The 281,154-nt window shown below is 37.1% G+C and overlaps 2 protein-coding genes across 2 annotated transcripts in view; one reads left to right on the top strand and one right to left on the bottom strand.

Annotated features, from left to right (window-relative positions):
• ASZ1 (ankyrin repeat, SAM and basic leucine zipper domain containing 1) overlaps positions 1 to 11,000 on the bottom strand; it is a 56,815-nt gene extending 45,815 nt beyond the window's left edge. Inside the window, exons 1-4 of the mRNA XM_059395644.1 lie at positions 10,896 to 11,000; positions 10,382 to 10,481; positions 8,095 to 8,217; positions 5,260 to 5,371 (exon numbers count right to left, since the gene is read on the bottom strand). Coding sequence (XP_059251627.1) covers positions 5,260 to 5,371; positions 8,095 to 8,217; positions 10,382 to 10,481; positions 10,896 to 11,000 — 440 coding nt within the window. The remainder of the gene's footprint in view (positions 1 to 5,259; positions 5,372 to 8,094; positions 8,218 to 10,381; positions 10,482 to 10,895) is intronic.
• A 40,604-nt stretch (positions 11,001 to 51,604) lies between these two features.
• Positions 51,605 to 219,977, top strand: CFTR (CF transmembrane conductance regulator). The gene is made up of 27 exons (XM_059396522.1): positions 51,605 to 51,774; positions 80,795 to 80,905; positions 84,980 to 85,088; positions 96,851 to 97,066; positions 99,756 to 99,845; positions 100,704 to 100,867; positions 101,645 to 101,770; positions 105,784 to 106,030; positions 107,907 to 107,999; positions 114,846 to 115,028; positions 122,386 to 122,577; positions 144,017 to 144,111; positions 146,468 to 146,554; positions 148,480 to 149,209; positions 151,158 to 151,286; positions 158,932 to 158,969; positions 159,435 to 159,685; positions 161,158 to 161,237; positions 166,004 to 166,154; positions 167,049 to 167,276; positions 170,449 to 170,549; positions 183,519 to 183,773; positions 198,667 to 198,822; positions 207,614 to 207,703; positions 215,945 to 216,117; positions 216,948 to 217,053; positions 218,265 to 219,977. The coding sequence occupies exons 1-27, from the start codon at positions 51,722 to 51,724 to the stop codon at positions 218,463 to 218,465; spliced, it is 4,455 nt and encodes a 1,484-aa protein (XP_059252505.1). The 5' UTR covers positions 51,605 to 51,721; the 3' UTR covers positions 218,466 to 219,977.
• Positions 219,978 to 281,154: the final 61,177 nt, after the last annotated feature.

Genomic DNA, 281,154 nt, shown 5'->3' with positions numbered 1-281,154 from the left:
AAGTGGGTTAAGCCGCTGCCTTCGGCTCAGGTCATGATCTCAGGGTCCTGGGATCGAGTCCCGCATCGGGCTCTCTGCTCGGCAGGGAGCCTGCTTCCTCCTCTCTCTGCCTGCCTCTCTGCCTACTTGTGATCTCTCTCTGTCAAATAAATAAATAAAATCTTTAAAAAAACAAGGTATGTCTATAGGTGGTAATACAGAAAGTTCATCATTGAATATTAAATTAGTGTTATTTTCAACAAGATAAAAGTCTGCATGGAATGCAAGGAATTAAAGAGCTAACAAAAGATCTATAAGTAAAAAAACTTCTAAATGTTTTCATTTAGAAGATGCAGTTTCTACTTCTATTAATGGCAGGCTAATTTGTATCAAAATTGTGAAGGCATCTAAAATAGCTAAGTGAAATTTTATTTTTATTTCTTAAAAACTGAAGGACTAATAAAATATTGAAGAACCACTAAACCAAAATCTAGATGGCAAAACTCCAAAGAGGTAAATAAACATAGCATTTGTGCTTGCTTTTGCCTTTAGGGCATTGTCCAGTCCAGAAGAACTCAATGGAAAAAGGAGCTGTGGCTTTGGAGGCAGTGAACACAAAGAGGAACAAAATTCAAAGTTCTGGGCCTATACAAAGTAGAAAGTTTACTAAACCATACTCAATATACATTAAGCTGGAACTCTAAGGGTTACACCTTCAGGGTAAGACTACACCAGAAATAGGGGCGCCTGGGTGGCTCAGTGGGTTAAAGCCTCTGCCTCTGGCTCAGGTCATGATCTTAGGGTCCTGGGATCAAGTCCCACATCGGGCTCTCTACTCGGCAGGGAGCCTGCTTCCCCCTCTCTCTCTGCCTGCCTCTCTGCCCACTTGTGATCTCTGACTGTCAAATAAATAAATAAAATCTTTAAAAAAAAAAAACAAAAAAAAGCTACACCAGACAGAAACTAGCTTTCTTAGTATATATCACCAAATAATCCAGGGAACTTCAACCTCTGAACTTAGGTTACATGATTGCTGGACTGATGGTGCTCAAGGTACCTTTTAGAAACGTATAAATTCCTACCTGATGGCATCATGTTATTCTGACAAGTTTTAAACTCTAATGATTAGCACCTAGTCATGAGTCAGAAGCATGAGAAGCTACTGCTAATAGAAACAAACCCACCGAGATTTCAGATATTATTACTGTTATTTCTAGACTACAGTTGACCCTTGAACAACATGGGTTTGAACTGCATAGGTCCATTTATACACAGATTTTTTTCAATAAATACAGTATAGTACAGGGGCACCTGGGTGGCTCAGTCTGTTAAGCGTCCAACTCGTGATTTCAGCTTAGATCATGATCTCAGGATTGTGGGACCCAGCTTCATACTGGGTTCCATGCTCAGCACCGTGTCTGCTGGAGAGTCTTTCCCTCCCTCTCTCTGTATCCCTCCCCCATACATATTCTCTTTCTCTCTCTCTCAATAAATAAATAAAATCTTAAAAAAAATAGTCTAGTACTATAGTTTTTCTTTCTCCTGACTTTCTTAATATTTTCTTTTTTCTAGCTTACTTCACTGTAAGAATACAGTATATAATACACATAACATACAAAATATATATTAATTGGCTATTTATGCTATTGGTAAGGTTTCTGCTCAATAGAAGTCATTACGTTTTAGGGGAATCAAAAGTTATATGCAGATTTTTACCTTACAGGGGGTTGGTGCTCCTAACCTCTGCATTGTTCAAGGGTCAACTGCATGTTTGCCATATAAGAAGTTCTAATTTAGAGCTTGAAAATGTCTTCAGGGAACAAAGAGCTATAAAAAGTGACAGTGCTGGTAGACCCAGGTGGCACAGTCAGCTGAGTGTCCTACTCTTAGTTTCAGCTCAGGTTGAGATCTCAGAGTCCTGGGATCAAGACCTGTGACCAGCGCCACACCCAGCTTGGAGTCCACTTAGGATTCTCCCTCCTCTCTCCCTCTGTGCACTCACGCATGCACACACATGCTTGCTTTCTCAAATAAGCCTTTAAAAATGTGACACTGCTGGTTTTAAAAAGAATCAAACTGACATTATGAACTCAACTGATGAGTTTAACAATAAATTAAAAGCAATAAATTAAAAGTGAGATTCAGTGACTGAGATGGCCGACTGAAAACTATTATCCAGAATGTGACACAGTAAAACAAAGAGATGGGGGAAAAAAAGAGAGAGATGAGGTCTAACAGATACAATCAGAGACTCAGAAAGAGGAAAGAACACAGGAGAGGTAATATTTGAAGAGATAATGAATGAGGTATTTTTAGAACTGAGGCATTAATCCAAAATTTAGAAAATGTTTGTCATTATGATGCTTGATGTAGGTGATAAAGACACCTTAATGATACCACCTTAAAGAGATGGATTTTTTTTCCACTGGCCATTTTCAAGATGAAACAGAAGAAATGTCAGAGATGCTGGAAGAAACTAAGAAAATTTGTCGAAAAACATTGACACCTAGAAATCAAATGGTAGATTTTATTTTTTAAAATATTTTATTTATTTATTTGAGAGAGAGAGACACACACACAGCAAGAGAGCACAAGCAGAAGGAGCAGCAGAGGAAGAGAGAGAAGCAGGCTCCCTGCTGAGCAAGGAGCCCAACTTGGGGCTTGATCCCAGGACACCAGAATCATAACCTGAGTTGAAGGCAGATGCTTTGCCAACTGAACCATCCAGGTACCCCCGTATTAGTAGATTCTAAAGTCTACTTACATAAAATATTAGAAAGCAACATAAAATTTTAAAGCATCTGAGAGTTGCTTTTTCAAATAATCTTTAAAACATTTGAATATTATTATATGTTCACCATAATAATGAACCAGAATGGCTAGAGTGGTAGAAGAAAAGTGGAATAAAAGCATTTAGTGATAGCAACCTTCAGGACACTTATGTAAACATGTCTGCTGCTTTAGCAAAACAAACAGCAACAAATGTCAAACATGATTTCCCAAAAAAACAACTCAGTAGGTAAAACAAAGAAGCAGACAGTCACAGGTGTCTGAAGAACAGATATAAGCTGCTGGTCGCTATTTAGCTTAACTCAGATCTCAGGCCAGAAAAGTGAGCAATGCTCAAAAAGACTGCAAACTTCAGGTGCCTGGCACAAGTTTATGGTAGAAAAATACACTAAATTATACACTGAAAATGGTTAAAATGTCAAGTTTTATGTTACATATACTTTAATACCATAAATTTTTTTAAAAAAGAAAAGAGGGGAGAGAAAAAGGATTCAAACTAAAATTCCCAGTCTTCTAACAGGTTTTGATTTTTGTTGTTGCTAATGAATTATCTATGAATTCCCACCAAGTCTTACTGCACACTCCCTAGGTCCTGAAATTTTTTTCCTTTTTACATTGACACCAGGCTATCCCCATCTATCCAGTAATGCTATCCTTCTTATAAAATTTGCAGCCTAAAAGAACTATTTCCCATGAGTTACTCTTTTCAGCTCTATCAAGATGTTCATTTTCTATAAGAAAACACAGTTCAATTATTATACTACTTTATGCTTTGAGCTTAAAAAGAGCTGAATAGTTTTTCAGATATTTCTCACATTTGTTATTTAGGTAGAGATTGCTGTAAAATTCTCTTTATTTTAGTTGAGCACATATCTTTTCAAATTTTATATTCTTTCAGATTCATCAGCTTTTCTAGAGTTTTCAGTTTTGAAATTATGTGGCTGCCTTATAGCTTTAGCTTGAGATGCTAACCTTATATTATTTTAATTCAAATGAATTAAGTTTATTTTTCCCCTAAGTATACGCTGTATATTTAGAAGATATCTTCTAGTTCTTATGGAAGCAGAATAGTCTAGAACCTATGACAATGGCTTGCTTGACTTTTTTTCAGTGTGCTTACAACACAAGTAATTGGAAAGGTAAAGATTTTGCTTTCTGTAATACAGTACAGAAGCAATTAAAGAAAAAAAAAAAAAAAGAGCACCCGCAAAAAGCAATTTTCCATTGAACCCAGAATGGCAAATCTTATCATAAGCCACTTCTGAAGGTAAACATCAAAATTATAGTACCCATTGAGGCTTAATTCAGCTAGATGTCTTGGAGTTCCCAATTCCAAGTACAGCCAAATCCAAAAGTTAGATACCTAACTATGGATTATACCATATGTGATAGAATAAAAGTTCCTGTGAATTGATTTGCTAAAAATTTGCAGGTAGTCTTTCCAGATCTTTAAAAAAATCTATTTGTTAAATACTGATTATCCACTCTGTAAGTCTTTACTTTTCTCACACTAGTTTCTCAACCCGGGCACTATGATATTTGGGATGGGTACTTCTTTGTTTTGCGAGGCTGTCCTATGGACTGTGGATGTTTAGCAACATCCCTGGCCTCCACCCATTAAGCCAGTAGTGTACTCTAAACCAGCAGAATCTCCCAGGTGTGACAATCAAAAATGTTTCCAGATGTTACTTGGAATTTGGGAGACAAAACAGACACCTGCTGTCTAGCTAGCTGTCATAGAAATTAAACTAAAATTACGAGGAAAAAACCTTCTAAAATATAGTTATTTCTATATATCAGGCATTAGAGCATTATTATTTTAATGAATTATGAATAATAACTCTATTCATACTAGACATATTTCAGTTGGATAGCCTATTTCCTACTCTATTAGTTTTGAAGGTTAAATAAAATAGAAAAAGATTAAATAAAACAGAAGACAGAGCCAGATTAAGAAGTCAGTAACAGAAATTTTAAGCTGATTCATTTTTTAAATTACTGACATTTCAACAGACCCAACATTTTCTATGCATCTAGACACTATTATCTATATGATATAACATAATTGTAAAAGTCTTAGGAAAATGAAAACCTTTCAATGTATTATTTTGGAATTCTTCGTATTTGTGTAGATTGTTTAGCAGGTAAGTATTATACAAAGAGAACACTAAGAGGTTTTACTATTATATCTTAATCATTCTTTTGAGTGTATGATTCTTAAGAAATGATAGTTTGTCTTCCTTTCCCTCTCATTTCAAATTAGAACATTCCTCTAAAAATTAAAAGCTGAGAGACTACTTTTGTGATATGCCCTTCCTTTGATACTCTTATAAAGTTCGAACCATAACCTTATGACCTATTTTCATTCTTCAACTATATAGCCAAGTAAACACATTGTTTATGATTTTTAAAAAAATCATGTTATCAAATGTTTAATGGGTTGATAATAAAAAAAAATCCATCGTTTTTCATAGATAATAAGGTTCTTACCTACAAGCAACATTTGGATCAGCATTTCTTGAAAGCAGTAGTTCTACACACTTTAAGATCTGTTCCTCTGAGCCACGTGCAGAACATGCAGTTATCAAAATAGTCTGCTTATCTGTAGTGAAAAGTGAGGAAACCACCCACACACATTAAGAAGTGAAGCTGACTTCTTTTTTCATTCAAAAGATTCTAAATATTTACTGTACTCTCAAAATTTTATATCCTATTCCTAAATCTTTTACTCTTGGTAGATACATTTGTCTTCCTTCACCAAAAAATGAGATTAGGGATGAACTGCCTGAATCTCCAAAATGTATCTATATATTCAAAATATGTTTATATATCTATAATTCATTTCTTAATTTTCCTTCTTTGTTCCCCTTCCTTATTTTTTTTAAGATTTTATTTATTTATTTGACACAGAGAGAGACAGCGAGAGCAGGAACACAAGCAGGGTGAGTGGGAGAGGGAGAAGCAGTCTTCCCTCTGAGCAGGGAGCCTGATGTGGGGCTTGATCCCAGGACCCTGGGATCATGACCTGAGACCAACACAGACGCTTAGTGACTGAGCCACTCAGGCAACCCTCCCTCTCCTTTAAGAAAATAGGAAAGTGGTAAGAACATGAATGCTGTGTAGAGATACTGCCTGGAGTTAAATAGCCTTTGGTTGATTAAAATTTGCTTTGATGAACTTGTGGTTGAAAAATAACTGATGAATGTCTGGGTGGCTCAGTCAGTTAAGCATCTGCCTTAGGCTCAGGTCATGATCCCAGGGCCCTGGGACAGAGCCCCGCATTGGACTCCCTGCTCAGTGGGGAGCTTGCTTCTCCCTCTCCTGCACCCCTGCTTGTGCTCTCTCTCTAAGATACATAAAACTTAAAAAAAAAAAAAAGGAAATTAAAAAACAGAAAAACAATAATTGATATTCTCTGATTTCACTTCTTTATTTCTCATTCATTTTACATCTCAGTGAAATTTTGGTTTTTATCCAAACCATCCTACTGAAAATGACCTAACTGCCACATCTACTGGTTTCTTTTTGGTCCTTTTCTACTGGGTCTCTCTGAGCTCACCCTGTTTCCTAAAAACTTCTCCCCGTGGTCCCTATGGCACCAGAAGAAATCACAGATTAAAAAAAATAAAAACGCTTTTCAGATAATAATTGGGAAATTCAAAGTAGGTCATGGCAGCTATGGTTTACACCAGTGATTTAATAATAATCAAGTATAAAGATTCTAATCCCAGTTCTGCTACTGATAAACTGACTCCAGTGATACCTTAATATCTCAGTAGATCTAGTTTATAGATAGGAAGATGCCCTCTTTACCTAATGAGGCTAATGTTGAATACGTAAAAGAATTTATGTCAACATGCTGAGAACAATATAAACTGTTTTATAATTGTAAGTATTCCTCTGATTACAAAAATCAGAGAAAGAAAACTTCATTTTTAAAAAGTTTTTACTTCAATTCCAGCTAGTTAACATACAGTGCTATATTAGTTTCAGTTGTACAATATAGTGATTTAATACTTCCATACAATACTCGGTGCTCATCACAAGTGCACTCCTTAATCCCCTTCCCCTATTTCACCCATCCCCATATCCATCTCTCCTCTGGTAACCATCAATTTGTTCTCTATAGTTAAGCAAACTATTAATTTTTTTGAGAATATTATATACTTTCAGAAATCTCATTCCTAAGTCCAGTTTTCATTGGGTAATATTTTAAAATGACATAATAATAAGAAAAACCTATCACAGAAGCAGATTAAACATAAAACTATTGGTAAGATGGGAAGTTATACAATATACATAGATGAAAAAACAGACTAGAAATATTTTTACAAACATCTAATGTAGGTATAAAGTAAATGTAAAAATTAATTCCAAAGTGAAATCAATATATGAATTATCAAATGAATTTAACTGCCTATTGGAAACACATTAAAAATAAGTAAGCAATAATTCAATATAATAATTAAGTGGGATTTGCACATATACTCTTGTTTTTTTGAAAGCATCCAAAACAATATGGAGTAGAAATTATCTAATAACAAAGAAACAAATGGATTTAATAAGCTATCTTTGAAACAACCTTAAGTGATATAATTCAGAGTTGAGTTTTAAATTCTAAAGACTGATTTTCAAGTAATTTTTGACAAAATTATTAGCTTTTTGTTTTCTCTCAATGCATTTTTTTCCTTTAAAAAATAACCAAACCCTCTAGCATAGAAATTAAAGGTATATAAAAACATAAGCAGTTATTAAGATAATATAAATGGAATCTACCTTCTTGGAAAGAGAATTTTTCCAAAAGAGAGACTATGGTTTTTAATTTGATTTTGTATCTTAATTACATAATATAACTAATAGGAAGATTTGGTTTTTAAACGGCTTTAGTTTTTTTCATTTTGCACAATAGCTGCTTGGGAATCAAGGAAATCACAGTACACATAATCAGCTGGGCTAACTCAACATCTTACTTTTTTTTTTTTTTTTTAAGGACAAAGATTTATTTTATTTTATTTTTTTTTTTAAAGATTTTATTTATTTATTTGACAGAGAGAGATCACAGTAGACAGAGAGGCAGGCAGAGAGAGAGAGAGGGAAGCAGGCTCCCTGCTTAGCAGAGAGCCCAATGCGGGACTCGATCCCAGGACCGAGATCATGACCTGAGCGGAAGGCAGCGGCTTAACCCACTGAGCCACCCAGGCACCCAGGACAAAGATTTATTTTAAAGGGAACATATAAACCCCCAAACAGATTATAATTAGGCTTCTAAACAGAGATACCTACAAAGTAAATACTCACATATTTTAAATGTTTAAAACACCTTACCTTTATCAAAACTTGCATTAGCACCTCTGTCCAAAAGGACCCGAACCAGATCTACATTGGAAACACTAGCAGCATACATAAGAGGAGTCCATCCATACCGAAAGCTGGACTCTACACTAATTCCTGTAAAGCAAAATTCAAGTTTTTAACAGCCTCTCCCACCAAAACAAAAATTACTGTCAATTTCATATGCTTAAAATACCGTGGATAGTAACATATACCACGTCATTTATAACAAAAAGGAATTTCTTGGTAATAATGACCTAGGTTTAAAAGGGTCCACACAGTAAATGACTGTAGCTCAAAAACATTCAAAGTACACTATATGGTTTGGGGGTACATATATACATACCTAATAAAAATAGAAGGACATGCATAGGAATGATAAATACCAAGTACAGCACAGTGGTATCTCCAGGGGTAAGGAGAGAAGCTGCTCTACCTTCTAGAATATCTGAAATATTTAGTAATTTAAAGAAAACTGAACATATTAACAGAAAGACTGGAGACATCCTTGAACTGTTAGAAGTGACCGACTCAAAGGGAACTTTCTTTTTTTATCAAACTTCTCAACTGGTGCAGAAATATGTATCAAAACCAAGAATAACTTTGGAAGGCAAAAATAAGATATTTTTTTAAAATGTGAAATAATGACATCTGGAAGTAACCTAGGAAACGCTAAATTAAGTTACCTGTTGAAGTAAGACTTCAGGGATACTGAGGGAGAAAGTGGGAACAAAGGTATCTTTCTACTTCAGCTATATATTTATTATTGGCCTTTGAAAATGAATTTTTAAAATGTTTGTAATTAAAACATTTTTAAAGGCCTGACTAAATATCTTCTTTACCAGTAGGTCTTTTCAAGTCCTAATCTGTCAGGAAATTCATCATTTCACTGCACTTAGTCCTACTACAAACTCATGCCCCATGGTAAATTCTCTTTTCTAAAACAAATTTCTAACTATTCTATCCCATCCAGCACTATGCACACTCCTGCATGTGTTCATATTAGGTATTAAGCCTGTTTCAATTACTCAAATTTCATTTCATTTCATTCTTCAATTAAACTCAAGTTCCATTGTCCACAAAGTCACACAGAACCTTCTTTTTTGTTACAACAGCTAGTATTTACATAATGTCTGTATGTTTTAGATCTTTACGTATTCTTTCATTTTAATACACCCCCCAAACCTTTTGATATTATGCATCCCTATTTTAAAAAGGAGGAAATTAAAGTGTAGGAAGGTTTGTTAACTTGGGTCAAGATTACAGAGCCATCAGATGGCAGGGTTAGTAATCAAACCCAGAACTGTACTGTCTCCAAAATGATTCCTTTTTGCACCAAACCATGCAATGTCTCTAGCATAAAAGAAAAACATTTTGCTATATACAATTTCATTTAACTATTCTGTGTGAATGTTTTTGATTTACACATAGATAGTAAATGCCTGTTACGCCTTTGGATAATTTCAATCATTATTATCAACAACACACACTCCTACATCACATAATTCAAAAAAATTAATATTTAATTTGATCACAGAAAAATGTTACAGGACCCTGGAAAGAATTATGACATTTTACAAAAAGAAAATGATGCTCTGGAAGTTTAATGGCTTTCCCAAGAAACTACAATGAATAGGCAATAAAGCTGGAACAGATATCCACATATTGTGATTCCTACCTCAGGCCCCATTGCACAGACACCTAGTACAAGGAAAAAACATAGCCAAAATATACATAACTAGAAACAATTCTGGAGAAATGTAATAATATTATAGACAGCAAATGCTGAGAAAAACGTGTAAGAATTACTGGAGTGGGGTAGGATTCATCAGAACAGGCTTCTTCTTTTTTTTTTTTTTAAAGATTTTATTTATTTATTTGACAGATAGAGATCACAAGTAGGCAGAGAGAGAGGCAGAGAGAGAGGAGGAAGCAGGCTCCCCGCTGAGCAGAGAGCCCGATGTGGGGCCCGATCCCAGGACCCTGGAATCCTGAGGTGAGCCAAAGGCAGAGGCTTTAACCCACTAAGCCACCCAGGCACCCGGAATAGGGCTTCTTGAAGGAGGTAGAACTGATGGAAGCAATAGGGTGGCATTCCAAATTTGAGAGTAGAAGAACAAAGTAAGGCAAAGAGAACTCAGAAGAAAGTAAGGTATATAGAATACTTGCTACATGAACATCCATTGTGCTTTCACTAGAAAAGCAACCCAAACCCTTTAAAATAAGGGACCCTCAGAAATGTAGACAACTGTGTTAGGTTGAAACTATTTTTATCTCTCACCAGAATCTAGAAGCTCCTGGACCAATGAAATATCTCCTGTGGTCAATGCTTTTTTAAATGTTTCATTCTTTTCTTCAGGGAGTAATGGCCCTTTTAATTTCTAAAAAAGAAGAAAGTTAAAAAAAAAACAAAAACCTGTTATACATATTTTCATTTCCATTCCATCAGAAAACAATGATTGATTTCAGGTCCATCATCTCTTTGGGGGGGATGTGGGGGGAGTGCAACATACAAATCTCATAAGGAATTCATGTCTAAAATTATCTTCAAAGGGAATGGACAATGCTATGGGTCCAAACCCAAGTGAAGCGCTACATCCACGACCTAAAGAAGCACATTTGGTGGGGAAAGCACAGTAGGAAACAGAAAAACGCAGGGTTTGTTGGGAGTCTAGAAGCCTGTATTTCCACTAGGGAAACACTGGAAAGCAAGAAGTCTCACGAGGTCAGGCCAGGGGGTTGCTGATGCAGGTGCGGTCAAAAAACAAAACAAAACAAAAGGCCTCCTGGGCTACCTGAACCGCCCGGTCGAGATAACCAATCTCCCAGCCGTCATCCTCGCTCTCGCTACTCTCGCCTCCACCGGCCACTGCCAGCCCGCGTAGCGTACACGTCGCCATGCCCGCCAACCTCTCTCTAATAAAACAGCACCGCCCACCACTCCCCTGGCGCCTGCGCACTGGAGGAGCACGCACGGTTGCGCGGGAAGGAACGTGTGCGACGGCCGAGGCCTTGGGACCTGAGGCGCAGGCGCGTGGGCATGCGTAATAGACCTCACCTACCCTCCCTGTGGTATAGGGCAGTGCAACCCTGAGTAACATGGTAGGGTTCTTAGAACTGAAGCCGCTGGAAGGCTTTGGGCGCCATGCTTCTGGTGAGTGCTTCCGGTTCTTTTCAGGGACTTACTCATTCTTTTTAGTTTTTTTTGTTGAAGTTTTTGCTCTTCAAGGAATGCCGCACTTTCTTGGAGCATAATGGGTATTAAAATGCCAAGTAAGACTAGGCTTTCTCCTCAACTCCTTCATCTGCTCCCTCGGAAAGCCTGTCAAACATGCGACCCCTGGGTAAGGGGCAACTCACAGATAGGAGCGCTATCCTTTCATTCAAAAAGCGGTCGAATGGGAGCTGACAAAGGAGCCAGCAGAAAATACCATCCCAAAGGAAGAATTCTTCCTTTAATTTTCATGTGACCTCACATCTCAGCATAGATCTGGAAACTTAAAATCATCAAAACACTTTCCCAGCTAGACACTATGGATGCCCTAAAGGAAAAAGTCAGTCAGCAAAGGGGGAGTTGGGGAGAGAGTGGATCAAAGTGCTAGGAAGAAGACATCATTTAAACATTCAGAGAGCAAGTAAATAATACAAGCAACTCCAGGTGAAAGCCTCCCGACCTCAAACTGGCTTTTCTGCATCTAGCTTCTGGATGAAACGGTAACACATTAATTATCTTTGCCACAGAAAAGTAGATCCATCAAGGAATAATGCACATTCGTGTCCCTCGAGATCATTGTTTTAAAAAATTTTATTTGACAGAGAGAGAAAGAGAAAAAGAGGGAGCACAAGCAGAGGGAGCAGTAGGCAGAGGGAGAAGCGGGTCCGGGTGGATCAGGGAATCCCATGCGGGCTCCATCCCAGGACCCCGGGATCATGATCTGAGCCACCCAGCGTCAAACCGCCCCCCCATCCCGCGCCCAAGATGATTTAGAAGGAAAAGAGACGTACACCATTCTTTGAAAGTTTTGTAGTACTTTTTTCTATTTTTTCCTTAGAGAACCTCCCGTGTAAGATTTTGAAATTATTTCCTTCAGATAATTTCACAAGTAAGTATTTTAAATAGCTTGGTTATTTTCAGCCCCACCTTGTGTTTTCTAAGTGCATTCCTTTAATAAACGTTATGAATCGTTGTGTACAACCAGGCACAATTAGGTTTGGGGAGGCAACATCAAAGATAAAACAAGCTGCCTCAAGGAGCTCACATTTTAACCAGGAAAGACAATAAGCAAGTAAATTAATAAATAAGGTTATTGCAAATTAGAGTTGCCACAAAGGAGATAAATGTGCTGGGTTTCTGGAATCACACCACTTAAGTTTTCCATCCAAACCAATTACTGCCATCAGCTGTGTGCCCTCTAGCAATTTAGCCTCTTCTGTTTCACTTTTCTAATCTGTAAAATGTACCTGCCATATAGCATTGTTTGAATAAAATAAAGTAATGGGCTTGGCATAAGGTTAGTCTCAATGTAAGACGTAAATAAATTTTAGCTACTACTATTATTGTTACTATTTTAGATGAAGTAGTTAGATCTGAGTAGAATTCTGAATGACAAGGAGCCAGCCATAAAAAGTGAGAAAGCAGAGCTTTCCTGGCAGAGGAAATGGCTAGTACCAAGGCTTGAAGGCAGGAAAAAGTTTGCACCCAGGCCTGAGACTAAGGTGGACAGGTCAGACTTCTTTAAGCTGGTGGCGTCAAAAGCAACCATACTGTTTTGCATCATAAGCAAAATTTAAGGAAGCACTTCCTTCAGGAAGGACCTTCCAATTCTTTATTTTGTATCGAGGCACCTTTCTTACTTCATCTTCATCGTTGCGCTCGCCCCTTAGACCAGAAAGGAGGCGTGAGGTTGGACCATCATGAAGGAAGGGGTGTGTATCGAGAGGACCTTATGAAATTTAAGTAATTAGTTTGGATTTTACTTTTTAAGAACAGTATAACATTAAATATTTTTCAGCTAGCGGCACCTGGGTTGCTCAGTGGGTTAAGCCTCTGCCTTCGGCTCAGGTCATGATCTCAGGGTCCTGGGACTGAGCCCCACATCAGGTTTTCTGCTCAGCAGAGAGCCTGCTTTCCCCTTTTTCTCTGCCTACTTCTCTCTCTCTCTGTCAAATAAATAAATAAAATCTTAAAAAAAATATTCTTCAACTAATGAAAGACATTTTGGGGTGTGTGTGTGTGTGTGTGTGTATTTGAAGACACACTATTTGAAGACACACTCTTTGGTAAAGAAGGTTTTTAGTCTGAGCATTTGACTAATTAGTGGTACCATTTACTAAGATAGAGGAAGACCAGAGGATAAACTTGAAGATGAAATGAGCATCTCAAAATTAACATATTCAAAATGAAATACTGAAGTGTAGCTGTCACGTCGGTAGTTAGATGTTCAAGTATGGAGCTCAGGAGAAAGACTGGTCTTAGAGATAAATTTGGGAATTATACCCATATTGTTACTGTGTATACATATTGATTACAAATAATAATCAATATACATGTTGTTTATTAAAAGCAATATTTTTGGGGGCGCCTGGGTGGCTCAGTGGATTAAGCCGCTGCCTTCGGCTCAGGTCATGATCTCAGGGTCCTGGGATCGAGTCCCGCATCGGGCTCTCTGCTCAGCGGGGAGCTTGCTTCCCTCTCTCTCTCTCTCTGGCTGCCTCTCTGTCTACTTGTGATTTCTCTCTGTCAAATAAATAAATCTTTAAAAAAAAAAAAAGCAATATTTTTTTGTAAACATACATTCTTTAGATAGAGTGTGTTTCCTTTCCCCTAAAATTCATATATTGAAACCTAAGCCCCAAAATGATGGTATTTGAAGGTGGGGACTTTTGGAGATAATTGGGTCATGAGGGAAGAATTTCATTAATGGGATTAGTGCCTTTATAAAATTATGAGACCCCAAGAGTTCTCTTGCCCTTCCCACTATGTGAAGACACAACCAGATACTCTATGAACCTGGAAGTGAGCTCTCACCAGATGTTGAATCTGTCATCACCTTAATTTTGGACTTCCCAGCCTCCAGAATGTGAGAAGTAAATTTCTCTTATTTATAAGTCATCCAGTCTGTGGTATTCTGTTACAACAGCCCAAATAGACCATGACAATAGATAAGATAATTCCAGAATTTATGTGAAAGGCAAAGGAACTAGATAGCTAAAACAATTCTGAGGAAGAGGAATAAATTAGGGGAAATTTCTCAACTTGATTTTAAGTCTTACTGTGTAGTTACAGTAATCAGGACTGTGTGGTATTGAAGAAGGTATAGACACATAGATCGATGGAACAGAACAGAGAAGCTGGAAATAGACCCACACAAGTAAGACCAAGTGACTTTTTTTTTTTTTTTAGACCAAGTGATTTTTTTTTACCAAGGTGCAAGAACAATCCAGTTAAGGCTCTTTTTTAACATCTTCAACAGATGATGCTGGATCAACTGAATATCCATAAGTTAAAAAAAAAATATGAACCTATCTAACCTTTTATGTCTTCTATTAAAATTAACTCAAAGTGGATTGTGAACACAAATGTTCATAGTACATTATTCCTGTTGGCCAAAAAGTGGAAACAAGTCAAATGTCCATCAACTGATGAGTGGATAAACAAAATGTGATATCCATACCATATATATTAGTTTCCTAGAACTACATTCACAAATTACCATAAACTAGGTGGATTATAACAACAGAAATTTTATTTTCTCACCATTCTAGAGGCTAAAAGTCTGAAATCAAGGTGTCACCATTACCATGCTTTCTGTGATGATTCTAGAAGATGATCCTGTAATTGTGAACTGGAGAAAGATAGGAAAAGTGGAGAGGAGAGGATGTATTCAAAATTTTTCATGAATTGGAATCAATAGCATTCAGGGACTGTGTATGAAAGATGAGGGGGAGAGAGAAGTCAAAGCTGATGTGGTAAGAAATCAGGAAGAAGAAAATGTATTGCGGAAACAGATAAGTTTTGTTCTGCACAGAGAAAGTCTGAAATGCCTGAGGAATATCCATGTCCAGATAAGGTCAGGAGCTTCCTAGAGAGGCCTACACTATCAATTCAGCCTTAGAAATCATTTTCCTAAGAGGTGATAATGGACATATTAGAGTGATGGTATTGCTACAGAAGGGATAGGATGAGATGATCAGAGGACCAGGAATATATTCTTAGAGAATGACTGTTCTTTTGGGAAGTCACCAAAGAAAAGGAAGTAACAAAGGAGACTGAGAAGTAATAATTTTAGAAGCAGAAGACTAGGAAGAAATCAATGTCTCAAAAATCTTGCACTGAGTTGTAGCCTAAAGATACAGCAATAATGATAATAAATTCATTTTATTGTACTTCCTTTATGCCAGTCACTGTTCTAAGGGCTTTACTTATACAAAGTCACAGCCCTATTGGGGTACATACTATCTCAGTTTTACAGAAGGGGAAATGGAGGCACAGCGAGGCAAAGTCATCTTCTCAAGGTCATCTACCTGGCAGGACTGGGATTCTAACTCAGGAAACAGCTCTGCAGTGCATGCTTTTAGTTATTAATTACTATCTAATACTGATGTAGCACTTCCCTGTGCCCTGATACTCATCTAAACATTTTATAGCCCTTAATTTGCGTAATCCTCATTGTAACTTTTTGAGGTATGTGTTACTTTAACCCACTAAGCTACCCAGGTGCCCCAGGTATGTGTTATTTTATGTGCTATTTTAAAGACACGTTATACACCATGTCTGTTTTATAGTTGAGGAAACTGAAGTGCAGAAAGTTTATATAAGCCACCCAAGATCATGCAGCTGCTTAGTGGGATGATCAGAATTCACACTAGGCTCTCTGGCTTCAGAGTGGCAAAGTGATGTCCATAGCAGCACTCTCGCCTTGAGGGGTTACACGTTTTGGCCATGGGTTTTCACTTTCACACTGTAGGGCTCCTTTCCCAAGCTGATTTCATCTGACTAATAAATCAGACTCAGAATAAATGTTGACTCATTTACAGGTTAATCACAGGCTTCATTCCTGGACAGATAAGAAATCAGTGATTTAGTTTTGTCTGAAGTGATTTGGGAATTCCCCCAGGGTGACTTCCTGGAGTGGGTCAGAAAGCCACCTACTCACATTGTTAATGACTGCAGTGTTCTGCTTGGTTCAGTGATGACAGGAGACTGGTAAAACAAAGAGGGCAAGAAACCAGCTGGATCCGAGAAATAAGTTACTCAAATTTAGGTTCTCCTTAGTTCCTGGGCATTTTTAGTTTGTTTGTTGTTTAACTTTTAAGCTTTGATTCAGACATGAATGATGATTAGGTAATACAATTCTATATACCATTACACATGATGATGCTGTATTTTGTGAGGAACTTGTTTTAAATTTAATGTCACCACGTTTTAAAAATAATTCTTGCTTATTTTCTATGGTGAGATGTGTGGTATCCCTAATTCTTAATCCTGTGATATGGTGATATGTGTTGGGATCCCTAATTCTTAATTCTGTCTGTGATCCAGTTGGGTTAACTGTCTCTTTTAAGGGTAATTTTGGAAGCATAAAAATGGTAAATACATTTTTTATTATTAAAATTCATGTTTCATTATTAAAATTCACAAGGCACTCAAGGGGAGAGATAGGCAGTATTTAAAAATTATTATATGGTATTAAGTGATTCGATAAATACTATATTTTCTAGGCATAGAGGATGAAATTGCAAGGAAGACAGGCTAAATCCTTAATTTCCAAATGTTTAGAGTTTAGTAAGAAAAACAAACAAATATATAAATAAATATTAAGAAATTATTAGTACTATGAAGAAAAATTAACCAGGTGAAGGAGATGGAGAGTAACGGAAGCAGCTGGAAGTTTAAAAATGAGATTTCAGGGAAGACCTCTATGAACTGTTCTTCTTAGTGTGATAGGAAGTTACAAAGATTTGATTTTCATTTTTTTAAAGATTTATTTATTTGACAGAGAGAGAGCACAAGTAAACAGAGAGGCAGGGAGAGGGAGAAGCAGGCTCTCTGCTGAGCAGGGAGCCTGATGCTGGGCTTGATCCTAGGACTCTGCAATCATCACCTGAGCCAAAGGCAGCTGCTTAACTAACTGAACCACCCAGGCACCCCTGATTCTTCATTTTTTAAAAAGATTTATTTATTTATTTACTTAAAGAGAGAGAGCAAGCCGAGGGAGGGACAGAGGGAAAGAGAGAATCTTTTCAAGCAGACCCTTCACTGAGCTCAGAGCCTGATGTGGGGCTCAATCTTCCATGACCCTTGAGATCATGACCTGAGCCAAAACCAAGAGTCAGAAGCTTAACTGACTGAGCCACCCAGCTGCCCTTTGATTTTCCATTTTAAAATGTTATTCTGGCTGCAAGGAGAAAAGTAAGGAGGAGGACAAGAATTGAATCAGGAATTCTAGTTACGAGTTTGTTACAACATTTTAAGGCCTTAACCCTACCTGTATATTAGAATCCCCTGGAGGTGATTCTGGCCAGACCCGATCTAAACCAATTATATAAGAATCTCTGGGAATAGGGTCCAGGAGTTGGTATTTCTTAAGGCTCTTCTGGTGATTTTAATATGTATCCAGGGAGGGAAAATGTTGTGGAAAAAAGATGTCAGGGGCTGGATCCAGAGCAGCTATCTATATCTAGTAGGAAGATACAAAAGAACCAGAATGCTTAAGTTAAGCTATTAAAACAGAAATGGATGTTCACCTGAATCTATTTTCTTCCTTAAGGAATATGGTTAGATCTAAGAACAAAACACATCCTTAAAGAAGAAAATAATCCTCAGGAAAGGATAAAAAAAGCATTAACCAATATAACACAAAGAAGTAATGGTTAATGAAAATGTTTGTTTGTGTCATGTTTGTTTCTTCAAATATTCTGATATGTAGCCCAGGTTTGAAAGTGATTGTAGAAGGATATGGGAGGCTGGATCTAGAACAGTTATCTTTTTAGGTGGCCTGATGTTAGATACAGGGTTTTGTGGATGCAGCAGGGAGATGGAAAGTGAGCTGAAAAAGAAAGATGAGGTCAGGATTGGTCTCCAAAGTTAGTCCTGAAAAATTGAGTGATGATTGAATGGAGAAATGGGAAAAATGAGAGTAATGACAGAAAATGGGTGGAAAAGCAGGGATATATGTGTCTCTGTGTGTGTGTGTGTAGGTGTAGGTGTGGGTGTCTATTGACATCAAGAGTATCACTTTGTACTTCATAATATAGAGTGCTAATCAACTCTAAAATGGGGTGTTAAGTAGAGAGTTACATAGAGGTTCACGACTGAATGATCAGTAGCCTGAAATAATTGTTTTCAATTTTGTTTCTATTTCTTATTTATATTAACTAGGAAATTTACTCCAGTATTCACTTGTAAAGACAGCCTTTGCACATTTAAAAAAATTTTTACTTGTAATTTTGTTTTTTCTTCTAAGATTTTTAATGTATACTTATAAAACTTCTTTATTGCAGATAGGCATTGTGTAAGAGAGTGTCTTATGAGTACTGTAACCCTTACTTCAAACAAAACATTATGGATGTAGACTTCTGGGAAATAGTAGAAGGTCATAAATGCCTGAATATTTTTGCGTCAAAAACCTGCAAAGAATTACTAGTTTTTTAAAAAGGAATTGAAAGTTAGCTAGCTAATAATGAAATTCTAGCGCAACTTTTCCAAAATTTAAGAGCATCTTTAAATTTATAACATATTGATGAATAGTAAGAAGAGCTCAACAAATGTAATGGGCTCCTAAATTAAAACAGATAGCAGAAAGTGTGCATTTAGATTAATTGTTATAAGAAAAAAACAGATTTTTCATGTATTTAAAAGTGCAATGAATTCTTTATTTTTATTTTTATTTATTTATTTATTTATTTGACAGACAGAGATCACAAGTAGGCAGAGAAGCAGGCAGAGAGAGAGGAGGAAGCAGGCCCCCTGCTGAGCAGAGAGCCAGATGCAGGGCTCTATCCCACAAAGCTGGGATCATGACCTGAGCTGAAGGCAGAGGCTTTAACTCACTGAGCCCTCCAGGCGCCCCTGCAATGAATTTTAAATAATATCACAGCTCTATATTGAAACTGTAAGACAAGACCCACGAAGCAAATACATATCACAAGGAATGAATATTAAGTGGACAATTTACAGCATGTTATTAACTGCAAAATAAAACTTCTAAAATATTGAATATTTACCATGGCTAAGAATATGCCAAGCATTTTACATGTGTTAATTCTTTATCAGTTAGGAATACTTTTTTGTTCCAGTTGGGAATACTTTTAGCTACAAGTGACGATATTCAATATCAGTAGTTTAAAAAACACATGGTTCATTTTTCTCATGTTAAAAAGAATCTGGCAACTGGGATTGATTTGGTGGCTGTGGTTTCTGGCAGCATTTATTCCATTCTTTTGGCCTTGTCCTCATAGTTGTAAGATATCTCTCTCAGCTCCAAGTAGTGTGTTTGTGTTGAAAGCCAAAGAATGGAAGGAAAAGATGGTCCCAGTCACATCCGTCCCATTTTATCGGAAGACAAAGCCTTCCAAAATCTCCAACAGATTTCTGCTTTTGTTTCCTCTGCTGTCAGTCACCTACCATCCCAGATTGCAAGGGAGATTGAGAAATCAACTATTACACTTTTTCAGGCTTTGTAGTAGAGCAGGAGGAGGGAAAAGAACATTGAGAAAGCGTGTTGGGTTAAGCAGCCAATAGTGACTGTCACAAACCCACGTCATCCTTATAAAAACCTTACCAAATGGGTATTATTATGTATTGCCATTTTACAAATGGGGAACTAAGATGTAGAGAGGTTATGAAACTTGACCAAGGTCCAAAAATTAAGAAATGATAGAACAAGGAATCAACTCAGGTGGTCTACCTCCAGAGTCCACTCTTCTCAACCACCTCTCTGCATTATGGAAATAAAGCCTTACATGATACTACGTTGTGCCTTCTCATGTGAATGCTCTCTCATATAACATCCTAACATGCTTATGAATGTCATGTTGTTTTTAATAATAGGTAAAATATTATCTAAAAATCAAATAAATGTTTACTATTGGAGTTATATTTTCTTACTTGACCAATAATAATAAACACCATAATTAACTTTATTTGCAAAGACCCTTTCAAAGAATTCTACACATTTTCATACGAATTTTTATACCTGTGATTTCTTCATAAATCCTGCAAGAAAAAAACAGAGGTAGGTATCACCATTTGCATTTGATAATTGGGACTACTAGATCAAAATTGTGTCAAAGAGACCAGAGACTTAATCTCAGATCTATGTAGAGCCAGGGTATTTTTCATTAGACACCTGCAAGTATAGGTGTTTTTACTTTAAGACAAATTTTAAATAAAATTTACAGAAGAATCAAACTAGTGTTACATTAAAAATTTTCCTGCCTAAGCAAAGGCTTAAAACTTCAAAATTGAGCATTTAAGTGGTGCCTGTTTTCTCAGTTGGTTAAGAACCTACCTTTGGCTAAGCTCATGATCTCAGGGTGCTGGGATAGAGCAAGATATCGCATCAGACCTCCCTGCATAACGAGGAGTCTGCTTTTCCCTCTGCTGCTCAAGCTCACCCCTCCCCCCACTTATGTTTTTCTCTCTGTCAAAAATAAATAAAAGCAAAAACCCAAAATTGAGCATTTAAATATATCTTCATTTCCTTTCTTAACAATGGTCTCTGAGGTACCATATTTTATAAAAGCTAGTTCCATTGGTTGCTTGAAATTTAGCATATTTTTATGGCTCTATTTATATAAACTATTACCCTAAGTAATTGTAAATTCTCTGCAGGAAATGAATTGTACACTTTGTTGCTATTGCTTGAAAGAAATTTAAAAACTCACTAATATCAATTATGTCAAGTAGTTTTTTGGTTGAAGTTAATCTTTTATCTTGTTTCTTGTAATCAAATTAATTTTCTTCCTAAGTTTTTCCTATTCTAATAGGCAACATTGATTTTTAAAATTTCTACAAAGTTTTGTAAACAAACAAAATAGATCATTGTATCCCTTTAGTAGATTTCTTGTTAGCATACCACCGTGTCAAATAGCTTTCCTCTTTCAATGTTGTGAGTTTATGGAAGATGTCAATTTAACTCTGGAAAATGGATTTATGCAGTCATTGCTGCCATAGAATGCACGTAAAACAGTTGCTGTGAACTTGCAAAAAAAGACCTCTGGAACATATCACTTTTATTTTTTTTTTAATTTGTATTTATTTATATGTATACAGTAATTAAAGCTAACTATAACTTTCATGTCTTCAACTTAAAGCTATGTTTGGAATTATTACATTAACGTAGACCAGTAATGCAGATGGAATTTTTCTGGCCTCCGAGAAAAATTTCAGAAATGTACCTCTTGCAGTTTGTTATTTGGAGAACAAACAGATCTCCAAATGGGGGCCATTTGAATGGTATTTATTATATTTTGGGAGAAAGAATAAAGCTGTCTCCTTGCTCTCACCTGGCTTTATGGTCATTGTTTTTCTTATCTTCGTAAACATATCCAGATTGTATAGTATCCAGATTGGCCGGCCTATATGAGTTATTAATATGTAATGAGCTAAAGAATAGATCTTCTAAAGCTCCACAGATTTATGCTGAGTGTTATCAGCAAGATAAATGGAAAGCAATAACACAAAGAAGAAAAGGCGTATTTAAGGTGAAATTGGAGTTACTATTGAGCACCTACAATGTGTGGGGCCTTTAAATTTTATTTAATGCTCTTTTATTTAAGTCAGGAAATCACCCTGAGAATTATGTGTAGCCCCATTTTGCTTGAGAAAACTAAAGATGAGAAAGTTTAAATACCTTGATTAAAATCACTAAGCCTGGGTGCCTGGGTGGCTCAGTGGGTTAAGCGGCTGCCTTCTGCTCAGGTCATGATCCCCGGGTCCTGGGATTGAGTCCCAAATCGGGGTCTCTGCGCAGCAGGGAGCCTGCTTCCTCCTCTCTCTCTCTCTGCCTGCCTCTCTGCCTACTTGTGATCTCTCTCTGTCAAATAAATAAATAAATAAATCTTTAAAAAAATAATAAAAATTAAATAAATTAAAAAATTAAAAAATCACTAAGCCTGAGATGTGGATTTGAGTCTAGTCTCTTTTGCTCCGCAGTTGTTCAAATATTGCCTGACACCAAGATAGGCTTTGAGAGGGGCATATGACTGGCTCAGTGGATAGAACATGTGGCCCTGGATCTTGGAGTCATCAATTCAAGCCCATTTTGGGCATAGAGCTTTAAAAAATATGCTTTGAGAAACACAAGGAAGGAGAATTTCATTACTGTAATGTATTTCCTATGAAATATCATTTGCCAGGTAGAGTCATTTTATCAAATTCTCCATTTTTAGGAAGCTGAGGTGGACTATTATTTGCTGGGCAAAGGTATACAGAAAGACCCTGTTTAATGCATTTAAGTTTTGATGGGAGTTGCCTACAAAGTCAGACTGCAGCACCCACCCCTTAGCATGGTAAAGAATACAGTAGTGGAACACACTTGGAGCCCAGGAGCACGGAGGTGGAAAGGCTAAGGAGAAAAATAGGCTAGTTGCAGGAGAATCCCAAGAATATCACAAACTTGAGCAGGACTTAGCACCAGGGAGTAAAAGTGTAGTGCATTTAATCCCGTAGGCAAAACGCAACCAAAGGCAAGTGCAGGCGAAAGATGACCCTCAACAGTGGAACAGCACAGCTGTGGCTTCTAAGCTGTGGCTTCTAATCTAATAGGGAGCAGGAGCCAGGCCAGGAAAGAGAGAGGATGAGTAACAACCCCGCAGGGTCCTTCCACTTTTAATCCCCTGCTGCACACGTCACTGCTGCTGTTTGTCACTCATGACCTCATTTACCCCTCTTCCCCTTGCATTCCTCTCCTTGCTTTCCCTTGAACACACCAGATTCTCTGCTGACTTTTCTTTGCTGTAGCTGTTCCTTCTATCTTAAATGCTCCCCCAAGACATCCATTAAACAACTAAACTAAGCCTATCATCTCCTTTATGTCTTTGCTCAAATCTTACCCTCTTCTGAAGGCCAATCATCACCAGCCTGTATGTATGTATGTACATATATATAAATATATACATGTATATATATACATGATGGGGAGAAGTGACATTAACATTGTATTTATTCATTTTAGGTAATGATTTGACATATGTATATATTAAGAAATGATGACCACAGTAAGTTTGGTTAACATGCATCATAACACATAGTTATAAAATTTTCCTATGATGAGAACTTTGATGATCTACTCTTTTAGCAACTTTCAATTACATAATATAGGATTTTGAATGATAATCACTATGCTGTACATTACCTGACCACTGTAATACTTCAACTCCTTCATGTCTTATTTTACTCTATTTTTAATTCCATAGTATTTACCACCTTCTAACATACTGCAGGATATTTGTTTGTTTGTTTATTATATTTATCCCCTGCTAGGTTATATATTATAGCAGGCATCTGTGTTTTATTTCTGATGTATCTTTCTACCCTAGAATAGTGCTTCAGGTGAGCCAACTGAACTTGATGTCAATCACAAATGTCACCTGTCAGCCTGTATCTATAAGTAAGGCAAACATCCCCAACATTAATAAAAATGACTGTTCTAGTCCCTAGGGATCCATTACTGTTCTTCTTTATCTGACTCCATCACCATCCCCTTGCTGGTGTACGACCTGAGTCTTGTGTTGGGTGCAAACTCCTCCCCCAACAGTTGTGTCATATGTTTTAACAAATAGTTTGGTCAGCTATGACGTGGGTTCAAACATTTTCTCTTTTCTTCCTGTACTAGTTCCCTTTTGCTGGGTGTTATGACTTCTGCTGGTTATTCCATATCTTCTGGGCAAGGCTGTTGCTCTCATGTAAATCATAGCACTTCCCCCGCCGTCCTGGCTCCATTGAGTGTTACCACTGGATTGCTGGGGACTTAGTAATTATGCAGATGTCTGTGAAAACAGGCAAGATATCTTTATTGTGTAATGCTTTGCAGGAGGGCAACCCCAAAATATTTCCTTACTTGTAGAACTGAGCTAAGCAGCATGTCCTATTGAGAGAAATCATACTATTCTTTCAATCACTTCTGCTTTCTAACTCCTTAACATTTTTAAAGTATCTGATTACCACTAGCCCAAATGCTAGGATTGCATTTTTTTTTTTAAATTCTCAAAACAATCTTGAGAGACAAATGTTATTTTCCAGTTTTATAGATAAAGAAGCCAAGGTCAGAGAATGATTGTTGAATGGCTAGCAGCTATGTGGTGGGATTCAAAGCCATATTAGTTGGATCCTGCAGTAGATGCTGATCCTGCAACCTGATCCACTTTACTCTGCTGACCCTCCCATCCTCTAGTAGATATGACTCAGTGGATTGCTCTCTCCCAGGAGGCTATGATTCCTCCTGCTCCTACCAGTAGATGTTGACCAATGGCTGAATTACAAAGAGGGTTACAAAGGGCTAAACACTTGATCAGGTGAGCCGAATCCTGTGGTTTAATTTATGGTCCAGAGCTTCCTGTGGGATCAAACTGAAATTAGTCTCTATCTCAGACACATTCTTGCTTCCTCAACCTATTCTGTTTCTTTCACTTTTGAGAGGACACCCAGTGAAATCCATCTTAGGGTCTTCTAAGGAATCTAACCTAGGACAGACTCATAATCCATTTTCTTTCTTTCTCTTTTAAAAGATTTAATATTTGAGAGAGAAAGAAAGAAAAGAGCGAGTGGGAGATGGGGGCACGGGAAAAGTAGAGGGACAAGCAGAAAAAAGAGCCTTACACAGGGCTTGATCTCAGGACCCTGAGAGCAGGACCCTCAGATCAGGACCTAAGCAGAAACCAAGAGCCAGATGCTTAACTGACTATACCTACACCATCCAGGCACCCCTCTTAATCCCATTTTCTAACCACCATAATACACTACCTTTTTTCCCCCCCTGTTGGACCAAGAGAGTTTTACTCATTTCTCTCTTTCCTTAGGATAAATTCTCTCTCAGAAGTTTCCTAGAGTGCTTATGTAAATGGATAAGGCAATAGAGTGATTGCTTGTGGTGAATACATCATGTTCAAGCTCAGTTGCTCTTATATTCTGTCCTTTATACTGAGGGTAGTTTAGAGCCACACATAGATTCATTTCTGTAATCAGGAGTGTGAGCTGCTGGCCCAAGGATATCCAGTGGAAATTTCAGAATATATTCCTCTGAGTAGAATTAGGTTTAATATTTTGCATTTTTTTCGGTTAATGAAAATTATATCTGTTAAAAAAATTGGAATACTTTCTGATAACAGAAAACTAGGTTCTGTGGAAGAGAATGTATTTTCTCTATTCAGAGCATTGTGGGGTGTTTGCCTATAGATTTTCAGGTACCTATTAAGTATTGGATGGAATATATAGTTTTGAGAAACAAGTAGGATTTTACAATGTATATGTAATAATAAGTATATATTAAAACATGTCAGATTAGGAATTGGAAATACTAAAGATTAAGAAAAAAATAATTTGGCCAGGTGGTGTTCATGAAGGACTTTGTATTTTCAAGCACACATTAATGTAACTACCATTGGTGACTAAAATGTGTGTCTTATCATTACAAATAAATTCTGTGTAATCGATCCACGCAAAGCATTCCTTTGAAGGCCCTTTTTGATTACAGATGGCTTGCTTTTACTTCAAGGTCAGGGAAGCTGGTAGAATTTGTAATGAATGGTATAATTGTTGAACATTTAAGCAAACACAATCTATTGGGGGATGAACACAATGATTTACGTAAGGGAAAATCATGCCACCCAATCAGGGTGAGTTCAGTGAAGTGATAAATAGCTATCTGAAAAAAGAGGAACAAGTAGATGTAACTTATTAACATTAGAAAAAAATGCCTTTGACGAAGTCTTCCTTTTCCCTGCTGTGTCCCACTGATTCCTCACACACATCCCAAAACACATACACACATACCCATCCACACCAGAACCTATTAATATAGACTGTGGGGTTGGAGGAAAAATTTTGTTTAATTAGGAAATGACTTAGAAACCAGTACAAGGGACGCCTGGGTGGCTCAGTTGGTTAAGCAGCTGCCTTCGGCTCAGGTCATGATCCCAGCGTCCTGGGATCGAGTCCCACATCGGGCTCCTTGCTCAGCAGGGAGCCTGCTTCTCCCTCTGCCTCTGCCTGCCATTCTGTCTGCCTGTGCTCGCTCTCCCCCCTCTATCTCTCTGATAAATAAATAAAAATCTTAAAAAAAAATAAAAAAAGAAACCAGTACAAGAGTTGGTACAGTAACTTATTTAAAAAGAAAATTTGGGAGCACCTGGCTGGCCCAGTTGGTGGAGCACGTGACTCTTGATCTCGGGGTTATGAGTTTGAGCCCACATTGGGCATAGAGATTACTTAAATAAAAAAGAAAAATTTGGTAGCTGGCTTTCTTATAAGAAGTGCCGATGTTAGTGTTAAAAATTTATAAATCAGGTAGTTACATTAAATCACCAAATTCATAATCACATAACAAATGCTTTATATGGAAGTGATAAAAATGAACAAAGTGGTTTTTAAAATCTGAAATGGTAGAAGACAGAAAAAAGATAGTTAGACTTTTGTATGGCTAAGTATAAGATAATACGTATGTCTAAGAAATAACTCGAATTATCATTGGGGGGACATGATCTTATGAAAGTCAGTGTAGACCTTTCCTAGAGATTTTGGGAAGGTAATAATGTTAGTTTAAACATTTAAAAAATTTAAACATTTAAAAAATTTTGTTTATTTAGTAATTTTATTGTGGTAAAATATATATAACATAATGTTTACCATTTTAACCATTTTAATGGTGTAATTAAGTAACATTAAGTACTTCACCATGTTGTGCAACAATCACATAATTTTTTCTGTATCCCTAATTTTATCATTCCAAATAGGAACTCTGTATCTATTAAATAATAATTCCCTATTTCCCTTTACCCTTGGCCCCTGGTAACTTCTATTCTACTTCCTGTGTCTATGAATTTGCCTATTTTAGATAACTACCTGTAAGTGGAATCATACAATAGTTGTCCTTTTGTGACTGGCTTCTTTCACTTAGCATGTTTTCAAAGTTCACCCATGATACAGCATGTATCAGAATTTCATTCTTTTCAATGGCTGGGTAATATTCCATTGTATATACTTTTTTTTAAAGAAAGTATGTGCTATCAGCTATGTACTATGTTAAATATTTTATGTACAATATCTTATTTAATCCCCACAACCAAAACAAAAGGACAGCTAGTACTATTATCTCCAGTTATAGATGAGAACACTAGGGGCTACTAAGTTTAAATGACATGTTCTAGTTGGTGGTAGAGATGGAATTTGAACTAGATCTGTCTTTAGGGTCCAATCAATTAAGCAGTACAATATACTACTATTTTACTATTATGTTCTCTCTTGAAATATTCATATAGTTTTGACCAGTGAATTTCAGGAAATACATAGAGCTTTAGGAAAATGTATAGGAAATGACATTTTAGAATAAAGAATTGGAGGATATTTGCTCTCCCCCATTCCAAACAATTAACAAATAGAAGACTTTTCTTCTGAGTAGATGAAGGTAGAAAGGGAAAGGACTGGAGTTAAAATCTGAAGGCTCTCCTTAGGACAAATAGAATCTTATTTGACAGATTCTGGAATATTAGAAATAGAGATTTTCCCTTAAAAATTTTCAAAGTGAGGGCGCCTGGGTGGCTCAGTGGGTTAAGCCGCTGCCTTCGGCTCAGGTCATGATCTCAGGGTCCTGGGATCGAGGCCCGCATCGGGCTCTCTGCTCAGCAGGGAGCCTGCTTCCCTCTCTCTCTCTCTGCCTGCCTCTCTGTCTACTTGTGATCTCTCTCTGTCAAATAAATAAATAAAATCTTTAAAAAAAAAAATTTTCAAAGTGAAAAGTTAAGATGAAGAGAATTACCATACTATTTTAAAAAGTGGAGGTCACAGAGACTGTATGTATAAATAGTTGCAAATACAAATTTACATAGGTTTATGTATTCTATTAAGAGAAAAATAAAGATGTTATGGGAGTTCTACCCTAACTTCCTTAAAGTGGTGGCACAGAGGGCATCATGTGCTGTAGCCACTCTTAAAGCCAGGTATATTGGCTTAAGGGTTATGTGTTACAACATCCACTCTCAGCAAACCATTCCTCAGTCTGTAGTTTAAGTAACGAGAATGTACAATCTCATTTCATTACTAGGCCAGTCAGACATAAAATTTGTATAAATGTAGCTTTCCCTTCTTTGGCCTTCCAGCCTGGGGTCTTATTTATTTATTTATTTTTCAAGTGTTTTCAGCCCTGTGATAGCCTTTCCACTATTTGAAGACAACAGCAGGTCTCTTTCTAGCCCTGTCTTCCCCAGCTCAAATGATGGATTAGCAGCCAGGACTTGAGAAGCCAAGATGGCAAAGAAATAAGCCTGGATTTTTGCTGTGAAGATCCTTGTACATATCTAACAGGTTACAAAAGCCTTTAACTATTAAATAAAAGATTAAGAAATTGCACTTCATCAAAATTAAGTACTTCTTTCACAAAATGATACCAGTAAGAGAGTGAAAAGTCAGCCCACTCAGGGGAAGAGAATAATTGTGATATATTATATCTGCTGAAGGACTTCTACCAGAATAAATGGAGAATTCCTAAAAATCAGTGAGAGATAGGAAACACACAATCTACTGGGAATATGATCAGGTAAGCTGAAAAAGTATTTCATGAATGGACACATTGAATTGTCTTAAAAATGTGCTCAAAATCATCAATTATCAGAAAATGAAACTTAAAACCAAAGTTAAATACTACTGCTTACTCACCAAAATGACTCAAGTTTAAAAAGAGGAAAAAACCAAACCCTGGTAATGCTCAGTATTGTGTTGGATGTGGAGCGACAAGTGCTGCCACATGCTGTAAATTAGGAATGGGGACTAATGGGACGCCTGGGTGGCTCAGTTGGTTAAGGAGCTGCCTTCGGCTCAGGTCATGATCCCAGCATCCTGGGATCGAGTCCCAAATTGGGCTCCTTGCTCGGCAGGGAGCCTGCTTCTCCCTCTGCCTCTGCCTGCCATTCTGTCTACTTGTGCTTACTCTCTCTCTCCCTCTCTCTCTCTCTGACAAATAAATAAAATCTTAAAAAAAAAAAAAAAAAAAAGAATGGGGACTAACACTTCAGAAAATGATTCCAGTTTTTCCTAAAACTAAGCATAGGCAAAACCTATGAACCTGATTTTCTACTCCTCCTAGATATTTCAAAAAGAAATGCAAAAACTGCAAACAATCCAAATGTTCATTAGGAATAGAATGGATATATTTGTTAATATATATATACAACGGGACACTATGTAGCAATGAAAATGGACAGACTACTTTCACATACAATGGTATGGATGAATCCCACAAACATAATTTGCATGAAGGGAGGCTTTTGTTTCTGGGCCACTCTATTTCTTGATCTGGTGTTCGTTACTTGTATTTACTTTGTAAAAAGTCACTAAGTTGTCATATATGGATTGAGTGCTTTTCTATGTGTATATTAAATTAAAAAAAAAAAGAAATGGGTCTAAAAATGTCAGTTCCCTAAAATGCAGGGCTAACTGTGTGATTAAAGAGTCCATATTTTCATAGTAAGACAACAGAAAAGATATTGAAACTTAAGCTGCACCCAAAAAATTAAAGTTTGTATCTAACTGAGAGATCATTTTTTAATCCTCCTTCCCCAGGAGTTTTATAGTTCATCCCTTTTAGAGAATGAGAGCTGGGCAATAAATGAGCCAATCACAAATGCAAATTTGCATTATTCTGAGGTTTTCTAATATATGTGAAGTGTTCAGTGTAGATCTAGCCCACACAAAGTGTTCAGTGAAGGCACTTATTGTTAACTTTGTTTGGCACTGCTTCACACTGTAAACTTATCTTGAGTTTCCTAATCACAGAAACGTCAAAGTCTCCACAAGTGGAAGTACTAGGAACAGGAAGCTCATGCAAAATTTCAGATTATCCATAGGAGTTCCTGTTTTATTTTGTCCTGGCAGAATTTTCAATGTCCAGACTATTGAGATCTTTATGGTTTGGAACTCACTGAGCTTCATTCTCAGCATTGGTCCTCAGGAAGAACTAAAGATAAAGCCCTGCAGACCATCCTTATCAACCATCATTGTGGCCCATAGTGACCAGCGATCAGACTGTTTTGGATATGGTCATTCAGTCCTTTACAAACACCACTGGTGGGACTCTCAGTCAGTCCATGTTAACTTGGTCAGCAAGGAATGTGAAGATAAACATGACACAAGTACTCTCCCATTCTGACATTTTCAGATGATTGTATTCTTACTATAACACAGTTGTTTATCTGAGCTATGTTAAATAGTGAAAATATGTCCAAGTTACAAACATTATTTTTTAATAGTTCAATCTTAACTCACATGTGGGTGGTGAGATATTATGATGACAAATTAATCTGGCGTTATGAAAAATATTAGAACACTATTCATTTCTTGTTATAAAATGTGCTTTTTCACTTGGATGAAGCTTCCTTACTTTTCACTTTTCTCTCTTTTGCCAGAAGAGGGCGGGTGAGGAAGAGAGAAGAAAATAAAAGCATCTTTATCTGGATTCCAGCTAAACAGGCCTCTGAAATATTTACAAAGCGGGTTATTTTGTTCTCTCTTTAATTATTCTATTTTGAAACAATTTAAGTAGAAATTATAGTTTTTAACAGATAACTTCTGGCCTAGTGAATTTCAGATGAAATTAGTTCTTTGAATTTTTAGTTGTTTATGAATCAGTGATTATATTGAAAGTATGAATATTCTTCATATTTTTAGGTCATAGGTCCAAAGGGTCGTCTCTTAGTTTGGGTGATGCTGATTAACTAGACTCCTTTTGCATTGGTTTTCTAATTCAGTTATGAATATGTTTGTGTGCTTATTTTGCTATGTAACTTAATACAGCCATTTGGTCATTACTTCAGTATGCAGAGTTGTTAAGGATTTTTACAGTTTTATTGTTTATAGTTTAAAGTTTACAGTTTACAGTTTTATTGATCAAATAATGAGTCTATATAATTGAAGGAGACCCAAGTGCAGTACTGTACCCCACAGGAAAGTTTAAATATAGTTTTATTAGGTATATTAAGATGTTTTCTCTTGCAACTTTAAATTTGTTTAATCAATAATAAAACATGCTTTTCAAAACACTAGGTGGTATGATAAACTATGTAATTCAGCAGCTGAAGACAACTTGCATGTAACCTTTGTTGAATTAGAAGTCAAGCATTGGCTTGGATTTTTGACTTCTCCACTTGCTTGAATAATTCCTTTGTTCTTATTGTATAGGAGCAGAGAGAAACTCAATAGTTTCTCTCATGGGGAGGATACGTCTTCATACTGTTTATTCCATGTACAGGAATTCCTTCTTACCTCTCCTTATTATGAACCTCATCTGTAAGTATCTTTTTTTGACCTGTCAAAATTATATGCAGTGCTCAGAACACTGCTGGTACACAGTGAGTGCTTTATAAGCATTAGCTATTATTACACAGGCACCTACTTATCTTAACTTTAATCTAGTTATTGAATTAGCCTGTGGGATCATGTGAAAAATTGAAAAAAGTTGTAAAAAATGGATCCTTCTGTAAAGGGAAAAACCTGAAAAATAATCTCATTCTCAGAAGTCCTAATTCTATTCTTCATTTATTCAGTGGGGGAAAAACCTTGACTTGAGTGACTCTGAACACCTAACTCTATTGAGCAAGTGGAAGCAATAATGTTTGTCATTTAGTTATCTTAGCCTGACTGCTTCCTGGTATTGTGAATTGGTTTTGAATTTCCTGACTATGTGTGATGAATATGTTATGGGATAAGATCTGGTTGTTCTAAAAGAACTAAGCTGGATGAGGAAGAAAAGCTACACTTTTGAGGAGGAGTCCCCCCCCTGGTCTTAATACGGAGTATTTCAAAACAATGAATTAAAAAGGGTTGCTTTTGGTTATCCCTCCAAGGTAAGCTTAAAGCTTGGGAAGCAGGTGGCAGGAGAATACAAGGCAGGAGGCTTCAGGACTGAGGAAAAAGGAGTCTTCCAGTTGGCAGAGTGAAGAGCCCTTAAGCTTAGGGCTGCTATGGCCTCCTTCTCACTGGTTCCCCTGTCATCTCTTCCTGCTCGATCAGGCCACTGTGTATATGTATTCCTGTTTAATCTTCCTGAAGTACAGTGCATTGACTGATGTTACTTCCTTGCTCACAACCCATACTGCCGCCTTTTTGCCAATGATAATAGGAGGGGGACCTTGTCATTTGTGATTCTGAACTGCCTGGTTCCAATCTGATTTCTTGTGTTCATGTTCTTCTCTACTTTTCATACATCAACCCAACAGTGTTGTTCTAAATATGTCTCTCTACTGGTGTCTTTCTCACCCATTTCTTGCTGTCAGTGGCTCCTTATCTTTCAGGATCCATCTTCAATGACATGTCCTCTTGAAGACACTCTAATTCTTACTTGGGAATGACCTTTGGTGCCTTTGAGTCTATTTACATTTGTAGAATGACTCTTATCTTATCCTATCATCTATATGAGGTATTTTCATTTTTATTTCTTTTTTTTTCTGCTGACAATAAGCTCTTTGAAAGCAGAGGCTGTGTTTTGTCCCCACAGTTCGCACAATTTCCTGCAGAGCCAGTCAGATACTCAGAAAAGTCAGGGGCATTTGTGGAGGCTTTTTTTTTTGAGGTCCTCAATATATTAAAAACTGAAGGGTGACAAAAAACTGGCAGGGTGACAAAATTGTGGTCTATTTTAAATGTTGTATTAGACAAGTGGATGCAATTAAAACACATTCAAACAACAATCCCTAAAGGAATTGTGGTATTAGTAAGATTTCTAAAAAACTGAACTCATGGTATACTTAAGTTGATGTCGTCTGGTAACAGGACACAAGTTCAACATTGACTGGTGACTGTCTTCTTTCTGTCTTGTCAGCATATGTGTGGAACTGTGTATCACTTGAGGCTTGGGCCTAAGGATCCTCTTTCTGTGTGAGAGGCCCTTACACATGGTGGACACCTGATATATATTTACTGAAGTGAGTTAAACCTAATTATATGACCAAAAGGTGCTCTATATAAATATAATGCATTAATTCCTATTTTTTAATTTGGTCAGAATATTATTCAAAAATAAGATTGAAAGTTAATATTAACTGCTAATTTAATGTCTATAATTTAACTTCTACTTGTTTTACACTTGTCAGATCAAAGCACTAGACACCAGGGAGGAGAAAATGTACTCATTCTTACTGACTGACTGACTGCGTGTTTCCCTGTACTATGAGACACATAATGAGAATTGTGTTCTCTGTGACTCTTCTGACTGACTAACGAGGACTTGATGAGAATCAGCATAATTTGTTTCTGGAAACTAGGCTAGGGATGAAAAATAATGAAATTCCAAAAATACTTGGAATTCATTGCCGCAGGGATCAAAGTTGATATCAATACTAAATAATTCTCTGCTATTAGTAGAGCTTAAATTTGCCTGGTTTAGAGGTATTCCCACTGAGGTACATAAATATATGAATTGGTATCTCTGTGATCCTCCTCTTAATATAATGCATAGAAATTAGGCATTCCTAAAAGCATGGACTCAGTATTACCGTTGTTTACTTTTTGAAATGTATCTACTTACTTGGGTATTCATTTCTGATCTCATTTTCTTAGACTGGTTAGTAGAATGATGTGTTTTAGGCCCTTCTTTGCTATATTAATATAAACCCAATCTTTTCTATAAAATTATTTTATAATAAAAAGGAGAAGAAGAACTAAAGAAGACCCAGTTGCTTGTGATAATTCAACAGTAAGAAAGAAAATTTGGTTATTTAAACATCAGGTATCAACCTTTTCTCCTATACCCATACACCTGAGGGATTTGACATATTCCTATATTATTATTGGTTCAAGGAACAGGGTAGAGATGGATCAGGAACCAAGGAGTAGTGAAGTCAGAATTAATTAATTTATACAATATAAGTGATTCTGAAGTGTCCTCCATAAGAATTATTCCTAAGTGATAATAAAATGCATGAAAACTTGGAAGATAAGATAATTTGTGAAGTTTACTCATTATCTGAAATACATTAATTTGTTGACTCATTTAAATTTTATTATACATTACAAACATTTAAGAAATCTGTAATATCACTAAAGGTTTTTCAGTGACTAGAAGGAAAATGCTATGTGAATAACACATACCCTTATGTCTTTCATATTCTCATTTTTTTTAACCTATAAATTTTTAAATTTATCAAGAGTCAAATACATTTTGTTAAGGGTGCTTGGGTGGCTCAGTTCACTAAGTAGCTGTGTTTGGCTCAGGTCATGATTCCAGGGTTCTGGGATCATATCCTGCATTGGGCTCCCTGCTCAGTGGGGAGGCTGTTTCTCCCTCTTCCTGCCACTTCCTTGCTTGTTTGCTCTCTCTCTCTCTCCCGTCTATCAAAGAAATAAAATCTTTTTTTTTAAAGGCATTTTGTTAACCTACAACTTGTTTTTAAGTGTAGCACATGAAAATGTTTAAAATAAAATGCAGTTTAACGTAAGAAAACTATTAATATGCAAATGTTATCAATGTAGAATTTTACAGAAAAAAATGAAGATAGTTTTATAAAACCTGAGGACAAACAACAGTTTGCATATGCAGAAATATGCCTGAGTGGTTCTTATAATGACTTAATGACACTTTCTAGTTAAGTAGACAGTACATATATATGCTAATTAGTATTTGAAATTATGTATCTGTATGTGTGCAAAACTCTTAATTATATAGCTGTGAAATATGCAAGGCAATCTCAACCATTCCAAAGATTATGAAAAGAATTTTAAATTTCTTATTTTAAAAAACTGTAAACTTAAATATTTCTGTGCAGTGTTACAAAACAAAACCCTGTCCATGTCCTTATATACAGATAACATGGAATTCCATGCTAAAGTGCAAAAAACTGCCATTATTCTCCATACATATAATTCAGGCTTTACCCTTTCTGTCATTCACGTATCCTACAATACTGGTTTGAGCTCTGGCCCAAATTTCTGTATAGGAGATGTCCCATCAACCAGGAAGTGTAAGAAGAGGGTATTTTCCTTAATTCTCTTTACTTCCCCTTTGTTCTGTAGCATGGACTTCTTGGGACTTCAGGAAATAACCACACAGAATTGTTTTTTGCTAAATGCCAAAAATCTGTGTGATGTTGGGCCAGTTGAATTTTCTAGTTTAAATTATTTCACTGGTATTACACAGTAAAAACTTAAAGAATTCTTTTCTCAGTTAAGATCTCTTGTTAAAAATATAATGGAAATTAATACAACTTCCTATTCTCTCAATGATTTTGCTTCACTGAATGACATTTAAAAAAAATATATATTTTATTTATTTATTTGACAGACAGAGATCCCAAGGAGGCAGAGAGGCAGGCAGAGAGAGGAGGAAGCAGGCTTCCCGCTGAGCAGAGAGCCGGATGTGGGGCTCGATCCCAGGACCCTGGGACCATGACCTGAGCCGAAGGCAGAGGCTTTAACCCACTGAGCCCCCCATGCGCCCCGCTGAATGACATTTTTAACCCCACAACAATGTAGTGAAGGAGAATGGTCTTGGGATTGGCTAGATCTAAGCTAGGACAACCTGTACTCGATGATAAGTATGTTAAAGATTCTTTTGAAACTTCCTTTCTTCAAGAGTAAAATGGTATAATAATAATTATCTTATAATAATATCAGTATTATTATACTGAGTTAAATGAGAAAAACACATAAAAGGTATAGCACTTTAAAGACTCCATACTAATTAATTTCTTGCATTTAGTTAATCCTGGGTATACAAGTGGGTTTGATTCAGATTGGAAAACAAGCCAGGTACAGTCAAGGGAGGAGCAAAGATGCTCGTGCCTCAATGTTTTCTAATAGTGGTTCCACTTAGTGGTTCCACAAAAAAAATAAAACTGTGTTTTTAAAACAGGTGTTAGTTACTACACATTTTTCAAAGGAGATGTCAAACCTATGGCAGAACAACTATTTCCAGAATACTTTTTTTGAGGTAAATGTGACAGCTTTTTGTCAATTCATGTAATCGTTTAAAGATGAAAATCAGGGACACCTGGATGGCTCAGTTAGTTAAGCATCTGCATTCGGCTCAGGTCATGACCTTAGGGTTCTAGGAGTGAGTCCCACATCAGGCTCCTTACTCAGCAGGAAGCCTGCTTCCCCCTCTGACTCTGCTCTCCCTGCTTGTGCTTTCTCTCTCTGACAAATAAATAAGTAAACTCTTAAAAAAAAAATAAAAATAAAGCTAAAAATCAGTAACTGTAACTGTAGTATAGGAATGAGAGAACAGAGTGAGTGGAAAGGTGGAAAGGGAATTACACAGATTGAATCAATTATTTAAGTAAAATAGTCAAAAGATATTTGGAGAAATTAAAGACTAGACCCTTGAAGGTACATGTTTTAATTCTTTTTTTTTTTTTTAAAGAATCCAAATTTTTTTTATGCAATACCTCAGAGTAAAAAGGTATTATCACCCTGTGGCCAAATTCACTTTTAAGTCATACACTTTTATAGTGAGTAATATATTATATTACTTAATATATATATATATTATATATATAATACATATATTACATAATATAGTGACTAATATTACCTTGAAACTTTGGCATGTTTGATGAATTCCATCTTCTTAATAGTAGCTATAGATTGTTGAATAATTGCAAACTAGTTTGATGGTCCCAAGTTGACAAGGGAACATGAGGATTTTATTTTTCTTGTATTTTATTTTTCTTTTATTTTTCATGATCTTGTGGGATCATGAAATTTAATAGGGTTTTGTTTAGTTTTGATATATTTTAAAGAAGTGTTCATTGATTCTTGTTTTTTACATGAATTGTTTCCCACTGGGGATGGGAAATTTTTTTAGGGTCAAAGAGGAACTAAATTTGAAGCCAGTTTTCCAGACCTATGAGGTTTTATGTTCTAAGACCCAGATCCTATTGTCACCCCTTCAAAAGAAATAATTAATTGAGAATTATAAATGTGAAGAGTATTAATTTTGAAAATGCTAAATATGAGATAAGAGGATCTGACTGGGCTTGAGATATTATTATGAAATTTTATTTTCTTAAAGATTCATTTATTTATTTTAGAGAGAGAAAGAGCAAGTGAGTGCAAGTGCAGGGAGGGGCAGAGGGAGAGAACCTTCAAGCAGACTCTCCATTGAGCACGAAGCCTGAAGTGGGGCTCAATCTCAGGACCTGTGAGATTATGATTGAGCCAAAACCAAAACTTGGGCACTTAACTGATTGAGCCACCCAGGCGTCCCTATTAAATATTACTAATGTTCAAATTGTTAATAATTTGTTGTTACATGGAAAATGTGCCACATAAAAAACATTTTCCTTAGCTTTTTAATATAAATTTTAATTTTTATATCAAAACAGTTTTAGGGGCGCCTGGGTGGCTCAGTCATTAAGCGGCTGCCTTTGGCTCAGATCATGATCCCAGGGTCCTGGGATTGAACCCCACATCGGGCTCCCTGCTCAGTGGGAAGCCTGCTTTTCCCTCTCCCACTCTCCCTGCTTGTATTCACTCTTTCTCTGTCAAATAAATAAATAAACTCTTTAAAAAAAAACAGTTTTAGATTTATGGAAAAATTATGAGGGTACTACAGAGAAGTCCTGTATACCCCATACTCAGCTTTTAATATTATTAACATCCCATGTAAGTATGGTACATTTGTCAAAATTAATGAACAAATATAGATATTATTATTATTAACTGAAGTCCATACTTTATTCAGATTTTCCCAGTTTTTACCTAATGATCTTTTTCTGCTCTGAGTTCCCATCCAGGATGACACACTAGATTTACTTCTGTTGTCTCTTTAGGCTCCTCTTGGCTGTTACAGCTTCTTAGATTTTTCTTATTTTTGATAACTTTCAGAGTTTGGGATTTGTTTTGTTTTGTTTTGTTTTGTTTCCTATGATTAAACCAGGGTTATGGATTTTTTGGGAGGAGGACCACAAAGGTAAAGTACCATTTTCATTCCAAAATATCAAGGGTATGTACTATCAACATGACCTATCACTGTTGATGTTGATCTTGATCATCTGAGATAGTGTTTGTCAGTTTCCTTCCTAGTAAAGTTACTCTCTCTCCCCTCAAATACTTCTTTGGAAAGAATTCATCATGTACCGTCCACACTTAAAAGGAGTAAAGAGTTGAGCTCCACTTCCTTGTGAGTATTGTATCTTCATAAATTATCTGGAATTCTTCTGTATAGGAAATTTGTCCATTCTCCCCTGTTAATTTATCCAATTATTTATTTATGTCAGCATGGACTTGTGGACATTTATTTTATCCTTGGGTTATAATCCAATTGGTTTATGATTATTTCATTGGCAGATTGTTCTAGCTTTTACCATTGGCGGGGGAGGGGGGGGCTTTTACACCTGACTCTTGTGTCCCTTTAAAATACACATCATTGTGATTTTTGTTGTTACTGTTTGTTTGCTGGTTTTATTAAAGCACTTCCTAGCACTACAGGTTGTTCCACACTCATCTTGTGCATTTCTTGCCTTGGTCCTAAAAGGAATTCTGGTTTCTCTTATTAAGGAATAGTATTACAAATCAAGATCTGGGTGTTAGGGTGTGTTGGTTGCTACTGAGCTGACAGAGCATGTATACTCACTTTGTGCATACACACATCTATAAATATTTCTGTATGTAAACATCTGTATCTTTATTAAGCTAAATGGGAGTTTGTACTGCTGTCTCTAATTCTAATTCATTACCACACAGATCATTCTAACCCTGCTTATCTGTAACTTCCCACTCAAACAGTGGGAAACCTGAATTTCATCATCCACTATCTGTTTAATTTTTCATTTCCATTATACGTGCATGTTGTTTTCAGAATTGTTCATTGGTATCCCGTGGGATACAATTTCATCAGCCAGAGGTGTGCTTCATGTTGGCCCTTCTACTGTTAGCATTTTCAAAGTTACTTAGTACTTAGCCTTTTCCTCCCACTCCTTCCAGTGACATTGTTTCATATATTCATAATACATTTAGATTTCTCTTGTCACATTCTGCATTCCATCCTGGAATTCCTCCCTCCCCCCATCTCCTAAATGATTTTTTAAAAATTCATATACTGAATAGTTTCACTGTCCTAAAAATATTCCTTGTGCTTTACCTATTGTTAACCTTAAAAAATCAACCGTCAGTTATTTTACCAGTAAAAAGGGTTCATCCAGGAATAATAGGGAATTGCAACTCTGGACATGTAGGCTATGGAAAAACAATAAGCAAGTCTGGAACCCTCTTTTACAGAGGAAAGGTTGGGGGTTGGGGAGGTACAGGGGTTGGTTGGGAGGGGCTATTGTAAACAAAAAGCCCATTGGAGTAAACTGGGAGTTCTAAGTTAAGTGGCTTTTCATTGGCTGTGTTTTGATAGTTTCTCATTGGCTGGTCTGTTGCTGGACAAGGAGAAAATATTTCTTCTTCCTGATGGGGTATAGACTTCTTTCTGTGAGGAATGCAGGTTAGGTGTCTTCCTGTTTATATCTGCAGTTAAGGAGGAGTATTAGGGCACGAGAGTTCCCCTGATCACCAGTTCCATTTTAAGTGAAGTTTCATTTTATTAATTTTCACACTATTTAACCCTTCCCTTCCTCATCCCAAAACTCCTGGCAACCATTGATTTGTTACCATCTCTATATAGCTGTGCTTTTTCCAAGATAGGTGTAATTGAAATCATACAGTATGTAGGCTTTTCATTAGCAATATGCATTTATGTTCATTCATGTCTTTTCATAGCTTAATAATTCATTCCTTTTTGGAGTGCCTGGGTGACTCAGTCTGTTGAGCATCAGACTCTTAATTCTGGCTCAGGTCATGAACTCACTGAGATTGGACATTGTGCGGCTTTGTACTCAACGGGGAGTCTGCTGGAGACTCTCTCTATCTCCTTCCCTCTGCTCCTCTCCCTGCTTCTGCGTGCTCTCTCTCTCTCTAAAATAAATAAATAAGTCTTTTTAAAAAAAATTTGTTTGTTCCTTTTCATCACTGAGTAGTATTCCATTTTGTAGATGTACCACAGTTTATCTATTCACTGATAGAAGTATACCTTGTTTACTTACAGGTTTTGGCAATTGAGTATATAACTATAAACATTTGCATGGAGATTTTTGTGTAGACTGAAGTTCTCTAATCAGTTGAGTAAATATCTCAAAGTGTGATTACTAGATTATATAGTAAGACTATATTTAACTTCGTAAGACACTGCCAAACTGCATTCCAAAGTAGCTATACCATTTTGCATTCCCACCAGCAATCCTCCCCAGTGACTGGAATTGTCAGTTTTTTGGATTTTAGCCATTCGAAAGGGTGAGCAGTGGTGTCTTATGGTTGTTTTCATTTACAATTCCCTGATGACAAATGAAGATGAGCATCTTCTCATAGGCTTATTGGCTATCTGTATATCTTCTTTGGTGTAATATCTGTTCAGATGTTTGGCTTATTTTTTGAATTGGGTTATTTCCTTATTGTTGAGTTTTATTTTCCCTTTTTTTTTTAACAACTAAATAAACAAAAACTAAAACTGGTTGAGGAGATGTGCATTTAAAAAGTCATAAAGAATTATCCCATACATGTTTCCTTCTTTCTTGTAATACAAAATCATGGAAGGACAAGTTTAGCTTTCAGTAAATCACTAATGTGAGGGTGTGATGTTTGAAACACACACACACAGACACACAGACACACACAGTATTATTGAGCATTTATTCTGTGTCAGGCAATGCATTAAATTTTTTTCCTTTAATTCTCATAACATTCTCATTTAATTCTCATAACAACCCTATGTAATGGAAACTCTTGTTTCCCCCATATTACAAACGAAGAAATCTCAGCTTCCAGTGGAAGAGCTCTGATTCCCTGTGCCATGCTATCTGATAGAAAATAAATTTTTTTTAAAGATTTTATTTATTTATTTGACAGACAGAGATCATAAGTAGGCAGAGGCAGGCAGAGAGAGAGGAGGAAGCAGGCTCCCTGCTGAGCAGAGAGCCCAATGCGGGACTCGATCCCAGGACCCTGAGATCACGACCTGAGCCGAAAGCAGTGGCTTAACCCACTGAGCCACCCAGGTGCCCCTGATAGAAAATAATTTTTTTTTTTAAAGACTTCATTTATTTATTTGACAGACAGAGATCACAAGTAGGCAGAGAGGCAGGCAGAGAGAGAGAAGGGGGAAGCAGGCTCCCTGCTGAGCAGAGAGCCTGATGCGGGACTCGATCCCAGGACCCTGAGATCACGACCCTAGCCGAAGGCAGAGGCTTTAACCCACTGAGCCACCCAGGCGCCCCGAAAATAAATTTTAAAATGAGATAATCACACAGTCAAATGAAAGTATATTTTAAAATTAAGTCTGAGTGAACATAGAAACAGATTCCAGAAAATAGTCCATTTTTCCTGAATTACTCAGATTATTACAAGCCTCAGATTGGTTCAGGTTTGTGTGAGCATCCATCCACTCAGGAGATTGAATAGAGGTCTACATTTTCTCTCAGATCTTTAAATCTAATTTACTTTGCAATTTTTTTTTAATCCTCACTTTATTGAAAGCAAACAAGATATAACGTTAATTATCAAATAGGCTGGTCTTCCCTACCTGATCATTTCCAAGACTCATTTGCTTTATTATTTAATAGGTATTAACAAAAAGAATTCCTAAAGACAAGTAGAATCATAACCAAAGTGGGTCTTCAAAGCGACAACAGCACATTTGCAGCTGGGGGCTGGCTTGGAGCCTGGCAAGAAGCCTGCAGCGTGGGACTGTGTGTTCCACCCAGCCTGGCTGTCCTCCAGGGAGCTGTCAGTTGCCGGGTTCCCACAGTGCCAAGCACTGGCAGGTGCAGAAACGTTCAAGGTTTCCGTTCCCTAGTAGTGTTGAAGGCATGCAGGTTGTCTGACAGTTAACAAGACAAGTACCCTGTGGGCCCTGAGGGGCATGAGGAATGGAGTTCCTGCTTTACTTTGGGGGATTGATGTTGGCATTCCCAGGTGTGTGATAACCCACTACTGCTCCTCACAGGCTTCTGAGAGGAGTGAGGAGTTTGCACAGTCTTCTGGAGAAACAGAGGACTGGGACATTCCCATTTTGGAGGTTTGGAGGTTTTTTTTTTTTTTTTTTTTTTTTTTTTTTTAAGATTTTATTTATTTATTTGACAGAAAGAGATCACGAGTAGGCAGAGGCAGGCAGAGAGAGAGGGGGAAGCAGGCTCCCCGCTGAGCAGAGAGCCTGATGTGGGGCTTGATCCTAGGACCCTGAGATCATGACCTGAGCGGAAGGCAGGGGCTTAACCACTGAGCCACCCAGGCACCTCCCATTTTGGAAGTTTTTAGTGTTTGCTTGTTTTAAGGAAGAAATTGCCAAGATAGAATTTTAAAAATTGTGTTTTATTTTATATGTTTGTGTTTTAAAAATTAATGATCCTAACATGCAAAAAATAAAATGTGGTATACTGTGCTCTTACACAGATATGTAAAGAGATACATAAAACTCCTAGGATTTATCAGAATATTATCTTCTAGTGAACTACCGGTGGTGGAAGCAGATTATGGGTCAAATGTTTAAAGTTACTTGAAGCAAGGATTTTTCTTCTACTCCTCACAGGGTATCTTTGTGACTAGATGTAATGATCTCTGAGATGATTTTGTTTTCAGTCCCCAAACCAGGAATGGGAAAAGAATGCAGGCCTGCCGTTGGGGGTAAAAGAAAGGGAGGTGAAAGAGATTTAGGGAGTTACTGTAGATTTTGCAGGGCCAACAAGAATCCAGAGTAAATGAAAGAAACACTGATGCTGGTCATTTCCTCTGGGCTCAGGCAACTAATGCTTTGCTTTGTCAGTTTGAGTAGCAATTTAAGATCCAAGAAGCCCTTTGAAAGTTGTAATAGAATTCTGTCTTGTTCATTTTCCCCCTTTCCTGGCCAAAAGCTGGCACACTATAGGCTTTCCAAAAACATTTGTGGAATGGAGTCAGAAAGCCACTTTATTTCTCAGGATGCATTCCTTTCGCTTGTTCTGCAGAAATACTTGAAATGTTTAGAAATTTATGGAATGAAATTATTATTACATCTGTCCCTCCAAGCTTTTATTCAATGCTCATGCCAACATATATATGCAACTTGTATGTCTCTTTTCACCTACTTTTTGGGATACAAGTAAGGTCACATGGCTTTTTAACTTTTAAATGTTGAAGTTAGCAAGAAGCCTGGAAACTTTTTCATAAGTTGGACTTCCGAAGTTTCTTCAGTAGTTTTGAAAGCCTACCCAGCATCCCATGCTGGGTACGTAAAGGCAAACTTCCAGTTTCCTCTGCTAAGTGGCCCATCTCCCACCAAGCAGTAGGCATTGGTATTAAACTTCTCTCATGGTGTATCATGTCTTCTTTGGGCACCCTTGGCATGCATATTTGAACAATTCAGTCAGGATCATCTCCACTCATGAAATAATTCCTAACTATGTTGAATCTGAAAAGAAAAGAAAAGTTTTTCTTCAGTCCTTACCACCCTGTGGATCCCTACCTACTTTACATTCCTATAACGAACAGTTGTCTTAGTGGATTCCGAAGAAAAGAAGAAAAAAAGGAAAAAACGAAACAGAAACTCCTTTGTGATAAATACCTGTTTTCAGCTAAACAGAGAAGCAAATGGGCAAACTGTAAAAGGCAGCTCCTCTTAAAACAATCCTATATGGTCCAGTTATACACCCAGCGTGGTGATTAAGTGCCCAGCTTTACAGCTTCATTCAGATTCTGGCTCTATTTCTTGAACTGATGCTTGGCATTTAAGCTTCTATATCTCAGTTTCTTCTTCTGTGAAAGGGAATGAGAGTGATAATTAAATTTGCCAACTTTTTCTGAGGTATGCAATACAATTTACGCAACAAACTGGTATATAAAACCTGTATTGTTTTCTAGCAAAAACAAGATCATGCTAAGCTTAAATTGCTATCATAAAAAATTACCATTTTAATTTTTTTGTAAAACCTTGTGACAGTCATATTTGTTTAGAGGAAAGCTATGACACGTATTCATCAATTTGATTTTCTTTAGTTAGCATGATATGCTTTGATCCAAAAATTATTTAGATAGTTTTCATACCTATCTTTACATATAATTTTTTGCACATGTAAATAAGAGTTCCAGAGTCTTTTGCCATAGTTCCATCAGTGCTGCCTCTTAACAGCCTTTGAAATGAAGACATTCCAGTCACTTTGGGAGACGTGGACATGTGGGCAGTAGGGGCTAATGAGCTGTAGTCAGAGAACCAGGAATTGGTTGTCCTTCTGATCATACGGATTCATCACCATAGTTTCACCCATTGTATTGAACTTGAAGATCAATAAATGACCAGCATAGTGTCCTAAAACAATAAGATCTCACAGACTCTGTCAATGTAGGGTAAGTTAAAGCAAAGCAGAACCTAGGGGTTTTCAAGTTATCGTTTCCCAGCTGAACAAGAACTCCCTTGAATAATTGACTTCCTGTTGTATCCTTGATGTTCATCGGTATAAGAAGTGATCATGAAACAAATGATTCTTAAAAAAAATTATAGCTAAAAATGCCATCTGTGATATCAGTCAGTGACAATTCTACAAGCTTTCAGGGGCAACTCTTTCAAACTGGGTGGAAGGGAGGATGGCTTTTATTTCCAGGTGAACTTGAGCAATAACTTCTACCAAATATTAGACAACAAGAATAATACAACATGTTGGGGTTTGAGGGTCAAGACATTCATAATTACTTTTAGTTCCTAGGTGCATTAACAGTCTCCCACTGAGTTTCTCTTATTCTTTATTTCACATATTTCTTTATTTACATGTTGTTATTATAAATTATCTACTTGGGGGAAAATAGTTATAACTAACTACCTGCTGTACTCCAATGCCTTTCCAAATGTGACTCTTTTATGTAGCATATAAGTTATTATAGAATTCACCTGAAGGAATAAACTATCACTTTTCTTCCTAGAGTCTATATATATAAGACCACAGTTTCAATGCTGTAGATTGCACCTGGCTTTCAGCCTGATACCACTAGTGAAAATTTAATCTGGTGTTATAAATTCTCTTGTTTCTAAAAAAACTTCAGCAGGAAAGTGAAAAGAAAACCAGCATAAATATGAAACATTTCATCAACAGCAGTTTTAGAAAACCCCAGAATTATTAGCTTTTAGACTCATGACAAAGCTGTATCACTGAAAATATTGTTCATAATTATTCCAGTTTATTAATAGCACTAATAAGTTCTCATTTTGTACAGATTGGGTCTCTTTAAGATTTCCTTTATGAGGAAGTGCCTTAAATTTACAGAAGACCCATCAGGGTGCCAAATTCTATCTGGATACAGTAGTTAACAATATAAGACTGGTGATGAGCTGAAAATTTAAGGAACTGAAAAACAAAGGTTTCAAATGTCATTTCAATGCAAAGGAGTGAGGACTTGCACCATACAAAAATCTAGTTCTGCCTCTAAATGTAAATTACCATATAGTTGGGAAAGTACCTAAATTTCCCCCTTTTCATCTTTCCTAAATACAAGCAAATAACTTCAGAGGGAATGAGAGAATTCAATGTTCCTGAGAATTCTGATAGCCTTAGGGAGTTCAGTTTTCTGTAGCATTTTCTTTTGCAATGCTATACTGATTTCTGATTTATCACCAGTGATATATAACAACAATTTCTAAAATTCATTGAGTGCTTATTCAGTTTGAAACACTTTATGTCTGTTACATGCATCATATTTAAGTAATTTCATCCAGTGATTCTCAACCAAGAGAATTTTGCCCTTGCCACCTTCCAGGGGATTTGGCAATCTCTGGAGACAGTTTTGGTTTTTACAACTTGGGTGGTGGTGGGAGGCTAGTTTCACTGGCATTCAGTGGGTAGAAGTTAGAGCTGCTGCTAAACATTCTATACTGCACAGGACAGTCCACCACATCAGTGAATTACCTAGCCCCAAATGTCAATAGTGCCAAGGTAGAAAGAACCTGACTTAATCCATTCAACAACTTGGTGAGGTGGGTATTTTTATTATTTTAATTATAATATTATAATTTAATTTAATTATAATATTAATATATTTGACATGTAACATTGTGTAAATGTAAGGGGTACGAAATATTAATGACACACTCATATTGTAAGATGAGTGCCTCTGTCGTGATAATTAGCGCCTCTGTCACCTTACCTAATTATTCTTTCTAGTAGTTGGAATAGTTACATTCTAGTCTCTTAGCGAGGTTGATGGTTATAGCACAATATTGTTGTCTGGATTCACTGTGCTGTGCATGAGGTAGGTATGATTAACCTCGTTTTCAGGGAAGAGAACTGACACGGGAAATGTGACCATACAGCCAAGTAAGTAGTGGTGCCAGGATTGAAAATTTAGCTATTTTCTCAAAGCCCAAGCTCTTTCAATTATGCTGTGCTACCATCTTCAGAGAATTTTGATGATCCCTGGTAGAGTCTGGGCTTTGAAGAGTAGAGATTCTGCCATATTCTGTGTACATGCCTTAGCAGTGCTTAGTGCTAAGGCAAGCTCTTGCCTGCCAGAAGATTGATGGTAATCATCCATCTCTTGAGCATCTTCAGGTTTCCCCTTGAGGATAATATTTCAACTCTTAGGTCAGTAAGTCCAAGAGAAAATTGTTATTTGATTGCATAGACTGTATTACTAAACAAAAGATGAGTAAAAGGAAAACAGAAGACACACTTCCTGTCTCCAAGGAGGTTGTGGGACAAAAAGGGTAAGTGTGTATATATAAATAAAAGTATGTGTTATGTGTATCTATAAACATATCGAATTGTCAGATCAAACTTGGTGAAAGCAGTAAAAGTAAATGATCATCTGGCCTCCTCATGTGCCAGGAACCTCTATCTGGGTCTGAAATGTCTTTGTAGGTCTATATAATGTGTCTTTACATAATGCTTGGTCATCGCTGCAGCACACTGAGGAGCCTTGGCTGCCCTTGTCCTTTCCTCTTAGATGAGTTTATAAGCAGAACCAGCCTATATGAACGTGAATTTAACAAGGCCTTGCCATTCTCCTTTTTTATGAGCTTCCTGATGGGGGCGACTTTTCCCTTCCTCGTTTTACTTGGCCTGTTTTCAGTGCACTCATGGCCACTACTTACTTATCACAATTAAAGCCCATTCTCAGGAAAGAATCTGAGGAACACTCTCAAATGAAATGGAACCTAATGGGTAAGTAAAGTATAGTGAAGTTTTGCTCTGGTGATATCTAATGATGGGACTTGAGGCATCATCTGGCAGAGTAACTTCTGACAGGATGGTTATCTCATAAGCTTTCATATATCCAGATCATTTGTAGGATACATATGACACATTGCTGAACACATAGTAGGTACTAAATAAATGTTGGCTTCCTTTTTTTCATTTTTAATTAATTAATTTACAAATATTTATTTATTAGAGAGGGAGAGAGCACAAGTGGGGGTGGAAGTGGGGGTGGCGCTGGGGGAGAGAGAGGGGCAGAAGGAGAGGGAAAAGCAGATTCCTGGCTGAGTCAGGAGTACAACAAGAGCGCTTGATCACTAGTTCCAGGGATCATAACCTGAGTCTGAGCAGAAGACAGATGCTTAACCAACTGAGCCACCTAGGCATCCCTTATTAACTCATTTTTTAAAAGTAATTTCCATACCCAGCCTGAGGCTCAAACTCACAACCCTGAGATTAAGAGTGACATGCTCCTTCTTCTGAGCCAGCCAGGTACCCTTCTTCTTGTTTCCTTTTAACATACTTTTAAAATGATGCCACATAATTTATATACCACAGTTCATAGCAGTGTTAGTCAGGAGAGCTAAAACCCAAGTGTCCACCAGTGGATGAATTGATAAACAAAATGTGATATATACATACAATGGAATATTGTTTAGCCTGAACAAGGAAAGAAATTCCACAATATGCTATAACATGAATAAATCTTGAGGATATTATGCTAAGTGAAATAAGCCAGTCACAGAAAGACAAATACTATCTGATTCTACTTCTATGAGGGTACTTAGAGAAGGCAAAATAATAAAGATAAGAAAGTATAATGTAGTTGCCAGGGGTTAGGGGGAGGGGAGAATGGTGAGTTACTGTGTAATGGGTATAGTGTTTCAGTTTTTCAAGATAAAAAGGGTTGTAGGGATGGATGGTAGTGATGGTTGCACAAAAATGTGAGGGTATTACCACTGAACTGTACATTTAAAAAATGGTTTTAGATGGTAAATTGATGTTATGTATATGCATTTTACCACAATTATTTAAGGCCCATACTGGGTACAGAGATTACTTAAAAAATGTTAAAAAGATTAGGTGGCCATTTGTATATTATTGTATATTTGTATATTGATGTTATGTATATGCATTGTGGTAAAATGCATATACATAACATCAATATACAAATATACAATAATATACAAATGGCCACCTAATCTTTTTAATATTTTTTAAGTAATCTCTGTACCCAGTATGGGCCTTGAACTTAGAACCCCGAAGATCAAGAGTTGCATGCCACCATGTAACCAACTGGCCAACCAGGCAGATAATCTTCTAAATTGAATATCAGTTCTGCTTACAACAGTAGGAAATTCTGTCAGGGAAGTATGTATAGTGGGTAAAAGCTTGACTCTGGCAACAGAATGTTTAGGTTCAAGTCTGTTTTTTCTGTTATTTACTGTGGAACTTGCTTGGGGAAATTGCTAGCCTTTTTTGTACCTTAGATTTATTCACCTTTAATGTGGGATAATGAAGAAGATACCTATCCCATGGGAGTGTTATAAAGATTTAAAAAGGCAAAGCATGTCATGTATTTGACACAGCAGTTGGCATATAAACAGTAAGGGCTCAACAAATACGAGCTATTATAATAAAATTTTACGAGTTGATAATTAGGCAGCTTGGAGGGAAGAGCATCATGGTTTCTTACTACCTCTTTCCATTCTCATCCTGGCCATTGATTTCTTTCCTATCCCTGACATCTCAAAGCCACATTTAGGATTTTAGTTATGACCTTCATCCATGTTTGAGCACTTTCCTGGAGCATAAGTCTGCATTCCCTCAGTAGGTATGTACCTAGATGCAAATTTAGAGTATCATGTATCAGTTCATTTGTTCATATCTGCTAACAGTGTTAATGTTTGAATAATAGTGATATCCTACTTATGCCCAGAACAAATTTGGGGTGTAATCTTTTACGATAAAAATCTGGGGTCTTCCTGTATGCATGCATGTACATGCTTAAAATAGAATATCATAATTAAATGTCTTTTATTAAAAATATAAAGCTTCAATAGCTACTTGGTTTGTAGACTTTTGCTTTCTTATCTCAGTCCTGAATAGGTCTAGCAGTTATGATTTCATGAAACCAATATGAGGAGAAAAACTGGGTTCATTTCTAAGTTATAGAATATTATCAATATAGGAGGGATGATTTGATTAGAACCAATGTTATACACTGATAGGAGTCCTGGTTTGGAATTAGACCAAGTTTGAATCTACCATTACAGACATTTACCTAAGTGCTCTTGTCTGTTTCCTTAACCAAAAATTGGGGAAAATAACACCTGTTTACATGGTGGTTAAAAGGTTTACAGGGGATGATGCCTGGCAAATAGTAAGAACTCAAGAAGTAGTCACTATTTTATTTATTCTTTCCAGAGGAAGGTGATGGATCAACATACTTGGGGTCTTTTCAAACCATACCACTTGGTCAGCTTCTGTGTTCTTTGGATATAATTGTTAATCCCTTTATTATCACTTGCTCTTTGGTAACAAAGAGGAACTGATTACTAATTCATTTCAAAATGTGTGTACTATATTTGATGGGTCACACTAGCAGTTATAAAGCAAACAATAGAGTGGAGGTGGGGAAGTGGATGGAGTGAGTTCAATCACATACCTGGGAAAAGTCAATAATAAAGACTGAGTGAAAGAACCTTGATTTGTATGTGAGACTGGAGAGAGGAAAACATGGGTATAGGATTTGAAGCAAGGATCATGAATTAGAAATGCTGAAGTTCCTTCTTGGTATCTCACTCCATGCATTTTGGTTTATATCTTTGCTCTATTTTCTCTACTGTTAAAGTTTAGCGTAATGGAATTTAAATGTTTATACAACCTAGATTAAGATGGAAAAAAGATATCGTTGAAATTGAAAGTGAAGCTATAAAAACTTGCTGAATATGTTTATTAATTTAAATGTGTATTCTTGTTACTGTGAAATGCACGTTTTATTTGTACTGTACTTGGGTTACCACAATCAACAATATGGTAATTTACAAATAAACACCCTTTCCTTACTTGTAGTTTCCTTAGTTGTAGGCAGTTATCAGACTAAATTTGTTACTTTCATTTGAATTTTTCAATTTAAATTCAATGTACCTTTGTCTTTACACAACAGGATTCAGGGTCGGGGTTAACACACTACCTTCCCTTCAAAGACTGGATTCCTTCCGGTGTATTAGTCAAGGTGTTTTGCTGACCGAGACTAGGAAATCTATAGGAGGGCGGGTTAGTTTACACACTGTCGATTTGTCATCTTAGTCTTTAACACACACAAAAACCTTCCTTCAGAACTAAAGCCGGGCTGAAAATTTAAGACAATGAACAAATCCTGAGAGCGTACAGGACAAAGCGATTACCATCTTATAGGATTTCCCCCCATGAGTGCGTCTCCCAAGGGTTTGAGCAGCACTCAGCTCACCTAAGCCTGAAACTAACAAGGCTTGGTTCTTCCCTCGGACTCTCAAAGGAAGCGCTAAGGTGAACACAGCATTCGTTGCCTCCGAACTTTTCTGGTCTCTGAGGCTGCATTTTGTTACAGCAGAGACATATTTTCGTTCTCCCTGCAGAATGGACCTTGCAAAAACGGAACGCGAGCCTGGCTAGGTTCTCGGAAGAAGTGAGAGGAAAAAGGCTCAGAAGTTGGCTGCCGTGTGCCCCGCGTTCTCCCGAACCTGGCGCGGAGGAGGGTCCAGGAGACTGCCGCTGAGCTGGTTTTGCTCCCGCTGAGCGTCCGAGACAGGACTCAGAGAGCGGCAGCGACTGTCCCCCACCTGCAGGCTGGGTGGGGGCTTGACGGTAGGGACTCGGGCTTGGAAGGAACGCGAGTGAGGGAGGAAGGCTGGGAGTCAGAATGGGAAAAGGGAAACGCGGAGCAGCCAGGAGCGAAGGAGAGAAGGAGCGGTCAGGGTGCGCAGAGGGTGGAGAAAGCCGCTAGGGCAAATTGGGGGCTGGACCAGGCAGCGCCCAGCTTTTAACCTGGGCAGTGGGGGCGGGGGAAGGAGCTAAAGGGAAGGGGAGGTGTGTGAAGTGGGGTGGGGGTGTTGGAAGCAAATGACATCACAGCAGGTCAGAGAAAAAGGGGCGAGCAGCCTGTGCCAGAGGAGTAAGGCGTTTGGCATTAGGAGCTCGAGTCCAGCCTGCCCGGGCAGGGACCCTGACGCCCGCAGAGACCATGCAGAGGTCGCCTCTGGAGAAGGCCAGCGTCCTCTCCAAACTTTTTTTCAGGTGAGGGGGTGTCCTGCCGAGTTTTGGAAGGACACGTGCCCACGAAAGAAGAGGGCGTGTGTGTATGGGCTGGGTTTTGGGGAAAGAGGAATAGCTTTTTTGTTTGTTATAAAGATGCGCTATCATTCATTGTTATGGGAGAGAATGTGGGTTTTGTGAACAAAATAGGAAACGTGAAAGAAAGAATAAAGGGAAGCCAATTGTTTGAATAGATAACTTTAGCTTAACTTTGAAGTCTGAACTACTTGGAACTGAAAGTTGCGCTTTGGAGACCCAAATGTGCTACTGTGCAAGGGTTTTCTTTAACTTTTCTAATTAGTGAATGAGAACCTTGTTGATAACAAGTACTTCAATTTGGTCTCTTACTGTCGCCACTCAGTGCCTTGGAAACTTAGATGTCTTTGGCATCCTATTCCAAGTGCCAATGTTTGCATATAGTAGGTGCTCAGAAAACACTTTTTTGGAGGGAGATGTGTGAAGTGGGTAAGAGGACCTTAAAGTTCTTATTGTTATGATACTGAGTAAATCTAAGAAGTATTTGCCACCATTCCATTTTTTTTTTTTTTTTAGGGATGAAAGCAAATCCTTTGAAATATCTTTTTAAAGAAAAACAAATTCTGCAAGTTAAACCTTTTTTTTTTTTTTTTTTTTTTTTTTTTTTTTTTTTTTTTTAAGAGAGGGGAAGGAGCAGAGAGAAAGAGAAAATCCCAAGCAGGGCAACACTGGGCTCCATCCCAGACCCTGAGATCATGACCTGAGCTGGAATCAAGAGTCCAGTGCTCAACCAAATGAGCCACCCAGACACCCCTGCAAGTTACACATTTAAGCGTGGGGTGCAGGGGAGGGGAGTGGGTGGGAGTTCAGAATGATCATGGAAATGTGAAGATATAGGACAGGATACTGAAGTTATGCAGAATTGACATGTAATAAATTTTACTCTTATCCTCCTTTGCATGTGATGAGTCATAAAAGCTTGGAACTTTATCTAATGATGTTTTTAAAAATGCAGTCTAAATTCAGAGTCTTAGGCAAAGTGTAATTAGATGTAGCATTTTAAATTTGAGGTGTTCTTTGAATACTGTATCTACTTTGTTCCTGTTACATTATGTGAATGAATGAATAGGTATAGATCTGTCATGGAATATTACTTGATTCATGATTAACCAGTGAATCAGCATACTTTGTATCAGAAAAGCCAAATATGGGACGCCTGGGTGGCTCAGTTGGTTGGACGACTGCCTTCGGCTCAGGTCATGATCCCGGAGTCCCGGGATCAAGTCCCGCATCGGGCTCCCACCTCCATGGGGAGTCTGCTTCTTCCTCTGACCTTCTCCTCGCTCATGCTCTCTCTCTCACTGTCTCTCTCTCAAATGAATAAATAAAATCTTTAAAAAAAAAAAAGCCAAATATAAATATGCCCATATGTGTGTGGGGGGAAGAGACTCTCTTATCTATGTTTTATTCTCTGCATGTGCAGTAAGTGTGGAACTCAGGTGTGAAGGAATGACTCCTGACCATTGATCATCCCTGTGGATAAGAGAGTAGGACTTTACTCTTTAGAATTACCTTTAGTATTTATGTTTTCAGCACCTTTTGTTACCCCATCTATAAAAATTGGATTATCTGTCCATTTATTTTCCTACTATTTACAAAATCAGAATGCTGATTGTCATAAATTGTAGACTTTTAGCAGAGCACTTTGAGGAACATAAATGCCAATCAGTCTAAAATGCAGCTTTCAGAAAAATGAATATCCTAGACCTACTTCTAAGTGTTGAGGAACTTTTAATTAATACATTGTTGATTTAAATTAGATCACTGTTAATCTATCAAAATATTTTTTAGCAGATCACCTCATATATTTTAGGATAATTTTTAAAAATGCCTTGAGGTTGACTTATTAAAAAATGTATTATAATCACCACTGAATTTGTTAAGAGCATACTCATTCTTGTTCTCCAAACTATTTCATAATAAATTGGTCTAAGAAGAGGTGTATTTTGGGGTACCTGGGTGGCTCAGTGGGTTAAAGCCTCTGCCTTCAGCTCAGGTCATGATCCCAGGATTCTGGGATCGAGCCCCGCATTGGGCTCTCTGCTCAGCAGGGAGCCTGCTTCCTCCTCTCTCTCTCTCTGCCTGCCTCTCTGCCTACTTGTGATCTCTGCCTGTCAAATGAATAAATAAAATCTTTAAAAAATAAAAAAATTTAAAAAAAGAGGTGTATTTTTTAAAAGTTAAGTTTCTACTATTTATGGGGACTGACAATCACCTAAAATAGCAGTGATTATAAATTTTCTTCTTGGTTTTAATTCTAAAAGGGTAAAAAATTTATTTTCTGCATAGGGTCAGAAATTTACCTTCTGCATTGACCACTATTGCTTTGGGGTCAGGAATTTTGCCTTTGCATTCAGACTGTTTTGATTCTGGTTGTTTAGATTGAGCTGTGTGACCTGAGGCAAGTCCCTTAACATCTCTGTATTTGTGTTACTTGATCTTTAAAACTTGAGACTAATAGGACATAAGGCCTAGGGGTTTATCTGTTGAGAAAAATGCATGTAAAGTGGTTAGCCCAGTAAATGTTAGCTAGTTTTATTATCATATTTTTACATTCATTATAATACCAAGCACTTTGTTTATATCAGATCCTCAATTCATCTTTGTTGAATATAATTGTGACTATCAGTCTGTAAGAATGGGCCTGGATGAGAACTTAATTTAGGTAATATCTCAACTAGAATGGCACATTAACTACTTTAGAATTTAACTTTCTGAATATGATCCATTCAGTTTCAGAGTCATCAAAGGGTAAAGCTATTATGGTCTGGGTTATAGATTATATTAAATCCTTCATTGTTCAGGTTTTATTATTGGAAAAGCTAGTAAAGTTTGGGATAGTTTTAAGTAGTACTTTCTTAATTTTGCATCAAGTACAAAATTTGAAAGACATCTGAAGTCTTGAATACTTTGAATGTAGTCATGGCATCCATACCAGGAGTCTAGATCAATGCTTGAAGAATTGTCAGAGCCCCACAGAATCCAAGTGCCACAGAGTCTTGTAAAAATGGATGGGGTGGGCGCCTGGGTGGCTCAGTTGGTTAGGCGACTGCCTTCAGCTCAGGTCATGATCCCGGAGTCCTGGGATTGAGTCCTACATCGGGCTCCCTGCTTCACGGGGAGTCTGCTTCTCCCTCTGACCTTCTCTCTCATGCTTTCTCTCATTGTCTCTCTTTCAAATAAATAAATAAAATCTTTAAAAACAAAAACAAAAACTGGACGGGGTTCCTGATAAACTCCACAGAGAAATGTCAATAAGATCAAAGAGTAAATACAGTAATATTAGGATCTAAGGCCAAGAATTACATAAGTCTCAGTTTAATAATAGAATCATTTAAGATATTTTAATAAGTACCAAATAATTTAAGATACTTTTAAAAAAGTTTTTATTTATTTATTTGTCAGAGAGAGAGAGAGCGCACAAACAGGGGGAACTGGAAGGGCAGGTGGTGGGAGAAGCAGGCTCCCCACTGAGTAAGGAGCCCAACCCTGGACTTGATCCGAGGACTCTGGGATCATGACCTGAGCCGGAGGTAGCTGCTTAAATGACTGAGGCACCCAGATGTCCCTAAGATACTTTCATAACTACTAAATACAAAGTAATGAGAGGTTTTTAAACAAACTAGAATTTATGTATTAGAATGGGTATGGTGAATCAAAATAGCTATCAATGAAAACTAAACTCATTCTAAACATTCTGCTTTTGATCAAAGTAGTTCAGATTCTTTTTATGAAATTACCTTTAAAAATAGTATATAAGTTTCTTCTCATGGGTATATAATGGGCCCATTACTGTTTAGCATTATTTTTAGTTGTAGCTTGCGTTAGATTATTAATCCTATTACCCAGACTGGAACTTGCTCTTAAATGACTTATGGCTGTATCTTGAAATCAAATCTATGCTGATAGTATAAAGATTCTTCATCAGAATTTGCTTTGTTAAAGCCAAGTGCTACTTAAGTTTAGGAATTTTCATTGAAAAAAATGTATTGCAAACTTTATAGACATTTCCTAATGAAGAAAAACATAAGTGCTTTTTTTTTTTTTTTTTTAAATATAAGTGCTTTGAGCAACAGAAGCATACTTGCAATCAGTTTATAATGGAAGAACCATGAAGATCACAGTTCTGAAGGTGACCATACTTGTTTGATTATATAAATTATGGCATATTGTAAAAAATAAAGTGACTTTGTATTTACATTTCACTACTTGTTGGTAAGGCATGAGGAAATCTTAAAATTACGGCAGAATCAAAATAGAGTCATAAACACTTTTGCAGTTTGTTGGCAGGCATTTGTAGAACCACTGCAGAGAAAGATCAGTTGGCTATTCAAACAAGGGTCTAGTCTTATCCTGATCAATACACATGCATTATCTCAGGTTTGTCTCTCAGACAGAGTTGAGCCTCTGCAGATCAAAAGACATAGATGCATGAAACAAAAGGCCAACATGAGACACACAATTCATCTTGAGATGTTCAGCTGCCAAGGAGCCTGGATACCATGAGTCCATCTAGTCAGTCTGTGCACATATGTCTTCCAGTAAGGATGACCCAGGGTTTTCTTATGCTCTCTTGGCTTTGTCTTCCAGAGGAATTGAAAGAGACCACTTTTAGAACAGATACCTCTTTCTCTTGGACAGTGTTGTCTGAACACTGTCAAATGTTGACTCCCTACATCAGTCCTTGACTATCCCTTTTTATCCATCCACCTTTTGCCGATCATGTATAATACAATTCAGATTTTCCAACCTGGGATGTGTCAATCTTGATTGATTTAACTTTCTGAATTCTAAAATGATCTCTTTCGTGTAATATGACCGAAACTGAAGTTATATATATATATTAACATGTAAAATACATGTATATATAATTAAATTCCTTTTAGTTAATTTTGGTTGTTTAAAAAATTCCTCCCCCCCCCCTTTATTTTTTTTTAAAGATTTTCTTTATTTATTTGACAGAGATCATAAGTAGACAGGCAGAGAGAGGGGGAAGCAGGCTTCCTGCCGAGCAGAGAGCCCTATGGGGGACTCGATCCCAGGACTTGGAGATTATGACCCCAGCAGAAAGCAGAGGCTCAACACACTGAGCCACCCAGGTGCCCCTCCTCTTTAATTTTTGAAGTGTATTTCAGTGGTTCAAATTATTACTTACTTGACAGTCCAGGAGTATTCTTATATACTTAAAAATGCATAGAAGGAGCACCTGGGTGGCTTAGTGGGTTAAGCCTCTACCTTCAGCTCAGGTCATGATCTCAGGGTCCTAAGATCCATCCCCACATCCAGCTCTCTGCTCAGTGGGGAGCCTGCTTACCCCTCTCTCTCTCTGCCTGCCTCTCTGTCTACTTGTGATCTCCCTCTCTGTCAAATAAACAAATAAAATCTTTAAAAAAACAAAACAACAACAGCAAGAAAATGCATAGCTGATGGTTTAGCTTTAATGTTCAATTCCTTCTTAAACAGAAGTGGAATCTATTTTTCTTAAACTCCTTCGTCAATATTTTATTTTACTTTATGTTTAAAGATTTTATTTATTTATTTGATAGAGATCACAAGTAGGCAGAGAGGAGGCAGAGAGAGGGGGAAGCAGGTTCCCTGTGGAGCAGAGAGTCCTATGCGGGGCTTGATTCCTGTACCCTGAGATCATGACCTGAGCCCAAGGCAGAGGCTTAACCCACTGAGCCACCCAGGCGCCCCATCAATATTTTATGTTTGATGTGACAAACAAAATATCCCTTGGAGCCAACTGATACACTAGGGAAATCACGGTTTTCCAATTTTCCGTTTGTGTTTTGTGGGAGGAAGTAGGACTTAGTATGATAATATTCAATACATAAATGTTCAAACTTGTTTAAAAGGCCCTTAAAGGAGCACCACTATAAGATGTATTATTATTGTTAGTGTTGTTTCACAGGAACCTGTTATTTCAGTGTGATACAGTTACAATGTAAGTATAGGATTGCGAAACCATCAGGAAAGGGTGTTAACCATTTAGCATGCAGCTATATGTTGTTTGTTAAATTTTTAAAAACAACTCTGACTCAGCAGCAATTTTGGCAATTTTGATTCCACGGATTCCTGACGCATCTGTGTAAAAGCACGTCCCTGGAACCAAATCCTGGAGCTGTAATGAGGTCAAGAGGGGAAAACAGATTACAACGGAGGTCTGGTTGTGGACCCTGCCAGAAGGTGTATTGTATCCAAAACGTTCAGTACTTTATCGCCAGAGCAAAACATTACCATTTCAGAGGCTTCTCACCAGGTCTGGAAGAATTTACCTGGTAGTTGTTTGAAAGAGAAATTAGCATTACAAAGTGGCTTAACTATTGAGTTTAGTGTCAGCCGGGAGTTTAGTCTTCTTTTATCAAGGAACCTGTAAAAATTCAATTAGATTGTTCTGTGTAGAGAATGAATATATTTCTTACAGAGCTCTGAAAGATCCTGGCTTTCGCAGCTGTTTCCAAGTGGCAAGGCTTGTCAAGGTTGCTATTCTCTTTGCAGCTCCGTTAGCTTATTACTGCCTTTTAGCATCAATGATGATTTTCTAACTATAAAGCCCTGGATGTCAGGACTTTCTATGACTCGTTTCATATAGTATTGAGACCACAGCATGTAATGGTTTAATAAATATTTCTTTGTGGTGATGGTGATTCCATGGTGATCAACCTGAGAGACTTATAGGTACTGTACACTCAACAGTTTTGTAATGCACCACTGTTCTGATAAAAAGGGGTCAGTGCAAGCAGGGCCATGGACAGATTTTTTATTGCCCAGAACAATTATTCTGTCAAATGTTTTTTGTGTCCCTTTATGGCCAGGTCTTAGCCTTTCTGGGGAAGACTGCTTGGTTGTTCCTTGCTTATGGGATAAGGAAATGATTTAAAGGTTTCTGCTAAGTCCTTATTGTTAGGATTCTCAGCCCTGAAACTGGGCTTTACTCTGGTATAATCAGAGAAATCTCCCAGAGGTTGCTACAAGGAGCTGAATCAGAGCAGTACTTCCTTTGTAGGTTCATTCATTCACCACCTTCTGTATGCTATGCAGGGCATTAATAGAGTTGAGATGGACAAGAAAGAAATTGGTGTTGCCTTAGTGGAATGAATTCTCTGCAACCCAGAGTCACAGAGGCTTGTAAAAACACTCTGGCTCATCCAATCCTGTCTAAGGCTGGTTAAGGAAGGCTTGCTGGAGAAGTGACTCCTGAGTTGACACCTAAAGGAGATTGTCCAGAGAGGGCGGGGATGCATTAGGAAAAATGTAACCATGGAAGCAGCAGACTTTGTATAGGACTGTCAGCAAGAGGGAGCATGACACCTTCAAAGAATTCAGAGACTTTCCCTGTGACTGGAACATAAGATATGTGACAGATTTGTGGGAGATGCATCTGAAATTCTAGTCAGGGCCTGATTAAAAGGGACTTGGTGAGCTTCGTTTGGGCTTTATCATATTAGAAATGAAAAGCCATGGATTTCAAGAAGAGTGACATGACCAGTTCAAAGCTGTTGCAGTTTTGCCAAGGAAATAGGGGGCTGTAGGGATAGAAAGATGAATTTGAAAGACATTGCGGGTGGGTGGGTGTGTGTGCACATGGCTGGCTCAGTTAATTAGAGCATGTGACTCTTGATTTTAGGGTCATGATTTCTAGCCCCATATTGGGTGTAGAGATTACTTAAAAGTAAAAAATCTTAGGAATAAAAAAGAGAAAAAGAAAGACATTTGGGAGCAGGAGTAGGCTTGGCAATAGATTAGAAGTGGAAGGTGAAGGATAGAGAAGCGTCAAGGATAATGTCTAGATGTTCTGTCTTGGGTAAAGGGGGGATGAAATGTGCTGGGTGAGGAGATTGGGAGAAGGCTTGGGGGTGGGGGATGGAGGTCTAGTGGACCCTCTGCTCCCTTTAAACTTAAAAAAGAAAATGATGTATATGGCTCCAGGCCTGGTAATAAAGCTATTTGAAAATAGTGATTTCCAGATTGAGGTAAGAGAAATTAAAAAGTCTGAAGTGACAGGGTTATAAATACTGTCCTCGTGCTGTTCAGTAAAATGTCCAGGACAGTGTCCAGGGAAGGATTTAGAGTGGCTCCTTGTTTGGCTTTATTGTGCTATGGAGTCACCTTGAGAGTGTCAGGAGTCAACAGCTGTGTTTTAGGGATGGCAGGAGGTAAGATTTACTTAGATATTCTACCTCCCCCCCTCCCAAACCCACTGACTCAGGTGGGGTCTGAAGTGCCTCCATCTCACTGAAAGTTCACTTCTTTCAGTGGTTTTTACACATTTGATTTCTAAGATCGTAGACATTCAGGGCGGTATGAAAATCGGCTGGGGCTGCAGGTCCTGTCTGTAGTGACTAAGTAAATAAAAGCACACCTACTAGCATGAAATATTTTGTGTTTGTGTTAACAAAAGATTCTCATTACTCTGGAAAAGATCAGGTGTCATTGTTTCGTGTTCAAACTTTGAGCCTGTTAAAATACACAGAACTTTCTTAACACTGCCTACTGAGCTTCTACCCAATGTCATCCCCTCTCTCCCCCCTCTCCCCCAAATGCCTAGTGATTTTCTCGAAGTTCTTAATTTGAAAGAGAGCCCCACAAATTTCATCTTGTACCAGTCAGGTCAGTATGTGAAAATGAAGCTGAAAAGGCAGAATCCCAGATGTCTGACAGCTGTGTTTAGAAGAAGTTCAAGGCCAGAGTTTGGAGGCCAGTGTTGGTTGTGAGAGCAACAAAAGAATAATCTCCTACTGGTGGGGTTTACCAGTCCTACTTCTAGAGGAAGCATCTTGGAGAAACTATATAGGAAGCTCTCTACACATCTTGTTTATTTTAAACATTCTTGTAAACTCTGGAAAATAAGAGCTAACAAAGCTTCATGTTCTTAATCCAGGTTCATTGCTATACTTTTTATTTATTTATTTATTTATTTATTTATTTACTTATTTATTTAAAGTAGGTTCTATGCCTAATGCGGAGACCAATGCAGGACCCAATGTGGGCCTTGAACTCACAACCCTGAGATGGAGACCCGGGCCAAAATCAAGAGTTAGATACTTAACCAACTAAGTCACCCAGGAGCCCCAAGTGCATTGCTATTCTTTAGATTAGAGTTTGGCAAACTTTTCCTGTAAAGGTCCAGATAGTAAATATTTTCAATGCTGTGGGCTATGTGACTTCTGCCATTGTGGAAAAGCAGCCAGAGACAATATGCAAAAGAGTGGGCATGGCTCTGTTCCAATAAAACTTCATTTATGGGCACTGAAATTTGAATTTCATATAGTTTTCTTCCTTCCTTTTTTTTTTTTTATTTTTTTAAAGATTTTATTTATTTATTTATTTATTTGTCAGAGAGAGTGTGTGGGCCTGCACAAGCAGGTAGAGTGGCAGGCAGAGGCGGAGTGAGACGCAGGCTCTTGTCAAGCAAGGAGCCCGATGCGGGACTCGATTCCAGGACCCTGGCATCATGACCTGAGCTGAAGGCAGCGATTTAACCAACTGAGCCACCTAGGTGTCCCTCATAGTTTTCACCTATAATTTTCAACAGTTAGACATTAGGTATTTACATAATCAGTCACAATATATTCTTTTTAAAAAAAGTCTATTGCAAGAAGCTTCAAAATGTACAGCTTTAAAATTACTTAAAGATCTAGAAAAAGTTTCTAAGGCTCATATGTAATTCATATTATTGTTATGCAGTAATTGAGTAATTTTAAAAAGGAAGTGAAACACACAACTTTAAAAGTGAAGCAAAATGGGCTTTCCCGAAGAGGAAAATAGTAGCTTAACAGCTGTTAATTTATCAGAATAGTTTTTTCTTTTGGGAACCTGTTGACTATTTCTTCTTGACTTCCTGTTTGCCTAAGCACCTTTTAATGGGTCCTTCAAGATAGAAGCACTTATCCATTTTTTTGGTACTAGGCATCTGTGTGACTCCTTGACCTAGTAGGCCCTTAAGATATGCTTGTTGAAGTGAATAAAACTTGACTAATTCAGTTTATGGATATACTTCTAAAATTTAATTTTTGATGGAAATGTAAAAATTTACTTGTACACATGGACATTAAACTTTGATATTCTGAAGATAAAATGTCTAATTTTGAATAAAAATATTCTTTGTTTTTACCAAATCCATGTGTTCTGAAGTATTACATGAAATAGGAAAATCAGTTTCCTTTATTTTCTTGTGTAATGTATGGCACTTTATAGGAAAATTCCAGCTTAGTAAACTGTCATTTTTCTTCAGGAGATCGATGAATATCCGCTTTGCTATAGATAGACTTTTTTCCTGAAGTATTTTATTCTTCAGATCTCATGTTAGTCTTCAGTGTGTCTGACAGTTTAGTTTTAAATCAGGTTATTAAAATGATTATTTCCAAAATGTCTTTCTAAATGTATGTACCACAATTTAGTCTTTTAAAAAGAGGACCTTTAATTCATTTTAGTCTTGGACCTCTGAATACATTTTTCAACAGAATAATAAACAGGCTAATGAATATTTGTTACCAAAAGCATTTCTTTCAACTCAAAGATAGGGTTGACTTCTAAAAACTCATATTAGCTTTTTTTCTACCTCTTTCATCTGATATTTAATAGCGTTACTCTATTTTATCCAGAAAAGTCAATGTATAGCTGGTATATATGCTCTGTGAATGAAAGTACACAACACAAATAAATCCCCCATGGGTTAATTTGATTCTGGAGTCAACTGGGACCAATGTCATTAAAACAATTAGACATTAGGTATTTACATAAATCAGTTAATTGAGAGCATAAAATATAAAAAGAGAGAGAGAGGCAAACCAAGAAACAGGCTCTTCACTATTGAAGATAAACTGATGGTTACCCAAGGAGAGGTGGGTGGAGGGATGGGTTAGAAAGGTGATGGAGATTGAGGAGGACACTTGTGATGAACACTGGATGTTGTATGTAAGTGAAGAATCTCTGTATTGTACATCTGAAATGAATATTTACACAGTATGTTAACCACCTGGACTTTAAATAAAAACTTTAAAAAGTATGTATGTGCCTATAATGAGATCCAAAATTGTATTCACATGTTGAAGAATTTATAAACTGATGAAATTAAAGCTCAGAAGTAGCTTTAATCAGAACTAAGTTTTATGTAGTGGAATTTTATTAGAAAGACAATCACCAGGCGCCTGGGTGGCTCAGTGGGTTAAAGTCTCTGCTTTCAGCTCAGGTCATGATCCCAGGGTCCTGGGATCGAGCCCTGTATCAGACTCTCTGCTCAGCGGGGAGCCTGCTTTCCTTCCTCTCTCTGCCTGCCTCTCTGCCTACTTGTGATCTCTGTCTGTCAAATAAATTAAAAATATATATATATTAAAAAAAGAAAGAAAGGCAATCACTATAAAATGAACTAATTAAGGTAAAAGTAATAACTTTGAAATGCCTATGTGAATGTCAAGTCATTCATCCTTGAACATATACATGCATTTATTTAACATAAATATTGAGTGTCTGGTATGTTCCAGGAATATAGTACTTTGAATTAGAACACATCAAAACTTATTATACATTCTAATTATTCTTCTTTTATGTATTTTTTATATAAAAATTCTATATATAAAATTCTATATATAAAACATGAGAAAGAATTTTTATGTTTATATTTTTATTTTTATTTTTTTAATTTTTTATTTTTTTAAAGATTTTATTTATTTACCTGAGAGACAGATCACACCCAGGCGCCCCTATGTTTATAATTTTAATGATGCAATTATTTTCCCTTTGGAGCACAGATGTCATCATCTATACATCTTTCCCTTGCCCCATTTAATGAAGGAAACTTAAATATTTTATTGATTTATAAAATCGACTGAATAAAGATCATCTCACATAATAAAATTAACTTGAAGTCAACAGTAGAATTCCTTGACAACAAAAATTGATGCATTTTTTAAAATTAAAAAAAATTTTCCTATGAAATAGAAACTTAAGGTGATTACCTTTAGAAATGTATATTGGAATTTTTTTTTTAAGATTTTATTTGATAGAGTGAGAGAGCACAAGCAAGGGGAACAGCAGAGGGAGAGAGAGAAGCTGGTGCTTGATGCGGGACTCAGGGCTCACGGCTTGCAGGACCCTGGGATCAGGACCTGAGCCAAAGGTAGATGCTTAACTGACTGAACCACCCCAGGTGCCCCTGTATGTCAGATTTAATCCTTGAACAGAGTGTTTGGATCCCTTGAGGTATTAACTTGGTAATTTGGCAGCCTTTTTGAACTCATGTAAACTTTTGCTGATTCAGTTGTTTTGTTTTTTAAAGATTTCATTTATTTATTAGAGGGAGAAAGAGAGAGAATGTGTGCGTGCACAGATGGGCACATGCATGCAGGTTTGGGGGTGGGAGTGGGGGGTGGGGTGTAGCAGAGGGGAAGAGAGAGGGAAAAGGAGAGAATACCAAGCAGACTCTGCACTGAGCACATAACCCAATGTGGGGCTCAGTTTCAGAACGCTGAGATCACAGAGCAAAACTAAGAGTCAGAGGATGCTTAACTGACTGAGCCATCCAAGTGCCCCTGATTCAATTGTTTTTGATGCTGTTAAGGGTAGCAACACAACTCCTGGCTTTCTCAAGTCACACTCTGTCACAATTACTGCAGGGCAGAGTCAAATTCTGGGATTAGGAGATATATATAAGTTATTATGAAAAAAAAAAACAATGAACATCAAATCTGCTGCTTCCGGAAATTTGATCGAAGTTTAGTTATTCTGTTGAAAGGGAAATCTAACTAGAAATGAGATAAAGAAATTCTTAAGCTGAATACATGTGCTCTGAAAATTAGGAGCCTCTTCATAATTAACAGTATTTGTATAGCTTTAGGGAAGTGCTTATCAGACTGCCCTGCCAAATACCTGCTTTAAAAAATATTGACATATTATTAAATGGATTATTAATTAAATTAATTATCAATTAAGTAAACTTAAATTAAGATAGAAATACCATATCAAATATGCAGATTCCTAGATCTCACTCTGTCCTTACTAAGTCACAATCTCTGGAAAAGGGCAATCACATTTTTCTCAACATCCTAGGTGATTCTTCTTGTCTACTAAAATCTGGAACCCTTAGGTCAGTCTTAAGAAACTGTTTAAATGGCCTCACTACTGCTTCTCAATCTTAGTAAAAGATTGGAAAACTATAGATTTGAGGATAACGGGATTCTACCACATAATCATAAAAAATGAGGGATATGGAGGTGATTCTATCTTCTCCCAGCTCCAAGAAACTTCTCTCTCCCAACATTCCTCTTTTCCAACCTTAGCGTCCAAGGGAAGAGGATTTTTGAATTTATTGAAATTTTTTCAGCAAATTAACAACAGAAACATAGATACAGTTTAATGTGCCACAGAATTCAAAATTTCCTCTCGCATAGTTATTGCAAGATCTGTTCTCTGGTCTCCCACTACCTCCTAACATATTTCTAAGCACTTTCAATGTACCAGGGATTGTCTCTATTACCTTGGGGAATTCTTCAATTCCAAAGAGATTCTACATCTAAGAAATATGTGGTTTAGAAAGATTATGAAGAGTTTATACAAGGTCACCCAGCTCATTACTGTGAAATCAAGATGTGTATTTATATTGGTCTAAATCCAGAGCTCTGGATTTACTGCTCTTAACTAGTACAACACACTATCCAAAAGCCTAGAATGGAGTTGGTGAATTTAATAATTTCACTTCATTCTTATATAGATTTTCTTAATTTTCTTGCCTCTGAAATTTATTATTTTTGATATAAGCTTTATAAATAATGTCATTTAAATAAGGCATTTGACTCTATTCTTCTTGGAAGTTCCAGAAACTAGGTCCATGTGACAAGCTGCTTGGAGTTTGGGGCTTGGGGGATGAAGATGAGAGGATGGGGAGGAGTGAAAGGGCATTGTCTTATCTTGGGTTAATGGTGTCTTCAAAATTCTAAAGGTCCAATTGGAGAATGAAAGATGTGATCAGCCAAAAAGCATGCCGCTAGCCAACCATTATCACATGGGAACACATCAGTTCAACAAAACCAGACCGCACTTCTTATGCTGGTTTGTTCCATCCAGGGACTAGCCATCACCCTTCATTGTTTTTGTTTTCTAAATCCACCTGCCTGTCATTTTCCACTTCATCACACCTGCTACTCCAGGCTTCCTGGCGTGTTTTGCTTCCACTCTTCACATTACCAACTTCAGCCCTCACCTGCATCCCCAGTTCAGTCAGTTCAGTGTTCCCCTCCTTGTGGTCCAGCTGTGATCACCAAGTCCTAGATGTTCAGCATTTTTGTCTTCTGTTTCTCTCTGTGTACTCTTATTCTGTTTCTTTGGATTGAAGGAAGAGGCAGAGAGACCTGTCAGATGGTTCTTCAGTATGATGTTTGACACTTTGTTTTAAATAAATGTCAGATTTTCCTACTTGTGGTGGTTTTCACAATTAAAAAAAAAAAAAAACCAATAGGTTCATAAATGAATCCCAGCTTGCAAATGGAATCTCTCATGAAACTGCAATATATGCAAATAAAAGTGACAATGTAAGACAACAACTCTTCCATTAACACAAAGATACAGTTAATTTCTTGCTCCCAAATAAAGGTTGAAATGATTCTATAACATTTATGCATTATTTTCTTGGTCCCATATGTATGCCTTATGCACAATGTTTCTGAAATTGAGATGCCTCTTACAACTGATATCAAAGGAAACTTGTCAGCCATCAGGCCCAGGAAGGAATTATAATATGGAAACTTAGCAATATATTGAAGGTATATATTCCAGTGGCCTCAGTTGAAGTATTTGTACTGGTTGCACCTCACAAGGTTGACTTTTAACTTAAATTTAGTTTCTTGCTTGCAGTTTTCTTGAGAAAAATTACTCTGTGGTTTAGTTTTGAAAGGAACAGTTAATATTATTATGAAGTTTGTCAGCCCAGACTCTGTAATTAAAGTTGAAGTTCCCCAACCTCAGCACTTCACTGTGCCTCAAAATTATCTTGCCTGTCCTACAGGAGGCTCTGTTACAAATGCAGCTTGTCACAGTAACCCTCTTCATAGCTGTGAGTAGCCAAGAGTGAGTCAAAAGAATATTTTTGATCTGAATGTGAAGAAGCCTTAGAATAAAACTTAGATTATGATAATAAATAGGAAGGGATAGGTAATTGCCTGAGTAAGTGTATAATATTGAAAATTTCTTTAAAAAAGGATTCTTAATGTAGTAATTCTTTTTGGAAAGGCTAGTACTAAATTGATGGTGAGTTTTATAATCAGTTTCACTGTATTGTGGTATAAACATGATAAAGTATTGTAAAACCAGGATGATACCTGATGGGGCTTGTTAGTATTCCCTGGAGATTGCACAATTCTGTTAGTGCTTGTGTGAGCAGGAATGCAGAGATATGGTGGGCTTGGCCCACCTGAGCTTGGCCCACGTACATCCATAGTGACACGCTCACTTCTGAAGTGTGAAAATAACCAATGACAGATGATAATATTTAAAATATGTGCAAAAAGATGTCAGGGGAACCCTTCCTCCAGAGTGGACACTGAATGAGTTGGCCTGACTGTCCATGAACACATTTGGATGAATCCAGTAGGCTAAAATTTTCATATATGTTTTAGTGTGATGTTTTTAATTCCTATTTTTAAAATAGTTAAGCATGCTTAAAAACATTGACATCTCAAATCAACAGTACATGAGCTTCTTGAAGTATTTCTGGGGACTACCAGATGGTGGGGCCCACAGTTTGAAGATCACAGAGCTAGTGTTCCCTCCTGTGATTGTTGTTTTTGACCTTCTCTTGAGTTTCTTAGTTCACCCACTCCATACTTAGATAAAATAATCTCACATTCTACCTTGTGTCTAATCCTTATTGTCAACTCTTAGGTGGCAATATTTAGTGGAAGAAGATGTACTTTGGAGTCAGACAAACCTGGCTGGAATCCTTACTTTGTAACTTATTAACAGTGTGATCTTGGGCAATTTACTTATCTTCCGATGATGATATTATGCTCGCCAGTACAATCACTTGTCCTCATTTAACACAGCTCAGCATTCATATGATATCTAATATTCATTGAGTGTTTACTGTATGTATTAGTCAGGGTCAGAGATCTCAGAGAAACAGACCAATAGGATATACATACATATAGACATATGATTTATTCTAAGAATTGGCTTAGGTGATTATGAAGACTGGCTAGTGCAAAATCTGCAGGGTGGGCTGTTAAACTGGAGATAGGAGAGCTGATGTTCCCAGGTTATTCTGAAGTCAGAATAAGAAGGCAATTCTCTTTTGCTTTGGGTGGCCAGCCTTTTGTTCTGTTCAGGCCTTCAACTTACTATATGAGACCCAGCAACATTCTAGAGGGCAATCTGCTTTACCCAGAGTTCAGTTCACAATTTAAATATAAATCTTATTCAAAAACACCCTCTAAGTTAACACATGAAATTAAGTACTGTCCATATATTAAATGACAGCGAGTAATGCCAGACAGGGTGTGCATCTTTGATAAGTGGTAAAGACTGCCATCAGCATGATTATTATAATTAATCCTTATTCATCTTCACTGTCAGGCTTTAAGAAAATACCTTTCTTCTCTAAGTTTAACCCTTCTCTTTTGTGAATGAGGCCCAGTGAATTCTCTAAATTCTGGAGGTTGCATTCTCCCAAATGCTCCTGCCTGATTCCACATCTGCACCCTGTGCTTTGCCATTGGCTTTTATCTCCAACTTTCAACCTTATCTTAAAGCCTCAGAGTATCTATCCCCTTTGTTCATTTGTCCCTTTGCATGCAGTGTCCTAACATTGAGTTTTTCTGTTCCTGGGGGCCAGGGTATTAGTTTGTTAGAGCTGCTACAACAAGGCACCAAAAACTGGGTGGTTTAAACCACAGACATTTATTGTTTTACAATTCTAAATTTGAAAAGTCCAAGATCAAGTTGTCAGCAAGTTTGGTTTCTTCTGAGGCTCTGAAGGGGAATTTGTGCTGTGCTTCTCCCCAAGCTTCTGGTGATTGGCTGGCGCTCTTGGCATTCTCGAACTTGAAGAGGCCTCACTTTGACCTGTGCCCTCATCTTCATGTGGCATTCTATCAGTGTCTCTGTCTCTGTCTCTGTGTTCAAATCTCACTTTTTAAAATAAGGGCACCATTTGTATTGGGTCAGGGCCCACTCTGCATGAATTCATTTTAACATGATCACCTCTGTAAAGATCCTAGCACCAAATAAGGCCACATTTTGAGATATTGAGAGGTAGGATTCCAACATATCTTTTTTGGGGGAATATAATTCAATTCCCAATAGTAACAGTGGTCAGAACAGAATGAAATAGAGAAGCAATTTGAAACTGTAAAATATAATACACATAAGGAGTTACACTTGTTTATGAATCTTTTAAAAAGTTATATGTATTTCATCTTTCATGTACAGAAATGACATGGAGATAATGGAGAAAATGGAGAAGATGACATGATTATCAAGGAGGGTAGAATAAAAAGGACCATTTGCTCCTAGTAGAGTGAAGAATTACTTTCCATTTATGAAACTTTGGTACATCTCCATTAAGAATAAACAGAATGAGGGTCAGATATTTGGAGGAATGTTTGGTAATGAAAGGTGTTAGAGGAGAATTAAATAATTTGGGCTAGAATTTTTAAGATTATTGGCTTAGGTTATGACTCAGAAATCTTTTTCAAGAATGGTCACTAAGCCAGCCCTAACATTTGAGTGTATATCATATGAGGATATAGACCACTTGACATTTGCATTGCATTTACCATGTGTTGACCTTGTTTTTGGCTTGTAATTCATTTGTTGTTTATTTTAATTTGTTTGTTTCTTGTTTTGTTTGTTTGTTTTTGTTTTAAGATTTTATTTATTTATTTGACAAACAGATCATAAGTAGATAGGCAGAGAGTCAGGCAGAGAGAGATGGGGAAGCAGGCTCCCCACCGAATGGAAAGCCCGATGTGGGGCTTGATCCCAGGACTCTAAATCATGACCTAAGCCAAAGGCAGAGGCTTAAACCACTGAGCCACCCAGACACCCCCTTTTAATACATTTGAACAGATGTATTGGCTGAACAGCACTTATTTGCAGTCCTATCAGTGTCCTCAGATGGGCTATAAGCATCCCATCTTTGAGTAATTAGTTAATACATTAACTTATTCTATTTGTTGTTGTCCTAAATACTGAAGAGGAAAACGGAGATATAAAGATTTATGTGAGATTTACATTGTTCAAGAAGTCTGTCTTATAAGGAAAATAAACTAGCAAACACAGTATACTGTAACATTAACAATTTTGAAAATAATTACTGAAAGTTATGCACTGTATGATAGGTGGAGGGGATTCAGCAGAAAAAGAGAAAATCTATAAGGTCTTTGCCCTCATGGAGCTGACAGTGCAGTGTGTTTGGAGACTGGGGATTTTAGACAAGTAAACAGACAATTTGTGGTTACAGCTCAGGTGGAGGAAGTACAGGCAAGAATAGAGCATGCAGGAAGAAAAGTAAACCTGGATAGCAGAAAGGCTCATGCATACATAATATATGTGAAACAGTTTCAGTGCATTTGAATTTTCTTGGAAATAGAGGTCAGATTTTATTTCAAGGAATTTATTAATTTTTCTTCAGGGTAAGCTGGCACCTAGGTTGGTATTAGAATAAGACTAGAAAATGCCCTGTTAGGTGATGAGAGTAGGAGAATCCTTTAAAAAATTCAGAGCCCCCTTATTACCAATGGTTTCATCCATTGGGAACCCCTGCAGAGTTCAAAAGGAAGAGAATCTGGCTCGGTATTTCCTTGAAAGTTCATTTTCCTAAAGTGCATGTGGAAGCAAGAGATCATGACATTTTAAGATCACAGTAATTCCTAAATGCCTATAAAATGAGTTTCTCTAAACTATCATGATTTGTTTTATGATTTGTGTTTTCAGTGACCTGATTGGAAAGATGACCATTTTGTACTCTTAACTTGCTTATTAGGATTAGTTAATAATTCAGGCATCTATTATTGTGTGTTTTACTATTGGGGAGAGAAAAGCTACGTAGGGTGTCGACCTATATTTACCTGTATGTTTCTTATATGATAAAAGATGTAAATATTAAGTGAAGGGGATTTAAAGTAAGACTCTTACAGTAGAGTTTTATTCCTTGGTCATCCTTGATCCACTGGCTGTCTCCATGCCTTGCCTGTGTCAGGCTCCTTTATTTCTGGGATTCACAGTGAAGCAAGGGTGAGGTTATAGCCACCTCTCCTCCTCCCTGAACCTCTCAGGAGTTTGATTGTCAGTGTCTTCTGCCTGCCTCTCCACAGGAATATCAAGGCTCTAAGAAAATGAGAAATAGCATTAGCATTGCTCCACAACCTTAGGAACGGGATCTAAAATTTAACTGTTGAGTTATGCAATGTGTCACCAAAGGGAGAAGACATAGAGAGGATGCTAAATTGACTTGCAGTGCTATAATTTGCAATGATATTTGAAATAGCAATAGAAGCATAAAATGAGTTAAAATGTCACTGATAACCAAATTCCACATATAGTTTGAAGATGGGAAATCATCTGAAGCTGGGAAGTCTGAATCCATTGCCATGGTCCTCTTTGAATCATTCTGAGAAGCAGTCATGAGTAACAGAGAGCAGACAGCATAAATAAATTAAGGTGAAGAAAAGGTTAACATAAATGAGAAAAAAATCTAAAATGTGACTGACCATTTATCTGGCTAGATGATTTCAAGCAGAACCCTCAAAACCAACTTTATCATGACTGAATTTAAAAAATCATCAACTTTGTTTTCCTGACGCAGCATGTATCAGTGTTACCATGGGAGTATTATTTCCAAGGTGGCCTCTAACCTCCATTTTATCATTTCATCTTTCAGGCAAAATAAACAAATGAGTGAGCATCAGAATAAACAGTGTTGGGTTGGAATCACACTGTATTTTTATTTTATTTTATTTTTTATTTTTGGGAAAGGTTTTGTCAAGGCAATGAGTAGAAAGTCTATCTCAGAGAGGATTTAATAAGTAGTGATACTTGTTGTATAGAGAGGTATCATTAAATGATTTGGATGTTAAAGGTCATGAGAGTTAGCTTCTGCTTTGCCTGTGGTGGCTTATACCAAATACACCTCAGAGCTTCTCAGAGGATTACTGTCCCCAGGAGAGGCTTATCATCTCCACACTGTGAGAAACATTTTAACAGAGAAAAATTAAGTACCTTTGATTCCAGATGTTGAGTTAACTCTAGAATGAAAACCAGGCCTTAGAAAGGATGTGGATATTTTATTGCTGAAGAATGAATGCAGAAGTCCATCAGAGACTGTTTACTTTGGGTCATAGTCATGGGGTCCAACCAAACGAAGAGCTTCCATAAAGGATTCAGGGTTTTACAAAAAGGGAGGGAATACCAGGTAAATGGGATAGTTATAAAATAAATAACAGCAAAGTTAAATCAATATATCATGTGGTTGATATCCTTAATATATCATTCCTGTGAGGTAGGTTTTGTTCCTATCCCAGCGAGAAGAAGAGACAGGACTTGTTTTCCTTCTTTGTCTCTCAGCTCGCACTGGGCATGCTTGGAACCATTGCCCCACTCTGTTCTCCAGAATGCAGTTGTCTAAAATAACAATAAGAGTGGTGAGGTTCTGACAGTAACACAGGTTTCTCTCTGTAAGCTTTCACAAATGCCAGCCAGTAACCCAGTGGCATTTCTACCGTAAAATCTTAAGGCCAATCCATTTCCCCGCTTCCTTATTTTCTTGGTTTCAAATATATTTTTTATTGCCAATGGAAATAAAACCCAGAAATTAGAGAGCGATGGTGTTACTTGTCTGTCTTAGTTGGTAAAGAGCTCCTAAAAGTGAACTTATATAGGACATAGCAATTTTAGTGAGCAGTTCATCATCCTATCTTTCTGGCAGTTGTTCCAGCTATGAAAAATTGTGTGGCTTTTATTGGTGGCTTCCTGCCCAGATAGAATAAAAAGCAAACAAAAATCATGGAATACCACTTGGAGGCTGCTTTTCAAAAATACATGGGCATAGGCTATAAATCACAATGCTTTGTTTCTTCTCTGTTTTCTTTCAAGATGGATGGGAATTTTTGTACCATTGCTTATTGTCTCACTTGCTTGAGTTCCTGAAATCCAGTGAATGAGGTCGAGCTGGTACAAACAGTTTTTCGTCAATGGTACCTATTCCTCGGTTTCTTTACTCTATTATCACTATGGTCACTTTTTCTGTATTTATAGTAGTTTAAGCTATGAAGCACCTTGCTTCTGGGGGCGGGCAGGAAATAAGCTATTTGTACAACTTACAATGCATGTCACAATCCTTAGATCCGTTTACAGAAAGGGTGTTAATCAGTTGTAGTACCTGCCCACGCACTAACCTGTTTGAGTGGACTTAGAGTGTCAAAGTCACCATAATAAGAATTTGCCTTTTGCAAGTTCTAGGGATGAAAAATAAAATGTGGTAAAATTGACAGTCAATTTCTGTGTGCTATTTGTCTTAATACCAGCTTTATTGAGATATAATTCACATGCCAAACCATTTACCCATTTAAAATACTCAATTCCATGGTTTTGGCAGATAGTGAAACAATCTCTTATCAGTTTTAGAATGCTTTCGGGGCCTGGGTGGCTCAGTTGTTCAAGCATCTGCCTTCGGCTTGGGTCACAGTCTCAATCCTGGTATTGAGTTCCTCATCGGGCTCTCAGTTCAGTGGGGAGTCAGCTTCTTCCTCTCATCCTCTGTCCTTGCTCTCCCTCTTTCTTAAATAAGTAATAAAGTCTTAAAAAAATTTTTTTTTAGAATACTTTCATGACTCCATACCTGTAAGCAAGCATTCCCTATCCTCTACCCCATCCTAAACAGCTGCTGATTTGCTTTCTATCTCTATAGACTGATGATTCTGGGAATTTCATATGCATGGAATCATGCACTTTTTATGACTGACTTCTTTGACTTAGTGTGATGTTCTCAAGATTCGCCCATGCTGTACTATGTGTCAGTACATCATTCTTTTTTTTTTTAATCACTGAGTAATATTCTATTTGTAGGAATACCCATTTATCCATTCAACAGTTGATATCTGGATTATTTCTAATTTTTTGCTTATTACAAAAAATGCTGCTGTGAACATTCGTGTTCAAGTTTTGGCACAGACGTCTGTTTTCATCTCTCTTGGGCATGTACCAGCAACTAGAATTGCTGGATCATAGGGAAACTTTATGTTTCATATTTTGAGGACATGCCTCAAAGACCATTTTAAGGTTATTTTTGCAAAGTGCCTACATCATTTTACATTCCCACCACAGGAGATGAAGTTTCTAATTTTCCATGTCTTTTTGGACACTTATTATTACCTCTTTTTTATGATAACCATACTAGCAGGTATAAGGTGGTATCTCATTGTGGTTTTGATTTACATTTCCCCAGTGGCTAATGAGTTTGAATATCCTTTCATTTGATTTTTGGGAGAAATATCTGTTCAGATCCTTTGCCCCTGACTAAATTGAGTTGTCTTACTATTATGAGAGTCCCTAAATACTAGAGATAAAACTCTTTATCACATGTATGATATGCAAACATTTTCTCCCATTTTTTGGGTTATTTTTCCACTTTCTTGACAGTGTCCTTTAAAGCTTAAAAATCTTTAATTTTTATGATTTTGTTTAATTTTTTCTACTATTTCTTGTGCTTTTGGTGTTATATCTAAGTATATGCTTTTTTTTTTAAATTGGTCCTAATATGGCACATTTGATATAAGTATCACAGTCTTATTTTTTAATTCTAACTCTTCTGTGGACAAATTATTTAAGCTCCCTCAGACTCATTTATCTGAAAGAGGGAGATACTGCTAGGACTTATGAATTGTTGTGGAGGGTCAAATGAAATAATATATATGAAATCCCTAGCATTTTGCAGGGTTGTGGTAAAACTCTATTAATGTTAGCTGTTACTATTATACTCCCAGTAATAATAAACTCTAGTGCTCTGAGAATTAAATTGAAGCCAAGCATTTTCTTACATGAAGAAGTGCTTAAGAAGGTACATTTGTACTGCTTTATAGACAACATTGCATTTGGCCTCCATGAAAACCAGGTAAAGTAGTCATAGTAGTGGTTCTTTCCATCAGGAGCTGCAGCTGAGAGATCCAGAACATTTTCCAAGATCATGTGACTGAAAAATGCTAGAGACAGGGGGAGAACCTGGAGTGGTCTTTTTTCCTTAAAATCACAAATTCAGTTTCTTCAGTAAAAGATTTATGGTAGGAGTCAAGTGACTGGTTTTATGTAGTCTTCATGTTGAGGTAGTACCTCATACAATCATATCAGGGAAAAAAGTTATTTTGTGAGAAATTAGCACTGATAATAAACATTATGTAAGAATCATGGAGTTAGAACACATTTGACTAGAGGGGCGCCTGGGTGGCTCAGTCAGTTAAGAGTCGGCCTTTGGCTCAGGCTGTGATCCCGGGGTCCTGGGATTGAGCCCTGCTATCAGACTACCTGCTTCTCTCTCTGACTTCCCCTGCCTATGCTTGCTTTCTCTCTCTCTCTCAAATAAATAAAAATTAAAAGCAAACAAACACATTTGACTAGAAAGTTTATATTGGATAGCCATTACAAGTAATGGATTATAACTATATGTTTCTTCCTTAATTAAAAAGAACTTCCTTATTTCCAAAGTTACACATGCTCATAGTTAAACACTGGAGAATATAGATAACCAAAAAAGAAAAATATCCTTTCAGACATTTCCTATATGCATACATTCCTAATATACTTATATTTAGAAGCATCTTATAAAATGGGCAGATATATTTTTCTATTTAATGTTTAGATTCTTTAAGCATGAAGTTAAGTTAATTTATATTAGGATGCCTGTATGGCTATAAATTCTGGACTTCCAGAAGATTTTCAGATTTGGTTCATTGTCGTTTTTTTAAGCAGCAATTATCTTTTCAGGCTGCCTGAAATTCATTGACTACATTTACTGTACTTTTCACTCATCTGGAGAAAGAAAAAGAACTTAATACCGTTTTCCTGGTAAAATTAGATCCTTATAAGTAATTAACTCTCAAATGCAAAAATGGCCGATCTTTAGCAAAGCATGTTCTTCCTAAAGGTTTTTGAGCTGACTCAAGTTGCTGTTACTTATAAATTCACCATTTTATGGATAAGCAGCAAACACTGCTTAAACATGTCCTTAATCAGAAAATGACTCCCTGACCTGACCTGCACCCCAGAGCTATTACTTTGGGGTGCACCCTTGAAGCCTGTAAGATTTACACAGGACTTTTGAGAGCTAAATATCACTACTATCTCAAGTGTTATTTTCACTAAAATTCAATGAGAATAATACATCTGACTATGAGATAATGTTGAATCTAAGTTGATAAAACAACTATGACATTTGAAGTATTATTTCTTTCTTTCTCTCTTTTTTTTTTTAAAGATTTTACTTATTTATTTGACAGAGAGACCGCAAGAGAGGGAATACAAGCAGGGGCAGAAGGAGAGGGAGAAGCAGACTCCGGCTTAGCAGGTAGCCCAGCGTGGGGCTGATCCTAGGACCCCAGGACCACGACCTGAGCCAAAGGCAGACACTAACACCTGAGCCACTCAGGCACCTCTGAAGTATTATTTCTATGACTTTTTTTCTTTAAATCCTTATAAAGATGAGAATGACTTCTGGTCTCAAATCAATCCTTCCCATCATAGCCATTTATCAAAAACCAAAAACAAACAAACAAAAGAAGCAATTCTCCCTCCCCACCAAAAAACCAAAGCAAAATGATAGTGCTTTGCTGCAGAAATTTGAGATTTATTATCACAATGTGGTTTTTTAAAAATTTTTAATTTTTTATAAACATATAATATATTTTTATCCCCAGGGGTACAGGTCTGTGAATCACCAGGTTTACACACTTCACAGCACTCACCAAAGCACATATCCTCCCCAATGTCCATAACCCCACGCCCTTCTCCCAACCTCCTATTATCACAATGTGTTTAAGTGAATCCCCATCTTTCATCTGTATTGAGTTTAGCATTCCCTTCAATTAGAATTATTCAGATTATTTGGGCTAGTTCAAACTCATGGTAAGTAAATCGGATGATGAGAAAATCTCTGGTATATTTAAATTTGTCTACACAAAATAGAGTAATTTCTACTTAATTCCTCAAGCATTAATTTTATCATGCAAAAAGGAAAAGGCTATTAGTCTTTGAGTATATCAATTTGTCAGTATTTGCAAGAAGTGTCATGGAACCAGTGTTTGTTGGATTTGCTCTTTTATTTCATTTGGCCAGTTAAAATGTAAAGTGAAATACTGTGGAAACATGATGGTTTTATAGAGACAAAATCATTTTGAGCTGAAAAGTTTTAACACCTGACCTCAATCTTAAATTCTAGCACATGAAAATGTCAGATGTCTCTGTTGGATTAATAAAGCCAAATGTCAAGTGGAAAAATGATTATGAGCTCTAAATATGTGGTTTTAGGGAGATAGGTTTTGTGAAAATCAAGGCTTTAACAGTGGCTATGATTGAAAAATTATTTTCATTATAAGAAATTAAAAGTCACTCTAGGGGCACCTGGGTAGCTCAGTTTTAAGCATCTGCCTTGGCTCAGGTCACGATTCTGGGTCCTGGGATCGAGCCCCACATCCGGCTCCCCACCCAGTGGGAAGCCTGCCTCTCCTTCTCCCACTCCTCCTGCTTGTGTTCCCTCTTTCGCTGTCTCTCTCTGTCAAATAAATAAATACGATCACAAAGAAAAAAAAAAAGAAATTATAAGTCACTCTGCAAAAATTGGAAGTATGATCCTAAGAAATGAAATTTTAAAAATTCTTCTATGTGTGTGTTTTTTTAAAATGAAGTGATAATATCTTTCCTCAATAGAACCTGAAGCCTCATAGAGTTAAGTGAATAGAACAGCGTATCCTGGGTACTAGACCCCCCCCTTTTTTTTTCAAAATTACTTTAGCACTTTTAAGTTATAAAGAACTGTATACCTTAGGGATGTCTGTTACCCCATAGGTAAATATTAGCTAGTTTTGTTAGAAATAGCCAGAATTTTGGAAACTGACACAATTTCTTTCTTTCTTTTTTTTTTTTTTTTAATTTCTTTTCAGTGTAACAGTATTCATTGTTTTTGCATCACACCCAGTGCTCCATGCAATACGTGCCCTCCCTAATACCTACCACCTGGTTCCCCTGCTGACACAATTTCTAAGACCATTTTTTAAGCCCATTGTTGCTATATACTGATTGGTTATGAATGAAGAAGGATAAAATTAATTAGAGATGAGAGGAAAAGATGGTGGGAGCAGATTTGAAGAAGAGAAGGACAGGGTGTATTGCTTTTGATTATTCCAGGCGTATCTGCTTTGCTTCATGAACCACCTGACGTTCATTGATCCCCAAAGAAAGAAATAATGGAAGTAGCAATCCTGACCAGGCATTTCTATATTCTATCCAAGTATGTTTAATCTACTCGGGATTATTCAAAAGGAGTGGTGGCTAGAGTTTTACAGTGCCTAATGTTTCATAAAGTGTCTACAGGTGTAGATATCTGGGGAAGTTTTTGTTTTGTCTTTGTTTTTATATTTCTAAGATTGGCTTAAGGCAGGCATGGAGAACTCATTGGAGCAGAAATTTCATTCAGTGTTACCAGTTTAACCTAACAGGATACATTTTTGTTTTCTTTAGGGTAAGTCTGGTGATTGCTAGGCCGCCTCAAGTCAATTGATTTTAGTTCTCATAATTCACTTTAAGCCAAGTTTCTATTTCAGAATACAAATACAGGTTTACTGTGGTAAACCTATCAGGAAACACTAAATTTTATTAATAATTGTAAATGGCTAACTTGGGTTTTAATACTACTGGGTATGTTTGGTTTGATGATGCTGGGCTATGGAACTCTGATAATCAAACCTAGATATCAAGGTATAATATACATATTAAAATGGGCACAAATTACACAGGCAGAGGCAGCCAACAAAGTGTATTACTTTAAAATGAGCTTGAAACTCATTTATGGGAGTGATCATCACATCTTAGATATGGACCAAAAGATGTATGTTTATATATTTTCTAAAGAGATGAAAAGATTTATTTTTTAATTTCCTGCTAATGTCTTATGGTATTTGGAATTTATAGATAGTAAAATTCTGTTTACTTGTAAATTTGGTATATTTCAATAATCTCAAACATACTGAACATGCAATATTTGTTAATAGAGTATATTTTTCTTTTTACTAGATCTTCTATAGATCCCTTCCTTTCTGTCTTCAATGCCATTACCCTTGTCTCAAGTCTTTCAGCTATCTGGTAGTCATGATCTTCTGCCATTGGCCTTTTCTGGCTGAGCAGATTGTTAAATTTTTAGGAAGTCTGTGAGCTAAGTTGTTAAGTACAAGAAGTATTAAAAATTGGGTGATATAAACTTACACTTATATTAAAACAAATGTAATAAAAACTCAAAAATTGTTACTGCCTAATTTGATATTTTACTACTATCTGTGCCATTGAGGTTATTTACCTTCATTGTAGCTGAAAGGTGAACGTACTATATAATAATATGCAACTGTGTATCTCTTCCAAACTCTATGTTCAATGACTTCACATTTGGTAGTTTGAAACTGTTTAGAGTGAGAGTATTTACACCACAGAATTTGGCAAATGACTTAAGTTTCTTTTTTTTTCTCCTGGAGAAGGGCTGGTTGAAGATTTGCCTGAGTACCACCCCACTCCCTGCAGTCTGCCAGCTTTTAGTCTTCCTGTGTCTAGGCTCTTTATCTCTTTGGAGATTGTTTTGTCTTATCCATACTAGTTAGAAACAATATACTTAAAAATAATGGAAAGAAAAGAACCAGGGTATCCCGTCTCATTACTGACCATACTAGCTTCACTAGGTTCCATCATAAATTGTTCTTTATTAGAGGTATAGAGGGCAAGTGTGTTGTGACTGCTGTGGGATGAGGAGACAGAATGTAAAGTCATGATCCCCACCGTCAAGTAATGATTCAGGAGAGATAATTAGGTTAACAAACCAGTACAAACTATTCATTAATCCTTCAGCTATAGTCAGTTCATTTAATAAATAACTTGTTGCTGAGGACCATGTACTACAAGAACAACATTGTGTAGGGATATTGATTGAGAGTCCATTCTGTCATCATTCATAGATCATTTTATCCTTAAAATGATAGAGACTGGATTCAGCCCTTATAAACTCCTAGTATCTTGTTATTTGGGGCAACTTAAAAAAAAAAGATTATTTATTTGAGAAAGTGTTCAGTGGGGAGAGGTGCAGGGAGAGGAACAGAGAAACTTAAACAGATTCCATGCCGAGTGCAGCAACTGATTCGGGGCTTGATCTCAGGACCATGAGAAGAGACCTGAACCAAAACCAAGAGTCAGACACTTAGCCAACTGAGCCACCCAGGCAGTTTTTGTTTATTTGTTTGTTTGTTTGTTTGTAAGACTACTTTTTTTTTTTTAAAGATTTAATTCATTTATTTGACAGAGAGATCACAAGTAGGCAGAGAGGCAGGCAGAGAGAGAGAGAGGAGGAAGTGAGAGCCCGACACGGGACTCGATCCCAGGACCCTGAGATCATGACCTGAGCCGAAGGCAGCAGCTTAACCCACTGAGCCACCCAGGTGCCCCTGTAAGACTACTTTTAATATAGAATGTGTAGTGGCTTGTTTTTTTCCTCTGGAACGGAGTCTACTATCATTCCTGATACTTTCTCTCAGTCCCATTAGTTCAGAGGTTATTGGTGTTTTATACAGATGTGTTCTATAAGAGATGATACACTGGTGTTTTTATACCTTGGATTGTTTATGCATCCACCATTTCCCATCTGCCAAAAGATTTAAAACAGTGTCATATTCCAAATATATATTGGAGACCAAATCAAGTGAATATTTACATCTGTCCCATCTCTTTGTTTTAGCTGGACCAGACCAATTTTGACGAAAGGATATAGACAGCGCCTGGAATTATCAGACATATATCAAATCCCTTCTGCTGATTCTGCTGACAATCTCTCTGAAAAATTGGAAAGGTATGTTCATGCACAATGTTCATTAGTTGAAGGGAGGAATTAACACTGTTAATCATTTATATTATTAATACTCTATTTAGATGATGGAGAACCGACTTATTAGATGGCTTAAATCTCAAAATGGTGTCTTTAAAATAAGAGCATCTTAATTTCTTGCTGAAGTGTTGATCAATTAAAAATTAAACAATGAGGCGCGCCTGGGTGGCTCAGTGGGTTAAGCCGCTGCCTTCGGCTCGGGTCATGATCTCAGGATCCTGGGATCAAGTCCCGCATCAGGCTCTCTGCTTGGCAGGGGGCCTGCTTCCCTTCCCCTCTCTCTGCCTGCCTCTCTGCATACTGTGATCTCTCTCTGTCAAATAAATAAATAAGATCTTAAAAAAAAATTAAACAATGAAAGTTTGAAGGATTAACCATTTTCCTGGCAAATGACTTTTTTCTGAAATAATTCTGAAGTGTTACTTGTCTTTAAAGAACATGAAATGGATATTGTAAAGACTGAAGTAGCATCTTTATGAAGCAAATTGGTATGTTTGCCTTCAAAATCTTAATTTGTGAATACGAATACATATACTTGCAAATCCCAAGTTAATGGCTATTGGATATAAAAAAATGTAAATATTTCATATTTTTTAGTACATATTAAATGATAGGTATAGTATTTCCTCTCCGCTCTTGGAAGAAAGCATTGCTACCTCCATCTTGCAGAGAGCAAACTGAGACTCAGAGGTGATGGAATTTTCCATCTAACCCCTCACAGTCCCACGATTCTAACCCAGATCTACACTTACCGCCTCTTCGTGTTCAGTGCTTCCCATCGTAGGCAAGTTCTCAGAGTTCCCTTTTCTAGGTATTGGTTAGAACCCTTTTGATTGCCAGTGACAGAATCCAATAACTAGCTTAAGTAAATAGAAGGAATTTGTTGGCTCCTGTACCTACTTGTGTGAGGGGCGTAGGCAGAGAACTGGCCTTAGGGACTCAGTGGAACCAGAGAGTCTGATGCTACTTGGTAGCATTTGCTTGTGTGGTTTATTATTTCGGATTTCTCTGTGCAGCAGGTCCTTAGAACTCTGCTCATTTCTCTACAAACCACAGAGAAAAGAGACCTTTCTCCTTGGCCAAATGTGAAAAATCCCAGAGACTCTAGGGTCACACACTCATTCCTTAGACCAAAGGGGGGGAAAAAAAAGAAACAAAAAGAAAAAGCTACTTTAGGACCCAAAATTAAAAAAAAAAAAGTTGAGACTTGTAATTTGTTTACCTTTTTTACAATTAACTCATTTTCCTTAAAAAAATATTTTCAAGGCAAAGTAAGACCTTCAGTCTTATTTTTCTTAATTTTATTCAAAGAATTAGGCTAGTGGGAATAATAGATTCATATTTCCAAGATCAAGGCCCTATTTCTATTACTGAGGACTTAGTGTGTGGAAATGCCATGAAAGCAAGGATATTTTGGTTGGTTTGGTTTGGTTTAGAATAGGGTCTGGCATATAGTAGATGCTCAATAAATATTTGTTGAATGAATGATAATTGAATGTGAAATGACTAGCATTATGTGAAACCTGTAATATTGTTACAGAGATAAGATATATAAATATAATACATTGTAGGTATATCAGCAAGTTCACAATAAAACAGTAGATATTGAATACCTAAGTTCTGAATGGATGCTGAGGGAGAGATTAATCAGAGCAGGGGTAGGTTAATAAAAGACTGTGTACTCCAGATAAACTTTTACTTATGGCCAAATAGAGGATACCAGAATTTGTAGGATTATCTGGCCTAAGACTTTTTTCTCCTGTTTTTATTATATCTCCCATATCAATTCAATTAAAAGTATACCTATTTTTTTAATTCAACAACTCTGTGCCAGCATAAGTCCTTAAGTTCTTTCTTACTTTTGTCTTTATTTTGTATCTGTTTTAACCCTATGCACTTCTTTTCTTAAAAAAATTTTTTTATTATAATAAAAAATTTTAAAAGTAAAATTATTATTTAGAATTTATGGAAACATTTTGGAAGACTGACATACCATTTCTAGTACTTTGTGCCTCTGCATCCTTAGAAGTGACCTTGGCCTTCCATATCATAACTGCCTTGTGACAAAGGTCCTTGGTGGTCACCACTTTGTTGAGGCCCACTGGGCCACTGGGCTCTGTGGTATTGAACCCTTTACATCATCCCTTTGTGTAGCCTGCTCATTTGTTCCATGAAAAGCTACAAAACTGATAAGTATAGAGCTTCTTCCTTTGTAATTTAACTCTCAGTGTTTGGGATTCTTACTGTGTCTCTCATGGTGCTGAGGAAACCACATCAATTCCTCTTCCCTGCTCATTCCCTCTCTCAGGCTATCCATTGTTCAACTCCCTCCCATTAAAATAAATTCTCCCACCTGGCCTTTCCCCCAGGTTGCTGCCTCAATCTCCCCCCCCCCCTGTTTAATAGCTGTTATTTCTCTGCTCTCCTGATCTCTCCATTTCTTCACCTTACCTTTATACCTCAGTTCCTTGAAATATGGTTTCCATGTCTGCTGTGTTGCTAAAATGATATTGACCAGGGTCACCAGAAGTCCCTTAATGTCAAATAAAATGGACTCTTTCCTACGTGACTTCATGTTGGCTACTTCTTCCCCTTGAAACCATTTCTTTGGTGTATGTACCACCTCTCTTTACAGACTTTCTCATCTCACTCATTCTTCCTTAAGAGAGGTTGAATCTGCCTCCATACTTAGCTACTTACCCTATTGTGAGTCATTGAATGATATGGATGGGAACAAGTCCTGTGTATTAGTGAAAGAGTGAAGAGGTGGATAGATGGGAGAGGGTGATTAGGCATTGTAGACAGTAAGTTTCTTGGGGCAGCCAGAGTCTGTGCACAGAGACTGCCATGTTGCTGTCACATCCCACTTGTTCCCGTGTTCTTCCTTTGGTGTAACTTAAAACCACTTCTGATAATCATAGAGGAATAGTAATGGAAATAGCTCTTAGTGAAATGCAAAACCTTCACTTGTTATTGCCTGTGAAATTTTCATCTCTGTACACTTTAGTAATGAAGGCCAGGGTAACATTTAGAGATATATTTTAACCATTTGGGAAGAGAAAGAGCCTTCATTAACAGATAGAAGTGGCTATAATGTAAATATAATCCATTGATGAACTTTTGGTTTTTATTTATTTTATTTTATTATTTTTTTTAAGATTTTATTTATTTATTTGACAGATAGAGATCACAAGTAGGCAGAGAGGCAGGCAGAGAGATAGAGAGGGAAGCAGGCTCCCCAACGAGCGGAGAGTCCAACATGGGGCTCGATTCCAGGACCCTGGGATCATGACCTGAGCGGAAGGCAGAGGCTTTAACCCACTGAACCACCCAGGTGCCCCAAACTTTCAGTTTTTAAAAGAAAACGTATTTGATACTACAATTCTTTCAGAATATATGGTGTCTTTTCCTACTAGAAAATATAGAATGTGATTCTGTTCTAATTTTCTAGAGACTTTTTCTCTAATAAATGACTTTAATAGTTGAAAATGAAGTTTGACAGTATTTTTTTTATACCCTTACATTTAATAACAGCCATTTAGACAAGTTTTTCTAATGTTTAGTAACAGAAAAATCTACCTGGCTTTTTATGTTGAGGTTTTGGGTTTTTTTTTTTTTTTTTTTTACTTTTAAATTTTGTAAAATCTACTAAAGTTTTAAGTAAGTAAAGATCAAAAGGTGAAGGGGGAAAAAGTTAAATTTTTGTTTATTTTTCACTTTGTCCCAAAGACAGTAATGTATATTTTTAAGAGTTGTACTTTGTCCACCTATTGCAAGAATCTTTCTTTAATACATAAAATCTGACCTTGTCATGGAGTCAGCTCCCTGAAAATTGATATATGGAGAAGCATCAAATTCTGCAAGATACCTGACTGACTGTTGGTGTTGGAAGGTCTCCACAAGGTGTTTTTGTCTCTCCAGTCACTTGGGTTAATCTCCTTGGATGTCTTTCTGAGACTAAAACTATGTTAAGGGAAATAAAACAACTCAAATATTTGTACATGCAACTTATTGGTCCTGTTTTTCATTCTTTTGCAGAGAATGGGACAGAGAACTGGCATCAAAGAAAAACCCCAAACTCATTAATGCCCTTCGGCGATGCTTTTTCTGGAGATTTATGTTCTATGGAATCATATTATATTTAGGGGTAAAGATCTCATTTGTAAATTTATTATGGATAATAAGTGTATTCATTATTATGATTTTATTAATCTAATGGACTTACATTCATTTTTATGACAAGGGTAATTCGTGTTCAGCTAAAAGGACTAATTCAACTCCAAATACAAAGAAACTACTAAAACTCTAGTAGAGACAAATAAAAATGCCCTAAGGAGCCCTGGAATGCAGGCAATCAACTTTAAAGTGGGTAAATAAATAAATAAACAAATAATGGTTTCAGTAAAATAAATTTTTTTGAAGAGGTTTATTTTCTGTTATGATCCCAAATTACGTTATCTTACTAGAATATCAAATTGCTGGTGCTTTATTCTTCTGTATTTGACAGTAGAATTTCAGGATATAACATCAAGAGAAGAATGAAGTCAAGTTTAGTCAATTATCAATATGAATATCTGTAATATTTTGAAATCATATCTGCATACAGAGTTTCAAGGAAAAATAGCAAAAATTTAAAATTTGGCAGTGAGGTGTGGTTGCAGTATATTTTCTCAGTCTTCTATGTCTCCATCAGTGAGAAGAAAGTTCTGTGCCTGAAAGCCTGAGGCTTTATATGCAGTCTGAGATATTTCCTAGCTGCTGTTAAATTTGACTTGGATCTATTATTTTTTATATCACCAGAGCATCATTTCATATCCTTGGTTATAACCTATAAAAGGCAATGATGGGTTGAAATTTGTTTAGTCTTTAAGTAAAGGCTGTATATAATATTTGCTTTGGTAAAAGTACCATCTGGATCCACATATATTCATATTGGTCTTCATGCATTGGAGAATTAAAAGTGCCATCAAGTCTCCCAAAATGATGTCATTCAAGTTGTATGTTTTTAAGAATGTGTAGTCTTGTACATAACAAGAAAAAATGCATTTAAAAATTTATCTCAACAAAGATGATCACATTTAGATCCAGAATGTTCTGTAATGCTCCTGACAATCACCTGGAAACATTCTTCTGGCTTTTGAAATTATCTGTCATCCATCCATCCATCCACCCACCCACCCACCCACATCTATGTACCTACCTACCTACATACCTATCTGTCTATCTTTCTTCCACTCTATTCCTATAGAAACCTGCAACAGTTTGATGGTAAAAATATTTTTTTAATTTTTAATTTTTTAAATTAATTTTTAAATTTAATAATTTTTAAAATATGAGTAAGGTATCTCAAGAACTAATTACCTTTTAATATGTCTTTGAGGTGATTTTCTCTGTGAGAGCACTCAGAACTTTGGGAAATAGTTTTATCCATAGAATCTGGCTCTATTTGACTTAATTTAAAAAATCTTTTATTGTTTTAGTGATTATACTGTATACATTTGAGTCAGTGTATAGCAATACAATTCACTCTGGTCACACATAAGAATGTAACATTCAATAAGTCATTGTTGGATTGACGTGACTAACACTTCCAACAATTGTTATGTCTTGACTGAAACGGTGGTGAGACTGATAGTTCTCCTCAGTCATGGTCTCCATCACATAAGCACTACCAAGTAGAAGCAGGAAGAGAGGCCTCATGATCAAGCACCTTTTATGCCCTGTCTTCTGAAATAATTTATCCAGCAGCATCAAAGATTCATGCAAACAAAAACACTCACTAAATATGAAAGTTAAGATAATACAGGAGCATATTTATCAATTTTTTTGTCTTGTGTACAAAACCATGATGAATACAGTTTTTTATTGAGTTTAATGTTTATTTTACCTAATCTATTCCAAGTTCAGCATTAAGTCTTTTATGCAGATTGTTTTATTTAATTCTTCTAGTAACTCAATGGAACAGGTATTATTATCCCTAATATACAGAAAAGAAAATTGAAACTCAGAGAAATTATGAAACTTCCCAGAGTCACACATATGGTAAATTTGAGTGATAGGTCTCTTTAGCTCCAAAGTCTATGAACCTTCTGCAATAGCAGATTATAATTGTGATATCATTATATTTGCAATGATTATATTTAGTTAGTCAAGAAAATAGTGTTTCTGGTAACCAGTCTTTGGTCTGCTGAGTTTTTTTTTGCATCTTCTCAGGAGACCCAGGTTAACAAAAGCTGAAAGATTGAGGCTTCTTCCAGGGTCATCTCGGGGGCAAATCTGCAGAAAGTTCACAGTAGGAAGCAGGTTGGGAACTAAAGAGAATCTTCTCCCTTGCTTATGCTCCAGAAGGAACTGTGTGAAATCCACCCAAGGACCAGTAGTGCTAGGGTCAAACTTATAAACAAAATTAAGAGAGAATGGAGTGGGTATGGAGAAGGACTCATTCTTAAACTTCTCAAGTCTTCAACATGTCCCAGCAAAAGGAATCTGAAAGCTTTTCCCATGAGTGGTGTTGAGGGATGATGTACTCTCCAGCTACCCTGAACCCTGAGTTGTAGGTTCCAGACCTAGGTTCTGGAACCATCTGCATGTTTGAAAGGCCATAGATTACTTCCAGAAGAAAAGAAGGGGAGAAAATGTAACTGTTCTTATAAGACCTCTGTCTTTTTAAACAACTTACACCAATGCTTTAGTATTGATGGTATTCTCTTTGACCATTCCTTTTTTTTTCCTCTGTGTACATAAGCTTAGTAATTGTTTAAAGTCGATGAAATGACTGAAGATTCTTGAAATTGCTGTAATACCACTCTTGGTAAAAGGTGGACATGCTTTCAAAATGTCCTATACATCCTTAGTCCCTCTGAATAAGGGCAGTTGTGATATAAGGCGCATTTGGTTGGTTTCAGGACTGATAGAAAAAGTACTATGAAATCTGCTCTCGACTGTGAAAGGTTAAAAAACAAAAAGGAAATGCCATCATAAAGGAGCTTGTCTCTCTGTAAGAGTTGATATAATTTTAAATCATATTAGCTATGGCCTCTCTTCATTAGTTAGCTCTGTGCTTGTTTTTTTCCTCCATCTGACTCAGCAGCCAGATAAAACATTATCTTTCACATTTAAGACTCATAGCATAGAAGAGAAACTAGGAAACTGGCTGTTGAAAAGCTGAGCATGAGAGTCAATTAAGGATCTTGAGAGGCAAGCCAAGTGCAGAGAGTTCTGTAAGCAGATTACTAAGAGATGGTTATCCTTTCTCGGGACCTAGGCAGCTCTGGGCATATTTCCATTATCAAGGTGAGATGCGTGTCAGGGCAGCTTGGGTCAAACTCCTTTTACTCATTAAACCCCAAGAAGGTTAAGGATGTAAAGGAGAAGCCCTAGTACTAATGTGACTAGAGTTCTCAAGTCCCGCGGTCTGTATTGCAGAAGATCTTTGTCCATTATGGTTTGACAAAGACATTGAATGGGGATTTGAATACAAGCCTACTGATAAGGAAAGGAGAGTGTTTGGGGAATTCTGCACACAGACCCTGGTTTAGGCTTTGATTTATGTTATGTCCCTTTCACATGATTGTCTACCTAAGGACAGCTATCTAGCAAATCTCCTTCTTGCAGATGCCTACTAGGTAGGACCCCTTTCTCACCTTCCTTCCCATGCCTACCTCTCCCCATCTGTAGCTCCCTCTCTAATCCCAGCAGTGACTTGCCTGCTGTATTCCTTAAACTGGCCCTATATCCTATTTCTACTCACTACTAGAACCCCATCTCTAAAACACATTTCCTTGTGCTCTCTACCTGAATGAAGACAATCTATACCTTCCCTCAGTTCCTGTGATAAGAAGAGTTTGAAGTTCTTGGGGTTTGGATTTCTTTGAAATATAAGGAATTTTTATATCACTCTTTAAAGTATCCAGCAGTGCCACCCTAGATAATGTGATTTAGTTTGTTTGGGCCCCGGGATACTAGTATCCTTGTCAAGGTGATTCTGATTCAGGTAGACAAGCACCATTATCACTGAATGCATCTGACTTTTGCTAGAATCTAAGGGAGGCATTGGGTGGCTCACTTTGAGAGAACTTTTTAGGGTTAGTATGATTTTTTTTCTTAATGATAATATGGAAAAAATTAAAAACATATAAAAATGAATATGAACTCTTAATGACAAAAGAGCAATGCTTCTCAAACTTTAATATACATATTAAAGATTTATTTGTTTATTTGAGAGGGAGGGAGAGAGAGAGAACAGGAGTGAGGCCCGGAGGGAGAGGGAGAGAGAATCTCAGGCAGACTCAGTACTGAGCATGGAGCCTGACATGGGGCTCAATCTCATGACATTGAGATCAGAACCTGAGCTGAAACCAAGAGTCGGGGTCTTAACCAACTGTGGCACCACAGCACCCCACCTTGAAGGCTAAACTGGGAATCCAATACCATGTCCAGTAGAATACTGTATCTAAGACAAAGTGCATCTCCTGTTCACTCATGTAGAATTTTGGAACAAAATTGAATTATAAATTAGGAATTGTTTGTGATCATATTTTTTAAAACTTACACTGATTATGAGGGCATCTAGACCTCCCTTTCCTGGTGGGAGTATGCTGCATTTTTTTAGCTCTTATAGTTAACTACTATCTAATAGTGACTAATAAATAAGATATGTTGAGATAAAATAAAATATATGGGATGCACTCAAGTATGTATTTTTTTTTCAAAAGAGGGATTTTTTTCTTTTTCTTAACTCCTCTTGGGTGTGCTCGTGCCTTGTTGCCACAAGTTTGTTTTACAATCTTGGGACAAATCGAAGAACTTGCCTGGACCTCAGTTTCCTTGACTATATGGTGAAAAGGGCTGTAGTAAAGTGTATAACTTCAGTGATCTCTTCAACCTTTTAAATTATGTGTCCATGCTATGGGTTCTAGAGACGTAGCATTTTTCTTAAATCACAGTGATCTAAACTTATAAAATGATTTGCTGAGTGGATGTTGAACTAATCATAATCCTTGCACTAATGGTCAGTTGAGGGAGAAATAGTTCATGTTATAACTTTTCCATTTCAATTTATGGTTATGAATGAGAGGAAGGCTTTGGAGTCAAACGGTTGGTTTGAAGCCTGGCCTTACCACTTGGTAGCTGTGTGACACTGGGCGAGTTTTTCAAGCTTGAATAGATTGCGGTACATAGCAAGTGCTTTGTAAATGATAGCTATTACTATATCTTTAAGTAGAATATCTACCCACCTGCATGAATACTCATGTCATTTGCATTTCCCTCTAAATGCTGCAAGCAATCTTAAAGCACCCATGTGATTTTTATAGGGCACAGAAATATGTTTTGCTAATGTTTAAAAATGATAGCTATTTTCTAAGCTTTATTTCAGAAATTAAAATTAATATTTTAATGCATTTTCCATTATTACATTTTCTGGATTAAACCTATTATTCCTGCTATTCAACAAATCCAAAAACTTTTTCCTATAAAATATGAAGACTATAGCTTAGATTTCCAGGGAGGTTGTTGCTAAAAAGTTAACAAATCAATAAACCCTAAAAGGAAAATAGCAGAAACAAAACATTTTGTGTTAAGCATTGAATCTAAAAACACGATTCAGAGGTAGGCAGAATCTCAGTATTTTTTGAGATTGTAGTCTTGGTATGGTATACAAACAATTTTATAAAAACTACAAACAATTGAGGCAGGGAATAGGTGTTATTTTCTATGCCCATTATGGGCAAATTCTTCCTTTAGCGCTTAGTATAAAGCCAAAAATTACCATCAGACTCTAGTGTATCTTGAGATAAACAAAAATTTTTTTTTTTTTTTTTTTTTTATTTTTTTTTTTTAAAGATTTTATTTATTAATTTGACAGAGAGAAATCACAAGTAGACGGAGAGGCAGGCAGAGAGAGAGAGAGAGAGGGAAGCAGGCTCTCCGCTGAGCAGAGAGCCCGATGCGGGACTCGATCCCAGGACTCTGAGATCATGACCTGAGCCGAAGGCAGCGGCTTAACCCACTGAGCCACCCAGGCGCCCCTGAGATAAACAAAAATTTGACACTCTTGTTTATCATGTCAAAAGCAGAATTTGACGCCTTTGCTTTGGTATATAAGCCAGTACTCTTTGTATCTAATGAAAAGTTCTAGGCGTATACCTGATATGTGTTTACTTTCTTTTAGAAATGTTTTTGTGTGCATGTTTTCTTTTTACCATTTATTAATTATCATAAGTTATATGAAATTTTCTTTTCAAAATTTTATTATTCTTTTAAGTATTTTTATGATTATGAAAGCAATTAGCTAATTACTGATAGATTTATGTCTATCAGATTATGACAATATCAGATTATGTCTATTTCCCATGGGAATGTATACTTAATAAAGGGAGGGTGATCATTGCTTTATATAATATGTTATAAATCTGTTTCTCTTCTTAATGTGTTTCCTGTCATTAGCTGCTTTTCTACCTAGTCACCTTAATGTTTAATGACTCATGTGGCTGTGCCATAATTTATCAGTTGCCCATTGTTAAATATTTATATTGCCTCTAATTTTTCATAATTAAAAACAGTCCTTCAGATGCCACCTGGGTGGCTCAGTGGGTTAAGCCTCTGCCTTCAGCTCAGGTCATGATCTCATGGTCCTGGGATCAAGCCCCACATCAGGCTCTCTGCTCAGCAGGGAGCCTGCTTTCTCCTCTCTCTCTCTGCCTGCCTCTCTGCCTACTTGTGATCTCTCTCTCTGTCAAATAAATAAATAAATTAAAATCTTTAAAAAACAAAACAGTCCTTCTATGCACATCCTTTTAAAACCTAATTTTAGCAAATTTGCAGATTTTCAAATTGCAAATCCAAAGGTATACTTTCTTGTATTAAAGTAAAGGTATTACTTTCTTCTGTAAAGTTACTTTTTTCTGTAAAGTAAAGGTATTACTTTCTTGCTACTAAAGTGTGCAAATTCAGTCCTCATCAATAATAGGTATTATCATTTAAAAATATTTCTAAATTGCTCAGTGAGAAAGAGTATGTTATTATTTTTACTTGCATTTTTTAAAATTTATTTTTTATTTATTTTCGGCATAACAGTATTCATTATTTTTTCACCACACCCAGTGCTCCACGTAATCCATGCCCTCTATAATACCCACCACCTGGTACCCCAACCTCCCACCCCCCTGCCAATTCAAACCCCTCATTGTTTTTTAGAGTCCATAGTCTCTCATGGTTCACCTCCCCTTCCAATTTCCCCCAACTCCCTTCTCCTCTCTAACTCCCCATGTCCTCCATGCTATTTGTTATGCTCCACAAATAAGTGAAACCATATGTAATTGACTCTCTCTGCTTGCCTTATTTCACTCAGCATAATCTCTTCCAGTCCCATCCATGTTGCTACAAAAGCTGGGTATTCATCCTTTCTGATGGAGGCATAATACTCCATAGTGTATATGGACCACATCTTCCTTATCCATTCATCCGTTGAAGGGCATCTTGGTTCTTTCCATAGTTTGGCGACCGTGGCCATTGCTGCTATAAACATTGGGGTACAGATGGCCCTTCTTTTCACGACATCTGTATCTTTGGGGTAAATACCCAGGAGTGCAATTGTAGGATCATAGGGAAGTTCTATTTTTAATTTCTTGAGGAATCTCCACACTGTTCTCCAAAGAGGCTGCACCAACTTACATTCCCACCAACAGTGGAAGAGGGTTCCCCTTTCTCCATATCCCTTCCAACACATGTTGTTTCCTGTCTTATTAATTTTGGCCATTCTAACTGTTTTTATATTTTTGGTTTCCAGTGAGTTTAGACAGTTTTTATATATCAAGCATTTGTATTTCTTTTTGTACATGCAACTGACTTTTTGTGTTTTTTGTCTATTTTAGTACTTGTCTTTTTCTTTTTGACATATGAGAAAATAATTTTCCCAGCCTACCATTTGTTTCTAGTGAGTTTTTACCTTTTATCTTAACAATTAGAAGTTTTGATTTTTAAAAATTTGCTCCCAAATCTATAAACTTTTTCCTTTGTTCTCTGCTTTTGTCATCAGATGTTTTTAAAAGTCCTTCCTACCCAAATATTTATGTTTCTACATGTAAATATCTAATCCATTTGGGATTTATTTTGGTGTACGTTTGAGATAGAAATCTAATTTAAAAAATGAGTGTCCAGTTTCTTCATCATTTATTGCATAATCTATACCTTCTCCACTGAATTAAAATGCCATATCCTACGTAAAATTATTACATGTACTTGGACTTGTTCACAGATAAATCTATTTCTTTGTCATGCCACATATTATAACAGCTGTATAATATGACTTTATATGCAGTAGTGTAAACCCTCTCCCATTTTTCTTATTCGTCAAATGTTTTTGATTAGTTTCTCATTTTTTCAAATGGAATTTAGAATCCTTTTTCCATTGATTCAGCAAATACTCACTGAGTGGACATTTTGTTGTAGGTGTTGTGCATCATGTTGGGATTGTTGTAGAAACTAAAACAAACAGTCCCTGCTAGTTTGGTGCTGAAATTTCAGTTCCAAAGAATCTACTTGAAATTCTGGTGAAGATTGTGTTAGTCTTACAAAATAATTTGGATGAGAATGGAATTTTCATAGTGTTCAACTTTTCTTTATAGATAATTTTTAAGTCCTTTAGATTTTTATTTAAGACTTTATGTCTAAAAAAAAAGACTTTATGTCTTAGGAAAGTTTGGAAAATACATTTAAGATATATATATATATGCATATATATAAATTTGATATTTATAATGTCTCATATCAATTGTTATATTAATGAGATCCTTATTTAATATTATGCTTGGTATAAAGGAATTTATTTTCTTAGTATAATTATGTTTTTAAATTTCTACTCATTATACTCTTGATTCACATAAATTTGTTGTATGGATATTCGTATTCTATGCTGATAATAATAATTTTCACTTTTTTAAAAGATTTTATTTATTTGAGAGAGAGTGAGAGAGAGCATGAGAGGGGAGAAGGTCAGAGGGAGAACAGACTCCCCATGGAGCTGGGAGCCTGATGTGGGACTTGAACCTGGTTCTCAGGGATCATGACTTGAGCTGAAGGCAGTTGCTCAACCAACTGAGCCACCAAGGCACTCTAATTTTCACTTCTTTATGATAATCATACATCGATCATTTCTCTTGAGTTGTATCAGCTAAAAGTTCTGCAAAAATGTTAAATTGTTCTAATAACCAGTATTCCTATTTTTTGTGTTTGCCTGAACCTAAAGGTAATGCTTCTATAGTTTTATTACTTACTTTATTAGTATTAATTAATTAGGTGCTGATTGTTGTCTTGAGGGAGAATTTCTTTCTTATGTTAATGTAACACTTATATTCAAGAATATTTAGGATGTATCAATGCCAGTTTTGATTGAAGTTTTATCAGATTTCTTTACGGTTGTTTCTTGAGATAATCATAGATTCTTCTACAGTCTATTGGTACTCTATTAATTTCTCAATATTGAGAAATCTTTACTTCTTAATATTTCTCAAATAATGTCTAGTATTCCTGAGATAAAGACATAAAGTATATTTAAAACAAGTTGAGATGATGATTATGATGGTAATGATTTTGCTGACCACATACCATAGAAATTCAAGTAACTTTAGAAGTTCTTCAACTAATTGTGTACATTTATCAGAAGAAACAACGGTGCTTTGGACTTAGAAATGTAGTTTTTAAAGTAGTCTTGTAATTTCAAGCCTGAACAAAGTTTCTCTTTTCACCTGAATTTTCTTTCATGATCTGAATATCAGGCAGATTTTCCTTTTTCTAGAAGCATCTGGCCCTGTCCAAGGTATGCAGGTAGAACAGAAATGATGAAAGAATTTAGACTCCTCTACAGTGATTTGAGCTTTGGTATGGAGGATCCTTATGGAAGACCATATATGGCTCCCAGCAGGTCTTTTCAGTCTTCTTAAATTTTCCCTGGAAGGCTGATCTGAATTGAGACTCACGCTTATTCCCACCGGGAATGCAATCACTTGGGTATCTAACTTGACCCTCTCTACCTAAATAGTCTAAACTCACACTGTTCTGACCTGCATCCCCCTGAGCAGATGCTGCCTATGGCGGTGGCAGGATATGGACCAGGAAAATTGCTGAAGGAATCTCTAGCCTCTGCCAGGTGACTCCTCAGACTCAAATCATATAAACAGAGATGTTAGCACTGGAGGGGACCTTCAAGATTACCTTGCCCCCACTTGGTTTGTCAGTGGGGAAAATGTCCAGAGAAAGGAAGAGACTAAGGTGACACAGATAGTGTAGGTAATGTAGATAGGAACTTGGGTTTCATGACTCTGAATTTCATTGTTGTGCTAGCTTAAAAATAGATATTCAGGCTTCTGTTATCTAAGTGAAACATTAAGTGAATTGCATCTTGGTTTGTGTCATAAAATATGTAATAAACATGTAATAATAAAAACAATAAACATGTGATAAACAATATAATGAAACGTAATCAAATTTTCAAATAAATTTATGTTGGTCCTTATGACATTCGAAGCTCAGTTGGCTTCCACTATTCTTTTTGGTGGCAAATTGGGAAATTTCTTTAGTCCCAGAATAGTCCAAACCATGAAGTATACAAAGCTTTCACATATCAAGAATAGAGGACTTTGTTTTTCCTAGTCATTTATAGGGATGATTTTTTTTTAAGATTTATTTATTTGACAGAGAGAGATCACAAGTAGACAGAGGCAGGCAGAGAGAGAGAGAGAGAAGCAGGCTCCCTGATGAGCGGAGAGCCTGATGCAGGACTCGATCCCAGGACCCCAAGATCATGACCTGAGCCTAAGTCAGCGGCTTAACCAACTGAGCCACCCAGGTGCCCCAAGGGATGAGTTTTTTTTTTTAAAGGACTCTGTTTCAGAAACCAAGCTTGTTACTATCATTTTCCTTCTTTAAAAAAAAAAATCAGATGTTATCTGTAAGTAGTTCCATTGTAAATATTAGAGAACATGCTGCTTCAAACAGATTAGGGAAAATACTGTTGAGGGGAGGGTTGAAGTGCTGACTTTGTCCTTGAATGTTGACAGTTCTATGTTGTGGTGAGATTTATATTGGTTTGCTATTTGCAGATGATCCTATTGTATTGACATTTTTCTCTACCAAAAATTAACTACATTTTTTTTTCTATGAATATGAACCCTCCCAAAGTAGTACTACTGATGTCTTTGTGGAATAGCCATTACTATTCAAAGAGAGCATGTCATCTTTTGGTTCAAGCAAGATGAAACTAATTCAGGACTGATATATGTAAAATAGATGCCTGAATCAGATTAAGACACATTTTACTTATTTTGTTAAAAACTGCAGCTGAATAAACCACTCACCAAGTAGATCTGTTGTGAAAGAGATGGCAGCTTATGGGAAAAATACACTGGCTAGACAGTGGCAGGGATGTAGTTCAAATTACTCAAGAGGAAGAACACTTAGGTACAGCTGTACATTTCTAATTCCAAAAACTCTATGTATAGCTCAACTGCCAAAATATTTCATGTATGTCATGATAATCAACTGAAAATATTTCATAAACCCTGCTATGTAGCTATAGTAGTGCTATGTAGATTGTTATTATGTAGGTCATTAGTAATGAACACACCATTCCAGAAACCACAGCTTTGCTCTATGGTCACTATTCACCTTTCAGTCAAAATACCCTATACAAAAAACGCATCTCCAAATGACTTTTGCTAGAATCAAAAATCTAATCTTATTTCAAAGCTCTAAGATATTGAAACTAGTGTCAAGTGTTTTACATATGGTGTGGCCCTCTGTGTAGGCCTGTTTTAAATCCTCCTCTAAAAATGAGAATCCTTGTGTTGAAATTGTGGGGCCATTTGATGAAAGGGAAATGAAATCTAATTTCTTTGTTTTTCCTCTTTTCAGGAAGTCACCAAATCGGTCCAGCCTCTCTTACTGGGAAGAATCATAGCTTCCTATGATCCAGATAACAAGGAGGAACGCTCTATCGCAATTTACCTAGCCATAGGCTTATGCCTTCTCTTTATCATGAGGACGCTGCTCCTGCACCCGGCCATTTTTGGCCTTCATCGTATTGGAATGCAGATGAGGATAGCTATGTTTAGCTTGATTTATAAGAAGGTAATGCTTTCTTGCACAGTTTCCATGTTTTAAAATGTCTCAAACATCATGTTGATATACATGTGGGATAAACACAAGTCAATTTTGTATGCTTGTGAAGTAAATGGCAGCAATAATTAATGTTTCTACTTGGTAATTAATTCAGTTCATTTCAGCTAGTAATTATTGATCATCTTCTATAAACTGCCTATATTATAGATTTCATTTTTTAAAACTAGTCATGTCATCATTTTTTGGAATTTTTGGCTCCCCATTAAAATAATACTTACTGTCTGCATTAAAAAGTCATTGACAGGGGCGCCTGGGTGGCTCAGTGGGTTGAGCCTCTGCCTTCGGCTCAGGTCATGATCTCGGGGTCCTGGGATCGAGTCCCACATTGGGCTCTCTGCTCAGCAGGGAGCCTGCTTCCTCCTCTCTCTCTCTGCCTGCCTCTCTGCCTACTTGTGATCTCTCTCTGTCAAATAAATAAATAAAATCTTAAAAAAAAAAAGTCCTTGACAAAATATTATCTTGTGGTAAAATGCCATGTATCATTACGTTCAATAATGAGTGTAGTATGCAATTGTTAGTGATAATCCAAGCACTAACAGTATCTACCTTAATTAATTGTGATACTCATCCACTATTTTATTTTGAGTTAGATTTTTGTCATCCTATGAATCCTGCAAATTTAAAAAAGTTTTGCAACAACACATGCATGGCAACCCTAAGATCCTTTTCTGCTTTTCTGTATGCATTTTCCAGTCAGAAGGCCAAGTTGCTGAAGCTTGATTTAGGTGAATGCAGATTAGACCTACCCATCTTACAAAAACAATTTAAGGTCATTTCAGTGATGTGTTTTCTAGACTATGTGTGACTGCTTGGCTCTACCAAGTCATTATAGAAATCTCTTTTGGTTGAATCATTTGGATATTGCTTTACCCTTCTTTTCTTTTTCTTCCCCCCAATGTGAAAACTTTATATACTTGGCTTATAAGGGACATGAATCTGAAATTACCTGGCAAATAACCCAGAACACTTCCATAATATAAATGCAAGGTCAGGTGTACTGTAAAACCTTGATAGTCATACTTTATTGTTCAAAATAGCCTTTTATGGAGGCAGAAGAAAAAAATGGAGTCCACAGTTTAATCAGATCACCTCAGCTACAATCCCCTCAGTTCACAAGTACCAGGAAAACATATGTAAAAAATCAACAAAAATTTTATTTTGATCCAGAAATTTTAGGTAAGTGAATAAATTATTAGGTATTACTTGGGAGGTAGAATTGCACGCATGAATATTAAAAGAAGTTCAATTCAGTCTAAAAAATATTTTTAAAAACTGCTTTTTATCATCATAATAAGTGATAGCTAACGATGTACATGACAAGCTTCTAAGTGAACTAGGTTTATTATTTCATTTATCTCCTCCAAAACTCTCTATGGTAGGAACTATTATCCCTGTTTTATGCATAAAATATTTTAAGAAACTAAGACCTAAAAAGTGTAGAGAATTGTGCAAAAACTTGAAAATTTCTGAAATGGATAAACCATAGTCCTTGATGTGGAGGATTTTCCAAATATTAGAGTGGAAAAGCACTGAAATAATATAGCAAGGCAAATTGTGTTATATAGGAGGAGAGAGGTGTAAAGTACCCTCGGCTAAGGGGGAGGAGAGATCAGAGAAGGAGCAGGTTAGTTTGTAAATAAGTCCATATATAACACTGAGCACAAATATAGCAATATATGTGCTTTCAGATCCAGAACACATTCACGAAAGGTTTGAAGCTATTTTATCTGTCCTTCTTTCTTTGTTATTACCTGGTTTATTTACCCCTCTGGGCACAATTATTGGCCTGCCTTGGCATCATCACCAGAAAATGCAGTTGTATCTTCATGTGGCTGTGGTTGGGTCCCTAAAGTGAGCCTAAAGTTAACTGGTTCCATATCTGACCAGCTCCATCCATATGGCAGGCAGCTACTAGCTCTAACAGTATCCCAGATTTTGTCCCGCAATGCTATTTTGCTTTGTTCTAAAGTCTGCAGCTATGATACATTCAAATTATATTTTAAATAATGAACCTAAATATATTATATAAATGTCAAATCACTATGTTTTACACCTGAAACTAAGACCGGATTGTATGTTAACTGTACCTCAATTAAAAATTAAGAAATACAAGAAAATAATGAATCTAAATACAAACTAAATTATCTTTACATGTGAATTTACCTGTGACTAGAAGATAGAGATAATTAAATGAACAGATATTTACTGAGGTGCTTACTCTACACATAGCTCCCTGGTAAGCCCTCTGGAGAACTCAGAATCACCTGAGACAGACAGTCTGTTACTGAATCATGTGTATTACAGCTCTATAGAATTTTCCCTGTCATCTGTTCTAATAGTGTTTTGAAATTAACTGCTTTGATTCCTTCTTCATCTGTGCTTACCTAAATGCTAGTCATTATTCCACACCCATCTTAAATTCTACCTCCTCAATAAAATCCAGATTTTCATAACCAGGTATGTGGACCTTCTCTTAACCACCCTATTAATATATACTCATTTATAGAAGTTTATGTATATAAATATAAATTAACTCATTCAATGTATCATGTGTGTGTACTAGGTTACCTTGAGGCAACCTATTGATATCTTTGTCTTCTCTCTGTCATGATCACCTAACTTCCCATTTTCACTTTAGACTTTAAAGCTGTCAAGCCGTGTTCTGGATAAAATAAGTATTGGACAACTTGTTAGTCTCCTTTCCAACAACCTGAACAAATTTGATGAAGTACGTACCTACTGATTTAATCTTTTCTGCATTATAGTTATAACTCATACAAGCCCAAGGGTTTTCCTGGGTCAGTTAACGGTGATATGGGGTTAAGTTATATACATCCCTACCTTGCCCATTTCTGCCATTGATGGTTGTTAGCAGAGCACCATTCTAGGGTTTCATAGTACCACCCAATGCAAAGACATCTTAGCTCACTGTGTATTTAATAAAGTTTTTCAAAATTCAAGTTTTATCAGATCTTGTTTCCTTTTAATACTTTAAATCAGTTATTTACTTTGGCTGAATATGATACTCTGAACAAGAATTCTTGTTCAGTGCTCTCTTATTACACAAATAAATGCAAGGTCTTTGAGGGTAGACCGTGTAGTGTGTTTTATTTGTCTTAGCATTCTCAGTATTTACAGATTGTTAAACCCACAGCAGGTGCTAAATAAGTTACTATTAAATTAAGCATGCATTTATTCTTAATATTTTGTCAGGTGATAGAGTTGATATACTGAGAGCCTTTGGAAACCCTTTTGCTCTTGCGTGTTTACACCATGGCTCTTGCATTAGTCAAATAGAAGTAAGTTATGAAAAATAAATCCCTGACATGATACTTAAGATAGTTCATCTTAAGCCCATTGAATAAAAATACACTGAAAGATGCAATGACTCGAAATTTGTTCCTTGGGAAATCCTAGTCTATTTGTAGAATGTTTAAGCACGTTGCTCTGTGAATGAATGCCTTGATGTTAGCATTTTGGGAACCATGATGTGTTTGATTATCTAAGTTCTCTGTGCTCACTCTCTCTCTCATCTAGGCTTGTTTGTCTGTCCATCACTGGTTTTCACTGTGATTTTATTTTCCAGGGACTTGCACTGGCACATTTTGTGTGGATTGCTCCTTTACAAGTGACGCTCTTGATGGGCCTGCTCTGGGATTTGTTACAAGCCTCTGCCTTCTGTGGTCTTGCTTTCCTCATAGTCCTCGCCCTTTTTCAAGCCGGGTTGGGGAGAATGATGATGAAGTACAGGTAGTAGCATTCTAGTTACATAGCTCGGAACAGTTTTAAATTAGATTTTCACAAAGTCTACTGTAGTAAATCCAGGACCTCTCTATTTACTGAACCGGGATCTACTTACTGGGTGTCACTGAAAAGGAATTATTTTAATGGTGTAAATAATATTCCCTATATCAACAGGGCATTTTTTTTGGTTTATCAGCCTATAGAATTTCTTTTTGAATATGTGAAGATTCAGTTCATTTATATAGATCATAAGGTTTAGGTAGAAGGGATAATGTGTATATGGGTGGGAATGCATGTTTTTGGATTGAGTTTCATAAGTTTTTCCTACTCTGGTTCATGGATCATCACACCAGAACCTTAGTTACTTTTTATTACAGAATAAATCAGTGATACCAGTGCAGTGTATGATAGAGGACTTCTAGAGTTTATTAGCTAGAAGGTGATAGAATGTATACAAATTTTGGAGTCTGTTAGCTCTTGGCTTGAATTCCAAGTCACTCTGCCTCACTGAGTATCTGGTTTTTCATCTTTAAAATGGAGATAACCACTTTTCGTGGAGCACCATGAAGTGTCCTACACTGGGACAGTCTATGGAATGTGTCCAATAGTGTCTGGTACATAGAGGGCATTTACTAAAAGATAGCTATTATTTTTGTTATCCTCTATCAGATAGTAAAATAAATATCCACCTGTTTAATAAGAAGTATGGCCTTAAAAACAAAACTTTTGTAGTTCTTAGTGACAATTTGACTTGGTTTTACTAAGTATTTGATTGATTTACAGAGATCAGAGAGCTGGAAAGATCAACGAAAGACTCGTGATCACCTCAGAAATGATTGAAAATATCCAATCTGTTAAGGCATATTGCTGGGAGGAAGCAATGGAAAAAATGATTGAAAGCATAAGACAGTAAGTCCTTCTGATAATTTTAATATCATTAGCCAAAAATGTTTAATATTTTAAAAATGAGTATGTCACAGTGGACTTACTGACTTACTTCCAGTTTGTATTTGAAGTTTCTATCAATTGTTTTAAGCTATATCAATATTCATGCATCAATATTAAGTGGCATAAAGTCATTTTCATGGGCTGTACTTTTATGTAGTTGGTAAAGTGTGTTATTTTTCATTACAAGAATATTTATGCCTTATAGAAGAATTTCCTATATGTGTTTCTAGCTACTTATTATACTTGCTTGACTAAAATAATGATTACGATGCTGGAGGGTGATTGAAACCTTAAATGAAACTACCAGAGTCATAACTGTATAATTCTGAACCGAATAAGTGGTTTTCTGTTACTCCATTTCACTTAACTTCTGTTACGGCTCATGAAAAATGAAAGAAACCCTTCTCTTCGGTTAAAATATCATATCATTGTTCTTCCTTAACCTAAGAGTAATAATGCAGGTAATATCCATAAATTGTGTTTCTAAAAACCTCGTAATTGAGAGGTCAGCTGAAGCAACAAAGCCATCACCTGAGATAGAATCAGTACTTGGGGGTGCCTGGGTGGCTCAGAGGGTTAAAGCCTCTGCCTTTGGCTCAGGTCATGATCCCAGGGTCCTGGGATTGAGCCCCACATCGGGGTCTCTGCTCAGCAGGGAGCCTGCTTCCTCCTCTCTCTCTCTGCCTGCCTCTCTGCCTACTTGTGATCTCTGTCAAATAAAAAAAAAAAAAAAAAAAAAGAATCAGTACTTGGCACCTGTCTCTAGTCTTGTTTCACCTCAGATATCTTCTCTTTCACTGATCAGTAAAGATTATATCCAGCAAAAAAGTACAGCCCAGATTGAGATATGATTCCTGTGACAGTTTGGGGCACAATATAAATTAGGACATTTCTGCAGCCGTGAGACCATTTTTTTTTTTCAGTCAATGTCCATGTTCTACAAACTGCAGTCGAAAAGGATTCTAGGAGACTCAATGATAGACGTACTACTGTTGAAGACCAGATAATTTCAGGTCCTATAGCACAAGAGAGTTTCACAGAGAAAAAGTGTACAAGCAGAGTACCTTTTGGATGGTGTGAATATGGTTATGAGGAATTGGGGCTGCTGATACTGGTAGACAGTGCTAACTGAGCTGCAGGTGTGTGATTGGAACAACAAAAGAAATGCTGAAATATTAAGTCCTTTGCCATGTAAATAGAAAGAGTGAAAGAGTAAATATTTCCCAAACGTCATTGGTCACCTGTTTTTATTATGCCTTTCAAGACAAATCCAGGAAAGAAATTGTATTTTCTTTCCAGAAACATCCTTAAAGATCTTAGGGAGTTGTTTAGTCAGTTGAAGTTGTTTTTCTTATTAGCAGTTCTTCATCAGATTTATCCCCTTGGTCACTTCTGTGTCTGTAAGCACAGGCATACCAAGAAGGGGATGAGGAGTTGATCAGAAGATCCGGTTGCCTCAGACCTGAACTTAAACTCCTGGTCATTTTAGGTGTTGACTTTTCTTGACTTTGGTTTTTATTTTTCTTCCTCAAAAGATGAAATTCATCCTTTCTATTTCGTGTTTCTGTTTGACCAATTGTAATACCAAATGGTTGGTTGGAACGTGTATAATCTGGTTCTGTAATCTGGCATGAAATTGTTACCCAAAAAGGCTGGGAAGGGCTGACATAAATATGGGAAAACAAGAGTTGCTTGTACTCAAAAAAATAAAATGTGATATTCTGAAAGAAATTGCCAGGATATGTTCGAAGGGGTGATTACCTCAGCCTAGGCCCCTATTGAACTGGGCAGAGACTATGTAAAACTCCCTGGCAATCTGCTCCTTTACTGCTCTTCTGTAATAAAGCCACTTTCAAGTTCTTTTTTTTTTTTTTTTTTTAAATAAGAAACTGATAAAATATTTTTATGACTCATAAAGTACAAGGTATTTTATTGTGGAGAATACTGCTTTCTATAAGTGATCCCTATAAATGTTCTTGAGTCCATTATTCTTTTCTTATCATACCACTTCTTCCATTTTCCTCAATGGTTTCTAACACATTTCAACAACAATTCTCATAAATTTGTGAACATTTTGGTGAACAGGGTTTTCTAGCATTTTATTAACATCAGCCTAGCCAATATTATTCTTTTTTTTTTTCTGTTGAAGATTAAGGATCCTAGGCAGATTCTTAGTGCCAGGCCCTCTGCTGTGTTCTCATTTATCATGGCAACGTCTCTGCCTTGGAGATTGTGTGTTTCTCTTCTACACATGTGGATGTATGTAAGATGGCATAGCTATCACTGACAGAACCAGGAGTCAAACCCCAATGAGATTCCAAAATCCCAGTCTGCTTTCAGTGCCAAATGATTGAAATAAGAAGCCTTAGACCACATTAGAATGTGAATACTGTCTAGGTTGGGCACATGGAACTTAATTTCCTTTATCAGAGTGCTCAGGATTAGACTTTTTTTCAGACTAAAAAATATATATATATATATATATATATATATATATATATATTTTTTTTTTTTTTTCCCCTGAATTCTACCACTTGAGAATGAGAACTTCTCTGAATTTTACAAATGTGTGAAACTAGCCCCCAGATGCCAGGCACAGCTCTTGTGTTGCTCTTCGCCACAGAACCCTCTGTTCTCTGTTCCTGGCTGCCTTTTTCCCAGCAAGAGCCGAAGAGGAGGATCATAACTGACTTTAATTTTTCTGGTCCTGGCAGAGTGCGGTGGAGGTTGAAGACAGCTTTGTTCTCTTATTACCAGCATCGGCACTCCCTGTTTTCTGTCTGCTAGAGTACTGAATCCTCTTTGATATGTGTTAGAAAAAAAAAAAAAAGTTCACATTTGCAGTTCAGACTAGAAGATCAGAAGTAAAAAATGATTGTTGCAAGGGCACCTGCCTGGCTCAGTCGGTGGAGTGTGTAATTCTTGATGGTGGGGTTCTGGGTTTGAGCCCCAGGATGGGTGTAGAGATTACTTAGAAATCAAATCTTTAAAAAGATGATTTTTGCAAGTAATTATACTAAAGTGAGAGAGAGGATAGAGTAGCTATTCTTTTCTAACTTTTCAAAAGCTACCTACAACAGAATTGCTTGGGTTCTAGTTTAAAACATGGATTCTGGAAGCCTATTGAAGACTCAGTCAGTATCTCTCAGTGGTGGGCCTGAGGCTGTATTTTAACAAGTTTCTCAGGTGATTTTCACCCATGCTAAGGTTTGAGAAACCACACCTTTGTTGCTTAGATGTTGTTTTCAGTTGTTCCCCAAAGCCAAGCTAGAATTTCTAAAATGTTAAGAATCCATTAGGAAATCACAAAGGAAAAATCACATTTTCCTTTATAACTCTTACAATGTTGTCCTCATTTCCACACTTAACTGCTTGAAACACCAACCAACAAATAAAAAATTGGAATCAAAGTCTTACTAATCTTACAAACTAATAATGAAATGATTAAAGATATTAACATATTGTTATCCTAACAATAGAAATAGTAATTGAGATTATGAATTATAATATAAAAATAATGTTTACAGGGGCACCTGGGTGGCTCAGTGGTTTGGGCTGCTGCCTTCAGCTTGGGTCATGATCTCAGGGTCCTGGGATCGAGCCCCGCATCGGGCTCTCTGCTCCGCAGGAAGCCTGCTTCCCTCTCTCTCTCTCTCTCTCTGCCTGCCTCTCTGCCTACTTGTGATCTCTGTCTGTCAAATAAATAAATAAAATCTTTAAAAAAAAATAATGTTTACAGATATGATGTCCAAGACACTGGTGCATTCATTACCATCCCACTCTCAGAGAAGGTAACTGAGGCCCAGGGAGATTAAATAACTTGCCCAAAATCACACAGCTCATATAGGGTGGTGCTAGGAACAGAACACAGACAGAAAGCCTTGAGAGCATCTGGTCAGGTTTTTACATTCCAAGATGCCTGGTATTTGAAAAGTTAATAAGAATCCCAAATTTTATATATTTTTTTTTTATAGAACAGAACTGAAACTGACCCGGAAGGCAGCCTATGTGAGATACTTCAATAGCTCAGCCTTCTTCTTCTCAGGGTTCTTTGTGGTGTTTTTATCTGTGCTTCCCTATGCACTGATCAAAACAATCGTCCTCCGAAAAATATTCACAACCATCTCATTCTGCATCGTTTTGCGCATGGCAGTCACTCGGCAATTCCCCTGGGCTGTACAAACATGGTATGACTCTCTTGGAGCAATAAACAAAATACAGGTAATGTACTTAACATTGCATCGTATGCAATGATTTTAGAACAGTTTTGAACTTTTATAGCAAGCACACTCTCTGGAAATGAAGTCTTGGTCTTGGGCTGGTTCGATGCACAGGATTTCCTATCTTGATATCTATGTGTGGTCTAATGAGACCTTGTGATGAAGCCCAATGAAATAAATGAAGGCCTGTGAGATTCTCTTAAATCAAAGAAGTTGAAGAAAATACTATTTCTGTATTCTGGAGAATTTTTTTTTAAGTAATCAACCAATAGATCAGTTCTAATGAACTTGGCGAATGTGCAAAAAATTGACCAGGAAGTTATAAAATATTCTAGCTAAAACTAAGAGTATTCACCTTAAACTTTTGAAAAAATTTTCAAAATACTTTCCAGAATGTAAGATAGATGAGAATGGCATTTTATGTCACACGCTGGCAATGCTGATGTAGCTGGTAGCTTGGAAGAGAAGTTCTAAAGCCCTCAGGTGATTATACCCAGTATATGGAAAGCTAATTGAATCACTAGCATGAATTTCTGTGTGGTTATAATTTTTATAATTAATGTGCAGATCAAAAATGTATTATTATACTTTTTTGATATTCATTTAAATATTTAACCAGGAAAAAAATCACTGTGATAGAAGGAAAAATGAGGGTGCAGCATGAGCCACTTTTAGGTCATTCTGCCATTATGTAATCTTGGCCAGACTTTGCCAGTGGTTGCCCATGGACCTAATTTTGGGCTTGAAACTGTTTCTACTTGATCTTTAAATTAAAAACAAACAACCTATTTGCATTAGTTGCGAGCATTTAAAAGTTGGGGGATGTTACATATACAATAAATTTTATCTTCTTTTGAAGAATTGGAATATGTAGGAAGTGGGTCCTCTTTCCTTAAAAACTGTGGCAACTCCTCCCTCTCTAGTTCTACACAGTCTCTACTCAGGCACCCTCCTTAAGTTTATCTTCTTGAAAATATGTGAGTTTGAGATCTCCGAGTTAGACTAATTGGAGAATGTAGTTCAAAACCATAGCAGCCCTTGGACTAATCTTATTTCGTCTGTTAACCCTTCTCAAGTGAGAGAGAGAGAGAGAGAACATGAACATACATACAGACTCAAAGAGAGAACACGACAAAGACCGGGAGAGTCAGTGAACAGGAACACCGGCAGAGAAACAAAACAGAGAAGAAGAGAGAAACCAAAACAGAGATAGTGAGTGAGAGAAGACTAGAGGAGAAAAAGCAAAAGTGAGGCAAGGAGCAGGCTGTCCTCTATACCTGCTGCAGTGAGAACTTCAGGATATAGCCACTTAATTCTTCCTGACACTCCCACCTTTCCTCATAGAACCCTACCAATGTCTAATAAAGCCCTTCTTTTAGAGTCAAGGTTCTGATGCTTTCAAATCAGTTATATCAGATCTTCATACGTTTACGTAACCCAGAGAAGTGATGCTGTCGATGCTTCTAATAAGGAGGGTGTTGCAGATGTGAAGACGTTAGCTTTCTGTCTGTCCTAATGTTGAATTGAGGTACATTGGTGGGTAACTCAGGGAGGCCTTATAAATTTATCACTCAGGTTCATATGTAAGAATGGAAGGAAGAATCAGTTGTGTGTTACAATCTAATGTATAATACCAGTTTTATAAAATAGCACACGTTTTAAAAGTGCCTTTCAAATGTAATAAATCCAAGTGCTTGGCAAATTAACTTTAGAACATTGTGAACAATTATTTTATTAAGAAGTAATTTCTAATATATTCAGTAATCTTCATAAAATCCAAATACAGAATACAGAACCATCAGAGTGTAAAATAGGTGTAATAATGCAGTAATGCTATTCTAGTTCTACAATATGTTTTTGCCTTCTTTTGTAAACAGGATTTCTTACAAAAGCAGGAGTATAAGACGTTGGAATATAACTTAACAACTACAGAAGTAGTGATGGAGAATGTAACAGCCTTCTGGGAGGAGGTCAGAATTCTTTCTTTAATTGTTTGCTCTAAATACTTCAACATTTTCTCCTTTGTGAATCTGGTTTTCATCCTAATAGACAAGAAAGTTAGAATGATAATTGAACTTGTAGCTCTGGGAGGGAAGCTGCTACTTTTCCTCGATCAATTACGATTGGGAAGTGATGCCAGCCTCATAGGTTTGGGAGCTCAGCAAGAGCAGGGCGTGAATTCTAGCTCTGCCATTTCTTCTGTGTGTAATCAATATCAAATTACTTGTGGAGAACTTGGTTCTCCAGCCATAAAATGAAATATTAATATTTCCCTTGCAACCAGTGCCTGGTTTCTTGCAAGTTTGTTGTGAAGCATGAAGCGTGAAGTGCTCAGCAGAGTACCATGCACATAATAGTTCCTCAAGAAATGCTCCTTTCTGTTTTGTCATTTTCCTGTCCAGCGTGCTTGCAACATAGTGGTCTACATAAAGATGTTGGAAAGACACATGCCTGTGTTATTTTCTATTTTTACTTATTTCCATTCCCTCTTAAAAATTCTCTTATATATCTCCAAGTCAGAAAAATATTATCAAGGATATTCAGCCTCTCAAGAAGGAATATTTGATGATTGAGAACAACTCTTGAGTTCCTATTATCATTTATATCTGTTGAGTAAAGATAGGAGTTTATGAAACCACTATCCTATTTCTACATTTTCCAAAATATCTGAAACTGGTTTTATTTATATAAGCTGCTTGATAGCCAGGACTACACTTTACTTCATTTCTGAAGATACAGATTAGAGAATAATTCTTTATCTGCTTAGCAAAATTGTTTGTGGGAAAGTGTCATGTCAGAAAGGGATCAGATTGATTTTACTTCTTTGTTTTTAGGAGTTTCAAAGGCCATTCTAGGCATGACGGGAAAATAAGAAGTTTAACATTTCCCCCCACCCCCAATTTCAGACAAAATTGTTTCCCTGCTTGCTGTGAAAATCTTCCATTTCCCTCTTCTTCCATCTTATAAAATAGGTGGCATGTTCAGAACCTTACTCTGTGCCAAGACCTAGGATAAGTGCTTTAAACGTGTTGTTTCATTTAATTCACTTAACATTCCCGTGACCTAAGTAATTTACTGATAACAAAATGGAAGCTAAGAAAGGCTAAGTTCCTGCTTCAGCTCACACACCTGTCAGAAACTGAAGCCAGAATTTGGACCCAGAAGTCATAGTCTACAATCCATTCACCCGACTGTTGCTTCCCATCTGGCTATATCCTTGTCCTTCAGTCTTTATCACCTGCCAAACTCCGGATACTTTTTGATCATATTTGCTCAGGATAGTGGTGCTTGTTTGCAAATGTTACACTCTGAAATCTTGTTCCCAGCCCAGAATTTCCTAACCGTTCAGCTCTGTCTCTAAATCCTACCTGTACTGTAGTCTTTCAGGTTCAAGGTTTCTAGTTTCTTCAGTGCTCCCTTTGGACCCTGCCTGTTTGAACATCTGCTTATTCCAAGACCAGTCATTTCAGTTCTTCTACAGCTCTCTCAATTCCACTTTCCTTCCACTGAATCCTTTGCTGCAAAACATTACTTTATGGACCTTGGTGAAGTAGGTGTTGGGAAAAATAACACACCTCCATCATTTGTAAGCTTTACACTGCTCTTGTTTCAACCTCAGTGGGGCTTGTAAACCTTCTTGGGAAATCTTTTCATTTGTCTTTAGTTAATTTTCTTTACCATTTCCCCAGAAGCTATTCCAGATTTTTACCACTTTCCTGAATCCCTACTTCTCTCATTATCTGCATGGCCTTTCCTCCTACGAAACAGAAAGAAAGGAGAAGCCATTATCATGTATGAATGCTTCTAGCTTCCTGTTCACCTTCGGAATTATGTGTTCCTCTTTCCTTCATGTCTACGAGAAAGACAGATGTTTCCCCCCGCCCTTGACTGAACTATTACGACCTTGCTTCATCTTCTTAGAAGAGGAGGCCAGCAGTCCTCTCTCTAGAGGCTTCAATGACTTCTTTCAACTGACTCCTTTTCCCATTCAAATATTTTCCAGTTTTTTAGAAAAAAGTCTTCTCTTGTTTTTGCCCACCCAGCTTCATCCTCTAAACCTTATTCCTCTCTCTGTCCCTGTGTTGCCACAATTGTTGTCATTTCCTCATCTTTCATGGGTTTCTCCCTACTGCAGTCTGGATTCTGCACTTGCCAACCCAAGAAAACAGTTCCTCTCTTCTTGAACTGATGACTTAGCTTTAGTGTAACCACTCTCTCCATATTATTTTATCCTCAGATCACAACTTCTACCTCTTCCCTGCTGCTTCCATGGTGATGGGCACTGGGTCCCACTTAGGTTTTCTTTTAGCATTTCATGCTCTCTCTGGGTGACTTCAAGCTCAGGGCCAACTGACATCAATGTGCTGATGGTCTTAAAGGCAAATTTATGGCCCCAGCTTCTTTCATTACTTCTTACATATATTTTTTGAATTTCCTGCATGCTCCTCAAGCACTTAACATTCACCACTCACCAAATTTGACACACCTGCCTCTTCCAGTGTATTTGCTATTACCTTTGCTGGTGTCACCATTCACCCAGTTACCCAAGGGGCAAGTCCTTGGTGAATTAGATATGATTCCATACTCAGTCCAAACCTGGCAATGGGTAGAATTACTACTTACTTATTAGGAAGCTGAAACTTAGTTTAAACAACTGGAACAAAGATAACTAATTAGGGAAGAGCTAAAAGGTCAGCCTGTTTCTCTGACTCCAAAACCCTTTGCCACTCACCATACTGCTCCATATTTAAACAAAACAAAAAAGAATGACTGCTGCCTTACCATATATTGCTTTCACATGTATATGATCTCATTTGATACCCTCAACAACACCAGACACTGAAGTTCAGTATGTTACAATGACTTGTTAACTATTAGCCAGATACATGAAAATATGTCACAAGAATGGGGTAAAAACAAAGAATATCATAAGCATTTCATGTACAACTAAGGGGACATGTAAGCATGGAAACTCTTCAGTCTCATTAGGGAGAAAATGAATAAAAGTGAGATCAATAGTGAGATTCCATTTTCAACTATAAAACCACACAAAAAAAGTTAAAACAAGTCTAAAACCAAAAAATCAGTATTGTTAAGGGTTCTTGAAAATAAGCACCCCCATATAATTATTGATGAAAGAAAAATTTAGAACTACAATTGAAAAGACTTGGACTTTCACATACCTTTTGCTCTGAAAACTCCACTTGTGGGAATTTATACCAAAAAAAAATGTGCTCTCCAATTTATAGCAAAGCACATGCAAATAGTTTATTCATACTCTTGGATACTATCTTACCACTAAAAATTAAATTAAACATAATATTTAATGGTATATGAAAATATTGATGACTTATTATAAGTCAGAAAAAGGGGATCACCACCTTATTTTTTCTCAATTTTGTAGAAAAATTATATATATTTTATTGGAATATAGTTGACATATTAGTTTTAGGTGTACAACATAGTGATTCAACAATTATGTACATTACAAAATGCTCACCATGCTAAGTTTAATAACCATCTGTCACCATACAAAGTTACTACAATAATATTGACTGTATTTGCTTTCCTGTACCCTTCATCCCTGGTTATATGTATATATTTATATATAAAATCATATATATTTATATATATAGGTAAGAAAGTAGAGGGATTTTTTTCTTTTAATTTTTTTTTAAAGATTTTATTTATTTATTTGACAGACAGAGATCACAAGTAGGCAGAGAGGCAGGCAGAGAGAGAGGAAGGGAAGCAGGCCCCCTGGTGAGCAGAGAGCCTGATGCGGGACTCGATCCCAGGACCCTGAGATCATGACCTGAGCTGAAGGCAGCAGCTTAACCAACTGAGCCACCCAGGCACCCTCTTTTAATATTTTTTATTTATTCATTTGAGAGAGACAGAATTAGCAAGAACACAAGCAGGGGGAGGGGCAGAGGGAGAAGAAAAGCAAACTCCCTGCTGAGCAGGGAGGCTGATGCGGGGCTTGATCCCAAGACCCTGGGATTATGACTTGAGCTGAAGGCAGACACCTAACCAACTGAGACACCCAGGCGTCCTGAGAAAGGGGAGGAATTTCAGTTGAAAGGTTAAGTATTGTTTCTTCACAGTGGTAGTACTACAAGTGATTTCTATTTGTTCTGCTTTTTTGTATTTTCCAATTGTCTTGAAATAAGCATTTTACTTCTGTAAATAGAAGCAAAGATTATTAGCTACAGAAGCCTCCCGTTGGTCCAAGTGCTTATTGGTTAAAAGTCCCACTTTCAACAGACTGCATTGCCTTCAACAGACTGCATTATCCTTCTTACCAAGGACATCTTTTGTCATTTTGTCACAGAAATCTGACCTGGCCACTCACCATTTCCGAGACATATTCTGTTTCTTAAGCCTGAACCATTGTATATGCAGATTTGTCTTCCTGGAGCACCTATACCATTTATTTGTTGGTCTTGTGAGATCCCACTTCTATCCCTCCTCTCTCAGCCTGCATGTCATTTACTTGGTCGAGTTCCAGGCTGAGTTGCTTTCCCTCTGTAATGTACTCCTATAAAATTTGGTGTGATTTCCAGTTCTAGCACGAAGTGTGTTTCAGTATTAATATCTACTCATAGTTATTCTCCCATGTGGGATTTTTGAAGTGGTCTTTATTTTTTTTCTTAAGATTTTATTTATTTCAGGGGGCCTGGGTGGCTCAGTGGGTTAAGCCTCTGCCTTTGGCTCAGGGCCTCTGCCCCTCTCTCTGCCTGCCTCTCTGCCTACTGGTGATCTCTGTCAAATAAAAAAGAAAAGAAAAGAAAAGAAAAGAAAGAAGATTTTATTTATTTATCTGCCAGAGATCACCATAGGCAGAGAGACAGGCAGAAAGAGCAAGGGGGAAGCAGGCTCCCTGCTGAACAGAGAGCCCAATGTGGGTCTTGATCCCAGGACCCCAAGATCATGACCTAAGCCGAAGGCAGAGGTTTAACCCATTGAGCCACCCAGGCGCCCCTGAAGTGGTCTTTAAGACAGAGGTGATGGTCAATAAATATCTGTGAGGTAAATAAATAAATAATGGAGGGCTCCCTGGTTGGCTCCTTTGGTTGATCATCTGACTCTTGGTTTTGGCTCAGGTAATGATCACAGGGTCCTGAGATTGAGCCCCGGGTCAGGCTCTATGCTCAATGGGGAGTCTGCTTGAGATTCTCTCTCCTTCTCCCTCTGTCCCTTCCTCTGCTCACACTCTCTGTTTCTAAAATAAATAAATAAATATTAAAAAAATGAATAACAAAATAACAAATGCCTTTGTCCTATTTTAAAAAGACTTTTTATTGTCTTCTTCTTAAAAGCTTTGCTTTTAGTTTGATAACTAAGGGGGATGTTAGCTGTCCATATCATGAAAACTCAAAGCAGTGGTCTCCAAACTTCATGGCTTATATTTGACCTAAAGGAATTTTGGAATTCTATGACACATAATCTCTGACACATTGTGAAGTTGACATAAATTCTTATGTAGTTTTAAGTGGTGGCAAGACATGTAATTCCTGTTTATTACATATTGTCTAATCATGTTAAATGGATTTTTGTCAAAACTTTGGCATTATAGTTTGGGTGCATTTAGTTTATGGAAAATAAATCAATTTATGAAGTCAGTTCTCATTATCAAGACTTCAGCTTGCTTTATGTCAGAAAAATTATCACAACCTTACAATGCAAATAATTAATATGTACCAACTAAATTTATTAAATTATTAAAAATTAAGTTATCAAAGAATTAGTTAATTAAAATGCCTTATCCTGCCACTCATTTCTACTATCTTATTCTAATCTTCGTAAGACCCACAGGTTGCCTTCAGGTGAAATGAGATGTTTCCTCCTTCAGTATTCCTGGCTTTGTTTCTATGGGACCCTCTTTCATGAAAAAATTATTCTTCTGTGATCCCTTTCTGTGGTCCTAGAAGATTTTAGACTCCAGGAAGGACAGCACAATAAGACTTAGGACTGAGGACAAACTCCTCTTCTGTGTCAAGTGAGACAAGTATGATTGTGAGCCGGAAAGTGGAAAAGAAGAAATGATAAACAGCAAGCGGATCTCAGGCAGATTGATTTTAGGAAGGAGTATATTTGGAGCCTGAGGATGTGGAATCGATTTCCTTAAGACTGTGTGCATGAGGATCTTCCTGATCAGTCTTTGAGGCTGGTTACTCTGGACTGAAGACTGCTCCCCTAAAGCTCCCCATGGGGCAATAGAGAAGCAGGGCACTTTTAAAAGGGAATTCCTTCCTCCCACTATTCTCCTGTAAGGGAACTCATCTGAATTATCTGGCAATCTCATCACATTTATACTTAATTACTACTTAAATGCTTTATGCTTCTTAGAAGAAGGTGCCAGTGGCATGTTAGAATAGAGGTCAGATTGGGTTGTAAATCACTCTGGCCAATTTAGTCATTTCATCTCTGAGTCACAAGGTCTATCGCTTTGAAAGAGGTGAATTGGAAAATCTACCTCCGATATTATTATTGTGCTGAGGATTAGATAACATTTATTTGCTCAGCCTATAGGAGAAGGTACATGTTTTCTTCAATATTAAATAAAGTTTAATTTAGGGGTGAGTGACAATCTAGGATATTGAGGTTATGTTTCTATTAAATGCTTTATTAAAAATTTCAGTGTTTCCCATCATGTACTCTAGAACTCATGTATATAATTACATGCTATAAAGTGTGGATCAGATGCCATGTGCTTTATGTGCTAATACATGAACCAAATACCTATTGTTTCAAAAATACCTATTGATAATACCTGAAAAACTTACCTTTGTATTTTTCTATATTTTTTTCAGGGATTTGGGGAATTACTTGAGAAAGCAAAACAAAACAGTAACGACAGAAAAATTTCCAATGCTGATAACAGCCTTTTCTTCAGCAATTTCTCACTTCTTGGTGCTCCTGTCCTGAAAGATATCAGTTTCAAGATAGAAAGAGGACAGTTGTTGGCAGTTGCTGGATCTACTGGAGCAGGCAAGGTAATGTCTTCTATTTCTCATCATTGAGAACTTAATTTGGTATGCATTTCTTTCTTTTTCTAGTTTGTAGTGTAAGAGGATGTATTGGAGAAATTCTAACATTGGTAATAGGAGAATTCTTGGATAGAGTGTCCCTTATAATGTAAATTATTCCACTGATAATATTCTTTAGTCTTTTTTTTCCTTTGTCTTATTTCCAGTGACTTTTTCTTCTGCATCTTTATGTGATACATGGCACACAACACAGTGTTTTTTTTTTCCACATGTTGATCTTTATATTTATTAAAAATGTTTTTCTTTTTTAAATTGGAACACAGTTGACAACCAGTGTTACCTTAATTTCAGAGGTACAATATAACGATTGAACACCTCTGTACATTACACTGTGCTCACAAATGTAGCTACCGTCTGTCACCACACAAAGCTATGCTAATATCACTGGATCTATTCCCTATGCCGTATCACACATCCATGGGGCTTCTTCATCCCATAACTGGAAGCCTGTATCTCCCACTCCTCTTTACTCATTTTGCCCATCTTCCCATACCTCTTCCCTTGGCAAACATCAGTTTGTTTGTATTTATGGGCATTTAAAATTTTTGTTTGTTTATTCTTTCTTTTGTTTTTTTAGAGTTCACATATAAGTGAACACAGTGTCTTACACATGGTGGACATTCAGTAACTTTATTGAATAAATGAACTATTCATTTTTACCCATCTTTGGCATAGACATTTTTTCAGGGCTGGTCCAGGAAAATCATGGCATAGATTTTTACCTCGGAACCGCATAGGCAGAAGGTCCTTATTTGGTTGTTTTAGGATTTTAGGGAATGAACTCAGACTTGCTTAGGATTTATTATGAGGAAAAATTACTGACTAGGATAGCTTTTTGAAAGAAATACATAGGAATGTTGATTTATTCATTGCTGGTCAGCTTCCCAGTCCCTACCCCTATCCCAACTTAAATAAGTCAAGAATATTTAGAGATATGTCTGACAAAAATTAATAGGTTATAAAGCAAAAATAGCTGAAAGGTTAAACTCAGGGGTGAAAGGGAAAGGAAGGAAGGACCACTGAAGCTTTAAGATAAAAATGTATGTAAAAGTAGAAATTAAAAAACATTCTTGAAAGACATTCATTAATATCTAACATGGGAAGAATGATATATTTGGAGAATTTAATTTGAAACTTGGGAAACAAAATGCTGCAGAAAATAGTTGTTAAATTTGGTGTCCACAATGCTACTAATGCAATTTGGTTGTTTCTCTCTCCAGTTATGTTTTTTACATGTGAGACAGGTTTTTTATTTTATTTATTTACTTGTTTTTTTTTAGAAATAGGCCTTTTAAATATAGTAGCTATAGTTGTATATTTTCTTCTTAGGAGAACTTGTTCCTCCTTTTAAGTATTATTTTTCCTTCTACTTCTTATATAGAATTAGTAGTAATTTTCACTATTAAAATAAAAAGATAACCATAGGAGGAGCTGTTCATCAGCAAAGTATCGATCTAAACAAGAATGTTTGCTGCTGAGAGGTAATTGTATTTCATGTAATTTTTAAAATTCTGTTTATATGCTTAGAGTTACTTCTTTGAAAGGTATACAAAAATAGATTTGGACTCAGAAATTACAAGACTTACCAACAATTAAATTTCAGGCAATTCTATTAAAAACTGATGAGCAGATAATCGCTGGCTGGAGTTGTATTTGCATCTTCTGAGAAGTAGCTCTGAAGACCAAGTCCAAGGAAAGCAGTGGTTCCTTTGGGATAAGTTTGAGGGTTTGGCAGCTCAGGCAAGGAGGGAGGCTTTTCATAGTATTAGGAATGGAGTATTTTATAATCTACCAGACAGAAGATCTAGCTAACATATAAGATTGAATAATTGCAAATATTAGCATTTGAAGTCAAATCCCATCTCACCCAGTTTGATATATCAAAAGCTCTCAAGATAACTGAATAATTCTTCTACTTGTGTGACTTAACCTAGTGTGTTTGCTGAGATTTTATAGCACAAAGGTATTCATCACAACATTGTTTGAATTAAAAAAAAATCAGAGGGACCCCTAAATATCTGTTATTAAGGAATCGATTAGACAAATTTTAGTGTAGTGATAGAATGACATGTTATTCAGTCAGTAAAAAGGATGTTTAAAATGGTTGTGAAGGACACGTATTTATATATTGTTAAGAAAGAACAAGTTATAAAATATTACATACATAATTTGTGTTTTTATTTTTATTTTTTATTTTTTTATTTTTTTATTTATTTGACAGAGAGAAATTACAAGTACACTGAGAGGCAGGCAGAGAGAGAGAGAGAGAAGGAAGCAGGCTCCCTGCTGAGCAGAGAGCCCGATGCAGGACTCGATCCCAGGACCCTGAAATCATGACCTGAGCCGAAGGCAGTGGCTTAACCCACTGAGCCACCCAGGCGCCCCTAATTTGTGTTTTTAAAAGCATGTATATATATATATGTGTGTGTCTGGAAGGACATTTATGGATAAAGTGGCTATCTCTGAGATTTTGGGTATATTTTGATGAGATCGGGCGTGTTCAGGGTGGTATGGCTGTAGACAATTTGGGGTATGTTTTGTATCTCTAGATTTTCCAAAGTTATAATAATTTATATCTATATTAATAATCTATATTATTTTCTTTAAACACTAATGTCAGGTTTAATTTTATCCCTCTTTCCTCTTATAGTTATCTAGACTCTGATGTTATATGATGTAATGAATCATCAATTGATTGATTTTGGGGTTGTTTCCAGAGTTTTGCTAACCCAAAATGACACTGAATATCCTTGCACACATGTCTTCTTTACTCTGTATTCCAAGGAGTATCTTAGTGCTTGATACAAATTTATTTAATTGAACAATCTTTGGGAAAACAGATTTTTTGTTCTAATCCACATTAAGTGTCTTTCATCTATGAGACCTCTGTGAATTGTTGTAATTAAGCAAAATTGGTATAAGAGTCTGCAGTACTGGGTACCCTTGACTGAAGGCTTGGTAAATAATTTTTATATATTTCATATATAATATAGTTATTTTAGTATTTGTATTATATCAATAAATATTAACATTAATATATCATACAATATAAACATATAATGTAAATATTATATGCATTTAACATAGATAGTAAGATCTTTTCCATTGTTTAGATTTATAAAGCTCATCTATGTAAGATATTGTTTCTAAAAATATTTAAAAATAACTATTCTTTCTAGATTTAATTTTTATACAAAAGGATTTTACATAGAAATAAAGTATTTTAGATTTTTCTTCATATAATAAAAATTACAAAATATACTGAAATCTATAACATAAAGAGGTCTGTTACTTAATCCTGCCTTCTTCCTAATGTTTTTTAGGTGATATTATTATTTATTAAAACTTAATTGACAATTAAAAACTTTAGAAAATTAGGGGCACCTGGGTGGCTCAGTAGGTTTAAAGCCTCTGCCTCCGGCTTAGGTCGTGATCTCAGGGTCCTATGATCCAGCCCCACATGGGGCTATCTGCTCAGCAGGGAGCCTGCTTCCTCCTCTCTCTCTCTCTGCCTGCCTCTCTGCCTACTTGTGATCTCTGTCTGTCAAATAAATAAACAGAATCTTTAAGAAAAAAAAAAACTTTAGAAAATTAAAAGATATAAAAAGTTGAAAAATTTCCCTTTCAGTCTGTTTCTGCTCCGTTTTCCACTTTTCACCAATCTCTCCCCCAACCCACGTGGCCAGTTTTAATTTTTTGAATATATATATAAATAACTGCATAGTATTCTACTGTACAGGTGGATGTTATATGATGTAATGAATCATCAATTGATTGATTTTGGGGTTGCTTCCAGAGTTTTGCTAACCCAAAATGACACTGAATATCCTTGCATACATGTCATTTAGCACATCTGCAAGTGTATCAGTAGGGTAGCTTCCTTGAAATGGTAAAGCATTTGTGTATTCATTGAGCTTCTATCCCTGAAGATTGCACTAATCTATGTGTGTACCATATGATCTATATAAAAGTGTGGATTTCATCATAGCATCACCAGCAGATGATGTTATCTAATTTTTAATTCTTTTCCAGTCTTACTATAGGGACGAGTGGCATATCCATGTATTTTTAATTTGGGTTTCTCTCCCTTTTTTTTCAGATTTGGGTTTCTCTTATTATGAATAAAGTACAATATTTTTTCATACGTTCAAAGGTCTCCTCTATTTTCATTTTTGGTGAAATAACTAGTCACATACTTGGTACATTTTTTAATGGATTTGCTTTCTTTTTCCTTTTGATTTTAGAATCATTTCTTTAGAGAGAAATTATTCTTTTGTGTGTTCTAAGTTGTAAAGTTTTACTTCAATTTTACACTCTTTTCCTTTAGCTTTCCATGCATAAGTTTTTAAAAAGAGGTTTAATTTATCTTTTATTTCGTGACTTCCGGATTTTGAGTTATAGGAAGGCTTTCTTACTCCATAGTGGTTTTTCCCCCCCTTTAGGCATCCCCCAGTGTTTTCTTTAAGGACTTATTTTTGTACTTTTTCTTTGACCTATTTGGAATTCACCATGAATATAGTATGAGGTACAAACACAATTTTTTGGTTAGCCCTCTGGACACAGTCCAGTGTCCAACACCGTTTATTGAATAATCCATCTTTCCCCACTGATTTTAGATGCCACCTTTATTGAATACTAATTCTTTTGTGCATTTGGATCTGGTTTGTAGTTTTATTTCTGTTCCATTGGTTTGTTTCTTATATAATAGTAATTCATTTTTCAAGTTATTGAGCCCTTATAATTTAATATAATGTATCATATTCTTAACTTATATCATTTAACAAATTTACTGAGTCTCTACTTTGTGCCAAGTATTAATCGAGGCCCTTAAGATATAATAGTGAACAAAACCTACAACATATTCTCATCCCCATCTAAGGAACTCCCATTTTATGGGAGACAAACAAACAAAAAATGAGTATATGTAATAACACCTGATGGAAATTGCTATAAAGATAAAGCAGAGAAAAGAAGATTGGTGATGGGGTGCAATTTTAAATAGAGGAGATAGAGAAACCCTCACTGAAAGGTAACATTTGAGCAGAGACTTGAGGGAGGTGAGGGACAAGGTCATGTGGATTACCTGCAGAAGAGTCTTGCAGAGAGAGGGTGGAGAAAGCCTTGAAATAGAACTTAGCCTGTATGGTTCACAGAACAGCAAGGAGGTCAGTGGGGTTGGCACAGTCAGCCACAGAGGGTAGAGCCATCAGAGGAGTAAGGTGGGCTAGACCAGTACTTGGGCTTTTCTAAAAGAGCCTGAAAGGTCTTACAAAGGGGCTTGTAACGAGTAAGGCTTTTCTTTCTGAGGAAATGAGAGTCCATTGGAAGGTTTTAAGAGGAAAGTAATATGATTGGGCTTAGGTTTTGATGGGGGCGCTTTGAAAATATGTTTTAGAGAGACAAGGGCAGAAGCAAGGGGAGCTTTGAAGCAGTTGGGAGTTTTTGGGCTAATTGGGCAAGAGATGATATTGGCTTAATCCAGGTAGTGATGGAAGTAGTAATCAAATTCAGGACATCTTCCTTCCTTCCTTCCTTCCTTCCTTCCTTCCTTCCTTTTTAAGATTTTATTTATTTTTCTGACAGAGATCACAAGTAGGCAGAGAGGCAGGCAGAGAGAGAGGAGGAAGCAGGCTTCCCGCCCAGCAGAGAGCCTGATGTGGGTCTAGATCCCAGGACCCAGGGGTCGTGACCCGAGCCGAGCCACAGGCAGAGGCTTTAACCAACTGAGCCACCCAGGCACCACTCAGGACATGTTTCTAAGAAAGATACCACAGAATTAGATTGAAGGTGGCATATGAAAAAAACAGAGATCAAGGATGAGTCCAAGGGTAACTGGAAGCTTGAAGGTACAATTACCTGAGAAGATTATGGAAGAAACTTATGCATTTAGTTTATAATGCATATTCAACATCCAAGTTGAGATGTTAGTTGGATATACAGGTCTGGTTTCAAGGGAATGGGGTCTGTCAGTGTAACAACTTGAGGTCAAATGAGATTCCGAAGGACAGAGTATGGATAAAAAGGGAAAGGGGTCCACATGTGAGCCCAAGGACCTTCCAACTTTTAGAGGTGCAGGAGGTGTTTTGTCATAGAGATTATATTTATAATAACTTTATGTTAAATCTTCGGGATTTTCTTTCCTTGATTCCCTAATGTGAGCTCTCATAAAGTTAATGTTTTTTCTTTCTCTGCTGCCTCTTTTTCTTCTATACCATTTTAGTCAGTCATATTATCTTTCTTTCTTTCTTTTTTCTTTTTCTTTTTTTTTTTTTAAGATTTTATTTATTTATTTGACAGAGATCACAAGTAGGCAGAGAAGCAGGCAGAGGTGGAGGGAAGAGGCTCCCTCCTGAGCAGAGAGCCAGATCCCAGGACCCTGAGATCATGATCTGAGCAGAAGGCAGAGGCTTAACCCACTGAACCAAATCAGGCACCCTTGTGTTATCTTTCTTAATGCTTTATCTTTGTATTGTTAAATATGCTTATGCTTCTGTTACTGTGTTACGTTTACATGGTATCCTTTGACTTCCAGCTTTTCTTGATAAGGCAATCAGCAAATTTCCTTTATACTCTCTTTCCTTTGTTTTGTTTGTATTTTACTTAAAACTTTTCCTATTGTCAGGGCATATAACGTATTTAAATTATCTTCTTCAACTCTAATTCCCACATTAGTTTAAATTTTAGTTCACAGTCTTTTATATAAAGTCTTTGCTCACTGATAGTCCTTTTGGTGAGGCTTCTTCATTCATTTCTTGGATGATTTTATCCTTGTTTCTTCAGGAAGGGCTCGTGGAAACAATATTATCTTTTTTTTTTTTTTAACTCATCTCTTCTTTGTTAGATGAAGATCAAAATGAATCTACATTGTTGGTTTAAATAAATGGACAGAATTTATTTAAATTCTAATAGCTGTGATTAAATAAATGAATGCAGTTAAATCACAAAGAACAGCACCCAGCATAGGCCGAGTATCAACAAATATTAGCTGGTATTTATCTTTCCCTGATGTTCTCCAAACCCATCCCAACGATCTGAATCAGTGGCTCCATCCCTGTGAACCTCTACTACAACACTTAACCACACTCCACTGTAATTGTCTCTTTTATTCCTCTTTGTATCTTTTGTGCATAGCAGCATATCCCGAATAGGAAGTGCTTAGTAAGTTTTGAATCAAATGAATTAATCTGGAATCCTTCAAAATCAGAACAGATATATCTGCTTAGGATAATAGCCGGAGGCAGGTATATTCTGAGAATGATTTGATCAAGTGATTTAATTTAATAACCATGGTTTTTGTTTCTAGACTTCACTTCTGATGATGATTATGGGAGAGTTGGAGCCTTCAGAGGGCAAAATTAAGCACAGTGGAAGAATTTCATTCTGCTCTCAGTTTTCCTGGATCATGCCTGGCACCATCAAAGAAAACATCATCTTTGGTGTTTCTTATGATGAGTATAGATACAGGAGTGTCATCAAAGCATGCCAGCTAGAGGAGGTAAGTCACTATGTGACATAATTCTGACTATGCATATGAAATCTTTAAACTACTTAAGATATATAATTAGTCCCCTATTCAATAAGTCAGTCTACATATATTAACCAAGTTTCCAACATGGGCAAAGTACTCTAAGTAAATCCACTAATAAAATATATATGTCTAATAAATATATGACCACTAATAAAATATATGATCCCTGCTCTAGGAGACTTACAAAAACATAGAGAAGGTACAATTTATTTTTAAAATGATGGGCTGATTTGGTTACAATAAAACCTCTTTATGAAATGGAGAGAATTTTATTGACTCATTCGTGAGTCATGTGTCCTCAGTGGACACTTATATGCATGCATTTTTTAAAAAATACTTCAAAATTACTTGAGAGGATTTTAGTAATTTTAAATAACAACCATAGCCTACCATAATGAGCAATGATCTTCCAGTAGAGAATCAAAGATAAAATTGTGATTATATTTTATCCAAAACATATTGGGTGTTTTTAGAGAAAACAGATATTTGTCTAGGTGGGGACTGGGTTATAGGAGTGGTAGTGTCTTGCAAGATAAATCACAAGCTTTATTTGTTAGTTGAAAGGTATTGGAAGGTTTCTGGTGAGCTTTATTATTACTGTTATTATTTTTTGCTTTGAATATACCTTTCCTCAAGAAATAATTTTATAAATGGTGATTTGAATCCAACAATAAAAGTATATTTATTTAACCCAAATAGACCATAGCTGTATTACTAATAATAAATTCAGAGCTGTGGGTCCCTCATTTATGAAATGAGCATTTACTAACACTAACATGCTAAGTGTGGGAAAACCAAGCTGAAAAATACACAGTCCATTTTCTAAAGGTTCATGTTATAGTGATCTGTGTTTTAATGAACTATTGTATGGTATGTGAATTATATCATAATAAAGCTGTTAAAAATAACGAAAGTAAAGAGAATAAGAGGAAGAAGAGCATATTCTTTTCTCATTCTATGACCAACCTCAAAATTATTTTTAATGTGTATAAATTAGTTTTATTTCATATACTCATATTTATGGACTATTTCCATCCAAAGGAAAGGCCATCACATCTTTATTTCCTCTAAAAGTAGTTTCAGGGGTGCCTGGGTGGCTCAGTGGGTTAAAGCCTCTGCCTTCGGCTCGGGTCGTGATCTCGGGTCCTGGGATCGAGACCCACATCATGCTCTCTGCTCGGCAGGGAGCCTGCTTCCCCCTCTCTGTCTGCCTGCCTCTGCCTACTTGTGATCTCTCTATGTCAAATAAATAAATAAAATCTTTAAAAAAAATAAAATAAAAGTAGTTTCAGTAACAGTTTCCATTTCTTCTTACCTACCTTGCCCCCCAGCACACATACCTGGCTCTAAACAACCACTAATCTACCTTGTATCTCTAATTGTTGTGGACAATTAACACAAATGCAAACATTCAGTATATGGCCTTTTGTGTCCAAATAAACTTTTAAACTAGAAAAAGTTAAGAAGTCTTCATTTTGAAAACATTTGGCGCTTGCTGCATTTCGTAAAAATATAAATAGAATAAGATCCTTATACTTGAGAGGTTCATGGACTGGTAGGGGAAAGAAACATATTAATAAGGAATGTAGTTGGTGCTCTAATAGAAAATGAAAGAGTGATTTCTGTAGGAGTGAAAAGAGGGAGCGTAACAATAGATCTCCGTCTGCCTGATGTAAAGAATAATCTCCAAAGGTGGTACAAGGATAATTCCTCTAATAGAATGATTCACTGTGGAGTTCCAATGTAACAAGAGGGAAATTGATGGCTTTGGAGGAATTTTTTTGATTAAGAACATTAGAGCTGCCAATAAAGTAGAAGTTTAGGTTGGTCAGAAGAAGTGGGAGATTAATGAATAAATGGTAATTGGATTATTGAGAAAATTCAATGGGATGAATATAGGGTATATAACATAGTGTCTGGTGTAAATTATCTATTCTATAAATATTAGCTCCTTTCTACTTTCTTTTGAGGTGGTGAATACTGCTAGAGAACGTGATGTAAGATAAATGTGTTCTTAGAGTCAGTTCTTATTAGAGAGTGACTTCTATGGAAATAAGATGGAACTTGGTATAATTAAGATGGCTATAAAAAGTCATCAATGTGAACTTTAATGATGACAAAAGTGGTTCTAAGAAAAATGATAAATGTGGTTATCTGTAAATATGGTAGTTGTTCTTCCTGACCCAAACAGAAGTTGGAGTATCCTGTCAAAGAAACCAGATGGCATTGGACAGTTTAGAGTTCAGGCACATTGTTTCCATGCTCCAGAAATGGCAATGGGTTGGGCGGTGATTCTAGTTTCTATGTGCCTTTCACACTCCAAAGCACAACTCTGTACCAGACACTGTTCACTGTGGTGGGGTCAGGGCAGGTACAAAATGAAAACATTATTTTCCCTCCTCAAATAACTTATGGGCTGGTTGGGGGAAAACATAAAGGAAGAGATAGCAAGTATTGGAATAAAGGTATTCTTAGGGCACTGCGGAAGCCCAGTTTCGGTTTGCCTCAGCAGTTCAGGAAAGGCTTTCTCTAAAAGTGGACAACCTGAGGGATGAGTAAAAGTGGGAAGGGTATTCTGGACAAAAGGAACTGAGCAGAAACATAGGATGTGAAACCAGTTGGTTAGTGCAGGGAACCATGTCTTGATAGAACCAGAATATAACTTGGAGGCACTGAGTGTGGAAAGAGGAATGAACCCATTGGACCACGGCCTGGGGGCCTTGTACACCAATCTCAGGAATTTGGTCTTGGAGAGCTTTAATCAGGGGAAGAAGGATGCAGGCCGTTTTGTATTTTTGATATATCAATTGGCTGTAATATGAGAAACAGAATTAAGGTGGGTGCATTTTGAAACTGGGATGGCAGAAAGAATATATATTTTGAAATCTGACAGAGTTGGGTTACTAAAGAAAGTTACTTAATCCTGTTATACACTGAGTTTTGTCCTCTCAATATGGAGATTATATTATTTATTTTGATATTTTTCTGGCTCACCAAAACTACTTAATAAAATAGCCAGTAGTAGTAGTTGTTGTCGTCGTCATCATAGTAGTAGTATTTGCTGTTCTGACTAGAAGGGAGACTAACAGGAACTGTTTCAGTAATCCAGATAATGGTTTTAAGGGACAAGAAGAAACAGAAATTAAGCAGAGGCATTGTGCGGAGATCAAGAATGCCATATTTATATACTATTTCCATCCAAAGGAAAGGGTGTCAGGGAAAATGGGCCTTCAGGGAAGACTGAGAGTTTTTTTTCCTGAAGAAATTAGAAGAAGAGAGAAATTGGTTTAGGATTAAGGATTCCTTGCACGACAGGAGCTGAAAAGGGGGATAGGTAGGATTGCCATGGGTTTAGGACAGAAGCACGTGAAGGTGAATGACATACAACTGAGACATCTGATCAAGACAGAAAGATCATAAGTCTTACTAATAAGGTTTCCAGTGGAGGACACCACTAGGTAGACTTGAATAAATAACTTTATAATGATGATGACATACATTTTGCTTCTGTAATGTACACTTCACTCTTCTTCCCCTTTGCCTTAAGTTGTCAAAACACTGAGCTTTTCATTTCTAATGATCTGAGTCCCTGCTCTCTCCTGTCCCGCTGACTGTTGCAACGAGGCCTTTCTAGTCATCTTATAACAGGCAAAAATACACCCAGCACCCTAAATTCTCTGTACTTGATACTGGCAAATGTAGTGAGTACACTGAATATAGAGCGTGTCTGCTTCTTTTCTTGTTGCTGAATATTCCCTGTACATTGTTATTTATCCAACCACATGACAAATTGTTTGAGAGCTGTGACTCTTAAACATTTATTTTGGTATATGCTGCCTAGGACGTGGAGAAGCAGTTTTGTAAATTCTTTCAGGTGACTATTTCAGCAATATCTTGGAGTAGGCATGCCAGTTATGGGAATTGTGCTCAGCAGCTGTTCCCCTCTGAGTCTCACAGTCTCAGGGTTGGACGAGATGGTTCCATGGCAGGAGTATGTTACTGAGTAGGGAGTAAGGAAAGGAATTACAGGTGCTAGACTATCTTAGTCAAAACCAAAGGTATCCCTATTTTCAGTCCCTGAGAGTTTCTACTTTTGGTATTTTTCTTGTTGTCATGAAATAAATATTCCTCACCTTTCAAGAAGAGGCCTGTAGGGGCCTTCCCAAGGGAGGATTTTCTTTTTTAAATGTGGAGGAGTTTGGAGCTGAGGACCATGAAACACCCACAGTGTCCCCAAGGGGGAGCAGCTGGTGTCCGCCACAGTCACCCTGGCTGAGTCCCCCGCAGGGCCCCTGGTCACCAGTACGAAGAGTCGTGAGTCCATCTGTTTTCATTTTGACTGCCAGCGTTGATCTGTTTTTGAATGTGCTCCAGCCAGACTTGGAACTGGAGATGAGAACGGGATATTTTCTTCCTCATTTTTGTGTTTTTGTTCAGCTCTAATATCTACAGAGCACTTGCGTATGTAGTGATGCCTGCCGTCATAGGAGCAGGCTGGTAGGATAAGTTGGCGTGGATAGGAAACAGCATGCACAACATACTTCACATAGTTTTCTGATTTCAGTCTGCTGAAAACTCTTCCCTCAGAGGGGTAGCTTAAAGACTTTATCACGGGGAAGGGCCCGGAGACAGCTCTGTGCTATAGAATGACTTGTGGTGTGCAGACCCGAGGGAGCAAGTCAGGTGTGGATCCTTTGCCTTCGGCCCTTCTCCTTTACGAATGTCTCCATGTCTTGCTTTATGTTTCCTACTTTTGGATCTAGATGATGGTACTACAGATTTCTAGACAAATGTAGAGGTATTTGTTTTCTTAGGTGTTTTGTTTTTTTTTTTAAGATACCATTTTATATCCCAGTGCCAATCAGCTTATTCTCTTCTTTCCATGTAACCAGACTACCCCTGAGGGTTCTTCTCAATTTTGTACGCTTTTGTAACCAACCCTGGAGACTTTTGCTAGCTTAAAAAAGATGACTCTGTTGAACTGGGCCCTTGTTAACTTACTTATCTCTTAAGGAGATTATAACCCTGTTTAATTATTAAAAGAGGAACAGACTTCACTGTTCTCTCATCTTTCTTTATTTTCAGGTTATTGGTTTTTTTCACACTTCACCAATACCTTACCCTACCATAGAACCCACAGCTGACAGCAAGAGAATTCTAGGCAGACTGGTGTTTGGGTAATGGGTAGTTGGACTGACTATATTCAGTGACTCACTCTCTTGTAAAAGTACCTGGGTTTGGCTTTTATGATAGTGTGTGGTGGGGCGTGGGATATGAGAAGAAGCTAGGGACTTAGGATATATAATCGGTTTTCACAGAGATGTTGAGATCCTTTTGTAACCGCAAAATGGTCTTCATTATGTACTCTGTCTTGGCAACCATTACATATGCATTGTAATAAAAATATTTACTGTGTTTGTTGCAGAATTAAAATCTGTTTGTGTTTTCTTTACCACCACTGCTTGACAGTTTTCATCTTTAAGTCACTAGAAGAAAGCAAATTAGGAGGAAAATTGGCAAGGAGTTGCTAAAGGAAAAAAAAAACAACTTGGGAGGGAAATTGGCAAGAAATATGAAAAACTTGGGAGGGAAGTAAGCAAAGCAATGAGTTAATGACTGTTCTGGAAAATAAATTCCATCATGCAGATACCGCAAGTCTAATTAAATTTGAATTTGACTTTTGGATATCCAGATCTGGCCAAAACTAACCTGTGTGAACAGAGGCTTAACCTTTGGTTGGTCAGTCCACCACTACAGGAGAATTCAGGAACGTTCATTTGAGAGATCTGTAAATAAAAGGGGGCCATAGGAATTAACATCTGCAGTCAGTAACAGCCAAGACATAATGGAGACATAAAACAGATATTTGAAACACATTGAACTATGTCCCCTAAACCAGAATAAACCATACTTAATGACTGCACCTTGAACCACCTGTAATTTTCTCCTAATAGTTAATTAAGTTGGAAAGCACAGCCATTTATTTACTGTAATATGAAGCAAGTACATTTATTTTATAGAATCACTGAGCCAGAACCTAACAGAAATGCCATAGCACTTTCTGAATTGAACTGTTATTTCACTTCATTTGAGCCCTGAAACTTAAAAAAAAAAAAAAACTCTAGCTAACATCTATCAAGAGAGTACATGTTGGCATTGCTGTGCTAAGCACTCTGCACACATTGGTCCATTGAATTCTCACTTTCTTGTTATCTCGTGACAGCTTTGCTTAGAGTTTGCTGTCAGAGAGAAACTGTGCTGAATTCTTAAAGTGTGAACCTGATTTTAGGAATTGAAATTGCAAATTCTGGAATTAATTATTAGCTTAACAAATGAGAGCTTTACATCTCTAAAACCAAAATAGCCATAAGAGTGCTGGTCTGAGTAAGATTTGGACAAGTCAACAGAACAGTAATATAAAAATTTAATTATAATGGTCTGGGACCAGGCTATCTCAGGAATAAATAATGAAATGAAGATATTCAAGGTAAGGTTTTGTATTAAAAGACAAAAAAAAAATCATGACATTTTCCAAAGGTAAAAACCATGATGTATCATCATGTCTATGCTCAAGATTTCATCTCTCCCAAAGAACTGGTATTCTGAGCCATGCACTCTAAGAATTATCTTCTTTGTAGCAGTGGCTAACAAAACAAGATCAATATATATACTTATATTTCATACCTTAGAACTCAGTGATGTTCATAAAGGTCTTTGTAAGAAAGGAAACTTGTTTTTTCTAAAAATTCTGAGTATTAGTGTTCCCTTGAGAAAACTACCCTCGAAATGGCAATTGTATTACCATTAGTGTCTTTCAGAACAAAATCTGTAATACCTAATTTTTATTCAGAAGGTTTAGCTAAGCTTGATTCACATTTTCTAAATTAAAAAGTTGACTTCAGCAAATATTTGAGTTCCTCTCATGGACGTGTAACATTTTAGGCACTCTGGATGCTGCCTTCAATTATAACAAGGGTCCCTGTCTGCAATTAATTTTTTACTTATAGATATTTGGGGGGAAAGATTATATATATATATATATATATATATATATATATATATATATATTCATTTAGTAAATATTTGTAAGTGCAACTAAGGACTCTGCCAAACTCTGGAAATTATTAATGAACAAGACACAATCCCTGTCCTTAAGGGGGTTTTATTCTAGTGGAGATGACCAAGTAAAAACCAGAGCAGTTTGATAAATTCTATGATATTGATTAATAAGGGTCCTTTAATGAGTACAAGGAAGTAACATTTAATCTGATATTAGAAGTTCAGGCAAGGCTTCCCTGGAGGAAGTGACATCTCAGGTGAGAGATGATGGATGAGCAGGAGTCATTTGAGCGAAGAAGAACAATGAGAACATTCCAGAAAAAGAACAGAATGTACAAGGCCGAGAACCCAGAGGGGGCACTCTATATTTGAGGAGCTATAGTCAGTTCTGTGTGGCCAGAGTGTATAATGAAATGGGCCCAGAGCCAGGAGAGAGCATTGCACTTTTTCAGGAGCTCTAGGTAGGGCAGCAAGACTGGGATCTGGAAAGACAGGGGTATATCGCGATAGCTGAACTAGGAGAGGCCAATCAGATCATGGTTTCTATCCTTCCATTTGCCAGCAATTAAAAAAAAAAAAAAAAAGGAGGCAGAAAGACAAAGGTCACCCCTTTCACTTTGTGCTTCATATAAATTCAGTTGGTGAAATCCACTTCTCAAACAGCCTTCTAGCTGCAGAGGAGTGAGAGAAATGTGGTAATTGGTGGGAGCACAGGGAAGTACCCTGGGAGGAGAGCAAATGGGTCTCTAGCATCCTCCACCGTGGCGTTTCTTTATTGGAGGAAGTGCCATAATAAAAACAGTATCTTAGGAAGATTCATCTAATATAATAAGCAAATTGGAGGGGGATAATGGAAATGTGGTTAGAAGTTAATGAAATATTGGCATTCCAATTTTAAAGAAAAGAAGTAAAATTTTTGAGGGACTTGTTGAAGATCCATAATTGATGGGACCAGCAAGAGAATCCAAGTCTTCTGACTCATTTTTTTTTCTATACTCTATTAGTGTTATTTCTTATTAGAAAAGAAACTCTAGATTAGACTCTAGTGACATACCCATTCACTATTGCTGGCTTTAAGTTAGAACTTTAGGCTAGTTAATCGCACTGTGATGTTAACAGTATCATTAAACTATTAAGACTATAAACCTGCCAGTTGTAAAGGGGAAGTTATGATAGCAAAGCCTTGTGACCTAATGGCATTGAGAATTCCATGACATAGTTGTGAAAACTATTTGCAGATCCTAAATAAGCATATCTTGGAAAAACCACCTATACCACACACTTGAAATTTAAATAAGTCAGGACATTTCTTCCCAGATCCTCTTCCAAATTATTTTCTCCTTTTCCTTTGCCCTTGAGGCAGAATCTCTTCTTCAAGCCTCATAACCTCAAATTTAAAATATGGAAGTCCGGGGGCGCGTGGGTGGCTCAGTCGTTAAACATCTGCCTTTGGCTCAGGTCATGATCCCAGGCTCCTGGGATCAAACCCCAGGGAGCCTGTTTCTCCCACTCCCCCTGCTTGTGTTCCCTCTTTCACTGTGTCTCTGTCAAATAAATGAATAAAATCTTAAAAATAAATAAATAAAGACAGGTCCAAGTAGGAGGGCAGTCTGTAGAAGGCAGGAAGCCTGCTTGGAGCCATTTGGGCAACTAGGCTCCAATGTCAGGTCCTGAGGGAACAAGGATTGTGGTGGAATTACTTCAGAGGGCGTGAGTGAGTGCATTTTGAAGCCTGGCAGCTAAGGAACTGAATTCCAAAGCTGATTTAGGCACTGGGGAGCTGGGATCTGAGTTAGGAAGTCCAGAGCAGGAGCAACTGCAGGATAGCATAGTACTGTGGTAGCAGAGTACTGGGAGAGAAGTGCTTTATTGGGCATTGGATTTGTCCCAGAATCTTGGGTGGGTAGACCTAGAAAAGATAGTGAAGGAATTAACAGCTCCCTAAGTACCAATTTTTAGACCAACTGAATCAAAATCATCTAGGAAGCTTTTAAAAACTGGATTTTTAAATGTCATTTCAGAGAATCTGAGATCTGGAGTCCAGAAATTAAATGAATCTAATGTAGAGCCAGAATAGGAGAAATAAGATACTTTGTTTTAAGTATCTTTTCTAACTTTACTTCCTTGGGAGCATTTACTCAAGGACACTTTAAATCATTGCATTCCAGTTCTTCCTTTAAAAATGCTTATGGGAGAAGAATAAATGAAACAAGATGGGATTGGGAGGGAGACAAACCATAAGTGACTCTTAATCTCACAGAACAGACTGAGGGTTGCTGGGGGGAGGGGGTTGGGGAGAAGGGGGTGGGATTGTGGACATTGGGGAGGGTATGTGCTTTGGTGAGTGCTGTGAAGTGTGTAAACCTGGTGATTCACAGACCTGTACCCCTGGGGATAAAAATATATGTTTATAAAAAATAAAAAATTAATTAAAAAAAAATAAAAATGCTTATGTTATCTTCAAATACAAATACAGACCTCCATACATACAGAAATAAACACTAAAGAGGCATAGGGATATCAACAGAATTATGTATATACTCACAAGTTCATACATAAAACCATATATACGTATGTATATCCCTGAATGTTAAGCAATAGTTTAATATTTGTGACAAGACTGTAACATCATTATATAAAAGAACTAGCTTTTTGTATTTTTGTTGCTGGCAATAAAAATTATATTGGAATTTGAGTTTTCTGCTATAAATTTGGTCCAGATCAAATCTCAATGAAAGAAGAGCTTTTATTTTTCAAGTTGATAAAAAGTTCTCACTTCTTATGCTTTCTAGCAAGGATTAATCTTTAGCCAGTGTTTCTGTGTACAGCTACTTGTAATCAAGTTTGACTTAGGTCAACAAATTACCTTTCCTAATAAGCAGAACTCCAGGTTTGTTTTGTTTTGTTTTAAAGATTTTATTTATTCACCTGAGACAGAGAGAGAGAGAGATAGCAACAGAGCACAGATGGGGAGGAGTAAAAGCAGGCTCTGGCTGAGCAGGGAGCCCAATGTAGGGCTTGATCCCCAGACCCAGGGATCATGCCTGAGTTGAAGGCAGGCGCTTTAACTGCCTGAGTCACCCAGGCATCCCTGAACTCCAGGTTTTAATTTATGAACTCATTCATGTGTATTTACTGCTGGAGGAGTTAAGTTCTGTTGATAAATCATAAGAACTTCCCAGCACTCTCAAGATAACATCCATGTTTACAAAAGCTCTGTGCAGGGCGCCTGGGTGGCTCAGTGGGTTAAGCCGCTGCCTTCGGCTCAGGTCATGATCTCAGGGTCCTGGGATCGAGTCCCACATCGGGCTCTCTGCTCAGCGGGGAGCCTGCTTCCCTCTCTCTCTGCCTGCCTCTCTGCCTACTTGTGATCTCTGTCTGTCAAATAAATAAATAAATAAAATCTTAAAAAAAAAAAACAAAACAAAAGCTCTGTGCAAAAATGGTTAAAATTCATTCTTTCACTCTCTTTCTAGAACACTTTAGCCCTCTCCATTCTCTCCTTCCCTTCATCTGTTCTCCAACACTTTTTTTCATCTTCCTCCTTGCTCATTTTCCTTATGTATAAAGCATAAGAGCTTAGTAATTATTAAACATTAATAAAATTGGCACTGTCTAGTGATTTATTCTTAAAAACATGTTTTATTGCATGTTATTACCTCTAAAGTTCATGTTCCCTCAACCCAGGTTTCACACCCCCTCCCTTACCACAAGCGGCTATGTTGTCAAGGTTGTTCTAAAGAGTGATAAGGTAGCCATAAAACAAGTTTTATGATATTTTCCTATCTACAAAGTCACAGGAAGCTCAAATGTACTCAGCAAATATTGCAAAATTACAAAGACCGATTAAATGTAATACTCCACCCTTTTCTTAAAGCTCTCCCTCTCTTTAATGTAATGACACCTTGTATCATTCCTTTGTCCAATGTTCAAGTCAGTTAGTGAGCTTTATATTAGCAATTCCTCTTTAACAACTTCTGGTTTGTCTGGCTCAGTTAAATAATATTAGGGTGGTGTTTAGGTGCATTTTTAAAAGTAAAATGATAAACATTCGTGTGAAAAGTGCATGTATCATGTTGAGTATACTGTATATTTCTTAATAATAATCTTTATTGCATACTTGTTATACTACTACTTTGACCTTCTCTCATGCTCTTTATCTAGGTATTTTCAAGTGTTTTTACAATCTCAAACAGACCTCATATATGCACAGAATCCTTTGAAGTTGGCATTTGCCTTTCTGACCAGCATATTGTAAAGGAAGTTAGCCAAAAGAGTAAGGATCTCTTTGAGCAGGTAGAATAACTACATGATGCAAATTCCTGGGCTTTTCTCTAATTCATCTGAGTGAGAATATGTATAATATTTTGAACAAGCTCCCCAGGTGATTCTGAAATAATTGGCTCTACATACTTCACTTTGAGAAACAATGATCCACATATTTAATTTTATCTGTAGTTAAGCTGTGCTGAGAAAATTATTAAGAAATGAAATGGTGGTATAGCAGAGCTTCAGAAAAAGGGTTTTCAGTGTCTCCTTCAATAAGAAAGTTTAGCACTTTGTTTAAAAGTTTATATTTGATTTATGTTATGGTTTAGGTTTTTTATTTAAAAATCTCAGTAGTCAGTTTTTACATGAGAAGTCACATCGTGCCCAGCATCTTAATGGCACTGAATGAGTTCCTCCAACCTTTTTTATGGATAGCTCCTGAGGAACTCAAGTTGTGTGCCAATGAAGAGAAAAACCATTTGTTTCTGTGCAAGGAGTCATTTCTAACCAACCCATGTCCTTACGGTGCTTGTCAAACTCATGACAGTACCAGGCAGTACAATTTTTTTTTAAAGATTTTATTTATTTATTTGACAGACAGAGATCACAAGTAGGCAGGGAGGCAGGCAGAGAGAGAGGAGGGGAGGCAGGCTTCCTGCTGAGCAGAGAGCCCAATGCGGGGCTCGATCCCAGGACTCTGGGATCATGACCTGAGCCGAAGGCAGAGGTTTTAACCCACTGAGCCACCCAGGCGCCCCACAATTTTTTTTTTTTTAGTTTATAATTTTTATGTAGAAGAAAATATGTTGTGGAGATTGAAAACTACCATCCTTAAGATAAATATATTATCATATTTGAGTGCCCTTAGTAATCAGCAAGGATAAATGTTTAACAATGTATATAAAACAAAGTGTTTTATGTTTAAACAAATAGAAAAAGCCAAACACTAATAAATCTACAAATGAACAATAAACGAGACAATCAGGGCAAGTACTCACATTAGCAACAGTATATTGGTATTACTAATTTATTTGATCTTAAAATAATGAGCTTATTCACAATTCTATTCAATGTATCCTTACTATTTTGTTTCCTTTCAATCTCAACTGTTTCCTATGATTTACGTTCTTTGAAAAACTTACCTAATTATCCACACTTATACATTTCTCTTCATAAATGGCTTATGTCTAGAGAAAAGAGGCCAAATATGCTGGCTCAGAACCTCAAATCTTTTCAGATGTGGGAATCTTTTTTTTTCCTGCTTTTTGAAAGATAGCCTATATCACTAGTATCCATTCTGGGTAGGAAATAACCATATGACAACATCCCTGTTTTTTAAGTGCCTTAGGGGCCTGGACAAGCTCTAAGTAGAACTTCCTAACAAATCTTTCCACCACCATTTTCCCATAAAACCCCAAGCTTCAGGCAGTCACTCTGATGAATGTGATATATATTTTTCCAGTCCATTTAATGGAAATTACACCTATGTGTACATATACTTATCAATAAGCAATATTTAAGTTCTGTTTGGGTAGCTTAAGAATTTATGTAAATGGTGGACTTTCCACACATCATTCTCAACTTGCTCTCTTTGTCCCTATTACCTTTTTGAGGTCTAGCCATGCTACTTATATGCGGAAATTTTTTTCATTCTTCTACTCCTATGCCACATTTTATTTACTCATTCTGCTACTGATGAACATTTAGATTTCTCCAAGATTTTACACAATACTGCAGTGAAAATCTTTGAATATTTCTTTTTGCACATTTGCAAGAATTTCTCTGGAGTAGATATCTAGGAATTGAATTTAGGTGTTTTTGTGTACATAGGCACATTCTGAATTTTACTAGACACTGCTAATTTGCACTTTAAAGAAGTTATACCAATTTATACTACTATCAGTCATTTTTGAGTGTTCCCATTGATTTACATCTTTGAAAGCTCTCATTATTGATACTTTATATTTTTTATTTTTATTTTTTATTTTTCTAAAAGATTTTTATTTATTTATTTGGCAGAGAGAGAAAGAGATCACAGCAGGCAGAGAGGCAGGCAGAAAGATGGGGGAAGCAGGCTCCCCGATGAGCTTGATCCCAGGACCCTGAGATGATGACCTGAGCTGAAGGCAGAGGTTTAACTCACCGAGCCACCCAGGCAACCCAATACTTTATTTTTTTCTGAAGATTTTATTTCTGGGGCGCCTGGGTGGCTCAGTGGGTTAAAGCCTCTGCCTTCGGCTCAGGTCATGATCCCAGGGTTCTGGGATCGAGCCCCATGTCGGGCTCTTTGCTCAGCAGGGAGCCTGCTTCCTCCTCTCTCTCTACCTGCCTCTCTGCCTGCTTGTAATCTCTGTCTGTCAAATAAATAAATAAATAAAATCTTTAAAAAAAAAAAAGATTTTATTTCTTTATTTGACTCACAGGAAGAGAGAGCACAAGTAGGCAGAGTGGCAGGCAGAGGGAGAGGGAGAAGCTGAGCAGCGAGCCTGATGCAGGGCTCGATCCCAGGACCCTGGGATCATGACCTGAGCCAAAGACAGGTGCTTAACTGAATGAGCCACCCAGAGGTGTCCTCTCTCTCTCTCTCTCTCTCTCTTTTTTCCCTTGATTTGTAGTTCCTTGATTACTGGTGAGATTATACATATTTTCCTATTTGTTTGCCATTCTGATTTCATATTCTTTGCCAATTGAGGAGGGTCAGGTATTGTGGTAGTTATGAAATATGCCTTACAGACCACTACAGTGAAATTGAACAATGGCCCCAATTGCTATACATGAAATTCTTCACACCTAGAGTTTGTGTTGAGACTTCTTCCACAGGCAGCTTCCTGTGAATCAGGAATATTGCAGGATACTAAAGCAGATTTGTGTTTAGAGGATGTGGGACCTAGTTATTAACTGATTTTGGCTCAGAGACTCCCAGATGGCTTTCCAAGAGTTGGTTAGAGTTAGACAGTGGTCTTGAGTTCTTCCATCCAACCTCTGCCCTTCTTTCCTTCACTTGGAGGTTGGACTTGCATCTAGGTCTGACATATCTCCCAGCCTTCCCTGCTTTCTTCCCCGTTAACTTATACATCTATATTTCCCCTAATAAGATCATTACATGTTTAATTCTGTCTTAGCTAAAGAGAAGTGATCTTCAAAATTACTTGGAGAGGATCTAAACTAATAGGAAATTGAATATGTCTTAAGTGTTAGACAAAATTTTTTATCTTCCAGCAATGCTTTCCTCAACAGCCTTTTAATGGTGTGTAAAATGCCATTTTTTTAAAAGTATAGTACATCTAACCAGGGATTATCACAGCTGCTACCCAAAATTAAAAACCTAAAAATATATGTATCTATTAAGAGTAAATAAATAAATAAATACCAAAAAAATTTCTTCACCCAGAGAAACTGGATAATTTACTAACAAGTGATCAGAATTTACTTCAAAGCACAAAAGGACTTGAATAGATATGTTACCATTGTAAAGCTGGTTTAGAGTCTGATAGTTCACACAACACTGTCATTAGATGATTTTAAAATTGAATTGTATCTTACCCTTAAGTAACATATATTTCTATATTATTTAAACTATACCAAACCAGAGAAAAAGGTGGGAAACTCTTCAACTAGTTTTCTTTTTTTTTTAATTGAAATATACATACAATAGTATATTAGTTTCTGGTATACAATATATTGATTCAACACTTATACATATTATGAAGAGATCACCATGATAAATCTAGCTACCATCTGTCCCCATACAAAGTTGTCACATACTGTCGCATACTTTATTCCCTATGCTGTACATTATATCCTTGTGCCTTACAGTTTATACCTTTCATTCCCCTTCCCCTATTTTGCCCATCTTCCATCCCTCTCCCCTCTAGCAACCACCCATTTGTTCTTTATGAATCTGTTTCTGTTCTGTTTGCTCATTTGGCTTTATTTATTTATTTATTTGATTCTACATATAAATGAGATCATCATATGCTTGCCTTTCTCTGTCTGACTTATTTCATTTTTTGTATTCCTGCCAACAGTGCACAAGGATTCCCTTTTCTCCCATTTTCCTAGAGCCAGAATAGTCTTAGTACAAAAATCTGTAAATTAATATAAAAACAAAACTATAGCTAACCATAATAATGATATAGATATTCAAATAAAATGTTATCAGATAAAATATTAACAAGTAGATTCCAGCATGGTATAAGAAGTGATAAAATATGACCAAGAAAGATTTATAATAGGAATGCAAGGGTGCTTGTATTGCAATAGAATGAAATCTGTAAATACAGTATAATTTGTTATATTGATAAGGAGGAAAACCATATAGCAGGGTCAGTAGATGCTAAAAGTGTACAAAAAATTCAGCAGTCATTTATATTTATAATAAAAATTTTAAAGTAAAAAATAGAAGTAGAAGGAAACTTTAAATGCAGTAACTTTTTTTAACCCACCATCCCCAAGTAGACATGATTTTAAATGTTAAAAATTTAATGTCATTTGTCTTAAAATAGGGACAATATTAAATGTTTTTGAAGAGATTGTTTATACAAAAAAAAAAAAAAAAACAAAACCCAAAAAACAAAAACCCAAAGAAGTTCTAGCAAAGAACAAACAAACAGAAAACATAAGTCCGTTAGAATTATTAAGGGGGCACTTTGGTGGCTCAGTGGGTTAAGCCTTTGCCTTCGGCTCAGGTCATGATCTCAGGGTCCTTGGATCGAGCCCCACATCAGGCTCTCTGCTCAGCAGGGAGCCTGCTTTCCCCTCTCTGCCTGCCTCTCTGCTTACTTGTGATCTCTCTCTCTCTGTCAAATAAATAAATAAATTTTTAAAAATCTGTAAGAATTATTAAGGGAGTACAGTAACATGGCTGGATAGTAGATAAGCATGCTCTCTGCTTACTTGTGATCTCTCTCTCTCTCTGTCAAATAAATAAATAAATTTTAAAAAATCTGTAAGAATTATTAAGGGAGTACAATAACATGGCTGGATAGTAGATAAGCATGCAATAATAACTAACTTTCTGTTAAGCTAGCAATGGTCATCAAGAAATAAAAATGTGGGGGCTCCTGGGTGGCTCAGTGGGTTAAGCCGCTGCCTTCGGCTCAGGTCATGATCTCAGGGTCCTGGGATCGAGTCCCACATCAGGCTCTCTGCTCAGCAGGGAGCCTGCTTCCTCCTCTCTCTCTCTGCCTGCCTCTCTGCCTACTTGTGATCTCTGTCAAATAAATAAATAAAATCTTTAAAAAAAAAAAAAAGAAATAAAAATGTGAGGCCTGGTTGGCTCAATGGGTTAAAGCCTCTGTCTTCGGCTCAGGTCATGATCCCGGGGTCCTGGGATCGGCTCTCTGCTCACCAGGGAGCCTGCTTCTCTTCCTCTCTCTCTCTGCCTGTCTCTCTGCCTACTTGTGATCTCTGTCTGTCAAATAAATAAATAAAAATCTTTAAAAAAAAAAGAAATAAAAATGTAAAGCTATTCAATTCACAATAGTAGAAAAAAATAAAATATCGAGGAGTACTGGTAGGAATATAAATTGGTGTAGCCACTTTGGGAAACTTTAATTAAAATAATTAAAAATTTTACTACCATAGGACCTAGCAATTGCACTTCTGGGTATTTAACCAAAAGAAGCAAAATCACTATCTTGAAAAAATATCTGTACTCCCATAACCATTCCAGCATTATGTAGAATAGCCAACACATGGAAACAACATAAGTACCCATTGACAGATAAGTAGATAAAGAAGATATTTTCTTCTACATATAATGGAATATTATCCAACATTAAAAAAATGAAATCTTTCTGTTTGTGACAACATGAATAGACCTAGAAAATATTATGCTAAGTAAAATAAATCAGACAGAAAAAGATAAACACTGTATGGTCTCACTTACACGTGACATTGTAAAAAATTGGAACTCGTAGATACAGCATACAGATGGGTGGTTTCCAGAAACAGGAGTGGGGTTGGGGGTGTGAGAGAGGATGAAATAGATGAAGGTGATCAAAAAGCACAGACTTCCAGTTTTAAGGAAATTAAGTCCTGGGGATATAGTATGTACACTAAGGTGACCATAGTTAACAATACGGTAGTATATTTTGGAGGAATACTAAGAGAGCAAGTCTTGTAAGTTCTTTTCACAAGAAAAATAAATTTGTAACTGTATGTGGTGATAGATGTTAACTAAATTTATTGTGACTCATTTTATAAGATATACATATAACAAATATGTTGTACACCTGAAATTAATGCAATGCAATTTTATATGTCAGTTATATCTCAATTTAAAAATATTAGGGATGGGGGTGCCTGGGTGGCTCATTCAGTTAAGGGTCCAACTCTAGGTTTTGGCTCAGGTCATGATCTCAGGGTTGTGAGACTGAGACCCCCATCCGGCTCTATGGTGGCTATGGACCCTGATTAAGATTCCCTCTTTCTCTCTCCCTCTGCCCCTCCCCACTGTGCACACATGTGTACACACTCGCTCTCTCTCACTCTAAAGCAAACAAATAAATAAAATAATAAAAATAAATAAATAAATTGGGCATAAATCTAACAGGAAGTATATAGGACATATATGAAGAACTGTAAACTCTACTGACGGATCTAAAACAAGATCTGCCTTGGTTTGAATCCTAGCTCCAAACTAGTTGTGCTATTTTGGAATGATACTTAGTCTTTTCTAACTTTCAATTTCTTCACATTTAAAATAAGGATAAGGCTGTATTGAATATTTAAAAAGTTAATACATTTAAAGTGCTTAAAATGGTATGTGACATACAGTAAGCCCTCAGTATACATTAGCTAATATTACTATTACTTTTGCTGTTGCTGATATTGTTATTATATAGAAGATTAAATGAACAAAAAGAACCATAAGATTTATGAATAAGGGTTGTGATTTGCCAGATATTAAATCATAGTTAATGCCTGTAAAAGATCAAAACCAAAAAACCCAGCAGAGTATTAGTATAGGAATAGGAAATGGATCAGAGAAATAAGACAGAGAACCCAGAAATAGATCTTAGAAAATATGAGAATTTTATATATAGTAGATGATATATAAATTCAGAGGAACATTATTTAATGAACCGTGTCTCCTATCCAACTAAGAGGAAAGACGCTTAGATTCTTACACCAGTATATAAACAAAAATTGTACCTTGAATATCTTTTTTTAATTTTATAAGAATAATAAAAATTTTAAGAGAAAATTTAGGATATTACATGAACAACCTGACAGTGGAGTAATACTTTTTAACCAATATAGGAATTCCAGATAGATATATTGACTTCATGAAAATGAAAATTTTGCAGATCACATGGTATAAACAGAGTGAAAACAAATAGCAGAAAAAATTGTTAATATCTATAACACACAAAGACAAATGAAAGAAATTTGGCTGGAATAGCTTCCTATTTATTATCTTAATAAAATAAAATTAATGTAATAAAATTGCATCTGTGCTCTTTGGACATTTAAAGTCAGTAAGAAAAGTGAAAATGTTCATTCATGATCTTCTATTTTTTCTTATTTTCCTCTTCAAATTTCTTGCCTCTTTTATTCTGCCAATATCTTCTTGCTTTTTTCTAAGAAAATCTACTTCTGACACTATTCCTTTCCCATTTTCTTTCTTTACTCTCTACACTCTTCTTCATTTCCTTTTCTTATATGCACACCTTTCTTTTTTGCTTCATGTTTAGTTACCCACCCTTCCTTCGTTCTCTCTTTCTCTCTTCTTACATTCCACAAATCATTATTAAATGTTTGTACTGGGCTAGGATTTTGTATCCTCTAAATTCACAATCTATTCCCTAAGTGTAACTATATCATAATCATATTATCAACATAACTATTGGTATTTCTAAATTTTAAAAATATTAAAAGCTTTTAACTAGTGTAGTATTGAATTCAAATCTTGGGAAATGAAAACTCCAATAATTCCAGCATTGTCTGGCTTTTTAACAATGTGTTAGAAAATTTGCCTCCTTTATAAAAGCCTTCACTCAATATATTCACCTAAGGCAACCTCTTCTTTATCTTTTTCACTGTAAAAGATTTATTTTTAAAAAAGAGAATGGGATTTGGGGAAGTAAATGTGGTATAGGAGAAAAATACACATGCGAGCTTTCTTGTTAGTTGCTCTCAATCGAGTACAGAGGGTGTGGTTCAACCAACAGCTCAGTAAATACCTAAGGACTGAGGTGTTCCTGGAGGTGCTTCTTCAGTGAGGTTACAGATTTTAGACTCAGGACTGTGGAATTCAAATGTAGACCTTGTATTTGGATAGACTCCTGCATATGTGCTTTGGCTCATAAGTTGAAAAAAAAATCATTCAGTTCAGTAGAAGGAAATGAGGCACTTGGTTTGATACATCTCAACCATCAAGGTCTTCCTCACCTGCAGGGGTGCTGGCTGTCTGTGACGTCTTCTTGTGATCATTCTTCAAAGCCTGTGTGACCAGCTTTGCTGAGTCCTACTGTGTCTCCTCCAATATGTCAGCATTTTTTTATCTCTGGCCTCTGGTCCCCCTATGTCAGGACTATTGACTTTAACAGTGCATTAGGGGCAATGGCTAGCATGGTTCTAGCCTCCCAGAGCTGCCAAATAGTTTTTAATATAAATGAATATTTGTTCATTTACCTGCTTTATGAGTTTAGAGTTTTGTTTAGTAAGTTCTATTTAATTTTCATAAGGTAGGGAATAGAAACCAATGAATTATAGAAGTAACCATTTTGACAATTTAAATATTGATAATGGTGGTGGTAGGTCAAGGAGATATGATGGATAGCTTCTGGATTGTGAAAGAAAAAGGATAAAGTTTGTTTTTGTTTTTGTTTTTGTTTTTTAGTAGATGGAGAGAGAAGAAGGTGGTAACAAAAGAGAGGAGTAGATGTTTGGGGATGAGTAGAGCACAGGGAGAGCAACTTTTTCTTAACTAAAGTGAGACTTCTACCTAACTCCTTCTTCATGTCTCAGGAGAACCTCATTTCTTCCAGAAAGCCTTCTTGGATTTTCTATTATAGGATACTTCTGTTACAGGATACAATTAATTTGCCAATTAGTCGTGTACTGTTTTTGTAACTTATCTTAAAAGAATTAATTAAGTCATTGAGATGTTATTTAGCATTCTCCAGGACTATGGCTTGTCTTCCAATTTAGACTTAACAATGAGTGGGAATCAAGGACTATTTTTTTATAAATGCTAAACTTCTTTTACAATGCCTGGCATGAGAAGCTCACTAACTGGGAGTCAGGATGTTATGACCCATGTGGACACTGGTGACAAGAGAGGCAGAGTTGATGACAGAAGACTTTGGATGGTGGGGAAGAAGACTGGTAGGTGGGCAAGAGATGTATGGAAAGGAATTACCACTTGGCCACCCCTCAGTATGCTTAGGTACCATAGGGGATATGAATAGTATTTTTAGTTTTTCTTGTTAGGAGGTTTATTCATGTTTGGAGATTTCCTTTTATTTTTTTTATTTTTTTATTTTTTTTTAAAAGATTTTATTTATTTATTTGACAGAGAGAAATCACAAGTAGATGGGGAGGCAGGCAGAGAGAGGGGGGGGGGAAGCAGGCTCTCTGCTGAGCAGAGAGCCCGATGCAGGACTCGATTCCAGGACTCTGAGATCATGACCTGAGCCGAAGGCAGCGGCTTAACCCACTGAGCCACCCAGGCGCCCCTGGAGATTTCCTTTTAAAAGACTGAGTTTAATTTGGAAGGTAATGGCATGTTAGCATGTTAGCAGTATTTGAATTTGTGTAATAGACTTGTGGATTATATATACACATTTACATACCCATACATGTACATTTAGTTTGCCTTTTGGTTTTTCCAAATCTTATTTCATGGTCATGAAGGACATTCTAAAAACTGAAGAAAAATTTATTTCTAAAATTTCAGGCACATTTTGCCCAATTAAAGTGGATTTGAAATAATTGAGATGTGGTGTTTTAAGTTTCGGCTATGGTTAGAGCGACAGTCTGATATATGACTGCACTTGAAGGAAAATGTACCTTTCAAGTTCAGAAACACATGAACAGTTCCTCTCTAACTTTCTGTTTTTGGTAATAGGACATCTCCAAGTTTGCAGAGAAGGACAATATCGTCCTTGGAGAAGGTGGAATCACACTGAGTGGAGGGCAGCGAGCAAGAATTTCCTTAGCAAGGTGAATATCCCATTATTGGTTCAGCGAGCATTTGTTGTAAATATCATGCATGTAAAAATTATAGACATTTCTCTGTTTTTTATATTCTGTTTCTGAAACTGAAAAATGCCTCGGGTTTTATGATTAGCAGGTGAAGAATCACCTTTAGGAACTACAGATAATGGTTTAGTATTCATATTTGATAAAGATGATGGCTTTTTCAAATGGCATGCTCTTTGGCATCTCTACACTTATTTACCTTATGGCATGATTTAGTACAAGTAGAAAACTCTGAGTTTCTGCATAGCAAAAGGGAAAAAGTATGCTTTTGTTAAGTCTGTCACAGGACTCCTCATTTACCCCACCCCACAAGGCACTCACTTGTTTTAAGCTTCTGCTTCTACTTCCTAGTTTATATAAACATACATTTTTTTGGCAAATGATGTCACTTGGCTTCAAGTCTGTAATCTTTAAGGGAAAATAAATAGGGTAAGCACATCTAACATTGTGGGGGACAGTGAAGTCCCTTGGTAGAGACATAGTCTCTGCATTTTGAGCTGTCAAAGAAAAGCATATAAAGTTAATTTGAATTTGTGTCAAGGAGTAGGCTTTGTGGTTAAACTGTAACTTTCAGTTTAAAAAGTTACTGGTAATATGAGAAGTCAAATATTCCTCCAGTTTTATTTGAATAGAATTCTTCTCACTGTGTTGCAAGGTTGTTAACAAGAAATCACATTGATTTATTGATATGTTGGCTCCTTTCTCCTACTTTCTCCTGCTTTCAAAGGCTGGAACAGTAAACCCACTGAGCACCTGCAATTGCCTGGTATTATTCTAGGTGGACTGTGTGTGTGTATGTATGTATGTGTAATTTTACTTAACCCTCATGTTTCCCTGCAAAGAAAGAATTGTTCTCCCCACTCTGTGAAAGAGATCATCAGATAATTGAGGCTATTAGAGCTTCACTTGCCAAAAACTATATCAGGAAATCGTAGAGTCACAGTTTGAACCAGATCCTCTTGACTCTCGACGTTAAACCATGACTTGATTTTGGGATTACTTATGAAGTCATAAATTGCTAGATATGGATAATTCACAGACAATATAATAGCTTCTAAATAGTTAGAAACTGATTAATCTGGGAGCCAAAGGAAAACTTACCTTAAGCATTCCATTTCAAATTTAAGATATGTTATATGGCTTCTTGGCATTTAACACAGAATTGAGTTTGTATCAATAAAAGTTTAAAATTTGGTTTTATTGTAAGATATACACAATTTGAGGTACTATTGAAAGTAATTATTTATTCTTATTCTGATTGGAATGTGTTATATGTTGTCCAGTTTTAGATGGTGAATGCATTATTTCCATTTCTTGAGAAACTGTGGTCATAAGTATGAAGGGGAGAGAGAAAAACTGAGTAGCGGAGAGGAAAGACCTTGAGGGTACATTTTGATAGGGGTCTTTTATCTAGCTCCTGCATGTTATCTTCAAAAATAATTTACACTGCACAATTCTTTTAGATTTCACTGCCTTTTTGTAATTTCTGATTGTTTAAATTTACTTCTCTTAGTTACAAGCTGACTGAATACAAGTTTTATAGAAAGTACCAAGAATTATATGTAAACACTGAATCCCATGTGTGGGATAGGGGTAATGTCACTAACAACCCACACCTGAAAAATTCAAATGTTATAAAGATTTAGTCTTATTTCTGTTAATATGGGACTATACCTTCATTTTGTTATTGTTCTAAGATCAGTTTGATGAAGATTATACTTACTTGTAATTTTTTTTAACATGAAAAGTAAAACTGATATGGGTATACATTTTTGTTGTGAATTATTTATCCTTCACTTGTTTGGAATTCTTACAAATATGGTGCAGAGATTGAAATTCTATGGAACAAAATATGATAGTAATATTATAGCTGCAAGAATTTTTTGGTAGGGGTCAAATTTACCTCTACTTCGGTGTGCTATTTCATTGTGGTCTCTGACATTTTACAGCATCAAAATAGTGTATCTTCTTCTTTGCTTTCCCACCACCATGCAGGATCTTTGAGGGCAGGGACTATGTAATTTTTACCATCATATTCCCAGAACATAGCATGGTGCTTAGCTCTAAACAGATACTATTATTAAAAATATTCTTTTTTTAAGGTAATGTTTTAAATTGTGTGGTATGATGAGATTCAGGTTAACTTCTGCTGGTTTATGCCACTTAATTTAGCAAAGTCACTTCAGTCATTCTGGAATATTGTAAAAAAACACAAAAATCATTTGTGAATTACCTTTTTGATTTTGATTTAGAACTGTCTGTACTAAATGACAGGAAATATTTTAGTAAGCTAATTTCATATCAATTTTCTTTTTAGAGCAGTATATAAAGATGCTGATTTATACCTATTAGACTCTCCTTTTGGATACCTGGATGTTTTAACAGAAAAAGAAATATTTGAAAGGTATGTTCTTTGAATAACTTATAATGCTCATGCTAAAAGACAAGAAAGAACAACTATACCATCAGAGACTGCATTTTACTCTTGAGAATCTTGACCACCATTGTGACTCATTGTGGGAGAAAGACTCATAGTACTTACTTAAATCAGATCTTCCCTTTATAGTCAAAATTCAAGATCAATAACCTTTTCTGACCACCTCATGGTAAACCAATTTCTTCCATTGCTATTGATACAAGAATCATTATCTATGTAGTTTTTGCATTATTATCACCTTATGGCATCTGTTATTTTAATTGGTTATTATACTTGGCGTTTTTACTTTTCTGTGTTAGTGTTTTAGTTTATCTTCTCCTTAAATAGGATATTTCTTTTTTTTTTTAAGATTTTATTTATTTATTTGACAGACAGAGATCACAAGTAGGCAGAGAGGCAGGCAGAGAGAGAGAGAGGGAAGCAGGCTTCCTGCGGAGCAGGGAGCCCGATGCGGGGCTCGATCCCAGGACCCCGAGATCGTGACCCGAGCCAAAGGCAGCAGCCCAAACCACTGAGCTACCCAGGCGCCCCTAAATAGGATATTTCTTAAGAAACTAAACAAGCTGAATGTTTTAATGCAGATGACTGATCAGACTCTTCATCTACCTTGATACCTCCTACAGAATTTCTTCCTTAGTCACATGAAACTAGGGACTTAAAGTTCATGGGAGCTCCCACTGGGATTCAACATATGTAAAATTCCTAAGAGGAGCAGTTTGTTAGATGACTTGATTTCAGCTTCAAAATGATTTCATGAACTCTAAAGTAGTTTATTAGGAGAATTATTACAATACTCTTCTGAAATAAGTATTTTAAGCAATAAGGATATAGAGATGTGTGTATGTATAAAATGGTTTGATTACCCCTAGAACACCTTTCCTGGAATTTAAATTTAATACCTAGGATTTTACAATCTTATGAGTGTGATAAGTAATTTCTTACTAATATAAACTTTGTTAGCTATATTAGTATGTTAAAGTATAATCTCGTATAACTTCTTTCTTTCAAGATTTTATTTATTTTGTTAATTATTTTATTTTAGAGAAGCTGGGATGAGCATGGGGGAGAGGGATAGGAAGAGGAGGAGTAGCAGATTCCCCACTGAGCAGGAAGCCCAAAACAAGGCTAGATCCCAGGACTCTGGGATCGTCACCTGATCTGAAGGGAGATCAAGTCTGACTGAGTGACTGAGGTGCCTCTAGAATGATGCCTCTTTCTATACAATATATGATGTCTTAATGTCAAAACAAAAAGAAACTGGTCTAGTGGTTCTAGATGGTTCTAGTCAGGATTTACTTTTAAACTAAAAGGAAATTTTGTTAGAGGAAGGTCAAATTTATTATTCAATTCTCAGGTTTATTATTATTTTTTAATAAATCAGATTAGTCTTGATATTATCTCTTGAGAACTAAATTTGTAGCCAACTTAAAATGTAAAAGGAAATTAATAGAAAATGTAAAGAATGTGAAAGCTCTGACATCTTAAAGGACACAAAAATATAAACCCCCAGGGATCTTTAAAGGTTATCTAACAGTTCTCTCATTTTTTAGAGGAACAAACCAAGACCCAGAGGATAACCAATTTGCTTAAATCCAACATTTATCTAACATCAGATTTTAATTTCACTCTAGATATGTTAATCACTCAACTTTAGGGTATAGTATACTGTAATAGTTCAGTAATAATATAGTTCATGCTATACTAATTCAAGAGGTACCAAATTAATTGCTATCATTTACTTTTAGAATTATTTTATGTATAATAAATGACTTTGTTATGATAGCCGTTTTACACAAGAATACATTAATAAAATGTTAGAATATAATACAAAGACTTGTAATAAAATATTTATATAATTGATATCTTGTTTATATCTTTTTATATTCTTAAAGCTGTGTCTGTAAATTGATGGCTAACAAAACTAGGATTTTGGTCACTTCTAAAATGGAACATTTAAAGAAAGCTGACAAAATATTAATTTTACATGAAGGTAGCTGCTATTTTTATGGGACATTTTCTGAATTACAAAATCTACGGCCCGACTTCAGCTCAAAGCTCATGGGATATGATTCTTTTGACCAGTTTAGTGCAGAAAGAAGAAATTCAATCATAACTGAGACTTTACGGCGTTTTTCATTAGAAGGAGATGCGCCTGTCTCCTGGAATGAAACAAAAAAGCAATCTTTTAAACAGACTGGAGAGTTTGGTGAAAAAAGGAAGAACTCTATTCTTAATCCAGTGAATTCTATCAGAAAATTTTCAGTTGTACAGAAGACTCCATTACAAATGAATGGCATTGAAGAAGATTCCGATGAGCCCTTAGAGAGAAGGCTGTCCTTGGTTCCTGATGGTGCTGAGCAAGGAGAGGCCATCCTGCCTCGAAGCAACATGATCAACACTGGCCCCACGTTGCAGAGACAACGAAGGCAGTCTGTTCTGAATCTGATGACATGCTCCCCAGGGAACCAAGGTCAAAGCTTTCATGGAAGGACAGCCTCATCCACACGTAAAATGTCGCTGGCTCCTCAGGCAAACTTAACTGAAATGGATATATATTCAAGACGGCTATCTCAAGATAGTGGCTTGGAAATCAGTGAGGAAATTAACGAAGAAGATTTAAAGGTATGTGTAAACGATCAGTGGTTTTGTGTTTGTCACTGAGTGCAACTGAGTGAAATACAGTATATAATATGATATAAAACTTACTCAAATTGTGGGCTGAAGATGAGGATTATTTTAAGAGTCAGAAAGTCTGGAGTCCACGAATTATATAAGCAACTTCAAAATGTACAAGAATAAACTATTTCCTTTGGCAACAAATGTATCTCTTCCCGTAAAATGTATTGAAAGGGCTAGTGTTGGGTCCTTGAGTAGGGCAGTGATAATTATTATAAATTTAGTAAATTATAAACTATTGTAAATCTGCTTTGTTACCACCTTAAAACCTCTGTGGAAGGAAGTGGAGTATAAATAAATATATAAACAAATAGCAGCTTCAGTTATTTAGAGGCCAAGGGGTATTTGGTATGGAGGTAACCTGTGTAAGGTATATAAGCATCTGGTCTCTCAGTTATACATTTGTGTGGGCTTCTTATTATCTTTTAAATTTGCTTTGTAAGGTGGCTCTCTGGACAGGTTTCTCTTAAAGAAGTTATATGAAACTCAATGCATGTTAGTGCCAACCTTCAGATAGAAAGTCTTCTATAGTACGTTTTGAAGAACAAAATGCTTTTTTTCTTCAAATAGGAGGCAACATAAAAGGGGAGGGTTTTTGTTTATTGTGGTTTTTGTTTTTTTGATTGTTTGTTTTGTTTTTGTTGTTGCTAGAAAAGTTCCTCACGCGCCTTGCATGAATTGGGCAGCATTGTAATGAATTGACCTGTTTTAATAGCGTAGATCATTTAAGAGTAGTATGACCTTTGGCAAGGCACAAGTCATTTAACATCTTGGGACCCAAATTTCCTGCTCTGTAAAATGAGAGAACAGAACAGATGATTTCTAAAATGCATGATTTCAGTATTTCTACAATTTTACAAAGGGTTCCTAAGGGATGATTTATCTGTATGGTTTTAATTTCAATCCGAATGAAATCTCTCAAACCAGAACTGTGAATTTCATTGTAAAGAATGATCTCTTTAACTGATAACAGTTAGTATTTACTGATTGCTTCTGAGCCAGGCAGTGTAGATTTAGTCCTCACCACTATCCCCAGAGGAATGTATCCTTATCCTCATTTACAGACAAAAATAACTAAAGTTTGGAGAAGTCCAGCTGCCTAAATTCAGGCAGTTCCTAGGAAGTCAGTTCAAATTCAAATCCAGGCTTGTTCACTTCTAGAAATTTTTACTTCAAATCGGTGTGCTGTATTCCAATTTCACAGAACCTCTCTGAGTTTCTGAGGCTGCTTTTATGAATTTTGTTGACTTCATAAGAAAACAAAAGTATCTTTTCCCTTAGGAATATCTGGGCTTGCCCTTTTTCAGATTTTGGAAACACATCTACCAAAAGACAGATAAAAACTTCAGGGAAATATGCTGAAGATTAGAATTATATAACTTAAGTCATATCTGGAAAGAGAGATAATCCCAGCTTCTGAGGAACATACAGATATCAACTGGCCTTCACTTCTCTAGGCAGACCTCTGTAGCCAGCAAAATTCCAAACTGTATTTGTCCACAGAGCCTTGAAGAAATGGGTTAATCAAGGAGAGTTCTAGCAACTTCAGCTTGATGGTACTATTTATTTGATAAAACGTGTGATGTTGCTGTTAAACATTAAAATGGTAAAAATTGTCCAAAATCAATACAGTTGTATTATCAGTGACTTACTTCCAGAATTTTGAAAAATTCCAGCATTTCTCATTTTTCAAAAAGTTGTGTTCTTCTAGTGGACATTATAGTGGCTATAGAGTGACATCACACAGGTCATTTGTGATGGTTCATATTTAATGAAACCCATTAGCTTCAAATACCAGTGTTCCTTTATTTCCACACATTCATTCCAAATAAAACCACAATGGTGGTGTGAAACTCTATTTTCTCCCTGTAATAACCATGATTCTCTTTGTTAGGAGTGCTTTATTGACGATGTTGAAAGCATACCACCAGTGACAACATGGAACACATACCTCCGATATGTTACTATCCACAAGAGCTTAGTTTTTGTGCTAATTTGGTGCTTAGTTATTTTTCTGGCTGAGGTAAGAATTTTCTGTTGTAAAATATTACTGTGATTTAAAGTTATATTATGCATATATAATGTGTACTTATCTACACATAGATATGGGTATATTTATAATTTTACATTATATAATGAAATTTATAGTTTCATATAGTTCTGTGCTATTTTGCTGTTTCATATATAACATATAAAATGTATTTAAATCCTCTAGTTGAAGAGCTTTTAATAGAGAGGTTCAAAACCTCTAAGTAGAATACCTTTATATGGATTGAAATTAAACAGTGAAAATTATTCTTTACTCACTTTTAAGTTCACTTGACTATACATAGTGCATTATTGAATATGCAAGTAATGAATCACCATCTTTAAATGACTATCTTCACAAATTGAAATAAATATGTATTTATGGCTTGGTAACCATTTTAAGTAATCCTTTCAGAGATCCACATCATCTCCTTGCTTATAGAATTTGTCTGTCTTTGGTGCCACCATCTTGGTCTCTTTGTTACACCCTTGCTGTCTGTTGCATCACCAGATTAAAACAACAAGGGAGGGAAGTGCCAAGAGCATAGTAGGGATTACAAGTGAAGTACACAACCATGTAAGACATTCTTGAAACTGGATGGTGGCTGAGGCTTCTCTCTAGATGAGGAGAAGCCATCAATATGCCAGAAAGAGCCTGGCAGAAAATGTCTGTGGGTGAAGTGGCTTAGAGGCTGAATGGAGAGCATTTGCCCTCCAGTTGTCTGATGGGGCCAAGGGAAACGTGGCACTAGCCAAGGACTTGCTGTGAGGGAAGTTGGGATCAGTTTTGCTAAATCTTTTTGTTTATTGAGATAAGATAGAAATCCAGATTTTTTTCTGTGAAGTCTTCCCATTTTTAAAATATAGATAGCTGATTAAATAAAAACAAGCAAATGAGCACTAAGTGAGTTCAACAAACACACATGTGGGTTGGATTCAGCCTGTGAATGACTAGTTGCCCTAGATACTTTTCCCAGGTGACACCACGGGATGCGCCCTAATATACAAGCTAAATTTATGAAGTCCCATACTGCCTTCAGGGAAGAAATGACCGAGGTGAAGAAGTGCCTCTCCTGAGACAGTGTAAATGTATATGTAACCGAAAACCAATCTTATAGCTATAGGTGTTTTCCTATTGTTGGGATGTTTCTAACCTCAGTAATGTGGTCCACATAGAATATCAACACTTCTCCCTGATCAACTTAATATCAAAAGGTATATATATAGAAAAAGTTGTAGATACTTTTTTTTTTACTGATAAACCATCAGTTTCCATTTATTCCTTGAGTTCTGGTGATATCTCTTCTTTTGTAAATTAAGACACCAGATGGAGGTTTGCTGTGAGTTGTGTAGTACACTAACGACTCTGGTATTGCATGCACTTGGCCGTAACCTCAGTCTGTCTTGTTAACACTATGAAATGGAGTAAGGTAGTTAATCACTCTGAGCATCAATATCCTCATCTACAAAATGGAGATTGTAATAGTACCAACTTCCTAGGTCATGTTTGCGAGTTAAGACACATCTTGGCTGTAAAGCACTTAATATAGGGCTTGGCACATGGTGAGCAATGCTGGTTGCTGCTCTCATTGACATCCTTAATGTCACACGTTATTATAAAGCTCAAGATAGTCTGAGGTGGGCAAATCCATAACCGAGATATAATGAAAGTTTCAATAATCCCTTTTATACTTTAATAAAAATATGGGGTTGGGTAATTTGACACTCTCGCATGAGTCAAAAATTGCTTTGAAATGTATTTTAAATTTACCTCATTAATCTCTGCTAGTCATGCCAAATGACCAGCACTAATGTGAATGAAACATACTCTTGTGTCACATTTAATCTCAAACCAGCCCTTTGTAACTGTTAATGATTTAAATCTCTGCACTGGAAGGTCACATTTCTTGATTGTCCCCAATTTATAGAGTTACGTAGGAAAAAATGGTCCTCTCTGAATATGGTGATGATTTATGTTAATTTACAGGATCTTTGTCCTATCCAGCTCCGTAGAGTTTAACTTATGCTCCTTTCAAAATGGTGTATAATTAATTAACTAATTAGTGATTGAGCATTGTGCTGCTGTACTTGCATACAATATTACTAGCTCATTTAATCATGAAGACAGTGACCCTTTGTCTTTAAGTTAGAAACTAAATTACAAGAGAGAATGTAAATGATTAGTGGAGCCTTCCCGGTTATTGCCAGAAAAAAATGTCTTTTTAATGGACAAAAGACATTGATAATGCCATTTTCTAGGGAAGAAATGATATACTATGGTGAGGTTTTTTGGCCAGCATCCTGGGGGCATTGCCAATAAAGTGGCTGTCAAAATTTTGATTAACAAACCTTGGTGTGTTAGTAGACAAACAATTGTTTTAATGATGTGCACGCTAAATCGCTAAACACTGATGTTCACAATTATGTCACCTTTTTGAGTCAAAATTTACATGGTTCTTCTTTTACATTGAACTTCTCTCTTAATACCAGTGTGCCCCTTTTTCATTACCATTGACATATCTCTTCAGTATGCATCATGGTGCAGGTTCTAACCCCAGAAGATAGCTTAGTTCTTTTAAACCTTGTTTAGAGCCTCATACTCATCATGATCAACCTGAAGAAAGGTTAAGATACATTTCTTCCTTGATGACAGTAATTTATCCATTTTTAGTTTTAATAGATACCATACTTCAATTTAGATTTTATGATTTTATCAGTTGGTTCCAAATGTTTCCCTTTCTTATTTCTTCAAAGCATGAAACTGAAAATATTAGTTTGATTTATGCAGTTTGTTATCACATATCATTAATGTGTTATTTTGATAAGGGAGTCAGTCTACCTTTATATTTTTATATGATTTTTTTCTACTGCAAAGCAATATTTTCTATAAGTTCTTTGATATTAGCACCAAGGGCATAGGTCATAAAATTTCTTTCTTTTTTAAAGATTTTATTTATATACTTGAGAGACAAAGAGGCAGAGAGGGGGATGAGTGGAGGGAGGGCAGTGGGAGAGAGAGAGAGGGAGAAACAGACTGCCCGATGAGCAAGGAACCGGACATGGGGCTGAATCCCTGGACCTTGGGATCATGACCTGGGTGGTAGGCAACCACTTAACTAACTGAGCCACCCAGGTACCCCAGGCTATAAGATTTCTATCATGTTGGGCTTTCTAGTGCTTCTCCTTGACAGTACTCACTGACTAGGTAGAGAAATACAAAGAAGAGTAAGAAACAGTTTCCTTTTATAATAACCAGAGGGTATTGTTGACCGGAGTATCTTAAGATCCTAAGCTTAGTATTTTCATTTTGTAATTTTTTTTCTTTTAATATTTTATTTATTTATTTGACAGAGATCACAAGTAGGCAGAGAGGCAGGCAGAGAGAGAGGAGGAGGAAGTAGACTCTGCTGAGCAGAGAGCCCAGTGCGGGGCTCAATCCCAGGACACAGGGATCATGACCTGAGCTGAAGGCAGAGGCTTTAACCCACTGAGCCACCCAGGTGCCCCTTCATTCTGTAATTTTTAAGAAATGTGCCAGAGTACTGCTGTATCCTATTCTTTTGTGATTTATCATCTCTTTGTTAAGAAGGAAGCCCTGAGTAGCCTTATATTACTAGTAAAACAGACATGTAATATACTCCCATAGTACTTCTGCTATAAGTGATTAATAATAATTCTTTTAATGCAGCTTTCCTTAGCATGGATCTATGTTTTGGGGCATGATTTGAAAATATGTCACTTTGCTACTACTGCCTGCCATTCATGCAGCTGTTTACTCCTTCAACACATATTTCTTTCAATGTGTTATACAATTCTGTGTTTATAGTGTGTGCTGTGTGGATAGTGAACAAAATAGAGCTCATGGGTGGAATGCACTAATGTACTGATGTGCATTATGTTAGCTGAACACTTATAATGCTGTGCTCCTTTGGTAACAACTCAAAATAACAGTTGTACTTTAATAGGTATTCATTTACGTACAGATCTCATTGTGTGATTTAGGAGTAGATCTGAATCCTGTGTATCTAAAAACTTGTAGAATAAATTGGTTTGGATTCTTTAACTTTACCCCACAGTACATGATCTATAATCTGCTTTTTCAAATGTGTTTTTTTTAAAGATTCATTTATTTATTTAAGAGAGAGAGAGAGAGAGAGAGAGCATTGTTGGCGGCAGAGGGAGAGGGAGAGAGGGAATCTCAAACAGACTCCCCACGGAGCACAGAGCCTGAGGCAGACTCAGTCCCACAACCCTGAGATCATGACTAGTTAGATGCTCAACGAGCTGAGCCACCCAAGGGCCCCAATACTGGCTACTTCTTTTTCATCTTGGGGTCATTGGCACAGTTCATGAATCATCATCTTGATAATCCATGGAGCGGTCCTCAGAGATGCCATCATCAGATTTTGAGTGCAGAGATGCCATCACTGGATTATTACATGGATATGTAATAAATACTGTCTACAGCCCTATAATTATTCTATACATGCATTGTCCAGTGCAGTAGCCACCAGCAATATATAAATTTTAAGTGAAATTAAGTAAAATAAAATGAAATTTAAAATTCAGTTTCGCGGTCACATATACTAGCCACATTTCCAGTGATCAAGTGTCCCATGTAATAAGTGGCAACAAAATTGAACAATGCAGATATAGTAGAAATCATTGTAGAAATTTCTTTTGGGCATTGCTGATTTAGACTATACTGTTTCCTAGGTGATACGGATTGAAGTTTAAATCCCTAAAAAAAATAATAATAAAGGCATTTTGCTTTTGCTTTTTATTGACCCAGGACTCTCACTCTATCATAAGGTGTATGAACTTTGAAACATTTTGAAATGAAATGATAGAATTTGCTTAATCAATTGTTTCTATTATGCCCCCAAATATTTGTACTTATATCATTATGTCAAGTCCTTGGAAGGGTTTTTGTTTCAGTCAACAAAAGTAGTTTGCGGTGGAAGTTCTGTGTCTCTATCTACTAGTGGTCTCGATTTACAACAGCCAGGAAATAACTTTATATTATGTTGACTAGACCAGTTCTTTGGAAAACTGCTTTGTTTATTGTTCATCACTAAATATTATAAAATATTTGTTTCTGGGATTTATTCTTATCCCAAGAATGTTGGCAATGCCAGAAATATTGACACTTCTTTAATTGGAGTGTCAATATTTCTTTAATTGGAACAAATAGGGGCTATAATAACCAAGGAGTGACTCAGAAGTATACCCTTACCTAGGTTCTTGAGTGATTTTATTAGTCTTAGGAAATAGGAAAGCATTTGTACTGGAACACAGACTTTTGAAATAGCCAGATTATTGCCCTTTTTTCTTGTCAATTTGAATTTTCTTAAATTTCAAGGAAACAGGAATTATTTTTTTCTCTTCTTTACTAATGCAATGCATGGAGGCTATGTGTACAATGAAAAAAGTAAGAAAGTAAGAATAGTAACATTAGATTTTTCATTATTATACTCATGATAATGTGAATTAAACTACAACTTACACACCTCTTTTTAAAAAATTTTATTTATTTATTTGAGAGGGAGATAGAGGTAGTAACAGAGATAATGAGAGAGAGAGCACGAGTTGGGAGGAGAGAGAGAGGGAGCCCGATGTGGGGGCTGGATCCCAGGACCCTGGGGTCATGATCTGAGCCAAAGGCAGATGCTTAACTGACCGCGCCACCCAGGCACCCTGTGCACCTCTTTAAAATACAGAACTTTATAGCATAATTTCTTAGTTAATCCCAAATGTTCTCTATACATTTTTATATAGTACTGTTAGATACTTTGAGTATGAAAGAACACTTGAGACTTGAGTATATTTGTTTCTTCTCTATTAATTTTTATGTAGTATTAATTTTCAGATAATTTTACTCACAGTTTCTTGTTTTTTTGCTATTAGGTCTTTGGTAAAGTTAGTTTTGGGAGAATTGTATAATCATAGTCATTTGTAGTATCACAAGTGTGATGGTATTAGCAGAAGATTGTCCAGAGGTTTTAGGAGAATAGAATAGCAAATTGAAATAGAACTGAGTGAAGATCTCTTAAATATTGAAGGAACTAAAAACATCACAGTTGTTTAAAAATTTTTATTTTTTCAGTTATGGTATAGAATATTTATTCCTTAGACAAAAACTTCCACCTTGGGAAAGTCTGAGTAGTACTAGTTAGTGTATATTTTCACCTACAGTGGATGTTTTGTCTTTATAACAAACTGAATTTATAATAAACTGAATTTTCATACTGTCGAGACCTTTTTTTTGGGGAATAATCTTTTTCTGATTTTAATTTGTTTGTTAAGTTTTTATCGTAATCATCCAGTGTTCATCACAAGTGCACTCCTTAATCCCCATCACCTATTTCATCCATCCCCCCGTCCACCTCCCCTCTGATAACCGTTGGTTTGTTCTCTGTAGTTAAGAGTCTATTTCTTGGTCTGTTTCTCTCCTTTTTTCCCCTTTGCTCATTTGTTTTGTTTCTTAAATTCCACAAATGAGTGAAATCCTATGGAATTTCTTTCTCTGACTAACTTCACTTAGCATTATACTCTCTGATTGCTTCGATGTCTTTGCAAATGGCAAGATTTCATTCTTTTTTATGACTAAAACATATTCCCTCTGAGTGTATGTGTGTGTGTGTATACACCACATCCTCTTTATCCATTCATCAGTCAGTGGACACTTGAGCGGTTTCCATATCTTGGCCATTATCTGTAACACTGCTATAATCATATGGGTGCATGTATCCCTTTGAATCAGGGTTTTTTGTATTCTTTGGGTAAATGTCCAGTAGGGCAATTGATGGATCGTAGGGTAGTTCTATTTTTAACTTTTTCAGGAACCTCTATACTGTTTCCCACAGTGGCTGTTTGCATTCCCAGTTTACATTCCCACCAACAGTGCACGAAGCTTCCTTTTTCTCCACATCCTCTCCAACACCTATTATTTCTTGTGTTATTGATTTTAGCCATTCTGTTGGGTGTGAGGTAATATCTCATTGTGGTTTTGATTTACATTTCCCTGATGATAAGTGATGATGAACATCTTTTCATGTGTCTGTTGGCCACCTGGATGTCTGTTCATATCTTCTGACGATTTTTAAATGGAATTTTTGTTCTGGGGATGTTGAGTTTTATAAGTTCTTCAAATATTTTGGATGCACTCTTGAAACTTTTAATTACTTTTCATAAATATTTATTTATTTTCCAATAATTAATTGGTTTCATAAGAATTAGTCTTTCATCCATTGCAATAAATGAAATTATTTATGACAACTAACTAAATAAATGATCTTCCAGTAGGTTATTAGTCTCTTTATTAGGAACAAAGTTTATTATTTAAATAATTTAACTGTAATCTTAGCTCCTCTGTGAGATTCCATGAATATTTCCTGTTGAATGATGGAGGAAAAAAGGCAAAGTATTTAAAAGAGTAAAATTTGAATTCTATTAACATGTTATCAGCACAAATAAAAATTTCTAGAACAATTATTGCAGCTGCTAGATCCAGGAAAGCAAAGCAAAGGAAAATGAGATTGTGTGTATTTTGCTTTTGGTGGTGGTGGCATTAGAGGTGAGTACAGGAGGAATAGATAGAGACGTTGAAAGAAAATCAAATGTGTATTGTTTTATTCCAGGTGGCTATTTCTTTGGTTGTGTTGTGGCTACTTAAAAAGTGAGTATTCCATGTCCTATTGCAGATTATATTTTGGTTCTATTGATTATATGGGTCTTATTAAATATTATAATATCCATGGTACTTCATTTCCCCATAGTATTATAAAAATGAAAAATTAAGTTCTTTTGTTTAAATTGTAAGCATATGCAGTTTCGGCAGCTGTTTGCCAGTTCCCAAAGGATTTAGCTATGTTTAGCTTTCATAAAATGCAATACAGATTTTGAAAGGGGCATTTTACATTTAGTATTTTCTCAGACTGATTAGTAACGGTCAATTTTATGTTTTAGTGGTGAAAAAATGTACTCTACTTCATTGCAATAGTAAGTCTTTGAGATCAAAGGCATAATGCATGCTAATGAAATATGTGTGTTTCTTCAGACTCAAGTTCAGTTTTATCTACATGTATTGGAAATTCAGTGGGTGAGTTTGGATGCCAAGTAATGATTTCTTTTTGCTTTGCAGAACAGCTTCTCAAGACAAAGGGAATAGTACTCAGAGCATAAATAGCAGTTACACAGTGATCTTCACCAGTACCAGCACATATTATGTTTTTTACATTTATGTGGGAGTAGCAGACACTTTGCTTGCCCTGGGATTCTTCAGAGGTTTACCACTGGTGCATACTCTAATCACAGTGTCGAAAATTTTACACCACAAAATGTTACATGCTGTTCTTCAAGCACCTATGTCAACCCTCAACGCATTGAAAGCAGGTATTTGACTAGGTATACAAAATGATACTGCTGATCCACAATCAAAAGGTCCCATGATTTCATTGGTTTTTTAGCAGCAACATTGACTTTTGATGGAAGCATCTTCCTTCTGACTGGCACACACATTTTTTAGATGATGTAGGCTATCAGACATTGCTGCTCCTCATTTTTCCGTCTTAGCTAATAAACATGTTGCTGATGGGAGTGTAGCAACAGAAACAGGCCTTCTGGATTAGTTGTCCTTCTCAATTCAGATATTTGGTCTAGCCCCATTTTCAGGCATCTTATTGTCAATGTATAGTATTATTTAAAAGAAAATAATTGAAGTAACCAAGGAAAATATAAAATTCTTTTACTAATGAAGTCTTTTGATGAGGTAGAATAATCTAGTTTCATGTAACTGTTAAAAGATGATCAAATAAATTTTCTCTAAGGTTTTCTTTTTTTTTTTTTTATTATTTCTTTCTTTCTTTTGGTGGAAGTGGAAAAATAAATCCAGAACATATTTTTAAAGTATTTTTTGACACCACTATAGAGGTTGGTAAAAGGGCAAAAACTTGCCCTGTAAAATAAATAAGGTCTGAGGAGCTAATCTATAATATGTTGACTATAATTGAAAACACTATATAATATCACTGAAATTTACTTAGAGAGTAAAAAAAAAAGGTAAATATGAGAGATTATGGGGAACTTACTTTGGGTGGCATTAAATATTAAACTAAGAATTTTGGACTTTATCATGCAGTTAATGAGGGGGTTGGATGATAAGATTCAATATCACTTTCTTTGTACTGTATGATGTTTTATCTAATTGTGTCTTTAACTGCACCTAGACAATGAATTCCTTAAGGGCAAGGGGCATGGCTTATTCACCTGTTATCTCAGTGCCTAGCATTATGCCTGGCACATAGTATACACTACATATATATTTTTTGTTCATTGAAGGGAAACATTATCAGATTTATAAACATGAGTCTGGAATTCAGAAGACAGGCTAAAGCTTAGATTTCCAGTAAAGAGGGTGGAAAGAGAAAACATGACAAAGAAGGTCCACATAAGAGGCAGGCAGAAATTAAGAGTAACCATGGGTTCTGCTTAGGTATGTCAGAAAGGTGTAGAAGTCAGAGGAGAGGGAGAGCCACACATTATGGAATAGAGATGTACGGGAATCGTGTTAGCATATCTAGTAAATTATCATTAAATTTAGGCTTGCAAGTGTGAGATGGTAACAGTAGGATGAATCTTAGCTCAGTCTGCATTTTATGAAGTTTTAAAAAGTAGGAGACCATAAGTGGAGCACAGTTGCTTTGTACAACACTAAACTTTTCTGATTTCTTATTTATCTTATTACATGCTAATCCTTATTTGAGTTCTGAATGCTTCTGCTGTGATCCAGATTGATCAAATATTGATTTGTCTTTTCAAGATTACTGTGGTTTTTTTTGTAGAATTTATCTTCCTTTATATTATAGGTGGGATTCTTAATAGATTCTCCAAAGACATAGCAATTTTGGATGATCTTCTGCCCCTTACCATATTTGACTTCGTCCAGGTTTGTAAAAATAAGAATTACTAAGTGTCTTTACATTTGTCATACTTTTAAAAACAATTAGAAAAAGAGGTAAATTAAGTTTTGCTTATTTTTCTTTTGAGAGTTGAAATCCTATCTATTGTGTTAATTCTGTCAATATCAAAAGTCTTCAAAATAGGCATAAATTTAGTAAATTCAGTGATAAGTCAGAACTGTTTACCGGACCCAAACCTAAGGCAATTCTACATTTAGATATAATAGCCATGTGCTTGGGGATGATTTGAAAGATATAATAGAGCATCTTTCCCCAAATCACTGTCTACAAAGTATGACATTCTTGAATCGGCATTACTGTTTCATGGAAGTCACCTGTCTCCAAGGGGCCCATGTTAAAAATAAAAAGCTATTCCTTGATGGGCTATAGTTTCAACCAATCTTATCCAATAATAATGGATAGTAGCCCAGACTGGCTAGCCAGCATCCTCACAGTAAGGACCATAATACAGGACAGAAGAATGGATACATTTCCAAACAGATGAGAGGGGAAAGAGCCCTAGTGAGGACTGTCCCTGGGCGACAGATCTGAAGAGGCCACTGGCTCTGAGCGTGTATCCCTGGGGTGTGATGATTGACTGAAAGTGAGAATGAGAAAAAAAGGAAAACATGGAGATGAAGATGACCTAGGGGATGTATATTAGGACTCTATGAGTGGCAGGATTTAAGGAATGTTGTGAGTTAATGACCTTGGCTATTGGACCAGGTTTGAAAACAGCTTCCTGTGTGACTTAGGTCAAACAAATACAGTCTCCATGATCTTCTTGGAGAGACAGCTGGAACATTGCAGCCCATCTTATGATGAGTCATTCTCTCTTCCCCCTCCCCCATAATAATACTTTATAGAGAAGACCTGTAAAACAAAATAAGGGCTACCACATTTGTGTGTATACACAACTGACATTGGCAGGTGCAGAAAAACCAGATTGTCAGTTTGCCTCATCTGCAATGATTGGCACAATTAAACATATTAACTGTTCCACATAAGCATTTTTGATTTCCTTCAGTTTCTTTGTTTAAAGATATAACTCAGTAATTGCTGCTGGAATTCTTTTACTGATGCTTTGGGGCCATACATTTGAAGGAGCATGTCCCATGTCTTTAAATGCAGTTGATCTGTTCCTCATTCTAGGAGCATAATGGACTGGTCCCAAATATAGTATTATTAAATTAGGTACAAACTGGGGCATGGACATCTTGACATGATTGCAAAAGGATTCAGAAATTGGCCCTTGATAATTTTTTTTTTTATTCTAGTAGTTTACTATTTTCTGAATCAGTGTGAAGCTTGCTTCAGAAATCCTGTGGGACAAACATTTTTTTTAGTCTCTATTTTATAAATTAACACTTTTTAGAAACCTGGCAATGGGCCTGAAATCCTTTCTGTTTAAAGCAATGCAAATAGTTTTTCTTCAACTTCTAATGTTTTTTCGATTCATTTGTTGTGGTTTCACAAGTAATTTTGGAAGGGCTCTTTTATTTATTTAATTTCCCTATTTTATTTAGAAGAGGGCTTCACATGAAACATAATATATAATAACCAAATGGCAGGAAAATCTGTTTAGTTTTGATTTTATTTAAAAATCAGTCATTCAGGGGGCACCTCGGTGGCTCAGTGGGTTAGGCCACTGCCTTGGGCTCAGGTTATGATCTCAGGGTCCTAGGATCGAGTCCTGCATTGGGCTCTCTGCTCAGCAGGGAGCCTGCTTCCCTCTCTCTCTGTCTACCTGCTTCTCTGCCTACTTGTGATCTCTCTCTGTCCAATAAATAAATAAAATCTTTTTTTAAAAAATCAGTCATTCGGGGTACCTGGGTGGCTCAATGGGTTAAGTGTCTGCCTTCAGCTCAGGTCATGATCCTGGGGTCCTTGGATCAAGTCCCTGCATCAGGTTCCTTGCTTAGTGGGGAGGCAGCTTCTCCCCCTCCCTCTGCTACTCCCTGCTTGTGCTTGCTCACTCTCTGTCCAATAAATAAATAAAATCTTTTTAAAAAAATCAGTCATTCATCACAGTTTTATTATAAAAAACCTGTCTAGATTGTGAGCTTCTCTGGTTATATTAATAATGTTCATATTAAAGAAATTTATTCAATTCAGAACATTCCAGGAAAAGATTTTTGCCCAGAATAAGGCATACCTTTAAAAAATTAGTTTCTGTTTACTCTTTTTTTCCAACATTTAATAATGTTCTAGTAAATTTGCTTTCTGTATTGGAACATTGTATAGTGGAAATGGAAGGTGTGATTCTATTTCTAACCCATAAAATAAGGTAGATAAATCTGATGATGGTCACTTTCAGTATTCAATTTCTTCGCCTCACGTTAGCATACTGGAAATGGCCCATATTGACGCATGTGCCCAGGCCATCCTTAGGCGCTGAGGTCAGAAGCTAATAATTTTAGCAGTGTGTGCAAAACTAAAGGCACTGGTTTAATATAGTTGATATTCTTGTTACACAAAGAAACCTTAAATCGTGTCCTAGTTTTGAATTCAGAGTGGGTAAGAAACAATTCATTTTAGACCAGGTATATTTGTGAGACAGAGAAAAACCATGTCTTAACATCCTACCTATCTCCGTGTTTGGGTGAATGATTTTTTTTTTTTTTATTAAATTGAAGCTGATGTATTTTAAAATACCAAAATCTTCTCTTTTCAGCCTTAAAACATTTAGCTCTTTAGATTTCTTCTCTCTTATCCCAATATATGATTCCACAGAGTCCTACTACATTGATTTCTTCTGTGCCTTTCACATCTTCCCCCCCATCACTCATTCTATTAATCCCATTAATACCTTATTTAAAAATTCATTTATGGATTAAATTTCTTTTTTTTTTAATTTTTTTTTAAGATTTTATTTATTTATTTGACAGAGAGATCACAGTAGGAGAGAGGAAGGGAAGAGATCACAGAGAGAGGGGAAGGGAAGCAGGCCCCCTGCTGAGCAGAGAGCCCGATGTGGGACTCGATCTCAGGACCCTGAGATCATGACCTGAGCCGAAGGCAGCGGCTTAATCCACTGAGCCACCCAGGTGCCCCTGGATTAAATTTCAAACCTGGTATTCATCTCCTTGTTTTAAATAGGTATTTATTTATATATCTACCTCTATTCATTCATTAACTTACTGTAGATTTCAGAGTGATCCTTCACTCTTATCCACTCTAGTTTCCCAGGCAGTGGTAGGTGCTCTTCAGTGACAGGAATGCTTCTGAGCTGGTTTCAGGGAGTGAAAATGTGCTGTCTAATTCCTGGGCCCATGAATGGATGGTGCCTTACAGGCTTTACTGTCTATTGAAAAATTTTTTTTTTTCCTGAAGAAGTTTAGGATTTGGGTAAGGGTGATTAGGAATTAGAATTCTGTGTCCATATTTTCATCTTGTCTTGAATTCCTTCTATTTATTTTGTTGTTGTCTCATGAATACACCTGGTCTAAAATGATTAGGTTCTTATCCACTGTGAATTAAAAACTAGAACAGAATTTAAGGTGTCTTTTGTAATGAGAATATCAAATATATTACACCAGTGCCTTTAGTTAAGCCCCAGTGCTAAATTATTAGCTTCTGACCTCAGTTCCTAAGGATGGCCTCTTATAGAGCGAATAGAATTGTTTTTCTCAATGTTTAGACTTCTTTTTCTATTATGTCTCAGTTTGAGCAATGTTCAGGATGATTCTAATTGTTGGAAACTTATATTGTGACTGTTTCATAATTTCCACTTGTACCCACCTTTCTCGTTTTTCTCTATGACATCTTGGGTCTACCCAGTTCTACCTATTCTATTGTAACATAGTTGCATTTTCAGTCCTAAGAATCTCTAGCATATCGACAATCATGAAAACAGAACCATCACTTTCTCTAACCAATATTATAATCCAACAGTACCAAATTGTAATTATATGGTAAAAATAGCACAAGCCAAACAAATACAGTGCTGTTCACAACTGTCAACAGCAAGTGAAGGATCCCGAGCCTAATGGAATCGTTGAATGTTTCTATTATGCCAGTGCAAGAGCTTTTGTCTTTTAGATATACTGGTACTTAATGTGATGGGCCATTTTAATTAAATCATATTAAATTAAATTAATGAAATTAAATTAAATTAAATCAATCCTAAAATTTCACATTTATGCCAAAACTATTTCAAAATTAAAAAACATTATTTTGAAAGAAGACCAGGCTAGGAAAAAAAATCATACTCATCTATGATTATTTATCATACAGCATTTTAAGGCATATGGGAAATGAGAATATCCTGATATCCAAGAACACCATGTTTTCAAAACTTCAGAATGTTATTCTAAGCAACCTGACAAATATTTTGAATTTTGATAGAGCTTATGAAAAACACTATGTTCACATGGCTGTTTTCCTACTAGAAGTTAGTTGCCTCTTGTTAAGAATGGAACAGAGTGGGGCACCTGGTGGCTCAGTCTTTAAGAGGCTGCCTTTGGCTCCGGTCATGATCCCAGGGTCTTGGGATCTAGCCCTGGGATTGAGCCCCATCCAGGGCTCCCAGCTCCATTGGGAAGCCTGCTTCTTCCTCTCCCACTTCACTTGCTGGTGTTCCCTCTCTTGCTTTCTCTCTCTCTATCAAATAAATAAATAAAATCTTAAAAAAAAGAAAAAAGAATGGAACAGAGTGTGAAAAGGGTCTTTAGAAAGACATCTCTGGCATACTCTTGTGTGCTTTACAACATGAAAACATTTACTCACCCAAGTGCTTTCTCTGATCCTGCAGTTGTTACTAATTGTGATTGGAGCTGTGACAGTAGTTTCGGCTTTGCAACCCTACATCTTCCTAGCAACAGTGCCTGTCATAGCAGCTTTCATTATGCTGAGGGCCTACTTCCTCCACACCTCACAGCAACTCAAGCAACTGGAATCTGAAGGTATGAAGCTGCCCGTGCAATGCTCGCCATGGAAAACGACCACAAAGGCTATTTGTGATTCTCGATCATTCACCTACTTTTCGCACTTTTCCCCCTGCTTTTAAACTCTTACATTATGTCACAGTAAGAAGGTGTATGCAAAAGGACACAGTAAATTACAAAGCACACATAGATTGTGTTTGTTAATGACCATGGGACTTCATTTTGGTTTTAAAATAAGTGTGTGGTCTTATGAGGGCTGGCGTGTAAGATGTTCATATATAATATACATAATTATATAAATTACATTTTAAAATGATAGTGCTACTGTTACTAAAGTTTTGTCTGGGTTCCCAAACAACACTGGATAAAATTTTTCAGATACCCTTTCTTTTTCCCTGGGGACTACCTTTTTGTGTGCTGCCTGAGCACTGTTTGAGCTGTTTGGGAAGCACATTTTTCAGTAATAGCATTGCTGCTGGTGCATTTTCAGAGTTAAATACGCAGTGTGTTTCTTCTGAGATTATTATCTAATTGAACTCATATAAACTTAAATAAATTGTCTTTAAAAAAAAACATTTTCTCTCAGCAGTGATTAATTTAGAATAAATTAATAAATCATTTGTTAAAATTTAGGATTAGCTAGGGTAGCCAAGAAATATAAATAAAACATGGTATTGATTTTATGATGAGCTCCTATCCATGGTGGCCAAGTAACAAAGGAGACTAATTCATTTAAGATGTCTTTAAGAAAGACAACTATTCAAAGTATGGCACCAGTGTGAAAAACATCTAATCAATGATTTTGGTGAATGATTACTCTTCCTTAAGCTAATCTTTTTCAGGTAACTGGTAGTAAGAATTTGCATTATGTCGCTACATCATTTGCATTGTTTTCTGTGGACTGTTTCGCAGGCAGGAGTCCAATTTTCACTCATCTTGTCACAAGCTTGAAAGGACTATGGACACTTCGGGCCTTTGGACGTCAGCCTTACTTCGAAACTCTATTTCACAAGGCTCTGAACTTACATACCGCCAACTGGTTCTTGTACCTATCCACACTACGCTGGTTCCAAATGAGAATGGAAATTATTTTTGTCATATTCTTCATTGCTATTACCTTCATTTCCATTTTAACAACAGGTAATATGAACTTGTTAACTACTGAATTGACCATTTAATTTAAAACTTTGTCAACCCTAAAATGCTACATTCTCATTGGTTGAACATTTTAGATACCTTTAAGTAGATTTTGGAGGGAGTTTATTAATCTGAAACTTCATTTATTGTGGGACAAATAATTTCTTTGAATGAGAGCTCTATTATTTTAGCTTTACAGTTTGTAAAAGAGACACAGAGAAGGTCAGATACAAATCTGTGATTGAAAGAAAAAAAATCATCTTTTGACTCTCATATTGATAAAGAATCTTGGTGTCAAAAATTCAAGTGCTTCCTGAATGGGGGAAAGAAACATCCCTGTTTATACACATATGCACACAAAATGCCCCCACCCTAGTAAATTTGTTTCTTTTTACTACCAGTTGTGCAATTCACTATCCTAATGTGAATTTTACATGATGAAAAACTACCACAGGAGTGAATAACTTAGATAGAAGTACTATATTCTTTTTTTTGTTTGTTTTTGTTAAGATTTTTATTTATTTATGACAGAGAGAAAAGCATGGGGGAGCTGGAGAGGGAGAAGCAAGCTCCCTGCCAAGCAGGGAGCCTGATGCAGGGCTTGATCCCAGGAGGGTGGGATCATGACCCTGCTGAAGGCACTGAGCCACCCAGGTGCCCAGAAGTACCATATTCTTAAAAAAATAATGTCTTGAATGTTAAGATCTTTGGGTGAAATACACAGAACTTTTCACCATAAGTACAATGAAACTCTGTATGAACAAATGAGTTCTTCTAAGTTAAGAAGCTGAATTAACGGAGCTAGAAGTGTTGAAATAGCTTATACATGCCACAGTGGACAGATTTAGAGCACCTGCCAAATCTGAGGGATCGTTCAGTTGTTAGAAATAGAATCCTTCTCCAACAGAAGGAAGCACAGGCTGGAATCCCAGGAGGGTCCCGTGAAGCCCAGGGCAGGAACATGCTGGGTCTCCAGAGGGAACAGAGGAGACATCCTCATCTCTTGTGGCTGGATGCTGCCTGAGTGTAGTCCTCTGTGGCTGCTTCCTGTATTCTATCTCTCTCTCTGATGACTGGTTTTCTGGGTGAACCAGAGCTGTGCCACAGTGACTGCCTATGGCCCCTGAAGTTAACAGCAGCGTTCCTTTGACCAGGTACAGAGTACTGGAAAGAACAGAAAACAGGCTCACCTTGACTGCTGTGAGAGGACTAGGTTCCCCACATCCATCTTTCTCTCAACTCGCAGTGGGAAATGACTCTCTGTGATGAATATAAGTGAACAGGCAAATGAACTAAAATCCTTAATACTATAGTCAATTTTCTTCTTAGGCTCAGAATTTTAAAATTTTTCCTTTAAGTTATTTGAAACAAGATCAAAGAGGGCTGAATGGATGAAGATTTGTTAACAATGTGTCATGTGCTGTAAAATCGTGGTTAAGGATCTGATTAAGTCCTGATATAGTAGGGCGGTAGTCAAAACATTGACAGATCACTTTAGTTCAGGACCAGTTAGTCAAACCTGATTCTAAGCCAGAGTGAATGTTAGCCACCTGATGAATAGCAATCCCGCTTCTCCTAGTCTTCAGCTGTGATAACTTGTACATACTAGTTAGCTTCTCTAAGGCCCTCATTTTCCTCATATTGTGAATACACAGGATAACAGTACCTATCTATCATATAGTTTGGGTGACTATTAAATGAGATAATTTGTGTAAAACACTTGGTATAGTGCTGGTTCCTACTAAATACCCATAAATATTATATTATTTATTCTTGTTATTATTAAAATTTTATCTTACTCTCATCTTAATCTTCAGAATGAGTAATATACTGGGGTTCTGATAAATCTTACCTATTTGGAATAAATGATTTAGTATTAAAAGCACATGCCTACTGTCTATGGTTTGTCTTCTGTCAGAGGAAATGTGGAAGAAAAAATTTCAATTAATAATAGGACAAATTACTTCCCCCAATTTTAGAACCCAGTAATGATCTTATCCTATAGTACACTTGCCAGGACTGACTCTCAATGGAGACTTGATAACCTAAAGTTTTAAAAACGTTTCTGTTAGAAAATTTTTATAGTCATAAATTAGTGGTCCTCTCCAGCCCCATACATAGAAGCTATGTATTCTAATTAAACACTTAAGTATTATTCATCCTGCGCAAACTGGTCGGTTTTTTTTTTTTTGTAGTTTTTTTTGTTTTTTTTTTTTTAATATAAAAGGCAGTTTTCTCCCTTTCTCAATGGCAGACCCATGAGTTTTGACTTCCTCATGAAACCCTAAGTCCACTTTGTACCCCAAAGTGTCTGCTTAGTAGAGAAAGTTCTCCTCACAAAGGCAGGAAGCATATCTAATCATCTAATGGATACTGCTCAAACCTTTCTCCTGTCTTTGACATTTTTTAAAAGACTTTATTTATTTGGGAGAGAGAGAAAGAGAGAGAGAGATTGGGGGGGAAGGTCAGAGGGAGAAGCAGACTCCCCACTGAGCAGGGAGCCCAATGGGACTCCAGGATCATGGCCTGAGCTGAAGGCAGTCACTTAACCAACTGAGCCACCCAGGTGCCCTCATGCTTTTGACTTCTTTGTGGAAGACCTCATCCAGACATAGAAGTTTTTTGTCATTGCCCATTGTAGACTTTGAAGGTATTATTACCTACAGAGGAGTAGTAGAAGAGATGACCGTGGTATTTACCTGACACCAGCAGCCCCTTCAATACCTGACACTTTTTTTTTAAAGGGCAACTCTTTCCTAATAGTCACTCTTTAATTTATTATTTTTTAAAATATTTATTTAGTTGAGAGACAGAGAGAATGAGAGGGGAGAGGTCAGAGGGAGAAGCAGACTCCGTGCCGAGCAGGGAGCCCGATGTGGGACTCAATCCCCGGACTCCAGGATCATGACCTGAGCTGAAGGCAGTTGCTCAACCAACTGAGCCACCCAGAGGGTCCCAGTCACTCTTTAACTTAAAACATTGGTTTATTACTTAACTATATGCAAGATATTATTACTAGTGGTAGATAATGTGGTGAACTGAGATGAAAGATGGTTAAAATTAGCACAAAATTAGAATGTAACTTTGATATGATGCATGCCCTAGGAGAAGCATAAAGAGGTTCACAGCAGAGAGAATAACATAAAGCCTGTTTATATTTTTTCCCCACCTATAGGTGAAGGAGTAGGAGCAGTTGGTATTATTCTAACGTTAGCCATGAATATCATGGGTACATTGCAATGGGCTGTAAACTCCAGCATAGATGTGGACAGCTTGGTAAGTAATTATTATTTTTTAACTTTTATGAAAAAATTTGGACAAACCAAAAAGCATAGATAATGACATAAGAGAGGACTACATATCCAACACCCAGCTTAAGGAATAAAACATTACAGAAGAATCAAAGACTACTATGTATCTCAGCTTAGACCTGTATCTCTTCCTTTCTCCACATAGACAGCCACAGTCAAGATCTTATGCTGCAATGAAAAACCCTTGTCAAGGGATGGATACACAGGAATGGCTATACTGGGTTATAGAATTCACCCACATTCAGCTTTACCAGATGGTACCCAATTAATCTCAAATATCTTGTATAAATTTATACTCCCATCAAGAGAGTTTAAGAATTCTCATTGGTCCACAGTTTCATCAGGTTGTCAGACCTTTTAGTTTTGGCAATCGGATGGATGTGAAGTGACTACTAAAGAGATAGGACTGCTTAATATGTATTTATTGGCTTATGGGCTTCCTCTTCTGTTAATTATTTGTTTCTGTCAATTGCCCATTTTTGTAGTAAGCTGAATTTTTTCTTAATTGATTCATGAAAGTTTATGAATTCTGGGTTGTCGATTCTGTATATTTTAAACATGGTCCTCTAGTCAGTGGCTTAGCTTATAGTATCTTTTCATAAAAAGAAGCTTCTAAGTTTAACGAAGTTAATTTCATTAATATTACCCTTTATCTTTTGGTATCTTGTTTAAGAAACCCTTCCCTGTCTTGGGTTTTCCAGTTCATCAGCATTATCTTTTTCATAGTATTCTTTTTTTATTTCTTAGTTTTTAAATTTCCAGTATTTAGTGATATTTCCTTTCTCATTCCTAGAGTGTTTCTTTTTTTTTTTTTCTTTTTAAGATTTTATTTATTTATTTATTTATTTGACAGAGAGAGAGAGATCACAAGCAGACAGGGAGGCCAGCAGAGAGAGAGGGGGGGAGGCAGGCCCCCCTCCAAGCAGAGAGCCCGATATGGGGCTTCATCCCAGGACCCTGAGATCATGACTTGAGCCGAAGGCAGAGACTTAACCCACTGAGCCACCCAGGCGCCCCAGAGTGTTTCTTTTTGCTTTCTCTCTCTCTCTTTGGGCCAATATCCCCACACACTTATATACTTTATTAGTGGGTACAAAGACCATGTTTTGGTTTCATTGTTTCTCTTGTCTTGGGTCTCCAGAATGCAGAGCCTGCTGTAGTATATAACTGAGTGAATACTGTGTCAGCGGCACAAATCCCATGGCAGCAATAATGAGAGGTAAAAGGAAGAAGGACAGATTTCCCACTGTTAGTTTAAGAAATACATGATTTTCAAGAATAGCTGCATTGTCAACTTTGATTAGTCTGCCGGGAATAGTGTACTTAAAAATCAGTCATCCACCTGTACCCCTGGGGATAAAAATATATGTTTATAAAAAATAAAAAAATTATAAAAAAAAATCAGTCATCCAATTCTGCATTTGCAGAGGGGCTAGACAGCCAAGTTGAAAATGACCATACATATAACATCATCATTACACTTTTTGCCTAGATTCCTTCTCCACTCTCCTAATAGGTCCCATGTTCCCAGAATGCACACGTTCATTCAGCTGTAAAAATTTTATAACCAATTCCTATCAGAAGAAATATCATCATGGCATACCTGAGTGGCTCAGTCGGTTAAGTGGCGGACTCTTGATTTTGACTCAGGTCATGATCTCAGGGTCAAGAGAGATGGAGCCTAGAATTGGGCTCTGCCCTCAAAGAGGAGTCTGCTTGTCACTCTCCCTGCCCCTCCTACTGTTCTCATGCTCTCATTCTTTCTCTCAAATAAATAAATAAAAATCTTTAAAAAAAAAAAAAGAACAAATATCATTATAAAACAATATCTCTGGGGAAAAAACAACTTTTCATGCCTTATGCCTGCCCATGTATCTAATATTTTATTTAGGCAAAGCATTTTATTAATTTTTTGAAATGTAATTTAACCCTAAGACGATTTATAGTAAGGTTTCTCTCTTTTCCTTGAATGTTATTTTTTGGGGGGTTGGCTAGCTTTTTCTGTGACTCCATTTATTTCCTCACTTAACTCTTAACACTTTTAAAGTTGGGTCTCATATTCTTAGAAATATTTCTGTTGAGGGGTTTTTGAGGGGCTCAATCATTAAGCATCTCCCTTTGGCTCTGGTCATGATCCCTGGGTCTTGGGGTCCAGCAGGGAACATTGGGTTCCCTGCACAGCAGGGAGTCTGTTTCTCCCCTCTCCCTTTGCTGCCATTCTCACCACTTGTGTTCGTTCTCTCTGTGAGAGTGAGTATAAATAAAAGTGAGAGTAAATAAAATAAAAAAAGAAAGAGATTTCTGTTGGAAAATAGCAGGAGAGGAATAAATCAGTATTGTGCTTGCATTTATTTTTTTGTTCAAATTTTCTACAACTTTGACTTTACAATTAAAATCCTCGTGTACTTTACTTCTTTATCTAAAAATATCTCTTCACCTTGTATTTGCACAGTTCCTTTGTTATATTAATTTTCTTGGTTTATGAAACAACCTGTATATATTTGATGCTGAAACCTTTGTCTGGTACATTTCTATTCTGTTTGTCCAATCTCCATTAAAGTTTAGTGTAAAAAAAAAAATAGTTTGTTTAAGGTATGTTGACTTCTCTAAGTTTTTCACATGGGCATTCCTGAGCTTTGTAACCCTGTGCTTTGACATTGTGTCTTTGATCTTATGGCATGAAAGAATTTTGCAAAGAACTATTATATTTTAATACAGCCTATGAAAAGTATCAATATTTGCATTTGATCTCATTTTAAAAATTCATGTTCTTTTGTTTAAATATCAAAGTGATCATGTTAGTTTTCATTTCCCTGCCAAATATACAAGCGGTCTTTCCTGGGCCCCTGTGGACATTCATCTAGTTATTAATATTAATTCCCTTTTTTACCTCTACCCCTACTAAAGTTGTACAGTAATCTTGTTGTTTTCACCTGGCATATGTTGTGGATAGGAGGAGAGATAGCTGTGCCCTCAAATTCTACATCTATGTGATATTAACACAGAAGATCCTTGTGACCTCTGAAGGAGAAATTCACTGTGTTCTCATGTTACATTACTGAATGTCTTAACTGAATTTAGATCTGAGTTTAAATGCAGTGAAGAGGGAGTTTTGTATGATATGGACTTCCAGTTTTCCAGTGCAGGGCTACTCTGTAAAACAAAAAACAAAACTAGACTTAGAAAGTGTATTTCATTTACCTCTCTAGCCTAGTTTAGATACGGGCACAGAATCAAACATAAACAGAACTATGAAGTTATAAAACGGCAGAATGACTTTTCTTTTACTGCGCATCATTTGCTTACACCCAGGTGCCTGGATTTTATTAGCTTTCAGCCAGTAAGGGTAATATTTGGATGATAACACCTCCTCATTGTTACTTCATGTCACTTTGTAACCGACTGCACATCTCAGTTATCAGCACTCAAAGCTGACCAAAAACCCTTTGATTACATATTCCTAATAAATTCTTCATTATATTCCCTAAGATAGTTCTTTCCCACCTTCTTATCTTTTCTTGGGAGCTCTGGTGATTCTACCTCCTGCACTCTCAGCCAATGACCTTGCTACATCATAGAAAAAACCAGATGCAACCAACAAGAATTTCCTTATTTCTCTCTACCAGTGCACCAGCCTGTTCACCTCTACTTATATGCCCTACCTTCCCTCTGTGTCTTTATTCCCATTTAAAGGCGAGTAACACACAATTAACTGCTCTTTGTGGGACCTCTGTCCCCATCATAAAACTATCTTCCCTTGATGTATAACTTGCACCTCTTTTCTTTGATCTATTTATGGCACAACTTCTTGAAAGAGGGCCTATCTCCATTTCCTCCTTCCCATTCTTGCCAGAGCCTACTTCTCTTTGTTTGCATCAGCCCCATGACTCATGGCAAATATTTTGCCAGGTCCAATGTCCTTGTCTCCCTTACGCTCTCAGCAGTACTTATGCCATAGACAAATCCTTCTTCTGGATACTTTCTTCTCTCACCACCATGATGATCCTCCTGACCGTCTCTGCTACCTCTTGGGTTCCTCCTTACTTCTCTTTGCTGGCCCCTCCTCTTCTTACAGGTCTCTGAACATTAGCTATATTCCAGCCTTCTTCTGTCTTCTCGCTAGCTGCTGCCATCTAACGCTGTGCTATAGAAACCATCTCTCAATCACTCATTCATACCTCTAGTCTAAACCAGACTCTCTGAAGATACACTACAACTTGATGCCTCTCTGTGTTTAGAAAGCACAGTGATAAGAATGTCTTCCAGTAAACTTGACATTTTGGGGCCTAAGTTCTTATCTAGAATCTCCTCAAAATACAACATTGTGGTATCATGAGACCATTAAAAGGGAATAAAACTTCTGTTCTACTTACTAATTTGTCTGGCTTTATATAGTAGTTTGGAAAGAAAAATCATCTGAACATTGTCACCTTATGAATGATACAGATTAGTAGGCTGTGAGTCACCCAGAAATTTAAAAAAAATAGTAAAATTGCCAGAAAGTCAAATTTAATAATTCCCACTGAAAACCCCCTTTTAGGGAATTTCCAATTATTTCAGTTGATATCATGATATTTTAAATACTGTTATTTCAAATTCACTCTTCACTTATGTATATAAATGTGTATATGTGTATATGTCTGTCTATTTATTTGATTTGTATATTTTATACCATTCTGTAGATGGGGTGAAAAAGAAGTATTAATTCCTTTTAACTCCATACCTCAAGTACTAAATGAATTACATTTGTTATTGCTAAAGCTACTGTTTTAAATTTTTGTATATTTTTAAAGCAAATTTTATTTATTCATTTGAGAGAGAGTGAATAAGAGACAGAGAAAGAGAATATATTAACCAGGGGAGGGGTGGAGTTAGAGGAAGAAGCAGACTCCCCTCAGGGCAGGGAGCCCAATGTGGCACTCCATCTGAGGACTCCGAGATCATGACCTGATCTGAAGGCAGATACTTAACTGACTGAGCCACTCTGAGACCCAGTTTTTTATATTCTTAATGAATCTGTGTATTAATTTATTTTCTTTGGACTCACAAGATACCTGCCATTTTTAGTACCCTTAGGTGTCTTTTTGTCCTATTTTTAGCTATGTAAGCAATTTACATATCTTAAACAGGCAATGTATATACCTATATTTCTGAACCCATGAATGAATGATAATTAAATAAATAAGAGTTAAAATGGGTGCAGAGGTGATGTTTCAGACTTAGCAACATCAAGCTATCTGGTGACTGGTGGATTACCCACACTCAAAGTCAGTTTGAATGAGGCAGTTGACAATTCATGTATTTTTCAGGAATGTCTACCACTTAGTGAGCACAACTAAAAGATCTGAACATGTGAATAGTATCCTGCTTCCTTAATTCTCTAACTATAGCAGCAGATAAGACATGCCTATTGTACTATGTGTTCCTAACAAGACAAGGGGAAGGAAACCACCAAGAGGGAAGACAGTGTATCTGCAGGGCTCACATTTAGATTCCAGTTAATGAGGCTCCAGAAAGTTCTTGCAAGAGTGATGCAATCTGAGAAGAGTTTTGTGTCAATAGAGACTCCCTCTGTTTCTCCTTTATCCTTTTATTACCTCTGGGTTTTTTTGTTTTGTTTTGTTTTTTTGTTTTTTTGTTTTATTTTTTTTGGATTCCAGTAAAGATCAAGTGACTGATGGTACAGTAACCAACAAGAGAACAAAAAAGGGGAACCTGGCTTCTCTTTGTTGCACCTGATGCCCAGTTCTCTAGTACTGAATCCAGTTTTGCTCCAAGAATTTGAGAATTTGAGGGGAGAATTCAGTTCTTCTCTTTCCCCCTTTCTTCAGTGGTCTGTTGATCATAACTTTCTTTGTTTTTCTGTCCTCATGAGGCTTTGTAGCATGTTTTCCATTCATGACATCTGTCCCAAGACTTCTTTTCCTCCAAACATGTCCTTTCTGTCCTACAGAGTGGCTCTTCTATTCTGTATTCTACTCTTGTTTTATCACCAAGATGTGTTGTCTTAGGCAAGTCATCACCCCCACTGAGGGCTTCACATTTCTCTCTGTAAAAGGAAACAGTTTGGTTACAAAATTTTTTTAAGGTCCATGTTAGCTCTGACATTCTCTTCTGAATCTAATCTTTCACATGAAAGATTTCAAGTCTTGATTGACATAGATGTAGGTATTATTCCAGATGTCCACAGGAATCAGACTTACCTGCCACTGTCCTTCACCCCTAAACTCCACTGATTAAGTCATTTACCACTGCAGTTGTTGGAGCAGAACAAAGCACTGAACCAGTGTGTTATTAGAGCCAACAGAGAAAGTGCTATTGAGATGCTCTAGAGTCTTGAATTTGTAGGGGAGGCTTATGAGAGCCATAAAGGACTGCTGGAGTGTTGGAAAGTTGAGAAAATGTGTTGAGTTTTGCGACTGTCACTTTAGCTCCCTGGGTTTAGGTTTTTTCATTTGTACCAAGAATTAAAGGATTAGATCAGAAGTTCTCAACCTCAACAGCACATGAGGAAAGTTTACAACAATATAGATTACCCGGGGTCCTGTAAGATCAATTAAATCATTTCTCCTGGTCAGGGGCAGGGTGGCTGGAGATGATGTCTATATTTTTTAAAGTGTTCCAGGTGATTCCAATGTGTATCTAGACTTGTGAATCACTGGAGTAGATACTCTCTAATATTCATTTTAGCTCTGACTTTTTGTGTGTGTCAAAGGAGGAGGTCAGCAAACATTTTCTATAAAGGGTTGGATAGTTACTATTTTCAGCTTTCAGAGCTATATGGTCTCTATGGTAACTCCTCAACTCAACCTTTGTAGGGCAAAACTAATATAAACAGTTGGATATAGCTGGATTTGACCATTGGTCCATAGATCTCTGGTCTATGGAATAGAATTTACTTGGGAATTGATGGACCACCAGCAAATCATTTTTGCCTTTTATATTAACTAATATATCTGTAATAGGATATAAAAGGATGATGCTTAGTAATAGTACTTTGGGGAAGCCAAAATATTTCAAAATTAAGATGTTTAGAGAAAATCTCATTAAAATTGTATAATATCATATTTTTCTTTGTTTTTCTGTCCTTGAAAAAATATTTTGATATGATACTTTAGACCCCTCTTCCTGAGATTTTCTTTGAAATATTTGTAATGGATACCACATGTACTCAATTTTATTCATTAAGTACTTGCTGATGGCCTGTCATTGCTTTTAAAAAATAGTAATACCAGACAGAGTGTAAGTTCAAGTGTGAGTAGTAGATTCAATAAGTGATATGGTATTTTTCAAATTAAAATTTAAGAGTTTTTCCTGCCTATTGGCACATTTAGTATAACCATGATTACTGACATTGTTAATTACCGAAAATAGACACCAACATATTTGATACCTCTGTGTTTCTTAGGTTATTCCTTTTGTCATTAGCTGTGATGGACTTTCTTTCTCTTATTTAAAGAACACCATTTCTATTACTTCTTGCAGTCAGAAAAGGTAATATTGATTTGCCATGTGATTTACCACAGGTTTGCAGTAAAGTTTGTGTAGCTAGCAGGGTATAATAATTTACAAAGACTTAGAGTGTATAGTGCACTATAAGTAGCTTACTTATGCTGTTAATAATTTATAACAATGCAGTCCTTGACTGACTTTTTAATGCTCTAGGAGCCTAAGTGATAGACACAGAAGGATAGACTAAAGTTTCAGGAATATGTTTTAGGCAGAGAAAATATTTACATGATAACCATTATCTCATAAGTCTATGTGCATGGCCTAAAGATTATGCTAATGACTATAATGTGGCTTTGGGTCACAGGTTGTATTAGTGAGTCCTGAAAAACATTTCGTTTGGACCTAGCAGGAAGGATCTACGATGTAAAACCTCCCTTTTGTATACTTCATTGTTCGAAAATATAATGTGTGAAGTTCTTCACCTTGTATCAGTTTTGCCAATGATTCTCCTCACATTTATTTCTTGTGATTCTCCTATAAAAACCAGTTGTGAAATCTCTGTAAGTGTTGCCCACTAGACGTCGGGCTTAGGAAATATATTTTTATTATCATAACTTCTGGTGTTAAGCATATAGTTTTGATGTCCATGCATAATTTTAATGCCCTGTTTTCTACACAACCCAAAGGATAAAAGGAAATAGAGCAAATATTTTTGTGGAGGAGGGGAGTCTGGCTTTCTGACTTATTCTAGAAAAGGTTTTTTTTTTTTTTTTTTAAAGATTTTATTTATTTATTTGACAGAGAGAGATTACAAGTAGGCAGAGAGAGGCAGGCAGAGAGAGAGAGATAGAAAAGGTTTTTAAGAATTTTCTTCACTAAGTGTGTAAACCTGGTGATTCACAGACCTGTACCCCTGGGGATAAAAATATATGTTTATAAAAAATGAAAAATTAAAAAAAAAAGAATTTTCTTCACTGACCATCAACAGAGAGGGAAAAGGAAAGTCAGGAATCCCCCCCCCCCCCCCCACTGAACACATCACTTATAAAATAAGGTTGTCATAAGGCTGTGGAGCTTTCTTTTCATTAACCATCACATTGCCTAAAGACTTTGTTCTTCTGATGCTTAGATTAGAAACTTGAGAAGTTAATATAAAGATAATAAGATTCGGTGTTAAAGATTGATTTGGGAGAAGTTTTGGAGCATAATAAATTTAAATAACAAAACCAGAGATTAATTAACTAGTTAATTATTATTATTATTATTATTATTATTAGCAAAACCAGAAATTTAAAGCAGCCATTTCTCAAGTAAAAAATCCCACCTCATTTTGGCTAAACTTTAATTTTATAGAAGTCTGTATAGATGACCTCAGGTTTTCCTCTTCACATGAAGAACATGTTGAGCATCTCAGCGTCTGAGTCTCATTTTGCCTTCATCGTTAGTTTCTGAAAATCTAAGACAAATGCTCTCACCTAAGCTGGTAATGGCTAACTTTGAGACTTTTCCTGTCAGAGGGCCAGGCAGAGCTGTTCCTCATTCCTCCTCGGGAACACCCTTCACTGTCCAGGAAGAGGCAGCTTGTCCACAGTCTACAGTCACTCTGAGAATTACCAAATCTGAATTTCCGTCCAGTGGCACAGTGGTTTTTACATATCACCTGACAGTGTTAATAGATATTCTAAATTAGAAAAAGGATTAAGTTAAAATAAAAAGCTCAACTGAAAACAACTAGATGAGACTAAAAATAGTTTGGTATGCTGCCATTTCCTTCAAATCCAAATAGCAATGTCTATTTTCAGACTGAGAAGCTGAGAGGTACAATGGCTGCCTCCATTGCCTGCTGAGGGACTCAGCACTGTCATTCACCCTGCCCAGATATTGCTTTCTGCAGATGAGGTAGAACAATGGGGTCACTCATCCTTAACAAAGATTTATTAAGGGACTGCTTGGTGCTAAGCCCTAGATGGGGAGGATACAATAAGGAATGCTTTGAATCCGGTGACTGTAATAGGCAGTGTGGCCTCAACCAGAAGCCTGTGGAGGATCAGCTTCAGATCCTCTCTCTTGCATGGACACCTCCTGAGGCCCCATACTTAATTATAAATGCGTAATTTTGAGGCTTTCACATAAGAAGAAACCCTTCAATTATTTAAGCTTTAGTTTCCACCAAACTAGGGTCCATCCCTGGTCAGCCATGAAACTTTGGCTATGAAATCAAGTGTGTAAGATGTATGACTCTCCTTTTGCTGTAGTTGAATTTATTTTCTGATTGAATACATGTGCTGCGGAGTATAAGAAGCAATCTCAGCATGTTCAGAAATTCTGCTGGAAGTGAATCTAAATTCTGAATGGAGTTTACAGAATGCCAAAGCACTGGGGGAGGGAGCATCTGGCCCTAGGTTTCCCCTTGTCTGTGCTGTCTCTGAGGCACTGACTTTGCTCTTTGACCTAGAGGTGTATAGTCCATGGAGACTGCATCTTTGTTTTTCTGATCCTGATTATGAGCCTTACTTTGATGAGTTCTCTCTCAACTTCTCCCATGACCAAGGCATGGAAGACCCCGAGGGACCAAAGGATTGGAATTTGGTTTTCATCTAGCACCACTCTGGAAATAAAGGGAAGTCTAAAGCTGTCTGGATCTAGACATGCCAAGCACCCATGTCCACTCTACTGCTTCCATGCTATTCCACAAACTGGAAGTTTCTCTAAGGCATGCTTCATTCCTGGGCTTCACCTTGATATTAAGGCATAGACCTCCTGTGTCCAAAAATTCCCCAAATCTACTCAAGGATAGAACTAGAGTTTGGTTGCAAGTCAGGACTCCTTTTTAAAGGAATTGGTACCTAAGTCCTCTTGTTGCCCCATTCATGAGTCAGATTGTGGGGTGAAGAGAAGAGCTGTTTCTCATCCATCATAAATTCGTCTATGGCTACTGTTTTTGCATAAACACTGCTTTGAGTCTTTCAAGCTTTGATTTTTGAAACTTAATAGCCAATATTCAGGTGGCTCAAAATTTTCAAACTATCCATCACTGGTTCCAAAAGCCAATTTTTGAAACTTGAAGGACCAAAATTCATTTTTTCTACTCTGGTTCTGTTGTGGCTTCTTCTTTAAAAAGCAGTGGAAGTAGAATGTGCCAGTTAGAGAACCTGTGAGGGACAAGGAATTAGTAACTTATAATATTATCTGGCCACATCATCTATTCAGTAACAGCATTTCAGTGGTTGCAAAACTTGCCATAATGCAGGTGTCTGCACTAGCCACCTTTCTGTCTCATCAGAAAATGTCCTAACCCACTGAACTGAACAGGTGTCTGCTTACATGCTATGGATCAGTGCCCATTGTTAAGACGAACTTGTTCTTGGTCAGGGATATTTGACTAAGCTGTGGGTAACTAGAACAGTCTGTCTTGAGGTCACTTTAAGCAACTAGACTATATGGAAGATGATGAGTTGAAAATTTCATTTCGTAAATTTTTTTAAAAATATTTTTTTTTTTATTTGAGAGATTGAGATAGAGATAGAGAACTTGAGAAGAGGGAGGATCAGAGGGAGAAGCAGACTCCCTGCCAAGCAGGGAGCCTGATGCGGAATTTGATCCCAAGACTCCAGGATCACGACCTGAGCCAAAGGCAGTCACTTAACCAACTGAGCCACCTAAGTGCCCAATTTTCTAAATTTGATAGGTACATTCCATTTACTAATTTGACATTATAAGTTCTAGGTTCACCCTCAGTGGTAAGCCTCACTAATGGAGTACATAATTTGCTATACTCTTTACAACTCCTTATGCCAAAAAAAAAAAAAAAAAAATTGTATACATTTCAGTGCTGCCAAAATAATGGTTTTAAATGTCATTTTCTAATAGTACTACATAAAATTTTGGGTAGTTTAGATAGCAATATTTAAGTGTTTTGCTTACTGTTTGGAAGTATTAAAATATAAAGTTTTTTAAATATGGTGTCTCTTCTGATGTGCTAAAGCATTTAACAAAGACTAGTTTAGAATTCTTCACAACATTGACATGCAGAAATGTCAACAGACTTACTTTATTTCATAAAATTAAGCTTCATTTTGCATTTCTTTCAATCATTTCAAGAGTGTAATATTATTCTTATGCAGGATAAATATAATAAAATATTTTAAATGCATTTTTTTTTTAGATTATATTTATTTATTTGACAGAGAGAAGGAGAGAGAGAGCACTGGCAGGGAGGAGTGGCAGGCAGAGGGACAGTGAGAAACAGGCTCCCCACTGGGCAAGGAGCCCAATGAGGGCTTAATGGGCTTAATCCGTGGGGTCATGGCCAGAGCTGAAGGCAGACACTTTAATTGACTGAGCCACCCAGGGTTCAACCCAAGAGGGTTGAATTCTTGACCAAGGAAAGCCAGAATCAGTAATTACTTTAAAGACAAAAAAAAAAAAAAAAAAAAAAAAAAGCAGTGAATTTCCTTCCAGTAAGCTAGTAATTCCTGGGCAGGGCTGAGCCATCAAGGATTATATCTATTAAAAATAGGAATTGAGTGAATTCAAAGTCTTCAACTCTTTCTTATTGTTCATTTACTGATTCATATATTTGTAATCATTCACATATTCATTTGTTTATTCTTTTATGGATTTTTCAAATATTTATTAAGGTACCTATTATTTGTAAGTCTACTTTAAAAACTATATTCAAAATTTCAATAAATCATAACTAGCCAAAGGAACATGTTCTTGTTAAAGAATTTAAGCACCTTTGAGAAATAGTTGAGCTCTTTTATTTCTATAGACATTCAAGATATACTTTGTTAATGTTACATGAATAGATTTATAGAGCAACCATGTATTTAATTTCAAATACAACTTTTATATGCAGTGACATTTTACAGTGTCAGCAATGGAAATTGATCTGTAAGTAGTTTATATAAAAAATGTAATTATTTAACCACAGATACAGGACAATGACTTAAATTTGTTTAAAGATTCTCGTGAAATCATTCAAAATCTACTAAGCATCACTTGCCACCCAGCTGACATACAGAATTATAGACCGTTTCTCAGGCAGTTTGAGAGAAAGGGGAGAATCTTCAGTAGTGGTTTTGAGGCATGGGGCGTTTTATTATAATATACCACTTGTACAACAGTGTGCAGTGTTGCTCATAGTTGAAGAAAAAATTTCCCCCTGACATCATCTATCCCTTTGAGTATAATTTGGCCATTTATGTGTGGCTTGCATAACTGAATTAAATGATCACAAAAATAAACAGGTCTATACAGAGCCCATTTATATAAATCTTAGTTAATTCTCTTTGGTTAAGCTTTTAATTATATCCAACTATTTCCTGTTAGTTCATTGAAAAACCTCCTGATAAATAACCAGGTGACGATGAGCAGCGTCACGTCTTACATGTTATTTTTTAAGGAATCATCACACTAATTATGACATTGCCTACAGTTATTAAACAAACAAACATAAAATGCTGTTATTTCATTTCAGATGCGATCTGTAAGCAGAGTCTTCAAGTTTATTGACATGCCAGCAGAAGAAAGTAAACCACCCACCAAGTCATTCAAACCATCCAAGGATGTCCAGCTCTCAAAAGTTTTGATTACTGAGAATCATCATGTGAGAGAAGATGACATCTGGCCCTCAGGGGGCCAAATGACTGTCAAAGACCTCACAGCAAAGTATATAGATGGTGGGAATGCCATATTAGAGAACATTTCCTTCTCAATAAGTCCTGGCCAGAGGGTGAGATTTAAATATTCCTTGCTTTATTTGATCGGTGCTTAGTAAGTAAATCTCAGGAGCCTCAAGCTATGTGTTGGTAAAATCCATGGGTAACCTTATTATTGTAGACTAAGGCCAATACTGAATATACATATTTCAAGTTATTAATTATGAAGCCATTATTTTTTCATATGCTATTTAGTTTGCCAAGGCCAGAAATTATATAGTTGGTTCATTTTAAATGTGGTTCTACTTGTAGAATATCTAATCGATTGCTAGCTTATTAACTAAAAGAAGCTGTTGAAGAAGTCAAAATTATCACATGTTCTAAATTTTGCATCTTGAAACTGTTTTCCATTTCAGGTAAGAGAAATATTTTGTTGTTGATGCTATCTAATTTCTTCATGAATTTTACCTAATTGACACTCTCAAAAAAGTGGTTACTTTTCTTCTTAGTTTTGTTCAGTTTGTTTATTTGGAATTTTAATCAAGGTAGGGATTATTTAGATTTTTTTCCCAGTAATTTACCAAGCAAGAGCTATTTACAAAGCAACAATTTTATTGTTTAATAAGCAAAAATAACCATGTATTATTTTGAAGAAGTCCTCATAGATCTCATCCCTGGGCTGAGTACATGGATGGTATTCAGATATACCAATTCTAGAACTAATTCTTGGAGAAAGGGGCAGTTATTCTCATATTTCATGTTCTAGAAATGTGGTGTTGTATTTTATATTTTAAATTATTTCAAATTATAGTTTATATTTCAAATCTCTTATTTTGGGCTGCTCCATAAATCTAGATAGGATTATTATATTCTTTTGATTATTTTTAAAAATTGAGATAGAATACAATAGAGCCACTTTTTATGAAAACTGAATTTTAAAACTTTCTCTCTTCATGGTTTAATTTCAAATAGAGATTTTTTTACCATTGAAATAATGGTCAGTAAGCTTCATTAGGCCACCATCACTGTCACCAACACAGATTATTATCACTTACTTTGATCCATTGGTTTAGGGATATTTCATAATTTGATGCACTGGAAAAAATTCTATTAATGAAAATATAGGGTGAGGAAGAATGTTTCTGTATACCATGCTAAATGGCTTGAAATGGTACAGCAGAAATTCTGGCTCTTCTTTTTAATATTATTGTTAGGATAAATAAATTCACATACTACTAAAATTACCTCTTTATTATATTTTTGCTCATCAAGAATGGGATTTTTTTCCTTTTTTTTGAGAGAAAATAGTTTTTTTTAAGGGTTTATTTTTATGCCAGTTATTTAACATACAGTGTTATATTAGTTTCAGGTGTGTAATATAGTGATGCAACAGTTCCACACAACACCTGGTGTTCACAAGTGCCCTCCTTAATCTCCATCACCTGTTTAACCCATCCCCCAGCCCACCTCTTCTCCGGTAACCATCACTTTGTTCTCTATAATTAAGAGTCTGTTTCTTAATTTCTCTCTCTCTCTCTCTCTTTTTTCCTCTTTGCTCATATCTTTTGTTTCTTAAATTCCATGTATGAGTGAAATAATATGGTATTTGTCTTTCTATGACTTACTTTGTTTAGTGTAATACTCTCTAGCTCCATCTATGTCATTGAAAATAATAAGATTTCATTCTTTTTCATGGTTAAAAAAATATTCCATTCCATTGCACTACTGGGTATTTACCCTAAAGATACAAATGTAGTGTTCCAAAGGGGCATGTGCACCCCAGTGGTTATAGAAGCAATGTCCACAGCAGCCAAACTATGGAAAGAGACTAGGTATCTATCAACAGACGAATGGATAAAGAAGATGTGGTATGTATACACACACACACATACACACACACAATGGAATATTATGCAGCCATCAAAAAACCTGAAATCTGGGGCGCCAGGGTGGCTCAGTGGGTTAAAGCCTCTGCCTTCAGCTCAAGTCATGATCCCAGGGTCCTGGGATTGAGCCCCGCATCGGGCTCTCTGCTCAGAGAGAGCCTCTCTCTCTCTCTCTACCTGCTTCTGCCTCTCTCTCTACCTGCCTCTCAGCCTACTTGTGATCTCTGTCAAATAAATAAATAAAATCTTTAAAAAAAAAAACCTGAAATCTTGCTGTTTGCAATGATGTGGTTGGAACTAGAGGGTATTATGCTAAGTGAAATAAGTCAATCAGGGAAAAACAATTATCATATGATCTCAATGATATGAGGAACTGGAGAAATAAGACAGAGGATCATAGGGAAAGGGAGGGAAAAATGAAACAAGATGAAACCAGAGAGGGAGACAAACCATAAGAGACTCTTAATCTCAGGAAACAAATTGAGGGTTGTTAGAGGGGAGAGGGTGGGAGGGATGAGGTGGCTGGGTGATGGATATTGGGGAGGGTATGTGCTATGGTGAGTGCTTTTAATTGTGTAAGACTTGATTAGTCACAAACCTGTACCCCTGAAACAAATAATACATTATATATTAATAAAAAATAAAAAATATTCCATTACATGGATAGATAGATAGATTACATCATCTTACCCATTCATCAATCAGTGGACACTTGGTCTGCTTAGATAGATAGATAGATAGATAGATAGATAACATCTTCTTACCCATTCATCAATCACTTGGACACTTGGCTATTATAGATACTGCTGCTGTAAATATTAAGCATACATGTATCCCTTTGAATTAGTGCATTTGTGTTCTTTGGGTAAACACCTGGTAATGTGATTGCCAGGTTGTAGAGTAGTTCTATTTTTTAACTTTTTGAGGAATCTCCGTACTGTGTTCCACAGTGGCTCTATCAGTTGACATTCCCACCAACAGTGAGAAACAGTGCATTATCTGTATTTCTGTGGTGTTGGTTGTTTTTTCTCTCCTCTCATTTGTGATTTTAGAGAGAAAACAGTTTTAAATCAGGATAAATGGCAAGATTGGATTTAGATTAAATTTATCCCTTATACTAGAATGAGGTTGTTTGCATTGTTCAAATCATGCTTTAGAACTATGTAAAATTAGTTATTTGCCTTTGTTCCTCCCTTGCATTGAGAAAACAATGAATTAAGTATTCTCTTTTGCTTTGCACATAAGTGAATGCCACAGGAAGCTGAGAATGTCCTTGAGACCACCATGATAGATTCCAAAAGTGATGTCAAGTTACAAACAATAGCAGCAAATAGGTTGATGTACCCCTGGGGATAAAAATATATGTTTATAAAAAATAAAAAATTAAAAAAAAAAAAAAAAAAAAAGCCCTGGTAAATTATTTCCTTTCCCTCCTCCTGACACCCTCCTAACCCATTGTGCTGGTGATGCTCAGTTGCCCACTAAATTAAATTCAACCAAGTCCTAATGGAGTGACAGAATTTGCAGAGTCCTCATTTCTATAGATAGTTTCCTTGATGTAAAAGTAATAATGAGAGCTACTGTAAAATGAGGAAGAAGCAGTATGCTTAGGCACTTCACGTTCTCTGAACCTTTATATAGAAAATAGGCCATGTGTGTTCAGTAACTGTTCTTTGCAAGGAATGGTAGGTTCTTTTGGAGGAATTGAAGATTACTTACATAAGGCTACAGATCTTGCCATCCAAATAGGGAAACTAAAGTTTATCAAGTGCTTATCATCTCCTAGACACTGTTTAAAGACATTTATTTGCTACCAAATTTGATCTTGTTTTAATTCCAAAGGTAGGCATTATTACCCCTTTTGTACAGTGTAAGAAACTGAATTTCACTTGAGTGAGTGAGTTAGCAGGGATCTTAAACCCAGATCTATCTGACTTTAAAGTTCTTCTTCACCGCTTCCCTTAAAAGTAAAAAAAGAAGGCGCCAAAGGAGAGAGGGAGAAAGAGAGAGAAAAGAGGTATCTGTCCCAGAGGATGGCCATCTAAGAGGGGAAATGCAAGATCCAGTAAGAACTGAGGCAGGCCACTGTGAAGTTAGCAAAGCTTAAATTTCAGAGAAGTTTATTTGCCTGAGCCCCTTCAAGGCCCTGTACTTAATTTTTTATTTATAATTTTGAAAATCTTTATTCTTGGAAAGAATTCCTCTTCCATATTGTATAAGCTTCAGATTCCAAAAGCTTTGTTATCTCCTTGAATAAAAAATATATAGGTAAAATTCTAAGGTAAGGAGGAAGTAATTAGTATCAGTTGGCTATTCATGGAGTTGAATATTCATGGAGTTGGGCTATTCATGGAAAGTTTTCTATAGGAAGTGGCATTTAGAGGGAGACTTTGAGACTTGAACTGTGTATTTGAACAGGCAAAGGTGAGTGGGAAAGGGTGCTATAGGCAGAAGGAATAATACAAGCCATGGGGCACATGCAGAAAACAGTGACTGGTTTGAGCACATTGGGAGAGTCATAAAGGATAAAATAGAAGACAAGATTGAAGCAAGATGATGGAAATTATGAATCTTGAGAGTTGAAGTAATAAAGGAAGTTGAAGACTTTAAAAATCCTACCCAGTTTAGCTACTAAGTGGTTTTTGGTCATCTTCAAGAGAGCAGTGGTTCTCAGAATGTTGTTCTCTAGACGGGATCACCTACATCACTGGAGAATGTGTGGGAAATGTAAATTCTTGAGTCCCACTCAACTCTACTGCACAAAAACTCTAGGTGTAAGGCCAGTGATCTGTATCACTGATACATGCTCTTCCAAGAATGAGATCATCATTAGGTGTAGAGAAATGAGGGTACAAGTCCAACTGCAAAGGGTTAGGGAATGGGTGAATACTGAAATGAGGAGTTATATAGAACACCAACGTTGGTGGTGGGAAAGAAATAGCAAGAACTCCTGCCTAAGAGAATGGCTACATTGAGGGATTTTGCCTTTATACTATAGAGATTTTGTGTTTTGTTGTTGTTGTTGTTGTTTTATTTTTTATTTTATTTTATTTTATTTTGAGACAGAAAGAAAGCAGATAACTGGAGTTAAAGATAAGGATGAGTAAAGAGTTGGGAAGCTGAAGGAATTCATATTATACAGCCTTGATCTTTTAAGTCAATTATAAGTCAAAGTTATGGGCATCGAATAGTGTCAGTCCTGTAACTTTTTTCTCCTTCAGTAATGTGTTGTAATGTGTTGGTTGTATTCAGGGTCTTTTGCATCCCCATATAAATTTTGGAATCAGTTTGTCAGCCCACAAAATAACTTGCTGAGATTTTGACTGGGATTGCATTGAATCTATTGATCAAGTAGGGAGGAACTGATATCTTGATAATACTGAATCTTCCTTTTCATGCGCATGGACCATCTCTCCATTTACTTAATTTTTCTGATTTCATTCATCAGAGTTTTGTGGTTTTCCTCATCTAGACCTTGTATATATTTTCTTATATTTATATCCAAGTATTTTGTTTTGGGAATGCTAATGTAAATGATAATGTATTTTTATTTTTTATTTTATTATTATTTTTTAAAGATTTTATTTATTTATTTGACAAACAGAGAGCACAAGTAGGCAGAAAGGCAGGCAGAGAGAGAGAAGGAAGCAGGCTTCCTGCTGAGCAGAGAGCCTGATGTGGGGCTCCATTCATCCCAGGATCCTGGGATCATGACTGAGCCGAAGGCAGAGGCTTTAACCCACTGAGCCACCCAGGTGCCTGATAATGTGTTTTTAATTTCAAACTCCTCTTGTTCATTACTGATGTTTAGGAAAGCAATTGGCTTTTCTATATTAACTCTGTATCCTATAACGTTGCTATACATAATCACTTATTAGTTACAGGAGTTTTGTTCGGGATTCTAGATTTCCTGTATATCTAATAATATCATCTGTGAACAAAGACAGTTTTATTTCTTTCTTCCCAATCTGGAGGCTTTTTATTCCTTTTCTGGTCTTAATGCATTAACAAATTTCCAATATAATATGGAAAATGAATTATGGGAAAGGACATACTTGTCTTGTTTCTGACCTTAGCAGGAAGTCTTTGAGTTTCTCAACATACAACGTTTACTATAGGGTTATTATAGATGTCTTTAACAAGGTAAGGAAATTTCCCTCTGTTCCTAGTTTGCTGAGAGTTTTTATCAGGAATCTGCACTGGATCTTGTCAAATGAATTCTGTATCTGTTTTTACAATCATGTGTTTTTTTTCTTAGTTTAGCCCACTGATAGAATGGATTATATTAACTCTCTTATAAATTTTGAACGAACTTTGTGTATCTGGAAATAATCTGACTTGGTTATGGTATATATAATCTCTTTATTCATTGTTGTATTTGATTTGCCAATATTTTGTTGAAGATTTTTGATTCTATGCTCATGAGAAACTTGGTCTCTAATGACTTTGCCTGGTTTTGGTATTCTGTTAATGTTGTCTTCAAAGAATAGTTAGGAAGTATTCCCTCTGCTTCTATCTCCTGGAAGAAGTAGAGGATTGGTAGAATTTCTACTTTAAATATTTGATAGAATTCACCAGCAAATCTGTCTGGACCAGGAAATTTCTGAATTGGAAGGTTGTTAATTATTGATACAGTTTCTTTAAAGGATATATGTCTACTTTAGATCATCCATTTCTTCTTGGATGATCTTTGGAAGATTGTATCTTTTGAGGAATTGGTTCATTTCATCTAGATTATCAAATTGGTGGGCATATAGTTATTTATGGTCTTCCTTTATTATTCTCTTACAATGAGATATGTAGTGATGTCCCCTCTTACAATTCTAATATTAGTTATTTGTGTCACCTCTCATTTTCTTAGCCTGGCTAGAAGCTTTTTATTTTATGGATCTTTTCTAAGAATCAGCCTTCAATGATTTTCTCCACTGATTTCCTATTTTCAATTATGCACTAATTTTTATTATTTCTCTTCTGTGTCCTTTCCATTTAGTTTACTCTTTTTCTAGTTTCCTATGGTAGAAACTTAGACTATTAATTTTAGATATGTTTTCTTTTCTAATATATGCATTTAATACTATAAATTTCCCTCTGTGCCACTTTCTCTGCATGCCACAGGATGGTTAGTGTGAGCAGGAGTTGGGTATTTTCATTTCCTATATCAGTTGGGTTCTAATAAAAACCCCAGTAGGTTATGGTCTTATAAAATAATTTTTCTTGAGGGAGGCCTTGTGAAGAGCAGAATTCTTTAATGCTCTGGAATATTGCAAAATTGTTGCCTTCTCCCTCCTCCTGCTGGATGCACCAAGGGATTTTTCTGTTTTTCACTTTGGGGCTACTGGAGGTAATACTTACAAAAGTCTGGGGATCCCTCTGCAAATGGCCTCCCCCGGACTGTTTTCCTCTCAGACTTGTCCACACTGAGCCTCCAGAATTTGTCAGTTACAGTTTAGGATTTTTTTTTACCCTGATTCTGTTTTCTGCAGGGGTTTCTGATCATGGTTTCTTCTCTAGTAATTTGTGATTCTCTATATCTGTCTATCTGTCTCTTCATTTATAGTGGTTGTGGTTCTGGATCTTCACTTTTTAACGATGTTAGAAGACTTTTGATTTTCAGTTTGCTCAACTTTTTACTTGTTAGAGCAGAGTAATAATATTCAAGTTCCTCATATTTTGGACTAGAACCCAGAAATCCTGTTTTTCATCTTTTCATCTCTTTGCATAGCACATTGCCTAGCTTACTATATGTTAAATAAGAATGAGTGAATAACTTATACCTACTTCTAGGCCATAGGGTTGTTTAGTGTAGGAATTGATTGTCAAAATATTATTCTGAGCAGCTTTCTTAAGATTGTTATTTCTACTGTCTCACCCTTGGAACCTATAACAGCATCTATAACAAAATGCCCCAAACATACTTCTTGCATGCTAAATTAAGAGGAAGACTCAACTTCAGTGTTTTTATTTTTTTAATAATTTCATTATTTTGATTATCCAAAATCCTGCAAGATCAGCTGTGATCTAATTCATTTGAAAAAAAAATTAAAAAGGATGCAAGGGGACATTTCTTGTTTGATTTTTTTAATGGATTTCATATTCTAGGCTAGATGGTATGCCTGAGTCCATCTGGGCTGCTGTAACAAGATATCATAGATCAGGGTAGGCTTATAAACAACAGAAATTTATTTCTCACAATTCTGGAGTCTGGGAAGTCGGAGATCATGGTGCCAGCAGATTCATTGTCTGGTAAGAACCCACTTCCTCATAGATGTTTGTCTTGTCATTGTATCTTCACATAGTGAAAGAGGTGAGGGAGCTTTCTGGAGTTTCTTTATAAGGGCCATAATGTCATTCATGAGGGTTCCACCCTTATGACCTCTTCACCTCCCAAAGGCCAACATATGAATTTGGGGAAGACACAAATATTCAACTCCTAACATAGTGAAAGATTTTAAAAATCTATATTTTATGCAGAATGGTTATTCAGTCTTTATATGAAAACAGCTTGTCCGTAACAATTATTTTAGGGAAGTGGTATCTCATTATCTTCTTTGCTCTTAATTTAGGCCTTTACTTCTTAGAATCTGTATTTTAAATTTTATTTTCAGTGCATGAGAAATAGAGCAAGATTTTCACAACTTTTACTTTTTTTTTTTTTTAAAGATTTTATTTATTTATTTGACAGAGAGAAATCACAAGTAGATGGAGAGGCAGGCAGAGAGAGAGAGAGAGGGAAGCAGGCTCCCCGCTGAGCAGGGAGCCCGATGTGGGACTCGATCTCAGGACTCTGAGATCATGACCTGAGCCGAAGGCAGCGGCTTAACCCACTGAGCCACCCAGGCGCCCACAACTTTTACTTTTTAAAAAACCTGTTTTTTCTTTGTAATTTCAAATAGCTGTTTTCTTAAAAGCTTTTGATTTTTTTGGTCTGAATTTTAATATCCACATTACCTTTCCCCAACAGAAGATCTCTTCATTTTTTTTTTCCTCTCAAAGTGCAGACTGGGATTCTAATTTAGAGCCATGTCTTTCATGATAAATGTGAACTTATCAAAATGCCTTAGGTGATAAGTTGTGTCTATCACAGTCCTGGACAGTCCTCTGATTAAATAGATATTTAATAGTATCTCAAGGTTTATTTTTTTGGGTGAGTTTACCTGCCTTCTTTATTTGTAGTCTCTTCAAAATCAAGGGTTCAGATCATAGCAGCATATACACTTACATGTCTGTTTGATTTGTTAAATACACATAGCATCCTATCTTGATAAAAATTGTTATTTAGTAGCTAGATCTTATTCAGTAATTTATCTTGGAGTTATGAGGAGCATATTCTCAAGAACTTATTAGAATTATGATTCATTGGGGCACCTGGGTTCTGGGATCGAGCCCCACATTGGGCTCTCTGCTCTGCAGGGAGCCTGTTTCCTCCTTTCTCTCCCTCTCTCTCCCTCTCTCTCTCTCTCTCTCCCCACTTCTCTGCCTACTTGTGATCTCTGTCTGTCAAATGAATAAAATCTTTTAAAAAATTATGATTCATTAATAATAAATATATAAAGGTAAAGCTATTATCACTGGAGATCTAAATTTCATTTTATTTGGTATCTTGATTTCTGGAGACCATAGAAGATGAAAAATAATTATAGTAGGTTTTAGTCTGTTGCAATACTAAAATCATGAATCAAGTGCTCTGAAAAGAATGTACTGAGACTGTTATTTTTTAATTTTAAAGATTTTATTTACTTATTTGACAGGCAGAGATCACAATCAGGCAGAGAGAGAGGAGGGGAGACAGGCTTCCCGCTGAGCAGAGAGCCCGACGCGGGGCTCGATCTCAGGACCCTGGGATCATGACCCAAGCTGAAGGCAAAGGCTTTAACCCACTGAACCACCAGGCACCCCTATACTGAGACTGTTCTATTCATGGTACAATGCAATTACAGCCAGCACCAAATTCAACACTGTTTAGCTGTCCACATAATATTTTGATTTATCTTGATCCAAAATTCTCAGAAAGGAAGTTCACTGAAGTTACTAGAAATCACTGACTTGGAATTAGGATATACCTTAAAAGCCCATTTGTGGGAAGTACTCTGGCCTTATCCAACAGATCACTGAGAAGCCTGGAAAAACAAATCCCGGAAAAGAATCATGTGCCAATTATATAAACAAGAAGACTTTGTTAGGTATGAACAAGTAAGATTCCTTGCTGTTAAAAATTGTCAGACACAATGCAATATCAGCAGTTTAATAATATAGAAGAACCAGAGAATAGCTACAAAACTTTAAAGCTAAACAAAAGATTTACAAATTGCCTCTCAATTCAGTCTTATACCAACATAAAAACTGAGTTCTCTAAAACATTCTATATTTGCTTCTTGAAAGGGAACCTGGTCATTTATCCTAATTATTAGAACCCTGGCTAATGATATAGAGGTCTGGACCTCAGGGTACTTTTTGTAAAAAATTTGTGACATGACTTTATTATTTTTTATCTATTTTAAAAAGTTTTTGTTTAAATTCCAGTTAGTTAGCATACAGTGTGGTATTAGTTTCAGGTGCACATACAGTGATTCTGTACTTTCGCACAATACCCAGTGCTCATCACAAGTGCCCTCCTTAATCCCATCACCTTAATTTTATCCATTTTCCATCCACCACCCCCTACCTGTCCTCTGGTAACCATCAGTTTGTTCTTTATAGTTAAGAGTCTATTTCTTGGTTTGCCCCTCTCTCTTTTTTTCCGCCTTTGCTCATTTGTTTTGTTTCTTAAACTCCACATATGAATGAAAGCATGTGCTATTTATGCTTGTCTGACTAACTTATTTCACTTAGCATATTACAGTCTAGCTCCAGGGGCACCTGAATGGCTCAGGCAGTTAAGATTCTGATGCTGGTTTTGGCTCAGGTCATGATCTCAGGATTGTGAGATCAAGCCCTGTATTGGGCTCCACACTCAGTGAGATTCTCTCTCTTACCCTTTCCCTCTGCTCCTCCCCTACTCGTGCTCTCTCTTTCTCTCTCTCTCAAAAAAAAAAAAAAAGAGAGAGAGAGAGAGAGAGAAAATTAAATACTTTCTAGCTCCATTCATGTTGATGAAAACAGCAAGGTTTCTTTTTTATGGCTGTGTAGTAGTCCACTGTATGTACACCACATCTTTATCAGTTCATCAGTCAATGGACACTTAGGCTGTTTCCATAATTTGGCTACTGTAGATAATGCTGCTGTAACATTGGGGTGCATGTATCCCTTTGAATTAGTATTTTTGTATTCTTGATAAATACCTAGTAGTGCAATTGCTAGATTATAGGGTAGTTCTATTTTTAACTTTTTGAGAAACCACCATACTGTTTTCCAGGGTGCCTGCACCAGTTTGCATCCCCAGTTTTAGTATATGCGCTGTAAAAGCGAGCTCCCAGCTTTCACAACCACCAACAGTGCAGGTGGTTTCTTTTTTCTCCACATCCTTGCCAATACCCTTTGTTTTTTGTGTTGTTGATTTTAGCCACTCTGACAGGTGTGAGGTGACATATCATTGTAGTTTTGATTTGTATTTTACTGCTGATCAATGATATTGAGCATCTTTTCATGTGTCTGTTGGCCATCTGAATGTCTTCTTTGGAGAAATGTCTATTCTTGCCTTCTGCCCATTTTTTAATTGATTATTCATTTGGGGGTATTGAGTTTTATAAGTTCTTTATAGATTTTAGATACTCTTTATCAGATACATCCTTTACAAATATCTTCTCCCGGGCGCCTGGGTGGCTCAGTGGGTTAAGCCGCTGCCTTCGGCTCAGGTCATGATCTCAGGGTCCTGGGATCGAGTCCCGCATCGGGCTCTCTGCTTGGCAGGGAGCCTGCTTCCCTCTCTCTCTCTCTCTCTCTGCCTGCCTCTCCATCTACTTGTGATTTCTCTCTGTCAAATAAATAAATAAATCTTTAAAAAAAAAAAAAAAAAAAAAAAAAAAAAAACAAATATCTTCTCCCATTCTGTCATTGTCTTTTTAATTTTGTTGATTTTTATTTTGATGGAGTCCAAATAGTTTATTTTTGCTTTTGTTTCCCTTGCCTCAAGAGTCATATCCAGAAATAAGTTGCTATAGCTGATGTCAAAGAATTTACTGCCTATGTTCTCTTCTAGGATTTTTATGGTTTTAGATCTCACATTTGGGTCTTTAATCCATTTTGAATTTACTTTTGTGTATGGTGTAAGAAAGTGATTCTGTTTCATTCTTCTGCGTGTTGTCTTCTACCTTTCTCAGCACCATTTGTTGAACAGTCTGGTTTTTTTGTGTTGTTTGTTTGTTTGTTTGTTTTTTGTTTTACCATTGGATATTCTTTCCTACTTTGTTGAAGATTAACCACATAGTTGTGGGTCCATTTCTGAGTTTTCTATTCTGTTCCATTGATCTATGTGTCCGTTTATGTGCCAGTACTGTACTGTCTTGATGATTACAACTTTGTAATAGAGCTTGAAGTCTGGAATTGTGGTGCCTCCAGCTTTGCTTTTCTTTTTCAAGGTTGCTTTAGCTAGTAAGGGTTTTTGTGGTTCCATACAAGTTTTAGGATTGTTTATTCTAACTCTGTAAAAAAGAAAAAATGCTATTGGTATTTTGATAAGGGTTGTGTTAAAAGTGTAGTATTCTCTAAGTAGTATAGACATTTTAATGGTATTTTTTTCTTCCAATCCATGAGCATGGGATGTCTTTCACTTTCTTTGTGTCATCTTCTCTTTCTTTCTTCAGTATTATGTAGTTTTCAGAGTAGAGGTTTTTCACTGCTTTGGTTAGATTTATTCCTAGGTATCTTATTATTTTTGGTACAGTTGTAAATGGTATTGATTCCTTAATTTCTCTTCCTACTGTTTTATTTTTGGTATATAGAAATGCAGCATATTTTTGTACATTTGTTTTGTATCCTGTAGCTGACCTGAATTCGTGTTTCAGTTCTAGAAATTTAGCAAATAGTCTTGCAGGTTTTCTATTTAGAGTATTATGTCATATGCAAATATTGGAAGTTTTACTGCTTCCTTACCAATCCAGATGCCTTTTATTTCTTTTTGTTGTCTGATTAAATTTGTGATATGACTTTAAAGCAAAATCACTTCTTCTTATTGAACTTGCCATCTCCCATACCTCACCTACACGAGGCATATTCAGATTACTTATAAAAGCTTTACTGTCGTGATTGAAAAATCATGGCATGTGATGAATATATTTGTATAGCATGGGCTGATTCAAAAATGGAGGGATGCATATTAAATTTCACAAGATTTTTAAATAAAACTTCATTTGGTATTTGACCAAAATTAACTAAATTCATTTGTTTGTTAGATCAACTAAATAGGTTTATTCATTCATCTGCCTTCTCTCTCTCCCTTTTCCTCTCTTTCTTCCTTCTTTCCACCCATCCCTTCTCCCACCCACCCATCCATCTAATCCATATCCTATTTGTCCATTCATTCATCCTTCCGTCTACCTGACCCTCAGTCAATCCAAACAACCATTTATTGAGTACTTCATGTGCACCCACAATGGCAGATGCTGAGAAGTCAGTGGGAAACATGTAGACTACCCTCTTCTTATTGAGCTTCAATCCTTAGGGCTAACACGAGTAATAATCAAGAAAAAGTAAATACAGTAATCACTGCTTCTGATTAGCTGTGTGAGGAACATCAAAAGGGTGTTGTGTATAACTTTTGGCTTATCTGATTTTCTCAGTTGTCTCAGAGAATAAACATTTGTAAAAGGTTCATTACAGAGCTCTTATGAACAAGACATGGTACCATTATTATTTGCCAACTTATTCCAAAGGCCTAGTTTATTACCAGATTCCTAACAAGTATTCAATAAGCTATTATTATCATGGGGTTGTTGGAAGCTCTAAAGCTTTCGCTGTGGTCCATGAACTTGTTCTGGTTTATAACCTGTTAGTGGTCTCTGATAAGTATAAGAACTGAGAGTAAGCATGTTGAAATTCATTTTTATTATCTTTTATTTTAAAGTACTGATATGCAGTGGATCAGAAACTAAAAATAACCAAATCAAAATGAAACTGTCCTTTGCCACAGATAGTGTAAAAAGCATTACTCTAAAAGACCACTGGCTCAGCTGTTCTGTAAAAAAAAATCTAAATGATAAAAGAGAAACAGAAGTCATGGAAGGGAAAGGAAGTAAACATTTATTCAGTGCTACTAAATGTTGGGCCATATTTCAGTGTTCAGTTAATGACTGCTACAATGTTCTGCCCACTCAAAGCATCTTCGTCCAAGTGCTGGATGTGAATCCACATGGAATACAGAGGTGGGGCCCCTGTGGGCTCCCTGTAGCACCTGCTCTCCCCTAGCAACGCATGGCATTGTCCCTTCTATTCTGTGTTCTTAACAGTCTTTTGGAAACAAGAATAGTTTTTTTTTCTTCTTCTTCTTTTCCTTAATATCTCTTGTTTCTCCAAGTTCTCTTCCTTCCAGGCAGGGTAGATGTAAGAATTTGATTTGACAACTGTCCAAGTACTTATCCACAAAATGGCAAGGCTTGGCCTGCCTTCTCTGGGAACACAGAGCTCACGGAAGATTTTCTTGTTTGTTGTCAGGCCTAAACTGGTACTTAATTTATTATGGACAGTATCTGAATGTTAGAACTCTTTCAGATTCATTAATTTTCAAGCTCATATTCATGTTAGGAACAAGATCAAGCTATATAGGTTCCTGCTTTTGGTTTTAGGCTGTCCTTAGAGATGATATGCATTGAGACACTGTATCTTTGTTTTCCTTGATGCAGAATGGTTATTTTTAACCTATATGCCATTAGTAAAGTTCAGCGATAAATGAAGGCTCCAGGGTTATGAGTCCAGTTCCTTATGGCCACTTTCCGTATTCCTCTCCAGGGTTGCTTTGCTCCAGGTCACTACTGGACAGAATTGGGAGTGTTACAGAAAGGTTTGAATGAATAAGTTGAAATCTTCCCCTGGTGACATTAAAAACAAAAACACAGTTCCAATGTTTTTTTAGTGAATTATAATATCAGATTATATTTCTTGCATGGTATCTGTATGTCACAGGAGTGATTCTGTCACTCTTATTTTCTAGGTGGGCCTCTTGGGAAGAACTGGATCAGGGAAAAGTACTTTGTTATCTGCTTTTTTGAGACTGCTGAACACTGAGGGAGAAATCCAAATAGATGGTGTGTCTTGGGATTCGATAACTTTGCAAGAGTGGAGGAAAGCCTTTGGAGTGATCCCACAGGTAAATCAGAAAGACTCAGTAAAAAAAAAAAAAAAAAAAAAAAAGGAAGAAGAAGACTATATTTTTTACCATTATTTGACACTTAAGAAAAAAAAATCTTTGTTATTTATTGCTATCTTTTATTCTGCAATGCAGTGTTTTCGTAGGGAAAAAGGAAACTATCTCTAAAAGTTTGGAACTCTCTGCCATACAGTGATTGAACTATTAATAGTTTTGACAGCCTTTCCCAGAAGACACGATCCACATGGAAGCATGGCACTTTTGTTTTTTTTGTTTGTTTGTTTTTCTTTTTTAATTTATTTGACAGGCAGAGATCACAGCAGAGAGGCAGGCAGAGCCAGCGAGAGGAAGGAAAGCAGGCTCTCTGCTGAGCAGAGAGCCGTCGGGCTAGATCCCAGGACCCTGAGATCATGACCTGAGCCAAAGGCAGTGGCTTTAGCCCACTGAGCCACCAAGGCACCCTGGCACTTTTGTTTTTAATCAGTGTTTTCTCCCCTCCTTCAGTGGTCTGAGCTCCAACTTAGCAATCCCAGCAGGTTGAGAAATGCTTTGCAAGATGTAAATGATGCTGCTGAAATAAGAAACAGTTGGAAGCATGAAGTAGTGGAATTGAAAATAGAAAGTATAATGATTGTTTTTTGTTCTTTGGATAAAATGAAGCATGTCAGATTAATCTGTAGCTTTTTTTTTTTTTTTTTTTTTTTTTTTAATGTCACTCTTTGATTCCGGTCACAAAGGATCACTAGCTTCCCTGGCTTAGTAGCATTCTCTCTGTGTCATTGCAGAGGAGGATTTCTTATATATGAGAGAAATAGCAGTTTCAGTTTAAAATGATCTCAGTGGAAACCAAGGAATGTCATTCCTAGAGCCAAATCTGAAAGGCACGTGTTGGATTCCTACTGACATTTGCTTGCTTCTCTGTGGGCATAGACCCTGCTTTAGTAATCACATTGCTCCCTTTGTACTGATGGGCCAAGTTCCATCAGCACTTTCTAACAATTCTCTACATTTAACACAAAATTCAAATGCCAGGAACATCTCCAGATAGATGGACTATAAATCTAGCCTGAGAAAAAAGCTTGCATTTCTTGACAGATTACCTTAGTGGAGCATTTGCTTTTTTTCACCTAATGAGGCACTAAATATTGTAGCTGCTAGATTGATGCTTTTAATTTTTTTGTCTAGACTTTGCTATATTGCCAGAAGCTTAATCCTGGTCGAACTCTTGAAAAACAGTATTGTTTTTCAGAAAGAAAAAAAGGATTGTCAGAGGGTCTAAAGATAAAGAAACACTGGGAATACAAGTATCCCGAGGAGATAGCCTTAGGCAAAATAACAATGTTGAAGAACACAGAATAGAGTCTGGTTGTCCGGTTGTCCAAGACGCGTTGCTATTCATTTGACTCTAAGTTTCCCGGTCCCATTTTTAACAGCAGTAGTGAAGCTTTCAGTTTTGTTGTTGTTGTTTTGTTGTTCTTGTTATTCATAGAGGTCTATGTATTAGTATAAATACTGCTCTAAAAAATATTAAATTTTACTGGGGATCCTTTAGTTTATCTGCCGTGTGATAGATTTTTTAAAAATTATGTGTTTTATTTAAGAAATCTAAGTATACAAGACCTAAAGGAAAACTGAATGAACCAGTTATGAAAATTCTTTATCTTCTCTTTCTGCTGAAGTGAATCTTCCAAACTTGCTTTTATTTCGTTTTCCCTCTCTGTGGCTTCAAGCTTTTTTTTTTTTTTTTTTTTTAAAGATTTTATTTATTTATCAGAGGTGGGTGGGGAGAGAGTGAGCACAGGCAGAGAGAATGGCAAGGCAGAGGCAGAGGGAGAAGCAGGCTCCCTGCCGAGCAAGGAGCCCAATGTGGGACTCGATCCCAGGACGCTGGGATCATGACCTGAGCCGAAGGCAGCTGCTTAACCAACTGAGCCACCCAGGCGTCCCATGCTTTATAAAATTATACAAACTAAACAAGAAATACTTTGCGATATGCCTTCAAAAATGTGTGATCAAGCTAAAACTGGTGCATCTCATTTAACATTTTTATGACCCAGGCCTCTGGGACTGTCTTCTAGTATCACAGGGATATCTGAAGACAGAATGTCCTACTTTTTCTACAGTGGGCTTGAGAACATTAAGTGAATGACTGAGAAAGAGAGAGGGCAAACTCCTCATGTCTTTTTAATATCCTAACTAGGAGATGCTTTTATTTTCCTAACTTTCCTTTAGAAGTTCAAATTAAGTGATTTTTTTTTTCTTTGCCTGGAGTTTGATCTTAAAAAAAAAGAAGAAGAAGAAGAAGAAAAGGAAGAAAGGGTAAAAAAAAAAATCCAAGAAGAACTGTTATTGTTTGCTTTTCTATCTTGCTTCCTTCCATCTTGCTGACCTTGCAAGGGCATCTCTGACTTGGAAACATCAGATACCTCTGGGTCAAATAGTCACTTGTTTTGAGACATATGAAACAGGAACAAACGTTAGACAAAAAACTTTCTCTCCATCATAGTGATTCTGAGAAATCAGCTGTAGAATCACAAGATGTTATTAGTTTTGACAGATTCTTGCTTTGTGTGTGTGTGTGTGTGTGAGTGTGTGTGTGTGTTTGTGTTTGTGTGCACACACTATAGCTAAAAAGCAATGTTGGAGAACTCACCAGCCTAGAGAAAAGGGTACTGTGTATGTTTCAAGGTGGGGCCTTCTTTAATTTGGCTCACTTCACTTGTGAGCTCTGTCTGATGGCATGAAGGGGAGACAGTGTGCTCTCCAGTCAGAGCCCCATTGCCTTAGGCAATTTGAATATCAAGACTTGAAATTGTTTATTAGCCTTGAACTTTGTAGAGTACTTTATTCTTGAAAGACAAGAAAATGATTTTTAAACGTACTTGTAAAACTTCAATTAGGACTTTGAAAGGCTGCAAGCTGTTTCAAGTAAATGATCAGTTATACCTGCAATGAGACCTTATGACCTGAAAATAATCCATGCCCACATACGACTGTCTGCCAGAGTTAGAACGTCTTTTGCTGTGAAGGGTATTAAATAGGGCCAAAACATGTATCTCTAGATTTGAGAAATGGAATTGGGAGTGCAGCAGTTCCCATTCAGCATAATAACAATTAATAATTAAATAATTAGTGTAAAACTCCTATAAGCTTAAAATTATAGCATACTATAACTCTATATGCTATAGATTCTATAGTTATGTGAAAGATATTGAGGTCCGAATCCTACCTATGAGCCTCCAATGAGAAGTTCAAAATTGAAGTCAGAGACGAAAAGAAGAAACCAAAGTGAAAAACCAAAGATAGTTAATTAGATATAGTTAAGAGTCAAAGAAGGCACCTGTTCAAGGGGTGCTGTGGGTACTTCTGAGGCTGAGGACAGCCGGAAGCCCTATTGTTGCTGCTTCCACCAGCTCACTTTCACTGTATCCTTCCTTTTCTCCTCCCACTGCTAGGAACAAATTAGATACAGGCAGTTTCACAGAGAAGGTGGTAGTTAAGGTGGTTCATAATGGGCCATAACATTTGCAGGTTTTAGAAAGTTGGGGGCAGGGTGTGGTGGAAAGGATAATCCAGGATCCCAGACAGACAGGGATATTATGAACAAGTACAGAGAAGGAGATTAGAAAAAGTTGGGGTACAAAAGGCAGGAGAGGCCACTTGTTAGGGAGTGTTAGGGAAGAGGGAAAGACTTGTTAAGTACTGACATGGGTCTGTGAGGAAGGAATGGACTCTTCCTGAGCCAGGAAGAGCAGAGTGAAGGGGTGGCGGAAGTGCCTGCTGCTGACAGCAGTGTGTAGAGGACCGGCTTCTGAGAAGGAGCTTGAGAGGCAGGTGATGGGCTGAGAAACTCTCCAGCTGTGATGTGGTGAGATCTTGGACTATAGCAAAGACCATGGTGGGGAGGGGGGTGCCAAATTCAAATGAATAGAGAAGTAGTGTTTGGTTGGCTCAGTGGTTAGTGCAGTGGGGGTTCTTTATCTCAGAGTGGTGACTTTGAGCCCCATGTTGCAGGTGGAGTTTGCTTAGGAAAAAAAGGGAGAAGAGAAAAATAGCTAGTATAGATAGTAGTATGACACAACTTTATTTATGAGCTGAAAAACTTGAAAATTTTAATAATTTGGTCAGATCTGGAAATCATTTTTTAAAATGCTATCTCTAATAAGTGTATACTGGAAAGTTGTAGAATAAAAGGTTTTGACACATTAAATGACTTTACAGGAGCCAGATATTTGAACATCCAACATGCAGTCATTTACATATATGTAAATAATATGTACCTTAACATTATAAAATTAGTCTCTACCCAAATCTGAAACATTTCTAATATTATTCACCTTGTTCTCATTAATAGGTATTCTTAAAAGCCAAACAACTTATTTTTAGACATTCTATAATGCAATCTTAGAATCTTGATTTGTTCAAATTGAATAGATTTTTGTTGTATAGATTCAGCTTACAATAAAATTTTATAGACATTGCGAGAAGGTAAGCTCATAGCCACTCTGCTGCTTATAAGCATTGGGGCCACATTTTAATAGAGCTTTACATGATATATGCATATATATATTTCCCTTCTCGCCAAAGCAAAATATTTCTCCCACTAATTTAATTGATGCTGTATTCAATCACCATGGAAGCCAAATTGCTTTTTGTTTCATTTGACATCCAAGGCTAAAGCCTACTGCCTGCTGTAGTGGGATATGAGCCCCTTTGAGGTATGTGAGCACCCCACGTAGGCCTGGCGGGCTCCATGGAGTTGAGGAGTGGAGGAATCAGCTCCAGGAAAGAGATTAGTCAGCCAGTGAACAATGGTGCTCTCTTCATTCTTCCTGGAGTCCCAAGAATTGCTCTTTGTGCTATACATCCATGACATTAAATAAATATCAAATATTTGCACATCCTCATTTTCCTATTGGTGAGTAGGTTCTTAAAAGAGAGGAGCATTGTGATTTTTCATTTCAGCCGTATTTTTTTGCTGTCTAATCCATCTGACTGTGTCACCTTGGCCAAGCCACATAACTTCTCAGGGCCTTGGCTGTTTCATTTGTAAACCTGGGGAAAGGCCGTAGGTCACCTGCAAGGACCTCTCTAAGATGCCTTTGTGGAAACCTCATGCAGTTTAGAAAACAGAACCAAGACATTGGCTGGCACCTCCAAAAGGAAGAGATGCTATTTATAAGACAGGAATGAAATGTGTAGTTAATTGTATGAAATTTAATTCTAACTGAACTGGTCCATTCAGTTCATTTTTTAAAAAATAAAATGAAAGCATTACTTTAATGCTAGACAATAAACTATAAACAAAAGACCTACAGAATTTCTGGGTAGTCTCAAATCCACTACATCTAAGACTTTTGGATGTCCAGTTTCCACATCTGTCTCCTTCACAATTTTGAATATGTATCTATTTTAAATAAAATGAGCATATAACATACTGACAACCACTTGGTAAATCTTTTGTATAAATGATTAAGCTGTCACGAGATAAAGTTAGGTATACCATTTCCAACAATGACAGAAAAATCAAAGTTTTAATGGGTAGTTACTATTATTCTTTTAAAGACTGGCCATGGGAAGAATGTACAGGCTGAGATTCGTAAGCGGGATGAAGGAATCTATAAAGAAACTGAAGAAGTGAAAGAAAGCCATGTGGATGGGGTGAAAAGGGGAGAGGACAGAGCAGGATGCTGAATGAGCCAGAAGTAGTAGAAGGGGCTAAATCAGGTAGGTCTGCAGGCCATCTGAAGGACTTTACATTTTGCCTGGAGTATAATGGAAAACCAAAGGTTAATGATAATCCAGTTTAGATATGTAGCAATTGCTTTGGTTGCTAAATAAAAATAGACTGGAAGGGAAGCAAGAGAGAAAAGGAAGAAATCAATTAGAAGGTTCTTGCAGTGTTCCAGAGCACAATATTGGTGTTTTGAACTCTTTAGTGGCAGTAGGGATGGAGAAATAACTGGATTTGGGATATATTTGAGGGGAAAATGCACAGTACTGATGACTAATTCCATTTGGGAGGACCAGGGAGAAAGAAGTCACGGATGACCCCAAAGTTTCTGGATTGAGGAAGTGAAGTTGCCATACACTTAACAAAATGGGAAAGCCTATAGGTAGAGTAGGTTTGAGAAGAAAGGTGCCATTTCTCCCATTTGACAGTGAGAACACAGAGGCTCAAAGAGCGTGGGTTCCTATCCGTAGAGTTGCATTGTTACAGCATCTTTGCAAGTCACATTACCTTTAATCACTTCTGTGGCGGCTTTGTTGTCGTGATACCTTTGGCCTCCACCCACGGCCCTCCAGAATAATGACATTATTCCATTTGGCCAAATTAAAATCTCCTAGTGTTCTCTTCCACTGGATGTATAAATATCCTTGAAGGTTACAAAGACATTGTAACCTGTATAAAAACCCTTCATCTCTGGTTCTGCCTAGGTAGAGGAAGCAAGCCTCTTCCTTCAAGGTGCAGGAACTGAGCCTGTTGCCAGGGAATGGCTAGTGATACTGACACAAGGCTATGCTGCTGAGCAATGATCGGCTCTTTATGGACCCATTGGGCTGCTTCTGCCCAACCTTTAATCATTCCCGAGTCCCAGATCAGGAATAAAAACTGATCTGCCTAGGACTTGAGACATTTCATTGTGGTAATAAGGAGCACATATTTGGAAACAAATACCCTTGGGTTTGAATTCTAACTCTATGATCTACTAGCTAAGTGATGTCGGAAAAGTCTCTTAAGTCTCCCAACTTCAATTTCTTTGTGGGCCATAAAGGGTTTATTTTGTTAGGCTGATTGGAAGATGAAAAGAGATAATACATGTTAAGAACCTTACCTAGCCTATGGCAAATCTATCATAAAACGAAGCTCTGTATTCTGTCTCCTTGGTTCCCAATGGATATCTCCAAAGCGTGTCATGCATTGTCTGATATTTGGTAAACCTCACAATGGTTATTTCCTGTCTTTCTCAGTAATGCAAGAAACCTTTTATATAAAGAACTATAACATTTAAGAAAATGTAAAAAACTATAAAAAGCAAAATTCCCTTGGTAAGCCTTTGAACTTTAGGTACTAAATAAACCCCATTGCTTAAATAATGAATTGACTCGAGTTTTCAGAGCCACTTCTTATTTTATTCTTCATTTATCAGAATTCCCTGATAATGCTCTTTGTCTGTCTGCTCTCCTTAGCTTATTTGGACATTACTTTCATTTCCTGGGAAGCTAGGAGGAAGACACACAAATATATCCATTGTCTTATGAGTTATATATTCATCCCTTATATCCACTTCTGTAAAGCAGTATAAGTGCCCCCAAAGGAAGTTTTTTGTTTTTTTTTTTTTAAGAGAGAGCAAATGCAGGAGCACAAGTGGGTAGTGGAATGGGGGTGGGGGGCTAGGGAGAAGGAGAGAGAATCTTAAGAGGCTCCCTGCTCATGACCCTGAGTTCATGACCTGAGCCAAAACCAAGAGTCAGACACTTAACCAACTGAGCCACCCAGGTGCCCCAGGAAGATGATTTTGATGCAGGTTAAGAAATACCAGCATCAGTCTTCTTCTTCCTTCTGCAGATGGTTCCTGAGATATTTGGTGCAGTGTTGTTCTTTAAGCCTTAAACTGTGCACTGGAGAATGAGGTCTTTAATGTGACCCTCTTTGAACTTGACTGCCACGGTGAGGATACTCTTGTTCTATCCAAGAGGTGCAGATACCCACCTGTCTTGTGCAGTTCCTTTTAGATGAAATGGATGCTGAGCTTTCTCTCTCAGTATATGGCAGCTTGTGAAAACGAAGACTTAAAAAGTGTAGTTCTTAATTCTCTACTGGATATTAATCAAAGGCAAAAGAAAAAAGGCAAAGAAAATATTATTCTGAGTGTTAACATCAAAAGTATTTTTCAGTTCACCCGTATGCACAAAAAGAGGACTAAATATTAGTATTGTGACATCAGCACTTCTCAGTGAGACAGTGATTTTCTTTTAAAACATTTTCTTTAGCCCCCAGGTAGCCCTGAGTAGACAGTGATATGTCAAGGAGAGTGACTCAGGGGGGTAATTGTGCATTTCTCCTGGCAGGACATTAGATGGTCATTTTGTCCCCTCAGCCGGTTCCACCACATCTGGTTCGTGATCTCACTTAGACAAAGACTCAACTTCCATTTTTGCACTGATTCCTAAGTTGTGGCTTTCTCTTGGCTGTGCAAGTCAAGGTGTGCCTTGGTTTACAGACCAGATGAACATGTGTGCTTAAAGAAACTGTACATTCAAACAATCTCAAAATCCTTTAAGAAGCTAGATTTATCAAAGGAATCCAAGGAACATATGTGAACAAGATAGTAAATTGGGATGAGATAAGTGTTTGTTAGGGGCTTCTTATGTAGCTGTAATGTTTTATTTCTTTAAAGAAGACACAAAGCAACTATGATAAAATTTTAAAATTTAAGAAAACCAGGAGTGCCTAGGTGGTAGAGTCACTTAAGCGTCTGACTCCTGGTTTGGCTCAGGTCATGATCTCAGGGTCCTGAAATCGAACCCCATGTTGGGCTCTGTGCTCAGCATGGAGTCTGCTTTGAACTCTCTCCCTCTGCCCCTCCTGTCTGCATGCTCTCTCTCTCTTTCAAGTAAATACGTAAATCTTAAAAATAAAATTTAAGAAAAGTAGATGGTAAGTATATGGACACGTGATTTTAAAGTATTTTTTTCTGCTTCAAGTATTTTTGCAATAAAATAGTGGAAACGTACAAAGATGTTTATGTTATTTATACTTTCCTCTTTTGTTTCTTTATTGCTCTAGAAAGTATTTATATTCTCTGGAACATTTAGAAAAAACTTGGATCCCTATGGACAGTGGAATGATCAAGAAATATGGAAGGTTGCAGATGAGGTAAGGATGCCTACTAAATTAATTTTGAAAGAGGTAGCTCGTACACACGCAGGAGTGGTTGTCATAGCTAAGATAGTTTTACATGCTAACCTTTAGGCTTGTAGGTATGTGTATAACTTTCGAGTGGAAAACACTAATATACCTGGAGCCCCCAGTACTTTGCACTAGGCCTCCCTCTTCCTCTGTGGTGAGTCCCCCACTCTCAGACCCCAGAGGTAGCACTGCATTGACCTGCTTCCCTACCAGTGTACGTCAGTGAAACAATAGACTGGGAGAGACCCAGTCACCCTACAGGGCACCAGAATTATTTGGGATTCTAAGTATCATCTCTCCACATCTTCTCATCCACCCTCTTCTGGTTCTGAAGCTTTCCTAGCATGAGGAGAGGCCTTAGCCTAACATGATGTACTTCTCTAGGAAGCATGAGTTCAGAAATGATGATCCTTCTAGAGCACCTGCAAATGGCCGCAGCCTTCTCTGGAAGTCACCAGGAGTCAGTTGCTTTAAGGGGATGTGGCTATGAGTCTTTCTAGGCAAAAAGTCACATGACCTAGTTGTGGCGTACACCATCCCTTAAGGTCAGTAGGGCCATATTAGGAATATATGGATTAAAATGGAATTGAAATTCCTAAATAATAAATCCCCTGTATTTACCCACTAGGCGGTTATAAACATAAACTGTTCTATTAAGCTTGAGGCTTACATCCAAAGCCCTGGTTGGTAGCAGACTGTAATTATGAGCCTCAAGAACACTGAGATTCAAAGGTCTTCTTAGAGAACAACTTTATTTCACTATTTCCCATAGTTTTGGTCTTTATTATAGCCCAATTCTGTTTATCCCAAATGTTCTTCCCTTTTGTGCTTCCCTTTGGACTGGGTCTTGCCAGGAGCTTTGACAGCCTTGTGAGTGTTAAACACTTACCCACTGAGTGCCCAACCTTAATGTGCCCCTCATAAAATACAGTTAGATTAACTATTTTTATTATCAAAGTTTCCTTATTACCCAACAAACAGGGATTTTAAAGAAAACATTAACTAAATTGCAAGTGGCTCATTTGAAGATCTTTTGATGTGACTTCAGAGAATGAGCTATAGGAACACGATGTGGTGGGACAGAAACTGCGGAAGAAGACATTAGGCTTTATAAAATCTGCAACTGTTGCCAAGTCACAATAAAATTTATAGGAATCAGGATCATAAAAACAATCTAAAATTTTAGAAAACATGGTTAAAATTTTAACATTGCTGTAGTGCGTAAATTTTACCTGTCTGTATTTACATTTGATCAACCCTTATTTAAGTCTTTTTTACTGATTTAAAAAAAAATACTTTGCTACTCATAAACCAAGATGATGCTGTCCTTACATTCATGTCATGTGCTTTGAATACTAATGATTACTTTATATTGAGGAGGCCCAAACATAGCATACAAATAAGCAAGGGTTCAGAGGAGCTGAGAAGCAGAAAATCATTGGTTTAAAAGTTACAAGTCCTGGGCTTTTGTCCACATGGTTGATCATATAATTTATCCAAACAGGAACATTTTGGGGTGTGTCAGTTTCTAAACTGGACAGGATACTGGGCAAAAAGCATAAACCAGTACTGTCTGGGGCAAACCAGGACACATGGCATCTCATCTAGTCCTCGCTGTGACCTTGTTGTGACTTGTTTCAATACAGGAAAATGAACTGAGTAACAGGTTAGCCAAACACCTGAATCTTATCTCAACAGCACCTCCTTCATGATTCAGTTTTCCACCAAATGAAAATCACAAGTGCACATGATGACAACACCAGGCCAAGAAACACTTTATTCCTACCTTGCATTTGGCCACATACTCCAGTGTGAAACTTTATTCTTGCTGATCTGGACGAGATTTTGTGAAGCCATGAGGATCATGCCTAGTTACTAGTTCTAAGGCTTAGAAGCAAAGCTGGCATAAATAGCTTCCTTACTCTTTGTGCCCTAGGCCCACACCTTCGTCCTGGCACACTGAGACTCATCGTTCTTGGATGAATTTAAAGCAAGCGCAAAGGAGGGCAAAAGGGTTTCTGTCTGAGACCTCACACTGAGATGGTCTAATTTTCCCATCCCCAAATGCCTCCGAGCCAGATAACTTCTCCCCAGGGGCACTGACTTTATCAGCTGTGTAGACCAAAAAGAATTTCAAGAGACTGAATCCTAAGAGAGGGGAAAAAAAAAAAATAGACCCCTATCATAATTGATAAAGTTGCTGTAACTTTCCTGACTTACACATATAATGGGCAAGAACAGTGCCTGGTGAATAATAGGTGTTAGCTGACTGTTGGCTATCTGATCCTATTTTCACCTAGCCATCTCTTAAAGGTTGGTGTTTGCCCGTATAGAAGTCCTATTTTACTCCTTCTTCCTGGAACATTTCATGCAACCTCTTGGCTCTAATACCACGATGCTGTGACTCCCAAATCTGCCTATCAGTTCCCTACCTGACATCTTAGAGTGGTCAAGCACCTTGTTTCCATAGTAAATTTTTCAGCCCCAGTGCACACAGCCATCCTGTCTTACTAATTTAGAAAATAGCATCAGCACCTCCCAGGTGCCCAAAGCCAAGACCTGGGACTTATTCTTAACTCCCAATTTCTTCACCTCTCTCCACTTATCAAGTCCTATTAATACCATCTCCTGCAAATATCTAGAATTTTTCCATTCCCATCTGATAACACTACTAACTCTCAAATGGATGTTTGAAATAGCCTCCTAACTGGTTTCCCTCTCATTGGCTTCCTACAATTCAGTCTGCTCTTTGTATCTCTGGTGATCTGTCTTAACCCTATCTGATTGCTTGTTTCTCCCCTTCCTAGGGTTATCATCCTTTAAATGAAATCCTCCCTGCTTGAGGCGGCTTCCAAGGTCCTTCATGATTTGATCTTTGCTTGCCTCTCTAAACTCATGCCCCAGCCTCCCCCTGCTTACCATGATCCAGTTCCTCTAAAGTACCATGTGCTCTCTCACCTCCCGACGTTTTTTCTCATGCTGTTCTCTGCACCTGGGAAACCCTGCCAGCCCTTCACACCTGCTTCTCCTCATCATTCAGGTCTCTTTTTACATATTCCTTCTTCCAACACCAACACCCTGCAGTCCTGAGGAGGAGCCCCTCCTCACTGTGCCCTGTACCCTCAGCTCTTTCATAACATTCCTTGCGTGGGATAGACTCACCTCTTAACTTGTTCATGTTCCCCGTTGGATTGGAAGTCCCTTGAGGACAGGGATTTCTGTCCCATTCACTGCAGTATTTCCAGTACCTACAGTAGGGTTGGACTGTGGATGGAGGTCAGTAAATATTGGTTGATTGAATAAATACATAAATGGCTTAATTCATTTTTTAAATGAATGATTTGATTCATTTGTTTATTCACAACTGATTCACCTATGATATATCACAAAGACAACCTTGTGATTGGTATACGGCAGATGTTGCCATTAGTAATGAGCCTTCTGAGCCTTGAGCAGTTTGAGGGGCTTGGTGGATGCAGGAACAGCTCTCTCTGCCTGCTTGGACTTCAGGTTCACAGGCTCTTACTGAAGTGAGCTTTCTTAGTCCATGGTTGGAGCCGCACATCTGTTAGTTTTAGAATGAAAGCTTTTTTTGGTAATTGTTTGCTTTCTCGATACCTTTAACGTAGTTCTCTTCCTAACACATGGATAGTCAGGTAAGTTATTTTAAGGAGCAAGCTAAGTAGGAGACACAGTGGCCTTTTAACTTGAAAATCTGCCTTGGAAAACCTGCAGAGCAACAAAAGGAGTGCCTAAAGGTGTTGAGAGTGTCTATTTTTATAGCTGCCTGTTAATGGACTGTTCAGTCCAAACACAATTCACTTTTTTGTTTTCTTTCCCCGTGTTTTCTTGTCACAAGAGCAAACTCTTGCTACATAATAACATTCCAGAGTGTGGCAATAGCAGAGTCAACATTTTGAAGAAAATGTCTGGTCCTTTACAGACCGTAGTACTTTTTGTTTTAGTTTGATATGTCACAAAACAAAATTTTTTCCTTGTAAATACAGGATTTATCAGCTCAACTGGGTTAAGCTGGCAAATTCTTTTCTTATAAAGTTTTATTTCCAAAAACTGTTGATGCTTTTATTTACTTTCCAGGCCAAGTTAAGATAAAATTAATTAGAAATGTTTGGATTCTAGTAAATTTTAATTTACCTTTGTTTAGACAGAGATAAGTGAAAATTTATATTTATTTTAAACCTACTGAAAAATAATTTGTGATATATATCAATGACATTATATCAGGAATATGTATGGATATATTATGTACATGTTAACATATAAAGAATTCTGCTACTAAATTAGATTATCTCTATGGCAATTACCTTTTCAATACTTTTTTTTTTTTCTTCACAGCACTTTTACAGTAATTTCTCACATATTAATTTTCTCCCTATCTGGACCATGAATTTCTTCAAGGAAGGGCCTAGTGTTATTCATCTTCGAATCCCTGGGTCTGCCATTGTACCTAGAATTTAATAAACCCTCATTAAGAGCCTATTAAAGAATGCATGACTCAATAGTCATTTACATTCAAATAATCTTCAGGCTAATTTAAGCCATTCTTACCAGCACATAAAGTTGGTTACACCTAGAGTATAACTTTGTATCTTTTCAAAAACAATTATTAGTCTGTCTTCCTCCCAATTTTCTCTCTAAAACCTACCACAATATCTGGTGTAAAATAGGTAATTGATAAATTTGTCAAATGTCCACTTACTTCAAAACTTAAAGTTTTACTAACTCATGTTGATCTTTCTCTAGTGAATGTGATTCAAAAAAATTTTTTACTCTACTTGATAGTAAAACAGTGAGATAGGAATGTTGCAGAATTGACCCTAGATTGTTATGTCTCCCTCTCATTTATTTTTATAATTTTGTTCTCCAAATATTGACAGTGATAAATATTTAAGTATTTAATTATTTGCCTAAGAAATAGTTTCATTTGGGAAAATACACACACAAAATATAAGATAGTAAGAGGGCTTGGGAAAATACTATAAGATTGGTATGGATCTTGTGGGAGAATACCGTATATGCAACCACATTTTCACCAATACCTCAATGTTGTTACTAGAGGTATAATATAAATTAATAATGTTGCAGTACTTCCTGCTAGTGCACCTCCCAAGGCAACTTATGAAGGCAAAATCTTGCAAATCTTGTCTTACCAGGGTAGTGTTTCAGGACCAGGACCCTGCCCTTGGGATTTCCCAAGTTGTACTAGTAGTTAGGATGGATTAGGTACTTACCATGTTCAGCACTGTGTGGCAATCTCTTTCCAGAAATTATCTCACTTAATCTATGCTATAGTCCTTTGAAGTCCATACTAGTATTTTCCCCATTTTTTCCAAGGGAGGTAAATGAGACTTACAGTAACACACCTGATACCATCAGCAAATGAGTGAAGTGCAGATGCAAAGCCACTTCTGTTAGACTTCGGAACTGCAATCTTTAACCAGTACTCTTATTTTTTAACTGAAGTATAATTGATGCATAACACTGTATTAGTTTCAAGTGTACAATATAATCATTTGATAATTGTATAGTGTGAAAATACCACCATGATAACCCTTGTTAACATCCATCTAATCTGTACTTTTCCTGATAGTTAATTTGACTTAAAAATTATATAAAAAATTCTTATTAGTGTTAAGGAATTTCTAATTTTATAATTCTATTTTCAAGAGATTTTATAGAGTTTCAAAGATGAGATAAAGAGGGGTGCCTGGGTGGCTCAGTGGGTTAAGGCTTCTGCCTTCAGCTCAGGTCATGGTCTTGGGGTCCTTGGATGGAGCCCCACGTCGGGCTCTCTGCTCAGCAAGGAGCCTGCTTCCTTCTCTCTCTGCCTGCTTCTCTGCCTACTTGTGACCTCCGTCTGTCAAATAAATAAATAAAATATTTTTAAAAAATGAGAAAAAGAGAGCACACAGGGGGAGTGGCTTGTCTTAGACTGCATTCTATATTGGCAGAACAAAATCAGGCCTTGTTCACTTAGCAGGTATCATTCCTAAGTTTGGATTCATTTTTATGATCATCAAAACCATGTTTCAACCTTTTTTTGGGCCATCAGTCTAGGGTCTCAGTACATAATTGTTGAACAAGTAAACAAATGTTGAGGCTGGCAGTACACCCAGTATTGGCATGAGGGACATAGAGCTAAAGAACATATGTTTTTACCCTCGGGAAGCAGTCTAACAGGGAAAACTTACACAGATACTGCCATGGCTTCGTGCCTGACTGCCCTAGAGGATGATCAGGGATATTTAGAAGGGTATGTCGCAGTGTATAGGGAACTACAAGCTGTTTGCTGCTGCTGGAAGCAAGAGTGGAGGGGACTTGATTCTGGACGCCATTTATGTCACGTGAGAGAGCTTGCTTTTTATTCTGTCAGGAAGAGGTTTCAAACAGAGAAATGAGGTGGTCAACTCTGTATTTTAGAAGGATCCCTGGGGTGTTTGTGTGGTCAATTGATAGATTGACCCCTTGGGATTTACCGTGTGAAGCTTAAGGGATAATGATGGCACCAAAATGGGGCTAGCCAGGTGAAGGATTTAAGAAATATTCGGAATATGGCCGGGACTAGAGATAAAGATTTGAAAAATCATTAGCTTATCAGTGGTTATTAATACCCTAAAAATGAATGAGTTCTCAGAAGGAGAATTTGGACTGTTAGGGATGAGGAAGACTGATATTCAAGAGACAGGAAGAGGGAGACGTTCCCACACATGATAATAAGTGGTCATAGAGTATGTGGCTTATCATAAGCCAAGGAATATATGTTCAAAGAAGGAAAAAATGTTCTCTATTGTGAGGCAGTGGTGACAACAGGCGCATCCTAATTTTTTTTTTTTTTTTTTGAGATTCCTACAAAGAGGGTAGATATGGAATAGTAGCTAAAGTACAGCCTGGAGGTACATGATGGGAGAGACCATAGCAAGTTCACAGACTGAATACAAGAAAAAGCAAAAAGATGAAGATGAGAAAAAAGAACACAGGTCCTCTGACTCCTCCCCAGTGTCTCTATTCACATTCTCAGATCCTTGGATCTGAAAGCAGTTTTACATTTGAGTCTTCTAAAATACATCAGCCTAATCTACCTTGTCTAATTAATATGTTTACCTTCCCTACCATCTCAAAAACTCTTTTCAAAATTAATGAATTCTCACAAAGTGAGATTGCATTAATGAGAGCCCAGCCAAGGAAAGAAGTATCACCTGCAGTACCTGTCATGGACACACAGTGTTTGCTGATCAGACATGATGATATGGGCCATCAGTGAATTCATCACTGAACCTGGGGATCTGTCCTAAAACCATAATCCCATTCTGCCTGTATTACAATTAGTATTATATCTTCCTTCCCAATACTAAATCCCAGATTCCCCAAGGGTAGGAACAATCATCCATGTATCTCTTTGGCCCTCAAACACTCAGGAATATTTGATGAAAAAAAAGTATTAAAGCATACTTATCTGAGTAAGTGATAAAAGACAAAGATTTAATCATTTTTGTTTTATCTTGAAAGAATTTATTTCTATATCTTGTTCACATTTTCACCTTATTATTTCCCATCTAGCTTGAAAAAGTAAGCTGTTGGCCCTAATACAACTCGCATATTCCACCTCAAGATCTAAGTACCTTTAAATCTCCTAGTTATATACCACTATGTTAACTTCTTTTTTTTTACTTCATAGTTTCATCAGTTTCTTTAAAAAAAAAAAAAGTTTTTATGAATTGAGGAAGCTCCCCAATTCTTTTCTCATACCTTTAACGCTCTGTTATGACAGAGTAGGGAATGGAAGGTAGAACAAAAGAATCTATTGTAATATACAAATAACTGCATTATATACAGATTATCTTTTCTAGCATATTCAATTGTAATTATTTGTGTATGTCTTTATAAATCCTGAGCCTTGCAGGGGCCATGTGCCATTTATCATTTTTTTGATCCCTACTTGGAGCACCTGACACAGAATAAGCACTCACTTAAAAATTCCTGAATGAAATATGGAACTGAACCCAGTCATAGGTTTATCCTTTAGAGCTGCCATGATTATATGTAGATTTTGGTTCAGTCAAACCCAAAGAGCAAGAGTGGTGGGTCATTGATGTGAAATAGAAACTTTTGACCTCTCAAGTGTCTTTAACCTTCTGGTATCTAAGTTGTCCTTCTAAGCACAGTGTTTTCCCTCTTTCTTTTCTGCAGGTTGGACTCAGATCTGTGATAGAGCAGTTTCCTGGGAAGCTTGATTTTGTCCTGGTGGATGGAGGTTGCGTCCTAAGCCATGGCCACAAGCAGTTGATGTGCTTGGCCAGATCTGTTCTCAGTAAGGCAAAGATCTTGCTGCTTGATGAACCCAGTGCTCATTTGGATCCAATGTGAGTTTCAGAATTCCTGCTATTGAATACCAGGATGGGAGCAGAATCTTTTTTTTTTTTTTAAAGATTTTATTTGTTTATTTGAGAGAGAGACAGTGAAAGAGAGAGCATGAGAGAGGAGAAGCAGACTCCCCGTGGAGCTGGGAGCCGGATGCGGGACTTGTTCCTGGTACTCCAGGATCATGACCTGAACCAAAGGCAGTTGCTTAACCAACTGAGCCACCCAGGTGCCCTAGGGAGCAGAATCTTTGATGCTTACCTCATATTGATACAAATTCTCATTAGGCGGTCATGTCTGCAAGGGGAGGCCACCCTTCCCCCCCCAAGATATGAAATGATTGCCCAGTAGAAAAGTCACTATTTGACATGAGCACAAGTGCTTATTTCCTGGTATAAGAACCCTGTGTTCTCTTTTGTGTGTAATTTTTGGAATTTCATACAAATTTACCCCCTTGTCAACGCATGAGGAAATATTTAGTTACATAGGCAAATCTGATTCTTAAGACTTTCCTTTCTATGCTATTTATACAATAAGAAATTTTTATAGCACAAAAAGAACCACTTATGATTCCACATGATAATAAAATGTATTGACTTGTGACATTTTCTTCAAAGTATCTGTCCTGTTTGTTTATGGAAACTTAGGATCTACCCCATGGTTGAAAAGCTGATTGTGGCTGACTCTATATCAGGACTATGTTAATAGAATTATTTAAGAAAGAGAAGTAATTTAAAGAACCAAATCAATAGGAAAATAAGTACGTCATCAAAGGTAAGGGCAGATTATTGAGAATCTATGATGTTACTGTGGTATTTTCTTTCTTTTCTAGAACATATCAAATCATTCGAAGAACCCTAAAACAAGCATTTGCAGATTGCACAGTAATCCTCTCTGAACACAGGATAGAAGCTATGTTGGAATGTCAGCGATTTTTGGTGAGTTTATAATTTGCTTAAGATCTCATTTCTCCTTTCATTCTTGTTAACCACATCTTACATAGGAGTTCCTGCAAATCACAACACAACAATGTATGGGTTATTCCTTAAAATAAGTATTACACAGCCACCCAGCTTTGCTCAAAAGAGCTGCACAAGTTTGAGCTCTGAGGTGAGGTTGGAATCCTGTAAATCTAAAATAGCAGCACATTATTAAGTTACATTAATAAATTGAAACATCTGTACATTTGAATCCTTTATTTGGGGATCAAGTCATGATAAAGTCTAAGTCCTGATGCTTTTTAATAACTAAGTCTCCCTTGGATGTGGTCCAGCACAGGCCTTCATTGTCTTGCAATCCGATGTGTGGTTTTAATGCAATAGTTTGAAAGACTCGTTTCATTCTTCTGGTCATTGTTTGGAGCTCAGGTTAAGTGCCTCTCCCATCCACCTTCTTACCACACTTTCAAAACTGTCACAGACTCTTTAATGCGATGTTTACATATTCCCTCAGGTTTAGTCACAAGGAAGTTCTGGGGATGTTATAGCTCGTCCTTTTCTATTAAGGCTTCTGAGGCTCCTGGAGGTAAATGCTTTTCCTACTGAAGGATTGTTATTACCAATAAGCATCAAGTGACAAATCAGGGGGGCAGCCCATAGCCTCTTGCCTGGCTGTTGCCAGGTTCAAGAAATTGGGTAAAACCCCTCCATCATCTGGCCTTGGGTTTCCCCAACTTGAACGTGTCAGGGAGGCCTGTTAAACTCAAGCACATCATAACCCATTTGGGATTGCTAAGCTTCAAGCCCCCTGTTGGAGAGGCTCAACTCTTTCTCATCCTGCAGATTTACATTCATTTTTAAGGTCATTAATGAGGATCTGTCAGAGATTGTTCTGGCTTACCAAGCAATGTTAGTTGCTTTAAAGTTCTCTGAAGAAGCACATTGCTCAGTCCTATACCAGTTAAAAAGCAACCAAACAAAACTCCTCCAGCTGCTAAGTAGACAATTATAGCTAATTTCACAAATGGAGAAGCTCCAGAAGCAAGAGGACTCCCCAGGGAAATGAGATCTCTGACTATCCAGCCTGCCAGCCTGTGGACACCTTGTTTGCTTTTTGGCTTTTATCTTCCTTTGAGCCTCTGCCACTTTCTGTCCTTCCTCTGGTCCACCCTGCCTTCTGCCCAAGACCTCACTAATGGCCACTTCCCTAGGTCATAGAGGAAAACAAGGTGCGGCAGTATGATTCCCTCCAGAGGCTGCTGAGCGAGAAGAGCCTCTTCCGGCAGGCCATCAGCCCCTCAGACCGGCTGAGGTTCTTCCCGCACCGGAACTCGAGCAAGCACAAGTCTCGCTCTCAAATTGCTGCTCTGAAGGAGGAGACGGAAGAAGAGGTGCAAGAAACAAGGCTTTAGAGAACACTCCAGATATTGGCATGGGCTGGCCGCTCATGAAATTGGAGGAGAACCCAGTTTCTGCCCCTTCTTTCTGCCACAAGGATGAGTAATGTTTATTTTTAAAAGGAAAAATTTTGAGAAGAGGAATTAAGGACGCTCAGATGGGTCTGGATAAGTAGCTTCCTGGCAGTGGTCAAATTGTGTGAAAGGTACTTCAAAGCCTTGAAGATTTACCACTTGTGTTTGCAAGTCAGATCTTCCTGAAAACTTTTTCCTCTTGGTAGTAATTGGAAGGGTAGCTATCCATGTCAGCCAGTGTAATTGTTCAACGTACTGTTTAGTGAGACTTGCTAATTTGTATTTTTGGAGGAGAACTGTAATCATACTACTTCAAGATATGATTAAGTAAAGATGATTGGAAACTTTAGTGGTTTATGTAAGTTTATATCACTTTGCCTCTACTCTCCCCAGATACTTAAAAATACAACTTTGTTGTCTCTTACGTATTTGGACTGTTCTATTTCAAAGCAAGTATTAGAGTACTGCAAAAGTCACAAGTCAGCTCATCACAGTATACACCGTGTAACATCTACGTGTCAGGAGAGAGAACTTCTTGATCTGGAAAATCCGTGTTAATACCACTCACTGCTTTACCAAAAATCCAAATAATTCAGGCAATTAGTATACATCCCTTACCCAGGAAGAGGGCTGTTACAGTCCCATGTGGGGGACAGGATAATTGCCTTGATGCAGAAGTTGACATGACTTTCCCCAGTTTCCAGAAAGTAACAGGCTCATAAGACCTTTGAACAGAAGGATAGCTAGGAAAAAATGCTTTAATGAAAATTGGCACAGGAAATCCTTCTTGCCCCTAAAAACTCTGGGAAGAATATGTAAGCATATAGGCTGTGCGCACTGCAGGTAGATGTACATGAAATTGAAAGATGTAGGGTACATATAGGGTAATGTCAGTACAGTTTCAGGCTAACTGTAGGCCTTTCCTCCTAGTGTAGACTGAGTGGGACAGATAATGGGAGACACAGGGAAGAGTCAATCAATTCGTTTTATATGCTTCTGTTTTATAAGTTTGTCATGCAAGTAAAATTTTCTCTAGGAAATATTTATTTTAATATTTCAAACTTATAAATGGCTGTATTTTACAATGATTCTATTATGAATTATATTTGTATTAAAAGAATTTTATATGTGAAATGTTGGTTTTTTATGGCACTAGCTCTTTTTATGATATGGTAAAACTGAAGGAAAAAAACTGGGTGGGGGGCTATTGACCAGAAGTTACAAATTACCTTGATGGTGTAGAGAGAAGCATGGGGGCTCACAAAGATTTGCACCTCTGTACGATTCCCTGCCAGCATACAGGTTCCCTCTTGGAAAATGGTACCATGAAATCTGACCTCTCCTATCAAGGACACACGCCTTCCCAACTCCAAACTAACTGTTAATATTACATTCTATTTATTACTGTAAGAAAATATCATGTGCCAATAAAATCCCTATATTTGTGTGAAACTCAGCTGTCTTCAGATGTGTTCATTACTCATGTCCCATTGATCTCTTATTTCAGTCTCTAAGGATCATGGAACACAAAACATGAATCATTTCTTTAAATACAGCTTCCTGAGAATCCCACATAAATTTAAGATGCTCTTAAAAATGATTTATTTTTTTAAATTGTGGTAAAATACACATAACAACATTTAACATTTTTGAGTTTACCATTCAGTGGCCTTATGTACATCCCATTATGACGCGGTCATCATCATCATCCCTCCACAGGACATTTTCCATCTTGCAAAACTAAAACTATGAAGCCATTCAACAAAAACTTCTTTTCTTCCCCCCTCCCAGTCCCAAGCAACCTTTGTTTCTATGAATGTGACAACTCTAAGTACCTTGTGAGTGAAATCATAGAGTATTTGTTCTTTTGCAACTGGCTTATTTCACTTACTGTGCCTTCATAGTTCATCATCTTGCAGTATATGTCAGAGTTTCCTTACTTTCTAAAGCTCAGTATTGCATTATATGGACATATCACATGGCATTTATTCATTTGTCCACTTTGGTTGCTTCTACCTTTGACTATGTTGAATAAAGCTTTTATGAACAGGGTTGTACAAATATCTTGTTGTGTTCCCCACTTCATGACTTAGGATGCTTTTGAGGGTATTTGTGTTTTAAAGGTGAGGCTAATCAAAAAAAAAGTTGTATATTCTGTGAGTGTCCATTTATTTATTTGAAAGCCTTTTCAAATAGTTGTAGCTATCTGATAGGTCTCGATGAGCAAATCTCATCAAGGGAAATAGTATTTCTAGAAGCTGAGTGGTTTTTCTTTGTTTAAATCCTTATGTTTAATAGGTGAGGGTTCTTCGGTCTCCCTTTGTTCCTTGCAGAATTTCTACAGTAACTTGCAGGGCCATGGTCTGGTAGATAGAAAGTAGACCCCTACTAAGTCCTCCAACCACGTCTTTTCTTATTTGAGAGGTTTGTTTTCACACATAACCCCAAAAGGTCAGTCTCAGAGCATGTGCTACTCTAATTTTTTTTTTTTTTAACTAATGTACCTTATATTTTAGGGCAGTTTTTAGTTCACAATAAAATTGAGCAGAAGGTACAGTCCCAATAAACTCTTTGCACTCCAATACACATAGCCTCCCCCCACTGTCAACTTTCCACACCAGAGTAGTACCTTTTTTATAATCATATCATTATCACCCAAACTCCATGATTTACATGAAGTTTCACCTCTGGCGAACCCTTAGTCATCTGCTCCTTCTTCCTACTCTCAGGCAACAACTGACCTTTTTACTGTTTCCGTAGTTTTGCCTTTTCTAAATGCCACATTGTTAGAATCATAGAGTATGTAATCTTTTCAGATTGGCTGTTCTTACTTAGTAATATGCATTTAAATTTCCTTTTAAAGACATGGAGCCATGTATTTTCATGGCTTGATATTTCATTTCATTTTAGGGCAGAATAATATTCCATTATCTGGATATACCTACTGACGGACTTGACTGTCTCCACGCTTTGGCAATTATGAATGAGGCTGCTATAAACATCCTTGTGCAGTTATTTTGGGTAAATACAAGAGATCTTATGCGAGTATGTTTAGTTTTGTAAGAAACTATCAAGCTGTCTTATAGAGTAGCTGTCTTTTTTGCATTTCCACCACAGTGAAGGAGAGTTCCTGTTTCTCTGCAAGCTTCCAGGCACTTTGCATTGTCAGTGTTTGGGAATTTGACCCTTCTAGTATAGATGCTTAGTGGTGTCTCATTATTGCTTTAATATGCATTTCTCTGATGATACATGCTATTAAATGTCTTTCCATATACTAATTTTCCATTTGTCTATCTTCTTTGGTGGGGTGTCTATTCAGGTCTTCTGTGCATCTTCTAATTAGGCTGTTTGCTTTCTTATGGGTTCTTGTGACTTTGAAGAGTTCTTTGTGTATTTTGGATACTAGTCCTTTTTCAGATATGTCTTGTTGTACAAATATTTTCTCCTAGTTTGTGGCTTGTCTTTTTATTCTCTTGACATTTTCTTTTGCAGAGCAGAAGTTTTAAATTTAAATGAAGTCCACTTTATCAGTTTTTCTTTCACTGATTGTACCTTTGGTGTTGTTATCTAAAAAGTCAACATCATACCGGAGGCCATCTAGGTTTTTTACTATGTTATCTTCTACAATTTTACAGTTCTGTGTTATATATTTAAATCTGTAATCCATTTTGAGTTAATTTTTGTAAAGAATATAATGTCAGGGGGCGCCTGGGTGGCTCAGTGGGTTGGGCCGCTGCCTTCGGCTCAGGTCATGATCTCAGGGCCCTGGGATCGAGTCCCGCATTGGGCTCTCTGCTCGGCAGGGAGCCTGCTTCCTCCTTCTCTCTGCCTGCCTCTCTGCCTACTTGTGATCTCTCTCTGTCAAATAAATAAATAAAATCTTAAAAAAAAAAAAGAATATAATGTCTGTGTCTAGATTCATTTTTTTTTTTTTTTTAGCATTAAGATGTCCAGGTGTTCCAGCACCATTTGTTGAAAATATCTTATCTTTTCTCTATTGTATTGCCTTTCCTCATAGTTGCAGGTAAGTTTATGTGGATCTAGTTTTGGGCTCTCTCCTCTGTTCCACAGAACTACTTGTTTATTCTGGCCAATACTATACTCTTGATACTGTAGCTTTATAGAATATCTTGAAATTGGGTAGTATCAGTTCTTGGACTTTATTCTTCTTCATTATTGAGTTAGGTATTCTCTGTCTTTATTTTTTCTGTATAAACTTTAGAATCAGTGTGCTGATATCCACAAAATAACTTGCTGGGATTTTGACTGGGATTATGTTGAAACTATAAATCAAGATGGGAAGAAGAACATCGTGACAATATGGAATCTTCCTACCCATGAACATCGATCTCTCCCTAATTAATTCTTTTTAGATTTTGTTCATTAAAGTTTTTATCAAAGTTTATTATAATCTTCTTCATATATTGATTTTCTATATATTTTGGTAGATTTGTAATTATTTCATTTTTGGAGGACTACTAATGTAACTGTGATGTGTTTTTAATTTCTAACTCCACTTGCTTATTGCTAGAAATAGGAAAGTGATTGAATTTTGATATTAACCTTGTATCCTGCATCCTTGTTATAATCACTTATTAGTTTCAAGAGGGTTTTTTTTTTTCAATTCTTTTGAATTTTCTACATACATGATCATGTCATCTGTGAGGAAGGACAGTTTAATTTCTTTCCAATCAGTGTATCTTCTTTAATTTTTTAACTTTTTTTTTTTTTTTTTTAGATTTATGTATTTGAGAGAGAATGTGAGCCAGCTTGGAATGGGGAGTGGCAGAAGGAGAGAGAAAATCTCAGGCAGACTCCCCACCAAGTATAGAGCCTGATGTGGAGCTCAATCTCACAACTCTGAGATCATGACCTGAGCTAAAATCAAGAGTTGGACAACTTAACCAACTGAGCCACTCAGGCATCCCAATCTGTATACTTTTTATTTCCTTTTTTTGTCTTCTTCCATAGCTAGGACTTTCAGTAGGATGCTGAAAGCAATGGTGAGAGGGGACATCTTTGACTTGTTTTTATCTTGCAGCAAAAGAGCTAAGTTTCTCACCATTAAATATGTTGGCTGTAGGGTTTTGGTAGATGTTTGTTATCAAGTTGAGACATTCCCCTCCATTCTTATATTCCTGAGGGTTTTTATCAATAATTGGTATTGGATTTTGTCAATGTGTTTTCTGTATCTATGGATATAATCATGATTTTTTCTTATTTAGTCTGTAACTATGGTAGATTACATTAATTTATTTTCTTTAGAACAAAAAAGATATATTTATTTATTTTAGAGAAAGAGTACAGGGAGTGGGGAGGAGCAGAAGGAAAGGGAGAGGCAGCCTCAAGCAGACTCCTCACTGAGCATGGAGCCCAAAAGGGAGCTCAATCTCATGACCCCAAGATCACAACCTGAGCTGAAAGCAAGAGTTGGATGCTTAATTAACTAAGCCACCCAGGTACCTGATTACATTAATTGATTGTCAAATGCTGAACCAGCCTTGCATACCTAGGATAAATCCCACTTGATCATGGTGTATAATTCTTTTTATACATTATTGGATTAGACTTACTGATATTTTATTGAGCCTTTTGCATCTATGTTTATGAGAGATAATAATGATCTCTTTTCTTTGTTCTTTGAAGTGTTAGGGTAATGCTGGTTTCAAGGGATTACTTAGAAAGTATCACCTCTGCTTCTATCTCCTGAAAGAAATTGTAGAGAATTGATAGAATTTCATCCTTAAATGTTTGGTGAAATTCATCAGTGAACTCATCTAGGTCTGGTGCTTTTTGTTTCAGAAAGTAAGTAATTACTGGGGCACCGGGTGTCTCTGTTGGCTGAGCATCTGACTCTTGATTTCAGCTCAGGTCATCATCTCAGAGTCTTGGGATCAAGCCCTGTGTCAGGCTCTGCAATCAGTGCAGTCTGCTTGAGGATTCTTTCTCTGTCCCTCCACCTCTCTCCCCATTCAAACACACTCTCTTACTCTCTAAAATAAATAAATACATAAATCTTAATAAAAAAAAGTTGCTGTTGTTTTAATTTCTTTAATTGACTTATTCAGATTGACTCTTCTTCTTGTGTTTTAGCAGATTATATCTTTCAAGGAATTGGTCCATTTCATCTAGGTTATCAAATGTATGGGCATAGAGTTTTCCATAATATTATTTTCTTATCCTTTTAATGTCCAGTAATGATTTCCCCTCTTCCATTTCTGATATTATTGATTTATGTCCTCTCTGTTATTTTCTTAGTTAGCCAGGTTAGTGGCTCATCTATTTTATTGATCTTTACAAAGAACCATTTTTTTTGTTTTATTGGTTTACTTTATTGATCTCCTACTTTCAATTTCATTAATCAGTTTTAATTTTAATTAATTTTTTCTTCTACCTAATTTACATTTAATATGCTTTCCTTTTTTAATTTTCTAAGTGAGAGCTTAGATAAATAAGTTTAGATCTTTCTTCTTCTCTAATATCTTCATTCAATGTAGTAAATTTTCACCTAAGCACTACTTTTGCTTCATGCCACAAGTTTTGAGAAGTTATTTTTTATGTTTATGGAGTTCAAGATATTTTTCATCTATGTTGAGATTTCTTCTTTGACTCACATGTTATTTAGAAATGTAATGCTTTATCTCCAAGCATTCTGGAATTTTCCAGTTTTTTGGTTGATTTCTAGTTTAATTCCATTGTAGTCTGACAACAATTAATTTCTTTTCTTTTAAAGTTGTTAAGGTATTTTATGGCCCAGAATGTGATCTAGCTTAGTGAATGTTCCATGTGAGGTTGAGAAGAGTTTGTATTTTGTTATTGTTGGATGAAGTAGTCTATGGATGTCAATTGCATCCAGTTGATTAATGGTACTATTAAGTTCTACTGTGTCCATACTGATTTTCTGTCTGCTGAATTTGTTATTTACTTTGGAGTAAAGTCTCCAACTGTAATCTATTTCAGTTTCTCCTTAAGTTCCATCAGTTTTCGCTTCATGTATTTTTATGTGCTGCTGCTATTAGGGACATGTGCATTAATGAGTATCATGTTACCCTGCTATAACTTTCTTCATGCTTTTATTTTTAATCTATGCTTCTTAGTATTAAAAATAGGCTTCTTTTAGATAACATATAACTGGGTCTTATTTTTTGATTCCCTCTGACAACTTCTATCTTTTAATCAGTGTTTCTAGACTATTGAAATGTATAATGGTTATTGATACAGTTCAATTAATAGCTACTGTATTTTTTACTATTTTCTATTGGGTGTTTTTGACATTCTCACTTTTTCTCCCCTTTGTGGCTTTGAAGATTTTATAGGATTCCTTTTTCCCTCCTTTTTTAGCATAGCAATTGTACTTTTTCTGGGTTTTTTTAGTGGTCACCCTAAAATTTGCAATATTTGTTTACAATTATCTAAGTCTCTTTTAGTAACACTATACCACTGCATTGGTAGTATAGGCAGCTCAGAATCACAAAATATTCCTAATTCCTCTCTCTTGTTTCCTATATAATTGCTATCATTAATTACATTTTATTTAAACATAATCATATTTATATATATAGTATATGTGATCAAATACATTGTTGTTACTACTTACTGAACAGCCTATGATTTTTTTTTTTAATTTTTATTTATTTTTATTTTTTTGAGAGAGAGAGCAAGAGTGTGAGCAGGTGGAGGGGCAGAGGGAGAGGAAGAAAAAGAATCCCAAGCAGGCTCCATGACCAGCCTGGAGCCCGACATGAGGCTCAATCTCAGGACCATGAGATCATGACCCAAGCTGAAATCAAATCAGGTGTAACTGACTGAGCCACCCAGGTGGCTTTTTTTTTATCAATTAAGAACAAGAAAAAAAAGCTCTCCTTTTCTCTACCATTGCAGCTTTTACAGTTGACTATTCCTCACCATGTCTTCTCCCAGGATTTTCAAGATCAAGCGATTCCAGGGCAAGAAACAAGAGCAGAATTGTCCCATTCCCCAGTGGATTTGAATGAAAACTGGTACTAAAATCAAGTACAACTCCAACAAGAGACATTAGAGAAGACCCAAGCACCTGGGTCTATAAGGAATCACACATGAGATGGTATAAGTATTTATACTGCATGAAGGTCACTTGCTTGTATCATATCACTCTGTAGATATCACTATACTTGAACAATAAATGTGTTTTATTAGGGAAAATGATTTTTCTGTTACTTTGTTTCTGTACCAGTTAGGTTGGTTCAGTAATAAATATGTGAGACCTTTCATTTAGGAAAAAAAAAATGAGAAAAGAAAAACGTTTTTTTTTACCTTCACTTTTTCATTCTCTGATATTCTTCCTTTTTGAATGTAGATCTGAGTGTCTGACTTAAATAATTTTCCTTCTCTCTAAAGAACTTCTTTTAACATTTCTTTTTTTTTTTTTTTAAGAGTTTTTATTTATTTGCCAGAGAGAGAGCAAGCGAGTACACACAAGCAGTCAGAGAGGCAGGCAGAGGCAGAGAGAGAAGCAGGCTCCTCGATGAGCAAGGAGCCCGATGCGGAACTCGGTCCCTGGACCCTTGGATCATGACCCGAGCCGAAGGCAGCGGCTTAACCCACTGAGCCACCCAGGCGTCCCAGCATTTCTTTTAAGTTACATTTACTGACTACAAATTTTCCCAATTTTTGTTTGTTTGTGACTGTCTTTATTTCTCCTTTACTTGTGTAGGATAATTTTTGCAGAGTACAGAATTCTAGGTTGGTGGGGCTCCCCCCCCCGACTCTCAGTGCTTTAAATATTCCATTCCACTCTTCTTGCCTGCATGGTTTTTGAGGAATAATCATATGTAATTTTTATTTTTTCTCCTCATAGATAAAGTATATAAGTATTTTTTTTCTCTGGCTTCTTTCAAGTTTTTTTTTTTTTTAATTGATTTTCTCCCCATGTCCTCCATGCTATTTGTTATGCTCCACAAGTAAGTGAAACCATATGATAATTGACTCTCTCTGCTTGACTTATTTCACTCAGCATAATCTCTTCCAGTCCCGTCCTTTGTTGCTACAAAAGTTGGGTACTCGTCCTTTCTGATGGAGGCATCATACTCCATAGTGTATATGGACCACATATTCCTTATCCATTCATCCGTTGAAGGGCATCTTGGTTCTTTCCACAGTTTGGCGACCGTGGCCATTGCTGCTATAAACATTAATTTGGGAAGCTCTCAGTCATTATTGTCTCAGATATTCATTTTGTTTCTTTCTCTCTTTTTTCTTCTGTATTACAGTTACAGGTGTATGATACTTTTTCTAGTTATTCACAGTTCTTGGGTATTCTGGGTTATATTTTTCCAATCTGTTTTTTCTGTGCTTTTCAGTTTGGAGATTTTTATTTTTATGTCTTCAAACTCAGGGATTCCGCCATGTTCCACCTACACATGAGTCTCCATCAAAGACATTCTTCATTTCTGTTACAGTGTTTTTGATCTTCAGCATTTCTTTCTGATTCCATCAAAATTTCCATCTCTCTGCTTCCATTATCTATCTGTTTTCCTATCTTGTCTACTTTTTTATTAGAGCCCTTATGATATTAATCATAGTTTTTATGCATTTCTCATCTGATAATTTCAACATTTCTGTAATATCTTCCTCTAGTCCTGATGCTTATTTGATCTCTTTAAACTGTGCTTTTTGCCTTTGAGTATGCCTTGTAATATTTCTTCAAAGTCATACATGATATTATAGGGAAAAGGAGCTTTGGTAAAGAGATCTTTAATTGTATAGTAATAATGTCTGGGAGAAGGCAACCATTCTGCAGTCCTCTAATTAGGTCCTAGTCTTTTGGTAAGCCTGTCTTTAGACTGTGAATTTCACTAGTGTTTCTTAGCTTTTTCTCCTCTTTTAAGTGGAGTAGGATGGTTAGAATAGACTGGAATTGGGTATTTCTTTTACCTAGGTAGGTTAGGCTCTGAGAAAATAGTTTCTCCTGAGGGTAGGTCTTGGTAAGAAAAACAGAATGCTGTGTGTGTGTGTGTGTGTGTGTGTGTGAGAGTTCCAATAGTTAGTTTTACCCTCACTCTGCTAGAAGCAACAGATGTGAGGGTGTGAGTTTGTTTGTTTGAGGTCTTGGAGGTAAAACATGGATGTGTTATGTCCTTCTCCTCTGAAGGCTGGGTCTCCTTAGAATTTTCATCTCTCAGGCTTGTCCACACTGAGCCTCTAACAAGTCAGTGGTTATAGTTTAGGTTTTCCTAACCCAGTACTGGTTCCATAGCTTTCTGCTTGGTGGTTTTTACTCAGGTAAGTGTCTGTATCCAACTCTCTTGTTTCTCCACCTGTGGGGTCAACTGTTTGCCCTGTGACCTTACTTCTCTGACATATCTAAGAAGAGTTACTGTTTTTTCAGTTTGCTCAACTTTTTACTTGTTGTCAGGTTGATTGGAGTCATGACTAAAAGCAGGAGTCTTTGTAGTTCATTTTGAGTTAAAAAAAAAAAAAAATAGAGCTTTCCAGGTAGAAGGAGTCAAATGCAAACAATATATGACAAAAGAATCGCTACTTTAAGAAGAAAAGTATTGAAACAAGATGGAAAGTCAATATTGGTCACCCGAGCTCCATTGCTCGAACTAACAGTTGGCCCTTCTTTATATCAGAAAAATTTCCCCTTTCCTTTAATGTTTAAAAAAAATAATAAGCTATTTTGGTGACAGCTTCCTACTTTTAAATAATTGTTTCTATATTCAAGTTGTGAGTTGGGTTTCCCATTTCTCAGTCTATGCCTAATTCCATCTGACACACACTGTTTCATTTATTTCTTAGCCCTTTTACTTTGTTCATCCTCTTTATGAGAAAACAAAAACAAAAACAAAAACGAAGTTAAAACAAATACATTTCCTTCCAGTAGCCAGGGATCTTCTGGAGCTGGGAAATTGTTACATATTAGAGTGAAAGGTTAGTAAAACCCCCAATGTAAATATTTTAGTAGCTTGCTAAATAAAGAACCTCAAATACTATGTGGAAGACAATTTAGAATGAGGTTTAAAGAGCTTAATATAAAAACCTGCTTGGCCTGTTAAACCAGGTGTGGACTATCAATTCTGTATTAAAAAAACCCTTTAAATCTTTATAAATTCAAGACAAATACATTAGGGCATGAGAAGTCCAAAACAATAGGTTGGGAATTATAAGCTATCTCCAATGTGTAGACCCAAAGAGACCCAAGTCATTATTTGTCATTTGAAAGGGAATTGGGGGAATTAGTCTCTATGTACTTTCTCAGAGAAGTGAGAATTCTTGGCAGAATTTTAAGGTATAGTCTTAATTCATTATGGTAAGAATGCTCACTTTTTTAATAACTCAGTTTTCTCTAGTTGTAGAATGATACAGTGTATTGGAAAAGGTGGTCAAAAATTTTTGTTTAAGTGAATATGCTAATGCTGGCTTTAATTTCAAATAGCAAAATGAATTAATGCAACAATAATGCTGAATAGTAACTTGGATAAAAAGATACAATTTATATCTTCCATTCTTCAAAGTATGGAATCTTCCAAAAATTTGGAATCTTCAGAACGGCCAAAAATCAAATTACAGAATGACCTTTAAGATCATTGTGGATATTTGGTTTTATTTTTAGTATAATTGATTTTCCAAAAAAACACATATGCCAACTACTAAATTGAGCACAGAGAGTCACACACCAACTTAAATAAACCACCAAGACATTTTCTCCTTAAACCATTGCGAATATTAGAAATTAAGGTAAAAGTTTTGCTGTATAAACAACTCTTTAGCTCACCTGGACTTTGATGGAATAATAGCAATGATCTTTAATTATCAGGAGTGACAAATGGAGTGATAAATGGAGCTAAAACTGAATTGTATTCTGATTGGCAAGTATTGGCACAAATGCTTAAAAAAATACAGAAAGGTACCTTGCAATTAACTCCTATGAAATGAAAGTTATAATTTAACAAAAATTTTAATATAAAAAATAAGTTTTCCTGTTTTCTTTAAAAAAGAAAGATTAATACACAAGGCAGAATAGTGGTTACCAAGGGCTCTAATATAATCCCAGAAATTTTATAATTTCAGCTGCATACATCCTTAAAACACAAGGACTTTTTCTCTTATTCTGTTTCCCCTTTTTGTAACATTTCCACAGTGCCATTGCCACAACCAAAAAAAGTCCTTAATATCCTCAAATATCCACTCAATATACAAGTGTCTTTGTCTCATTTTTTCAAATATAGATGGTCTTTGTTTTGCATAGTAGTATTGAACTATAAAAGTGACCATGCAAAGATAAAACAAATAATTGAAGAGAAAAATTATAATTGTTCCATGACCTTTAAAAATATTAAACAATTAAACATTTAAAACTCCCTTACTATTGGTTATACATATGGAAGAAAACGAAAAATCTAATGTTACTAATATTTATTTACTACACTGTAATTTAAAACATTATGAACATTGAGAATTAAAGTTTTATTTCTTGGTAAAATACTTACCAAGAAGAGTTTGAGCAGTACTTGCCTTGTGGTCGAGAGATTTACAGTATGAAGACAGAATCTTTTCTATGTCTTGGCAACTCCTTCCTAAGTTTGGATTGCCTTCCAACATTTTATCCTTTGGGCCTCCAAAGTTATGAAATATCTCCAAGATGTCACTTTCTCTGGGACATCTTTGTCTTTTTGCCACAAACGCTTCCCTCATTTATGTCCCTATGTTTGCCTTCACTAAGTTCTTCTGGCTGTGTATCTACCGTCTCTTGAATGGCCGCAGTATCAGCATGTCCTCGGTCTGCTCTTTCTTCTGTAACTCCATTGAATCTCATTTCTGTCATTATTGCTTTTTACCTCTGCTGCATTTTCATCTTTTTTGGCCAGTTATCTCTTTTGGTTCTCCATTTTTGTAAAGTATCATTTAGGTTTATCACTGTGAGACAAGGAGGCCACATAACCACACACTCCACACACCTTGTTGTTTGTTAGTGTGCTGAGTAACAATTGCACAGTGACTGATCACCCACAAACTATGAAAAAAAATGATATGATTGGTCACTGAGCATGGTGCAGATCTATTATTTAGGTAGTGATTTGTGCACTGAAAAGCTAGTAGTGACGTTTACGCTTTATGTGGTAATTCACTGTTGATAATACTGTGGTAACTGAAATTTGAACCAACAGTACAAAACATAGACTGCCTATAGTTTGTTTGAATCAAGATCCAGTTAAGGTTTACCTGTTCTGATTGATTCATATATCTCTTAAGCCCTTTATAGAGTGTCCCTACATTTTCTTCTCTCTCTTTTTTTTTTTCCCCATGCAACTTACTGGTTGAAGAACAGGATTATTTATCCTTTGCAGTTTTCCAGTCTGGGGTTTGCTATTTTCATCTCCACAGTCTTGTTTAACAAGTTACTATCCTCCTTCCTATAAATTGGCAGTTAGATCCAGAAGCTTTTTCTTGGCTTCTAAATCTTTTTTGATATACTCTATTAGGTTTTGATAGTCTCCTTGCATTTTGGTATATGAAGATATTCTAAGCTGACTCAGCTTACTTGCAAACATGGAATTAATCATTCCTTCAAGGAGCTGTTGTTCCTTTCAGTGGGAAATGGGGTTCAAAGACCAAAATTTGGTAACTAGAGTTGCTAAATTGGATTGGTCCTTGAATTAGTCTTTCCAATGGATTGACCTAAGAAATAAACAAAAAATATAACAGACTTGAAGTGAGCCAAGAAATATATCTCCATATATATATCTCCATATATTTCTATTTTTATTTTTATATATTTACCTATTTTTATATTTACTATCCTGAAAATACATCATAAGTTTATGCTATTACTTCCAATTTAAATTCTGTACTTCAGGGTTTTCGCTTACCCTCTTCTATCATCTATATGTATTTTCTTTCTTCCATGCCAAGAGTCTTGGGTCTCAACAACACCCACAATGATAAGAATTAGGATACTATATAATTTTCCACTTGTCCTATCCCATTCTAGCTTCAAAATAACAGTACTACACAACAACAACAATGTGATTATTCTTCAGGAATATTTAGTTTCCTTTTTCTTATTTTCCCTCAAGTTGTTTTCATCTTTAGGGTATATTCCACCAGAGAGATGCAGGAATATTACTATGATTTAAAATCACTTGGCAGAATCCCTCTATGTGATTATACTACAACTGGAGACATACTTAGATTTATTATTTTTTTTTCTTAGCTCTTCCCCCCCAATGCTCTCTGATAAATTAACTGACCCAGTGGTTCAGCTTGTTGTGGGTGTTGTTCTGATGTTGTTACCAACCAACTCTCAATTACTTACCACCTAAATCTCCATTGTTTCTGAGAGTGTTTTCAGGCTTGAGCTTCCCTTACTCCCAAATAAAGTCAGTTTTGGGGGCGAGAGTTCTCTGTCCTCATGGTGTGGCTTTCCACCTAGACAAAATCTGGGAGTCAGATTTTCTGCTTCAGAGCTGGAGGCAAATATAATTCCTATTTCTCTTGGAGCTACACCCTAGCTTTATAGCAAAGTTTTGGGTAGGGGGTGGTAGATTCTGGTCTTCCAAGCTTGTATCTCCTGGTATAGAACTTCCAGCTATGAATGAGCTGGAGTGATGGCAGTATTTTTGGCCTGCCGTATCTGGGATGATCCTCTATCCTACAAAGGGGACTTGGTGGAGGCAGGGAGCCCATGACCTCCCTGTTGCACTCATCTGGAGTTAGCCTTTGCAACACAGAGCTTGGGATAGAGTAATGAGAACTGTTGTTGACCTGCACCCCTAGGGAGACACTATGGTCTGACTTTAACCTTTGGGGAGAGGGAAGCCCGCAGCTGTCTTATATATAATTCTCATTTTGTTTCTTAAATAATCTAAGGAGGTTCTTTCATTCTGAGGCTCAGAGAGGTTGCAGGTCTTTCCAGAAATCACATCTCACTCCTGAATTTTGAGCCACTGGAAAATTTAGACTCATTTCTAATCAGAGGAAAGTCGTCTGAGTTTGACACACGGAGAGTCAGAGAACCATTTCCTAGTTATGCTTTCATCTACCCTCCCACAGTCTTAAACTACAGAAAATCTCAGAAAAACAGAAGGCTCAAGCAGGATCAAGCTCATGTTTTCAAGCACTACCAAGATTCGGCATTATGGCTCTGTCATCTATTTTTAATAGTCTTTGCTAATGTCTGAGTGCTTCTTTTTAACATATTCCAAAGTCTATAAAGTTGTAATAACAAAGGGTTTGAAATAACCTGTATCAGTAGTTTCTCAGTCTGTTTAGTGGGATGTTTTAGGTTAACTAGTTGTAGTAACCTCAGAGCCTATAATATGCAGAGGTTTATTTTTGACTTTTATAAGAGTATAATATCGTATGCAATGTTTCCTAGTATATTTGAGCATGCAACCTTTTTTCCATGTTCTACTTGACCCGTGTTTTGGGGAAGGTTGGCCTATAACATTTATTCAGCAAGGAAAGGACATGGGAAATCCTTACCACTGGCTGTAAAATAATTGCTTATCAACAGTGTTTCTATCTGTTATCCTTTAGGGTCGGTTTAGGGAAGATAGCACCTGATTTTTGTTTCTTAAAGGTAGAGTTCTTGGACAAACTGCTAGTAGCTGCTAGGGTTGTGAGGGCACACCCAGTTTCCCACAGAAGCCTAATCTGCATTCCCACCTGGAGATCTCTGGAATAATCCCATAGACTAAATGCCAGTCCTTGGAAGGAATTCAGAAAAACACGTTGGGACAGGTGGTTAATCTTGCTATGGCAACACACTTGTATTCTCCAGTGCCCAGCCTGGTGCCTTGTGAATCATAGGAGTTTAACAAATATTCATATAAATACTTTAAATAAATACTAAATCAACACAATTCAGAGTCAAGCTTTCTAAAAAAGGAAAGTTAGCTGTGTCCTCACTACTGGGGAGGAGACTTATTTTGAGGAAAGGGTGAGTGAAAGAGCCTCAGCTGTGGGATCTCTAGGAGCAGGTGCAGGAAATGCTGTCTCTCTAAAAATTCCTAAACTCAGTCCCTGGAAAGATACTGAAGTTACTCCACAGAAATATTAATCAATCTGAAAGAACTAGACTAGTGGTTCTGAGAGGGTGATTCTGGGGCCTGTAGCATCTTAACATTCCCTATGAGCTTAGAAACTCATAGAAACCCTTCCCCAACATATTGAATTAGAGTCACTGGGATTTGCCCAGGAAATTGTTTCAACAAACCCTCCAGGTGATTATTATTCACATTCAAGTTTTAAAAAGCCATTGATCTAGACTACCCTTTTGAAGTCAAAGTGCTTCCTGTGGACCGAACATTTGTGTTTTCCCACCCCAAATTCATATGTTAAAGCCCTAATACCAAGCCTTTAAGAGGAAATTAGGTGATGAGGGTGGAGCCTTCACAATGAAATTCATGCCCTTATGAGAGATCCCAGAATGCTCTCTGGCCCTTTTTCCTTGAGGATGCACCAAGATGAAGGTTGGTAGGAAGCAGGAAGCCAGCTCTCTCTCACCAGACACCAGCTTTTCCGACACCTTGACCTCAGACTTACAACCTCCAGAAATGTCAGAAATAATTCAGTTGTTTAGGCCACCCAGTCAGTGGTATTTTGTTATGCAGACTGAGCTAAGATTGAGATAATCAACAGAGTAGTCCTTGTGAAAACCTCCAGAACTTGAGAAGACAGGAGACAGGGCCCCAGGTCAAACCAATTAAATGTAAATCTTAGGAGCATGGGGTTAGGTTATTGGTGTTTAAAATGCTCTCCAGGTAATTCTAATGTGCATCCAGCTAAGAATCTTTGACCATGTAGAGTGGGCTTTCAAAGTGGGTTTATGGAGTCCTGATGCTCAGGAAACCAGTGGAGCCCAGCAGCAGTTTGACCAGAGAGACTGAGGCTTGTCAACCAGGGATAAGTACAGTAGACTGGTACTTGGCATCTGAGGGTACCTTTTTTTTTTAATTAAAAAATTTTTTTCTCGGGGAACCCTCCTACATTGTTGGTGGGAATGCAAGCTGGTGCAACCACTCTGGAAAACAGCATGGAGGTTCCTCAAAATGTTGAAAATAGAACTCTCTCTATGACCCAGCAATTGCACTACTGGGTATTTACCCTAAAGATACAAACGTAGTGATCCAAAGGGGCACGTGTACCCGAATGTTTATAGCAGCAATGTCCACAATAGCCAAACTATGGAAAGAACCTAGATGTCCATCAACAGATGAATGGATCAAGAAGATGTGGTATATATACACAATAGAATACTATGCAGCCATCAAAAGAAATGGAATCTTGCCATTTGCAACAACATGGATGGAACTAGAGCGTATCATGCTTAGCGAAATAAGTCAAGCAGAGAAAGACAACTATCATATGATCTCCCTGATATGAGGAAGTGGTGATGCAACATGGGGGCTTAAGTGGGTAGGAGAAGAATCAATGAAACAAGATGGGATCGGGAGGGAGACAAACCATAAGTGACTCTTAATCTCACAAAACAAACTGAGGGCTGCTGGGGGGAGGGGGTTGGGAGAAGGGGGGTGGTATTATGGACATTGGGGAGGGTATGTGCTTTGGTGAGTGCTGTGAAGTGTGTAAACCTGGCGATTCACAGAGACCTGTACCCCTGGGGATAAAAATATATGTTTATAAAAAATAAAAAATTAAAAAAAAATTGAAAAACAAAACAAAAAAAATTTTTTTTTCTCTTTTCCTTCTTTCTTTCTTTCTTTTTTCTTTTTTTAGAGAAAGGCCTGGGTGGGAAGGGCAGAGGGAGATTCCTTCTTAAGCAGGCTCCATGTCCAGCATGGAGCCCAACGTGGGGCTTGATCTCATGACCCTGAGATCATGACCTGAGCCAAAATCAAGAGTCAGATGCTTAACTGACTGAACCACCCATATACCCCACCTGAGGGTACATGAGAGGCATTTATTAAAAAATTGGTGGTGACATCCAGTGAAAATTCTTAATCAGATACTCAACAGATTGAAGTCTATTTCATGTGTTCTAGGTGCTAGCGATACAGCAGCAAACAAAAAGGCAGTTTTCAGTCTCGTGGAGTTTATATTCCAGTGAGCAGACACAGAAAATACGTGGTTAAACTTTGTAATATAGCAGATGGTAAGGAGAAAAATAAGAAATTTAGAGGGATAATTTTATATTCCATAGTCAGAAAAGCCCTCATTAGTAAGGTGGCAATATTTTAAAGATTATTTATTTATTTGACAGAGAGAGCATGTGCACAAGCAGGGAGTGTGGCAGATGGAGAAGCAGGTTCCCCACTGAGTAGGGAGACCAGTGAGGGGCTTGATTCCAGGACCCTGGAATCATGACCTGGGCCAAAGTCAGCACTTAATGACTGAGCCACCTAGGGGGCCCAGTAAGATGACAGTTAAGCAGAGACCTGAAAGAAGTGAAGAAGTAATCTGTGTTGGTATGGTGGAGAAAAGTATTTGCTACAGATGGAAGAACAAAAGCAAGGAAAAATCACCGTCAATACTTTGGAGGTACAGGCACTGTGAGAGGCACTGTGTCCAGATTATAAAGGAAAATAGAATCAAGAATGGAGCAGATGATATGGGCTTCTATAGGAACACTGGTTTTTACTCCAAGTGATAAGGGAAAAAATTGGAATGTTTTGGGTGAGAAATAAAGTGATTGGAGTTATATGTTACTGGGTCACTCTGCAACTATGTTGAGACTAGGCTGAAAGACATAGAGGGTAAATGCAGAGACCAGTTAGGAATATCTTGCAATAATCTTAGTGAAAGACCAGCCACTCAGACCAAGGTGGAAACTATGGTGTAGCTGAGAGGTGGTTGGATTTTGCACATGTGTATCTTGAGACAGAAGCAACAAAATTGGATGATAAACTAGATACAGGATGAGAAGACTCAAGATGGTGCTAACGTTTTTGATCTGAGAAGCTTTAAGGATGAAATTGGTATTTACTGAGATTAAGAAATCTGAAGGAGAAGCTGGTTGAGGGATGGGACAGGCCAAGGACATATTTTAAAGATGTTAAGTTTGAGACATTCCAGTGGAATGTCAAACGAGCAGTTGAATATATGCATCTGAAGTTCAGGAGAGTGGTCCAGAGTAGAGATCTATGGTATAGAAATAGAAATCTATACCATATCAGTTGTGTTTCACACCTTGAGAGTGAACTAGATTGTTACTACTTGTAGCACTGACATCATCTAAGAGCCTGTTAGAAATGCAGATTCTCAGACCCTGTCCCAGGACTATAGAACAGTTGGCACTTCATCATGATCCCCAGGTGCTCTGTAGGCACTTTAAAGTTTAAGGATGCTTTCAGATTGATGACCTAAGGTCTGAATGAATATAGAAAAGAAGATGAGAGCCTGAGACTAACTTTGGAGGCCGTGGAAAAGAGATGGAGACTGAGATAATATGGAGGGAGGGTAACACATTTGGATAATTAGGACATTTGGAGCCCTGGGCAAGTTTATTGGGGTGGGGGACCCCCTAGCTCAGAGGTTCTGGTAGCCACAGGTCCTGCCTAGATGCCCAGATGGCTAAAGAAGGTAGTACCTTCTAATATCCTGGTCCTGTTTGGTACATGGCTTTGGAGTAAGATGTGGGAATGAATGGACTAGAGAAAAGAAAGATAGAAAAAAGATAGCCAGGTATCATAAAAGGGTCCATTTACAGTGGATTTCATGAATCTTAAGGGAGACTGGTAAAGATGACTGGGTTTTTTAACCATTTTCAGCTATACGTATGTAGTCGTGTAATAGGTAGAGACCTAGATTTAACTAGGTTTGGGGTTATGTCAAGCAGTACATTGGGAAGAGAAAAAGCGTGAGGGAGTTGAGAAGAATACAAAGGGAAAACGACATTTTGGAATCCGGTAATGTAAACTAAGTGAGGAGAGAAATTAGGACACAGAATGAGTGTGGTATATTGAAAAGGTAAGTGGTTCAAAGGACTGTGAATTTTGTGGTGTCTCAATGTTTTTGTAGCTGGGATACCATAGAGAAGGAGTTGGTTGGAGAATAGAATGCTTGAAATATGGTGAGATGTAGAGACTGGTAATGATAAAGCCAAGGTACTGCACAGGAGTATGTAGTTGAAGTAGGGTAGAGGAAGAGGTTGCCAAGAGAGATGCCAGGGTATCAGGAATAATTTACCTTAATATTAAAATCACCAAAAATGATACCAGATAAGGGTAACAGTAAACCTGGAGATAAAAACCTTCAACAATTGAGGGAGAGTAACCCTAAAGACATAGCTACTATAGAAAGAACTGGTGTAATGTAGTGGTAGAGTTGGTTGTCAGAACTTCAGGGAAGGGCATTTGTGGAGGAGGGAGGTACAATGTGTGAATGGGACAGTGAGGGTCAAAGAGGAAATCCTCTACCTCCAGATCTGGTGGTACAAGATGTGTGAAAAAGAGAACATTCCACTTGAATGGGCCGCAGAAAAAAATAGTGTGCTCGGAAGGAGCCAGGTTTTCATTAAAACAATGTGATGAAAGAAACAGTTGGCCAGATGTGAGGGCTGTGATTCCAAAGGGTAACAATGGGAGAATTTGAGGCAGTTTGGGAGATCTGAGAAATGGGATCGAATGGGGGGTTGGTATGTGGAGTCCAGGGGGTGAGAACTCAGGTGATGAGGTGGTGGGTTTCTTGCTACTGTTATTGCTGCTTTTATGGTTACGGGTGAACAATAATTCCAGGTAGTTCAGTTTTCCCTACCTGTGCATCTATACACTAACATCACTTTTCAGAGAAACTTAAAAAAAAAAAAAAAAACCAGAAAATCTTTTTTCATAATCTAGCTGAGAAAACTGCTTTGTCTTTCCTTAACACTTTCTTGAAATTTTCCTTAAGATTATCAATTCCAGAAATGAAAAATGAGCAAGAGAATCTTGTCCAATCCCCTGCCTTCAAATAATTCATTCTAGAAAAGTGATTATCCATTTTCTTCAAGACTTTCTCTTTAAAGACTCTTTGAGTCTTCTTTGATTTGAACATTGATCTAAATCTTAACCCTGGTTCCATCTTAATCTTACATATCCGGATATGAGCCTTTGCTGTAGGAGTGAGGGTATATCTGAGTACATGTGTGTGGTTGTTGGAGTGGAAGTGGTGGTGTCCTGAATGCTCTTTAGACCAGATCTTTATGCATCTCTGTGGTGCTTCTATTTCCTGTAGCCTGTGGAACTTTTGTTGTGACTCATTTTGGCTAGTGCTCTCTTCAAAAACACTGTGTACTGAAGGACAGTTAGAAAATCCTAGGAATCTGTCCAAGTTCTAATTGAGATTCAATCCCCCACCCTCACAACCTTTTATTAGGCAACCTTTATGAGCAGTTGTTTTCCAAGTTACCAGATTACTCATTTCAGAGTTCAAGTACCCAGAAACTTCCCACTTCCATGCCCACAATAAGAGACAAACAACAGATGTTTGCAATAAAGTTAATCAGTAGCTAGGATAAGGGCTGGCATGTGGGGTGGTCCCATCTTTGTTGTGATCTTACAGGGAAGAGGGGAGAAGAGAAACCAGCTTTCTAGGAGGCAGTTGAGTAACCCAAAGGGACATCCCAGCTCATATCTTGGCAGTTGTATTAGTTTGGCTCTTGAAGGTCACAAGAAGTTCTGTACACATCACCTTAGTGATGGGATTTTATTGTCCATCTATGTGAGAACATGGGATAGGATGGGAAATTTCTCAACAGCTTTATAATTCCTCTTGGTCTCAAGGTTTCAGAGCTGAGATGATGATGATGATGCACAACCTATTTCTTAACCTATAATCAAAAGGGAGGGAAGTAATGTGTTTTCTGTTTGTTCGCTTCACACAACGGAGTGATTGAATCAGCTTTTGGCTGCTGACTGTGGGGCTACCCAACTATAATTGGGTCCCAATAATTCACCTTGTTCGTGGTCAGCTTCTCCAGCATCAGAGATTTTTAATCTGTAGCATTGTGTATCCATGAACCTCCCCAACCCCTAGAATTATATGCCTGAATGTGGGTCTGTCATATGTCATTTTCTTGGAAGAGGATTCAGTCCCATTTCCAAAGAGGCCTTAATCCTTCAGTTGACTGGGTCTAATATACCAGATTTGCCTGTTAATCATGGCCCATGACAGAGTAGGCCGGCATGAGTTTGTCCAAATCACTACCCTCAAAGGGGATTCCTGTTCTGGCAGGAACTGGAGGCTTCGGAGGCTCCTCTATAGCTGGTCACATAGTAATGTATTATGTGAGGCAGTTTTCTCAATTCCTCAAACTGATTTCATATACCTTATTCTGATCCTTCCATGAGTCACAGAGATTTCCCCATCTGTCTGCACGTGCTCTTATACAGTCCCCTGACCTAGAGACAGAATGCAAATAGTTTTTCCTATGTGGTTCTAAGGTTAAATCAATCCCATTCAAGCTGTTCAAGTAGACTCTGCTTTATGACCTTAATGCCAGGTTCCAGAGTTCCACCTGGTTCTGTTTATCTCCTAAGTGATTGGAGTTGAGTAAGTGAAAGGTATTCCAGGATTCTCACTTATTAGAATATAGACAGTTTAAACATCAGTCTCCCACACTCCAGTAGCAAAGATTCTACAACTGCATATACAAAAGAATTCCAGGCAACCCCAAAGGTTCTTCTGGTTCATGCCTTTGTGCAGAGGTAAATTTTTAACTACCTCCAACAGGGTTTTCAGTATTAGGAGGGTTGACTCAGACCTGATCAATAACAGCAATTAAAATAAAAGAACAAAAAACAAACAGCAAGTCTCAGAAGAAAGTCTAAATGGTGTTCTTCAATCACAAAGGTGGAATGGGTGACATGAATTTGTGTTGTTTTTTTTTAGTCATTCTAAGTCAAATTCACTTCCCTCTTAATATAATTCACCCCTTTCATGATTGTAGGTTTGCCCCGGCTTCAGACTGAAGAGTTAGAGAAAATGGGAAGGACCTTGAATACTCTTTGGCTTTGGAGCAATGCAACATATGGTTGAAATTCAACCTGATATCATTAACTCTGTAAGTGACTTAGCCAGTAGCATTAACCAATACTAGGAAGTAAAATTTATCTCAACAGAGTTTTCAGTTCACTGACAATGAAATGGTTTAGAAATATGATAATGTGAATATATGATAAACATCTTATAATTTTTAAAGACAACTCTGTTGAAAACAGACATGGTCACTATTCTATTAAATTCCATTGGCATCAAGGGTTATTTCTAATTTTTGTAGAAGCTTTCTCATGGTGAAGATCAATGTAATTTATAAGAAATGCATTTATCCTTTGGAAAAGCTAAACTCTTTTTAAAAAGGGAATGAGGGGGTGCCTGGGTGGCTCAGTTGGTTAAGCAACTGTCTTCGGCTTAGGTCATGATCCTGGAGTCTCAGGATCAAGCTTCTCATGGGGCTCCCAGCTCCATGGGGAGTCTGCTTCTCCCTCTGACCTTCTCCCCTCTCATGCTCTCTCTCATTGTCTCTCAAATAAATAAAATCTTAAAAAAAAAAAAAAGGGAACGCAAACTCATTTCAATCAAAAGAGCATTTAGGGATTTCATTTGTATTTTCCACATTTGTTTTTGGAGGATTATTTATAAATATCAAGTCTTTACAATATTCTATCCTTTAGGGTGAAAAAAGGCCAGTATTTCATTAACATGCTCTATACAAATCTTGAATACTGTTCCCATATAAATATGTAATAGTCTCCAGGAAAGGCATATAAAGCATGCTGGTTACATTTTACTTTGCTCTTTAGAATTGGAAGGGGCTGGAACAACATTTAAATTGGAACAAGTAGAGACAATACCCTTATGAAAGAAGACAGATTAACACAACTGGCTGGCGTTATGTTTATCCTCTCAGCATTTTTTAAAAAATGTTTTTGGCTATCTTCTAACCTTGTCTTTTACACTGTGGTTCATTTGGTTTTCAGAGGGCTTAGTTCTTTTCATTTCATTTGAACAGACATCCTGTTTGTTGGAAGAAGTTCCATTAAATTATCTCGTCAGCTCCCACCAAACTTTCTTTTCACGGCTCTTGTTGTCTAGGTTATAAAACCCCATGGCAAACACAAGATGCCCCAAAGGAATGTGTGTTGGATCTTCTGGAAACATCATTGTTGCAGATCCTGTGAGATCTTTGACTCTGGAACAGTAGCGGAGAGAAGGTAGGTCGGCCTGCATAAAATCTCTCCTAATGGAAGGGATTTTTGTTGAGATTAGCCATGGAAAGCAGTGGAGACTCAGGCACTGACTGATACCAGGGTGAGGGGTTGGGCGTGTGTTACTACTACTCTGTGAAATAAACAACTCTCCTGTAGGTATTTCTTGGATGATTTCCATCTACTGCTGTTGCGTACATTCTCTCAGAGTCCAAAAAGTTGCCTCCTTTCTCCCTCAAAAACAAATGAGTTACTGATTTCAGGATTTTTGCTATGAAGACAAAAACAATATAAACACCTATGCCAACCATATCTTACTTCGGTGACCAGTTTTCTCTCCCCTCATGCGCAGTTATGGCCCATGGGATTGCCTTAGGTTAGCATAGTTAACAGCACGTCTGAAACGATCTGCTCTCCCTAGGCAAGATGCTATCTTTGGAATGCAGCCTCTGTGGGCTGTGAGACTTCTTCAGGCTTGCCTTAGGTTGGAAAAGAGATGAAAGAAAATAATCTATTTCCTTGTGCTTTTTAATCTATTTCCTTGTGGTTTTAATCAATATAGTAAGCAGACAATTTATATTTAAAACAAAGTGATATGCAAGTTAGATTTTAAAAATATAAAGAAATATCATCTAGGTTTGAGTGATTTATTTTTTTGTTGAAGTATAGTTGACCCACTATAAGGTAACATAATTATTACACTGTTACATTAGATTCAGGGGTACAACATAGTATTTCAACAACTCCATACACCATGCTTTGCTTAAGGTGGTACAATACCATTGGCTATATTCTCTAAGTGGTACGTTTTCTACCCATGACTTATTCATTCCACAATCGAAAGCCTGTATCTGCCACTCCCTCCACCCATTGTGCCCGTTCCCTCCCCTCTAACAATCCTAGTTCTCTGTGTTTACGGGGCTATTTCTCCTTTCAGTTTGTTCATTGGTTTTGTTTCTTAAATTCCATATATTAGTGAAATCATATGGTATTTGTTTTTCTCTGACATATTTCACTTAGCTTAATTACCTGTAGGCACATCCATGTTGTCTCAAATGACAAGATGGCATTCTTTTTTATGGTTGAAAAACAGTCCTTTTCAGGTGTCCCAAATTCGCTGTTTTTTGAATACAGCCTTTAGGGTGGGGTAGTGCCAGAGCCAAGATTAGGGTTAGTGTTAGGGCCCAGGGACTGGAGGGTCTTATCTGCCCCCAGTGTGAGACTTCCATTCAGGGCTGAGTTGAGGACAAGGGTTAGGGTTAGGATGAGGTTCAGTTTAGGGCTTGTATTCAGGGAGGCACTAAATGTGCAAATTGGTTTAGGTTTTCATTCAGATTACTTCTGATATAACCCAATTCTGATCTTCCAAATGACAGGATTTCCTTCTGTGCTGCTGGTTGAATTTTCTGATGTTGGTCAGGTGTGCCAAATCCCTTGTTTTTCAGAAGTAGGCTTTAGGCCTGGGTGGCTAGAGCCATGCCTAGGCTTAACACTACAATCCTGGATCTTGAAGGGTCCTATCTGCCCGCAGTTTGGAGACCTTCCCAGAGGCCTGAGTGCAAGGTAAGAGATAGGCTGTGGTTCGGCTTAGGGATTGTGTTCAGGGGACTCTGAATATATGAGTTGGCTTAGGTTTTCTTTCAGATTTCTCCTATACTAGCCTGATTCAGGTCTTCTATGTGGCATGATTTCCTTCTGTGGTACTGGGTGAGTCTTTTGCAGTTGGTCAGTGTCCCAAATCCCTTGGTTTCTAGATCAGGTATTTGGCCTTGATGGTGGCAGAGCCAAGTCTAGGGTTAGAAGTAAGGCTCAGAAGATTGGAGGGTGTTATCTGCCTGCAGTCTTTCCCTTTGGACTGATTTGAGGGTGAGGATCAGGCTTAGGGTTTTGTGTTCAGGTAGGTCCTCAATGTATAAATAGACTTATTTTTTTCATTCAGATTTCTCCTGTGCTAGCTCCTTTCTGGTCTTCAAAATGGCTTCATTTCCTGCAGTGTTGCTGGCTGCGTCTTCTGATGTCATTCAAGTGTCTGAAATCCCTTGGTTTTCAGACAGACGTTTTGGGCCATGGTAGTGCCAGAATCAATTCTAAGGTTAGGGCCTAGGAGCTTGGAGGGTCCTATCTGCTGACAATATGGAGACCTCCATGGAGGCCTGATTTGAATACTAGGGTTAGGATGAAGGTCAGGCTTAAGGGTTTGTGTTCAGGGGGCGTGAATATGTATGTTGGTGTAGGTTTTCATTCAGATTCTTCCTGCACTAGCCCCATTTTGGTCTTCCAAATGGCAAGATTTCTTGTGTTGCTGCCTGAGTCTTTTGTTGTTGGTCAGGTGTCCAAAATCCCTTCATTGTCAGACCAGTGCTTACAGCTTCAGTAGTGCCAGAAACAAATCTTGGGTTAGTATTGGGGCCCAGGAACTTGGTGGGTCTTATCTGCTAGCACAGTGGAGACCTCTCTGTAGAGTTGAGTTATGGACATATGCCAGAGTCAGGTTTTGCAGAAACCTAACCTATATACCTTTATAATGTATATATATTTGTATTTAAGTGGTTATTCATACATATATATGTACATACATATTGTGTATATATATATACATATATACACAACACATATTCATAAACACACATGCACACACATAATACTCACACACACACCCCACATATTTTTATTCATTCATCTATCAATAGATGCTTAGTTGCCTCTTTATGTCTTGACTACTGTAAACAATGGTACAATAAATACAGAGAGGCAATTATCTTTTGAAGTTAGTGTTTTTGGTTTCTTTGGATAAATACCCAGTGATGGGATTACTAGATCATATGGTATTTGTATTTTTAATTTTTTGTGGAATCTCCATACTGTTTTCCATAGTGGCTTTACCAGTTTATATTCACACCAACAGTGCACAAGACTCCTTTTTCTCCATATCTTTATGAACACTTTTATTTTTTGTCATTCAGATTCTAGCCAATCGGACAGCTGTGAGATGATAATTTCATTGTAGTTTTGATTTGCATTTCTGTGATCATTAGTGATGCTGAGTGTCATTTCCAATGTCCCCTGGTCATCTCTATATCTTAGAGAAATGTCCATTTGGGTGGTCTGCCCATTTTAAATGGGATTCTTTTGTTGGTGTCATGTTGTATGAGTTTTTTAGATACTTTGGATATTAACCCCTTATCAAATATATCATTTGCAAATATCTTTTCCCATTTAGTGGATTCCCTTTTTGTTTTGATGATGGTTTCATTCATTGAACAAAAGTTTTTCATTTTGGTGTAGTCCCAGTAGTTTAATTTTGCTTTTGTTTCCCTTGCCTGAGGAGACATACCCAGAAATATGTTGCCAAGGCTAATATCAACGAAATTACTGCCTTTCTTTTCTTCTACGACTTTTATGGTTTCAGGTCTCCTATTTAGGTACTTAATCCATCTTGAGTTTATTTTTGTGTATGTTGTAAGAAAGGGGTCCAGTTTCATTCTTTTACATGTCAGTTTTTCCAGCACTATTTATGAAGTGACTGTCTTTTCCTCATGTATATTCTTGCTTCCTTTGACTAAATTAATCTAACTCACCAAATAAGCATGGGTTCATTTCTGGGCTCTCACTTCCATTGATCAATGTGTCTGTTTTTGTGGCAGGACCATACTATTTTGATTACTACAGCTTTACAGTATATCTTGAAATCTGGGATTCTGTTACCTTGAGCTTTGTTCTTTTTTCTCAAGATACCTTGGCTATTCAGGGTCTTTTGTGGTTCCATGGAAATTTTAGTATATTTGTTCCAGTTCTGTGAAAAATGCTATTGGTATTTTGATAGGGATTGGATTGCATTGAATGTGTTGATTATTTTGGAATGTGTTGATTGTATAGAAATTTCAGCAGTATTAATTATTCCAATCCAGGTGCATAGAATACCTTTCCATTTATTTGTGCCATCTTCAATTTCTTTCATCAGTGTTTCACAGTTTAGTTTCTTTCATCAGTATTTTACAGTTTTCAGAGTACAGGTCTTTCACCTCCTTGGCTAAGTTTATTTCTAGATATTTTATTCTTTTTGGTGCAATTGTAAGTTAGATTTGATTTAAACATTTTCATTTATAAAATTAAGGATCATTGAGCTTTGATAATTTGGCATGGAATGGTAAAAGGTTAAACCCCACCCACTTTGCATCAGGGAGCTTTTTAATAATGTTATAGACAGTGGAAAATCTTCCCTTTGGACTCAATGTGAATGTTATTTCTCTCACCAAAAGGAGCAAAGAAGATAGTCCTCTGCCTAAGAAGTCCAGGCAGAATGAATGAAGTTGAACCTTCTAAAATTGCTGATATTGACCATTTTTGCCTAACAAAATAAGTACTTTCATTCATGAAGCATTAGGATCAGCAGCAGCTCCTTCCATAAAGTAGATTGTGTGTGGCCTATTTCATTTTTTTCTCCTTCCCATGCTTGAGTAGAAATCCCCAGTTGGCTACTTGTTCTGCCTCTAGAATGCACAAGGAATTATTTCCTTTTCTCTTATCCTTCTGCAGTATCACGAAATATCTTGAAGTGTCCCATGAAACCTCAACATTCTACCTGTTCTTTCCGGAGACCCAGCCTTCTCCATCCCAAGTAATTAAGCCTCACATGTTTACTGGGGCAGAGGGAGGATGTGGGTAGGGGAGGGAGTGTTTTTCTCTTCGTGTATAAAATTATTTTCCCATAGGGTAGGTTTAGTTATTCTCAATTCTTTTTATTTCCAAATTTCTTGGGTTAAGGAACTCCTTTAGGTATTGTTAGTGAGATTTTATACATATATGTATAAAATATATATATGTATGTATGTCTGTGTATACATATATATGTACTTATATACATATATGTATATGTACTTTTTGGAGATATATATATATATATATATGATGTGTTTGTGTGTATATATATACACACACAACCTCAACTGATCATTTCAGTTAGGATTGTGTTACCCAAAAAGTATAGGCCAAATAAATACCATTCCTTACCTAATGCTGTGGTTTAAAGAGTATTTTACCTGTCTAGGTGTGTTACATGTTATGCATATGTAAATTTTGGCTTTCCTAGAGGCTGTCTCAGGATATATTCATATGAATCAACTAATTCTTTGTTCTTGGCTTTCTGTCAGTAAAGGTAATAGTAGTGTATGCTTGTTCACTTCACCTGCTGTAAACTGAGCGCTTATTCTCTGGCATGGGAATAGGACTTCTGATTTCTTCAAGCAAATGTCTAACAGGCCAGACCAGATCATGGTTAGTTTCTCTCCTTAAACAATCTTCTTGATTATAGAATTTCCAGTATTTAAAATAGACAAAATTTCAGAGATCACTTTTGAATTCTTTTCATCATATTTTTAATTTTGATACCATCATGTCGATTTTGATTAACATTTTTTTTTAAAGAGAGAAGTGGTATGTTATGTTTACTCAGGACGCTGTAACAACATATCAGAAAATGAGTATGTTAAAACAACAGAAAGTTCCTCTCTCACAGTACTAAAAGTTCTAGAAATCTAAAAGCATACTGTTGATAAGGCTGTGCTCTCTCTGAAGGCTCTAGGGGAGGATCCTCCTGACTTCTTCCTAGTTTTGGTAGGTGCCAACAATCCATGGCATTCCCTGGCTTGTATATGCATCATTCCAATCTTTGCCTCTATCATCACGTGGCATTCTCTTTTGTGTCTCTCTGTGTTGTTATTTCCTCTTAGAAAGACACCAGTCACTGGCTTAGGGCCCACTTTCATCTTCAACGTAATGTGATTACATCTGCAAAAACCTTATTTCCAGGTAGGGTGCGATTTTGTAGCACAGCCAGCGGTTATCTGACTGTAGCACAGTCAGATAGTAAAAGTGCTGTGAGGCAAACAGAGCATAATAGAGAGGAGGCATGGGAAGGAAGGTAATTATTTGGATAGCCAGGAGCTAGAGAAGGCATCCCCGAGAAGGTGTCACTTTAGCTCAAATACAAATGAACAGAAGTGGTCAACCTTGTAAGATCCGGGGGAAGGTGGAAGGAAGAGAAATTGGAAAGCCCTAAATCTGATGTGTCGGAGGAAAGAAAGGAGAGCTGGAACCTAGACGATTCCAGCCTAGAAAGTCAGAAGACAGCCACAGGGAACAAGGGAAAAGAGGCAGGCGGGGCAGCTTCAGGTGAGCCTCTGTGGACCCTGGTCTTGGTTTTTCTGCACTTCCTCAGAACACCAGAAGGAACAGAAGCTCTATGGTTGCCTACAAGGTTGCCTACCCATGCCCACGGAGTCACTATTTGTGGTATGTGGGCTCCCACTGCATTGTAAGGTATAGTATTCTTCAATTAAGAGGGAGTGACCACTTTCTAAGATACTTTTCTTTCATTCAAGATTGGCCCTCCTCAAAGTGTTAGAATTCATAATTTTTTTTTTAAAGTAGGCTCCACACCCAATGTGGGGCTTCAGTGAGTGACCCTGAAATCAAGAGTCACATGCTTTACTGAAAAAGCCAGCCAGACACCTTTCACAGCCTAATTTGGAACATGGTGAAAGAGCAGAACTTTGGAATTGGTAATACCTGGATTGTAATTCCAGCCTTGCCTCTTCCTGGTATATTAAGCTCTCTGTGGGTTTGGCAACTAATTTAATCTACATGATCTTCATTTTCCTCAAATGCAAAAATGTAGTACCCACTAGGATTATGGTGTTTATTAAGTCAGATGAAATGTTCACAGGGCCTTTGATGTTGTAGAAGGTCAGAACATGATATTATCTACTGTGTAAAGAATAGGTTAGGTGACACCTCCGTGGCTCAGTCAGTTAAGCGTTGGCCTTTGGCTCAGGACATGATTCCTGGGTCCTGGGATTGAGCCTCCCCCTGCGTGCACTCCCTTATTCTCTCATTCTCTCTCAAAATGAAATCTTAAAAAAGAAAAGAAAAGTTTGGAAAGTTCTTTTGCTAAGGATCAGTGAACTTAGTCTGTTTTTCTTCATGGCTGACCAAAATGTTGTTCTTTTTTTTTTTTTTTTTAAAGATTTTATTTATTTATTTGACAGACAGAGATCACAAGTAGGCAGAGAGGCAGGCAGAGAGAGAGAGGAAGAAGCAGGCTCCCCGCCGAGCAGAGAGCCCGACGCGGGGCTCGATCCCAGGACCCTGAGATCATGACTGAGCCGAAGGCAGAGGCTTTAATCCACTGAGCCACCCAAGCGCCCCCAAAATGTTGTTCTTTAAAAAGTCCTAATTCTAGATTCTGCTAAGAGCCCACTTTACAATGTGATTTGACAGACTTATAAAAACTGTTTGTAATAACTTCAGCATGCTCTCCAATACCTCAGTGAAATCATTATCATGTTTGGCCAGATAACATATAATTCTCTGAGATATGTTGTGTCAGGTTTAGGGTACCCAGAGCTCCCTCCCAGCACGAGAGTTTCCTTGAAACCAATGATACTGCTCTGATGAAGTGATGTCCACTGATGTTCATGGATTTTAGGAGAATGACTGCCCCAGATGGCTTCTCAGACTTGGTGGTAGCAGGGTGGGCTGTCATCCAGGAAGGATTTATTCCTTTCAGGTGACAAGCAGAGGAGAGTAAGTTGCCTTCTGCTCTCTTTATACAGATGCTGCACTGTCTGCCCAGATGGTATTTGAGATTAAGCCCAATGCTCAGAGATGCATGGAGTGAGGAGAGGGGGCTTTCTCTGAAAGATGTCTCTGTGTCCCATTATGGTGGGACAGTGCTTGCTGAAACACCTGGCCTCCCTTATATTTACTTTGTCACCGTTGAGTCATTGTCATGTAGCACGAGGTGCTCTGCACTAATAAACCAGAATCCTGGGTCTTGGTTTCCCTTTTGCAGCAGACTTGCTAACTGGCCTTGAGTTAATCAATCTGGGTCGAAACTATCCATCTGTAAATTGGGGATAAGAACACTATTTCCATTTCTGTCTAAAGGCAGATAACTAAACAGATAGTTTCTTTTTATTTTTAAATCTTATTATGCCCTACTTTATTTTTCTGCTTGTCTTTTGTCCTCTTCTTTCTGGTTTTCCTGTCTATCAGAGATACTCCAAGCTATCACGCAAAATTGAGCTGTAGAGACCTAAGCTCTGTGTTTTATAGTCGAAACCACCATCCATGAAGTTTCCACCTGGAGAGAAGAAATAAGGGTGATGGGTAGGTTTTGTCTTTATGCTTATGACAACCAAGATAAGAAACTAAGGATATGAACTCCTGAAGGGAAAGGTGAAGGGATAGGTTGTGATGTGGACATGTCAAATCAGAGGCAATTATCTGACATCTGTTTCACAGTCAGCTAGGTCTAGGTATGTCCCACCCGCCATACAGACACGTCTTTTGGTAAGCCTCAGCATATATGTTGTTAAAATCATTGAAGTAACTGAGATTCTCTGAGGAAAAATGCACTGAGCAGAAGAACAATTGCAAAAGCTGTGGTGTGGGGACTTTGGAGGTGAACAGCTCGAGGAGTCAGTGAAGGAGGCTGAGAGGCTGCCACTGGGGAGTAGAAAGAAGACTAAGCTTGATGACCTGGGGACCATGGGAGGAGAAAGTCTTCATGGCGAGGGAAGCATGGTCAATGGTGAGACATGCAACACAGAAATATATTAATTTCAAGCTTAAAAACTGTCTATTGGTTCTGGGAATTAGAAAGTCATTGGTGACTTAAGGAATAGCACTTTCACTATCTGAGCACATTTTAGTTGATTAAAGAATAAAGGAGCAAAGGAAAGGGCTGGATGAGAAGACATGGAAAGAGATGTCATTCGCTAGAAGGTGATCCTTTTTATTTTCTTAATGGGGGCTTTTTGAGCTCACATGTAGGCTTCAGGGAAAGAACTACAGTGAGGGAAAATAAAAGGTACCCAGTAGGTCTGAATGAGCTAGGTCCTGGGATAATCATACAGGTGAGAGAGAAAACTTCATTCGTGATAGAAGTATCTTAGTTACGGTTCTCTGGGAAGACACCAAGATGTGTTTAGATGTGTAAGACATTTATTGGGGAAAGATCAAGAAGAGGGAGCAAGAGAAATTGGGGAGATCCTTCTAACCATGGAGGTCTACAACTATGAAGGAAAGGGACACCAGGAGATTAGGCAGGAAGCGTCTCAAGTATAACTCCATCCCAAGGAAATTCTGGCTAGGCCCATGGAATGCCAAGGTCTACAACTGAAAAAGTCCCATGTCTAAGGGGCTGGGCCTGTCAGCATCCCTTCCATCTTCAGTCATGCTGGGAGTATCATGAAGAAAGCCTGGCCTCAAAACAAATGCAGCACGAGACCCTGAGGGACAGCAGCTGGAGTCATCAGCATTTACGCCTGCACATCAGGAAATCTGGATGGTGCCTTTTCATGGGAAAGCTTTGTTGTAATGCGTTGGCTATTTGTACGTCAAGAAATAAGAATAGGAGGATAAGGGAATTCCTAGCTGGTAGCATCATTTGTTATTTATTTATTTATTTACTTATCTATTTTTTATTAACAGATAATGTATTATTTGTTTCAGGGGTACAGGTCTATGACTCATCAGTCTTACACAATTCATAGTGCTCACAGTAACATACCCTCCCCAATGTCCATCACCCAGCCACCTATCCCTCCCACCTCTTCCACTCCAGCGACCCCAAGTTTGTTTCCTGAGATTGAGTCTCTTATGATTTATCTCCCTCTCTGGTTTTATCTTGTTTCATTTCTTCCTCTCTTCTCCTATGATCCTCTGCCTTGTTTCTCAAATTCCACATACCAGTGAGACCATATGATAATTGCCTTTCTCTGAGTGACTTATTTCACTTAGCATAATACCCTCTAGCATCCATGTCATTGCAAATGACAAGATTTCATTTTTTTGATGGCTGCATAATATTCCTCTGTGTGTGTGTGTGTGTGTGTGTGTTTGTGTGTGTGTGTGTGTATGTGTACATATACATATATATATGCCACATCTTCTTTATCCATTCATCTGTCGATGGACATCTAAGCTCTTTCCATAGTTTGGCTATTGTATACATTGCTCCTATAAACAATGGGGTGCAGGTGCCCCTTTGGATCACTACATTTGTATCTTTGGAGTAAATAAAAGTAGTGCAATTGCTGGGTCATAGGGTAGCTTATTTTCAACTTTTTGAGGAACCTCCATACTCTTTTCCAGAGTGGCTGTACCAGCTTGCATTCCCACAGTGGCCTCATTTATCTTTGGAATAGGAAGCATAATTCTTTAGTCTGGCTAGAAAGAGAAAAAAGGAGGTAACAGTATTGGGGAAGGTACTTGCATAATGAGGCTTTTGAAGAACAGAAACTGAAATAAAAAGATTTTGTGCCCCTCAAGATCTCTTTGAGCCTAAACACTGACTGGACTGGACTGTGATGGATGGGAGTGGCACTACCAAGGCAAGGGATATAGTAAGAATAAATAAAATAGATTGTACAACTGTTGCCCCCTTTCCTCTTACAGGCACCCCTGTTTCCAGGTCTGCCTCAGTTTTGTAATTCTTAAGTTATTCCTCATTTAATTAAATCAAAATACATATGGATTTATTGAGCACTTACTATGTATAAAGTACAGAGGGAGATATAAATATGGGTTTCTGCTTAGGTTGCTAATCAGCTGCAGAGTCCCTCTTTAAATCTACTGTCTCATATGCTCGGTTTCAAACACAACTGGATAAGTTATGTTGTTCATATACTCCAGAAGTTTTTGGAGACCTCTCTCCTATTTCTCAGGTATAACGGATGCTACTGCATTTTGCACTTTTTTGTACATTTGCAAGTTTTGTGCATTTGCACAATGTCTTACTGCACTAGAGTGTGTCCCTCTACAAGACTGTGATAACCTGTGGGCAGGAAATGACACATGTTTGGTACCTAGTATTGTTGGTATAAGGTCTTAGCTTTCTCACCTGCCATTGAGTCTGTAAATCATAGTCAAGGTCTGGCTTTGGGTAGGAAGGGAGGTAGTCCCGCTATGTTATCTAATTTACCTTAACCAGTAAACAAGCTTATTCTCAATGTTGATTTTTGGCTTAGTTAGTTCAGGATGCTATACCGAAATACTATAGTCTGGGTGGTTTATAAACAACAGAAAAGTATTTCTTACAGTTCTGGAAGCTGGGAAGTTCAAGATCAAGGCACCAGCAAGATCAGTGTCTGGTGGTGCCTGTTTCCTGGTTCATTGACAACTATGTTTTCCTGTGTCTTCCCATGGCAGAAGGGGCAAAGGAGTACTCTGAGGTCTCTTATAAGGGGACTAAGCCCATTCATGAGGGCTCTATCCACCTGACCTAATCATCTCCCTCCTTAATAACACCGCAGTGGGAATTATGTTTCAACATATGAATTTTAGGGAGGTACTCACTTTGGCAGCACATATACTTAAAAAAAAAAAGTAAATTTTAGGGAGACACAAACATTCATTCTATGGCGTTTCTTCACTTGGATCGTTTTAATGGTTTCCAATAGGTAGAGATTCCCACTGTTCATAATATATGGAATTATATGGAATATATGGAATGAAGTTTTCACCTCTCTGTGATAAAATTATCATGAGTTTCTCTTTTGCCTTTTAAACAACTTGGAGTAAGAACTACTAGAAATATAGTAAGAGTAACATTGTTGGCTAGGGTCTCCATCTAATGATGTAAAAATGGCCACTCTTTCTGGGAAATGTACTTACTGTACAGTCTGGAGGTTATTCAGTACTATCGCTAGGTTATTCAGATGAAGCTTAATACAGTACTTCAACTAGCCATACCTAGACTCATTATCTTCATTGTTAATGTTGAACAGTAGACTTCAGTCAAGAGATCTCCTTTAAGACCCTTCACTCACTCAGAGGTATCAATAAATAGTCATGAATGAATAAAAATCACAGAAGCTTTGTCCAATATGGTAAGCCACTCCAAGAGACTTTTCAGATGTTTACTCACATAACCAATGCTTTGATGTTTCATAATTAATGATTTTACATACTTTCTGCAGGTTGACATTTTATTCTCCATTTAAAGGTAAACACTGAAAACAAAGACTTCAGCTCCAATTTCTGCCTATTATATTGCTACCATTGGTCTATCAAAGTTTCTTTTCTTCAGAGGAAAAGACCTCTTTTAGGAAACTTTGTCAAGGTCAACAGAACACAGAGTAGATTTTATTTAATAATCCTTTTGTATCAACAGTATTTACTTTTAGGATTATTGAGTTATATTTTTCCTCCCAGACAGCAAGTTGGGTTGTTGCCCCTTGGGAAACAAAGCTGGGGGGTGTTGTGGTTTGGTGTTGTGTTAGCGTCAGAGAAGAGGCTGAAAACTTAGTATCATAAAGGAAAGGAAAATGTAAGTGGTTAGTACCTCAGGGCAGATAAAGAATTGGCTCCCCAGTGAATGAGGGAGGTTTATTCTCTCTCAGGTGTGGTAGAAACTTCCATGTGAGATCATTCTCTAACCCATATGAAAATCTTTTTTTTTTTTTTTTATAAACACAATCTTTTTTTTTTTTAAAGATTTTATTTTATTTATTTGTCATAGAGAGAGAAGTGAGAGCAAGCACAGGCAGACAGACTGGCAGGCAGAGACAGAGGGAGAAGCAGGCTCCCCTGCCAAGCAAGGAGCCCGATGTGGGACTCGATCCCAGGACGCTGGGATCATGACCTGAGCCAAAGGCAGCCGCTTAACCAACTGAGCCACCCAGGCGTCCCATAACCCATATGAAAATCTTTATTTTTTTTCTAAAGATTTTCTTTATTTATTTGACAGAGATCACAAGAGGTCAGAGAGGCAGGCAGAGAGAGATGGGGAAACAGGCTCCCCACTGAGCAGAGAGCCCGATGTGGGACTTGATCCCAGGACCCTGAGATCATGACCTAAGCAGAAGGCAGTGGCTTAACCCACTCAGCCACCCAGGCGCCCTGAAAATCTTTTTTTCAATTCTCCATGTATCTAACTTGAAGCTTTTCCCTTGCTCTTTATTTTATTCTCTGAGGGTTGGGGAGGTAAGCTGCCTCTCCTTTGATTTAAGGTTCTCACATTTTGCATGTATAACTCACTGTCTGGTCTGCACACAGAGGCCATTCAGAGCTCCATTTCAAGAAATGATAGCATCTCTGATCCAATAATCCTCTAGAACCAGAATTTGGCAATCCTTCTCAAGATCTGTTTTTTACACGGTGCTTACAACCATCATTTTCATTAGGTAAGTGCCAGGTGGATAAACGTGGCCAAACACTTTTCATGCTGCCTTGGCAAGAAAACCTCTAAGACATGAAGAATTCATTGACCCACGGTTGTTGTAAGTTTGCGTAATATTCAGCCACCTCTCAAGTTTGCTTTTTTGACTGCTAGGCTCCTGTGACATTGCGCTGACAGCCTACCTTTAGGCTTTCTTGTCCTCACCTATAAAATGTGATAGAATTACTTGTTTAGTGTCTCAAAATGACTTGTGTGTAGACCACCGAAATATATTGACTGCCTCATGTCCATATTCAGCCCTTACCTTCCTCATAATCTTCTTCCTCTCCCTTTCCTTTCTGACTTACTCAGAGACTCACAATTTAGATAAATGGCCAGTTCTCAAGCCTACGCTTAGGAATCTGCCAAAGGAAATCACGTAAAGCTAATGAAGCTTCAGTTCATGGGCTGTATCATGTATCAACCCTTTCCAAACTTCCATACATTCTCAGAGGTTGCAGGATAAGATAGTAGCGAAGCATGTTAGAAATACAGGGCACTTCACTTGAAACCTTGATGGTCCTGGACCAGTTCTACCTCTTTGACTCTAGAATTTGATCCTGGTAGACCTCAGTCAGCATCAAATCCTCTCTTTTGCCCCAGGGAGAAGAAACTGAATGAGTCACTGCTTTTCTCTCCAATCCAGACCGTTATGACTTAGCCTACATGGCTATCTGGTCCATCTTGCCCACAGCCAGAAATAGCACCATAGCATTACCAATAGAGCTAAAAAAAAAAAAGAAGAAGAAAAAAGAAAAATCTTGTCCATACTGTCAATAATTAGAATGAGTTTTGAGTGGCTTTGATAGATTCAAAACTTAATTGTCTATTTTTTCTGTAAAAATTTCATAATATCATTGTTCTATAAAAAGAAAAATAATTGTGTGCAGTCTGTGAAATAGTATAATCCTCAGATTGCAGCTTTTTGTTAGCTTTCTTAGAATCTAGAATGTTCTCTGAAGAGATTTGTGAAAGTTTCTTAAACTATTCTCTGGCTCAGATTTTCTCCTGTTTCAATTCCTTGGTGAGGATAAACAGACACTGGGATCCTGTTCTCTGCACTCAAGTTGGCCTAGTACCTATAACTAATCACACCAATTCCTCCAAAATTAAAGCAGAACAAAGTACAATTTTCTAAGACTTTATATCAATATATCAACATCACGTATCCACATGTATCCACAGCATATAGTGGAAAAGGAAAAGATAACTACATTATATTAGAGAATGTCTTTGCAGGTTTTAGATGGGCTTTCTTTCCTTTTCACAAAATTTGATCATTCATGGCACTGTATAATAGAAAGTGTATTAGTGGGGATTTCCAACATGAGAGACAGAAATTTGACTTACTCTGGTTTAAGCCAAAAGGGGAATTGATTTACTCATGTGAGCTCAGCGTGACTTGCTCCTTAACATGGTAAGCTAGCTGCAGCAACTCCAGGCTTACAGTCTATTCTCTCAACAGCGTTGGTAGTGGAGTGAATGACTACTGGAACCTGAAACATAGTCCTAGAATTGAGTATGTCTGGCTCTGATTGCCCAAACTAAATCATAGGCCAGCTCTTGAAACTGGGGAGGGAGTCAGTTCTGCCTGGTCCAGTGTCTGCGAAGAAAAAAACTTGTTTCCCAAGAAAAATCAGGGTGCATTACCAGAAGAAAGGATTATGATGATGGATTTGGAGAAGGTAAAAATAAAGGATCTTGATTAAAGAATGCTGCAGCATGAGTCATAAAATCCAGACTATAGTCTGATTGGCTACTAAGTACTTTTATTACCTTGAACAGTCATTAACTCTGTAGGCCTTGGGTCCCAGTTCTGTAAAATCACAGACTTACATAAAAAAGTCCCCACAGGGCGCCTGGGTGGCTCAGTGGGTTAAGCCTCTGCCTTTGGCTCAGGTCTTGATCTCAGGGTCCTGGGATCGAGTCCCGCATCAGGCTCTCTGCTTGGCAGGGAGCCTGCTTCCTCCTCTCTCTCTGCCTGCCTCTCTGCCTACTTGTGATTTCTGTCTATCAAATAAATAAATAAAATTTAAAAAAAAAAAACAGTTCTCTGTTCATGTAAAGTTCTAACTCATTGATGAATTTGCTAGATATTTTGGTATTAAAAACATGACTAACCTGATTTTCTTTCTAAAATCAATACAATGACTTTCATGGGATAGCAATATGTATTTATTTCTTAAATTTTAAATTCCATTAGCCAACATATAGTACATTCGTTTCAGATGTACAGTTCAATAATTCACCAGTGGCCTCTAACACCCAGTACACATCACCTCATGTGCCCTCCTTAATACCTATCATACAATTACTCCATCCCTCTAGCAACCCTCAGTTTATTTCCTATGTATGAGAATCTCTCATGTTTTGGATCCCTCTCTGATTTCTTCCCATTTAGTTTTCCTGCCCTTCCCATATGATCCTCTGCATTGTTTCTTATACTCCACATATAAGTAAAACCATATGATAATTGCCTTTCTCTGATTGCGTTATTTTGTTCAGCATAATACCTTCCAGTTCCATCCAGGTCAGTGTAAATGGTAAGCATTCATCCTTTCTGATGGCTGAGTAATATTCCATTGTAGATATGAACCACATCTTCCTTATCCATCCATCTGTTGATGGACATCTCAGCTCTTTCCACAGTTTGGCTATTGTAGACATTGCTGCTATAAACATTGGGGTGCAGGTGCCCCTTCTGCCCATTACATTTGTATCTTTGGTGTAAATACCTAGTAGTGTGGTTGCTGAGTCATAGAGTAACTCTATTTTCAACTTTTTGAGGAACCTCCATACTGTTTTCCAGAGTGGCTGCACCAGCCTGGATTCCCACTGATAGTGTAAGAGGGTTCGCCTTTCTCTGCATCCACAACAACATTTGTTATTTTCTGACTTGGTGTTTTAGCCATTCTGACTGGTGTGATGTTGTATAGTCATATACCTTATAGTGAATGTAGTTCTGTCTAGAGTTGTGATGTCGTGTGCTGTCTTTTAAAATGTGTACTGACTGTAGTGTGCAAGGTTTCTAACTCATTTTTTAACTCTCCAGTCTGACTAGAGAAGGTCAAACCCTTATTTTTTAGAAGCAGTCATGCTGGATATTATTTTTATATCTTTTATATCTTCTTTATTTTATATATACTCTTGGGGTTTACTTAGAGCACCAATGAAGTCTTGAAGTAGCAGGAATCAATTAGAAAAAAAATGAGATAGAATCAGGTTGTGAGCATAATCGACCCTTATAATATGCTACTTAATAAAGGGGGAAATGGTTATCATTATAAGGTAGGAATTACAGAATTGAGCTGGAAAAAAGAAAAGTCTTAAGATATTTAATTGGTGCCATGACTAGCACTCAGTGCAGACAGCTGGCCTAGCTCATGCCATGATTAAGAGAAGCTGGGAAAGACCTCAGTGAGGAAGGTAAAAACTCCTAATGTTTGAGTATGGCACATGAATTATCTCAACTAGAGATTTTTGCTTGGGATTTTAAAAGCCTTTTATTCTTATAAGTTTTTTATCTAAATGCAAATATGTGGGTGGCCCACAGATGATTGAGACTTAAATTAAAAATCAAGACTGAAAAGATATGTTTTTAGTGTTTTAGAAGTTCCATCAAAACTTGTATGCCTCATTGGTCTGTGATACTGGCAATGTACATATTGGCTTCTGACTTTGGTATAGATGAATCACTCATCTGGAGTTTCAAAGCAATACCTTTTAAATTTACTGTAGGTTCTTTATCAGCTTAGACAAGAATGACAGGTACTATGGTAGGTGGACACTTTTAAGAATCCAAAGGTACCATTCACACGAAATTCAGTATAAACAGTGTCTTCTGAAGCACAAGTCTCTATCTCTTTAAAGACAGGTACTGGTTAGACTCTATAATATAGAGGTTGCCTTCACAAGGGGGAACGAGTCTCGATTTGAAATAAAAAAAAAACAGGCATTCTGTCTCAGGTCTACCCCAAAGCACCATATGCTTCCATGAATCTGGACCTCATCTTTGAAAAGTCTGAAGTGGTTATGAAATAGATTTGTCAAGGAAGGCATGAGAAAGAACAAAATAATAATCCATCTTGGTGATGAAAATGCTCTAATGAATAAGAGAGATGGGAGCTTAACAGGGTATAGGCCTAAATTAGAATACATATAAACAAGATTTCCATGACTGACATAACTGCACAGTAGTGGACACTGTTTAAAATGTTAGTTGGTATGGTTGTCTTCTTTAAAGTACATTGGGGTATGGGGCACCTGGGTGGTTCACTGGGTTAAAGCCTCTGTCTTTGGCTCAGGTCATGATCTCAGGGTACCGGGATCGAGCCCCAAATCGGGCTCTCTGCTCAGCAGGGAGCCTGCTTCTGCCTGCCTCTCTGCCTACTTGTGATCTCCCTCTCTCTGTCAAATAAGTAAATAAAATCTTAAAAAAAAATAAAGTACATTGGGGTAAATATTAGGTTTAAAGGTAAAGGTACTTAATGTATAATGTTTACAAAATTAAGTGAGGTATAAGTTAGTGTTTAACACTTCAAAAGAAGAAAAAGAAGATGATGATGTCATTACTCCATAGAAGAAACTATAACCCTTCACCTAAAATTTGGTTCAGATATCAAAACTGAATATTTTGTGTGGACACACACACACACACCCAAGAGGGTATAAAAAAGTTTATTACTCCTATAATAAGGTTTTCTGGGGAAAGCAAGCCAGGTACCAAAGTGAGTCCAAATGGGATTGGAAGTATGGAGGATTTGGGATTTCATGGTGGTTAGGTAGTAGGGCTGGGGTGAGGGTTCCTTTGTGTATGTGGGACTTGCGTGACTGAAACTTCTCAGCCATGAGAAAAGAGAGAGCATCCAAGGTTTCTTAATAGCTTGTCCAGATGTAAATAAGGGTCAAAAGCTGCCAGTAGTCAATTTTAATAATTAGTACTTTTTATATCCTAAGAAAACTATGCCTAATCTAAGGTAAATTCCCCCCAATCCATGATTTCTTTTAGTAGTTATATACTTTTAGCTCTTACATTTAGGTCTTTAATTCATTTGAGTTGATTTTTACATATAATGTAAAAGTTGAAGTTTTTCTTTATCCTTTTACATCTGAGAGTATGATTGTTTCATGCCATTTGTCATAAAGATTCCCTTTCCCGTTTCCTCATTGTGGGTAGGTCTATTCCAGACTCACTATTTCCAGGATCTGTATATCCAACCTTATACCAGTACTACTTATTCTCAATTACTGTAACTTTGTAGTAAGTCTTGAATTCTGTTAGTGCAAATCCTACAACTTTACTATTCTTTTCAAAATTAGCTTGGCTGTTTCATGTACTTTATATTTCCATACAAGTTTAGATTTCAGTTTGTCAACTTCTTTAAAAAAAAAAAAACTGCAGAAATTTTGCTGACTCTTGCTCTGAATCTATGGGTTATTTTGAGGAGAAAAAGACTAATTCTTATATTCCCTTATATGTATATACCACATTTCCTTCATCCATTTACCCATTAATGAACTCTTAAGTTGTTTCAATGTCTTGGTTATTGTAAATAATGCTGCAGTGAACATAGGGATACAGATATCTTTATGTCTTTTTGAGATTGTGATTCCTATTCCTTTGGATAAATGCCCAGAAGTGGGATTGCTGGATCATAAAATTCTATCTTGAATTTTTTTGAGGAAACTCCGTATTTTTTTCCACAGTGCTGCCATCAGTACTTGAGGGTTTTGTTTCTCCACATCCTTCTCAAAACTCATTATGTCTTATTTTTTTTTATAATAGCCATTCTGTTGGTTATTTATTTGCATTTCCCCGATGAGTAGTGATGTTGAGCATACTTTTCATGTTCCTATAGATCTTTGGGAAAAGCTCTATTCACCTTCTCTGCTCATTTTAAAAATGAGATTGTTTGTTTTCTGCACGAGTTCTTAATATATTTTAGATATTAACCCCTTATTAAATAGATGATTTGCAAATATTTTCTCCATTCCCTAGGTTGTCTTTTCATTTTGCTGTTGGTTACCTTTGCTGCACAAAAGCTTTTTAGCCTGATGTAGTCCCACTTTTTTTTCTTTACTTTTGTTGCCTTTAGTGTCAAATCCAAAAAAGTCACTGCCAAACTCTATATCAAGAAGCTTACCCCCTATATTTTCTCCTAGGAGTTTTGTGGTTTCAGGTCTTACCTTTAGGTCTTTAATACATTGGAGTTAATTTTTTTTTAATTATATATATTTTTATTTTTTATAAACATATATTTTTATCCCCAGGGGTACAGGTCTGTGAATCGCCAGGTTTACACACTTCACAGCACTCACCAAAGCACATACCCTCCCCAATGTCCATAATCCCACCCCCTTCTCCCAAACCCCCTCCCCCCAGCAATCCTCAGTTTGTTTTGTGAGATTAAGAGTCACTTATGGTTTGGCTCCCTCCCAATCCCATCTTGTTTCATTGATTCTTCTCCTACCCACTTAAGCCCCCATGTTGCATCACCACTTCCTCATATCAGGAAGATCATATGATAGTTGTCTTTCTCTGCTTGACTTATTTCGCTAAGCATGATACGCTCTAGTTCCATCCATGTTGTCACAAATGGCAAGATTTCATTTCTTTTGATGGCTGCATAGTATTCCATTGTGTATATATACCACATCTTCTTGATCCATTCATCTGTTGATGGACATCTAGGTTCTTTCCATAGTTTGGCTATTGTGGACATTGCTGCTATAAACATTCGGGTGCACATGCCCCTTTGGGTCACTACGTTTGTATCTTTAGGGTAAATACCCAATTTTGTGAGTGGTATGGATAGTGGGCCAGTTTCATTCTTTTGCATGTGGCTCTTCAGTTTTCCCAGCATCGTCTATTGAAGTGACCATCCTTTCCATTGAACCTTCTTGACTGTCATAAATTAATTGACCATCTATGTACATTTATTTCTGGACACTGTTCTGTTCTATTGATACATGGGTCTGTTTCTATGTCAGTACCATGCTTTTTTATTAGTATGGCTTTATAATATAGTTTGAAGTCAAGGAAAATGATGTCTCTAGCTTTGTGTGGTTTTGTTTATTCATTTGCTTGTTTTTTGTCCTCAGGATTGCCGGCTATTTGGGATCTTTTGTGGTTTCATACAAACAGGAGGGTTGTTCATTGTATTTCTGTTAAAAAAAAAAATTCCACTAGAAATTTGATAAGGATTGCATTGAATCTGTATTGCTTTGAGTAATAGGGACATTTTTGACAATGTAAGTTCTTCCAATCCATGAACACAGTGAGCACAGAATATCTTTCCATTTATTTTTGCCATCTTTAATTTCTCTTTAATTTCTTTCATCAGTGTCTTACAGTTTTTTAAATTTTTAAAAAATTTTTATTTATTTATTTGACAGACAGAGATTACAAGTAGGCAGAGAGGGAGTCAGAAAGAGGAGGAAGCAGGCTCCCTGCTGAGCAGAGAGCCCGATGCGGGGCTCAATCCCAGGACCCTGGGATCATGACCTGAGCCGAAGGCAGAGGCTTTAACCCACTGAGCCACCCAGGCACCCCAGTGTCTTACAGTTTTCAGTGTGCCAACTATACCAAGTCTTTGACCTCCTTGGTAAATTTATTCCTCGGTATTTTATTCTTTTTGATGCAAATATAAATGAGATTGGTTTTTTAGTTGCTCCTTCTGATAGTTTGTTATTTGTGTATAGAAACACCTGATTTTTGTATATTTATTTTGCATCCTTCAACTTTACTGAATTTGCTGTTTTAACAGTTTTTTGGTGGAGTCCTAATGGGTTTTTCATATAGTATCATGTCATGTAACTAGTGACAATTTTACTTCTTCCTTTACAATTTGGATGCTTTTCTTTCTTTTTCTTGCCTAATTGCCCTGGCTGGGATGTCTGATACTATGTTGAATAAAAGTGGAGAAAGTGGACTTCCTTGCCTTGTATTTGATCTTAGATGAAAAGCTTTCAGTTGGTTGTGGACTTGTCACTTATGGCTTTTATTAATATTGAGGTATGTTCCCTCTATATGCTGATTGTTGTGAGGTTTTTTTGCATGAAGGAATGTTAAGTTTTATCAAATGCTTTTTCTGGTGTACTGAGATCATCATAGGATTTTTCCAGTTTTATTGAGAAGTAATTGTACATCACTGTACAAGTTTGAAGCATAAGAGTGTGCTGGACACACACTTTGAATATGATACAATATGCTTCCTCATCTCTTATTATAGTCTTTGGCTTAAAATCTAATTGATCTGATATAAGGATTGCCACCCCAGGTTTCTTTTGATATCCATTAGTATGGTAAATTGTTTTCCACCCCATCACTTTAAATCTGGTGGTGTCTTTGGGTCTAAAATGAATTTCTTGTAGACAGCATATTGATGGGTTTTGTTTTTTTTTTATCCATTCTGATACCCTGTGTCTTTTGATTGGGGCACTTAGCCCATTTACATTCAGGGTAACTATTGAGAGATATGAATTTAGTGCCACTGTATTGCCTGTAAGGTGACTGTATATTGTCTCTGTTCCTTTCTGATCTACTACTTTTAGGGTCTCTCTTTGCTTAGAGGACCCCTTTCAATATTTCTTGTAGAGCTCATCTGGTGTTCGCAAATTCTTTCAGTTTTTGTTTGTCCTGGAAGCTTTTTATCTCTCCTTCTATTTTCAATGCTAGCCTAGCTGGATATAGTATTCTTGGCTGCATGTTTTTCTCATTAGTGCTCTGAATATATCATGCCAGTTCTTTCTGGCCTGCCAGGTCTCTGTGGATAAGTCTGCTGCCAATCTAATATTTTTTTTAAAGATTTTATTTATTTGATAGATAGAGATCAGAAGTAGACAGAGAGGCAAGCAGAGAAAGAGGAGGAAGTAGGCTCCCTGAGGAGCAGAGAGCCCGATGCGGGGCTCGACCCCAGAACCCTGGGATCATGACCTGAGCCGAACGCAGAGGCTTTAATCCACTGAGCCACCCAGGCGCCCCCAATCTAATATTTTTACCATTGTATGTTACAGACTTCTTGTTCTGGGCTGCTTTCAGGATTTTCTCTTTGTCGCTAAGACTTGTAAATTTTACTATTAGATGACAGGGTGTGGACCTATTCTTATTGATTGGGGGGGGGGGTCTCTGCACCTCCTGGATTTTGATGCTGATTCCCTTTGCCATATTAGGGACATTCTCTACAATAATTCTCTTAAATATAACTTCTGTTCCCCTCTCTTTCTTCGTCTGGAATCCCAATTATTCTGATGTTTCGTCCAATGGTATTACATATCTCTTGAATTCTCCCCTTGTGGTCCAGTAGCTGTTCATCTCTCTTTTTCTCAGCTTTTTTATTCTCTGTCATTTGGTGTTCTATATCACTAATTTTCTCTTCTGCCTCATTTATCCTAGCAGTAAGAGACTCCATTTTTGATTGCACCTCATTAATAACTTTTTTGATTTCAACCTAGTTAGATTTTAGTTCTTTTATTTCTCTAGAAGTACTTTTATTTCTCCAGGCAGGGTTTCTCTAATATCTTCCACACCTTTTTTTTTGAGCCCAGCTAGCACCTTGAGACTCGTCATTCTGAACTCTAGATCTGACATATTACCAATGTTTGTATTGATTAGGTTCCTAGCCTTTGGTACTGCCTCTTGTTCTTTTTTTCTTGTGATGAGTTTTTCCACCTTGTCATTTTATCCAGATAAGAATATATGAAGGAGTGAATAAAATACCGAAAGAGTGGCAAAGACCCCAGGAAAGTGTACCTTAACCAAATCAGAAGAGAACCCAAATCAATGGGGGGGGGGGGACGAAAAGAAGTTTAGGGGGAAAAAAATTTAAAAAGAGAAAACATATATATATTAGACTGGTGACTAGAACAAACAGGGTCACCCACTTAATTTTGGGAGTATTTTGGTCTCTTAGAAGAAAGTACCTCCCAAAATTTTAAAGAATGAAACATATATATAAGGGTAAACATGATGAAGAGATGGAATATGACTATAAAGATGAAAAAAAATTTTTTTTTTAATTTCTAAAACAGGAGTCGATAAGATAAGTTGGGTGGGAGAATAAAGAAAAAGAAAGTGGAGAGTATTTGCTCAGGCTGGAGACTAGAACAAAGCCCTGTGCTAGATTTGGGTATATTTTGATCTCTTAGAAAAAGTTGTATCCCGGGGCGCCTGGGTGGCTCAGTGGGTTAAGCCGCTGCCTTCGGCTCAGGTCATGATCTCAGGGTCCTGGGATCGAGTCCCGCATAGGGCTCTCTGCTCAGCAGGGGGCCTGTTTCCCTTCCTCTCTCTCTGCCTGCCTCTCTGCCTACTTGTGATCTTTCTCTGTCAAATAAATAAATAAATAAATAAATAAATAAATAAATAAAAAGAAAAAGTTGTATCCCAAATTTTTTTAGAAGAAAAAAACCTATGTGTATACAAAAAATAAAGTTAGATATAATGAAGGATAAAATGTGACTATACTAATGAAAGTTCAAAAAAGATTTTTTAAATGAAAGATATTATTAAGATAAACTAGTTAAAAAACGTTAGAAGAGGAAAGAGTAAAAGTTAAAATATTTTAGCATAAGAAAAAATAAAATAAATTAACTTTGCAAGACTGAAGAATCATGGGGAGAAAGCCATGAATTCCATGCTTTGCTTCTCCTTCTCTGGAATTCAGCTGTTCTCCTTGGTAAGTGAACTTGGTCTTGGCTGGATTTCTTGTTGATCTTCTGGGGCAGGGCCCTGTTGTAGTGATTCTCAAGTGTCTTTGCCCAAGGTGGAATTGCCCCATCCTTAACAGGGACCAGGCTAAATAATCCGCTTGTGTTCGCTTTTGGGAGCTTTTGTTCCCTGAACACTTTCCATAGAGTTCCGGAGGACAGGAATGAAAATGGTGGCCTCTCAATCTCCAGCCTGGAGGAGCCTAGAGATCGGGGCTTCACCCCTCAGTGCGCCCTCAGAGAAAAGCGCCCAATGACTCCCGTCTCCATGGCCTCCAGACGCACTCGGAGAAAAGCGCTCAATCACTCCTGTCTCCCTGGCCTCTGCCTGCACTCGGAGCTCACCCAGCCTGTGCCCAAGCATCTCTGTCTCTGGCACACAGCTCTCCCTGGAGTCTCCAAACCCTACAGATCCCTGAGCTCTTCAGGGGTGTCTCCCTGGATCTTGTGGGGTACCCACTTACAGAGCAGTGGCCTGTGCCACGGATTATGGTTCAAGGTAACCCCAAGTTGAGAGCTCACTCCTTGGCTCCGTCTCTAGCTGGCTTCCCCGCTCTAATAGCTGCGAGCTCTGTGACATTCAGACACCCCCGATCCTTCTGTGACCCTGCGGGACCTGAGGCCACACTGTCCCCGCCTGGGCTTCACCCTGGTTTAGCCTCTGGAGTGATGTCCCTCAGTGGAGCAGACTTTGAAAAGTTCTGATTTTATGCTCCATTGCTCCGCCGCTTGCCGGGAGCCGGCCCCTCCCACTGCGGTCTATCTTCCCATCACTTTGGATTCACTTCTTCACCGGTCCTACTTTTCAGAAAGTGGTCGATTTTCTGTTTCTAGAATTGTTGCTCTTCTGTTCGATCTCCTGTTGGATTTGTAGGTGTCTGGAATGGTTTGATAAGCTATCTAGTTGATCTCCTGCTACCTGATGTCATCTCAGCCTGCTACTTCTCTACCATCTTGACTCCTCCCCCTGAAGCACACAACCTGATGGTTTGCTTTCTGTGTATTGTGAAATGATTGCAACAATAGGTTCAGCTCCTCTCTTTTCTCATATAGATACAAGAAATAGAAAAGATAGAAAAAAGTGAAAAAAAAAATTTTGTGATGAGAACTCTCCAGAATTTCTCTTTAAGATCCCTCTCTCTAAGATTTTATTTATTTATTTATTTATTTGAAAAGGAGAGAATGAGAGAGAGAGAGAGAGCGTGAGACAGAAGTGAGATGTACACTTCTCGCTGAGCAGGTAGCCCGACGTGGGACTCGATCCCAGGACTCCAGGATCATGACCTGAGCTGAAGGTCGTTGTTTAACCAAAGGAGTGACCTAGGTGCCCCCAGACTTATTCTCTTGAAACCTTTCTTATATGTCATACAGCAAGGCCTGCTATACTCAACATGTTCTACATTACATCCTTACTACTTATTTATCTCATAACTAGAAGATTATACCTTTTTCCTTTACTTTGTTAATGTAGTGTATTACATCAATTTAGCACATTTTGGGTCATCCTGGAATCACTGGAATTAATCCCACTTTATCATGGTACGTGATCCTTTAATGCATTGTTGAATTTGATTTGCTAATATTTGGTTGAGGATTTTGCATCTGTGTTTATGAGGAATATTGGCCTATTCTTTCTTCTAGTGTCTTTGTCTATTTTTGGTATTTGAGTCATGCTGGCCATATAAAATGAGTTTGGAGGTATTTCTTTCTTTTCTGTTTTTTGGAAGCATTTGAGAATGACTGGTATTCCATAAAAATGTGATAGAATTCCCCCAGTGAAGCTGTCTGATGATAGACTTTGTGTTGAGAGGTTTTTAGTTACTGATTGTTTCCTTACTAGTAATCAATCTGCTTAGATCTTCTTCTCTTGAATGAATCAGTCTGAGTTTATGTTTCTAAAATTTATTTCTTCTAGATTTTCCTACTCATTAGTGCATAATTGTTCATAGTAGTATCATGATTTCTTGTATTTTTGTGGTATCAGTTGTAATGTCTCCTTTTCCATTTCTGATTGTATTTATTAGAGTCCTCTGCTCTTTTTGGTGAGTCTAGCTAAGTGTGTCTTTTGTTTATCTTTTCAAAAACCATCTCTTAGTTCTGTTGATCTTTTCTATTCTCTTTTTAGTTTCTCTGTATATTTCAGGAATTTTCTCTCTGATCTTTGCTATTCTCCTTCTATCTTTTTTTTTTTTTTTAAGATTTTATTTATTTATTTGAGAGAGAGACCAAGAGCACAAGCGGAGGGGAGGCGCAGAGGGTGAAGGAGAAGCAAGCTCCCTGCTGAGTGCAGAGGCCATCCCAGGACCCTGACATCAAGAACTGAACCGAAGGCAGACACTTAACAGACTGAGCCACCCAAACACTCCCCAACATTATGAGCTAATTACAGCCACAGAGAGGTTTCACTCCACCATTACACTATTACACTATGTAGTCTGTAATTTTGGCTTACATAAAAAATACTGACAACACTCAGTGGAATGGATACATACATAGCTAGTAGGAATGTAAAACTGCACAGCATCTCTGTAAAACAGTTTGGTATGTTTTTTGTTTTTAAACAGCTATATTGAGGGACGCCTGGGTGGCTCAGCTGGTTAAGCCGCTGCTTTCAGCTCAGGTCATAATCCATGGTCCTGGGATCGAGTCCCGCATTGGGCTCCTTGCTCGGCAGGGAGCCTGCTTCTCTCACTGCCTCTGCCTGCCTCTCTGCCTGCTGATGTGTGCCCGCTCTCTCTCACTCTCATTCTCTCTCTCTCTCTCTCTGACAAATAAATAAATAAAATCTTTAAAAACAGCTGTACTGAGATAAAATTTACATACCTTAAAACTCATGCATGTTATCTGTGCTAGTTCAGTAGTTTTTATAATATGCGCAGGATTGTGTAATTATCACCACAATCCAATTTAGGAACATCACCCCCCAAAAAACTCCATATCCATTAGCTATCCTTCCTTGTCTCTCCACTCTTATCCCAGGTCTGCCCAACTAATTTACTTTCTTTCTGTAGATTTGCTTGTTCTAGACATTTTATATAAATAAAACTGTATAATATGCAGACTTTTCTGTCTGGCTTTTCCAACTGATTTCAAGAATCATCCATGTAGCATAACAACTGTTCATCACTTTTTATTGCAAAGTAGTACTTCATTGTATGGATAAACCACATTTTATCTACCCATTCAGTTGATAGACATTTGAGTTGAATCTACTTTTTGGCTACTATGAACAAAACAAAACATATATGTTTTCATTTCTCTTAGATATGGATCTGGGAGTGGAATTGACAGAACATATAACTGTTATATTAACATATGTTAATTAACATAGTTAGTTAATTAAGTTAAATAAGTTAATTAATATATGTTATGTTAACAAGCTCTATGTTTAACATGTTAAAGAACTGCCGTAATATTTCCCAAAGCAGCAGTACCATTTTGCATTCTTAGAAGCAGTGTGTAAGAGTTTCAATTTCTCCACATCCTCATCAGTACTTGTTAATGTAGTTTTTTAATTTGTTTGTTTTTATTAACACATAATGTATTATTTGCTTCAGGGGTACAAGTCTGTGAATCATGAGCCTTACACTTTTCACAGCACTCACCATTGCACATAACCTCCCAAATGTCTATAACTCAGCTACTCTATCCCTCCCCACCCCACCCCCTAGCAACACTCAGTTTGTTTCCTGAGATTAGGAGTCTCTTACTGTTTGTTTTCCTCCCAATCTCATCTTGGGTCATTTTTTCCCTTCCTATCCCCCATGACTCTCCACGCTGCCTTTTAAATTCCTTATATCAGAGAGATCATATGATAATTCTCTCTCTCTGGCTTATTTCACTTAGCGTACTACCCTCTAGTTACATCCATATCATTGCAAATGGCAAGATTTCATTTCTTTTGATGGCTCATAGTATTCCATTGTGTGTGTGTATATGTGTATATATATATATATATATATATATATATACCATATCTTCCTTATCCATTCATCTTTTGATGGACATCTAGATTCTTTCCATGGTTTGACTATTTGACTATTGTGGGCATTGCTGCTATGAACATCAGGTGCACATACCCGTTCAGGTCACTACATTTGTATCTTTGGGGTAAATACCCAGTAGTGCGAGTCCTGGGTCACAGGTAGCTCTATTTTCAACTTTTGAGGAACCTCCATACTATTTTCCAGAGTGGCTACACCAGCTTGCATTCCCACCAACAGTGTAGGAGGGTTCCCCTTTGTCCACATCCTTGCCAGATCTGTCCTTTCCTGACTTGTTAATTTTAGCCATTCTGACTGGTGTGAGGTAGTATCTCATTGTGGTTTTGATTTGTATTTCCCTGATGCCGAGGGATGTGGAGCAGTTCTTCATGTGTCTGTTGGCCATTCAGACATCTTCTCTGCATGACTGTCTGTTCATGTCCTCTGCCCATTTCTTGATTGAATTATTTGTTCTTTGGGTGTTGAGTTTGAAAAGTTCTTTAGAGATTTTGGATACTATCCCTTTATCCGATAGGTCATTTTCAAGTATCATCTCCCATTCTGTCAGTTGTCTTGCAAAATAAGCTAAGTTAAACTTTGCCTACATGACTAAACTAGTTTTGTCTTCTCAAGGAAACTTTAAGACTGGTCTCTTTCTTTCCTTGACTTTAACAACTACTACAAGGGCATTGTAGTAGTTGGGTTTTTGGTTTTTTCTTTTTAAAGATTTTATTTATTTGTCCGAGTGAGACAGAGAACAAGAATGCATGTGCACAAGCAGGGGGAACGGCAGGCAGAGGGAGAAACAGGCTGCTGGCTGAGCAGGGAATTCTGATTCCATCCAGAGATTCCATCAGAATCTCTGATTCTGTGGAATCAGAGATAATAATATAAAAAACTATTCTGAGGGGTGCCTGGATGGCCTAGTGGGTCATGATCCCAGGGTCCTGGGATGGAGCCCCCCATCCGGCTCTCTGCTCAGCAGGAGCCTGCTTCCTCCTCTCTCTCTGCCTGCCTCTCTGCCTACTTGTGATCTCTATCTGTCAAATAAATAAATAAAAATCTTTAAAAATTATTCTGAGATAATTTGAGTTAACCTGATAATTACAGAAGCAAAGATTTCTGAAGTTAAGAGGTGCTTTAATTTCAAATAAAAAATCTAGGCCTAGAAAAGTTAAGTTTCATAAGGCCAATGACATAGGTCCCTCAAGGGCAGAACAGGGAGTTTGATTTCAGTTTCTGTACTCTATTTACCGTAGCACAAAATACCACAATATAGCACATTTAGTAAGACAGTCAGAAACAAGGAAGAAAGGAGCAGGAACATCCTTTCTCCCCTCTCAAATTACCCCACCCAGGTGCAACATATTTCACTAGTTCCTATTTCATAACTAACAAGGGCAGTCTTGAAAATTCAGGGTAAATTGTCAGAAATGTGTGAACAACAAACTGGCTTGACCAAACCAACTTGTGCTGCTTTTGCTTTAAGAAAATATTTTAGTGAAAATATTATTATATTTGGACTTAAATACCCTTTGAAGGATTTGTCAGGAAGGAAGTAGAACATGAATTGTTTAGGCATCTTGAAGACACAGGGACTCAGAAATCAAGTGAATTGAATTAGTCTGTTTTCTCCTCCTAAAGGGGGAAAAAAAAAACCCTCAAATCTCTGGGTGAAAAATGCAATTGATTTTTGTAAACTGATCTCAAATCCTGGACCTTACTAAATTCACTTATTAGTTGTAGTAACTCATTTGTAGATTCCTTAGGATTTTCTGTGTATATGATCTGTCACCTGCAAATAATAACAGTTTAACTTTTTCTATCCCAGTGTATAGACATTTAAAAAAAAATGGTGAGGGCATGTGTCCTTGACTTCTCCTGATCATAGGGGAATGTATAAGTCTTCCCACATTAAATATCATGTTGCTTACAGGTTTTTCCTAGATGTCCTTTATCAGGTTGAGGTAGTTCCCCTCTATTCCTCATTTGCTGGGAGTATTTGTCACAAATGAGTATTGCATTTTATCACTAACTTTTCTGCATATGTTGAGATGATCCTATGATTTCCTTCTATATGTGGTAAATATGCTGAATTGTATTGATTGTTTTTTCCCTAGCTTTATTGATATGTAATTGACATATAATATTGTATAAGTTTAAGGCATATAACATCATGATTTAGTATACATGCATCACAAAGTGATCACAACAGTGAGTTTAAATAACACATCCATCACCTAATCATCACAATTTGCGTTTGCAATAAGAACTTTTAATATATACTCTCAGCAACTTTGAAGTATACAAATAGTATTCTTAACTGTAGTCCCCTTGCTATGCATTACATCCCCAGATGTATCTTACTGGAAGTTTGTATCTTTTAACCATCTTCACCCATTTCCCTCAGACCCCAACTCCTGCTTCTGGCAACCAAAATCTGCTCTGTGCATGAGTTTTGTTTTGTTGGTTTGTTCATTTGTTTTTTAGATTCCACATATACATGAGATCACATAGTCTTTCTTTCCCTGTCTGACTTACTCACTTAGCATAATGCCCTTAAGTTTAATCCACCTTAACCCAGATAGCAGTATTTCCTTCTTTTTTGTAACTTGGTAAATCCATTGTACATATATACCACATTTTCTTTATCCATTCATCCACTGATGAGCACAACTTGTCTCCATATCTTAGTTATTATTTGTTTTGTTGTTGCTGTTTTATTGTTGGAGCCTGTTTTAATGTGGATGCCTGAAGCATCCTGGGTAGAATGGGAAGTGCCCCACGACTGGACAGGTGGGCAAGGTAGGTGGGTCACAGGCCCACACCTGACCCCAGGAGAGGAGACCAGGTGGTTGGAGCTGACCCAGGCAAGCCAAGGGGAGTAGCAGAAAGGTGGCCCAGGCAGGAAGACTCACAAGGTGACCTGTAGGCCAGCCCTTGTGAAGGGAGCTAAGCCAGGTGGTGAGTACTCAGGTCAGAGCCTAGCCCAGGGAGGCAGGATTGGGGTGGGTTGGGGGCTTCCAGAGTCCAGGAATTGGCATGACCAGGGGCCTCCCTGAGCTGCTGTTAGAACATGAGATATGTCTATTTGTTGTACTCAAGCAGGTCCTGCAGGTGGTTGTGGATGTGATCATTCTCCTCCAGGTTGTCTAGACAGGAGCTGATCTGGTTTAATATGGAGATGATGGCAGTATATTCTGCTTCCCTGCAGCCGACATTCTCCCTTTCTTTGTCTGCTTCCACGGGCATGCACAAGTCCCCACTGGTGCCTGATGTCACAGCCTCCTGCACCACAGGGGCCTCCCAAGAATGGAACTTGGGACCCTGGTGCCCACAGCCAGTATGGAGCAGATGGTGGAGGCAGTGGATCTATATCCTAGTTATTGTAAATATTGCTGCAATGAACATGGAGGTACAGATATCTTTTTGAGTTAATATTTTATTTTCTTTATATAAATCACCAGAAGTGGGATTGTGGGGTTCTATGGTTATTCTATTTTGAATATTTTTAAGGAACCTCCATACTGTTTTCTCTAGTGTCTGGATCAGTTTACATTTTCAACAATAGTACACAAGGGTTCTCTTTTCTCTACATCTTTGCCAATGCTTGTTATTTCTTGTCTTTATGATAATAGCCATTCTAACTGGTCTAAGATGATATATCACTGTGGTTTTAATTTGCATTTCCTTGCTGATTAATGATGTTGAGTTACTTTTCATGTACCTTTTGGCCATCTCTATGTCTTCTTTAGAGAAATGCTTATTCAGATTTTCTGCCTATCTTTTAATCAAATTGTTTTAATAAGTCCTATGAATCCTTTATTTTTTTATCTTAATCCTTTTATCATATATTTTGTAAATATATTTTCCCATTCAACATATTGCCTTTTCATTTCATTGACAGTTAACTTTGCTGTGCAGAAGCTTTTTAGTTTGATGCAGTTCCACCTGTTTATATAAAGATTTATTTATTTTATAAAAGGGCTGTACATTCATGCACAAACAGGGGGGAAAGGAGAGGGAGAGAGAGAAGCAGACTCCCCACTGAGAACAGAGACTGATGTAGGTCTTGACCCACAACCTGAGGTCATGACTTCAGCCAAAATCAAGAGTTGAATGCCCAACATTTGAGCCACCCACATGTCCCCTACTGTTCATTTTTTGCCTTTTTCACTTTTGGTGTCAAATCCCCCAAATCATGAAGACCAATGCCAAAGAGCTCACCAACTGTTTTCTTCTAGGAGTTTTATGGTTTCATGTCTTACATTTAAGTGCTTAATCCATTTGAGTTAATTTTTTTTATAAGGTATAAGATAGCGGCCTGGTTTGATTCTTTGCATGTGGTTGTCCAGTTTTTCCACACCATTTATTGAAGTCTATCCTTTCCCCATTGTGGAGTCTCGGCTCCTTTGATTATTTCTGGGCTCTGTTCTGTTCCATTGTTTTATGTGTCTGTTTCTATGATAATACTGTACTATTTAGATTACTGTAGCTTTATAATACAGTTTGAAATCAGTGAACATGATGCCTCCAGCTTTGTTCTTCTTTCTCAAGATTGCTTTGGCTATTCAATACCTTCTGTGGCTCCATACAAACTTTAGGGTTGTTAGTTCTATTTCTATTAAAAAAAGAAAGAAAAAGCCACAGGAATTTTGAAAGGAATTACTTTGAATCTGGATTCCTTTGGATAGTATGGGCATTTTAACAATATCAGTTCCTCTAATTCATGAGCATAGAATGTCTTTCCATTCATCTGTGTTACTTCTTTCATCACTGTCTGATAACTACATGCAGCTATATAGAACTATAACTCCATGTACATGTTTTTCACCTCCTTGATTAAATTTATTCCTAGGGATTTTAGTCTTTCTGATGCAATTATAAATTAGATGGGTTTCATAATTGCTCTTTCAGATAGTTTGCTATCTGTATGTAGAAATACAACTGATACTTATATATTTATTTTGTATCCTTCAATTTTACAGTATTTGCTGAGTAGTTCTAACAGGTTTTTGGTAGAGTCTTCAGGGTCTTTTATATAGTACCATCATCTAAGCAGTAACAATTTTATTTGTTTTCCAGTTTTGTTACTTTTTATATTTCTTTTTCTTGCCTGATTGCTCTAGCTATGACTTCTGACAGCATGTTGACTAAAAAGGGAGAAAGTGGGCATCTTTGTTTTGTTTCTGATCTTAGAGGAAAACTTTGTTTTTTTTTTTGTTTGTTTGTTTGTTTTTTGTTGTTGTTGTTGTTGTTTTTTAACCATTGAGGATGACATTGCCTCTGGATTTTATTATGTTGAAGTATGTTCCCTCTATACCCAGAGTAGCGAAAGATCTTAATCATACAGGGATGTTGAATTTTGTCAAATGCTTTTCTATACCTACTGAGAGGATTATAGTATTTTTGTCCTGGATTTTGTCAGTGTGGTCTATCACATTTATTGATTTGCAGATGTTGAACCCTCCTTGCATATCTGGAATAAATTTCGCATGATAATGGTATGTGATATTTTTAGTGTATTGTTCAATTTGGCTTGCTGATATTTTGTTGAGGATTTTTGCATCATGTCCATCAGAGATAGCGGCCTGTACTTTCTTTCCTTGTGGTATCCTTGTCTGGTTGTGGTATCGGGGTACTGCTGACTATGCAAAATGAGTTTGGAAGTGTTTGCTGTTTTTCTGTTTGTTGGAAAAATTTGAGAAGGATTGGTATTCTTTTTTGAATATTTGGTAGAATTTACCAGTGAGGCTGTCTGGTTCTAGACTTTTCTAAGTAGAGAGTTTTAAAATTGTTGATTCAATCTCTTTAACAGTAACCGATCTGTTCAGATTTTCTATTTTCTTTATGATTCAGTCTTGAAAGGTATGATTCTAGGAATTTAATCATATCTTTTTTGTTCAATTTGTTGGCTTATAATTGTTCATAGTCATTTCTTATGATCCTTTGTATTTCTGTGGTATCAGCTATAATGTCTGCTGTTTCATTTTTAATTTTATTTGAGACTTCCTCCCGTTTTTTTCCTTAGTGTGAATCTAGCTGAAGTTTTGTCAATTTTATCTTCTCAATGAAGCAGCTCTTGTTATTTTTTTTTACTGTATTTTTATTCTTTCTTGCATTTTCTTCTGCTCTTGTCTTTGTTATTTCCTTCCTCCAACAAATTTTGGGCTTTGTTCTTCTTTTTCTAGTTTCTTGAGGTAGGCATTTATTTCTATGAACTTCCCTCTTAGAACTGCTTTTGCTGCATCCTATACATTTTGGTGTGCTCTATTTCTCTTCTTATTTGCCTCAAGGTATTTTTTTTTAATTTTTTTTAAAAGATTTTATTTATTTATTTGACAGAGAGAAATCACAAGTAGATGGAGAGGCAGGCAGAGAGAGAGAGAGAGAGAGAGAGAGAGGGAAGCAGGCTCCCTGTCGAGCAGAGAGCCCGATGCGGAACTCGATCCCAGGACCCTGAGATCATGACCTGAGCCGAAGGCAGCGGCTTAACCCACTGAGCCACACAGGCGCCCCTTTTTTTAATTTTTAATTAACATATAATGTATTATTAGCCCCAGGGTTACAGGTCTGTGAATCGCCAGGTTTACACACTTCACAGCACTCAACATAGCAACCTCCCCAATGTCCATATCCCTACCACCCTCTCCCTACCCCTCTCCCCCCAGCAACCCTCAGTTTGTTTTGTGAGATTAAGAGTCTCTTATGGTTTGTCTCCCTCCCAATCCCATCTTGTCTCATTTATTCTTTTCCTATCCCCCAAACCCCCCACGTTGCATCTCCACTTCCTCATAGCAGGGAAATCATATGATAGTTGTCTTTATCCAATTGACTTATTTCGCTAAGCATAATACCCTCTAGTTCCATCCATGTCATCGCAAATGGCAAGATTTCATTTCTTTTGATGGCTGCATAGTATTCCATTGCATGCATGCATATATATATATATATATATATATATATATATATGTGTATATATATATATATATATCACCTCTTCTTTATCCATTCATCTTGATAGACATCTAGGTTCCTTCCATAGTTTGGCTATTGTGGACACTGCTGCTATAAACATTCAGGTACATGTGCCCCTTTGGATCACTAAATTTGTATCTTTAGGGTAAATACCCAGTAATGCAATTGCTGGGCCATAGGGTAGCTCTATTTTCAACTTTTTGAGGAACCTTCATGCTGTTTTCCAGAGTGTCTGCACCAGCTTGCATTCTTATCAACAGTGTAGGAAGGTTCCCCTTTCTTCGCATCCTCGCCAGCATCTGTCATTTCCTGACCTGTTAATTTTAGCCATTCTGACTGGTATGAGGTGGTATCTCACTGTGGTTTTGATTTGTATTTACCTGATGCCGAGTGACATGGAGCAATTTTTCATGTGTCTGTTGGCCATCTGGATGTCTTTGCAGAAATGTCTGTTCATGTCTTCTGCCCATTTCTTGATTGGATTATTTGTTCTTTGGGTGTTGAGTTTGAAAAGTTCTTTAGAGATTTTGGATACTAGCCCTTTATCTGATATGTGGTTTGCAAATATCATCTCCCATTTTGTCAGTTGTCTTTTGGTTTTGTTAACTGTTTCCTTTGCTGTGCAAAAGCTTTTGATCTTGATGAAGTCACAATGTTCATTTTTGCCCTTACTTCCCTTGCCTTTGGTGATGTTCCTAGGAAGAAGTTGCTGCAGCTGAGGTTGAAGAGGTTGTTGCCCATGTTCTTCTCAAGGATTTTGATGGATTCCTTTCTCACATTGAGGTCCTTCATCCATTTTGAGTCTATTTTCATGTGTGGTGTAAGGAATTGGTTCACTTTCATTTTTCTGCATGTGGCTGTCCAATTTTTCCAACACAATTTGTTGAAGAGACTGTCTTTTTTCCTTTGGACATTCTTTCCTGCTTTGTCGAAGATTATTTGACCATAGAGTTCAGGGTCTATTTCTGAGCTCTCTATTCTGTTCCATTGATCTATGTGTTTGTTTCTGTGCCAGTACCATACTGTCTTGATGATGACAGCTTTGTAATGGAGCTTGAAGTCCAGAATTGTGATGCCACCAACTTTGACTTTCTTTTTCAATATTCCTCACTATTCGACGTCTTTTCTGGCTCCATATAAATTTTAGGATTATTTGTTCCATTTCTTTGAAAAAAATGGATGGGATTTTGATAGGGATTGCATTAAATGTGTAGATTGCTTTAGGTAGCATAGACATTTTCACAATATTTGTTCTTCCAATCCATGAGCATGGGGCATTTTTCCATTTCTTTGTGTCTTCCTCAATTTCTTTCATGAGTACTTTATAGTTTTCTGAGTACAGATTCTTTGCCTCTTTGTTTAGGTTTATTCCTCGGTATCTTATGGTTTTTGGTGCAAGTGTAAATGGGATCGACTCCTTAATTTCTCTTTTTTCTGTTTTGTTGTTGGTGTAAAGAAATGCAACTGATTTCTGTGCATTGATTTTATATCCTGACGCTTTACTGAATTGCTGTACAAGTTCTAGCAGATTTGGAGCCGAGTCTTTTGGGTTTTCCATGTATAGTATCATATCACCTGCAGAGAGTGATAGTTTGACTTCTTCTTTGCCAATTCAGATGCCTTTAATTTCTTTTTGTTGTCTGTTTGCTGAGGGTAGGACTTCTAGTACTATGTTGAGTAGCAGTGGTGATAATGGACATCCCTGCAATGTTCCTGACCTTAGCAGAAAAGCTCTGTTTTTCTCCATTGAGAATGATATTAGCGGTGGGCTTTTCATAGACGGTTTTGATGATACTGAGGTATATACCCTCTATCCCTACACTTTGAAGACTTTTGATCAGGAAAGGATGCTATACTTTGTCAAATGCTTTTTCAGCATCTACTGAGAGTATCATATGGTTCTTGTCCTTTCTTTTATTTATCACATTGATTGATTTGCAGATGTTGAAACAATCTTGCAGTCCTGGGATAAATCCCACTTAGTCGTGGTGAATAATCCTTTTAATGTACTGTTGGATCCTATTGGCTAGTATTTTGGTGAGAATTTTCACATCTGTGTTCATCAAGGATATTGGTCTTTCATTCTCTTTTTTGATGGGATCCTAGTCGGGTTTTGGGATCAAGGTAATACTGGCCTTGTAAAATGAGTTTGGAAGTTTTCCTTCCATTTCTATTTTTTTTTTGGAACAGTTTCAGGAGAATGGTTATTGATCCTTTTTTTATATGTTTAGTAGAATTCCCCTGGGAAGCCATCTGGCCCTGGGCTCTTGTTTGTGGGGAGATTTTTGATGATTGCTTCAATCTCCTTACTGGTTACGGGTCTGTTCAGGTTTTCTATTTCTTCCTGGTTCAGGAAGTCTATATTTCCCTAGGAATGCATCCATTTCTTCCAGGTTGTCAAATTTGCTGGTATATAGTCACTCATAATATGTTCTTATAATTATTTGTATTTCTTTGGTGTTGGTTGTGATCTCTCCTCTTTCATTCATGATTTTATTAATTCTCTTCTTTTTGATAAGTCTGGCCAGAGTTTTATAAATCTTATTAATTCTTTCAAAGAACCAGCTCCTAGTTTCATTGATTTGTTCTATTTTTTGTTGTTGTTGTTTTGTTTCTATTTCATTGATTTCTGCTCTGATCTTTATGGTTTCTCTTCTCCTGTTGGGTTTAGGCTTTCTTTGTTGTTCTTTCTCCAGCTCCTTTAAGTGTAGGGTTAGGTTGTGTATTTGAGACCTTTCTTGTTTCTTGAGAAGGGCTTGTATTGCTATATATTTTCCTCTCAGGACTGCCTTTGCTGTGTCCCACAGATTTTGAACCATTGTATTTTCATTATCATTTGTTTCCATGAATTTTTTCAGTTCTTCTTTAATTTCCCATTTGACTCATCCATTCTTTGGAAGGATACTCTTTAGTCTCCGTGTATTTGGGTTCTTTCCAAATTTTCTCTTGTGATTGAGTTCTCGCTTCAGAGTATTGTGGTCTGAAAATATACAGGGAATGATCCCACTCTTTGATACCAGTTGAGACCTGATTTATGACCCAGGATGTGATCTATTCTGGAGAATGTTCCATGTGCACTAGAGAAAAATGTGTATTCTATTGCTTTGGGATGAAATGTTCTGAATATATCTTTGATGTCCATCTGGTCCAGTGTGTCATTTAAAGCCTTTATTTCCTTGTCGATCTTTTGCTTGGATGATCTGTCCATTTCAGTGAGGGGAGTGTTAAGGTCCCCTACCGTTATTGTATTGTTGTCGATGTGTTTCTTTGATTTTGTTATTAATTGGTTTATATAGTTGGTTGATCCTATTTAGGGGCATAGATATTTAAAATTGTTATATCTTCTTGTCGGGCAGACCCTTTGAGTATGATACAGTGTCCTTCCTCATCTCTTTTTATAGTCTTTGGCTTAAAATTTAATTGATCTGATATAAGGATTGCCACCCCATGTTTCTTTTGATGTCCATTAGCATGGTAAATTGTTTTCCACCCCCTCACCTTAAATCTGGAGGTGTCTTTGGGTCTTAAATGAGTTTCCTATAGATAGCATATAGATGGGTTTTGTTTTTTTTTTTTTTTCCATTCTGATACCCTGTGTCTTTTTTTTTTTT

This window comes from Mustela nigripes, chromosome 4, assembly GCF_022355385.1.
Source record: "Mustela nigripes isolate SB6536 chromosome 4, MUSNIG.SB6536, whole genome shotgun sequence".
Lineage (NCBI taxonomy): Eukaryota > Metazoa > Chordata > Mammalia > Carnivora > Mustelidae > Mustela > Mustela nigripes.
This window is presented reverse-complemented; position numbering and strand designations above follow the sequence as displayed.

Bases quoted from the DNA above. Each gene is read 5' to 3' on its own strand.
- CFTR (XM_059396522.1), top strand. From the start codon at position 51,722: ATGCAGAGGTCGCCTCTGGAGAAGGCCAGCGTCCTCTCCAAACTTTTT. The intron at 161,238-166,003 runs GTTTGTAAAAAT...CTGATCCTGCAG, and splicing joins CCATATTTGACTTCGTCCAG to TTGTTACTAATTGTGATTGG. The intron at 167,277-170,448 runs GTAATATGAACT...CCCCACCTATAG, and splicing joins CATTTCCATTTTAACAACAG to GTGAAGGAGTAGGAGCAGTT.